Source organism: Rhopalosiphum padi, chromosome 2, assembly GCF_020882245.1.
Source record: "Rhopalosiphum padi isolate XX-2018 chromosome 2, ASM2088224v1, whole genome shotgun sequence".
Classification (NCBI taxonomy): domain Eukaryota; kingdom Metazoa; phylum Arthropoda; class Insecta; order Hemiptera; family Aphididae; genus Rhopalosiphum; species Rhopalosiphum padi.
This window is the reverse complement of record NC_083598.1, coordinates 47,856,638-48,074,856: the sequence shown is the minus strand read 5'-3', so window position 1 is coordinate 48,074,856 and position 218,219 is coordinate 47,856,638. Positions and strand designations below refer to the sequence as shown.

General features: G+C 28.1%; 7 protein-coding genes and 2 long non-coding RNA genes across 15 annotated transcripts; 6 read left to right on the top strand and 3 right to left on the bottom strand.

The window, feature by feature from the left end:
- Positions 1–364: 364 nt before the first annotated feature.
- On the bottom strand, positions 365–21,300 carry LOC132922878 (uncharacterized). Its single transcript, XR_009661070.1, has 4 exons — positions 21,018–21,300; positions 17,852–17,911; positions 16,553–16,628; positions 365–1,311 (listed from the first exon to the last, which is right to left on the bottom strand). It is a non-coding gene; the product is annotated as an uncharacterized LOC132922878 (long non-coding RNA).
- Positions 21,301–35,239: 13,939 nt separating this feature from the next.
- On the top strand, positions 35,240–36,714 carry LOC132921986 (large ribosomal subunit protein mL37). The gene has a single exon (XM_060985258.1). The coding sequence runs from the start codon at positions 35,396–35,398 to the stop codon at positions 36,653–36,655; it is 1,260 nt and encodes a 419-aa protein (XP_060841241.1). The 5' UTR covers positions 35,240–35,395; the 3' UTR covers positions 36,656–36,714.
- A 13,498-nt stretch (positions 36,715–50,212) lies between these two features.
- Positions 50,213–143,069, top strand: LOC132919193 (FERM and PDZ domain-containing protein 4). 4 transcript variants are annotated; one of them, XM_060980573.1, is made up of 21 exons: positions 50,213–50,589; positions 50,647–50,930; positions 94,869–94,994; positions 111,582–111,725; positions 132,474–132,642; positions 132,705–132,818; positions 133,071–133,319; positions 133,394–133,513; positions 133,591–133,730; positions 133,844–134,063; positions 134,140–134,217; positions 134,534–134,638; positions 134,705–134,834; positions 135,789–135,925; positions 135,984–136,069; positions 136,161–136,494; positions 136,574–136,771; positions 136,858–137,071; positions 137,593–138,182; positions 139,224–139,376; positions 141,331–143,069. In XM_060980573.1, exons 2-21 carry the CDS (start codon positions 50,800–50,802, stop codon positions 141,673–141,675), a joined length of 3,783 nt encoding a protein of 1,260 aa, XP_060836556.1. In that variant the 5' UTR covers positions 50,213–50,589; positions 50,647–50,799; the 3' UTR covers positions 141,676–143,069. The 4 variants fall into 4 exon arrangements, with proteins under 4 accessions (XP_060836556.1, XP_060836558.1, XP_060836557.1 ...); XM_060980575.1 differs by lacking the exon at positions 50,213–50,589 and adding an exon at positions 97,514–97,553 and having other exon boundaries at positions 50,788–50,930; XM_060980576.1 differs by lacking the exons at positions 50,213–50,589; positions 50,647–50,930 and adding exons at positions 74,802–74,956; positions 97,514–97,553.
- A 1,626-nt stretch (positions 143,070–144,695) lies between these two features.
- LOC132919195 (GATA zinc finger domain-containing protein 10-like) lies at positions 144,696–155,598 on the top strand. The gene is made up of 3 exons (XM_060980577.1): positions 144,696–144,989; positions 149,626–150,532; positions 150,778–155,598. Exons 2-3 carry the CDS (start codon positions 149,691–149,693, stop codon positions 151,373–151,375), a joined length of 1,440 nt encoding a protein of 479 aa, XP_060836560.1. The 5' UTR covers positions 144,696–144,989; positions 149,626–149,690; the 3' UTR covers positions 151,376–155,598.
- Positions 155,599–167,463: 11,865 nt separating this feature from the next.
- On the bottom strand, positions 167,464–168,908 carry LOC132922640 (uncharacterized). Its single transcript, XR_009661035.1, has 3 exons — positions 168,749–168,908; positions 168,130–168,334; positions 167,464–167,638 (listed from the first exon to the last, which is right to left on the bottom strand). It is a non-coding gene; the product is annotated as an uncharacterized LOC132922640 (long non-coding RNA).
- Positions 168,909–179,867: 10,959 nt separating this feature from the next.
- Positions 179,868–187,903, bottom strand: LOC132919857 (putative lipid scramblase CLPTM1). The gene is made up of 11 exons (XM_060981747.1): positions 187,487–187,903; positions 185,699–185,917; positions 185,454–185,609; positions 185,184–185,372; positions 184,952–185,069; positions 184,780–184,879; positions 184,469–184,719; positions 183,220–183,395; positions 182,899–183,145; positions 182,612–182,779; positions 179,868–181,019 (listed from the first exon to the last, which is right to left on the bottom strand). The coding sequence occupies exons 1-11, from the start codon at positions 187,529–187,531 to the stop codon at positions 180,847–180,849; spliced, it is 1,842 nt and encodes a 613-aa protein (XP_060837730.1). The 5' UTR covers positions 187,532–187,903; the 3' UTR covers positions 179,868–180,846.
- A 198-nt stretch (positions 187,904–188,101) lies between these two features.
- LOC132919858 (eukaryotic translation initiation factor 5) lies at positions 188,102–198,262 on the top strand. 4 transcript variants are annotated; one of them, XM_060981750.1, is made up of 12 exons: positions 188,102–188,693; positions 188,841–188,943; positions 193,839–193,953; positions 194,045–194,297; positions 194,362–194,465; positions 194,553–194,733; positions 194,795–194,955; positions 195,853–195,999; positions 196,997–197,140; positions 197,224–197,361; positions 197,440–197,625; positions 197,799–198,262. In XM_060981750.1, the coding sequence occupies exons 4-12, from the start codon at positions 194,141–194,143 to the stop codon at positions 197,910–197,912; spliced, it is 1,332 nt and encodes a 443-aa protein (XP_060837733.1). In that variant the 5' UTR covers positions 188,102–188,693; positions 188,841–188,943; positions 193,839–193,953; positions 194,045–194,140; the 3' UTR covers positions 197,913–198,262. The 4 variants fall into 4 exon arrangements, with proteins under 4 accessions (XP_060837733.1, XP_060837731.1, XP_060837735.1 ...); XM_060981748.1 differs by having other exon boundaries at positions 194,029–194,297; XM_060981752.1 differs by lacking the exons at positions 188,102–188,693; positions 188,841–188,943 and adding an exon at positions 193,107–193,333.
- Positions 198,263–199,055: 793 nt separating this feature from the next.
- On the top strand, positions 199,056–202,455 carry LOC132919859 (cytoplasmic 60S subunit biogenesis factor ZNF622). Its single transcript, XM_060981753.1, has 5 exons — positions 199,056–199,225; positions 200,127–200,827; positions 200,899–201,082; positions 201,189–201,305; positions 202,220–202,455. The coding sequence occupies exons 2-5, from the start codon at positions 200,131–200,133 to the stop codon at positions 202,329–202,331; spliced, it is 1,110 nt and encodes a 369-aa protein (XP_060837736.1). The 5' UTR covers positions 199,056–199,225; positions 200,127–200,130; the 3' UTR covers positions 202,332–202,455.
- A 2,710-nt stretch (positions 202,456–205,165) lies between these two features.
- LOC132921001 (uncharacterized) lies at positions 205,166–210,317 on the top strand. The gene is made up of 4 exons (XM_060983790.1): positions 205,166–205,600; positions 207,902–208,079; positions 208,216–208,586; positions 210,157–210,317. The coding sequence occupies exons 1-4, from the start codon at positions 205,417–205,419 to the stop codon at positions 210,207–210,209; spliced, it is 786 nt and encodes a 261-aa protein (XP_060839773.1). The 5' UTR covers positions 205,166–205,416; the 3' UTR covers positions 210,210–210,317.
- The last annotated feature ends 7,902 nt before the right edge of the window (positions 210,318–218,219 follow it).

Below are 218,219 nucleotides of genomic sequence, written 5' to 3'. Positions count from 1 at the left end.
ATACCATACATGAATAATATTAAAAAAGTATACAAAAAAAGAAATTTATAGATAAAAAAATAGAAAATGTATGATTAATAATGTTGCACAAAAATTATTATAGTTACAATATAATTAAAAATTAGTATAAAAAATGATTTATAGACAATACAGTAACTACATGATTACATCAAAAACTTGTTTTTTTCCAATCAAATTTTATATATTTAAACATTAAAAATCATGATATTAATCTTCTAAAATTCCAAATTTAATTTAATTATTTATGTAGATAAATATCATTAATTATTAATTTTATTCATAATTATGAATAAATAATTGATAACAAAATTTAAATAAATAGTTACAAGTAGTTTTAAAAACAAATTAGTGAAATTATTACTGACAAGAATCAAAAGGTGTTAATACTAAATTTTTAAACATATGGTATATCTTACAAAACGTAACCTAAGTCAAACTATTGATTTCGCGTTAAATAAGGCTTGAAAAACAATTTTCAACAATTTTCAAGCCGTACAATGTATTTTATATTTGTTCATATAATAGAAAATTATTTTAAAAAATTATATAAAATCAAGGCATTAGTAAAATAAATATTTAGGTTTACACTGAAGCTTTTTTCTAGCATTAAATAGTAAATTATTTTTTGAAAGTCAGTAACAACGTATGCATACACATATTCTAACTATTATAATACAGAACATAATTTAAAAAATATCTTTTAACTAATGTTAAGATACATTTTGACATATTATACACATTTGACCACAAACATAGTGATTATAAGTGGTTTACTGCATGTCTAAACTCAGCTCTATAATAATCTACAAAAAAACATACAGTATTCACATCAAAGAGATAAATAGTCAAACTGATATCAATATTTATTTTGTTTGATATACATATTTTACAATATGTATACAAACAAAATGTACAGAATCAATAATAAACATTAGCCAATACTGTATTGGTTTAATTCAACTCCTACTTCACTGTAGTAAGATCGGTACACCTTAAACTGCTTTTTGTGTTTCCTGAAATAATAAAAATTAAATACATTATAATGTCACAATAATAAAATAAATATTTGTACTGGTCTTATTGTTGTATAAAAGGGGATTCTTATATCAACAGTAGGCACTCGTGAGTATAATCACTCTGTATACTTATTTATATGCTCACAAAACATTTGTAAACATAAAAGAAATGTGTAATTTTACCATGGACCTTATATTAAGTATAAGGTCTATGAATTTTACTAGGTATCTCAATATCCCAGAAGCCATACTAGTATTTGTACTTTCTTCAAATCTGAAATAATATTACAATATATTAATATTTTCATCTTCAATATTATATATTGTTAGATACAAATTTAATTTTGAATATTAATTAAAAACTAATTTATTATAATTTATAAGCTTATAACTTTATAAAAAATAATATAGGTATTATAATATAAATACATATCTTTGTAATTTAACTTTACAAAATTAATCATCAATAAACATTTACTATAATTTGTTTGTTCTAGTCTAAAATGTATATTATTTTATATTATAATTAATCATTTATCTATAATAAATTATACATAGAATATAATCTGATAAATAAAATATAAAATCTAATAATTTTAGAAATCACATAAAATATATTTTACATTTTCCATTATGGCTGATATAAATTGTTTTAAATTATTTTTTTTTTAAGGAAAGTATTGAAATATACTGAAAATAAATGTCATTATTAGTTATAAACAATATTGTTGTAAATTATCCAGAATAAATTGAATTTAAAGAACAAATTATAAATTCTGCAAAACGTCTGTAATGTGTAAGAACTACAATTAAACAATAAAAAAAATAGTCAGGAAGTATAGGAACTAACTTTTGTCCGAAGAGGCTCTCGACCTTCAGCGGGTTGAGCAGTTCTATCGGCCGGTTATAAAAGATACAGATGTATATTTAATAAGAGCATTTTTCCACACAAACAATATAATAATAACGTTTATATTATACGAAATGGGCGTAGTCTTAACCATGGATAATGATATAAAAAATAATAAAAAACGGCCAACGGTTATCCTTGGACTATGGTCATTGGCACCTATAGTTCATCCTACTCGGTACACAGTGTGATGCACATTATTAAATTTTAAGCAAAATTTTAGATTAATTTATAAATGAAGTGTTTTATCATCAACCACTATAATTTGATTTTAATATTGTATAATTATTTAATGAAAAAATTGCAACTTAAGCACGCGAAATTAACTTATAAATAACAAAAAAGAATGTTCCCAGATGGTCCTAACAACTACCGCTACGAGTTCATGTACCGTGGAGAAGAGTTGAATGTCCGGCCATCGGTCTAAGAACTCTATCCATTCACCTGAACAAAACCTGCCTACCTCCTCCTTCTCCGCTTGTCGAATCATTGCAATTCATGTCCGTGCAATTATATATATATACACGTATGTAGTTAAGATTTCATACATACACAATAATAAATAATACATCATTGACCAAGGATACGCGTAACACAATACCCTATCCAAGTTTCATTTCCCACAGCCACAAATAGTAAATAATATAAAAGTAACCATGATAAAATACCATGTCGAGTATTTATCATGACATTTTTTTTTGGCAATACTGATAGCAAATTTTTAGACACACTATAGAATATCGTAAAAAAATTAAAATCGCAAAACAATCTAACACGCAAAAGAAAAAACATGTATAACTTTTAACTAAGAACAATAATTATAACATATTCTTCAAGAAATACATTTAAAATATAGATACTGGGTAAATTAATGTATGTGTACACCATTTTTATAAAGATGCATGTATCTAATTTTGACATTACCGAGCGTCTCGACAGTCGAGGGATATATAACGAGTTCAAGCAGCTATATATAGAGTGGCTCGTCTGAAAAATATTCATTATTCTTCGTAAGAAGACTAAAATAATATACATTTTTTTTTTCAATAAACCAGTTTTAGACAAATATTTATCACCGCTTGACTAATCCACAATATAACCAAACAGGTAGGATTTAATAATTAACATTCCACATTATATTTAAAAAATATTTAGTAAAAGAAAATTAAGCCGTTTCATAAAGGTAAGTAATTACTTATTATTTAATTTTATTACTAATTTCAAATCATGAACAATTCAATGATTCAATTGAAATACATTAAAAATACAGAAGATCCCTATAGAGTAGAAAGAAATAGACACAAAATATAATTCATAAATTATTTTAGTTGTTATCTAAGGTTAATCCATCACAACAACTACCATGAGTCATTATAAAACGTGTTTTATAAGATTCCAAAAAAAGATTGCCCTCCTGGACACTTGAATCTTTTTATATAGCATACAAATATTGGGTAGCAAAACATTAATAGCATCACCAGTTGTTAGGATTACACTAAATATTTTATTAATATTCTTAAATACTTACATAATATAATAACTAAGTAGAAAATTTGATAAAAATGTCAAATACAAATAAAAATATATAGTTAACAATACCTAAAATAAAAGTCCCATAAATATTTTAAGTATCAATGTTATTACATAAGCAATAAACACATTATACTTGACACAATGTACATATTAATACTGAAATAAAATTTAAGTGACTTTAAAAATATAAAATATCAAACACTAATAATAACTAATATTTAATAAACAGCCAGGTTTATTGTTATTCCTAATTACGGAGGAACCGACGATAATATTGTAACAGCGTATGGAAACAGTCACCACCGGCTGCGGAACAAAATTAAAAACGCAATCGGTGGTGGAGTTACCAAAACCCATTACAAAAACATCCATAATTGAAATGAAGACTGGGTTCACAGTAATGTAATTTTGAAGTCAAATGAGCAGGTTTGCGTGACCAAATTGAGGAACTTCCAACCATTGCGGGATACAAAATAAATAACGCCGGCAATGGTTTGGAGTTACCACAGCTTGAATCACGATTTTTTCCAGTGTTTCTAGTCATTCCCTCTCCACAGAAATTTTTTTTTTATAATATGATCATTATTACCCAGGAGAGACGATGTTTGGTGAATACCGCTATGCCAAATTCAGCGACGATTCAAGGTTGTCTTGTCAGGTTCAATAACTCTTGGTAACCTGTACACGCCAGCAGCCAATCATAATTGACTTACAACAACTACTAAAGCAGTAACAGTAACAATCTTTATATCGAATATTATTATTATTTTAGAATTTACAAGATAAAAAATAGTATAAATTATGGTAAAAGTATAAATTTTCTATAGATAATTTTATTTTTGTGGACGTTGCTGTTCTAATGAGTAATTTATAGAATTATAGTAGATTGTTAAAATAAGTCAATAACCCGTGGAGGTAAACAGATAATGAAACATTAATGAATAATAAAAAAAATATACAATTAAAATTAAAAATATAATTCACAATTTTGTACAATAACAAATTAGTCGTAGGTAAACTATCTTTAAAAATTACTTAACATAATAGATTTAATTTGTATATTACTTATTTGTCGTTATCATATTTACAGTAATCCAAGGTAGATAAATAATAAGAAAATAAATTTAGTATCAAATATAACGGAGTAAAATCTGTCATCTACATGAACAATAATTTTTTTTAAAATAATTTCAATAAATGTTGTATTTCTTTAGATTCCAAAAATAAATGGGTAGGTAGAATAAATAGTTAATGTCATTACGATTATTAATATTCTCTGATAGGTTTGTTGTACAAAAGAAAAAAACTGAACGTTTCAACATAATATAAATTTCTACTACGAGGGTTTCAAGGCAGATGTTCAGATGTATAAAAGGGAAGAGCACAAATGCTATAGGTCACGCAAAAGGGATGAAGGGAACAACAAAAACAATATAAATCGATTCTTGCGTTCGTTATATTTGTATAAAATGGAGTATGTCGGATGATAAATTACCACGTTTAAAAGTCGAAAAGAAAAATATTATTTTATTCTATTAGTAAGCGTAGATATACTGAAGAGTAAAAAAGTTAAAATGTGAATTGGTAAGAGTGTAAGAAAAATGAGTTGGCGTGAAATACCGTGACTTTGGGGGTTAGAGGGAAAAAATTATATATATAGATGATTTTGTGTGCAAGTATTATACGTATATATTATAAAAACAGACTGTTCATTCGATTAGGGTGACTTGTGGGGGATGGGCGAGGGTCGCGTAGGAAGCCGAAGCCGGCTATGACCTTCAAACAGCAAACACACACATACACAGGCTTGCCATCTGTTTTTACCGAATGGTTTTATACACTGCGGTATTGAACTTATAGATACACTCGATTGAGAACATTTTTGTTTAGTATATAATTTTCTATTCATTTAGACCTATATCGAAAACACAAATAGACGAGTATTACATCACAATGATCTGAAATTGAACGGAGAGCAGTTAAAACGTATACATTTTGATCGTATAGGTATTAGGATCTACGAAGCCGGCATTATAATAACCACTTAGGTATTTTAACAAATTAATGTTTCTAAGAGACACCGGTGCCGTACAACAACTTAAATGTACCTAAAAATTGTCCACGTGTTGTTAGCCAAATAACAAATAGTAACCAACAACACGCGTTTAAAAATAATTCTTACCTTGACGAATGGTTAACACCACAAACGCGGAATGGGCAATAAAGTAAAACAATACACAAAACTAACCGAACACGGACGAAAAAATATAAAATTTAAAACATAAAAAGTAAAAGGCATAGTATGGGATAGCAAGGGACGTGGACCGAGACGAGAACCGAACTGCCGGCAACTGAGGTCCGAGAGCCGCACGTACACCGGTGCGTATGCGCGGTACGTACTGTGTGCGGCGTTGCTAGTCGGCAACGAACGACAACGTAAAGGGGCGGAGAGGGGACCGTAGAGGCCGAAGGGACACCCCCTCTCGACGACGAGCGCAATATCATACCATACGGCGCCAACGCCCATGAGTAAGGGTGAACAACTAACCTAGGGTAAGAATTTTAACAATGATCACCGCGTGTACACACGGTAGTCAGCGATGGTGGTGTAGGTCGTTTTCAGTCCTATCCGCGGCTGCCGTCACTCCTCTATACGGGCCAATATCCATTATATGATTAACCGTTTTTTTCCATCAGGGGTGACAACAATACTATGAACATGCAGCCCCGGCGGTGTGAAAACACAATATTCACATTGAAATTTTAACGAAATTCGGGGGCCTGCAAGCATAACAATATTATATTGTAATACATAGAAGGAAGGGGCTTCTACTCTTCGTCGATTGGAAAAATTTCGAATGTAAATTGAATACGTTGCAAACACCAAACGTTAATTTTTAGGAAGCGGCTTTAGAACAGCGGTTAAAATTAAATAAGTATATTTACCTAATACATATTTATCACGAAAATATTGAATTTCGTGAATCGAAGATCTTAATAATAAATTTCCAAAAAAGATGCACACTACAGTCTAAAATACTATTAACATAGTAATATTGTGTTTATGAAAATATCAGCCATTTAAAACTGCATAATATAGTTTGACGAATATGTATATTTTTCATTACGGGTCTTGTAATCTCCTTTCTAACAGACAATTAACCAGTAAAAATAATATAATATTAACAACAGAAATTTTAAAATTACTTCAGAAAAATTATTGAATTATACGTTATAATATAAGTATTAATTTATTATACGTTTATATACCAAGATTTGAGCAATTTATTTTAAAATTAAAATAACATAATGTAACGTTCAACTAAAAATGATTTATTCTAGAATCGATTTTGTTTACTTAACACAAGTTATTATTTATAATTTATGCACCATACCATTCCGTTATGTCAAATTTAGCACGCAAGGGTTAAAAATAATAGGTTCTTGGAAAACAAATCTACACAAGTAAAATGTGTTAAAATTAAATTCATCTTAAAACCAACACGTTTAAAATCCAAAACTATTACAAAAGAAATCAAGTTAAAATTTTATAACCGGCTAAACTCAGAAAAAATTAAACATATGTATTATAAATGTCGAACATAAAATTTTAACTTTTAAATTGTTATTTATGTTTTTAAATTTAATATTGATAATATTTATGATGAATAAATTGAATGCAGAAATGTACACTAAGTATAAGATAAAATTCTATAATATACACCAATAATAATAAACAAAAATCTTGGTTAAATAATAAAAATGTAATTAACTATATTAAACAATATTATATTATGATATCATAATTAATTTTTTCATGATATCTATATAAAATAAACTTATTACCTGTATAAACCCAATATAAGCGCATTCAATTTAAATAGAAACATTTGTTTTATACTAAAAAGTTGATTAAAATAAAAATAATTAACTATTATAAAATACCAATTAATTAAATCGAATTAAAAAGAAAAATACAAGTCGTTTATTTTATTTATAAAAGGAAACAGTCTTAAAATAATACATAGAGTAAGAAAAACTGTCGACTAATTTGATCAAGATAAAAAAATATATTTATCTATTAACTATGACTTATCGTAATGTGATTAAATGTATTCAACATTATATGTAAGTATATAACATAACTTTATAATGTTAAATCCAACGAACCGTAGGTAGTAGATAATAGTAAACTACCAAAAGAAATATGTATAATCGAAAAAGTAATTAAATTATTTTTAAACATTCGGACGTCTAGAGATAAAGATGCCAAAGCCTTGAGGGTTTCACACAGGGAAATGTACACAAAACGATTATTTTTAAACATAGAATTTTTTTTTCGAACGATTGACTGGACTACTGGAGACCTTGAGAGGAAAATTGCCGAGCCGTTGCTGTTACATAATGTGTAATAACGAACCGATCGAGCACCGTAAGGTTTCTCTGGTCGTACGACGGAAAACGCGTTATTAAATCAGTAAAATAAAAAGTATAATAATACTTAACAATAATTTACGTGGTGAACGAAAATATTGCTGTTGCACTATAGCAGTAATACTTACCCATTGATGAGACAATAAGTTTTCAGAAGGGGTTGAAATAATTAAATTATTAGTGTTGTCGATGTGCACTGACTTATAGGTAATGTAAACGTTATTTTTTTTTCAGTGACCCGAAGAAATCGGAAAAAAATAAAATAAAACCATACAACATTATTTTAACATATACCCGAGACATGTAGTGCAGATAAACGTAACAAAAATAGAAAATACTAATAAAAGAAAATATACCATGTTCAATATTATGACGGACAGGTGGTTGCAGAGACGGCTGCGGAGTCCTTGAAGGTCTACGAAGACAATGGGTGAGAAGAAACGACCTCAGCCCGGCACAAATCATGGTCAAATGCTCCTTGTCTGCGGTGTTCGCGAATGACGCCAAACCGGTCTCGCCCCGCAACACACGGCGCGCACACGCACACATGCACCAGGTAACAACACAACACGACGAACGGCGCGGCAGGCTCGCGCGCGAGGGAACGCACAATACAGACGCGTCGCGCTCGCAGTGTTGCCACAACCGACGACTGCGGACTGGAATCGAACGGACGGCGACGGCGGCAATTCCAGGGATTGACGCGCGACCGACCGGACGGACGGACAGACCGACAAAATATGGTTATTAAAATTATTTTTATATCGAATGCTTCACGAACTTTTGTTTCATACGGGCGTGCGGTAATGACTCGTACACGCTTCAGCCATGCAGTATCTCACTCTGCTCGACCACCACGGTCACATGCCCACAACCACCACTGTCAATATTGTAGAAGGAAATTACGTCACGGACTTTGTCTAATTAGTCTGTGACGACGAACACGTAACCGATCTTCGGATTTTCGTGATGCTGTCTATAAATATTAAATCTACGCAAAATGAGAAAATATAACAAAATTAATAATTTAAATAATACTCGAATAAACTCTTGACGTATATATGTGTAATATTAATAAAAATTAATTATGGATTCTATACTAAAACACTAAATAGGTTCAACAAATATAATTGCATTGTATAAAGAAATATATAATAGTTAATATAATACACACCTAACTCAAGCAAACATAAAATATTTCATAGAATATTATTTAGTTCATTTTTGTTTGAATGTTCCCAACTGATTATGATAAAAACATTCAAGTGGGCTGTAAAAGATGAAACAGATACATTTTCCCGGAAAATTATTAGTTATATTATAATACCCTGAGAGTTTATTTGTATGGTATACTATTACAATTTACAATAATCGATGAATAATATATAAATATACGACAATTTAGTTAATTTGAATTTATAACTAAGTAATATGTTAACCTTTATTAACCTAAAAACATTTTTTTTTTTTAATATTGAAAATAAAATAGAAATTACTATTAATAAACTATTAATAATAATAATAAAAATATTAATAATTATTAATCAACTATTAAGTTTTAATCTGTAGTAGCATAATAAATGTATACTATTATGTCCGATATTTCATTTTGCTTACTACATTATTTTAAATTCTAATTTTAAATAAATTGTAATAAAATTTAATATAATTAAGCATGAGTATCTTATACAAGAATATTTTAAACAGATAACGAATCGTTCATTTTAACTAAGTTTAAACATTATTTTGTACTTTCCAAATATTAAAGTTATTACTTATTACAAACTAAGAACTACTGCAGTTAAGATGTCAGGTGCAACCGATTAGATAAATAATAAGCTAAATAAAATTTTATTAAAATCCTTTAAATATCTCTCACAAAGAAAATAGAAACCTTCAAATATCTAAATACGATCATATAAATAGCTAACTACACAAAATGTAAATATTATGTACCTATACAATTCTAATACATACAAGAATACTTATATGAAAATCTAAAAAGAACTACAAAGAAATAATTCTGTTTTTTTTTTTTTTTTATAAGAGTTCATAATGTTTATATAATATTAAAATGTTAATGACAAAGCATCTTCCAGTAACTTACCCACGCGGTTAAATACACAATGCAAGAGATTTCGTACTCAAACAATTTTAACGATTATGAAGAAAACCAAACTGAAAATAAGAAGTATCCTTAACATTTCTGTTTATACCCGGACTTACACACATGTTCAGTGTTCACCACAGTCGTATGCCCCGATTTTAAGGTCTATCACTACAATAGATGGAATTTATACCTGAAACTATATCACAAAAGAACAAATTTGATCGTTGACAAAGGTATCTTTTCAGCCGCCAGTTTGCATCGATTTTGAAACGTTTCAGAAGAAGTGCACAAGGGATTATTAAATAATAACACCTGGACATCCGACTACAAACATAGTTCCCAAAATATATATTTTGTAATACTTATTTTTGGAATATTATATTGCCTTTAGAAACAGAACTGCTATAGGTTGTTTTGTTAAAATATTTCTGCAATGTATACAAAGGAAGATTTTAACATTAATAATTATATTATCTTTTAATAAGAATATACACTATAAGGTCTTCATAATATGTATTTCACGTTCTCATCAATATTTGATAGATGTATATGATAATAGTTCTAATTATATTAAATTATATTAAATTAATTTGTTTAATTAGTCCTAACGCCAAATAATGACCAGATTTTTACCAAGCGTTGATTGTTATATTATATTTTAATTCGTTTAACTCATTCGAGTTGTTACAATTACATGTTGTAATAAGTAAACACGAAAACCTTTAAAATTAATTAAAAATAAACTGTTGTTTAAAATCTATTAAATACTAAAACATTCCACTGTAATATTACCATACAAGAATATAAATTAAAATAACAAAGTCAAAGTTACTGCCCGTTTTAGTTTTTTTGAAATTCTATACGACTATATACTTTATATACCCAATATTATAGTTACGTAATAAAATATGTGCACTATTATCAAGTAAGAATATTTGAAACAATTTTTACAAAAAAAATACCTTGAATTTGACCTTAAAATCTATCTTCTATTAACAAATCAGAGAAAATTGGGAGACGTACGAAGAAATAAAATATTTTTGCATTTAAAATAAACGAAAATTGTTTTAATACGAATCAGAAATATTCTGATAATAATATAATGGACTAGTAAAAACAAAATGATAAATAACTTATGATTTTAGAAATAAAATATAATTCCTTAAATATTAAAAATATTATTCAACAACATATTACAACTTATTTTTTTTTACAATTAGAAAATTAAAAATCGGTTGAAAACCTATCAAGTACTTAGAATAAGACCATAAAATATTAGGTTTTTTTTGAAAAGTGAAAAAATGTTGTTTTTAAAAAAATTGTATAGGTTATTCATTATACTTTGAACAATTGAAAATCATCGAAAATATCTTCATGATCGTAAGGCTGGTGTAACATATACGTGTATTTTATACAGCAAATTACGAAAAGGATGCATGTAACCTCATCAGCGTTAATCACAATAATAATGTGATGAACACAAGAAAATGAAACACATACAACAACGTAGGTACAGTTTATAAATGCAATATACACACATTTAATGTGTGTGCAACTTGTATTTATGTTCCAGCTATTCGCGGTCGAGATTGTGTAAGAAACGATCCGAAGGAGTTCAGTGATTCGTGTAGCCGAACCACCAGCGTGTGCCCTTGACATCGGCCAAGTTGAACGTCCGGAGGACGACGCTCGTCAACGTCTTCAACCGCCGCCGCCGCTGCCCACCCGCCAAGCCCGACGGACCACCCCTCCTACTTCACACATACTGACATACGTACACATATACATTACTATAATAATATATATATTAAATATACGAATAGAGGTGCCCCCGCCAACCGCCACCCCTCATACTATTATGAGTAAGACGAGACATTATAGGTAGATACCAACGTGTACGCGGTGCACGAAGGTAATATAATTTTCGGAGAAGAAAAAAATTAAAATGGCGAATTACTAAAATTGCGATTACATTGCAATCACTGGCGGCCATCGTTGTCGTCGTCGTGAGGCTACCATTCGTTTATTATTATGCAATTTTTTTTCCAATCTTTTTTTTTCTTCTCGCAAAAAGGTTAACGAACCAAAAGAAAATCCACCGTGCCGGAAAACCGGTTTCCGCCGCGAGGCTCACACGCGCGCACGACAGCGGTCGGTCGACCGGTAGTCGACGTAAATGGCCCGTGCCTGAGAAGTAAGAAAGCACACATACGAAAGCTTAACGAAATAATACCACACGCACACAAACGAGGCATCGATGGAGTACACACATATGCACACGCAGTTAAAACGATTTTATGACTAAACAAACGTGATCGCTCCGAAATATTATAATAGCACCTTTAAAAATCTTATTAATATAATTTTCGTTAAATTACACTTTTGATTTGTTTATTACTAGTTAATCTTCATTTTTGTACCCACAAAACCAACGATATATAATTAGATAATGATACAAATAATAATCTTAAGATTAATAATGTCAAGATTTTTTAGTAAATTTATCGATATTATGTTTAAATAAGTGTATAGTAAATAATAGTTACGATTATTGAGTCAATTTTTATATAATAACAAAAGTAGCGAAATCATTAATTACGTTTCGAATGTTTCGATCGATAATTGAATGGACTATTTTCATGTAACGTGTACGACGAATTAATATAATTATATATTCCAGATAATCTTTGTTTTATTGTAAGTCCTTTTACGAAATTTAAAGATTATGACATTAAAATGAAGGTTATTATGAATGTTAATTAATCTCAATAATTTTGAACTGTATTTATTGGGAGATTAATAATTTACCTTTGGTACCAAAATATCTATGTATAATTCTATTAAAAATACGATTTACGTCTTATAATATTTTTAACAAAAACAAAATATATAACGAATATCTAGATATTTTCAACAAAATGTGATTAATAAAATCAAAATTAAATAAAAGAACTGGTTTGATTTTCATGTTTTGGCATCGTAAAGATCGTTGCACTCTTAGATCAAGGTTATTTGCCTCTATATTTTATCATATTATGCACTCGTGTGAAGTGTAAAAATGTGTTGAAAAAGTAATATTAGTGAAATAATAGGACAGAATCTTATACAAGATAACCGAATGCATAAATGTCAAAAAACTAATTTTCAAATTTTTAAGGAAAATATGTAAATGAATACTATAAAATATTAATTGCCTTGAATATTAGAATTGTGTACTGACAATTGACATGTATTGTAAGTAATTAGAAACATAGATGATGTTAAAGATTAAAATAACATTTTCTATTCTATCTACCCATGGTATAATATAAGTTATAATATTCAGTTAAAGTAAATTATTATTATGTATACTTTTTTGTTTTCAATAAATTAGTAAAATAAAATATACTTTATGTCTTTATATCATTTTTATGTATATAGATGGCACAAGCTAGAAACTATTGTAATTTGTAATGAATATATAGAACTTTATTTTAATTTTAATTTAAAATCAATAATTTATAGGCAACTAAATGCATGAATCTAATAAATTATAATATCAAATAAATTTTGTTAAAGAAAATGAAAAAAGATAAATTTTTGTTTTTAAAAACAGAAGGAATACTTAAAAAAGAATAAAAAGGAACTTAAAAAAGGTCTTTTTCAAATAATCAATTTTATTTTGATATTACTGAATTCGGACATTTAAAACTTACATTAACAAGTAGATAATGAACAGTTAAAAATACTAATTTGCTTTGTAGTACTTGGTTAACATGATTCTTTTGTCATAATAAAAAAATAGGCAACTTAGTACAAAAAGAAGTTGTTTTTGTTGTCTATACTTGTTTATAATACACTATCAACAGAGTCATTAAACATCTTACATTACAGGGATTGTTCCACATTCAAGTGACTTAATAAATGTCAGGTAATAAATACAAATATTCTTAAATATTAAATAAACAAATAAAGTCGATTAATATAGAACTATAAGATTGTATTTCTAAAAATCAAACTTTATTCAATCACAAGTTTCTAGTTTTAAAATATATTGCATTTTGTTATAAGACTTTTAAAAACATTTTTTAATTTTACTTTATCAAATTCATATTATACAATCATTACAAACAGGATAAGATAAACGGCGAAATTTAATTTATTTCTGTTTTATTTGTATTGTTGTATCTATTGAAAACTAACTTATTAAAATACTTAATATAGTGGCATCATTTGGACTACATAAGGTGAAAATCTGCATATTTAAAATATAAAATTATGGTGATTTAGCTCACTTCTTAAATTAGTTGATTTGAAAAATGGATACATTCTTTACTAGGTTTTTGGCTGCATAAGAATATACATATTAAAAAATATAGGAAAATTATACAATCAAAGTTAACAACAATTTACATAATACTATTAATAATAAAAAAAGGTTTGATCTCTACAATAAAGTATAACTTGATAATTATAAAACCTACTGAATAAAATGCATGTAAAAAAAAAAAGAGAGGATTGACAAACATATTATCTACCTATCATAATACAAAGAGAATAAATATAGATAGGATTATCAATACATAGTTGGCATCAAACAGTACCTACCTAAGTATTATTAAATACAAACATTGATTTATTTATTAATACCTAGTTCTTTTCAATTCTACATTAAACACATTTCATTGCTAATAAGTTTCATATACCTATAAATTACCTAATATATATTACATGCTATTAGTTGTAATGATTGTATAATCATACTTGATGAAAATCAAATATACTTATAATTCATATTTAAGTGGGAAATAAATTGTTGTAACAATAACTATTTAATTAATACAATAAATATTAAAGCAATGTAGTTTAAAATGTTGGTTGTCCTAATTATTATTTATTTTCTTTGGTTCTTTGTTTCTTAGTATATTTAAACAAACTATCAAATAGGTTCATTTATTAACCAATTTTATGTCATATCTTACACATCATAATCAAGCCATCAAGGTAGGTTTAACAACTTCATATAAACCTCAACATTCTTAAAACCAAAAAAAAAAAAAATATTCTTAATACCAAAGCATTTCTTGAACTATGAGATATTATATTTACACTGAATCAGTTATTTTATATTGAACTATTAATACTTTGTTTTAATAAGATACTTGCAATAACTGCAATTCAATATAATGTCTATCTACAGAATAACCATAATTTAATAAATTTCTAAGTTTAGTACAACTTATACAGTTAACAATAAGTGACGCACATTGAAAAAAAAGGATAAAAGTTTGATAAGTTATACAGGTCAGATTCAAATAATTCTGAGAATAAAGAAAATAATCACAATTATTGAAATTGTGTACAGGAGCCATAAAGTTTTTGCTTGTATTGAAAAAGTTGTATTTTAGAATACTATATACCAACAACCCTAATAGGTACCTAACTTTTTTTGTTTTAATATATTAGACATAATATTTTTACAACATTAAAATAAATTTTTTATTGAATTTTTTAACACATCAATATATTTAAATATGCATGTGTAAAATACTAAATACAAGTGTTTTAATATGAAATACTTTTAAACATCATGATAGAAAACATACTGAACTAAAAAAGTGGAGGTAGATAACGTATGGAACCACAGCCTCCCTGCACTACATATACCATTTTGAAATTTAAAATAAGATTATATATTTATTACAGTAAATTTATAATCAATATTTGATATTTATTAATATTAACGTCAGTCAGCTATTTACATATAAGCAGTATATTATAATACACACTACGGTAGTTGTTATAACATTAGATAAAATAAGTATTGTAGATAACAAAAGATTAATAAAAATAATAATAAATAAAATAAAATTATAGAAAATCAAGGCCATTTATTAAAATTTTATACTATGCATTGTTCTAATAAAGGGATCATTCGATAAAAAGTTTGAAAGTGAAAGGTCTCAAAGGATCAAGTATGGGCAGTTGGAACTCTAAGGCTTATACGTAGGAGTCGAGGTCCATCAATATTACAATGAATTTATTTTAATAAAATGTTATGATCAACCTTTAGATGTCTGCTTCAAGAAAACAGAGATTTAATCCGTTAGCGTATCCATGATTGGTTTACAAAAATGTGGGGATGATCATTTTTTTAAATAGGAAGCTGGCAAACCTTAAAAAGCCTTTCTGTACTTATTCAATTAAGTTTATTTTAATTTGAAGATATGGATTCTAAATGATCGAGCCTTAATCAAGAAATGATTGTATAAGAGTAAAATAAAAGGTTATTATACAATATGCTAAGCTAAGATCTATAGTGTGGCGACACTATAAACACTACACAAATATAAAAAAATGTATTCATTTACACAATTTTCTTTAAATATACCGAGTAACTTTAACATGTAAAATAACAATGATTTAAAATATTAATACATACATACCTTTGTATGAATAGTACTAAATCGAGTAAATTAGATATTTTCATTTATATTTCAGTATATCAAAAAAATAAAAAGTTAGAGGAATTATTAAGTAGAAACATACCTCATGTGACAGGTGTTTTAAGTGAATTACACCAAAAACTTTTTTTCCATAAAAATAAATCCATTGCTTCTTTAAACTAAAAAAAAAAAAAAAAATACATTATATTATACACACTAACTAAAACATCGATTTCTTAGTATGATACATATTTAGTTTATATTCTCAAATATTAAATTGAAACTGTACAAAATTAACATTTAATATACTTGTTTGTTATTGGAACTTACCCAAGTTAGTAAGTTATTCAATTGACTAAATTATAAAATGTATAGTATAGTATAATATAATTAATAATTATACATTTCAAAATTACATTTATATAATTGTTAGTCAGGTCTTAATTTAGGGGAATTTTGACATCTGTCAGCTAGACCACTGATAACATTAATGGTTTTCTTAAATTATTTATACTATTGTCAAATTATTTTTGAAGCATTAAAACTAATATAAAATAATAAAATAACATCATAATGCATTTTTAAACATCAATATAAGTATATTGTATAACATTTTAAATATAAAAAAAAACTAACTATTTTTTGGTACAAAAACTGGAAAATTCAATAAATCTTATAACACAATAGTTTGGTACCAACTGATTTTTACGTTATAGGGAGACTAAAATATATGGAATATAGATTAAGCAGAATTGTTGTTGTTTCTATTTTAAGGAGGGTTATAGAAGTATACGAGGTATATACTATAGTCTATAATGTATACATAGGCTTGCCATTCGTCCCGGTGCAGCTCTTCTGCCATTTTAAAGAAAAGGATATATTAGCTTCGAATATAAAATTAATTTTACAGTATATCTTTTGTATACCAGGAACTTCTGCTCCAGTAGAAAGAATTTTTCGCTTATGAATAACGCTTGGTCAGACGAAAGGGCAAGGATGAATGAAAATACTGTACGAGGTCTAATGGTATGTAAAATGAATTTTGGTTTAACTTGTAATGAATTTTATAAAAAAATTAAGAATAATACAACTTTATTGAAAAAATATCAATATTAGCTTATGTAAATTGTAAAAAAAATATATTGGTTTATTCATTTTTAAATAAAATAGCGGCTATTTATTATTTCCATTTATTAACTAAACTAAACTAAACTAAAAAAAAAGGTTATCAATATGATGTCGTCCCGGTTTGGTGATTTTAAAATCTGGCAACCCTATGTATACATCATATTATAGTTCTATATAACAGACGCCCCTCTATAATATAGAAGATCTGTTATAAGAAAAGTTTACCGTTCAAGGTACAAAATATTAATATTTTATCAATATATAATAATGTTACCTTTATAATTAATAAAGCATTTTCTTTTTGAAGATAATTATTTTCAATGATTTTAGTCACCTAAAAAAACAAAAATTATTAATTAGTGATATTTATTAAAAGTTTACTTTATTTATATATGTACTTATCAATCTATCATACATATAGACATGTATGATAAGTAAATAAATTTTGTTTTATAATATCGGAGTAATTTAAGAACTAAATAACTTTTATACTGAAAAATAGGCAATATGAATTTATGACTAAAATAGTTTAAAAAAAATTATAATTATGTAATATAACAAACAAGTAATAACAATATGTATAATATTAACAAATTCAACCTATTATACTTAACATTTTTGATAACGTATCAAAGTATATAAACATTAACAACTTAAGTCTTATCAAACATTTAATTTTATCTAATTACTATCATGTAAATACAATTATTTATAATTAAACAATAATATTTTTAGGCCTACCACCTACCTATGTCAATATTAATAATTAATATACAATAGTAGTTAGTACAATACATTTTTCTCATGTGAGATTTTCTTATTAAATTATTAATAAATGCAATAAATATTTAATTTATATTTTAAAAACTATTCAATTATATAAAATAATACCATTTATTAGTTTAGTAAATAGAAATAAAGATATTTTAAAAATCTTTGCACTTCAAATTAGTATGTAAAATTATAGTTAAGAAAACAAAGGAAGTATCTATCTATACTAAATTGGTTATGAATATTTTTACTAAAATTACTTTAATTATATATTATCAATAAAATAATAATAACAGATTACCTATGTTCATTACTCAAATATTAGTTATTAGTTATTACTATTAAGATTCATCATTAAATTCTTCGACTTATTTATATATTTTCAATTACTATAGGTAGTATACATATAATTAATTATTTATGGTAGTGTTTAAAAGCTTGTAAGAATAAACTATTTAACTGTTAATAAACACAATTTCATACAATGCATTTTAATGTAACTAATTTATATTACTTATTATATCAATAAAACTTGATTATTATCCAAATCATTAGATAAACATAATTTTTATAGGGGAAAATGTGTTATCATAATTAATGAATGAAAAACACTTAAGGGGCCACTACACCAACATTTGTTTTCTTCATCTATAGAGCCGTACCGTAGGGGGTGGGCCTAGGGGTATGCACTCCAGGCGCATGGTTTAAAGGGGGTGTCAAAAAAATTGAAATGCATAATGATAAATAAAATAGGGGGCAAATATTTTTAATTTTGCCCTGGGCGCCAAATCTTAACGGTACGACTCTGTCTATCTATATTTCACATAATATAAGAACAAAGATACTCCATATTTCCACAATTACGACACTCTGGTTTAGTTTAGGATAGCAGCACTTATTATATATTTTATAAAGAAGAGTATTTCCTGTGCATTGACTGGATAGATTTTTAATATTTACCATGTTGAATAAGTTATTGAATAGTTTATAATGGTTCAAAATAATCAAAATAATTTTAAATTAAAACATGCTTATATTTATAAAAAATATAAATATTAAAAATCTATCCTGTCAATGCACAGGAAATACTCTTCTTTATAAAATACATATTAAGCACTTTTGTCCTAAACTGAATCAGAGAGTTGTAATCATGAAAATATGAAGTATTCCTATATTATGTGGGAGATAGACAGAGAAAACAAATGCTGGTGTAGCGGTCCCTTAATGTATTGTTAAATATAATTAATGAAATACAATGCTTAGATTTTTATATAAAATATATATACCTAACCTAACCTAACCAAAGTAACCTACCTGAGAAATAATATCTAATATCACATCTTTTTCCACTTTTTCTAAAACATGGTGGTTACCAATCTATTTGGATCTATTAGATGAATCTAATTTAGACGTTACGTCTAAATTAATTTTTTCCATACTAGTAACTTTCTAGTAAGTATTATGGGCAATGTTCAAATGCCCCTAAGATTCATTTCTATTTTATGTTAACAATTTTTTGCAGTTACGATGAGTATTTTCTACACTTTTTCAAATCAACTTTTTAACTTTTCATTACATATTATTTTCACCATTAGTCACTTTTTTATAGACAATCGACAGTTATTTAAAATAATTTCACGAACTCAAGCCACAATTTAATTTGTTTAAAACAGTGAGGATCTACCTGATTGTTCATTGTCTATAACAGATCTTCTTCTTTTCAATCTTTCCATAACCTATTCTAACCACCCATAAATATATGAAAATGAAACAAATATCTTTTTATTTTATTTAAGCCTTATATGTAGGTAACCACAAAGGTATACAACTAACATTTATTTAAGTTTTTTCAAAAATATGTATACCTAATATAGATAATAACTTATTTGATTTTTTAATGTTACCAAGATATCATATACCAGATATTAAGTTTAGCACTTTTTCGTGCATAATTTCAACTCATTATAACAGAGTTTTGATTGTAAATAACTATCCTACCTTCACACATCCCATCTAATAATAAATATTATCAATAAACCCAGTCTCTTATTTTCCAGTTATTATTACACTTGCACTCTATTTTGCTTTTTTACATTAACAATTTATTTACTTTGATTATTTGTTGGGCCTAGTTAATTCATTCATTATAAAACGATTCCATAAGAATAAACAAATTTAAGTAACTACAATGTTGATAAAAAAAAAATAAACAGAATATTATTTATTTTATAGTCTTTACTATGCCTAATAATTCAGTAGTTTTTTAATTGTTTAATTAATTAGTAAACCACAATACTTACCATAAACACCAAGTCATTATAATTTAGACAACAATAGGTAATGCTCTTAAAAAATAAAAAATTACTAAATAGTATTCATTGTTTTTACACCATTAAGTAGCACATATACTATATTTATATACAATATACAATATTTTCAAGTTTTAATAGATCTACATTTCAAATATTATTGGGAAAAGATTATTATTTTGAAAAATACCATAGTTATACACAAATAACATGTGCACGGCATGATATAAAAATCAATAATGGGAACAAACGGCATGGCGTGGTCATTCATTCTCTCGATTTTATATTTAATAAAAATATGTTGTTTTAATGTAAATAATAAGAACCCAGGTTAAAAAAACAACTATTGTTTACACGTACCGTTAAAATGACAGTAGGAAGTCGATCCATGTTTATGAATTTTGTACTAAATAATTGTTTACTTCATTGACACAGCTTATATTATGTTCATAAAATATTCGGAATTCGGATGTAGAGACAGAAATCTAAAAATTATAAACTATAAGAAAGGTTTAAACGGGAACACTGCGTTTAACAACATTTTTAATTTCGTATCATGAGTCATGACAGCAGACCCCTAACTCGATAGAGTAGAGAAAAAGAGATGAGACAACAGTGAATAGACAATGAGACAAAGCGTCAAAACGCTACCGGGCGGCGGGCGCCGGGCAGCCGATGAATTCAGCAGCGTCCATCTCGGTCTGTCGGCCGGCCTTATACAGTGCAGCCAATAGAGTCAGGAAAATCCATTCTCTATAATTTATATTATAATACATTTTTATATTTTATATTGTATACAATATTATGCTTATAAAATACACTATTTATAATAAAAAATGTTATGCAATAGTTCATGAGTAACATTACTAACGTATGATCGTTAAATATAAATCAGCTTTTACAATCATACTTGTCACATGAGTCTTACTCTCTTAAACTGGTCACTCTAGCCGGCGGCAGAGATATATCAGAAAAGTCCGATGTCGATGATGGGCGGCGGTACTTTACTACTTTGAAACAAAATGTTTAATGTTAAGGACATATTTGTACTTAGAATATTAGAATCTAAAAAAATAGTTTTTAATAAATGAAATGACGCTCAGTCTGCACTCTGCTATATAGTTTATATAGTGATTTGTAACCAGACGACGGTAGCACCACATAGTGTCGTTTTTAAGATTAAAAAATGGAGGAGGGTAAAACACTCGATTGCAAATTTTGCCGTGGTTTTTCAAATAGTTGATAGTATACTCTATAAAAAAAAAAAAGGAAAATATATAACAAATTAAACATTCATCAATTATTATAAAATAAATAGTATAGTTTTCCAATTAAGTGCGGGAAAATTTAATAACACTTCATATTAAAAGCATAGTATGTTAGGTAGGATTATCTTAAAAAAAAGCTTGTTTGTGAATACACGGAAAAAAAATTTACTTAAAATATCTTATTCATAAATCGTATACGGTAGTGCTGTCTAACGTACGAGTACGTATATTATATGGTCCAACGGTAGACGTGATCGGTTTATTGCCAAGTATAGGAAAGTTTCATACGACTCCGATGGATGGCGCTACCATTATCGTCCAAAAAACAGCAACGACCAACATCGTGTCACCGCAACCCTGCCTGGTAACTACCAACTGGTGCGAGTGACTGAATAAAGAAAGGGCGTTTCCGGCGTTTCCGCTCTTAACATTTCCTGGGAACTTAAAACCCGCTATTTATCATATAAAGTATAGCCATGGATCCTCACCATCACACACTATTGTCTATTATAAGAATGGACAGATGGAGAGAATGTTTTTATTTTGAATACTATTGTAGTTCAGGGAAATTGTATTTTGTTATCGCGAAAAAAGCGATAACGGATACACACATTACGACACATTAATGTTCGTTTACTTCTCACCCGTTGACACAGTCCATAACTTCATAACGACCATAACATAAACATGTCATGTGAAATGACTAAACACTACTCTTTAAAATATTCTATGCTTCTTCCCTCTTAAAATAACGGGTTAATACGGAAATAATTATTAATACAAATTTAAATATTAACAAAAACTTTTTAAAGGCAAAAACTCGTCGCCGAAACAAGAAGTACTAGTCAACATGAAACGATGAAACCATACAATTTTTGTCAGAAACAATCATATAGGTAGAATACAGTCTCCGATTCTGTTAGATTTATAGCTGGTGTCTAGAACTATACTTGCAACGAAAAAAAAAATATTTCATAATCATTTCATCATCTATATTATAATTCCCAAGTATATTAAAATAAATAAGTATAAACAATTTATCAATATTGACATTGCTGGTTACCACGTCAACGAATTTCAGGGCGGACAGAAGTATGGACACTTTAAAGTTGAACTTGAACAATTCTAATCCATCACTAAGAGTTAGGACTTTAATATTAATAATTTTATATTTATTATAGGTTAAACATTTTTATCAAAATAATATTTTATTATCTAGTCGCTGTGTTGCGAGCCTGTTCTTTGATGATTTTTTTTTCTGTATTTCATTTTACATCCTGATAAGCTAATTACCAATTATTGGTGCCCTACAATAACCGACAAACAATTTTAAATAGTGTTTTTGTTTAATATATTTTTTTTTTATGATTCTTTGCCGTTCTTCCTTTTATTTCTAAATTGTTTAAATAAAATTGAAAATAACCATTTTAAAAATTAAAAAAAATAAATTACATTATATCAATGATTTACTATCAATTAAAATGAAAAATATAAATGAGCTACACGCTACACATCAATGAAATAATCTAAATATCACAGCATATTTTTATTTATTATTAATATTAAACTGGCAAGATGCCCAATAGTACAATAATTTGACATAAATACATATTAGTTTATTGAAATTAAACCTAATTAACTAGATAAAAAAACTTTAAAAAAGTATTTTATGAATATAAATTATACAAATAATAATAAATTATATATAATTAATAAATATTATAAACATATAAAATACGTTTTTTTATAATAATTTATTATAATCTAAATAACTCGGGGGAAAATGTGTAGCTTATAAATCTCAAAAACTATAAATTATCGTGTTAAAGTAATAATAATTATTTGCGTAAAACAAAATATAGGAATCTAATGTCACATAGAAGAATATAGAAGGTATTGTTCCTTAACACAGTTTTGCATCTATATTGCCTATACAATACCCCGTGTTACACTATCATAATATTTTATAATATTATTTTATAACAAGCAGAAATCAAATTCGCTGGTAATGTTTTAGCCTTTAGGAAATTTATCTTAATACTTTTCTCATTTTTGCGTAGGATAGTAATGATTATTATTAATTCGAAAACAGTGGCATATAATTGGATTGGAAAACGATTCTAAAATTCAACTATAACATAGGGAGATATGATTTGAAGCTCTCTCTAGACGAAATTCTATAAACACAAAATAGTGCTTACTTACTATCATATACAAATAAATATGATGATGAACCCAATATGTTTTTTTAAAATTCAAAAAAAGATTTAATATTTTGTATTATATATTTTAAAATAAATTATTACTTTAAAATATTTGTCATATTATTGATGATTTACTTTTATTAATATGTTAATTATGTATGATTATGAGTCTATAATCTTATTTAGATATTAATAAGAACTATAATATAATTCTATATAATGTGAAAAAACAAAATCCGTATTCCATAAAGTGGAAACAAAGCGATGTTTTATTAGATCTATGACAATTCTATATTCTAAATAGAAAATTGTTGTAAATTTGTTAGCTGACTAATTATCTTACTATAATTAAAATCGATTTAATCAATCTTTACTCCCATAATAGAACATCGGAACATTGATTTAATATATTTTATAATGACTGAACAAAAAATTCTTCACACAGTCATGTCCCGGCATCAGCATTTTATATAATATTATAATCACATCAAAAGTGAAGTACAAGCTTTTTTCATAATAAATTCTTTATAAAAAAAAATTCCTCTTATAAAATGTTTTAAAGATTTGAATTTTAAATCATCTTATTTTAATTGTTTTATTTTAATTTATGCTTTGCAATTCAAAAAAAAAATTAAAGCACTAATTTTCGCTGTGTTTTATTGTTTTCCTCAAGACAATAGTACAGAATAATAAAATAGATGACAACACCATTAACGCAGTGGCTGTAATACCTATACATCTTGCCAGCGATAATTTTGAACTTTAATAAAGGTCATATTCCAATGGTACCTAACCCAATTACTTGGTGTAACGGCAACTAACTTTTTCAAATAACATTATCGATGTTAGCAGAAATAGTTATAAAGGTAGGCAAGTGAGTACTTACCGTTCTTGCTGTATAGTAGGTGTCGGTGGGTCACTGTAATGTCTGTAATGAATGTGAATGAGAATTGTAATCAAATATATCATTGTATACTAAATATAACTCAAGCGAAGACGGTCGGTTAGTCTATAAATAATTAAGTAAATTACATTCTATAATAATTTATTATAAATACTATTAGTGTTAATAAGTAATAACTAACTAATAAATATTTAATACTACCAGTATTTACAATCTGTAATGATTCTATGTTTTTGATATTGTTATTTAAGTAATTTATTTTACTATTAGTATTGCAATAAGTTAACTAATTTTTTTACAAAAACATTGTATTTATTATATTATTATTATATATAATTATTATAACAAGGACTTTCATACATTTACATTTTTTTAAATTTAATTTATTGTATGCTTAGTAAGCACACAATACGTTTTAAAACTTTGCGATCAAACATTTAAAGTTTTTAGTGTATATCTTTATATACTTTGACATTTTCGGGTTTAAAGAACATATTTTTGATTATAAGAGCATTTTTTTAAAGTTTTTATCTCATATTTTGATAGTTTATCGAGAATCAAGCACTTTGGTAAATATTTTTTACGAATTAAGGTCAACATGTATATTAAACTGTGAATTTGATATAAAAATGATAGTGACTAATTTTTATCTTAATGGTCAGTGGGTAGATTAAATTAGATCTGTATTTCGGTTGTATTATCGTTTTTTTACATACAAGTACATACAAAATTAAATAAAGGAAAAAAAATCAAAATAAATAAAATACTTAAAGAAAAAATGTAATTTTTTAGCGTAATATGGATGAGTTTTTTGTTTTTTTGTTTTTTAGGACTTATTTAACTGCATGTTTGATGATGTTTTAGTGTATAAAAGTCCTTGTTCTGTATATTATTAATAATAAATTTAATTTAAACCATATCAATATAATATAATATAATATAATATAATATTATTGTTATTAACATTTAAGTTAATACCAACTTATTACCTAAAACAGTGTGAGTAGATGTATGGTATAAATATAATCAATGACTTAAAATGATTCTACATAATAATTAATATTGTGTATGAAGAGGTGCTAAATTTTATTATTAAATATTAATAATTCATTTTTGAAATGATAAAACACACGGTTGAGTGATAATATACCATATCCTCATGTACCTTACACTCAGTATATAAATACATAAAGTTTAAAATTAATCCACTTTTTTTTTCACAATACAGTGTAACAAATTTCAATACCCAGTTAATAGCGTTGAAATCAAATCGACATTAGTAGATATATGGATGGTGTCCACCGCAGCAGTGCAGCAATATGTTGTGTACTTGTGTGTGACGTTTGAGAAATTGTATCTCAATTGGACTAATTTGACGTGTGTTGTGAGCATCTTATAATAATTATTGTATAAACTAACTTTAGTACCTAGGTATAATGAATAATAGTTAACTTTCGGTCTTATTCACTTATTGTGTGTTAAGCGTTTATTGCACGGTATAGAGAAGATTTTATTTACATAGTGTTTTTCAACTAGGTAGGTAATCTGCAAAACTACTAAACAATCTATTCCCTAATGGCTAACCTTTCGTATTTGTTATCATGGTAAAATATATTCATATCTATTTTGTCCTTCTCGTTGTTCCATACTTTTGTATGATTATGTGCAGAACGCGTGCAGCGTAATGGTAAATAATTAAAAACATTTCAATTCGTATCACATAATGTCAGAAAATTCAATTATTTTGTCATGAACTCATGAAAATAGTATTGTTTACATTTGATGTGGTGGTCTTTATATATATACACTATATACCTATATTATATTTTGCCCGTATAGTAATTATCTGTGTACTGTGTATATAAGCAACAAGAAGTATAATAATCAGGGTTCAGGACTAAAAGCATTTACTTATTTTTATGGATTGACTTAAAATGTAGCAGAAAACTATATGGAAGTGTATGTCATGTTACAACACGTTCAATTATCAATTTTTATAGTTTTTTCAGAAAATCCCTCAGAAAATCTATAAACAATAAGGTAAAATGTCTTGAAAGTGAAGTTTGATTTTTTTATAATATAATTAAAAATTTATTTTTTAGTTAGAAACTTTTCCTAATCATTTTGTTATAATATTTTTTGTAATATTTAATTATATTATTTTTAGTACAGTTACAAATTATGTCTAGTACTTACTTTATCATGTAAAAAAAAAGTTTTTTTTTTGATTAAATATTTTTGATCAAATTTAAGTTTTTTAAATGCTTATTCGAGTGCTTATAATGAAGTTTTGAAGCGTTTTTTTAAGCATTTTTTTAAGCGCTTATTTGAATGATTTTAAGTACTATAAGTTTCGAACCGTGATAATAAACAGTGGCGGATTTAAGGAGGGGGCCAGAGGGGCCTGGGCCCCCCCATGGCCCCTAAGATGTTTAAAAATATAACTATGACATGAAACTTATAATCACAATTCACGAAAAATTCCGGTTATATTTATAAGTCATCCTTAAAAGTTGAAACTAAATAGGCTGTAGCTATACTATAAGATAAGACGTTACATGCTATAGCTGCTATAATGTAACGTCTTATCTGATCGCCTATTAGATTGACGTAAAACGACATAACTTGCAGAAAGTGTCAAATATCTTATCTGAAATGAACAATTATTAGTAATAGCTAGGTTAATATATTGTATGATTTGGTTTAGTTTACTTTTGTCGTATTTACACGTATGAGTATCGTCTTGTCTTCGTAGTTCGTTATATCATGTCACAAAAACGTCAAAGTGAAATATTTACTTCTTTCTTTAAGAAAAAAAAAGTTGATGACAATAGTACACTTACAAATGAAAATATTTTGAATGAAACTGCTTCACAACAAGAACCAGCTGTTTACACTAATTTGTCGGAAATAAATGATACTAAAGAATATGATATAGGATTTGCAGTTGAAGAGGATTCTAATGTTAAAATACGAAAAGAGATAAGTCAACTTTATAATTATTTATGTAAAACGTGGACTCCAAATAAAAAGTATGTTTTTCCAGTAACAAAAGATAAAAATGGTCATAGTAGAAGTTTTCGTATTGAATGGATACTGGATAGATAAATCAATCTATATTATATCAATATATCAAATTGATATAAAACCAGAAGAAGTAATAGATTTGTTTGCCAAACAACATTCGAGACGTTTACAATTTTGTCTATAAAACACTACTTTTAATTATATTTTTTTTTATATACAAATATTTTTAATTTTAATACTTTTTTATGTGCATACATTTATATAATACATTATACATAATTATACATTTTAAAATACTATTATACTAATACAAGTGTTTTTATAAAAATATGTACTAATGTAAAAAAAAATAATGGGCCCCCCCCAAAAAAAAATCCTAGATCCGCCACTGATAATAAATACCTAATAGTGTTCATAATAATGTCTATAAATAATATATTATATAGAAATATAGAGTATACATAAATATTAAATATACGTTTTTAAAATAAAAATAATATAATTCGCAATAAATTGTTACATTATATTTATATGTATATAAAATATAATATGTGTCTATTGTAGGTGGTATATAATATCATAATCAAACCTTAGATATTTTATAAAAATACTTGATAAAAACTGTAAACGTGTAGTGTGTACCTAATATTCAATAATTACATATTACATTTTAATTATATTGTTATATCTTATAATTTATATTATATATTTTAAGGAGTAGATTTAGGGATGGTTCACAATATTCGTAGTATATATCGATGTGAATAGATTTAACGGCGAAGAAGAGTGTATGATAAAAGGTAGGCTGATGACTGACGAGTAAGCCAACAGGTAGTGGTACGCCATATAAGTGTAGACAGACGGATAGTAGCGATTTGATGTGGGATGTGTAGAAGAAGTATTTAACAGCGATGGCAGTAGCGATCAGAGCCGTTGTAGCGATAACTATCAACTATCATAATAACATATTAACAAACATAATTTACTACACAATAATTTATAATATAAGATAAATAATCATATTCCACAAATTGCTCCTTTTTAAATCTTACAACATCCCTTTCAATATTAAAAAATAATAAAATATATTCTTTATCCATCAAAAAAATATTATATTCATTATCTTATTATTATTTAACCCTACAGACTATATAATTTAATTATTGTAGACTGTAGTATTTTTTTTATATAATATTTATTTATTTATATATTTTTTAAATTAATGCTATAATTTTGTAAATTTAAATTTATTAATACTTCAATTATCTAGATTCTAGAGCAATTTATAAATATACATATTATAATGTAATACAATAATATTAACTACGTACATAATTATGTATTATTATATTATATTATAATAGAGATAATACTGTTGCAGCTCGTATAAAACGGTGAAATTTTCTAATAACTCTTTCTAACCTGGAATAATAATCTCAAAACGTGGAAATATAACATAATGATAATGAACATAATATTATTCTTAAATATTTTAAAATGTATAATCTTGATCCTCTTAATCAAAAAACTATTCTAAAGCATCACCACTCCTTTGATCACTTGTATGATAATTAACGTAAACAAAAATAAACAGTAAGGTATGAAAGTATACACACTTTATAAACCTAATAATTATTTACTAATTTATACTTACGTCTTACGACACATATGAACGAACCGCGATGTAATATTAATATGCATATAGCTATAACATATAATATAGTGAAATAACTTACCATTCATTTGATAAATGCGTTTTTCATAAGGAATTTCGATGATGGAAGAATAAAAATTTGTATATTGATGAAGACCTCGTGGATCACTGGTATCAGTGGTATTGTTAAGATGTCCCGACGGTATTTATAAACATGCGTTTTAATGGTTCATATATATATGACGCAATGATCGAGTGAGACACACCATCCGACTTCCCTCCAAGTATAGGTATACTTGCTGTTATTTTTTTTATTGGAAAACTATATTTTTTTAAAAAAAAATAGACGATAAAAAACGATAACAGTTTAAAATAAACATATATAAGCTGGCATATAACATTTTTTATAATATTGTTTCGTGCGGTTAGTGGGTCGAGACCAGTTCTTCGCTCAGTTCTTACTTTTCAGATCAATTACAATTAATAAAATAATTATATAAGAGTATAATACAGCCACTAAAAAATCAATGACGACCGTCAACCTACTCCATCGTTTCCACCCTACAGCATTTGCTTAGCTCTGTAGAGTACTAGATTATGGTATTGGTACATAATATAACATATATTTTTATGTATATATATAATATTATTTTGTATGCTATATTATACTAATAGATCATAGGTTTAAAGTTTAATACTATACTACAGTTTTGCAATCCAATGTTACTGTGCGTTGTCGTCATTCTAACCTTGGTGACGGAATATGAATTGCAGTGGGTCAATCCATCAGTCCCCTCTCCTCGCAGACGACTGATCAGGTGGTATAACAACTTGCTACCAAATACGTCATAACAATAATAATATTAATAATTTATGTACCGTAGAGATAATAATTTATTTATATGTATGTACAACTGCAGTATAGTTAAATTTATATTATATTGTACACATATCACAACCTACAAAGCCCGAAACGTCGAAAACTGGCCCATGACATTGGTTTTTTTTCTGTTCACCGATTTATACCATAATTATACGCATACTTATACACATCAAAATAACATTATTTATAAATTATGATATCTGTGGTCATATATAATATATCATTATACACTGTACAGTGTTTGAATGAGCAATATAATATATTGTGTATAGACTACATGTAGAGGTACTATTATTAATTATCATCATTTATTTATTTTATCGAGCGTCAGACGTAGTTGTATTGTTAAACTGGATTTTTTTTACCACGAAGTCTGTTTTAGGAGTTACATGTTACCAATACGATGTATGTATTTTAGGTATTTAATATACAAATTATGTATACCTAGCAATATTGTTTTGTATAATGGTAACATATAGACATTGGCGTAATACTAAATATGTACAGAATGATTCACCAAGCATATGCTTACCTTTATTTTTTCTGTAATAATAAATTTATTAAAATCATTTTTTTTGAAATTTTTTAATGTACTTAAATACCATATTTTTAAATTCTTGAGATTTTTGTAGTAGGTACTTAAGGAGTGTCTTGTAGTGATACAAACTTTTGTTTTTTTTAGATTAAAACCACCTTTTTCACTATACATTTTTTAGAGAATATTTTTTTTAAATTATTTATAATAATAAGTATCTTATTTAAAATTCAAATGAGCAATTTTCAATTGAAATTGATAATATATTGAAAATTTTTTATAAAAAATGCCCGAAAATAATATTTTAAATTATAACAAAATAATGAACATCATTATTCGTAAATTATGTAAATTGTGATTTCGTTCAAATTTTAACTTCAAATGCTTATAAAAAAAAGTGTGCCGATATATTTTTAATATTTTATCAACATATATAAAAAAAAAATCGGAAATTTCTTATGCCTATGAAAGCTCAAAATGAATCAAAATATTTTGAAAATTATACCATGTATACAAAATGATAATATAATATAAACATTTCAAGTATTTAATGGTTATACCTATTTATTTTTGAATTACAATAAAATAATAAAATCGTTTAAGAAGAAATATAGTTATTTTACGAATATATATACAATGTCGAGAAATTGTAATTTCAAATGCTTGTAAAATTTGTTTGTGAATTTACATTCAATTTATATTTTATTTCTATTAATAACAAAGATTTATCAAGTTCCTTGTGGCTTGTATTCAATTTTCAAGGTTTTAATTATACAAAACTTTTTTTATTAACAAATAGAAAAATTAAAAATTGAAAACTTCTCATACCTATAAATAGTTCCAAAAAAAGCTATCATATATAAAAAATGAAAATTTCAAGGTTCGACGGTTATTTGTTTTTGAATAATAAATATAACAAAAAAAAAGAAATCAATTTGATCAAATACTGGTTTAGGGTAAAAATGCACGTTTTTCCTTTATTTTTTTATTTTATTCCCAATAATTATTAATTATTAATAAAAGATAACTTATTTAATAAAAATAACCTAAGAAACTTAAAACGAATTCGATGTAATTTACTATAAGAAACCATCCCCAAAGTCATTTTTACAGCTTTAAAGAAGATGACAAGCACAAAAATATTCGCACATCATTGTAAAATCAATACATATTCGTCGTTCCGATCAAAATCTAAAAAGGGATAAGCATATGCTTAGTGAATCACTATGTATATGCTATAATATATATCCTATAACGGAAAGATTTAATATAATATCCGTTGTTGTAGTAAAACATAATATAATATAAATTATAATGTAAAATAATAATGGCTCTATACGAGGTATAATAAATAGTTCATAGTTGAATATTGTCTATAATTACAACATCATCACTATATAGACTATAGTTATCATTGACTTTATAATATAAAATGACTATTCAAAGTAAGTTTTTTTCAACAATAATTATAATTTATAATGTTATGTTTTTTTATAGATTTTGATGAAGCTCAAGTGAAAATGTAGTACAATACACAAAAGAATTGTTTCAAATAGGTAGCTTTCATTTTACAGTTGATAAGAATATGAGCTCTTCGTTAAGACGTTCGAGTTAGCAAAAACGTATAGATTGTTCAGGAAATGTAAATATTAATAAATAATAATTCATAATGGATGTTTAATGCACTTTTATTTTGAAATATTTGATGCCCTATTATTTTTATTGTTATATTATGTTATTTTATTTTATCAAGTGTATAGGCAACTAATATAACATTGATATATACTGTGTATGACAACAAAACACGGGACAATTCGTGAAAATGTGAAGTCCATATTTTTGCTAATAAATAATTATCAAACCAGACACCAGTCAACGCACTGGTTACAAAATCTTAATACTTTACGTTAAACAACAATGATTTTAGTGTATTGCCAGCATTGGCGCAACTAGGAGGGTACATGACGGACTTTAGCAACCCCAAAATGCATACAATAAATTATATTTATTTTACATATTATATAAAAAATGTCGTATATTTATTTTTGACGTTTTATCAAAGATTGTAGTGAATAATTTTTGGAAACAAAAGAGTGATTAGAGTTTATAATATTCATGTGAACTGCGAAATATATTTTTAAATCTTTTAGCCATTATAAGTAGTCTATAACCAAAGTCGATGAAACCCAAAAGCATAAATCGTCTATTTTTTTCAATTGAACAAAAGCGCAAAAAAAAAAAATGTATTACCTGATACGATATTGTATTCGTTACATTACAATTTTCAACCCACCAATTTATAATTTTATCGAAGTGCTAAAAGAACACAAGGCAGAAATGTAATATAAAATTCAATTAAATGGACGATAAACTACAAATCACAGCTCTAAAATCAACTCTAATATAAAAGAATGAAACTTGTACATAGAAAAAAATTTCCCGGTTGGAGTATTTAAAAACTGCGGACTTCAAAGTAGAAACTTAATTTTAAGATACTCATTATAATTATACATTTATACTAAGAAGTAATAATTACTAATATGTAATTTAAATTTAAATTTTTTTTAACTTATTTTAATATTACTACTGTAAAAGCTTAATTAACAACTTTTTGATTTTGATAAAATACACTTTATTTTTGTAAAATTTATTAGTGCTTATGGTTTTTAAAAAGGTATTGTTTTTTTTTTTGCGCTTATGGAATATTTATTTTTAGGGTTTTTGGTTGTTTTGGGTCATATTTTGAGCTAATGGGCTACAGCCACCAAAATAAGTATTCTATTCTTAAATATTTGTTTTTATTGTATTTTAATGGCTTTATCTCTTTTACTAGGTTAGAATTTAAGCGAAGAAGGATAATCATCTAATTGTTTTTAAGAAAATTGATCATGCAATATTGTATTATGGCTTATATAAAAAAAATAATTATAATAAAATTGCACAACAAGAATTATTATGTAGACGATTCTAATAACGTTAAAATCGTTGGTTAAATAACTTTAGATCATCAATTTACGACGAAAAAACGTTAAAAAGCAGATATCTCTATAAATTCTCACAGTTATGCTATTTCTATTGACGTCATTTTTATTATATAAAAACAAGTACGTACCTAAGTATTAAACATATATATAATTTATAAATATCATAAGCATCATTCATCATTTATTAAGTTTATTGCATTACAATTAGCAATTATGAAATAACTTATATACATCTATTAGTAGACAATTTCGTTTGCAGAATATAAAAATATTAGTATGTACTATCATTTATTATAAATACTATATACAGTAAAACCTCGATAAGACGGAACTTCGGTAAAACGAAAACCTTGGTAATACGGAAAATTTCTTTGGTACTTTTTTCAAATTTAATTTTTTTGAACCCCGTCAAAACGGAAACCCGGTTAACACGGAAAAATTGCATGGTCCTAAGCGATTCCGTCTTATCGAGGTACTAGTATTTATAATTAATGTTATTATATATTAAAATAGTACCTATATAATGCGCCTCGGAAGCAATGCGAAAGCAGATCCCGCGGCGTCGTCGGTTAAAACAGGAAAAAAAAAAAAAAAGTACCTATATAATAGATAAATAGCTTATTGAAATTTGATAGTATAGCCATTAGCCAGTATAGGTACGTCTTCATCGATCCATTGGGTTTGTGTTTTATAATTATAGTAGTTATCTATATTCAATATATTCCGACATTCGTGATTTAATCATATCGATTCGTATGAAAAATGGAATATTGTATACACTAAAAAGTATGGTCACTATTATAGTTATTATACAGTATATATATACATACACAGGGGTGTTCCCATAGGGCATAGGGTATAGGGTATACTACATATACGCCGTATACTCACAAGATTTTTTTTCAATATTATGGGTAACTTACCCATAATACATGCGTATTTGATGATATAATATACTCTCAAAAAAATTCATGGGAACACCACTGTACATACAGTATAATATGTAGGTACTTATAATTATAGTCTTCAATTTATATTTTAACTTTTTATTCCATGAGTATGTGTGTTATCACTACTAATGATAATACGAAAGATTATAGTGGTATATCAATGATAACTGATAAGGTTAGGTTTATAATTCACTTATTTCTTGCTACCTATTTATATTAATTTATTTTCTATTAAACTTAAATGTAATAAATGTTAGTTATCTTTGCTTATTATTTATGAGTATTAACTAAAATAATATTAAGTGTTAAGAGTTTGTATTGCTTTCGTGATGAAAATCACTCAGGTGCTGTACAAACAAAACATCGGTCGTCTCATTAAGTGGCAATGGCGTGTTCAGCGAAAGAAGACATTAATTGAAACAAATGCCGAAAAAGTTCTTGCATCTCGTAGTATACCTATCATAGACGCCAAACAGTTTTTACACGAACCATTGTTTGAGGCACAAAAACAAGATGTTGAAGAGATATTTAACAATATTGTTGGACCCGTGAAATTGGAACAGAAACTAAACAACACACATCCGTTATGGAATGATGATCCATGTCTTGTGTATGGTGATCATAACGTTTTAGTTCATGGACTGGAACAAGCTAAAGTTTTTACTAATGCTATAGAACCTGAACCTGGCTTACCGAAGTACTTTAAAGAACTTTACGAAGCATATAGATTACCTAATCAAGATGAACACATCCAACGAATCATCATAGCATCAATTCTATATGATGCAGTCCAAGAGAAATTACCTATTAGAAAAGATCCAAAAAGACCGGCATGGAAATTTCCTAGGGACTATGGTATCCCAGACAAAAGACGTAATAATCTAATTATCAGTAGGATGTTGCAATTATGTGAATCAAGTGTTGGAAATATGAGTTCCAATAAAGTAATTGCTAAAGATGTTTTTTTTAAAGTGCCTTTACAAAGAAATGCAAATATAAGCCTTAATTTAAGGGCTGATTTATTGTTATTATCCGACACTTCTTTAGCTGCTCACATGGATGACGTTCAAGGAGAACTACCGGATTTATATCCATTGGATTACAAGATATCATTAGATGAAATCAACATTTATAATAAAGATGAGTTTATTTCACCTATTACAGGTAAATTTAACAACATTCATACAGCATTTATACATTATAATGAGACGGAGGTTAAGAATTTATACGAAACACCTGTGTTACAAACACAAATAATTGGACGATCATTGATGAAATGTTATGCTTTTGCTGTTGCCAATGCCAAATCTAAATACGGTGAAGATGTTAAAGAGTTACCAGAACCTATTACATTACAATGTGTACATACAAATTCTCAATGGTTTCATTTTTCTATTTTCCAATTAAATAGTTTGGCTGGTCCCGAAGAAAATGGGATGAAAAACATTTATTGGCAAACACCATTGTTAAACTTATATAAAAATTGTGTATTTGATGAAGGTGTTCCAGTTCTAGAAGATTACAACCCAGAAGTATTCAAACACTTTTTATCTTTTTATATGAATGGTACTGAATATGAGATCAAGTAGTTTTGTATTAGTTTTATAAATAATTTTCATACAATAAATTAACTAGTTTATTGAAAGTATATATTTTTTTTATTTATTTATTATTTGTATCTGATATAACTATTTGAAGTGTTTTACTAAAAAAATATTGGAGTAATATAACAAAAATAAGGAAATTATGTATTAATTATAATTTGTTATAATGGAATATTGATTTGGCCGGTATCATTTATTAGGAACATAATAATAATCTAATATGCACAAATTTGAAATAGTTATATTAATATTCAATTGATGATACTAGTATAAATATTAAGAAAATAATTTTTTTTTTATTTTAACTTTGACACTGTATCACAATTAGTTTTGAAAATCAGGTATTAGTGAGAAAAGGAAACAATATTAAATAGAAGTACAAAGAAAATAAGTTAAGAAATAGTTTATCAAGTAATAATATGTTAATTTGGATTACATATATTTTGTATTAATTTTTTTTCAGATTTTAGGTATATTATTATTAAAATAATAATAAAACATTCTAAGATATAACATATTTTAAATTCTGCAGTTGGCCAATGCAAAAGAATCTCATTTCAGTTGTATTCCTAACTGTTATAATAATATTTTAATTTTTTCATTCACTAATTATAATTTAATAATTATGAAATTATTTTTAAAAAATTCAAATTTTTAATGTATATATTAAATTAAATGGACATTTTGTTGCAGCACATTTAAAATTAAAAATATTTTACATTATACTAGGTATGTCTTTGGTTTAATAAAAATATAAGATGTGATAGAAAAATGAATCCATGGATGATATTTATATGAATTTATCCCTTTAATTGATTTAATCGTTCAAGATATTTTTTGAATGTAACAAAACCATACATTTTATTTACCTATTAATTGCATAGGTATATGCTTATAACCTAGAAATTGAAATGTAATAATCATAAATAGTAAATTAAAAAAGGAATATGTATTAACTATTAGAGAACTATTAAAAAATATAAACACATTGGATAATGTATAAGTACCTATTACCTATGTATTATTTGTAAGAATTTAAAACAGAAAAAATAAATGGAATAAACTTTATATTTTGGTAAAAGTAAAAACCAACTTATTATAAGTATATTTTTATCAAACATTATGTTAAAAATATATATACAACAAAAATGTGGACAGGTTTTTTAATTTCCTAATTTATTACATTATAAACTTTGTTAACTATCAAAAGAAACAACAAATTATTTATTAAACACTATAATACAGGCATATAGCCTTACAACATTGCCATTAAAATTTAGTGTCAACACCATGATTGGTAATAAATGGGACTAAAATTATAAAATAATTTATTGGTACATAATAAAAAAAACTAAAAAGCATCTATAATATTTATGGTAATGGATTTTTACTTTTAATAATATAATACCTACTTTAAAATAATTGTAATAATCTATACAAGAAAATTATTTTATTGTTGGTCAATAGTTTATTATGTTATACAAAATATTATTTTAGGTATATTTGAATTCTATTTCAATAATGAAATTATTAATCATTAATCAATAATCATAATACATTATTTTTAAACTGTTTTTCTGTATTTTATTACTGGAACTAATAATTTTTTAATTTTTAAACATTATATATATTTTTAATTTGGTAGGAGGTACTTATTAATGTTGATAAAAATATTGAATATCAAATAGGTATTGAAATTGAATAAATATAAATATATAATTATATGAATCTAAAGAAAGCAATTACGCAATGCACTAATGCCACTAAACCAAAAATAAAAACTCTTAAATATATGAAGATAATCTGATAATCTTTATTCATTGGCCAATGATTAAAGTAGGTAGGTACCTACCCTTATTTCATTTTTATCATTCTTAAATTTAACTTATTTACAGTAAAAATGGTTTTCAGGGTTATTCCAAGTTATTATAATAGCTTTTAGTTTGTGTATTCTATAAACGAAAAACAATATATTTATAACTATAAACTTTAATTATTATTTTTCTGAACAATTAACAATTAAATTGCAAATTATGACTTATGAATTATATATTATAATTTATAAATGGTTTCAGTTTCAACCAAAATTGCCTTTCAAATTAAAATATCTCATTTAAAATCGATGTTTGTATTTTTTGTGCAATTTGTCTAAAATATATGTATTTACTAAGAATGAAATTAAAATTAATTATTTTTATATATTTCTCTAGGCTATATTACAATATTGTAAAAAAAACACATTATATTTACCCCGTAACAGAAAATTATAATTTCAATAATATACAATATATATACAATGTCAACTATTGACAAACCACTTATACATTATTTTAGTTATCATATTATACCTACTCGGATATTCATCAGTCATCACATATCGTTGATAATCTGTTAAATGTCTATAAAAAAATCAATGGTTTAATGATTATACCAGAGGTATTCCAACTGTGCGTCGCGAGATTAGGAAATGGGAGCCGAGTTAAAGATCTTGTCATCTTGAAACTAAAATGAATAAAAATATTTAAAAAAAAAATATCGAGAAGATGAGAACAAGTAGGTATTTTTAAACTGTAGAACCGAGATTTGAACATATTATGAAACATACACAAGATCATCCATCTCACTAAATTTTAGTTTATTTATTTTATTAATTTGTATTTATGAAGCATAAAATATTTTATTTCATTTTTTCTATATTATCTATTTATTTGTTAACTGTGATAAATAGGTACAGTCGAGTCGCGATAATTCGAAGTTTAAGGAAGATAAAAATTTGCTTCGAGATATGTATTATTCGAGTTATCTAACTCGAATTTATATTAATTTATATACAATTTTTATTTCTAGGGAAATAATAAAAAAATCGAGTTGTCAAGTTTTTTGAATTATCGCGATTCGACTGTGTAAATAAATATTAATACATTATAACAATTTAAATACATAATATACCTAACCATTACAACATTTACAACATTGTTTTATTTTGCCATTACTTATTTGGGAGCCGTAAAAATATTTTGGAAACACCAAGGAGCCGTGGGATGAAAAAGTTTGAATACCTTTGGATTATACCATTCACCATTGATTTCATAGTTTCATACACAAACTACTATTTGTTTTTTAAAAATTAATTATTTATATGGACAATGGACATACTCACATACTAATAATTTAGGTTCGATATATAAATTAGTACAATAGTACCTATTATCATTGATTATATATACCTAATTAATGTTATTACCATTAACCATTAATTAAATAGTTTTAAATTGTAATGCTTCTATAAGTTCTAAGTAGTTTATATTATTGATATAGTACCTAGGTATTAGGTAATCACTAATATTAATATCTAATTATATAAACTACCTAGGTATAAATATATATTTTTTTTTATTGGTCTTTAAACAGCTGCAAATTCCATAATAGTTACAATTACTTAAATATTAGATAATATTTTACAATTATTAGTTACACAGTTACACTATTACAGACGACAGTATTTACAATAGATTGGGTTCATTATAATTATAATTATATTATATTATGTATGTTGATTAGATTAATTAATTATTAAAGGTAAAATATTTTCTTGTATTGTTTAGGGTTTGATCCGAGTGTACAAATATAAAACGAATGTATTTCAGCCGAAGTAAGAGGTATTCGATCATATTCATATATCGTTAGAATCCCATTATTAAGAATTATAATATGTTTTATTGTGAGTATAGGCATAATATCCACTTTAACTCAGGCACGGGTCCAGAGCAAAGATCTGGAGAGGCTCCAACAATTTTTTACAACACAAATACAATTATAATTTAATACGAGTATAGGTACTTTATTCATAATTTAAAAATGTCATAATAATAGGTTACAGAGTAGTCAATGTAGTGAATAATGTAATCAATGAATTATTGATTATTTAATATATAAAGCGACAATGTAAAAAGAAGTTAAGATTTTGTTTATTTGTTATTTAAAATTATAATCTTGGAATTACTGTCCAGTGTCCACCATGAACTAAGATAGTCATAGTACTATTTAAGTTTATTGTGCCCCCAGAATGATACGTATAATATATTATATTATCAGACATATATGTGATTTGAAATATAGTAATATCAGCCATCTGCAGGATCTGAATTATAAAAAATATTGAGAAAATTATGTCTGGGCCCCTAGGCCCCCTAGATCCGTCCATGCTTTAAACTATACATAATATATTATAAATTTATAAATATAATAATATATATAGCCGAATTTGTGTCGAAAATTCAACATTTCTAAAAAAATTGTTTATTTATTGTATTTCACCCAGTGACAGATTCTGGGAGGGGCCAAGTTCTCCTCAAAGCTTATATCAGTTATATCTCACACTTAGACATAATAAAATTTCAAATTTTTACTTCAAAATAATTTATGAATTTCGTTAGTTCTAAATTTAAACACTAAAAAAAAATATATTAACTTTTGAGACTATACATTTTCGATATTTTTATATATAATTGATAAATTATCAACTTATGAGAAATCTTATATTCAATTTTCAAGTATTTTCATCAAATGAATAATTTTTTACCGAAATTTTAATAAATTATGTTTAAAAAAAAACTAAAAAAAAATAGAAAATTTTAAAATAGTCTATAAAAAGTTCAGTATCAAAATATTTAGATTTTTTTTTTGTGAATAGAAAGTGATTATATAAACGTTTGGTGAAAATTTTAAATAGGTAGGTACCTATGATTATGAGTTACACCAATAAACAAAATCAATTTTTTCGAAAAATGGAGTTATGTAAAAATCCCTTTTTCTTAAATTGTTGTTTGTTTTCCTCGATTATTTTGAAAAATAATGATAATTAGTAATTACTAATTTTTAAAGTACCAACTACATTCGATTTGCTATGTAAAACCATTTTCAAAGTTTATTATCAAAGTATTTTTTTTAACAATTTATCATAAATTTATTTAGGCACACACACACAAAAAAAAAAAAACACAAATAATTGTAAAATAAATTATTATCATGTAAATATTATGTTGGATATAAGTCTATATTAGGTGTTGCTATAAAAATGTGTGGAACTAACGGCATAATAAAATTTTTAAATATTTATATTAATCAACTATACATACAATATATTTCTCATTTCATATTATGACAAAAGACATTAAACAACAATTTAACATTTTGTTTTATTATATATTATGTTTTTCTTAATTAAGTATTCCACGTTGTAACATTATTATTGTACTTTGGATACTGGATAGGTACCTATAAAATAGTAACTATCTTCCAAAATTCTATTACAGAGTAAAAAATATTTAAATGGAAGTCATTACACCAGCCAAAATGTGGTGTAGACTTCTTGTATACCTATATTATAAGCACCACTTATATTATATACTATTGTATAAAATAAAATACCTATAAGGCAGTGATGAACCTAGGGTTTTAATAGGTACTGTGGGTCTGCTTCACTTACGAGAGGCCACTGTGTAGAAGGTTTAATCAACTATGTATTACGAAAGTCGATCCCCGCACTCGCATTTATACCTTATTTATATATTTATATTATATTTCAATACCAACATTTAATATAACTATAAGAGTTAAGACACAATTCACAGATAAGTTTAAAAAAAATTTATAACTTACTTACAAACTTGGGCAGGTATTATTGATTAATTGTTGCTCTAAATTTATATTTAATCAACAAATTTACCTGGAATATTTAAATAATTTTGAGTATTTATATATACATATTATTATTTTATTAATTTATTGTATTTATATAGTTGTAGAAGAGCCAATAAAAACATACAATTCTACACCAAAGAGAATAAAAAATATAAAAAGGAAAAATAGCATTATTTTAACGTATTATGTGAGAATAATGCAGTAATTCATCGTCATAGCAACAACGCTAGATTAATCAACGTCATAATAAGTGATGCCAACGGGTATAAATACGTGTGCGTTTACCGATTATCGTCAGTCTACTCTCAACTTTAAAAACTATCAAGAACTAAGAAAAGAAGCCGAAGAAAAAGAAGAAACAAGACCCAGACGATTAGCGGCGAGCCCGGTAAGAGAAAAGAAAAGCGACCGGACGAACACCATCGACTACGCCCGGATCGTAGCAGTACGCTTAGACCAGAAGATACTGTGGTAGACGGGTAGTGTCGGCTCAGCGGCGCAGGGCACTGTCAGGTTGTTCACCTCAGCTGGCTCGGGTAGTGCCGACTTAGCTTCACTCGCTTCTACCCAGCTACCACCGGCAGACGATTATCGGAAGAAAAAGAAGAAACAAGATCCAGTAGATCGGGCTAGAATTGTCGACCAAACGTCACGAACTATAGTACAGAATAAGACACGGCAGTCATCATCGTGGACTTCATTATACCGACGTGTTGTGTCGGTCGTGTTTCACATTGTACGACCGACGGCGATATTATATCGACGTGCACCGCTCAGAGCTAATCGATTATCGGGATCGTCATACCTATGGCGCCCGACGAACGTTCTCGAAGTGCCGTCGCGTAGGGTTAGGTGTACGCTGTAGACGTCCGCGGCATCACGCCACACGACTGAATGCGCGTCGACCAACGACAACTCTCTTCCCTGCCGGGCGGTTAATCCCGACCCGGTGCTCTCTACGGGGAAGACCTAAAATCGCCCTTTTCAGGGCTCCCAAATTCTACATTATTCCCCCGAGAGCGCGATTGTCTTGGCCACACTCATCCTTGAAGAATATGACGTGCATACAGTTCACCAAGCTCACATATTGCGAACAGATAAATAAACTGAGTAGTATCGCACATTAAAATTAGGTTAGTGTACCTAATTGTTATGACCCTATTGCTTTTACAGGAGTCACTGTACGTTTGTACATAATGTACATTGAACTTGACAATTTAGACGATTTAGATTTTAGACAACTAAAGAGTATCAAAAATATAATAAGGAAAAATCGCATTATTTCAACTACGTATATTATGTGATAATAATGCAATAATTCATCGTCATAGCTACAACGCTAGATTAATCAACGTCATAATAAGTGACGCCAATAAATACGTGTGCGTTTACCGAAAATCGTCAGTCTATTCTCAACTTTCAAACTATCAAGAACTAAGAAAAGAAGCCGAATAAAAAGAAGAAACAAGATCCAGATGATCAGGCGAAGCTTGCCATTAGTGGATACCGAACATCGTCCACTACACCGGACTTTAGCAGTACGCTCAGACCAGAAGATACTAACGACAGGATTGTCGACCAAACTTCGCGAACCAGTACAGAATAAGACAGCAGCCATCATCGCGAACTTCAGTAACGACGTGTTGTCGGTGTTGTTCTACACTGTACGACCGACGGCGATTATATCGACGTGCATCGCTCAGAGCTAATTGAAACCCGTCTTGGCCACACTTATTCTTAAAATGTAAACCATGCTTCACCACGTAGACTATGGTACACAGGTAAATTTTAGGATGTCTATTTTTGACAGCTGATAAAATATGATACGCACATGGTATTGCCCCCCCCCCCCCAAATATATTCTGGATCCGCGCCTGAACTCCCGGATCCGATAATTATTGTATCCTTTAAAATGATCATTCCCGACTAGCTGCAAAATAATTGAGTTTATATGTAATTTTTTTGTATATGTGTATCATTATACACATATATTTATATATTGCATACATAGTAGATAAGATGTTTCGATTTTTAATTTAAAGTGAGAATGGTTATGGATAGAATTTTAGATTTAATTTACATTTTCGAGAGGTCAAAAATTAAAATTCTTAGTATTCTTCAAAAATTGAACGAAAAACGGAAATTTTTACGCAAAAACCAGTTTTTGACAAAATTGATTTATTATACGCTTGTTTTTCGATTTAAGTATATTATTTGTTGATATATATCGCGCCGGTCGCACGATTTTATACTCGATATTTATGCAGTCTTCACGTCTTTTTATATATCATAATATATTTATACATCTATAATTATATATTTTATAGAAATGTTCTCGAGTCTGTGTAAATTTTATAAATTATTATTATTTAATATTATTTCATTTTTGATTATTATAGTATTGTACATATTTATATAGTTTGTAATTTTGAGGGGCCAAATTTTAATGAGAAAAAAAACTGTGAGTCAGCTGACCTATCAAACCTTCCACTGGATCCGCCGCTGCAGTATAAGGCTATAAATATTAAATATAATATATTATATTATAAATATAAGTAGTAGAAACCAATAGTTATAATCTATTAAAGGTACACGTGTAAAATTATTTAACATATTATTTTTCTGCACTGGATAAGCCAACGACCATTATAATAATAAATAATATGTTTTGTTGATAAATATTGTGTATAATATACTGCATTACCACGGGCCGTATAAGTATTACGACACCGATGTTGACGTTGATGGTGCGTGTTCTACTCATTGTCGTCATCGATCATCATCCGCTCTGTTGTTTGATGTACAAACTACTAACCAAAGTTATAGATTGATAGATTGTAGATAATATAATAAATACAATCTAAGGTTCAAACGCGCGTACAACGAGTAAACAGAACATACTTATTGAGATTTGAGGTCCGCGTGGAGGCTATCAATTATTGCCTATTGGTAACCATGCAGGTATTAAATATCTGTTTTTAATTATTTATACTAATTTAATTAATTAAGTTTATTTATTCTTTTAATACGCCAGTGTATTAGTACGGTATTATCTTATTATCTACAATGTATCGATAAAATATATTTTTGTTTTATAGAATATACTATATTATAGATAATCAGTTTTTCTTGGGTCTTTTTATGGTTCTTTTTACCGACCACAATGTTGCGATTTATTAGCTATGTTTAAGTATTAAGGCAAAGTACGTATTAAGTTTTATATAGGTAAATTCTTTGTTATGATCTTCTGTCGATGGAAAATGTCTTATTAATATTATGTTTTATCAAAGATTTGAACATTGTAAAATGTACGTACAAGGTACAACTGACCAATACAGCTATACAAATAAATTAATGTTATTCTCGAAATCATATAAAATTTTTTTATTAATTGTTTATAATATCAAGTACTATTAGTACATATAATTATGTAAACCTAAATGTGTAAGTGATAACGATAAGTATACAAATACAATGAACTGCATGCATGAAATTAATTATACATAATTTAAATTTAACATTTAACAAATTTCAATCAATACAATTTAATTATATATGAATAGTAATTAGTATTTAGTACCTATGATATTTTTATTCATTTTTTCAAAAGGTATTTAAAATAATTTGTTAAATAATAATAACTTTATAACCAGTTTAATGTTTTTTGTGCTAAAAAGGGTATAAACCAAGTGTTTTAATTTAAGACTGACGGCAAAATGGGTATGCTTACGTCTTCTGCAGTGATGTGCTTTTCCTTGTTTCCTATATAGGCTCTAATCTAGGCTTATATATAGTTTTTATGATTTTTCTCTCTTATATTATATTATGTATACGTTCTTGAATTATAACTACAGAGTACAACAATAATAATAATAAGCTAACTTATATGGCTATATGATATTTAGATGGGATATTAAGTTTCAAACAATGATTATAATATAGCGATATTGCGTTATATAGGTCATAGGTGTACCGGCTGTACCGACTTTGAGCTTTATTGATATGTTACAAATTGAATTAATGAAATATTTAACATCCAATGTTACAAATATTTTTGTCGATAATTCCAGTCGCTTTAATCCCTGTATATTATCATATTATTTTAAATTATAATAAATAGGTATTATAATCAAAAATTTGTTACTATAGGTAATTGTAAAATATTTATGTTCAATGTATACATGACGTATATGCGGCATCATCATTTCTTTTTTTAGGATAAAATATTAAAACAACAAAAAATAAAATATATAACATAATATATGTTAAAATATTATTTGAACAGCACTGGTGAACATGTGCAAAAAACTGGCTATTTCTAAGTATACCAATAATAATTTTTACTTTATGAATAAATCAATTACTCTCGGTGAAAATTATATTAATAGCATCCTGGGTAAAAACCTATTATTAAATTATATTAAAGAACAGAGTTACTCTGTTTTCGGTGATTGATGCTCGATGTCCATCACTGTTTTTTTTATTGGCACTAAATCGAAATATTAAAAAAAAAAAATACTTACATGACCAGAATATGAAATTAAAAATGGTACTTGATATATTTGAAAAAATTCAAAAGTAAATACTTAATAATAAAAGGGATTTAAAAAAAATGGTAAACAATAAGTAACCGCTTTGCTGTAATCTGTACAGTAAGTGTTGAGTGTATGCTCATTGTAATAGTGTAATGTATATTATGTTAAATTTGAATTCAATGATAACTCGTCGCATACGAAAAACGATTCTGAGCAAAGATGATCTCTATTATTTTATATTATTATAAGTACTTATTCATATATTTAATGATAAGAGAAATCATTTTGCTATATTTCAGTAATTTATTTTAGTACTGTATTACGGTTAGATTTTAAGTGGTATACATTTTTTGTTTTTTCCTGTTATTTTGAAGTACTATACATTTTTAAGTTGTAACTTACCATAGTACAACTATATTGAATTTGCTAATAGAAATCACACCCAAAGTAGAAATACCAGAGTTTTTGCTGCTCTAATAGTTTATGGCAGACAGAAAAGAAACACTTCACTCAGATTCTAAAATTAATTATTATGGTCAATAACGTATTATCCGTATAATGTTAATTATTGTATACATTACACACACACATATTATTTTTATTAATAAATCATGTTCGATAGAATATTTTTTGATTTATTGATCATTAAATGTATCTCTGACTTAATATTGAATGTTACAATAATAATTTAATCTTTGTATACTTAAAATTTACAACATAACGTTTAATCATTAGGTAGGTAGGTACTAGGTAGTAATTACTAATTTAGCAGTAGGTTACGCACATTTTTCCGAGCTAATGTATGTAACGATATATCAATAAAACATGTGACATATAATAAATTAAAATAAAGTTGGTTGGGTACCTTGTTTATGAATCAATATTGCACTGTTTTACTTTAAAAATAATTTATGGCTATAAAATATTTAGATTATCATATTATTATGTTTATTATTTTTACAATGTAGAGTAAATTTTTTTTTAAATATCATTTATCGATGAACGGAATGTACTTATTGTTCTGTACAAAATGTTATTTATTTATAGATTTATCAATAGTTAATACCCTAAAATTTATTGGCAAATGGAAATTATGATTTATGAATTTAACTGTATAAGAATTTAAAACAAAGTACATTTCACCTTGTTTTTGAAATGTGTATCGAATAATAAAATTAGTTTTTGTATTTCAATAAGTATAGAATAACAATTAATTATTAAGTAACATTTATTCATTGTTAACTGCATAGAATTTTTCGATTAGTTTATTTTAATTTAAGCTTTAAAGATTATTTAACTCTTGTAAACTTCTTATACCTACTGTGTACTCCACTATACAAAATATTATTCTTTTCAATTACTTTTACAAAAAATATTAATATCTATTTACATCGCTTCCTAATTCAGATTTTAAATTCAATGGCACGCCCAAATTTAAGTTAGGTGTATAGCTAGACTACAGTGATGGTATGTATACTCGGTCAAGGCCAACTTAGTTTTCTTGCTACTTTTTATAAAAAAAAAAAAAAAAATGCGTTTCTAAAACAATAAATACGTTATGATGGAATCTCAATAATAATAAAGTTTATTTAGTGACAATAAAATTATGGTATTACACACTATTATTATATACTATCATATTATTAAACAACAAAATATGGCTTGACTAAAAATTGAAGTGTTTCTTATTTATTGTTTTTGTAGGTTTTAGATATATTAATGTAATCTTCACACGTAAGGAAATATTAATTATATAAAAAAACAAGTTTTATAAAGTCATTTGCGTTAAATTTAAAATTTAGAAAATTAAAATTATAACAATATTAAAAAATACAATACAATCCTGATAGTGATTTGAAAAAATAATTTACTAGGCTATAATATTAACCTAAAAAAAATTAGAACTTCAATGTAGGAGATCATAGGAGCTAGATAATGAGAGTAGGTTGGTTAATACCAAATACTAATACTTTTTTACTATAAAAGATTCTTTAACAATAGTTTTAAGTAATATAATCGTACAGTTTATCTTTTTATTAAATATTATATCAGAATTTAGAATGATTCGGGAATATAAAAATTGAAACTGTTGAATTCTTATATCTAAACATTCTAAACAAAAGTTGCCCATAATAAACATTATCTTAATCGACTTAATATTAATACCATATCGTGTTGAGTTTGAATTTATAGACCATATACTTTTTGTTTTAGTTATAAATTATAATATTAGTATGTAACTTTAATATGTTGATAGTCTAAAGACTAAAATGTACACAAACTTAGAGCAAATTAAAAGTTACGAAATTAAGAATGTAGGAGATTTCAAAACAATGCATGTTATTTTATAAACTTTGTTTCCTTAAATTCAAATCTGAAAGTTTTAATATAAAAACATTTACTTTGTACTTTTTGATATATTGGGAGTTGGGGCATAAGTTTTGAGAATGTTTAGTATTTGATTCATTTTTTGTTTGGAAATATTTCTCTGAGCAGTTCATGGTTTATGCAATTTCCGGGTTTATTATGAGATGTATAACATAAATATATTTATATGCTCATATTTTCTATCTATGATCTATCGTTATACCTTATATTTTATATTTATCGTTGTGTTAATGTATACATTAATATATTAATATGTTGTATAGTTATTCTTTATATTTTATTTAAAATTGTAATTATTTTATATTGTCAAGTCAAAGAATATTTTTTTACTTAAATATTATTTTTAAATGCTTACACGCCAGCCAATAAAATATTTAAATATGTATAGTTTTATAATTTAACGAAGGAATTAAAAATGAAAAATAAAAATCGTATAGTCGTTGCAAAATCTTTTAGACTTTTTTTTTGGAATAACGAGGAAAAGTCGTTTATTTTTTTCACTTTAGGACGTGAAAGTAAGAGGGATTTAAGAGATGCATTTGATACATTACTATAATTGATTGAAAAAAATTATAATAATTTTGAATATTTAACGAACGAACGTTGTGAATTATTATTAAGTTAATTCCTTCGTCAAAAAGATATCAGCAGCACTAGCAGCAGCAGTAGTGGTGGCGGTGGCGGCGGCGGTAGTGGCGAATGCATGCGCGGGCCGGGTGGGGTAGCGGGGTTGACGTTCGCGTAACAAAACAAGTAAGCGTCGACCGGTGTGGTAGGGACGGGGTCGGCGGAACTTTATATCCCATCCGGGGCGGTGGCGGCGTGGCGCTTCGGAGCTTTTCATCAGTGTTTCGCCGACGATTTGGCCGCACTGCGCGCACGTTGCCCACCGTATAGTCACGCCCCGGTCTGCACTGACCCTTGGCACCGGCGCTTGTGCGTGAGCGTACGCGATTCCGACTCCTCGTCGCGCGCGGCGTGTGTCCCCCGTGATAGTAGTGCTCATTATCCGCTCAAGCATTGTTCGTCGTGTCCCGCCACCGCCGCCGTCGTCGCGTACTTATAATAATATAAATATTACTGTTAACGTTATTGTCGTCGTTGTCGTTGCCGCTGTCGTTTTCGCCGATTCCGATCTCGCGACGAATAGAAATAACTGGGTATACGGTTCGCGGTCGCACGAAATTGCGAAATAATTTTTTAATAATATTTTATAGCCAGGTACCTACCTCTATTAATGATAATTGTGTGAATTGTGATTGTTCGTTCTACCGGTTTGTTGTTGTTTTCCTGGTGAGTGAATTTTTAGTGTTATCATACCGTGGTTTTACTCTTATCGTCCGATTAAAGAAAAGAAGAAAAAGGGTTGCTGTACGACAATCCACGATATGTCGGTGGTGGCTACTGCGGTTGCGACGATCACCACCGCCACGGTCCAGCCGGACGGGCGGTTCTTCTCTTGGTCGATGTTGACATGTTGACGACGGTGGACTCTTCTTACTCATGTTGCTCCAGCAGGGACAAGGTACGCTCGGCCAGAAGAACACGTCACATCTCCTACAGTCCATACAGAATAGGCTGATACCGGGATGGAGCGTGCACTTGGCCAACGACAATAGACTCTTCTATTGCAAGTGAGTGATACATCCGTATAAACCCTATAATTTCATTACGTTAGTAAGTCTCAACCGTTGTTTAGCGAATGTAACATTAATAGCACCTAGTAGGTATACGATTTACGACGGTTCGTATCATTGTTTTCGATTTTTGGCCGACTTTAAATCGTTCATTACGAATTTAAATTTATCTGCGAATAAATAAACAAATATTATGATAAACTCAGATGTATATGAAACAATTGCTGACCCCTAAATGTAAGACCAGGATTTGCATATTTAATGGTTAGTTTTGTTTAGCATTTTACTGTAGATAGATTCTCTAAAAGCCTTATATTGTTAAAAATAAATAAATAAATAAATGCAATGAAAGTGTAGGGACGACTGTCAACAAAATCTTTGCAGCTTATTTACAAAAATTATATATTTACTTAACTCTTATATAGGTAGTTTTAACATACAGCAACAATGCAAACTCATGATAACGTTTTGTTATGATTATATATTTTTGAGTAAATTTGTTAAAACTTAAAACAATTCACACATTGCAGTTTTGAATTTATTCCCCGTAAAGTACACTCTCCATATAATAATTAATAATTTTAAATGGTATCGGACGAAACATTTGGTAATATTGTTATTTGTTTTATTTATTTACTGTATTTTTATATACCTAGGTATTTGATAGTTAAAATTAAACATAAATTATTTACTTGTATTTTTATAATGGTTAACAAAAAAATGTGATTCACGCATTCCATAAAGGTATAAGTAATTGGTTATACTTGTATTTTAATCAACATTTTCAACATAATTAAAATTAAAGTTTATAGATAAAACTATTTATAATTATAATTATAGTTATTTTTTGGAAAAAAAAATAAGTTTCTCCTCATAGCAGTCATAGGTAGTAAAATTATACATATTTAAGATTAATACAGTTCTGTAACTGACTAACACTTGTTAAAATTTGTTTAAATAATTAAGATATATTATATCGTTTAACATTTATTGAGTAATTTTAAAGCACTAGAATTTAATGATATACCTACATTTTCAAGTTTTAAAATTATATAATATATTAAATACACAAGCTTTTATAATGTTTTGTCATTATTTATGGATTCTTTAACTATAGTTTAATTTAATAGTTTATTTTATAATGTTGTAAGTCTAGAAACATGTTTAAAAAAATTCAGTTTTCTATACAATTAGGTATTATTCCGTTGATTAATATTTTGCACATAATATAAACTGATTATTTTTATTACACTGTATTTGGTCATTGGTAGTTATCAATAGGTTCCTACGGTATTTAAATTTTAGTCACGAATTAAAGTAATATTTTAATTCTACCAATTATCATATAATACATATATTATACAAAATTACTTAACTATTCCCTTGGGTGGTTTGGCCAGCAAATTATTCAACACGAATTACACATTAAGATATAAACTTTGTAACCACAATATTCATATTCCATACCGTTCAGTTATAGCACATGTCCGTCGGCATTATTGAAAATGGGCAAAATACATTCGGATCTACTGGGAAATATTACAGTATACTGAAAATTTTTTACCCGTTCAAAGCAATTATTTATTCAAGAAAATTATGGTTTTTTTTTATAAAATTGTTAATTCATCATATTTTATTGTTTGTTATTTTTTTATACGTAATAATCTATGTATTATCATCAAATCATTTAATTACAATTAATATAAAAAAGCCATATAACATTCGGCGTTACTACATCAAATTATATTTTATCATATGGTAGACATATGTATAGGTATACTTACATGCATTATCTTAAGAATAAAAGCTTTTGTCTTTCCTTCTGCCGAATTCGTACCCTACCTAATTATTTGTTAACCACAACAAAATATAACAACGCTGCAAATGTAGTATACGTTATCTATATTTAAGATAAATATTAGTATTGGCAAAACTAGTGGGGATGTATTGCAGTATTATACTTGTTTGTTTAATTTTGGTTTATTTGGAAATTTAAATTAAAAATTTTTTGTTCACGTAGTTATCTATTACTCTGTTTTTAATTGATTATGATTAAAATATTGCCTACATACGGTGACGTCAAGTATGTAATATAGGTACTATGAAGATCTATAATAATAATTGTATTGATGCTGTTGAAGTACTCTGTATTATTTGTAGTCTTAGACTAATAAGTGTAAGGTTATTTAATATAATTATGGGTGTATGATTACTGTTTCGAATATTTCTTATAGTTATAATTTATTAGATTTTTTTCTAGATTGTGTAAGAAGAATATTTTTTGATTTTTTAATTTGACAAATTTTATTATTTTTCATACGATTTTTTTTTTTTAAAACTCAATTTAATTGATTTTTAGTAATAACTATTAATAACTATCAAGTTAAACGTTAACTTTTTTCCTACATAATCTAATGGAATTGAAATGTTTTGATGCAATTTAAATTTGATCTCTGATAGTACTTGAAAATATATTTCATTTTATAAAAAATTATACGTAAATATGTTCTGGATCTATCCTGTGGTTTATAGAGCCCCATTATAGAATGGATTGGTGCGTTCAGAAAGTTTCCACTGAAACATTTATCAGTGATATCCATTGTGGTTCTAAATTTGCATAGTAAATAGGTTACTGTGATATTTTCTGTTGCTTAATCCACAAAACGGTCGTCATGGTTGGTTTTTTTTAACTTTTTTCAACGTCTATCTTCACCGTTCAATTTTCAATAAAGTTTTTATTCGTTTTCGTGTCCAAAAATGTTTATTGAGTTAGTACTTTACAGTAGTAAAACTATTTCATGTTAGTTGTGCAATATGATTAATTTCCAGCCACGAATTTTGATACATAGCGACCTGTTACACACAATAATTTATTAATTATAAGTTATAACCAACCGCTTTCCCGATTATGTATTTATACGGACATAATATTATAATGTTCTGCAGTGGTGAAACGAGTCTTGATTTTCTCCAGTCCTATCCGACAACGATAACCATCAATGACACAGCCATCCGTTTTCTGAGGAAGGACAAGTTGTTCTTATTTTTTTTATATACATATATAATAATATAGCGTTTAAGTTCAATTTCTACGAAAATACGTAATATTACGTATTATATAAAAATACGAACCTAAGTTATTTTGTAGTTAAAAATTCATATCATATTTAATTTTAACACTTAAAGCTTAAAATTTAATTCAAGTTTTTCCATAAGTTTTAAACTAGAATAAAAAAAATAATTAGTGTAAACGTACAGCCATAGAATATGAATGATTGAAGTTTTAATTAAGACGACATTGAATGAAAACGTACGTAATATAATGATTCTTGTTATTTTGATGTATTTCAATCGTAGACACTTAAAACATTCAACTATCACTTAAATTATCAATAAAATTTAAAAAATATTAAGACCAATTTTAAAGTATTGATAAGCATTTTAATTTTTTTAAGTGTTTCTAACAATTTTTATAATTAATCAAAAAGTTTGAGATGTTAATAGAAGATTCTACGTTTTTCTTATAAAACTATCAAAAATATAAATACATAATTTCTTTTATAGACAATTTAAGTTCATTTAAAAAAAAAATGCATATTTAAAAAATAAATAATGTTTTTATTTATAAATTTTGTTGTAATTCAAAAAATATTTTTGGTAAGAACCCAGTACTTTTTGCTACTACTATAATGTATTCGCTTGTATTGGCTACACAAAATTACATTTTCAAAGTATATTTAGATTATTTTTTAGCTATATAGGTATGTTACAAACAGAGCCGTACTAAGGAGGGGGGGGGGGGGTAAAGAGGCCTGTGCTCCGGGCGCAAATTTTAAGGAGGCGACAAAAAGTTAGGTTAGTTAATGGAGGGGGCGAATATTTTTAATTTTGCTCCGGGCGCCAAATGATGACGGCTCTGGCTACAAATCTATATTCTCATCGCTTTGTGGTACTTCGGTATTGACTTATAATCAATTTAATAAAAATAATTTTGCCATGTTTTTGCAAAAAAATTAGTTCATGATATAGTATGAATTACTTAAAATTACTTACATAACAGTATAAAATATCCTTTCAAATCTAGGCGTTTTCCATCACTATAATATATACCTAGTTTAATGATTTATCATTGGATTCAAATTTAAGCATTTACCATTACAGTGACTTCCCAATGATAACAACAAAGTTCATCGGATAGGTATTATTAAACTAAAGAGAATTTTATTACTTGTTTAAAAAAAAAAAAAATAATTTTCCCTGTTCATTATAAATGTTCCAAATCTTTCATATAAACGTCTTCATATACAGTGTATAATGTATGTATGAATACCATTAAATATTTCTTTAGGTTCATAAAACAACCTTATAGTAATAAAATTATGTTATGTTTTGCTTTTAAACAATTTTATAGTTTTGTTTTTTCATGATAAATATTATTGATACTAAATGTATAATGATGAGTGATGATGTATAAATATGGTGTAAAGATAAATTATAAGGACCAAGTGATTATTGTGTAGGCGGACAGCTTTTGATTGTTTTGCTTTTGACACAGACATAAACTTGATTTATTCTAATAGGTTATACCAGCACACAACCACTAGCTTTACCATAATATCTATAATTATTAGGAGTATTAGAAGTTAAATGTAATTTTTTGTTTATTTTTGTGAATTTAATGCTTTAAACTTTTAACCCTTTAAAAATACACATATCAATTATTCAATTAGTATGTACAAATTGTGTTCATAATATATTGGATATTGGAATATTATTTTTTCAGTTATTATTTCAAGCATAATACCTATTTGATTAATAATTTTTGAAATGTTTATTTTTTAATTATTATTGGTCATTGAGTCTAAGATAAAAATATAATGGAATTGTTATGCATGAGATTACCTACATAAAATTTAAGTTATTGTGATACATTTTGAAATCATACTTTACTATTGTATTCAAAACTTATTTCATTATCTAATATAATATATATATTTTATTACATAATATAAATTGAGTTAAACAATTTTTTTATTCTATAAAAGTAGAATGTCAATGAAAAATTGATCTTCAACTGTCGGACATTCATTTCGTTTTAACGAATCTCTACGTTTTTACTTTTTTTTTTTACTGAAACTTTGAATTACAGTCTTGTCCGTGATAATCATTTGTCATGTCTACCGACTTTTCAGTGATTAATAAAACCACCAACTGCGAGACCCATTCTATATATTTCAACAGGAGCGTATAATATTATATGAAATATATAACCATATAACAAAAAAAAAAATAGATCATGATCTTATTGATTTTTTAAAAAATGACTTGCGTAAGTAGGAAACTGAATAGTACATTTTATAGTATCGTAAATAAAACTTACTGAATTTTAAACACATACTCGTATTTTTACGAGTTAACTTATATTTAAAGTAAATTATCAATAAAATATGTTATTTAATATTTTAACTATACGATAAATATATTAATTGATACTGAATGAGAGTACTATCAATTTGTTTTTGTATAGGATAACTTTACTATTATATGTGTTTGGTATTCTTATTTTTAGCTTATGAATCTATTTTCTATGTATTTAATAATATTATAAACTATTACAATTAATTCAGTATCTAATAAAATTTTTTTTAATGTTTCTGTTGTATTAACTCATATTGGTTCTATGGTGTAAATTGTGAACACTTTACATCCTGCCTGTAATCTGTATTTATTTATGCTACTGTCTACAACATAAGGTTAGGTAACGTAAATTAATCTTTTCTGTAAATGTAAATGTTAAGTTTTAGTTAATGTTATTATACTGGCATATAATTTACATGTCAAAACTATGGTTTCTACTTATATTAAGTACTAATGATATTATACGAGTATGTATAACCAAGTATAAGTACACGCGTATAAATGTATAATGCATTACAATATTAGGTACATAAATGCTGTTAGTAAAAATTAAAATAACATAGTTAACTATTAAGCATTTTAAATTAGAATAAGATAGGTTTTTATGTAATTAAGGTAATATAACAGTTTTTCATATTGTAGGTATTGTGGTTATGAATTATCTACTGAAAGGATTTTATAAAAAAAAGTATTTCTATGATTTATTTTGACCATTCCCATTCCAGCTACTAAATTCTACAAACAATTCTATTATAAACTACACAATCATTTAAATCCTTTCATATCAAATTTATTCTTTCTAGACCTACCTGGTACAACCCGTTGACTGAAAAGAAAAAGGATCCAGAGATCTCTTTACTTAATTATTATTATTTATACTCAAATATATATTTATAAAAAAATCAATTTTCAAACTCAGATTCCAGACAATTTATTAATGTTATTATTACTTATGTATATATATGTATAGAGTGATATCAATGGATATTTTCATGTTTTCTATATGAAATTTTTTTCTCTTTTCTTGAAAAGTTTTCATGGCACTTTTAACATAATAATAATTGAGAAATTCTATAAAATCGAATAAAATGTTTACCATAATGACCTTAATATACGAGTCAATATAGTAATGTGTGTTACAAAAGAATAAATAAAATATTACATCGTATCTAAGTACAGCATAGAAAGAAAAATAAAAGTATAAATAAATCAAAAAACCTGGTAATCTGTATAAAAAAAATAATTTTTCATTAAACTTCAATATGAGTGTAAAGTCATAAAGAAAATGTTTTCTAACAAAAGTTTGGGAACTAAAATCATTACTCTTTTGATGTCGAAGATAGGGAAAATTGTGTAGTTTGTGTGGCGTTAAAGTATAGTGAAAAATAAAATATTAAACTAAGATGAATGACAAAAATCAAAACATCGAGATTTTGTTTTCGTATTCTATATTCGACGTATCATGCATACTGCAGCAAAATTCTGAGCAATATAAAATATCGGTCTTTTCATAAAGTTTTATCTTTTTTTTTTCAAATGTGCACGTATATGGATACGTATAAAAACTATTATTTCTGCGCCTCGTCGTTTTGTTTCATCAATCCGCAATCGTGAAAGTAAACACCCACGTGACCACCCAGCTGTTGTATTACACGTTTATAAAACGAATGCTTGGCATTTATATTACGAAGGTGTATGTATAAGCGGAAATCATATAATATAAATGATCGTCGAATGCAACACTTGCAAATTTGCAATAGCAGTATAATGATCAATATTATATTTAATGTATTTTTTTCTTCTGACGGTCCAGTAGGTATTAAAATATTAATACTAATAACAGCGAACGAGAGGAAAAACACACACGTGTGCGCGCGTGTGTGTTGGCGGTGTTTATGTTTTAGTGGGTTGGGTGAAGGGAGGAGAGAGAGAGAGTGAGTGAGAGAGTGAGAAAAAAAAGTCTAAAAAGCGAGAGAGTTTGAGGAGGAGATGTGTATAATAGAAACGCGGAGAGCGCGGGCGCCCATACATGGCGAACGCGGAAGTGTGCCGCAGTGTTGCGTCCGGACGAAAATCCGTCGCAAGGTGCGGCCCGTATGCGTCGTGTCTCTTTCGCCATGTTTCGACTGTTTCAAATAGTCTTTCTGTGTGTAACATTATTACATCCATATTATCGTATACTACAACGCCGCGCACGTGTCAACCATATGGTTACTATATATAGATCACACGCGTGACACCATGGCCGCCGCCACTGCAGCAGCAGCATCCGACTCTTATGACACATGTATATTATATATTTATATGCGTATACGTGCGTACGTAAATTGTGTCTCGTCACCATGGCGGGATATATTGGAGACAAAAAAAAATCCGAAATATCCAAGAATGCCGCGTACCCTTTGCGTCCGGGGATCGGTTTCCGGCGTTATACAGCGGGGTGAACGAGGAGCGACCATCAAAAACGTAATATGCTCGTTTCCACTGTATTTGGTACATCCACGTAGGTCGTTTCTCTTCTGTCAATTCTATCACACGACCTAATGTTCTGCGCACACGCACATACACATTATTATTATACAAAATATACGTACCTATAGATTCGATTCTGCAATGAAAAACGATACGAAGATACACGCATACAATATAATATGATAGTGTATATATATATATATATATCATCCCTTTAATATTAGGTACACCTATTATTTAGAAAATGTTTAACTTTACAATCAAACATTGTTTGAGATGTGACTTTTATGTATCTAAGTATATTCTGATTTGAAGTACATAAGAAAATGTATGTTGTCATTTAAAAAAGTAAAAAGTAAATAATTATATAAAACCTATAATTTTTTATTATAGTAAACTTACTATTATATACTTAAAACTGAAATGTGTTACGTATTCACTTATGGATCACATAATTTTATATTTATATTTATCTTAACAAACACGATACAGTGACTTGAATATATTATATATTATATAAAAAAAAATTATTATTAATCAATACAAAGTTTAAATTTACTAGTTGGGTTATTTTTAAATTAGATACCTACTAACAAATATCGAAGTGCAAAACATTATAAAACAGGATATTTTTTTCGGACGGGGCTGTTCTTATAATAATTGTTTTGAAATTATATATTATAGTATAGAGATAATAGAAAAAAGGGGCATTTTGTAGAAATACATTTCTACGATTGAAGATATTTTGAGAAAGGGGGAGCTGTAACTTCTTACCTATAGTTGTTTAGAAAACATATCTCTAGATCTTTAAAAGTGAAAAATATACTAATTAAAAATTTTAAAATCAATTTAGTATATTATAATAATATAATAATTCAATTTATAGTTTGTAGTCTTGAAATTCGAACATAAGCTATACGAGTTCAAATTATGTTATTTCTGTATTTATAACTTAAAATAAAGTTTTTATTATCACTATTTTGTAGTTTTGTTGAATGAATAATATACCAATGCTTCATCTTTTGTAGACTTTCAGTTAAAATTTAATTTATATTTCAAATAGGATGTTTTTCGAAAATAAACCATTGAATTGGTAAAAATTAACTAGTTTACTATGTACCTACTCATCATACATATTTATACTAATTGTTTAACAAACACTACTATCTTATTTATAAATTATAATAATATTCTGTATTTCAATTTTAGTAGTATTCTAGTGTAATATGATATATTATAAAATATTATTTTTAAATTGGTTTTAATATTTATTTATAATTTAAGATTTTTTTTATTTCTTGTTTTATTGTCATAGGAATATATTATACACAAATATTATTGTAATTTTATTAATTTTATTATACTTAAAATAATAAAGCTTTTCAACATTAATGTCTCCAAACAAATGTTTTATTATTCTTTGATCTTTTGATATTTATTTACGAAGAAATACTTAATTGTATATTCTTATTGGTGATTCTTAGTACTGGTTACGTAATATTTACTCAATCGCTCGTACTTAACAAGTTTTTAATAAAAACGGACAACGGTACTTGTCTTTATTTATTTGTCCAATTTTAAATAATAGGAATCTCGTATTTCTTAAAGTAAATCATAGTGTTTTAAATATATCTACTAATCTACGTTAAAGCATTGAGATCAGAGGTTAAAAACTCTCAGAGAGAGTAAATAGATCATGTAGTGAGTTATATCATAAAATTATTGGAATTGGTGGTAGTGCTATTAATGACTATCAATTTTCTCGGGGACAAGAGATGGATCATTGGATTGAACCATATCGGTTATGAATCAATAATGCGTTTTTATATACCTATATATCCCTCTAAATTATATTCGTCATTGTTTTACTATATAGCATCTAGTTGATAAAAATACTATGAAATACTACTAAATACATATTTACAACTTATTATTTTTCGATGGGGGGAAGGGGGTGAAAAGTTTATTATATTATATATTTATATCTTATATGTATAAATATAATTAAATTATAAAATGAAATCAAGCTTTTGTTCTTATTTGTTAAATCACCAATCGGGGGGATAGACCCCCTCGTAAATACGCTACTGATTGTACTTATATAGTTTTGCGTAGGTATCTACTTTTCAAGTTTACGAACATAAACTAGTATCTACTATTCAGTATACTAATTATTATAGACTATATAGGCATATTATCTGTTACGTAAATACGTATACAATCATAAGTTATTGCATTTTGATGCGTCTTGTTTAAAATGGGATTATACCTTTTTTGAGAATCGTGTCCTGTTGTCCCAACCAACTACATACGAATCGCTTCTTAACAGGTTTTATTCCCATTATCTCCATATAATAATTTGCGTATAAAAGAAAAAATCTGTAAACGAAACAAATATAAAAAAAATTTTTTACTGTTTAATATTGAAACCAAAGCTATAAAATATGGTTTTCGTGGAAGGACCGTCGAATGATGATGAAAAATATTATCAGCGATAAGCATGAGACATGTTGTACCTATTACATTGTGTAGGTAATTTATTATAAATACCAGGACGATTGCGACGTCACTCTTTCCAACAACGCATCTCGTTTACCTCGTCTACAGGCCGTTATCAACAAAATATACCTGTAAAATATAAGAATTATCAAGCAATTTTCGGATTTCTTTTTTTCGTAATTTGGTGAGCCAAAAATGTTTTTCATTTTTTTATTTTATAGAAGTTCATCCCATTTTATATCTTTATGTAAGAATAGTGATTATTTAAGATTTTCTTCAAATTGAGGCATTAAATAATACATTTTTTTATTTTTTTTTTATCAGTACAGAATGAGTTTTAAAACATTTTACGTACATTTATATTTTATTGTAAGTATTCATTATTCGGAAAATTTTAATATTTTATATTAAATAAATATTTTTGGAATAGAAATAATATTTTAAAACTTTTTGAAATAGTTTAAATATTCAATAAATAATTAATATATAAATTTATTAGAATTTTAATGTTAATAAGACTTTGTAAACATACATTATAATATTATGAATTATATTATTATCGTATAACTAAAAGTAAAAATCTCATGGGTAGGAATTCCATTATTAGTCGAACGTCTAACGAATTTTAATAAAAACATTTTTTGCATCTTAATGAAATGTTGTTGTTGGTACTTAAGCATATTGTAGTTTAATATTCTGTCGATTTTACATACGTACATATCACTATAGACTATAGTATAAGAAAATATCAGGTTTCTTTCCATTTCGTCAACCTTGTCGATGTACATTATGTTAGAAAGTTAAATCGCATGCAACAATTGAATTTTATAACTTGTATAAACTTCACATGTCTACTATATGTATGTTATTTTTCACTTTTTATGTTTCCCTATTACAATTTTGTGTGTATTTATTGATTATTCATATAGTAGATAGATTCTATATAAAGTATAATACATATGTTTAATTGTTCTTGTAATATTCAAAATCTCAATAGCTACTAAGAGTTTTTGAATATCAGTATAAGAATTCATATCTACGAACACGTACCACGATAAAAATGTCTTTGTTGTAGCTCACAATGATAAAGGGGGTTATAGATTGGCGGCGACGAGTGTATAATACTTAAAAGATATCGTTTTTCATTTTGAATTTTTGAGTGGGAGAGAAAAATAACATCGTATATAAATTTAATCTATGAAAGGGTTTTGAGATGAAAAATAATGTGCCTCTATCGAATATCAATTATTATTAAGTACATTTGAATTTTTGGTTATGGAGACTCGTTTCTATTTCTTCAAAATACCATTTATAGGCTCTTCATTCATTTATTGAAGTAAGTACATTAAATACCATCGAGTAATTAACGATAATAATTAAAAGTGATAATATTTTTTTCTCATTTTTATAATAGTTTGTAATTAAAAAAAATCATACAATAGTATTTGCACTGTATTACACATTTGGAATATTGTTCTGTGTTCATTAGATTTCTTAGCAATATTAAAATATATTATTCTTTGATAGGTATTTGACACAAACATTTTTATTAAAATAAAATCAGTTTTTCTTTAAATGTTATCATAATTTTCAATAAAACTTGTCATTATTTATATAGATAGTACATGGCATAGAAGATTTACTGAATTATATTAAGACTAACATACGGAGGATAGGATCATTAATCTTGCGTAATTACATTAGCCCTACCGGTAGAGATATACTATGTCTAAAAATGTTTTATTTTCTGTTTTCATTTTATTGTAAATAGTTTAAGTTCATATTATATGACTTTTGAGTTAATTCGATCTAAAAACATATTTAATTTCCAGGACAAATATTTAATAAAGTACTTACTGAATAAAAATCTTTTGTTTTTAAAGAAATACATTTTTTTAAATTTATATAACACTGCTAAGCTGATATTGTTATTATACGTATTATATAAGTTGTAATTGATTAAATAAATAATAGTTATTATTATTTTTAAAGGCTTTGGAGGTTATATATTTTCTATGCTTATAATTAAACTATAAAATAAATTAATACCTAAAATATTTTAAAATATAATAGGTACCTACTTAAAATATTATGTATATACTATATATTGTATATCTGATAATTTATTATTCACTTAAAAATTTTTAATAATATGATCGTTAATCATTCTGTATTATATAAATAAAATAAATATTTTATTATGACGTAGATATATTATTAAATTACAAGAATAAAAAGTCAATAAAATACACCTAATTACATTTGTGTTTCACCTGACACTAATTGAAAACATATTAGGTAATTTCTTTTATATTTTTGTTAATAATTTTGGAAAAATTACGGTTGTATAAAATTAGTTTTTTTATTTATTGATTTAATTTGTGAATAATATAAAATAATATATAAGAATTTTAGTTTGTACTTTTTATAGTTGAAATTTGATTACATTTTTGTTGATTTAAAGACTCAAAGTTACAACTTTTTACACAATGTGTGTTTTTTGTGTATGTATCTAAATTATATTATAACTTATCGTAAATATTTTTGTTTTAATTTATCTAATATTTGCAATATGGTTTGTTATTTTATTTTAGTTTTATAGAAGTTTTAAATTTTATTATGGTACGTCATATTTTTAAAATTATGATGAATGGTTAATAGTAATAAATTTGGAGTATACAATCTAATTTTCCGTATATTGTATATTCATTTGGCGAATCATTGTTAGTAATTTTATTATTATTTTCAAGGCCATTTATTTTGTTAAATTTACCGTGGTTTTTCTGTTTAACGAGATAAATATGTATGCATAAAAAAATAAAATGATAAAACTATCATAAACAATAAGTTGTGTAATATACTTTTAAATTATTTAAATATTATTGATATAATATGGTGTAAACAAATAATAATAACTTTATTATTTAATGAATTAATGGTGAATTAAAGTATATGACGTTTGAATATAATTTGTGTTTTCGTAGAAATTATAATATGTAAGTACTTTAAGATAATAATTTCTATAAGTAATATAATAATATATGAACATACGAGGGTTATAAAAATTCCCAAAATATTATATTATTAAAAACATTTTTAAATTGTCTTTACGGGTCTTATTATTAAAATGTGTCAACGTAATGTATGATATATTATTTATCATTAAAATTTAATACAAACAATTGTGTCTTTAGGTCATATTTTTTTAAATTTTATAATTTTATACTTTATAACGTATATACTATATAACAAATTATGTAGTAGGATATTATATTAAACAATTTTTATTTTATGTATTAAGCAAACGCATAACACAGACGCCAAGGGTGGGCCAAGGTGAGTCATAATTTGCACGGGAAATGTCTTGCCTACCGATGCCCTCTCATCACCCCTTCATTTCTCAGGCACCCTTTGAAATGGTTTAGCTTTATTAAACTACTGGCCTACTCTGAAATTGTGCATAAATTATGATACCTCAACTTTCAAATACCATTAAATATTATGAGAAATAAAATTAAAAAATGTGTATTTAAATTGTTAAAATTTTGTTGTTTTATTCTAATATTTAATAAACTAATAATAATATCCAACTAATTTCAAGGTACCAATATATCACTTTACATTTATATACACATATATTGAATATTACCTTGATTTCGGTGAGTTCAGCTCCATTAAGTCAGTGGATAATTTTCTCTTTTGCGTCGGATTTACAATAAGTTCTTTTAAATTATTCTGTACGAACGCCTATTTTTAGGTTTCGGCATAATTATCTGTAGGATATGCAAGTAACAATTTGTAGGTACATTGTATGCCTACAATTCTATATATTGAACTTATAAGAATGTGCATACTTGTAGTTTTCTTGATAGTTTATTATAAATAGTATTGTAGTGTAAAATAGGTATCTTAGAGACTATCATTTTTAGTAATAATAATAGAATACTTGCTAAAGCGTTAATTTTTAAGATGTCTTATTGTAAATAATAATTAAACAGCTGATATTGAAAAATAAGAAACAATTATTATAAATAATAAAATAAACGTTATACAATATAATATAAGAAAATACGTATATCATAACATTCATAACTCATAAAGTCATAATTATTGAAGAATAATAAAAAAGATCAGGGGGTGAATTGTATATGACAACCTTGTTGGACAATTCAATATTTATTACCAATAGGAGAGAAGGGGGGTATAATAATTCAAACAATAAAATAAACTGTTAAAATTATTATCCATTAATTAATAATTGTGGTGTAAACTTAATTGTGTCTCTAAATTATAAATACTATACATTGAATTTATAAACGTCGATGAATAAGTATTGATTTAATTATTACCTTTGATTGTTGATACAGAATAAATTTAATACTTTTTTATGTTAATAATGATTGTGATGGAAAGATTTAATACAATAAAATAATAACTAATTTTATTGTATATATAATTGATAAATACCTAATAACATTTTTAATGAACATTTTTTTTATATAAACTACATATGAAATACAAACAATTTAATTACTCATAGCATAAACTCATAAAAAATTTAAATAAATTATCTGAATGTTTTATTACTAAATTACGAGTACTTATAAAAATATGTGAATAAAAAATTAATGTTTTTGCTATATTTTTATTAATATGAATAATATAATGCAATATGGAAAGTTGCATGCGTTAAAACTATTGTATGAAGAACAATCTATCCTTATTCCTAGTTCTAAACTGCTAATCAATAATCATGTTCCAATTTAAGTATTCGTTAGTAAATCTGGTTACACTTTTACTCTTATTTTGTAAAAGGATACAGAAACTATTTTAACCTAAATACGCTTATAGCGGATATAATACTAGATATAACCTTGAATTGAGATCCAGACGCTCTAAGATTATTTTGTTCTATTTTTTAACCTAAATATAATAAAATATGAATTTATTATGTAATATGTTTCAATATATATTTAATAAAATATAAATTCATTATGTAATATTTAAATAATTTAATAGTTATAGATTTTTTGAAAAAAATAATTTAATTTTTTTTTATAAATAATAATGTAAATTTATTGTTTTTAAATCTTATGGAACAGTTAAAAAATAAATTAAACTGAATAATTTTTTTAGATTCTGACCGAAGCGATAAATGTATTAGGTTTTACTACTATGTTTTTTTTTTTATATCAAATTGTTTCAATCTTCAACATTGAATGTGGTTTTTGTTAGTAAATTAATTTTAGTTGGTACTTTGTCAAAAGTTGAAAATTCCACGGTTTTCAAAATAATATTTAATATTTTGTTGATGGGTAATTGTAGGGTAATTTATAAAGGAAAAACTTTAGAGAACATTTTTGCCAAATATTTACAAATATTTATATTAGTATTTTGTATATACATATAGTATAATTTAAAACATATATTGGCTCTTTTTAAACTGTTTATAAACATTCAATTTTTTTTCTCAGTCAAAAAGCTTGAATACTTAATATTAGGTTCCCTTAAGTTTTTCTTACAGAAATTTAATAATATTGAAAATCTAAATACACATTTTTTTTTATAGGTATTTGATTTAATTTTCAAATTTTGATAAAATTGGTTATTTTAAACGCAAATTAATGGTTTTTGTTGTAATTTAAAAAATATTAATTGTAGAGACTTTTTTTACCATTATTACTTGTGTAATACCATTACTTATGACACTTTTACCAACAATAAATTCAACCTACTGTGTTACAAATAACTAATACATTAATCTATAGATATAATAAAATCGAATGTTCATTTTTTCAATGAAACGAGTGTTCACTTGAACTGTTCAACCGATTCATTTGAAATTCATAGTCATTTGTCTGGATCTTAGTTGAAATCGAATTCTATTTACAATATCTTCAAGTGACTTCCTAGATCACCTGGTGTCTTGAAAAAACCCAGGGATTTTTTCATTTCTTGTGACCGTTATGAACAGATTTATTTGTCCAAATGTGGATATAGTATTAACTATTTATAAATGCTCGAAAACAGTTTTTCAATGACATCCTTAATTTTTTTTTTTAATTATTAATAATTTTTTACTGTTGGAAATTTTTATTTTTATTTTTTACAGTTGTATAGGTTTTTATTTGTATATGGTTCATTTAAATGAACATTTTATTCATTATATTTTAAAGTACGTAAAAGTGCTTTTTAACATGGCCAGTTTATAATAAAAGACACAACATTATTATTTTTGAAATTGAAATTGAATCAAATTGTTTAAATTTATTTCAACAGTAATAAACAATTTAGTCTTTTTTTTAAAAGGAAATAAATTTTTTCCTATTGAAGAAAAAGATACAAAAAAACATATAATCGTAACCCGAGTGAAGTACCTACTAGCAATAGTAATAATAATAGATTAAAAAATATCCATAGAAAATAAAAATAGAGGCGTATCAGTCGCCACTCAGGGTTGTTTTTTGGTATGCAAATATCTATAGTTAATTTAAAATTTGACATATTCATTATCGGGATTTACTCAATGTATTGAAGTACAATCGAGTACAGTATATACAGTAAAGCGGCTTCTTCAGATTTTATTTTTTAACTTATGAAGTTATGACCCAGACTTTTAAGCTAAGATGACTTATCATTCATATAATCATATATCTCAATCGATAGTGTACATTTTATTGAAATTCTTCAACCTCAAAGTTTGTATAGTCTTTATCAGTTTATCGCATTAATCAATTAGCCTACTCTTTAATACCAATTGTATATTATTCATCAAATTATCCAAATTATCCAATTTATTAAGTTCTAATTCACACTCCGGCATATTTCCTCTCTCATACTACAAACTATACGTTTTCTTCCTTTAATTTATTTTCTATTAAATACCTCAATAACATTTATAATGCTTTAAGGACTGAGATGATTTTTTTATAGTTTATTGAAATTGATTTTTGTATAATTTTAAATATATTTCCTAATTATATATATATATATATATTATACACAGTTACTTGGTTATTGTGAAAACTGTGTTTAAATCGTAACATTAATAATATTTTTGTATAATTTGTAGTTTTTGGCTAACATAATTTTGGGGGAAGAATATTTTAAGGAAGAATTAATATATATTACATACTACATAGAATTATTATTGTTGTCTTTTATAGGTACTAAATATTTTGCATGACCTACTGTAATAATTATCGTTAGTCTTTTACCTTTACCAACTCTGTTTAAATTAAAAAAAAAAAAAAAATGTTGAAATTGGTATGTAGTCAAGTTGACAATTAGTTTTGGGCTGACCGTCCGATATCTGTCAATTTCCGCGTGGCCGGATAAGACCTGAGCGTTCAATTGCGAACCCCGGAGAATAATAATGCGACGATGAAACGCGATCTGCATTCCTAACAAGGTGACATTCCGTGCGTCCTAATACGGAACCTAATGGTAGACAAGGATACGACGGGCTCCACTTACACGACACATATAAACATTTATGTTTGTCTTGTAACTTCCTTTCCACCAGATTCTGATTCGGTCCATAATCAGATATTATTATGGACAAATTAAAAAGAAATCTCGTATATTTTGAACTTTGAAATGAAAAAAGTAATTTCTATTTAGTTGTATAAAATAATGGATATTAATGAAAAACATTGCATGCTACATTTGTTTATAATTATCTTAGAATAAAATCAAAAGCTTACACACAAATCTCAGTAGCAACAAGTTTAAAATAATACTACATAGTAATTAAAAAAAGAGAGAATTTAGTTTAAATATAGTTTTGGTTATGTAATTTGTGAGTCTAGAACATGTTCATTTAAAACAATTAAACATTTACATTTTCTCTTCAAGTATAATATTATAATATATCACACAGTTTAAATGTTTGATAGTAAGCAATAATTAAGCAATAATTTCATATAAATGGTTTATTAACAATACTGGTTTCTTTACAAATTTATTTTTATTATTAATATTACCATTTACAAACTTGGTCTTATTTTATAAACTTTTATTTGCTATTTGACACACAGATTATTTGTAAGTCTGTAATGTAATGTTTATGTTATCAATCTTTAACTTTGTATTATATTTATATTTTATATTTATTACTAAAAGTAAAAACTACTCAGATATTGAATAAATGGCGAGTCTGAAGTAGACACGATTTTAAATTAATTTTTTATATATATAAAATTTCTGTGGTTAAGTTTTCAAGTTCCTTTTTTATAAATAATTTTTTTAATTACTATTAATTACTTAATTCACTTTAAATCTAAATATTTATGTTTTTTTTGAAATTACCAGTTTAATAATGCACTAAAAACTGCCTTTTGTTTTTTTTTTATTTTATTTTAATATTTCGAATTTTTTTTTTGGTAATTTATTTTATTAGTTTAAAATACTAATGAGATAAGATTATAGTATACAATATTATAGAATGATACAATATAATACCTTTAATTCTATTTGTTTCTATACCTTTAATATCATGACCTACATTTTATAATTATTTGCTAATTTAAATGTTATGCTTCCATTTCGGATTGACAGAATAGATAATAAATACTAAATATTAGTTTATTTAGTCAATGTTCATTATTAATGTATAATGAACATTTTCATGTTTTATTTTGTACTTTTTCATATAAAAATATTTTTTACAAAAGTAAATTGCATATTTTAATTGTAAGTAGGTATTAGTTAAATGAGAACCTTCAGTAGGTTAGTAATGATCCATATATTTAAATTTTAAAGTGCAACTAAAAAACGTTTTGAAAATTAAACTTACCTTTGGTCTAACGGTGTTTTTCTGTTGTCATTTTATCGCAACCGACAGTGAAATTGGGCCAAAAAAAACTTATGGTAAAGTGATGTTATGTTAATAATGTTAAGAAAGTGTTACAGTTGGTACTCACACAAAGCTTCTCCTATTATAACTATATGTTATGGTTTAAATTATGATATATATATAAATTAATCTTAATGTACGAAATGTAATATAAAATATTTTATGTCATTGTTAATTTTACACACTTTGTTTAACAAAACTATAAATTGGACATTGTAACTGTATAGTATGTATGAAGAAAACATAAACTATTTCAAATTTCAATAATGACAATGGAAACAAAATTTAGAATCTTAGGTATAATTTGAAAAAAAATGAGTATAGTAAAATTATTTAATAATGCTTATCGAATTTTATTTTACTAACAACTTAAGGTTATGTTTGTCTACTTGAACCAAAAAACTATTTTAAGTTCAAAACGAGGCATGTTAAGAATAAATATTTCGTTAAAATGTGTTAATAAAGATAGATTTAAATATAGTGCTAAAATACTATACATTAGTTTGTTTGGATTGATTAAAAATTACTTAAATATGATGTATAATGTATAAATAGACAAGTAATAATAAAAATAAATTTCCAATCTTCTTCTGTATTTTTTTAATATTATTAGCTACAGTTAAAAAAGTTTTGAATTTTAGAATTTTCTTATAGTGTATTAATCGTTTTTTTAAAATTATTTTTTGGAGACGCTATAATTAGAAATACAATCTATAAATCGCGATACCGTGTTTTATTGAATTTAACTGAGAAGCATCACCGTGACGTATGAGTATGACTAAACAAAATCAACGGCAGTTTATTATTCTATATTAAGATCACTATAATAATTATTCGGACACGGATAGTCTAGTTATTTTTTTATTTTTTATTTATTTACTCAATAATATTTAAATAAAAATGTATTTTAAATTATTAGATTTGTCAAGTGGATAGTTGTACTTTACAACTAATAAATAAATAAATAATAATAATAATAGTTAATATATTACATTATAATTTCAAACAATCAATGTATATTTTAAATGGGTATAATTATTTATCTAAATTTCGATTATTATTATTCGTTAAGTCATATTTAAGTTATCCAATAAAAACAAGACTCATAACAATTATTATTTTAGTGGGAAGTGACAGTGGCATTGTTTTTATATTTATCTGAATATTATAACAGTTCGTTAAAAATAAATTAAAATTTTGATTTTATAATCAAAAATAATTATGACATTATGTATATAGTTTAAATAAATTTAAATTTTTTATTTTTATAAAAAAAGTAAATTTAACTGATATTTTTTGTATTGATTTAATTGTATTATTCTTATTTTGAAGTCGATGTACCTAAAAATGTCTATCCCTTTTCGCTAATCTCTATGATTTTTTTTTATTATTTACGTGGAGATAAAAATTAAACAGATTTTGACTCCACGCGAGTTATTTTTTTTAGGCATTTAAGATACTAAGCCGAAGTTAGTAATAAACATTAACTTCCATCACCCAGTTGTATTAAGAATACTTTTAAAAATGTATACAGAACAAATATTAAAATATTTGGTATTAAGATACATTTTTTTAAAACCAATATATTTGATGTTGAAATATTTGTACGTTAATAACAAATAGATAATTAAACTTTTTTTTTTTATAAATATTTAAATTAAAAAGCTATAAAAAACATACTTAAATAATTTCAAGAATTTTAGATATTACATATTATTATTATAATGCAGTTATTAGTTATGACGATTATGGTTTAAAGATAGTTTAAAGTCATTATTAAACAACATTAAAATATATAAATATATTTATTATTTTTTGTCTTTATTATTCTTAAGTTTTTACTTTTTTGAATGACAGCAAACACTTTTATTTTATATTCCAAAGCAGAATGTTTTCTAAGAATTGTAATATATATTATAAAAATCTAATTTTGAACAAGTAGTTAATGTAATTAGTTTCACACCTTTTAACCCATCTAAATTTTAAATACTTATAACTTATTAAATCGTTCAGAAATTGATTTGTTACATCATAATACTGAAATTGTTTATAATCTAAATTCTAAAAGCAATAAATATAATAATATATTCTCAACTAATCTCCAGTCACTCGTCAAACGACTCAAACGTCTATCCACAGTACTTATCTATTTTTATTTATACCTCTATTTATTTTTTTTACTCAAGAATTAATTTGTAATTAATTTATTGCGAATTATATTATGATAAATTAAATTACACGTGTTTATAAAAATGTATGTGACAGGTTTAGGTCTTAGGTGTTATGATAGTAAAGAATAAATATTATTGAAATCAATTTAAGAGAAAACTGGCACCGTCTGCTAGTGCTTATTGCCTATTGGTGTGTGCTCAGACTTGTTTGTATGGACGTGTGGTAGCCGGTAGGTTACTCGTTCGTTCAACAGCAGCACTATTACGTATTATACTACACGCAAATATAACACCGCGTAGTATTGACCTGCGTGTTTAATAATATGAGACACGAGTGCATTTTCTGTGTACGACCCCCGAGGGCAATAGGAATTAACCATAACACGACCGTTGAATGTACCAAGCACACATTGATCACGGTTCTGTAGACGTATAGCAATGGCATAATATGTATGATGGGGTTACATTAGCGGTTTCGTATAGACTATACCGTTTTAAATTGGAAATCGCGTAAGGTGCATGGTCAGTAATTTTGGTGGTAATATTATATGGTGCATACGAAAAAATATGTATGAAAGTATATATGCATGTATAGCAAAATGTGTGTACATTAAAATTGGAGTTAAATAATAATATAATATACGTGCAGTTTTTAATAAATAAAGATTTTTGACTGTGGTTAAATGACGGTGTTGTGGTTTTGTTATTCCAGATGATATTATTTCATATGTTTATTTGAATAAATTATTATTTATTATCGGGGTTTTTTTTAAAAACTTTTATTTAAATCAAAATTGTGTCTTCTAATATTTGTCTAACATCTATCCCTCGTGCGTGTAATTTTATGAATTAATATGAACTAAGTAATTGATTTACGTAAGATCTTATTAAAAACTCATTTATTATTTTTGCTTTTTATGTAATAAGTTTATTATCTGTTGAGTTTTAAGTAATTACTCGTATAATATAAATAAGAATAAATAATTTTAAAATGATACCAATTCAATTAATTTATCACTATTATTTTGAGTATAAACTAAATATTATTAAGTATAATTTTTGTATAAATTAAAAACTAGAAACTTATTTCTCTAAATTATTTTTTACCGATATACTGTTTTACCTTAGTGTAGGTTTATTTATTTTTGACGATTGTTAACACGTCATCAGTTGTTTTGACCTCATTTCAATTGGAAATCATAATTCCCGCTGATTTACAAAGACAACTGCTAAGTGAATTGTAAACTTATGGTGGAAGTAGCTTTGGCAAGTAATCAGATTTTATAATGTGATATTGGTTTTGGCTACTAAAAGATGTATACCTTTTGTATAGGTAACCAGACTAAGTAACACTCATTATAAAAACAAAGGTTACTGCTCTTTGAACTTAAAATCACTATTTTTAAACTTGAAGTCGATATTTGCAAACAAATTTTTGATCAATTTGGAGTACAATTAGTGTTAAATCTAGTGGTTGTATTAATACTAATACATTTACGGATTTACGTATCAAAACTAATGATTAAATAACTATAAGTAACACAATTGATGAATATAGAGTACTGGACTTAATTAAAATCAATTTTTAATTTATTTTAATTTTAAATTGTTTAACCATACTTCTGTAACTCATTTGTTCAAATACTTGGAAATAGTTGAAACAATCGATTATTATCATTTAAGTATAAATAACGAATTTATGTTTAACTCTGAATATAATGGAGACATTATGTTTATAAAATCTATTAAAATATCATATTATTACAAAATATAAAATAGTGTTTACATATATAATGTACAATATATTCTCTTTGCAGTGTTAACATTTCAATTCATAGTTCATACCAATTAATGCATTTTTAATACCGTGAGAACTATTTAAAAACTGTAGGTATATATTATAATGTTAATGACATAATTCACGTCCCATAATAGTCTTTTAGTACCGGATCATTTGTTTTTAAATCACGTGGTTTTTATTTCATTGGTGGTATTTTAAATATTTGTCTATAACTAGGTTCTTCGGAGCTTTAAAACTAAAGAATGGCCTTCGATAATTTTGACTTACAGTTTCTTTGTAGAAGGACTTAAAATCGTGTGATTTCGGTTCGTTAAGTACTGCCAGGAACCGACGGACAAAAAGAAAGGAAGCCGCGAGACAATTGAATGGCTTTCTAAAGAGAGTTTCGAGAAAGATATGTGTCCAACATTCAACGACAGTACAACGGCCTTAGTACAAGGATGTATTGAAAAAACCAGCTCGGTATCGATAAGTCCATTTTAGGGATTCTGAAGAAACGCAACGAGTGCTGGACGAGTTCTTCCTTCTCTACATCACTCGGTCGCCGTGCAACGGGACTCGACACGGCTACCGTTTTCCCATCAGTTTCCCACTACTACCGGGTTTGCTAGTCGGCCATCCGTTCGCGTCGCGGTCACTTGTTCGTAAATTTCGGTGTTCGTAAAACCTAAAAATTAATTTTTTCTAATCAAAAATATCGAGCGTTTATTTTGTTATGTTTTGTGGTGATGTTTGGTGCGATCGCTTGTGTGGCTGTCAACAATCAAAGAAGTCCTTTGCTAAAAAGTAGAATCGAACCTACGAGGTATGATGAATTCAAAACATATTCAAAACACATATTTATAAACTACTATAATACTATCAAGTCCCATTAGCTTGGGAACAATTTACGATTTTTTTTCTATTTTTGATATTATTAATGACACTAAGGATTCAATGATTAATGTTTTATGATTTAATCGGACCTATTTGATTCATAAAAATATATTTGTATATTTATAGAGAATTACGATTTTACATTATTATTTGATCACTTCGTTATTTTGGTTAATATTAATGATATTATTATCAGTTTATATTATTTAAATTTGAGAAAAATTTCAATTTATTTTTTAATACTTAATATAATAATAAACTAAGTAATACATTTTTGTTATTATAGATTCCACTGTTAATAGAGTTGATAAAAACTGATTATAAAATTTTATATGTTCTACTTTATAGTTCAATTTATAACATATTAATAATATTTACAATATTTGTTTAATATTGTTATAGTTTATTAATTTTGTGTAGTACATACTACATAAATAAAATATTAATATCCATAAAAAAAGTTACAGCCAAGGTCAATTTGTATATATTTATATTCTGGTATTTAAGATTAAGATATAATGGTTTTTAAATATGTTAGTTATTTAGATAATTTAAAATTAATTATTATGATTATAAAAGTTGCTGGATTTTAAAATTTATAATTATTAACACATACTTTATTATTTTCTAAACAGTGAACATTATTACCTACATATTTTTATTATATTTTATTTCAAACTAACATTAATGAGAATAATTTTATTAAAACTATAAATACCTACTAGATAATTTAATATTATACTTAAAAGTAATAAAACTAAAATAAATTTCACTAATTTTAACATTTTAAAATGATTGAATGTGATGGAGTCTATGATTGGTAGTAAAATAGGTATTTATGTATTAATCATTACAAATAATAAACATTTACCTATTTAGTAAAAATTTATAAATTTAAAAATGCAACTCAAACTTATTTTAAATAAAATAAAATTTGAGATTCTATTACTCAACTAGGAGAACTGTGATTTATATTAAAATTATATTAAATGTACCTACCATAGATATTACTGTGATCAACAAAAAAGTATTTTTTCTTGAAAGATTATCTTTTTTGGAAATTTTTTATTTATTATTTTTAAGTTGAGAGTTTATAGATTTTTTTTTAACTATTCCACAAGGAATACGAGTACTACTCGAAATTTATACCTTAAATTGTACAACTAAAATATACACAGATAGGTAATCTAATTTTCATAAAAAATCAAATGCAATGATTTACATGAACGGTTAAGAGATTATTATATTCCATATCAGATTCAATCTGGTCAACCGGAATAATACTATTCCACTGTATAAAACATTTCTAAGAGAACTATATTGAACTTAAAAGAAATTTTGAAAATTGCCGTTGTTTGTTTTACATCAATGATCATAACAACCAAATTAAATGCTTTTTTTCTTAACGGTTTTTTGTTCGTCTAATTTTTTAGATTATCAACGGTTTTCCATACATGAAGTATCTACTAAAAATGCCGTTTGATATAAAACAGATTCTAAATTCGTATTTTTTATATTCTCTTAAAATTCAAATCATCCGAATAGCTAGGCATGACGGCTCAGGGGACAAATAAATAGTTACTTTTGTGCGCTATTGAAGCATCGCGACGGGTCACGGACAACGGGAAAACGATCGTTATAGAAGACACTTAAAAAAAATCATTTCTCATACTAAAATAATTCAAAACTACCTACATAAAAGAAAGGTTGAAGAGTATACTATAGTGATTTGTTATTACATGACTGTTGAAATTTCAATGAAAAAATGTTTGTTTTGGACGTAATACTAGCCAAATGCCCTGTGTAAATTATGTTAATTTATTTGTGTAGTATTATGGATATAACTATAAACACAATCCGTTTTTGAGCCGCTATTATTGACCAAACACAAACATATAAAAAAGTATATGTATATTTTGTCTATCAATATTATTTACCTATACCTACTATTCAAAAAAATCTATGAAAAAAACATATTCTTACTGTAACATTATATACAAAAATTAAAATAATAATATGCATATAAATGTCATAATTTATTATATATTTCAAAAATATGAAGTTGATAAACTTGTTTCAACGGGTTTTTTGTGAAACAAAAATAACAATTTTTCCGTATCATTTAAATGTATTAAATTATTTATGAATTAATGTTTGTAATTAGCTAAATAATATTATTGGGAGTTAGACCCTAGAATAACAGTTGAAATAAAATAAATAAGATAAAAAACTCAGAAATATTAAATTGCAGTTATAAATTTCCTATTATAAATAAATTAAAAAATAGAATAAAATAGATTTTCATTACTATTAGCACAAATTTAAAGGTTTTGAACTTACTTTTAAAATTAAAAGTACAATTTTACGCGAAAAAATTAATTAAATTATTATTACTTACTAAGTTTAGATAATTGTATGTAAATAATGAGGGTTAATGGTTTCATAATGATATTTTTTCAATTTTAATGCTTTTTAGAGTAGTTTAAATGCTTTAAAAGTTACTTGTGGCTTAATCTTTTAATTAAAAACTTACTGGTGGTTATTAATTATTATATATATATAATTTAATTCAAATTACATAACTGCTACTATGAGTCAACTAAACCTACTTTATATTTTAAATAATACCTTTATATAAACTTGTTTGGGACTATTATAATTACATAGTTATGTACAAAGTAAATTTAATAAATTTAATCATACAAAACAATTGTCATACATAGTTATGAATATTTATTATTCCATTTTATTTATAATAATATTAGACAATTTACATAATATGATTACAATTTTATGCATTAGGTTCAATATGTATTCCTTTTACAACTTAAATATAACTTAAAATAGAACTATAAATTGATGAGTTACATTCATATAGTGAAGTATGAATTTCACAATGTAACTATTAAGTATCTATTAGTATTTAATAACCTACCCTTTTTTATCTCTAAACATAATCTATAATAATTTAATCTTATTATATATCAATTTTATTTAGAAGTCTTTTGATTATAATTCGTAGTTGGACGTGTAGACAGCATAGTATGTATTTGAATATTTAGAAATTGTTTTTATGTCGGATTTCCGACATACGCAGTCTGTACTATATAGAAGTGTATTTTTTCTGTTATTTCAAAAATACATGTCGGCGTGTCGCAAATAACTTCAAACTTCGGAAATTGTCAACCACACGGTTATATAACCCCCCTACAAAAAAAAATATTTATATATATTCCATAGTTTTGTATGCCCCGATGGTCAACAATCCGCAACATTAAGTCCCAAAAATAGCATCTAATAATTTAAACGTGTGCTTCTGATCATCAGTGTTTTTTTTAAGTCATTATTTTTGAACATACAACGATTGTATAGTGACGGGAAGTTGTCTAAACGTAGTGACAAACGACACACGGACATAAAACTGTACACATGTATGCCGTGCATACGTGTACAGTATGTGTGTCTATATACTATGTATTATATATTAATATTATTTTACCGCTAGTTCCGGTCTGTTGGTATGTGTTGACGCTAGTACGTAGGAAAATAAAATTGATATCGTTATAATAACTGTCGAGTAAATATATAGGAGGTATATGAAAATTACTTCGTATAAAAATGTGTTTTGGTCAATATTATAGTCCATTTAAAATATCATTATATTTATTACAGCTACTAAATAGAATTAAATTTTCTAATATATTATACTGAATTAATAGTATTATATTACTAAAAATAAATAAATACATTTTTAAACATCTTTTGAAGTTCAATTTTTTTTTTTTTAGCTCTAAAACTTAATAATATATTATTTTAAATACAATAATATTTAAATCAACTAAACTTGCATAAATAACCAGTATAGGTTATAATATATATATATACTTTTTTTAATTCACATCATATTATTATAATTTTGGTCGAGATTCAAGTTTCAACAAATTTATAAAAAGTTAATAATTCCAGTGCATGTATTAGTGTATTACTGTATTAGTATGACATTAACTTAATATATATTAGTTCATACATTATTAATATAGGTAATGGACAATTTCAATAAGTAATAATTAATATATTGAAATAAGTGTAAAATACAACTGACTAATAGGTTGAAATTTTAATTCATGTGTAATTGAACATACTATATATTATGGACATTATGGTACCTATCGGTATCGTATAATATGTAATAGAATATAGGAATGTGATTTGATAACATTTTAAACCTATATGATTTTTAAAGTGTATAAGTTACAACTATAAATGCTTAAACAGGTTTTTAAAAAAGTAATGACAATTTTCATGCATTGAAAAAAGGTTTGATTGATTTACAAACTATTTTTATACACTTAATATATTTCTTGATTAGTAGTAGGTATAATATTATAATTCTCTGAAATTATAATTGTATTAATTTAAAATTATAAATTTAAATTTAAAAGTTTATCATGCCTGAAATAATAAATAATAGATTTAAAAATTGTACATTCTATTTGTTATTTTTATTTAATCAAATAATTTATTAAGTATTTATTACTTATATACCAGAAGTATTTAAAATAAAAATACACGATTATGATTAATTTTCTAAGATTTATTTAATAACAGTTTAATATAACTTATAAGTAACTACAGTATTAAATTAAATTTAATAAATAATTTTAAGTATACAAAATAAATAATAACTAATAACTATTGTCAAAAATATCTAAATCAAGTAAAATTAACTAATAATTAATAAAACCTCTTATACATTTTATTTATTTTGAGTAGCTGTATTTATCTAAGTTATTCATACATTTATGATATCCAAATTAAATTATTGGTTCCTAACAGAAACATTGAAAATAATAAAATGTTAAAATGTAACATGAAACTTTAGTATTTATTAGAATACTTCTTAATTGATAGAGATTATTTTTTAGTAGGTTTTGTCAGTATATAATTATTAAAGTTCAAAAAGTTTCATGAAGCATTTAGCTATGTATTGAATATAGAAAGTACTTAAAAACGCGAAAAGAATTTGTCAGTGATTTCCAAGAAAAAAAGCAATAAATGACAAAAAAAAAATGGTAAAGAATTATGTAACTAAGCTTATTCAACTTAAAAAACCTAATCGATTTTTACTCAAAAAATAAAAAATAAAAGCATACTATGTATATTGTACAATAATAAAATTCCAATTTACAAATATATGATAATGACAGTCATGTGTAAATGTAATACATTAACAAAAATAAAAAGCATACAAAGTAGAAACATAAATGAATAATAAAAATATAAAATAACTAATTAATATAAAACTAATAATTATAGGTACTAACTTAAAAAATAATTATTTAACTTATCCAGGGTTGTACTTATATTAAACAGGTACTGATAGTTATTGATGGATTTTCCACTCCACAGTAGACATTAATACATTAGTTGGATAATATGACATTTAGTTTGTATTAATATTCGATAAATAAAATGGATTTTTACTTTTAGAATTAATTGAATTTACTTTGAACTTTATTAGTTCTGGGGTTATCAATTAAATTATGTAGTAATTTAAAAGTAAGTTTTATATTTAAAATTTTAAATCTTTTATTTAATAGAACTATTAAAAAAATAAAAAAATACCAATATTAATATATCCTGAATTGAGGACGTCTTTCAAATTTTTATTTAAAAGATAAATATCTTAAAAAAAAATATTTTTAACGTTAGATAGACTTGGGTTTTGACAAATACTTCAATTTCATCAAGTTACAAGCAACTTCCAAATACCAAATTAAAGAATCATAATCAATTTAGGAATGTATCAAAGAATAATATAATATTTTGAATGCATTAAAATCATTACACATATTATGTTCTAATAATCCCAGTTGCATACACGATTTATTACAAATATTATCTACATGATTGCTATAAGATAGTTTTCTGTCAATTTAGACCCCTAGGTCTTTATAATGATATTTTTACATGCTAGAATTATATTATAAATAGTATAATTAAAATAGAGAGTTTTTTTTTTAATAATACGACATAATGGAGCATTTATCTATATTTAAAGACATCGTTGTTACACTTTATGTATACATATATTATCTAAATTAGCTTGAAGTTTCAATAAATCCTCTATACATTCGATTTTTTTAAATATTTTATTATGATCACCAAATAATAGATATTTTGAGTAATTTTGAACTTTACTAATATTATTAATGAATAAAGAAAAAAGTAAGCGAGATAAATGATCACCTCGGGGAACACCAGATAATACATTAATTAAATATAGGTATAAAATGCTAGTTTTATAACTATATTTTATAACTTAAACATAATTGGTTAGGTTAGTTAGGTTTAGAAATTATTATAGTGTCGAAGGGTTTTTATAATATGTATGAAAGGAATTAAGACAAATTTAAATCAAATTTTAGCTTACAATATTTAGAGGCGTGTTATTTTTTGAAATAATTTTGTTATTACTGTTAAAGTTTATTTGATATTACTATTATTGGATTGATATGCCTTCTACATACATAGAAATCAACTAGTTTAAATTTAAATACTCAGTTTAGTTGATTTTGAAATAGTTTTCAAGAAATTATATCATAGTTGTTATGGATTGTAAAGGACTTGTCATATATTTTTATCAGCAGGATAGAAAATAAAAAATAATTTTACTCTTGTTATCAGTGCATTAGTGTAAACGAAATAATCTCAACAAAGGTTTTCAGGGAAGGGTGTAGTATACTAGTATACTATACTCATATAAAAACGTATAAGAGACAGTAGAAAAAGGGTGAAAAGAAAGCGTGGTAAAGCATTCGGAACAATAGTTTTTGGGTATAATAAATTATGGTAAAAAATAAATTGTCCTGCAAAAGTTAAAAAATAAATATAAAAAGAAGAACGAAAATAAGAGGCCTTTCTTTTGCTACGGACGTAATATTATCCAGAAGGTTTTTGCTTTGTTTTGGGAGATTGTGGTTCGCCGCCACTGGTCGGCATGGCAACGTTTTGTAGTACTGTCGATCATTTACCGTCAGCGTCCTTGAGTGTGATCAACTAAATTTGTACGTAAGCATAAAAGTTCCAATTGATTTACACATTTCACGTTTCCCATACATTTTACACTTGAAGTGTAAGATGTTAAGTCTTGTAAGTTAAACAATGAACTAATATTTTAAAAGTAACACATTTGTAATTTATTTTTCTCATCTCGATAATTTTATATTGATGAAGTTATGTGAAGTATTTTAAAGAATATTTTTTAGATACGATTACGTAAAAGTAGAATAAAAAAATATTAAATTTTACTTGGATATTTAATGTACTTGTATAAGAATTAATAGTAATTATTGTGGTATTAGTTTTAAAAAGTACCCTTGTATTAAATATTGTAATTTTATATCATTTATAGTCGTATAATTCAAATTTTAGTAATAAAACCTAAATAATTGTTAAATAAAATATGTGAAGTTTTCCATCGTAATGATGTAATATTTTATTATAATGTAAACATCATAGGTATATTGTTAATTGTGCTTTATTGTATATTGTTGCGTCGTATAAGTTCGAATAAATCGATTTTAATAAAAAATTTAATTTTCTTTTATATAGCATATAGTTCTACAAGTTCTTGTACTTGGAAATTGGAACCTTTCATAGTCGTTCTTTTAATGAATTGTGTTTTTGAAAACTCACAATCAATAAGTTTTACTCGGCAAAAAAGAAACTGAAACCGAACAACCTTTTTGTTTATTATTGTTTACTAAAGTGGTTGAGTCTTTTAGGTGATTCGTTTTATTATAAACTATTTATACAATTTACGAAATAATTCATGTAACAAATCTACTTCAGTTATTTTATATCGTTATTAAATAACTGGTAGAGAATGGATTTTGTTGTAAATACATATACTTATATAAGCACGTAATATTAATAATTTAAAAAAAAAATTTACATGATTTAAAAACCACGGGTTTAAATTAATATTTTTTGTTTGTACCAAAGTAAAGTTATGTGTATATTTAACAATTTTTATAGAATTTTTTTGAATACAATTTTAAGGTCGTTTAAACAATTAAATTAAAATTAAGTTTGTTAATGTTATCTATATGAATAAAAATCAATGTCTTAAATGATATTAAAATAATTTGAAATATACAATTAGTATGATCTATTGGCGTCAGTTATAAGAAACGTTCTTTATTCAACACCCAACATAAAGATATAGATTATTAATCGTTATTATTATTAACATTTAACTTTTTAACATAAAATAATACGTATTATTTACTTAATGCATTGTTTAAATTAATATTATACCTTAACGTACATACACGTATACCTACAATTATTTTATTTTTTTATACAAGTTAGTGTATAATAAAATGTATTTTTTTTTTCAAATATAAAACAATGTTAAAATAATAAATAACAATTCTTTTTTAGGAATTTCAAATTAATTTAATAAATTTGAAGTTGTTAAAGATTTCATGAATTTTATACTAACATTAAAAATAAAAGTACAGGTACATATTTTGAGATAGTTCATTGTTGTGAAATATTATTTCATTCATCAAAAATTAATATTTAAGTTAAATCGTTAAAATCTTTAAGATGGTTTATTAAATATTAATTTAATTAAAAAAATAGAAATAGTAAACAAATAATAATAATTGACCAACAATGCAACTGATTGATAAATGGTTTCATTTTAATGTTTGAAAAACAAGACTCTTGAAAAGTATGTAATGAAAAATTTAAACTACTTATTTTTACAAACAATATAATTCAAACTTCTTTTACCTACACATTATATACATATGTTTATTAATTTATAACATAAAAATTAAGAGTAATACAATTAAGTTATTAATTGCAACTTCAGTAATTAGATTTAATAAATTGAAATACCTTAACCTTATCTGTATTAATTTTAAAATTGTAAAAGGTACAAATTAATATTTTAAGTTATAGACAAATACAAGATATATCAATTTTATATTTTATTTCATAAAATTAATTTAAATAAATATATTAAAACTATATATTATACCGAGTGATTATTTTGTAAAACAACACTCATTATTTCAAAATGTATTAACATTCTTCAACATTTTTTTTATAATTTTCGAACTAACTAATTTTGAGTAACGCTAAATATCACCACTATTTAGTATGTTACGTTATATTGCTATTTACAGTTAATATAGCAATACTTCATAATAAACAACGATAAATTATATTTTTGGTTTAACTTAAGACTTAAGTTATATAATCTAACCTATAATACTTAAATTGCAAAATAATGGTTAAAATCTAAAAACATTAACATATATATATATTTATATATGGTTCATTCGTTTTCATTGAAGAGGAAAATACCAAGTACTTATTTTTACATAATTTCCATTCGAAATAAAATAAATTTTAAAAGTTATATTGAAATATTTATAGTTTTGATAAGTGAATGGTGTGGTATGGAGAAACCAGCAAAATGTTATTCTACTACTCCACTCCGCTATATTTTAAATATTTACAGTTCATAAACTATTCGTCCAAATTTCGATTTGCATGTATCAAAAAATTCAAAATACCTCGAAAAATATTTTACTTCAGAATATGAAATTAAAAATGTAGGTACATTGTTGCACAAAAACTTTAAATATAATGATAACAGATATAAAAAAATATATATATTTTTTAATGTTTAATTTCAAATGAAAATTATATAAAAAAGATATTTTCAAAAATATTTATAGATTTTTAAATAATGAGTGTTGTTTTATAAAATAATCACTCAGTATATAAATATTATATTTTATTTATAATTTTTTTAGATACGTCTTAATCAAACTATTTTATCAAATAAAAAAAAGTGATTGGTAATATTATATACTATTTGATTGGGAATTTTTTTATTAAAATTGATTAATGCGTTTACTGAAATCGTAATAGTATTTTAAATTAAGAATGATTTTCTTCATAATATAAAAAAAGTGTGAATTTTATTTTAAATAAATATAACAAAATATTAAATATGCGTCTTTACAAGTTCTTTATTTTTTTCTTCCTTGGAAGTATTGATAGATACTAAATAAATAAATTAACCTATATTGATTTTAGAGTTTGTATAGTTTGTATAAAATCAATTATTATTTAATACTTTAGCTCGAATCGATGTCAATATTCAATTTATCAATAAAAACCTATATTTGATTGGTTTATTATTTCAATTAAATTAAAACGAATAACGATGTTCGGAGTAAACAATACAAAATGATAAAACTTATTTGACTGTTGGGTACATATTGATATTATTATAATAAAATTCCTTTAATTGGAAATTCTGAATATTAATGAAAGACTACATTTCAAGCCAACGCGGATTACTGATTTTTCTAATTTACATAAATTTAGTCATATTTATAATTTATATTTTAATTTTTGGCTTATAAATAACAAATTTTTGAGAGTCATATCTCTATTAATTTATAGTTATGTCAATCTCTTTTCTGTTAAATAAGATTACATTAAAAATAGTTGAAACCATTTCTTTTGAATCTTTTATATGAAAACGCAATTTTATTTTAATAATCAAGATAAATATTTTATAACATTTTTAGAACTTAAAAGCAAGAATTTCATATAATGTGTAACTAAATATAAGTATAAGAAGAGTGTATTTAAAAATGTAAGCAATGAATACAAAAACAAATCTTTCTCATGAGTCATGACCATAAGTTATTTTTTATATTAACTTATTTATTACACTTCGAATAAATATCAATAATTTACTCGTAAATTAGAAAACCATATTATATAATTTTTCTGTACGTTTCTTATGATCGTGGAACTACTAAACGATTGCACAATTTATAACAAAAGTTATATCAATAGATTCTTCAAGGCTTGAAGAGTGTTTATAGTGTTTATACTTTTGGTTAGATTAGGTTATCATTCAATACTAGTTGTTAAGAGAATATAAGATAGTTCATACATAAATTTAGTTTTAGTTCATTAAAATCTAATATTTTTTGTTAATTTAAATGATAACAATTTGTGTTAGATTTTATTAGTTTTTTTAATTAGTATAAACCAATTTAATATATACAATTTAAAAAATATACATATTAAAAAAAAACAAGTCTTAAAATAAAATACTTATGAACACAATGATTTAGTCACAAACATTAGTCTTATGATTTGCAATTATTATGACTTGCTTTCTTAATTTTGAACATATTTTTTTATAAATATACAATATACCAACGAATACAAATTTAACAATATTGGATTTGTTGGCTTTAAGCACATTCGATGAACCTGTCTTTATTTTTTGCGTTTACATAAAAAGACATGGCCAGAATTGTAGAAATTCATAAAATTATTCATTGTAATTAAAAATTTTCAGTGCTTGTATTTTATATTTCAACTGAAGTAAAATGGAAAATTATAGTTAGATAGATTAATTAATAATTTTAACCAGGAAGATTTTGGGTAATACAGATATAAGTGCATAAATAAATTCTACACCTTACTCGGCTTACTCACATATAAGATGTTTTTAAGCATATCCATTGAGTATTATTAATTTAAAAAAATATTTTTTTATTGAATATAATATATTTAAACATATTTTGCACAATTTTTTAAATTATTACTTTTTTGAATGATAACTTACATTTTTATATCATATAAGAAGTAGAATATTTTTCCGAGTATCTTAATAACAAACGAAAAAAAAAATTTCTAACAAGTAAGTAGTAGTTAATTAGTTATATATATTTTAAGTTTCAATGGACCAAGTAGAGTGGCACAGTCACCTGCTTCAAAATATGAAAATGTTTTTTGTCATTAAAAAAAAACACAACTTAAAAAAAAATAATGATGATAAATAGTATAATTTAAAACATTATTTTGAAATGATATCAAATTAGGTGTGTAAAAATAATATTAAAAAAAAATTAAAACTTCGAAGTAATGTGTGTAGTCACTTACCTGTAAATTAATCACTTTATATATTATAAAATATAAATTATAACTTATGTCTAACGTTATTATAGATGTGATAAATTTATATGTGCATAAAAGTATATTGCTGGTAGTTGTCACATAATTAAGTTAATTAGAAATACGGGTATTAAATCACATTGATAATAATAATAGCCAATATAAGTACCTAGTATAATAGTTATATATAAAAAACCTACTGTGTGTCACAAATCGTGTCTATCGAATATAAATAATACATCACTGTGAGACACGTGCGTTATGTCGGAAAAAATGGGGTTTATACGTCATGTATGTATATAGTTCATCGATTTAACTTCTAACAGTGTACCCACTTGGCAGCGACGGACAATCGTGTCAGCCAATAGAGCGCATACCAGAGTTGCTCAGAATTTTAGTGACCGTTAACAAAAATTATCGGAGTTTCCCGTGTCCGCGTGGTAAGAACTACTATGTTGACTGTACAGAGAAAAGCTAAAAGTGTTTTATAAATTCATAAATTGAAGTGTTATGATGTAACCATCATAACTCGTGAAAAAAAATAATATTCGATATAATAACCGCGTTATTATATTTTCACTTTAATTCGTTTCGTCTACTGCATTTATATGACAACGACAAGTCGATCGTTTCTGAAATGTCATTTTCTCGTGATTATTATGACTCCATAATCCGTCAAACCACAGTGTTTAACGTATATATGTCACACCATGGACGGTTAGGTTAAGTCACCGCAGATGGTTAAATTCACCCGCAATTCTCCTTGGCGAATCGCCGTCACAATTCTTCCGATATCGCTACGCGGGAGGAATATTTATGTACAGCGGCAGACGCGTTTTCCCCTCTGACGACGACGCTAAAGCTCTGGTTACCACGGCAACGGGATGAGCCGTTCCGCTGCCGCTACCGCGGTAGTCTTTGTGAGGAACGCGACGAAAACGTTATTTGCACCCCTAATTGGTGCCGACGCAATGAATAGTTTCAACAGTAGCTGTTGACGAGACGTGAGTCGAAGCGATATCGAATTTGAACTCCGTATAAAATATAATTAAAACAAACATACACTTATAAAATATAATATCATATGTGTTGATGTTTGCACGCAGTCGTGGTTTTTTTCACCACTCGTTCCTCACTATACGTTTATTTGGTTACGGTTGGAATGCGCGTGCTGCGTGATTTTATACGACTTCGTCGTCTGCGGAATGCTTTTTGACTGTAAGTCTTCGGTCGTTCGGTACACACACACACACACACACACACACACACACATGATACGAAAGAGAGAGAGAGAGTAAACGACTTGTATGTGTTGAGACCACACAGTTGTTCTAAAATTCCCGACAAACTAAAATACCTACTATGGTATAATATTATAATAATATGATACCTCCAAGGCTCCACAAATAATTAATCCTCTATCTCATTCTCTTTCTCTATCTATCTCTCTGTAGGTATAAATACCTTTAGTGGCTGTATAGTGTGTGTGTGTGTGTGTGTATAGTACTCGTGTGACATACGAAAATCAAATGACGCATTCGAGCGACAAAGGATCGAAATATGAAACGATAATCCTTAATCCACGTGTTAGTTTACGTAGTTTCCAGCGTAGTGTTGTAAACACAAATCAGTCCCTGAAATTTGTTTTGTTTAACTCGTTTAAGTTTTGGAAGTATTATTTATTCGAATATAATATATTTATATATAATAGTATTATACTTTTCAACGATTTAAACATTTTAAACTATTCTGCAAAGACTCACGTGGTAAGAACATCTTTTACTATCAAATTTGTTTTCACCTATAAACGTGTCCATAAAAAGTGTCATACATTTATCCATTTATGTACGTATTAAATATATACGTAGAAAATACTGAAAAGTATTTAAATACTAGTTTTGCAATTCATAATAGTCGTATATATAATTTTAAGAAAAAGATATTTTAAATTTTCGAATATAAACTCGTTTAGGCAATTAAGTTATATTTTAAGTCTTTATAAATTATAGTTTTTATTTTAAAATCCAAGTGTTAAAATTATGAATTCTAAATAATATTAATAAAACTGAACTTTAAGTTTCTGTATAATGTATAATATAAATTATTATGTACAACCAATAAATAAACAGATGAGTAATTATTAAGCATGTTTGCTGTGATTGTGATAGATAATTTAAATTCCACGAATTAAAACAATTTATAATCACTAAATTAATTTTAGTTATTTTTCTGTATTATCTTTTAAATTAAGTTAAATATCCTACAACATGAAAACGACAATGTTAGATTGAATAAAATCATAAAAGATTATACCACCATAACATTAGACAATTGAGAAAAGTCCAACAGCTGTCAAAATATTTTCTTTTTACAATAATAATTACCATAACAAATGAATACGTCGTTACCAATAGATTTTCGCTTTATTTGTTTGTGCCAATTTTTTCGATTTAGACCTTGCCTGCCCGCTACCGTCGCTAGTCGTACTTATTATTCCAGTAACTACTGCACTATGGTTAATAAAACGAAATATTTAGAGCATCTGGAAGCGGACCAATTATTTTTTTACTGCCGAGGAAAGAGATTGAAAAAAATAGCAACTAGTGGTAATAAATTATTATTAAGCAGTAGACGGATAAACTGACCGTAAATAAAGGCCTGTGTGGAAATTGGCGCCTTGTCTGAAAAAATTAAAAAACAAACAGGAATAATAATAACGAAAGGTCTATCTGGCAAAGATCCATCGGATCTCCAGATCGGAATATATTTTGGTTCTAAATGTGACGCAATTTTAAATACCCTATTAAAAATTAAATTAAAACTACTAACGTATGGCGTATATTCATCGATTTAAATATGAGTTTGGCATTAAACAACAATAATTAAGACTGTTTCTTGGTCAGTTACACTCAACGATATTGGAGTGAAATGTACCTTTATATTGTTGTCATTTTAGTTCGGTATGAAAGAGATTTCCGCTCAATTTGCTGACAAAAAAAAAAAACACCAAAATTAAAGCTTTACCTATAATGTTGAACGATATTCATCGTAATCAAAAGTGCATTGAAATATTTCATTTAAAAATTACGAAAATATTAGATACGTCATTAACATTGTTTTGTAACGAATTATATGGTGCCTTAATTTCAGAACAGTTAAATAATTTACTCGGTTTTCAGTTTTGAATACTTAATGTCCTAATGTGTTTATTTGTTTATGGAAATCTTTTGTGTTAATATACTTTCTACAGGTATTAATTACCTGTAGGTATTAATGCACATGTTTTTTTTCTATTAATATTATAATATGCGTATATCCTTTATTGTTTTTAATATTTAGTTGAATGGTTCCACTGATTGAATTATTTGTTGGTTGTCAAAATTGTTATAAATTAATAATAAATATCTTTAAATTAAAAAAGAATTAATAATAATTAAACTAATTTTGTTTAAAAATTCCCGTTTAGCCCTAATTGTTTTTGTTTTTCTCAATTATTTAGTAAAGTACTGGTAATTATTTACTTCTAACCCCCTAAAGTACCAACTAGATTAACTTTCCTACCAGAAAAGACAATTGAAATTGAAAATCGAATTATTTTTTCTACTATAAAAAGTGTCTATGAACACAAAAAAAACCACACATCAATGTAAAATCAATACATTTATCGCCCCGCTTAAAGAGTTTCGTTTTACTTGGCTTAGGTAATGGTTTAGTCTTGTGTGTTAAAAGTATTACACTTTACGTAGGTCGTATTTAGGGCGAAGAACGTATGTTAAAATTGAATAGGTCTAGTGTGTTTTTAAACCTAAAATTGATAATTATTTGTAAGACATGTACGCGTTACGGAATAATGAAATTTATATTTTTCGAATAAATTATAATGTAATATGTATATTAGATTCTGAGCATAGTTATAAGAGTATTAATTTTATAATAATGTGTTTTTTATTTTTGTGTCTAAAGCCATTTTTTCTACTAGAAAAAATTCTTTGATTTCAACTTAGATGAACATTTTTTGTTGCAAATTGAATGTAGTTAGTACTTTTGAGAGGTCAAAATTGAAAATGCTTTGTAGTTTTTATAAACTAAATATAAAACAAAATATGATAATTTGTTAAAAATGTAATATTTTTATTAAAATAGTTGTTTAGTAACTTTGGTTACTAAATGTTATGCAATCTTCACTAAGAAGCGTTTTTTATTTAGTTAAAATTTAACACAACTATTATAGTACTTACTCAATGACGAGGTACAATCAACTCCTATATAATATACTGTACAGCGGAGCGGTTACCTACTTTCCCCCTTTATCTTTTGCAATTGTCTCGAAAAATAATAGACATTTTTCAATTTTGACATGTCAATCGAGATTTTATACGATGTGCATCGATTATAATGAAGTGACAATAATAGCCACCCCGGCACAATGTTTAGTATTATTGTAGTCGGTTTGTACGTGAGTTACATACCAACATAATATATATATATATATAATAAAGTTGTATGTATTAATTTTTATTGTGCGTTTATTATATTATTATAATCCAAACAAGTCTGATATATAAAATGTTTACTCGTTACTAATATCTAGAGAAAGTCAAATAAATTATATGATTGTTCGCTTAATTTGACATGGTGTAACAATGTTTTATAATACAAATCCGGATGGCGATAAAACGGAATACAGGGTAACAATAATTATCCAGGGGGAAGAAGAAGACGTATAATATTATAAACGTTTGCATAAACGATCAGCCAAAGAGCATAAAAGCTATTATTCGTATTTAATAACTTTGACTGCGGAAAAAAACGATTAAATATTATCCGAAAGGAAAATAGTCTCTTTATATACAGTTTAACGTGAAATAATTTTCAAATAAACTTTAATATATTAGATATTATAATGCAATAAAAAAAAAACATGACTGCGCATTAATAGGAAATTACGTTAATGTACCTATATAGAATTTACTGTACGTACAACGTTCTCTGTAGTACAAATTTGTCTATATTATCTATATATTATACTGGAGTATATAAAAATTAAAAAAAAAAAAATCGTTAACATTTATTCTTGTAAATTTATTGAATTATATAACTAATGGCTGTAAGTATTATATTATTGGAATCTCGATCAGTAACATATATAATATAATATTTTAGTTGTCTGCAATAATTTATAGAATTAATTTATATTTTATTATTTATACTGTTTATAGAAATATTGAAATTGTAGAAGACATAAAACGCAAATGATATTTACGATGATTCGTACGAGTAAAATTAATTTATGTACTTTGAACAATCCGCATTTTTATACCATATTATTATATTATGTTATATAATGTATGTCTCTCTCGACGTGCATAATATGTGTGTACGTATCTACCTAGACGGCAATATCCAATTACTATTTTTGCCTTTTTTCTTCCGAAAACGGTATATGGCCTATATTATATACGCATAATACGTCGTCGGCACTCTTGCAGATGTGTCTGTACGTATATATTATGATAGGTATTCGTATGTCGGCGGCGGCCATCTCCTCTCGTGCATAACGACATTTTAATAATAATTTTCAAAGGTAAATTGCACACATTTGCATAGTAATGTTACCGTGGTGCGTGCGATCAATAAAACGTTGTGCATCGCTTCAAAGTTTTTCCTCGAACTTAAACATGGTCTCCTGCACGGATGGATCTTGTCGAATATATGACGTAAAGCATAATATGACAGAATACGTAACACGCGTAATCATAATATGCATAATTACAATTTGTACATGAGTTTTTTTTTTCTGTTATCAGCGTATAAAAACCTTTTCTGAAAACGGATAATCATATAGGTACTAGTTATATTACCTACTGTATTGTAATAATAATAATACTAGTAAAACAGTAATAATCAACAATTTCGAACCTTAATATTGACCGAAATCGTTGTTGTATTTACGCGATTTTAAAAATTTCGACAAACGGCAATCGTGAAATCCGTTTTTGAATTATACGCCATAATAATAATATAATAATATTGTTTAGATATGTTACTGGTACGTACACAGCTGTACATAATCATATATAGCCATATATAGGTATTGTGCCGACGGACGATTACCCAAGTCAAAACATTATTTACGTATTATTATAAGCAAATTACAAAACAAAATCGTAAACGGGGTTTTTTTATGATTGCCTACTACGATATAAATATATATATGTACATTATAAAATGTACAGTAGGTAATACTAAAACAAAACAAAATAAAATAGTAAAAACTTCTTATGTTTATTTAACATATGTCCGTATAGATATTATTCATTTGGCAGAAAAGACGAAATGAAAATGTTTTTCGACAAACGTATATTTTCTAAAATGTACGTGCTTTGGGTTTATTATTTAAAAGTATTATCTTGTCAACACGTTTGATGTCAAATATTTAATTAAAATTTTGTCAGCGTGTCATTGTGATAATTTATTATAACACTTCTAATTACACATTTAATATTCTTGAAAGTATCAGTAAGATTAAATTCAATGTTTAAATCAAGAGTCGGGGAGCGTTGTGTTTATAATTTTATAAATCATATCCTGATTTTCCTATAATATTCATAAATACATATTTATGTTATACTTATATTTAATGAATATTGTATAGGTATTGACTCTATATCATTTTGAGTTTGTATTCAAAAAAATATATTATATAAATTATTGTATATTATTATTATTAAAGTAACTTACTATATGTTTTATAAAAATAGTGATTTAATTAGTTAATAGTTCAATATTATTTATGCGTGTATATTAAAAGATATGATGAATATACTGTAATATATTTTTAAACTAATAATTAATATTAATCTATATTTTAGTGTACGACGGTTGTAAAGGAATATGTGTTTGTCTATCATTATTATAATAGGTACTCGTTATTACGTTTTTTCTTGATTAATATTATTATACGTTGTCTACAATCTGTTGTTGTCTTCGTCTATATTTATCCAAACTTACATTACAAATATGCATTATAATTTTCTCTAGCCTATTTACTTAATAAGTAAGTTACAACAATTATAACTGTTCTGTTATCTGAGACGTTAACTCAATGTTTTGACTCTTAGTACTAAATTATAGATCACCAACCAAACTTAAATTATGAGCTTATAGCTGGGAATTTTTTGAGTAGACAAATTTAAATAATTTAATAGTTTTTATTTACAACAAAATTAAACGTTTTTGTTTATTTTGTTAAATTATATAAGTACGACTTTAAAAAAAATATCTCATAAAAACACTTTAAAATAAACTTTAAACTGTAGGTATATTATATAAAAATAATATAGAACGGTGCAATGCGTGTACTACGATTAAATGTACATTATTATTAGTAAACTTTACAAACAGCCGAGTTAATTGGATAACTCAATTAATTAACTTAAAGTAAATACTCATATTTGCGTTAAACTTCTAGAGCGACCACTTGGATTCGTGGATGTTTCACCGAAATTAAACATGACGACGATTATAAATGTATAATAATATACATTAATATATAATATTCAAACGATATAGTACATCGTAAAGTTCATGTTATATACCTATACTATACTTGAATATTATATTATATTATGCCATAGTATACGAAGTATTACGTAGTTTACTACAGTTTAGTCGTGATCCATACAATAGTAATACATTTCGTGCGCATTCTGTAACACTTAAGTACCATACGAAGGCGTACAGAGTTTTATAAGGAAATCGAAATTTCTAATCAAAACTTAATAGTAAAATGTAATTATTTTAATTTTCTTTTCTTTTCGATTTTACAGTCACGTCACACAAACAGCATCTTGGTTACCGCCAGTAGAAGCGTGGCCCAAAGATCCTGGTGCCAAATCTTTGCCGTACGGCTGGGAGCAGGCGCTAGACGGCGATGGAAGACCTTATTTTATCAAGTGAGCATTACAACCCACGTACTATATTATTATAACGAAACATTTGTCCGTTGTTGGCCAAAGTTCCCGACTAGAATAATAATATATATGTTAGGTATATATAGCTCCGGAAGTTCGTACTATAAACGAAAAAGGTGATCCAATCGCAAACCCATCAAATGAACAAATGTAAACAATACTCATAAGCGAAAAAAAATATTACCTTTTTTAACAACCCACGAGCGTAAAAATAAATAACTGTCGACCTGTTATTACAAGCCGGATAGGTATCAAGTACGAAACAACCCTTTTCATTGGGCAGAATTTTTTGGAGTTAAACTGCATTGCATAATATCAGTCTCTTACTCCGCTGACCCTTCAGATATAATATAATATTGTAGTCGAGTCCCAGACTCTAAGTCTGTATTTTCCTTTTCATTTAGTACAGACTGATTATGGGCAGCAAATATCATGCTTCGTGTACGGTGAAGTTAAACATGCAATATTTTTTTTTAAATTATGTTTTAAAATCTCGTACGATTAAATACGATAAAAATTAATAACTCAGTCCCACGAAAAAATTTTTAGCTGGTCATACGGTCTTGATAATTACTGAACCGAATAAACCGAAACATGCAGCATCTTTTTAGTGACGGTTTTATTTAATAAGTATATATATAAAAACAAAATCTTTGTGTCTACTATACTGCCGTTTATGTGCAGTGATTGTCCCCATCTGTTTGAAGCGTATACAAAATAATATACACATTGTACATGATATATTAAATGAAAGCACATCGACAATAATGACAGTAATAAACTGCAATCAATCTGCTACAGCGTTCATGAATCATGAGTAGGTCGTTTGAACGGTTCGATAATAATTAGTGACCGGAATTTATCTTCCACCGAAAAGTCGACAGTGTAATTTTTTTCTTCTTCTAATATCTATTTATATTATTATTAGATACAGTATAAAATAAAAATCGTTACGGAATAATTGCTGCGCATCGAACGCGTTAACTTTACGTATATAAACTATAAATATCGTCGAAAACAATGTAATACGCTTTGCTCGATATATTATTATTTATCATCATATTATATTATAATATGTAGATATATATGGTATCGCTGTCCTAAATTATTACGAGGTCGTGCCCTAATAAAATCAATAAAAAGTACACGTATAAAAAAAAAACAATTTTTCACTGAGAAAAAAAATAGTTACGATCGTATCGTATTTTAATTTTTTTTTCATAAATAATCATATCTTATTAGTTTTTTTTTTACAATTGTATGTAGTATATTTATTCGTAGTACAAAAGTAGTATAGAACTTTGTTGTTAAAATATTTATAATGTATATGATATCAATATCTAAAGTTTTAACCAATATATTACTTAATTAATTCTATTATAATGTAAAAATTAAAAACCATAATTAATAACAATTAACTACAATACATTAAAAATGTATTGATCATAAATAATTATTCGATGATTATATTATATTTTTATGTTATATCAATAATAATAAACATAATAATAGATCATTTTATTCAAATATACGATAGTATAACCAAAAAAATTATTTATAAGTACTAGAATTTTGTGCCACATGTTTATTATATTATCATTTTTTCATAAACATACAATTTATTTTTCTAACATTTATTTATTTATTTATTTTTATATATAATATTATACTTAAGTATCGATACGTAAGTATACTTAATTTGCAATTTAAATAATAATTTTTCTCAGCTGTTTTTTTAGAATTATTTGCATACAGTTTAAGATACTTTGAGATACATAATTTTAAATGTAATTTAATAATAACATTATTTTAATATTTCAAAAAATTACTAAAATTTATAAAAACTATACACCGTACAGACTATTTTTCAAAGTGAAAATGAAAAATAAACTCACCGTTAATATTTATCCACGCAATGGTTGATAGGCAGAGAAATAATTTGTGAACATTAACACATTTGTCTTACTAATATTCAGGTCAGGTGGTGTTTGCGGAGGTGTTTATTCGTCAAGTCGATATATCACGTTCTAAATATTCATACCCGACGGTCCGACATGTTTCCCAACGTTAATTGATATAAATCTTTGCAGATTTATAAATTCAGTCAGTAACAATAAATCTAATTTTCAAAAGTATAAATAGATACTTGGGCCTAATACGGATAAATTTCCGCGTTCTATTTATTCCGAGGGCTTGTAAAATAATATGCATAATAATATTACAGTGCAACTATTTTAGAATGAGCACATAATAACATAATGTGCCCAAAATCATAATAAACGCCGTGGAGTTATATTCAATTATGACCAAGACTCCGTATTAAACGTATTATACACATAGGTAAGTCATATTCAAATGATTACCGTACATTCCTCGAAAAACTCGAGATTGAAAACTCCATGTAATGAAATAAAATACGTGATTTATGGGAAATCTACACGTGCAGAATTCATGTTATTATCGTTACACTATATTATTATACACTTGTAATCGTTTTCCAGATATCTTGTGTAATCCGTTTAAAAGCCAATTCAATCGAAGGTATGAAATTGTTTTAATGTAATTGTCCGAGTGATGGACTAATAGAAATAACAGTAAACATAGCACTATAGCATTAACAACAACTGTTAATTTAGTCGTTTCCTTTCAATCGTGTAGCAAATTTGTTATGTTCCCAATGCCATGATGTCGTTGAATTGTCTATCTAACGCGCCTTCTTTACGTGTACATCCATATAATATAATATTATTGTCATTGTGTTTATACGTTATGTATACTAATATTTTAACATATTATAACAAAAAGTGAGTGTGCGTGTTTTTCTATAACTAAATGTGTACATGTATATTTATTAATTGTGTACCCGATGTGAGAATTGTCTACCAAGTCTGATACGTATACGTATTATGCGTACTAAATATGTAGGGTCATGTAACAAAAATAGTAAATAATTTAAAACTTTTTTTTATTTTTATTTGCTATTATAAATATTATTATGCTACAATTACTTATTATTTAAGTAATTTTAGAAGATTTTTAGTCAATCACCTTTAAACGTATATGGGAAAAATAGTTGACTGTTAATTTAAACAGAAGCATAAATACAATTTACAATTCGTTTAAAACGAGTTTTTAATGAAATTTATTGCATATATTTGAGCTTTTTTTAAACTAAAGTCAGTAAGTATATAAAATGTGAAGTGACATCATTTGATTTTTCTCTATTCATTTACCCATTATAAATATTTCTCTTAAAATATTATATTTTTTGTACCTAGTAAAGCATATTATTATAAAAAATTTTTAGTAATGTGAAAAAAAAAATAGTAAACAACGATTTGTTGAAAGAATTTAATATTCTCTTTTATTCATCACTTTTTGTCTGTATTTAGTCGTTGAAGTCTGTTTTAATTGAACTCAGTTTGTGGATTCTCGTGAAATCGCTTATGAATTCTTATGAAATTAAAATTGCATAATTAGAAACACGCAATGTAAAATTAACCTATATAATATGTATAATGTATATAGTATGAAAGACAAACAATAAAGCGTAAATATAATATTTTACCCTCGTACTGTTGAATGGATTAAAGTGCTATTTATTCATCAAAGGTCAAAGTAATTTTTTTTACTTGACGAGTTTACTGACATATATCATCCATTACCTTCAAATAATATTTATGCGAAATATAAATACAATTATACTGTTATCGAATCATATTTTATTGTTTCCATCTAAGGGTAATATTATTCTGAGTGATAATAACAACCAAATATATTAGTAATACATTATGCTAAATTGTAAAAATATATATAATATATAACTATTTAAGTATATATTGTGTTGCTATGTTTTACTAATCATTTTAAATCATGATGTGTATTGTGTATATATTTAATATATTAACGAGTAACGATAACGTTCTATTAGGTAACTATAGTCTCTTCAACTATTGTAAATAATGCAAAAACACACACCTAATAATCTATTAAGTGATTTTTTTACTGGTAAAACATATATATATATATATATATATATTATTCATCTATTATGTTTATAGGATAGCGTTTAAAGTGAAATAACCCGTTAGATGTTTAATGTTTCTTGTCCACATTGTTGAACAAGCACAATACTGCATTTTGTACAAACACGAAACAATAACCCTGAACCATCTCATAATATAATATATATAATATACTTATAGAGCTTGTTTACTTAAACGTTACAAAGTAATGTATTATTCAACGTTTACGTAAATGAGATATTGAAATAAACTAGAATTTCTAATCATAATAATATTATTACACTATACAATAGTGATGATGCAAACTGATCGGTAGCCAATTTTGAAACACAGAAATCTGCGAAAACGTTGAAACTATATTCACCGGGTGACCAACCAAGTTCCGGAATATTTTACAAAGTCATTGAAATATAGACAAAGCTCGTTTAGTAATAATGTGCTAAGGGTGCATTAAATTAGGTCCATTTCCGTACATGCGCCTACATTAACGTTGTATATAAATAGTTGTGTAACGTATATAGACAATGAATTATGCAATAGTGTTCAAACCTACATTTAAGTTTAAAACAAATCTTCTACAACACTACGGATTGTGTTATAGCTTATAATGTAGGTAGTGTAAAAAATCGTTGTATATTTTAATACACGATTACCTTTATTCAATTTATTACATCATTACTTGAATCTCAATTAAATCTTTATATTTTTGATTTCATGTGAGTATTTAAAATTTAAAAAAAGGTCTTGCCAAAAATATCGTAGTGAACCATGATTCGTGTTCATACTGATCTCAATACTCCATATTATCTTTCAACTACACTAGTGATTAAATGTTTTAATCATATTTATTTATTTAAATCATTATAGTGTTTTATAGTCTTTATAGTATTTTTTAATATAATGTTTATAGTAGATGCGACGGTGACAATAAAGATATTTCAAAATATTAATATAAAACATCGATGACAATGGCATATAATTTTTTTTTTATCTTTTCTCAATTTGATGCTTCAATAACAGGTCAATTTTACTGTTGTAAAAAAAAACAACAACAAACCAGTATTGATTATATGTAACGGGTGCTATGTATGTATATTGCCCGTATAATGTATATTGTACATATTAATATTATCGGCTGGTACAAACACCATTCACCAGACAACAAATCTTGTGTGTATATTGTATTGTATGTTTTTACTCGTATAGAAAACTGCCTATTCGACTATTGTATTCATACATCAATGAATCAATTAGTTGTACTAAAATAATTCTCATTTCTTCTACATATAGCGCTTTATTATACAGGCAATGTTTTCTGATTTAATTAATTAACTTTTGATAGCCTACTGCGAAATAAAAATATATAATATACATAAATTATTAAATATTTTTATCGTTTGATATCTTTATTATAATTTATATTTGTTGTATACTTGTCATTATATTATACTGACGCGTGAGGTGATGGACAATCAAGCTGTTCGCCTCCCCTTCCGCCTTATGCCCTTAACTGAACTCTACTATATAATATGATTCGTATAATAATAATATAAAAAAAAGTACAAATTATATATTTTTTGTTCAGAGGGAGGGGTGTACATAATATAAATAAGCAAAAAAAAAAAAAAAAACGAAAAAAATAATTTACTACACGACCGTTAAGTGATTGCAGGAGTATTTTTAATGAATTTATTAAATGTCAATAAGCCCCATGTGGAATTAAATATGATAAATTTTAATTTAGTTTTTTATTAAAATGACTATAGGAAAAATTGACCTAAGAAGTTCGCTGACATTATTTTATTTCAATCCATTATGATTTTTATATTTGCAACAAAAATGATTCACTATTTATAAAAATATGTATTTTTCGTTCATATATTATAATAATAGGTATACTTTTAGTTTTTGATTCATAACCATGTATGTATAGAGGTCATCATATAATAGGAAATGAAGCGCTCTTCCTACGTAACATTAAATTATAAACGAAATTTTATATAATTTTTTTTTAATTCACAATAATAAAATTATTATTTTCGTGTATTATTTTATAGCTGATTTTATTTAGCGTCTTATAATTACCTACATTACGCATAATAAACTGGTTTTACAATCATAAATAATATTTGTGCGACCTATTCAAATAAAAATAAAACACAAGTTTTATTATTATCAGGTTTATATGATATATTATTATATTATTATATGTTTAGTAACCGCTGCCGATGCTGTTGGACTATTATTTAAAAAGGGGTCAAGTGAGTCAGGACTCACGACACATATATATGCGTGTCGTTTGATTACTTAAACTTTGCTATAATATTAAATAGGTATTGGTTATATATAGACGTATATAGGTAGTCATAGGTACATACTACATATAATTGTTTCAAACCGAGTAGAACCGATTGATAAAAATCAAATTATCGTAATTACTTTGCCATTATCCCATGAATTCCAGTGCTCAGATAAATAGATTATATTTATATTATTATTGTCAATGTTGTCGTCGTTATTAATTCACCAATATTGTAACCGCAGACGAATAATATATCGGTCCAGATTACTCGTGCCACCCGCATATATAATGCATATTTTTATTGAAACGACGGCGACGTGACACACTCGGCGTTATAACGATAATACATTATCGTGCATAATGCACATTGCCGGGTATGAGTGGAGGTGTGACATGTACAGGCTTTTACGATTTTTGCCAGCCTGAAAAAGTTACGATCCTCATTAAATAATAATAAAAAAAAAAATCAAATGTAAAATTACATACCTAGCTAGGTGTACGAGTATAATATCGATTCGTATTTCGCCCGTGACGGCGAGCCGTTATACACACTATACGTATATAATGGACCATAAGGGTTATTGTTTTTGTGGCCAAACTTTATTTTTCATCCTAGTTGAATTGGAATTTCCATACGTAAATTTATGAAAAAAAATGAGTTGACGAGTGTCGAGTAAAAAAAATCGGCTTATTCTGACATGTTATATTATAGTTTTATTAAAATACATCATAACATCAAATATAACAGTCTTATATACACATTACACATACACCTGAATATTTGTTTTTTATACGTATAGGTAATAATATTATCACACGCCTTATACCTTCTAAAAATTGTCGCAGGCTGAGAGATTAGATGAGTCGGCATAGCATCCCTTCAACTCACCGTCCTCGGAAGTCATCGTTTGTAAGTTTTTTGGCCAACAACTGGCGCTATAAGACGGAACTCGTGGTCTAAGGTTTTCTCCAAAAACGTCAAACGGTTTATAAAAGAGTAATAATTTCTGTACAGTTGAAAGCAAATATCGAAATATACCGAATTTATTGTTGTGTAATAACATTGTCTTTTGGCCTATAGCTTGGAAATCGGAATGGCTGAAAATATGTCAATAAATTTGAGCCGAGTGCGGCGATATCTTTTTTGTTTCATAAATAGCCTGTTTCGGGTAGAATGACGGCTTGGTTTCAAAACTTGCTAACCCGCGGAGAAAAATGAAACACATAAAAACATACGATAGTACTCGAGAGGAAAATATGTTCAGAGCATTTTAACTAAGACTAATGCGAAAGAACCACCCCCCAGTTTTCCGTGGCAATAAATACCTATAGCGTATCTCACCTAGTTAAACGGTTTATTAATTTACGATTTAAGTGCTCTACTGTATGTCACATCATTTAAACATTTATACTATTTTGGGTGTGTCCAACATAAGAATTCTACGCCTCCCGTAGCACTTTGTAAAAATTAAAGCTAATATATTTTAGTCGAACCTTTGCGCATGAACCCGCGCGCTTTAATCAGTTTTAATGATCGCGTATCGAATCGTTCAGCGTTATTTTTCAATTTTTTTTCTCCCCTCTTCTTCTCCCCCACAAATCACCCCCTTCTTAATATTTTCCAAAGTCGTAAACTATCGATTATAGTTTGGCCGTCGTCGTGGCACGGTGTATATTATACGCACCAAAGGATATCATAATAATGTATTTTATTATTATATATTATGTATAATAATATAACATCATTTATATATATATATATATATATAATATACCTAATAATAATATAGTCGACCGTAAAAAATGAGAGAGAAAAAGCATCACGCTCTCCAAACTTTCGTCGCCCTCTTTTCATCCCCTGCCGATGCATGTAATATGTATATATGTATATCCATGGCGTCACACATATATGATGTATTTATAATTTATATATAATATACATATACGCGCACACATATATAGAGCTTCATAGTCGTTCATTAATTTCTTACGACAGTCAACGGCAGCTATACAATATTATTATATAGTCGCATCATGTGTATGTATACGCCGCGTGTATATTATATATTATATACGGTGCGCCTCCCGTAATCAAACATTCATGATGCCACGTGCAGCTGGGCACATTTTTCCGTCCACTTTGTCACAGCACCGTATAGGTACGAGCGGGGTTTTTTTTTTTTTTTTTTTAATGAGTTCTGTTTTGCTCTTTCACTCTCTCACCTACACTTACAACACACACGAGCGCGCGCACTCTCTGTTTGTCTCTCTCCGCAGGTTCGGTCCTTATGTGTGCGCGTAAATTATTATACGAAAACAACCGTCATAATCTATAAAGAAACGAGCGTGGTGGACCCGCGTACAAACTGTAAGGGACTATACGGTAAACCGGGAACGGTTTAATTTAAATTTGGAAACGGAAGTTATTCAAAAAAAAATAAAGGCACCGCCTGAATATCATATTTTTTTTATTTTTTTTTTTTTAAATTTACTCGTGTATTTATATACACTTTTGTAAAGGGACGAATCTTTTGCGGTGCGCATACTGCACGTATATTATGTATTTTAGTATTTATGTATATCAAACAGACGCGAGTATGCAAAATGTATTATAAAATGTACACTCCGACACTAATTATACTGCTTTGGTGCGCGTGGATTTATGCGTGTTAAACAAAATGACATTTAACGGTAATCGGGGATTTGCGTATGACAGGAAACCAGGACACCGGAATGGTCGTATTTATATTGTCGAAAAACGATTGATAAAAACTTCACAATAATAATTTTAAGAATGGTTAATTTTATTATATGGGTGGTACATATTCTCGCTTGTGGAAGTCCTGCATGTGCGGTCTGTACGCGTGGTAAACTTTTTACACACTGTCACGCACTATTATGTAGGTACATAATAATACTATACAAATAAACACTCATTATCTCAAAATGTATGCAACTATTAACTTAAAATAATATGTAGAAATAATTAGCTAGACGTACTAAATTCAATTTTGATACATCCATAATTTACAAAAAAATATTCATTTTCGGAATATGAAATAATTGTCACTAAAAAAATTAAAAATCTTAAATAATTGTATTTATAAAAATTATACTATAATTATTCTTCTAAAATGTTATTCTGTAATGAATTAAATTTTACAAAAAAATTATTTTCACTAACGTTAATTCTTTTGAGATACCTAATAATATGAGTGTTTACTGTTAAAAGAATCTCCCAGCATATGATTTATTTTTCGATTCATCGACGTTTTCTGGAGGGAATAATAATTCATTTCGACTTTTCAAAGTATTTGAGTTATTGATGTTCCACTGCACTTGCACTGCTATAGTAATAGCATTATACAGGTACCACGAATTAAGATATGCAGATAATGCATTTTACCATGATAGGTATTGTATTTATTGTACTGTAGGTACTATTCGACCACATTTAATGTTTACTCGCATAATATTATGAAGTTTCGGATCGGGTTAAATTTCCTATTAATTTATTAATTATAATTTCCAATTAATTAATTAATTAATTTTCTACGACAAGTAAATTTGATCACTATAATATACTATTTATAAATTGTCACAAACCATTTTCATTTGGGGATTAAGTATTATTTATGTTTTAATTACCGTATATTGAACATTTAAATTTTATTAATGACATAAAACTCGCAAGATAACGTATCAATAAGCAGAAAATACCATAATACATACTATTCAGAGGTGTTAATGATTACATGTTGACCATATTGACAACATTACGATACATATATTAAAATAAGTGCGCAGGTCACAAACTCAGTCGGAAAAAAACAGATAAAAGTCAAAATACAAGGATAATAATGTACACGAAACTGCGGAAGTCCGTTGATACATATATATAATAATATTATGATGTGTGTTAATACAAATATTAATAATATAATTATTATGCCATCGTATGTATATGGAGAGGCGCAATTTTCATTATTAATACATTATTGTCGCATATACGCGAACGTAGTATATATGAATTGGGGAACCGGCTTTTAAGTATATTTAAATGAAAAAAAAAAAAAAAAACAATGGTGATCCGACAAATAATTGTATCTCTCGTTCGTGAGCTACCCACGCATCGGTTACCACCGTCGGGATTTCAACTGTTTTGGTTTTTGTTCGTTAAATATTTACAATGGTATCCATACAATGTTCTTATGATGTGTATTCGTATATAATACAACGGTTATAATTGTATTAACAAAAACTGGGTCGTCCGCCGACAGTAGGTAGGTACATACCTAATATTATGCTGAGTGTACCACGCGTACACGCGTTACCGCTGCGGTGTATTGTGTGCGTATATTTTTACAGCACAATTCAAATGGTATGTTATAATATGTATAATATTTTGAAAGGCGCTTTAAAACGAATTTTTATAGTTTTACATACATTTGCAGTGTAAAAGAGATTGTTATTCATCCAGTCATAATTTAAATCGTACATTTAAACATCAACCGCGAATTTATAAACTATAAATGTACATATATATATACTCGTATGTATGTGTATATTATATTTTAAATATTATTATTGTTATTTAAACTTTGTAACAAAACAATTAGACTTATTACTTAGATTCTATAATATCATAATAATAAATATAAATACTTAGCATCACCGGTATATGTATAGTAGAAAATATAGTTATGTTTTACATTTTTAATTATAAAACTTTATGCCGTAATACAAAAAGATTTCCAAGAGTATAAATACTCATTGTACTGTGCTTTTAACTTAAGTAATATAAAATAAGAAAAACTTTACGGAAAGACTTTATTTTATTTTATTTTTTTGTGAAAAGTTTGACGCGTAAATATAACGCTTCAACCGGAATCTTTCAAATGTATCAATTTAAATAATAACAATTTATTTTTATTAATAATCTATTGAAGCTTTTTTTTTACAAATATAATTTTAAAATATTATCTTCAGCCAATCTGAAATATAAAAGAAACTTACATTTTGAAAATTTTGAACTTTGAGAAATGGAGACCTTGTATACTTTTTCAAGCTAAATTCGACAAAGCGTGGTTAACTTTAAGAACCTGAAAGTTTTACACAGCCGATCGCCAGTAAACGAGTTTTGGTTGGTAAAAGTATCTCTCTTTTTCTTAACAATATTCCTTGTGTATGGTTCGTGGAAATCAAATGCGATTTCCTTTCGACCTAGTTTTCTATTAAATAAAACTTCAAATCATACGTTTAGTTATAAACGGTTTCATTACTTGTAGGTAGTAACTATGTTTCTTTTTTTCGACTAATCTTCAAAATAAGTCGTGTAAAAACATATCACTGTATGTTTAAAAGTACCTTTTATATACGTATATAATATATTTGTTTAATGGAAAAGATTTCATTGCCGTTTTCTAGTTAATACGATCAAGCACTCCAATCGATTAAAAACTGTTTTGTGTAAATAGATTTAATTCCTTAAATCATCCTTTCTTGCCAGTCAAAAAAGCATAATATAGTATACAAGTTACAAGTACGTATGTAATTTACTAATATGTATACTTAATATCTAAGTTTTTAATTTTTTATAACTACAGTATTGTACCAAAATATATACAATGCACCTAAACAATGATATAAAAATAACATAAATGATATGTATAAAAACGTTTATGAGACGAATATAAACTAAATAATTTTTATTTTTATTAACAGTAATAGTAAAATAAAAATTAATACTATTTAACTATTAACGAATGCGACTGTCGTTGTGCTCAGACAATTTTCGCAAACATAAAATCCTAATATATTAATATTAATTGTATAGTTTTAAAATTATCGTATAGCCAGCACACCTTTAAGGCTTTAAACTTATCACCATATATACCAATATCCTTCATACATAAAGTTTGATAATTCAAAATATATTCGTTCAAATTTAAATTTATATTTTACATAATATATCAGTCATTAAAATTAAATAATATCAATTAAAAACTTAAAGTAAAAAAAGATTTCTCATTTGAAAAAAATAAGTTTATATCAACACAAAACATTTCTTAGAATGCAAAATATATCCAAGTATTTGAAAGTCTAAATCTAAACACTAGAGTATATTTAAAAATTACAAAAATAATACATAATATATATAATATGTAGATACCTTTAAAATAAAAAAAATGGAAATGAGCATGCTGGTTATATCAACTTGAATGTTATAAATGTTTTTTATATCACCTATATATAAATTTTTCATTAATATATATAATTATTTTACATAAAAGCCGATAAGAAAACTCTATTACCTACATAATATTACAGAATTAACTATGGTTAACAATAATTATATTTAACATAATATTAATTTAAAAGGGCTAAACTTAAAAAATGATTTTTAAATACCTATACATAATGTTGTAAATAGGTAATTTTAAATTGACTGAATACATAATTTTCTTTATTATAATATATTATTATGTTGACTTAAAACTTCGGTTTGTAACAAAAAATTCACCAATCGAATGACTTATAATAAATGTAGGTAAATAAATAATAAATTCAATTAAAGTTTTTAATTAAATATATTTATATAAAATATACATATGTACAATATCAATATAAATCGATTTTATTATAGGTAGGAATTAGTTATAGTATAACTACTTATTTATAATATATTATTATTATTTACAACATTCTATTATTGATATCATTAGTTTATGATGTTTAACCATATACTGTTTACAGTAAAAGCGACACATGAAACATGTTTTCTACGGAAATTAGTTTAGTTAATAGTTATTGTAGTTTAATGAACGACAAAGGATCGAGAATTTTCGTACATAAACGAATGAAACTACAAATTATAATTGTTGAACAACTTACCAATTATTCGATAATACAATGGTTTTGTTATTGACTTGTTAGTATTTACATCGTCACAAGCCATAAGATTGGAATATACAATCAAACGTTTGTGCTGAGAATAGCAGTTTAAACGTTTAATGCGCGTATTTAATATATTATAGTGTTTCAATGATTTAAAACTACTACAGTATAACTTTACTATATTGTTTATTAAATATATGAGATAAAGATAAATCTGGAAAACTCGAATTACACACATTGTGTAGTTTAATAATGAAAGGTAAATAAATAACAAAATTTAGGTATATATAGGGCCATTGTATCAAATATTAATATTGTCATATTGATATCGAGAATGTTATTAGAAATATTCAAATAATTTAAAATCATCCGTTGTATTTTAATTTTTTGGTTTAAAATATTATAGTAGCACTATAAAACGGATTCTACATGAGGTACACGTCTACGACCAATGTTCACGATTCGTACAATATTATGAGCAAATAAGAATTCGACACTTGCATTAAAATTTAAAATAATAATATAATACGTATACCTAAGCACCTAGTTAGTACCTTCACGTTTTCAGTATTGGAATGAGATGTATACGACCTGAATTGAGAATACCCACGAATGTATAAGGTATCCCATACAACACTATTATTATTGTTATTTGGACATAATTTATTATTGTGTAGAGTGTAGACAGCTGTGGATTAAGAATATTATAGACGCTGAATAGATGCTAAGACACCATTGTAAATGTATGTACCAAGATGAATGTGTCAAAAAAAAAATAATTACCAAATCGAATTCACTTCGTTTCAAGTCTCGTTGCGTGGAATCATTAAATTCAGAATAGATATATCTACTTTATACTTATAAGTTCTATAGTACACGCCTATATCAGCTAGGCATACAGTATATATATATAATATATATGGGTTAGTTGGTTAGGTTGACTGGGTTTCATCGCGCTTCATTATTTAACCGTTATTGGATTAATTTCTATACGCTGCATTATAGACGGGAATTATTGAATAATGTTATGTTTACTGGGATATATTTTATTCGTTTTTAAAAAAAATAAATAAAAATATTACTAGAAAAAGAATTACTCTGAATTAATTAAATATTCTAAATATACTTTATTGAGATACTCAACTAATATACATAATAGTTTTTACATAATTGTATATTCATATTTTAATATCATATTGTTAGTTATTACATTATAATCATAGTTTGGTTTTAATATTATTAAGGCGTTTTGATTCGGAAAGTTTTTCTAGTTTGGATAAGGGTATTCCTACTTATTATTCACCTCATCTCTTGAAGTATAGTTTAGATTTTGAATTTGAGGTTTTAAAACTAAATAAACCGATCTATAGTTGTACAAAGTTTTTCAAAGAATAATTGTAAAAAACATTTTAGATTCTGAGAAAAACGGCGAATGTATTGATTTTACAATGTGTTTATTTTTCTGTCTGTCATCGCCTTTTGGGGCAGTAAGAATGCTTTTATTTTCAACTTTGGTGTTGATTATTAGTAGAAAATCTTATTTAGTTGATACTTGATACTTTGGCACTTAGATACCTATTTATACTATATGAACCTGTTCACATTGTTATACGGTAATGCGATATTGACTCAAAGTTAAAAACAAATAATATAATATGGCATAAATATATATTATTATAACAGTACGATATTAAAAGTAAAACTAAATAAACCTATCGTCATACTAATATAGTAAAATAAATTACTTTAACAGTATAATATCAAAACGACGTATTATAAAATATGCTCAAAAAAATATCATATTATATTATAATGTAATTTTAAATTTTAAATAAAAAACTACTTCAAGACGAAAAATTGTTCATAAGTCATGACACTTACAACTAATAAATTCATTAATTTACAAGTAACGCAATAATATCTTAATAAAATAAAACAATAAAACCATTTATCTTTTACAGATAGTGTAGCAGTGTAACGCGCTTGCACTGCAATAGTTGTATGACGTTATAGACATTCAAAGAGTTACAAAATAAAGTGCTTGCGACTTTCGTAATATTTGAAATAATGCTCAAAATGTGTGGAAAATGTTTAAGAAAAATCGGGTACATTTTTCTTAGAGACTTTTACACAAAAATCTTGATTCCATTATTGTGCACTCCCAAGCCCAGCTAACACTTTTGCAAAATGATTTGTACATAGCTATCATTCTTTTTCATTTTTTGATATTTTTCTGTACTATTCTTGAACTATATATTCGTCGCTCATATCGTCAAATAAATTTAAGTAAAACATATTAAATCATTCTTTTCTCCGACAGATTTTTCTCCAAAATATTATTGCAACAATAATTTCCGCAATGCTTTTAAGGAATTTTGGCAATTTCTTGTACAATATTATTGTATTAATATATTTAGGAATACTATAACAGTTAATATATTAATATTGACGACTATGAAAAATATGGGATAGTAGCACGTTATAATACGTGTATAATCTCGCTTGTATAATATTATTATATTTGCTTAGAAAACTGTTAAAATGTTTATATGAATAGTAATTTTATTTTTCCTCGATGTTCATTTAAAACTTTTATGATACTTGAATTTACATGTATATATTTTTAAATTTATTCCTTCACTCCAAATTAAATTTTACTTAAATTATAAACCTATTTAGTTTTAACTGATTTAGTTAAGTTATCCAAAACCAATCTAAATAGTTAAATTGTAATATTATTTATGTATGATTTTGAAATTAAATATTATTATTTTCCATTTCACTTATTTTTACCATTGATATTAAAATGCATTTTTTATTTTAAAATCGGTGTTTTTTTCTTAGTTTTTATTGAAGTCTAATATTCTACAACAACTAAAAAGTCATTAAAACTATAAAGTTGTAATTTTTTCTTTTGGTACTTATCATTTTTTATAATAAAAAAAGCTACGTTTGAAATTTAAATATAAATGAAAAATATTTATCTTTCATTAATAGCTCATTAATATATATTAGAATTATTATTTATGACTAGCAGTTATGTTGATGTGTTGTATCTTTAGAACTGCAATATGCAAAATCAAATATGAATCTAAAATATCTGACGTGAGCGTTATAGTTTTATATTAATACCTCAAACGAATGTAAATTTGTACATAATATAATATGTAATATTAATACATTTTAACTGTGTTTATAATTATTATCGATTAATTCATTAGATACCTTGACCTTTGTAGCTTACCATTTTATCAATTTTTTATCCATAAGACTAAAATATAATAACATAATATTATGGACTTTTACAATTGTACTAATAAATTCCTTTTTTTTTTTATTTATTAGCCATATCACAAAAACCACCAGTTACGAAGATCCCAGAAATGATTTGGTGGAGGAGAGTCCAAAACCTAGACTGGTTACTTTAAAAAGACATTCCGAACTAGGGTTTGGATTCGTAGCTGGCAGTGAAAAACCCGTTATAGTCAGGTAAATCAATTTATATTATATTATTATTGTTAGATAATTGATAAATGAATATCGTAGGTATACGCACTATTATATACTAAACGTTGAACAAGAATAAATTTTTATGTATTAAAATTATCTTTATTTTTATAATTATTATTTTGAATGTATTATTAATTATGACATTTACGTCAAATATTTATAATGATATATTCTGTAAAAATATTATAAATCTTCAAGTGTATTTATAGGTAAGCGATTTTTGTGTTCGACTTATTATAAAATTAGTTACCTATAATAATAGCGATTTATTCTCAAACTATTTTAGATATTTGTTATTATCCAATCGTAGTTACTTGAAACAGTTGAAACATTCCAGTTTCCACTATTCCTTCTATATTATTACAATTTTCTATATACATTGATAGGTATGTCCAAATATTTAGTAAACCTAGTTTCAAGATATTTTATCCTTATTCACACCATTCTATGGACAAAGTTGTTTATTAACTTTTAAGTTATAATCGATAGTATGCCAACAATTGGTTCAGCGTACCGAATCAATAAAACACTAATAATAATATAAACTATCCTTAGGAATAGATGTAAACCCATCCGCCCCCATAGTTTTAGACCGTTGTTTCGTATACAATTGTTTATCGTTGAATTCAAATTTCACACATCCATTACAGTGACGAGATAAACTCGGCACCTTACTACACGGCAGAATTAGTTCCCTGGGCTTTTTTTTTTTTTACTCGAAACGGTCTCGGCGACGAGACGATTCATCTTCGGATTTCCCGCCGGCACACGATTTTCCTCACTCGCCCTTCGCGTACAAATAACCAGTCATCTCGGTCCTAATGCGTTTTCTAGTCCTCTCGTATAGTCGTATGCATTATATTTACCTCATCCTACGCGACATACAACATATTTATGCGTTCGGTACGTATGCACACGAGTTTTATATACCAAATAATCCATCCGACTGTTTCCAACAACGACAAAATACCTATAAGGTACGCGTATAGTGTCGTTATATCGTGCATTCTTGTGTGTGTGTGTGTAGTATAAAATATAAATACAGTTCCGTCAGTTCCATCGTATGTGTGAGATGTATATAGCTTGGCCTACAATACACATGTTTTTTATGGACATTTCACTCCATAATACAATCACGAATATTGTCGTTTACCGTCCGTACCTTGCATTTACCACATGCTCGCTCGCGTGTATATATATATATGTATGTATATGTATATAATTGACTTAACAAAAAAAAATATATAAAAATAAAGAATGAGGTCTAAATAGCGATTTATATATACGACGGATGAGCGTATATAATATAATATACGGATCGGGTTCCATCACATCACGTCTTAAACGGACGTCAAGTACCTATATGGTTTATTTATTTTTATTTTTATCATATCGAAAGCAGAACATAATTTTTCCATAAAGGTCGCGTGTCTCCGCGTTTTTCTCGGGTTTTCCTCTCGACTCGATTTGTCACCCCACACTCCACTACGACAGCCGTCATCACCCCCTCTATAACTTATACTCACACGCACGCACAAATGTCTATAATACACGAGTGTATTATTATATTTCGACCTACCTTACTACCTGTCTACCTACCTACTTTCATTATCTCGACGCTGCAGACGTTTTTGGCGAAAGAAGCACGCTAGTCGTCTCCTCTGACAGTATCCCCGAAGACCGATTTATATTTTTGCTTTCCGCGGCGTCGTTCCGTGCTTACACATACTATACCCGATTATCTGCCACACATTCGTCCACACTCTCGCTCTCTCTCTCTCTCTCTCTCCCTCACTCTCTATTTCTCTTTCTCTCGTATGTATATACACAAAATGTAATAATATAATAATATACATGCATGCGATCGCACATCGCTAGTCGTCCCGAGGGGTCACCATATATAGTCGCAAGTGAATAAAACGGTCATAATATGTATAGGATTATAACAAACAATTATTATTTACATTGTACCGAAAATAATTGAAGAGCATGAATATAGTGTGTAAACGCCAAATTAATCTACTTCGACGCGGTTATTATAATGGTGCAGCGTGAGTGGAGGAGTATAAAAGGGATAGGGTATCAATATTATAATTAATATTATCATTATTTATTATTATTGTATGCTGCTCCGAAATCTCGGTCGAAAAATCACGCTAAAATCGCGAAACATACCTATAATATTATAGTCACATATATAACCAGGTATATTATATATTGTATTCTCGTGTAGTCGTGTAGAGTAATCGTATTAGTAGGCGCCCCGAACGAATGGAACAGATTACAGATGATATCGTGTTACGATTGATTTCGTGTAAAGGTACATAGTCGTTCGTCGATGTAATAAAATTTTATAGAGACGGTCTGCACAAAAATGCCATACATATAGTACATACTGTGCAGCAAAGACCTCTCTCTCTTATTGTTATTATTATTGTTATCATTTTCATGGAAACGTATATAAGACTCGAAACAAAAGGATTTGAGTGCGTTCCATTCCACGATGTGTCCTTTATATTAATGTTATGTCTTCAAATCTCTTATACATTAAGGCGTGTAATGGACGGATTAAACTGAAAAAGTATAATAAATAAATATTATGTATACATTTTCTATACTATCTTCGAATAGTCTTATAAAAACCGAAAAAAAACTTCAAAAATAGGATGACGGAGTGTGTACAAATTCCATAAAACAAGATTTTGGGTTTATTGTCTTATATATATTTTATATAAGCACCTAAATTGTATTATTCATACACTTATGTCTCGGACAGTCAGACACATTCCAAAACGTGTAATTGCTGTTTAAAAATGTATAAAGTAAAACAGACAAGCATACGTACACATTTTCTGCAAATAACAAAATTATTGACTTGATGTACCTACAGAATAACATTTTATTAAACGTGAAAGTCATTAATAAACAATATACAATGTTTATTTAACTTTGAAATTCACATAAACGAGTTTATATTCAACTTATTTAATTTACTTAAGTGAAATAAATACTTAATTAGAACTGCTGTTACCTAAATATAATATAGGTAACAGAATATATTATATAACCAGGTATGATTATAAAATCAAAATAGGATTCGTTCAAAATTTGAAAACTATTATGTCTTACGCGGTATACGTTATGTATTGGTTGTCATATTTTTATACGTGCTTCACTTTAATTTTAATTTCAATAAAACTCTATAATAATAAATTAAATAAGCAAAACGCATGTAAAGTACCTATTAATATAGAATTATAGTCTAATTAAATTTAAAACGTAGATATTTTATACGGACATTTTCAGCGAGGTAATATACCTGCCTTGTGTAAGCGTATAATAATATCCTAAGTAAAGTAATGCAGATTGTGCGATTTTTGCATAATACAAATAACAATAAACGTATATTGTATAGCACCGACGGTTATTACTGTAGTAGTGCTGTATACGGTGTACATTATATTGTGCGCTCAGAGATGTTATAATATACTGTGCAAACAATATTTGAAAAATATTCTCGTGTATATTTTATGGGATTTCCACTGCAGGGTGGTCAGGGCGGAGTGATTGCGGGCGGCCGACGGGCTCTCGTAAATACGCAAACCATATAATAATTATTACATTACCTACTGTATTACGATATTATAATCTACCGTGATAAGTAAGCGACGTATAAATAATTTCGGGCGCACATATCTAAATTACATTACGCATTAACATTTAATGGGCGGGGGGCTGTTGTAAATCGTTTTCGATTAAACCTAAACACTAAAACTACTGGCGGACATATTGTGCTGTGTGTGTGTGTGTGTGAAATAATCAATTGGTCGTTTTCATTCGTTATTGATGTGTTTAGGCGCGAGTCAAATATAAATATTAATTTCGAATAATAAAAAAATTTCGTCGACGCAATCTGCTGTGCTGCGGGGGGGGGGGGGCGATGCATTTGCAACCCTTCGCCCAACCGCGGCCCGCCACGACCGCCGACGCATTCAAATTCGCGTCCGCGACGTATTTAGGTAGTTATACCTACTCCACGCTGGGCGAATGAGGTCTTTTATGCATACGTTATTTTGTTGTCCGGCGTGCACTATTATAATATATACATATATACAGGTATATTCATGGTTAAAACACACGTATCCGGTGTATGTCATCGTGTATATACGCGCATCGGAGAATATTATTGTTCACGTTAAACGTAAATAATTTATATTTTTCAAATGGAAGAACGTCGGTACACGGTAATGGTTTGTAAAAGTCTCAAAGGTTCCGAATACATTTGTTCGGCTTTATCTACAACGCACATATATCTCAACGCGCGTTACCGCCTATACCTATATAATAAATGTATTTGTATGTATATATTATATTATATATGTGTATACATCGACATTTTCTCACTGGAGAGTAATGACTTTAGTTTCCACAAGAATTTCGATTTCGAATACATTCGTGGCGCGTCTACACTGTTCTACCTTGTTAAATATACAAAACCACACTCGTCGTATTAGAATTTACGTTTTTTTTTTGTACAAGACACTTGACATAATGTCTCGAGTAACGCTCGAAACAAGAACAACAAAAAACAATCTGTTAAATAAAATGAAAAATGTAGTGCCATTATGCATTAATTTTGATTTAAAAAAAAGTACCTACTGACAAATATACATCTGTTATTAACACAAACGTTTTGAACTCTTGAGAGTTCTTGCGACACGTTAAAATTAAAAATAATATTACAACTATATTCATTAACTTAAATAATAATTATATTAGTAATATATTATTATTTACCGTACAATGAGTTTCAGTCATTGCCTTCGCAATATCTTTTAATCATTAACTCTATTTCTATCTCGACGCTCCGTTTTGTTTTAATCTATAGTAATTCCCTAACGATTTCCTAGTTCCGCTATTATAGTACTCGGAGTCTAAAATTGTATGTCTGTATAAAAATTTTAATCTGTATGATTTTCTGCACATCTAAGTTGCACGAAGATACTCAAGACCATAGCAGTACAATTTCTCTTGCAATATGAGTCTACTAGTGAAAATAAAAATACTATCAAGTGCCTTAGTCCTTAGATAATGCGTTTCATACCAACTAGCTTTGTGTTGATTTTTTTTTTTTTTGGGGGGGGGGATAAAATATAAAATTTACCTTTTACTTATTGTGTATAAAAGTATAAACGGAGAGGAAATAATTTTTAGAGGCTTTTTAAGCTTTTAAACTTAACTAACAAGTCAGTTCATTAATGAACTTTATAACTTATTAGATTAATGTCCACTGTGATTATTTAGTTTTTTCAATTAATTTGATAAATATATTATCTATATTTACGTCATTGCATCAAATTAAAAAACATTTTTATACAAATCGATAAACGTTGCTAAAATTTAAAATTAATTATATATTCTTTTAATTGTTCACGCCGTACATAACAATTTTAAACAAAATTATACAAATAAAATATTTACTTAATTCAATAATTTAGTAGACGCAAACTTATAATTGCCTAAACCATTACAATGTTCAGTAAAAACAAATAATAGTATGAATTAATTCAAATTAGTTACTTATTTTAAAAATTTTACATTGGAGCAATGACTAATGCAATATATTAATATGTGCTGTGGGTAATAAATTATAATTTAAAAAAAAAATACTTTATTTTAACTATTTAGAGTTCATATTTTTTCCATATTATTAACTTTAAACTTTAAGATTTAATTATATTATAATTGATAATTTTATTAAGTTATTACTCAATATTTTTATTAACGTTGACATAACTTTAATAACTCAAGATAATTTCCCAACTTTGATCAATTGCATCAAATGCAAACAAAATAATAATACTTTAAAATAAGTTATATAATAAACTAGCTGATTTAACAGGCTACGCTCGGGTTAGTTTACCTATAAAATGTTTTTTTTTTTTTTTTGATAATATACGAAAATTCAATTTTATAAACGAAATATAGAAATACCTATTGTTGATACAATGTATAATTTTTTTTATACAACTGTCCAAAAATAAACATCCATTATATGTTATACGATATTACATATATATTTATTTTAATGTATTATACACAATAGATGAAAATATTTCAGAAAGACACTCATTTGTAACTTACTGTTCATAGTGATATTTCAATTATAATATTATAATATTAAACAAATTAAAGTACATACATTGCCTTTACTATTCATGTATTATGTATGTCTACATATTATATGAATTATGAATTGAAATATTCAAAAATTAAAATATTAATTCATAATATGTTATAAAATAATTAAAACACAAAATATTAGAATGAGGTATAAAAATCATTAAGATACTTTACTTTTAATTAATGATTGACACAAATATACATAAAACATATAGCGGCTACCATAAATAAAATTTAGGGGGAGGGGCAAAATAATAAATTTTTTCAAATTTCATAATGTAATTTGGTAATATTTATTAAATTTATAAGTTTATATTATTTTTTTAGGAGGGAAGGGTAAGTTCCCTATATCCTCCCCCCCACCGATGGGTGCACATTATTTTATTGTATATTATTGAAAATAATAACTGAACGATGGAATAAAATATGATAAAAATACAAAATATTACGTGTAGTATAGATATTATATTTCCACTTCGTTAAGCTTTTTGTGAATCATTAAGTTTGCCTGCTCCATTTATTCCTTTTCTAACAGCAGCAGCTGTTGTTGGTAATTTTAAACTCATATTTTACCAAACGATTAAATGAAGTGCTTGAAAGACCTGTAAAAATTAAAACGTATAAAAGTGTCATAAACGATATTATAGTCTAGGTCTCTATAGGACCTTTGATCGTGTAATTATATATTTTATTTTTTCTCACAAATCAATCAACTAAACCAGATTTTCCAATTATTTCGTATGCATAATGCATATTTGTGTTTAAATACGCTCTTGCGGGGCATTTATGATATAAATATCGTAAACATGGAATTTAACAATATATTTTTCAACATATAATTTGTCAAAAAACAAAAATATTCGACGGGAAAATTTCTCTAGGCAGTAAGTTGTTGACGTGTATGGACTCATTTTTGATTTATGACCCGTAATTGGTTGTAGATTAACCTTGTGCGATATGGTCGTTAATTAAATGACAAGAAAATTCATATTGTACATTATACATGTCATATTATGAGATATAATATGTCATAAACTCATAATATTGTAGGTATATACGCCGATGAATAACATTGTAATGTAAATCATGAAAGGATTTAAGAATCAAGAAAAATAAATAGATATTCGAAGAAATGAAGGTACCTATTGTGTATACTGTAGTCTGATTACGTTTTTACATTATTATACAAAGTGATTCTGTATACATGCTACGTACTGTTTGAATTTAACATTTATTTTATCTTGGCTAACCTCAAGTTACTTTTTATTAATAAGGTTTATTATATCTTTAACCTATTATTAACGTATATAGTGCATGAAAATAGATAATTAAACCAATTGTATAATAATATATATTAATTAGTACTAAACAAGCCATTGTGTCCCTTATCGCGTTTTCACTAAACTTATCCATCTATCCCAGTAATATACCTATTTATATTGACTCGTCTATACCTAAGATTTCCTTCCTCGCCTTGTTTAAACACCGCTAGCGAGGTACCTATTGGCTATTCCCCTTATCGGTCGTTTTTTTTCTGTTGGATTTTTGATCAAGACATTTAATATTAGACTTATCTCGGCCAGTCAAACGTGACCAGCCCACTCCTGTCGTTTTGCTTTTAGAAAACAACCTGCAGATATTTGATTTGTTATTATAAAATCTTTCTAGATCATCGTTTTTCGTCTCTTATTCCCCATTGTGGTGGTCCGTAAATTTTTCGCTAAACTAGTAAAACTAGGTTAACAAAGTAAACTTTGCTTTCAGAGATAAGTAATTACTTTTCGTCTCCTATACCAGTTATTGTATTATTATTTATTAATAACGCATCTAAAAATCTTTAACATTGTTTCTAAATAATCTTTAATGAAGTATAGTATTATAATTATCGATACTAAAGTGTATTTCATATAATTCACGTGATGTAGAATATACTGTCAATAAAGATACCGACATGATGTTAATATTGTTATGCTCATTAAATTTGCTTTCATAAAATATTAAACGCAATCATTAAAGTTATTATCGACATCACTGTACGGCAATGATGAAAGACGACCTTACTGTGTTCAATAATTTAGTATATATACCTATAGGTATATTATTGGTGTGAAAATATATTTCTGCTGTTAATCAATTACAATGACATTATTCAAACAAATAAATTAATTGCGAAAATTCGAAAAGAGGATTAAGGTTCGTTTTCATTCATAGTCTTCTACCATATACTTATGACTACTTAAAACTAATTTGAATTTAATAATATACCTAAATAGATATTTTTATACATTATTACCTTTGTGGCGCATTAATTATATTTTATTAAAAATGTTCTCGGTTCAATACGATCAACGGCTTTAAAACATGTTTCATTTGAGACAAAAAGAAAGTATAAAATCCCAATGGCCAATATAGTATATAAGTAGTACTCCATATTTCTATACCATTTCCTTAATAACGATTTTATTTGAACTTCGTACCTATACTTGTTTATGACTATCAACAACAGACGTCGTATGACCCTTTACAATTTTCCAAGATTATATGATTACTTTGTGATTGGTTTACTGACTTTTCTTGTTACTTTTTCTCCTTCATGTATTCCAGTTATTTTCATTGAAAACGTCACTTAACAAAAATAAAAAGAACGGATGTCAAATATTCGATACCAGTACACGGATCGCATATACACACACACATTTATAAACGAGTATATTGATATAATATACATATATACGTTTAAGAAGTAGAAGTGCGTATCGAAAATTTTTTATACTAAATAAACACTATATACCGTGAAGCGTGAAGGTACTCATAAATATGTATAAACCAAATGTCCATATATAATGCTCAATATTGTGTTTACATTAAACAGAATTTCAATAACGAAATTTAGCTTGCCGTCATTTTGTTTTATCATTGAATACTCTTATTGCACATAGTGCATTTGAATGATATATGATATGCGTATTATTGTATGTTATGTTATAAATTATAATATAATCTAAACAAAAGCTATAATATTACGTATCACGGATAACTTCAATTTGTATCGTTCCGGAAACGTCATTGGTATAATATAAAATACTTTGGTTTATAAATTACGTTATTTATGTTAACCGTACACACCATACGCAGCAACTAGGAGATTAAGCTTAAAGGATTTATAAGTTTACTTTTTACATTAAAGAGCATACTTCTGAGTTATGTCTAGAGGAAATTTAATGAAACCTACTGCGATGGAACTTTTTTTTTGTAATTTTTTACAAACATCTGATAGTATAATTATTTAAACGCCTAAATCTATGGCGAATCATTCAAACGCGATTTATTGTAAAACGAACAAAGAGTCCTGCGATAATACATAAAATCTCAGATTAATAACGTCGTTTTCGTAGTTAATGCATTCTGAGAAAATTATATTCTACTAATACTCAAAAAAAAAAATATATAAATATACGTATTTATTCCATTTAGATTTGTCGTCGCTTATTTAGTAATTTCGTCTGTACAAACTTGAGACCTGGCCAACTGGGTCGTACATAATATTTTCCATATAAATATATAAAAATGAAATTAATTGCAATTTTTAAAGTTATACATTCGCTTGCTTATTGAATTATTACGTTTTTTTTTTCAAAAGCAGCATTAAATTCTGCATTATTTGTAGCAAGTACCGGAAATTTGAATAAAAGTGGTGGGTGTAATATAAGTCTGCACAAATAAAAAGTAAATACTACAATCACGTTACTCGCGTGCAGAAAAGTAAAAAATTGAACGCAGGAAAAAAATTCTTTAAGTATTCACTCCCTGCAGTTGCACAAAAACAATATTTTATTTTAAAACGAATTTTCTTTTGTTTGGAAAAAAATACAACCCATCTCTAATAGACACATTTTATATAATAATATGTAATAGGTATATTTTATTTTATTTTTTTTACTTTATTGTATTTGCCTTTTACGTTCTCAAAATAATAATTTAAAAATCGATGTGACGGCAATAATACATATTATAATATACATGAAGTCCGTCTAAACGTGCACTTTGATGAATTTAATATAATAGGTTAGATACACATATACAAAATATAATTTATAAACATTATTATTGTAGCTATATACTGCCACTGCGTTCGAGAACAATATTGAAGAAAATGATATTTTGAATTATTTGGTAGTTTATCTATATATGTATAATATATGCTATAGTATTGCGGTATCATATATATGTTAGCTTAAAGCGATTTTTCTTCGAGTTATATATGTATATAGTACGTATGTATGGGTATAACGCGAGTGTATTTGTTAAGTGCAATATTTTGACGGTTACTCAAGGGAAATTCAAGCATTTTCCATTTTCGACTGACAAAGGAGCATATTACCCTTCTAAAATTTCAAATCTTGCACTACAGGATATAATTAGATTTTAAATTTATATCGCCAATGACTGTAATAGGTAAAATAATTAACATAATATTGTGTTGTGATATTATGTGTAATAGGCACCTACATCAACCCATGTAGGTATTTAATATCTTCGACGCCATTACACGATCGGTGTCGTTTGCACATATTATCAATTATTAACTATATATACGTACATATTATTATATTACAACGTCTTGATCAACTACAGTAGTCACTAATAATCGCATTTATGCAATGATATAATGGAAACTTGCTTCTAATTGCTGTCGTCTGTGTTGTACTGAGGTTTATAGCGTGTATGAGTGTGTGTGAGAGAGAAAGAAGTAGAGCGTATTAATCACTACTTTAGTATGCACGTCCCACAGCGTGGTGTTAGATTTTTATCATAGCAATTATCCAATATACGTATAATATGTACCTATGTGTATATATTTAAATATAAAGCTATTAATAATTAATATTAGAGATACGCCTTCGTTATCCTTTTATATCTTGCGCTTCGTCTATATTTTATTCATTCGCTATTGTATAATATATACATTATATTTAAGTGTACGTTTTCGCATTAAAAGGTAAGTACTACTTATAAATGTGTATAAATTGTAAAATATTAGTCCATGTTTTTTACAGGTATATTTAATTTAGAGATTATTATTTTTATCTCGTTTACTCCTTTTTGTAAAATGGTCCTTCATGTTTAAAATATGAAAAAAAAATTAACGTTGAATAGCATTAATTTACATATTTTTACCTATAATAATAATTATAAAATAATATATTAAAATAATATTACGCATAACTTTATTTAAAACATAATGCGTTTCTTATACACGCTGTATATACTCATTTTTATTAGCTTAATCCAGAATTATGTACATTTAATATATATAATAATACTCTGAAGAAAAAATATCTCGAAATACAATTGAAATTGAGTACTTTGAAGTCATTTTTTCGAGGTTATTTAGCTCAGCGTTTGAACCATTTTATATTGCACGCAGACTTACAACAAATTAGTATATATATATATATATCAATACTAATATATTATAAATTAAATCATTTTTATATTTTATAATATTAATTACTAAAGTTACTACTTTAGTTTTCCGAAACTAAAACCAATTTCTACTAAGGAAAAATTAATACAATTAATTCAGATTGATTGTAAATGTAGTATATAAATATATTATATTATCGAAAAATAAAAGACAGATAAAACGATTACGGATTCTTTGATATATCTCTGAGTAAAAAAGTTAAAAAAATATGTCGACCAACAAAAAATATTAGAGACTACATGTTATAAAACGTAAATATATCATATCTTATTTAAATCCAAATAACATTCACAAATATTAATTTTTCAAATTATAAATAAAATAAAAATTACTTCATTTTATCATGCAAAAATTGTGATATGCGACTTGATAAACATGTTTGTCATGTCATTCCGATATATTTCTAATCCAAATCCATGTTAATAAAAATGAATTTAATGAATAATTAATATCAACTCGTATAATATCATCATGTGATTTATTGCGCGAGTTGAATTTCAATATTATTATTACCTTTAACTCAAAGTATATTACACATGTATAATTTAACGTTTCGGACAATTTGTTCGAAACGCTATTAAAATACAAATGTTATATGTCTAGTAACTGTGGTTCATAGTTGACTTTTGTTTGAAACAAAATCAATGTAGGTACACGCGTTCTTAGTAATAATAAATAATAATATATTTACTTGACGATTGGACGATCGAATAAAAATGAAACATTTTGTATTATTTTAAAAATTTAACTATATTTTCTATTAATTATTTATTGCTATTTAATATAAAAAAAACTACCTATGTATTATTTATTAATATATGAAACACGTGAATATATGAAATATGTTTAATTTCGTGTCCATAGGTATACTATTGTTTTAAAACTTAAATCATAAATATATGATAATGTTTTACATATTAATAAATAAACAGTTTTTTTTTATGTAAAATAGCAATAAATAATTAATAGAAAATATAGTTAAATTTTTAAAATAATATAACATTTTTCATTGTTATTATTTGCCAGACTTGAAGTAGGCGGATACAATAGTTAAATGCCTAGACGCCGGATAGATAAATTGCATAAAAGTTAAATTCTTTGGCTATATGCATACCTACCTAACAATCACAAATAAAATGTGTAGTAATATTTTATCAAAATATGTATGTATAATATTATATAAATATTGTATTGAACAATATACAGAGAAATACTCTTAGCATTATTAACACTTAGTGCGTATATCTCATAAATTATTAACCATCGTTTTTGAATTAATTTTATTTTCATAATTTATAGCCAGTACTACACTAATTTCTGAAGAAAAAAAATGTTTACCTCTTTCTACCGTTGTTATTATTTTTTTTATTTTTATTTTTTTTTGAATAAGAACATACATTTTTAATTTCTTACTCTGAAGCATTATATTTTTCTGAGAATTATTATTATAAAAATTCGAACGAGTAGTTAATAAAGTTATCAACTTATAACTTATATAAGTTTTAAAAGTTTAAATGAGCGGAGTGGATTGGCACAGGCGTACCTTGGAAAATGCAGGTCCACTACTCCGCTCATCTAAACTTTGAATATTTTATTGTTATTATTATTATAAGCCGAATATATTTTGCAATTTGTATAGAATTAATACAAAAAGTAATGTAAATATATATATCATAAAAAAAGATACGCATTGCTAAACCTATAACCTAAATCAGTATGGAATCAATATTATACCTAAGCATCATATAAAAATAAGTTTGTAATAGGCAAATGAGCAGAAACATGTAAAATATATTTATAATAATTATTATAAAACACCGTGGCTGTCGCCGTCATATACCAGAGGTGAGTGTTATTTCTAACTGTAGTATACACAGGATAACGTATTATGTTGTGTAGTGTGCTCGTCACCATTAAATTACTAACTTTGTATAATGTATGTATTCTTTATATTCTGTTCTGAGAGAGACTTTTACGAGAAAGTTTAAAGTGATATAGATGGTGGTGTTTTAGTTTTGATTGTTATCGTGGTTAACCACGTTAAAAATTGTATAGTTCTGGATCTGAATCTTGTTTATGTGGTCTGTGTATCTTGTTCGGTGGCTGATATTTCTTATGTTTTCGAACGGTGGAGGAATTATTCTGTTTCTTAAATTGATCAAAACTTGTATATTATTCTTTCCTATATGGCTCTGTACTTAACAAATTCGGTATAGCTGAATGCATGATTTGACCTGTGTGACTTAGGTCTACGTTATAATTATTGTGGTGTTTTGTTAAAAAAAAAAAAATGTTTATTATAATTTTTATATTGAAGTTAATTATTGATAAAGGTTTTTGGGTGCCGAAATTGTTCTTTAATTTATTAAATGCGTTTATCTCTTCAATTCCAGTCACCATGGTCGTCTAACTATTAGTAAACGAAACTGAAATCTGTATTTACTCGTTATCGTCATTGTCGTCTAATTCGGATATTGCAGTATTCGTGTTCTAGCCAAGCGGTTGATTTGATAGATATTTACCAAGTATTTAATAATAGTGCCGTATGCATATACAAGTGAACCGTGTTCATCACCTCTATGACCTAACGTTTTAGCTCTCCGACAGTATTAATATATTATACTTCACATGATTTTGCATTTAATACGGAAATGACCTTAATTTATAATACGCGCGAGTATCAAGTCGGTCCGAATTTCGATAAAATTTATTGATTATCATATTTTATAATGTATAGTATAGGTGGTCGCTCGTCAGCTATATTATAATATTATTATAGTTGTAGCCTGTAGGTTAATAACAGCTGATGCCGGGATACGGATTTAATTACCCCTACAATCAATAATATAATGTATGACGTCAAAATATTTATGTATATATATATTGGTATATAGTTACGTCAAACTAATGTAGTGCGATATTATAACGTACACATAATATATGGATGTACATATATTTGGTTTGAGCATTCAATTCACGGATAATTAGAGAATCACGCGACGAGTCGGCGTGTATAATATCGTGGGTATTATAATTATATAAAATATTAAAACACGAAGTACCTGCTTGTGTATTATGCTGTTTACTAGGTATTAAATATTATTTTCTCAAAACGTTGTTCGTTAATATCTGTTGAATCGACTATCGACCGTTTGCTATCTACCTATCTACCTACAATACCGTCAATACCCATCTCATATTCTCGTGTATATCTACGTCGATTGCTTATAGAATCGAGAACGACTAATGCCAATTAGACGCGATGCCAGAATTTGTCGTTTTTTGATTTTCTCCGTAAAAAAGAGTACTTATTTTTAGTGAACGCCTCGCGAAGTATTAATAATAATGTATTTTTCGGCTTACACAATATTATGCCGTTCGAGCACTACTTCCACCAATATTTCCAGCCTGCCGCTATGTAGTACCTAAATGGTTACATAATTCTATATGCAGTGTTTTATTGCGCCATACTTATGTTTTAGATCTTTCGGTGAAGGGTGTATTAGATCCAAATATATCCACATGCGTGTTGGCGTGATATATTATTAGTTATTATAATTTTACTAGCGTGTTATGCCTGCGGTATATATACGTGAATACAGAGGACTCTAGACCGACTATATATGTGTATAATCTCCGAGGGTTCATATTAACGGTAGTCTCTAATCTAACCACGGTAAGTACTCACTAGCTCATACATACATTACATACTAATCGGATATATTTTTTTTACGAAAATTGCGTAACGTAACACCGTACAGAAAAGGATTAAAAAATTTAAAATACACATATATTTGGCGTAAATAATTTAATAAATTACATTAAGTAAAAAAAATTAATTAAAATCAAAATATTATCAAGGGCTTAGCTATAACGTTTTTAACTTATTTTCCAGCCTCGTTTTTTCTCTCTGTTAATTACTTTTTTTTTCTTATTTTATTATCCGTTAATTTACTACAAATTCGACCAGGAAAGTTTAAGGATGGCCTTCATTTTCCAGTCGTAAATTTTATTAATCTATTGATGTATACAATAATTATACCTACTTATAATAAGCAAATAAATATACTCCAAAAATTCCAAAATTTTCCGCGTTTCCAACCCCTTTAAATTTAGGGTAATCGTCACTTAAAACCTGCTCCATAAATAACTATGTAAATGAAAAAACCTCATAAAAGTTACAGTGGCCATTTAATCGTGATTGCGTGACACATACTACACACACACACACTGTTAATTATATAGTAGAATGATAATCGTACGTTTTGTCGTCCTTTGGGTTTTGAATATAATATTATTTAATTTATTCAATAAATTCGTGAATATTGTGTTTTTTGTGTTTGTATACAAATATGACATGATTTATGGTTAAAACAACATTATACAATATAATATTTTTTTCTTTATAATATTATTATTTATAATATCTATCATATTATTAACGATAATAGTATAATGTTTTTGTCTGCGGAATACATTTTTATTTGTATCGTACGGCTATCCGCCGAAGACATAGTATATATCGTCTCAACGTGTTGTTATTATATACGGTCAGACTTACTAGTAATAATAATAATAATAATAACGAGAAGAAGAAGAATATATAAGTTGTATGTTATAGTGTGTGTGTGTGTGTGTGTGTGTGCGTGTGTGTTTCCATTGGGATCTCCTTCGTCTCTCCCGCTATGGCGATGCGATCTTGCCGGCGCAGGTAGTCGTCAACAAAACATGCGAGATAAAATAGAGATTCCCCATTATTACTATTATATGGTTTCTACCGAGTATAACAATAATGGAAAAAAAATTGGAAAACACACACGGTCCAACACACTCGGTTGTCAAAAAAATTCGTCTGCCTTGTATACGATTTGGATTTTTTTTCCTATACATACCCCGTGACCAATTCGGTTTGCAGAAAAGGATCTATATTATTTTCATACGCGTGAGTGTGTGCGTGCGAGTATAAGTGTATACATTTCGCAGACAAAATAATAGATTACCCGGCCGTAAATAACTGAATGTCAATTTGTGATTGACCCAGTTCGGGAAGTATTAAACGCGCGCGCCGTATATATATATCGTCATTAGTTTTGACGTTTTAATGGCAACGGCAAGAACTGTAACCATACTTATTCTTCGCAACAAACTAAATTATTTATTGTTTAGAATATTATTGAAAATTTATAGGTAGGAAACCATATTTTTTAGTCTATGATGTATATATATATGCTACAAAAATAATGCTTGTTTTTAAATCTGCTGTGAACACATTTATAGCTATAGTAAACTCTATATATATATATTATTTATGTATACATAATAATATCCTTAAACATAGTATGATCACGCGCATCGTGAGACATATAATAGCACGATATTCAAATGTTGAAATGTACATTTTAACCGACATTTACATTATGCAAACAATATAAATGGGATATATAGTGACGTTTGGTCACTTTAACCGGTATATGTAAACCTAGGTATCGAAAAGTAATCTAATGTAGAGTAGGTAATATATAAACCTGCCGAAATCAACGAAATTGGTCAATAAATTCCATATGTCACCGAAAGGCAAATACCATATGATTATAAAGGTATTTATTAGATTTCTGCACGGTGAAATGCGATTCGACGTTCGTTTCGTTGTTTTACATTTTAATGGACGGAAAAACAAATTACGATCTACTAGAATATTAATTATTGAATTATTTCGCGAAAACGCGACTTACCGAGATAAAAATTAATTTTAATTTCAAAAAAAAAATAATTTCATTATACACTATTTACACGTTTGTATTTATTGTAAATTAATCGAGCGCAAGAAAAATTAATAACTCATTACAGATAAATTGTTGTTATTTTTTTTTTTCGTTTTTATATTAATTTAACCGTTAATATTTTAATAAAGCCAATTTTCCATTTTGTTACGAGTGAGTACTTCCGCTACATACTTACCTATACCAACACTGTATTTTACATAGTATATCTGTGTGAGTGTGTGTCTAGCAATTAATTTCTATAATCGATTAGCAACTGTTTTCTGTCAAAAATAAAATTATTATTAATGATAAACTTACTATACCGTTAATATTATAAAACAAATTGATAACACCGGATGACAGGTCAAATACAATAACGTAGGTAGTGATAATTCACCGCAGACTTGCATCGTTCAATAATATAATAATAGTATAATAGTAATAATAATAATGATAATAATAATAATAACACAACTATTATGATGAAAAAAACATGATCAAAATATTACATAAGTTAAATAGGATTTGTATCGTACACTTGATTCGCTTTACACACATAACAACAAAAATAGTGACGTTTCCAAACTCGTTCTGACGGGCTTACTGCGAAACACAAACAGTCTTCTTTAGCTACTACGGTCAGTCGTTATCATCGTGATTGAATGGCAGTACGTACATATTTTATACATTAAATATTAATACGCAACATGTACCTACGTTTGGTGTTGTATCTGTATGACTGTATGTCTGTGTAATATTGGCCTCCATGCCCTCGCAATTAATGTCAATCATGTATTATATTATATATATATATATATATACACCTATTCTAATATGTATAAAGAACTGAATGAACAATATTCCAACAAGTCGTCAGCTTTTTTTTTAACTATTATTTGCTATTTTATTCCACTGTTTATATCCAGGTAGCCGGTAGGTATATATCTATAAACACGGACATATGGTTTATCGTAATTAGGCATCTCACCATTATATAATAGTGTTGTAAATAACACATTTTTGACTTTGCGATTATAATCGATGTTGTCATTTCGAGTAGGTTCATTATTTATTTAGTTATTTTTTTTTTTGGTATATTATTGTTGTTTGTTGCGCGTTAATCAATCCTACATAACAAAACACCATTGTATAAAAGAAATAGGTACGTGTGCCGCTGCCCGCTGGGGTTATATTATTCCTAAGTTGAGAAATGGTATTTTTTAAAACCACATAATATACATAGATAACCGTGATATACATATACATATTGTACTAAATAATAATTATTCAAGACTATAATTGACTATGCAGTTTAATTATAAAACTTCATTAAATTTTCGAAAAAATCGATTAAGGGCGGTTTTAATTGACTACCTATTCAATTAATTTCAACGTAAATTACCCACTATAGAGTAATAAAATAAGCAAAACATAGAAAAAAAATATATTATATTATACTTTAGCCAATTTATCATATTATTTTCATTAAATTTATTTTGTGTTCAAAATTAATGTGTACTTACTAATTACCAGCTATTTACCTAATATGTATACAGCATATTATAATAATGTAACAATATTTAACAATTATTATCATTTTATCAATATTAGAAATAGTTAGTTGCTGTTAAAAAAAAAAACAAAATTTTTATTTATTGCAGACACTTGGTTTTTCTATAGGTAAAAATTTTAACAAATTTTGCTAAATTAAATCAATACTTTTGTTTTAGAAAATGTATTTAAGTTTATCGTTCACAGATAGGAATATTTCGAATAGGTCTAAAGATCGATGAGTATATTAATTAACAACCCAAACTTTCACGGTAAAACTATAAAGTAGGCGAAAATGATGATAAAATATATAAATATTCATAAAACGAAAAATAAGGTTAAAGGACGAATGTTGATCGTCTCACTCGCCACTTTTCATACTAACGCCCCGCTGCAATATTGTAATTCTGTATTATATAAGTACGCACGTTTTAATAAATATCCAATTGAGAACAACTGTTGCGAGTTGTTTTCGCCGGAATCGTCGGGAATCCACAATTGCAGGAACAACAATTAATTTACTAAACGCGAACACGACATAAGCGAAAAAGCTCTCAACCGAAGAACGGTAATACTAGCAGTGACGTTTTCCATTTTAACACGTACAAATAGACCCCCGACGACCGTATATTGTTGTGGCGAAATTCTATATCTACACTATAAATCCAATCATTAAAATACTCAGAACAACAACTGCAGCCTCAGTATACCTCACGAATTTATTGTGATTATTATTATGATGATTGTTCTACTGCTAGAAATTGCTGCTCACCGGTCGATTGTGCTTTGTGAATATCAAATCTGACTCGCTAGGTTCGGCAAATGGACTAGAGCATAATATATCATATATGTATAACGTCCGAATGTATACATATTCTTGTCCGCCTGCTTGGGGGCCGTGCGTTACTCGAGTCGTAATGTGATAATGATTAATAAAATGTACCTATACCGTGAAGGCACATGTGACATACTGACATTTATTATATTGAATATAATATCATGACCTATTATTATTATTGTAGGTATTTTAAGATATCTCCTTACGTCGACTTTTTGTGATTCGTATAATACCTATTGTTATGCATTTATTTCTGTATAGTAAAATTAAGCAAGTCCGATCGGAAGATTTTAATTTTAAAAACGTATTTCATTGAAAAATATTTATTAATACGGATAAGCGAGCATATTATACATTATTTATGAGACAACTTTAAATTTAAATATATATAGCTCGAATTTCGTTTAATTATTTTGCTTTTTTTTTACGATACCTGTGCAGAATTTTAATGCGTGAAATTTTATTAGGTATATACAGGTATATATTAATATTATTCACTAACTTTTCAAAATACACGACTTTTCATATTACTAAATCTAATATAATTATATGATTAATCTCGTCTTTAATATTATCATTTGTATCGAAGATAAAAATATTGATTCTTAATTAAAATAAAATTTGAAAAAGTATACTGTATATCGATATTATTATAGTAAAAAACACACGCAGCTCATTGTATGGATACTGAAATTAAAATCAAATCTTATTACGCATATTAATCAAAAAAGTATTTATTTTTAATATATTCAATTTGACCTTGTATTAGTTAATAATTTCAATTAAGTTTTCAATTTTATGTAAAACTCTTATATTGTTATTGTGTTAAATTGTAATCAACAATAAAATTTAATTCTGAACTTTATTGTGTATTTACAACTTTACAAGTATCTTTTTGTTTACAGGTTCGTTACTGAGGGAGGACCTAGTGATAGTAAACTTTTACCCGGTGATCAAATTCTTCAGATAAACGACGAAGATGTTCAAAATGGTCTTAGGGATTATGTAATACAACTAGTGAGGTCTTGTAATGAGACAATCACTTTACTAGTGTGTCAGCCTCCGCTCGACAACGTGAGTTTTTTTCACTATTTATATTGTTCGTTAAGTAAAAATCGTTTTATATTTGATTGTAGTCGGCTAGGAAGTCGGCTTTACTGAGTTCAGCAAAAAAAGCTAAGCTCAAGTCTAATCCATCTAGAGTGCGTTTTGCGGAAGGGGTTCTCGTAAACGGTTCTCCATTATGTCCGGTGAGTTATATTATTACGATAGTATAATTTAATGTAAAGTTTATACACAGAGATTAAAATTCCAATCCGGTATAGTCGTTTTGAATAAATCGATTGACAATAATATAATATGATCGTATTACTTACGGATGACTTATTATAGGCGTGATTAAGTACAAAAATTGCGTATTGTGTAAAAGCATTGCAGTGATATTTTCGAAAACGTATAAAATCATTTAGGTATAAATAATTTAGTATAATATTATTATGTAGGTGTCGGCGTTCAGTGGAGGCGACCCGAACATAGCCTTGTTACCAAATGTGCTCAAAGTGTTCCTGGAAAACGGACAAACCAAATCATTTAAATACGATTCCACGACTAAAGTAAAAGATGTCGTGGCTTCGTTGCAAAACAAACTGTGTATTAAAGCCGGAGAGCACTTTGCGTTAGTTCTCGAACAAGTCAAAAGTCTCCGTAGACATAAACTCACGTTACTGGACCCCGAACACACTTTGGCTAGGGTAAGCGGTCTCAATTAGTATTTAATATTATTTCTATATTTTAATTGATTACATCGATAATTTCATGCCAAAAGGTGGCGTCGAGACCAGGCTCCCATAATCTCAGATGTTTATTCCGAGTGGCATTCGTGCCTAGAGACGCTTGCGATTTGGCTCAAAAAGATTTGAACGCATTTGAGTACTTGTACTTACAAGTAAGTTTCACGCAGCCTAATTGTTAATACTCGAGATTGCTCTCATGACTGACGCCATTCTTTTTTTCCTTATGAAGTGTTGTAATGACGTAGTTCAAGAACGATATGCACCGGAACTTAAGTATGACATAGCTCTGCGATTAGCTGCGCTACATATCCATCAACATGCTATGGCCAATAATATTCCTTATTGTAAGGTCACGGTCAAAGCTATCGAGTAAGTACACGCCCACAACATTAATAAATAAATATATATACGGAAAAAAAGTTAAATAAAATAGATCATATAGATAATGATATTCAATTAATATTATTGTATTTATTGTATAGACGGGAGTTCGGATTAGAAAAGTTTGTACCCATATCGCTCATGGAGTCGATGAAACGGAAGGAATTACGGAAGCTACTAACGCATTTGTTGAAACTCAACCAAACAATGACGGGTACCAATTACAAAACACTTACGGCGTTACAAGCAAAACTTTACTACTTGACCATCATTTCCGAATTGCCCAGTTACGGTGCAAAATGTTTCTCCACCAATGTCCGCGTAAGTGTATTAACAATGGATCGGGCGAATTCAATTTTAATATAAAATTAATGATAATGGTATTGTGTGCCTACAGGATTGCAACTTGGAAACGGTGATTCTAGTCAGTCCTAAAATGGGAATTAGTCAAATCGTGGGATTGCGCAACAGTATGGTAAGCGTTTCATAATTTCACTTATATAGTTTGCGTACAAAAAAATATGTTGGCAATAAAAAAGTATTCTCGCTTCACTTGGCACTTTTATTCGTGACGGTATAAAATATAAAGTGAGATACCCACGCGTTAATATAATAATATAGTTATATTGTCATATTCGACGGAATTCCGGAACAGTTTGCTCAATATGAACAAAATTTAATTTATTTCTTCGTATTGTTCTATCGATGTTAAGTGGAAATAAGGATTAGTTAATAAACTTTCACAAAATTATCGCCTTTATTTACTGACTATTATTGATTTTTCCTTGCAGCCAGTGCCTTTGGCAGATATTGAACAAGTAACGATGGTAAAAGTACAAAAAGACGATCAAATTTCAAGTACGGTTACGTTGTATTTACAAAACACAGTACAAAAGGTAAACACAATAGCTATTGAAAAACTTTATCATTTTGGTATTAATGTTGAATGAATATTCTTTCAGGAAGTCAGTTTTTGTATGGAGGACCGCGATACTGACGAATTTATACTTGTTTTAAAAGGCTATTTTAAACTTTTGATGACTATGAATTTGCCTATTGACCGGGAAGGTGATTTATTACACACCGATAGTGGTAAGTAGCAATTGTTATTTGAATAAAATAAAACTATTTTACTGTGTTATAACGAATAACTAACAATTCTATTATATCATTATGTTACATACATAGATACTAGGTGAAATATATTTTTTTATTACTTATTAGTAGTTAGTACCTATATATTTTACGCCTATGTTATTTTTCTACGTGGAAGTATAAGACTATAGAAACCAATTTATTTTGCATACTATTTTTTTTTAGAAAACGACTTTAGATCAACATATTATTTAATTAAATTTGAATAACTCGAAAAACTTAAATATAATATTAAAACTAATATTTATATACAGTGTCCCGAGAGGATTTACCTATTGCGATATCTCTTGAAATAATGGAGATATCATAATTTTTTTTATGAGACTCGTAGGGACAAAGAAATTATGATTTTTAATATTTTTTCTAGTTTTGACAAAAAATATGAATTATTTAATACTATATAGTAACTATTAGTGTTATCAAAAATGTGGCCTGCGAGCTCGTGCCCTTAAAAGTTATGAATTTATGATAATACAAATATATTATCAAAACTAAAAATAAATATTTAAAATCATGAGATTAATAAAAATAAAATGTTGAAATGTCAACATTTTCAGCAAAATTAACTCTGCAAAATTGATACCTACATTTTTTTTAAATAATTAAATAAAACATTTTTTTCACCATTTTACTAAAATATAATTAAATAATATGAAATACTTGTAGTTATTGTCCCTGTGAGTCTTTTAAAAACAAACATAATTATGATATCTTAATTATTTCAGGAGATATCGCAATGGGTAAACTCTCACAGAACACTGTGTATATACTATATAGTGCACATAGCGTGTAGACATATTATACTATTATAGTATACATATCTTAAACAGCGAACTATACTATAATAATTCGTCAGTAAAATTAACTAAATAATATTTTTTATTGTTATAGCACCCCAATATTATTCTCATCATATTGTGAAACCGTCACTTTGGAGTTACGGCCCATCAACCATGTACGCCAAAGAACAAGAAAAATTGACTAATTTTGCTTTTTGTCCAATGTACACTCCGTTCAAACATGAAATGGTTGGTATAAATATATACAAAAAAATGTATTAAAAGTTATAACCGTAATTATTTTTAGCTCAAACCCAACGACTATGGATCATTAAATAGAACAATATGGACTGGTATGCAAAATGGAAATGTGGACAACAATATGAACACAATGTAAGTGTTTTTTTTCGTATTATGTTTGCAATTAATTTAAAGATTGGCATCTAATACTCACCTACCTAATATAATAATATCGTTTTTGTAGGTCTTTGAAAAAACATGAAAACGGTCATTTAGGGTACAAACCGAACGGTGATATAAAAGATAAATCAGGAATCGACGTTCAGAGCGTGGTTTCCATGGAAATATTGGAAAGCGAAAATAGCTTTGTGGAGACTCACAACGAAGAGGTGCTGAGAAGAGTGGCAGAGATGCAAGAGTTGGTAGAAAACTCTGAACAATATCTGAACAGACATCAACGTGAATCCAGCGACTCGGACGGTTCTCACATATCGTCCGACGGTTCGGTATCGTTGCCGCCGCCTCCGACCAATCTGGGTCAACTTAAACACAGCGATTCGCTACTGTTATTAGCTCAAGTACGTAATATCTTTCGGCCGATCGAAGTGCTATAGCCATTGTCCGTTTTTTAATGTGTTTTTGTATATACTTATATAGAAGGGCACCGAGGATAGCATAACTGCCGCGGTCCAAGCGTTGAACTTGGGAGATCTTGAGAGCGACACCGAGTCCATAAATACACCATCGACCAGCCCTTCGCACCGTGAACGGAATTCCAACAGGGATTCGGACATAAGTTTCGGACTGCATAGTCCTGAAGGGCTGGCCGCGAGTTCAGGACACGAAGCCCTGCAGGTTAGTGATTGGTCGGCGATGGACGCGCGGGATGCGTCAATTAGACGTGTATTTATAGGTATAATAACATTGTGTATCGACCGCAGGAACTTTGGAAGAACCTGCAAGAGGACAACCGGTCGTTGCCCAGGAGCAGTCTGTACTTAGAGCCGGACTTGATAGATTTGACGCTGATACCGCCACCTATTGAAGAGGCGAAGATCAATCAGACGAACGGTTCCAACGCCGGCAGCCAGTGCAGTCTGCCGCCGACGCTGTTCGCCGACTATGACCACCAACAGAACGCGGACAGATTTTTAGGTACGTGTAGATTTATAATACGAGTTATAGGCGCTCAATAATCAGTTATGAATAACTTCAAGGTTTCTAAAAATAATATGGTCCACAAAATTTGAAAAACCCGTTTATTTTTAAATTTGCAAATTTCTCTTTACCGTCGAAGACAAAAACACCATTTGTCAGACATCTTTTAAATAATTTAAATTGCATATCATCACGTATTATAAAAGTCGTGCTATACACATAAGAACTCTCTTACGTATTTCTATATATCTAGGTATACTACAACTCGTACATCATATTTTTCTATTATAATAGCACACGTATACAATATATTTGTATTTTTATTTTTATGATACAGTTTTAATAAAACAATAAATAAATATTGATTAATATATATTTTATTTTATTAATTTTAAATTCAATTTTATTATTTTTTATCTATACGAAAAGTAAAGATCACATTGCATCGTTGCTTGTATATATTTATATACTCTCTCGACTTATGTTCTTACTGAGCGGCATTTTTTTTTATAATATAGACTCCGTACTGGATAACGGGTTCAAAAACCACACGAATCTCATGAGCTTGGACTTAGAGTCGTTCCTGGCCACGATGACCATACCACCACCGCCTGCGCAACAGACTTCCGGTGACGGGCGGCCGGAAGAGAAGCGATCCAACGCGGTGTTGACGTCCGAAGAGATATCGTCGTTCATAATACCGCCACCCCCTCCCAAATCGGTGGCACCGTCGTCGGTTATTACGTCGACTGCCTCAGACGGCGTCGTCGAACACCTACAGCACCAACATCAACACCGACAACCGGACTCCGGCGACGAGACGGATGACCGCCGCCGCCCGAGCGTCGGCCAGACGAGGACCGCCGCGGCCGGGACGTCCGTCAGCGCGGCCACCACGCCAGACGGACCGTGCGCGGCCACCAGCGAGAAGACGCTGCCCGGTTTCTCGTGCTGTTCGAGGCCCAGACAACGGAGTCCGGACACGCAACCGCCGTGCCTGCCCACCCGAGCGCAGAACATGACGCTGCCCCGCGTCAAACCCAAAGTCCCGCCCAGGGTGGACTCGACGCTGTCGACGAAACCACCGTTGCCGCCGATGCCGTCTCAGGTGCGTAACTATTATACGTATGCATAATATTATCGTGTAGTTATACGATCTAAGATTTTTAATCTGAGTCAATTGCCATCACTTGTCGATTTTATTTGTACGACGATGAGACAGACAATAAGGAATCCAGATTTATTTTCAAAATCTATAACGCGAAATATAATCGACCAGTACGTCGGAATGAAAATAGGTCTTTTCGCATGAAAAATAGTTCGTACCGAATAACTTTAAATTTCCTCGATTTGAGTTGGCTTATTAATTGATCGATGTGAGCGAGAGGATTATTAGTTTGTGTAAATCATTTTTTTTTTACGTTTTTCTATTTTTTTTTGTTTTTATGTGTCCTTATTACTTAAATATTTCGATGTGCTAGAGTGCTAGACGTTCGTCATTATTACTAGTAATATTTACTATTCTAGTTCTTTCCATTGCGCGATTCAATGATATATGGTGCAGAGGTTTTACTAGCGTACGTTAAGAAGGGTATGAGGTATACTAACAATGCAATGACGTAATTAGGAATTTTCCTTCGGTGGAGGGGGATTACAAGTATTTTAGTAGAAAATGGTTAAATTTATATCCAAATGGTTACTTTTACAATCCAAAAGATTGGCTATTTAAAAAAACCTTAAACTCTATTACTAACACAATTATTTATAATATTGTAGTTAAAAAAAATAAAGCTCTGCGGAGAAATATCCCTCTCATCCCCCCCTATATTACGTCCCTATTATATTGACGCTTTGCGAATAAGAGTAGCATTTGGCCGATTATTTTGACCACCGAACATCATTCGTAGTTGTGTGGCTTTTTTGAAAAATTTTTCAATATGAACTCGTACACTTCAAACTCTTGGTTTCTACAGTCTGATTATAATATACCTATATACCTATCTACATAGGTATTTCGATTTATATTAGCGTTCAATTTTGATTCCCTTAGTTTGAAGTATAAGGATTCGTTATAGATTTTATCAACATGTTAATATGTTATTTTTTTATGTATATAATAATATAATGTCATGTATTTTGGGTGATACAGGAAACGCTGATGCGAAACGGTTGCTATTCGACCAACAGGGACGCGGTGGCTGTCATCAACGAATTGACGGGCAGACTAAACGAGTTCAGCGAACAGTGTAATGTAGCTCAAGCTCAAGGCGGTGGTACGCATCTGGACGAGACCAAGTTTCAGGTAACGAATGATATTACGCATATATTTAGGTCGTAGATGTATATTAAATTTCAACCATACTTGTTTCCGTTAATATCTATTTCTTACTTGATTTTTGAAAATTATTATTACCGATTATACTGGAAATAAAAAAACTGGGGCTATCTAGGTGGTCATTGTAAAAGGAGTATTACAATTAATTTAAAGTGATGATAATTTATTGCATTTATTTCAATAAAAATTATTTAACTTAGCTTAGGTGTAATATACATAACTATTAATGTAAGTAATGTATTCAATATATTTATAATTTATTATGACATAGACATAACATCGCAAGTATAATTAATATTATTTAGTGAACATAATTAACTTAAAATATTAAACGTCTATACGTAAATAATACAAAATTTCAATAAGAATTTCGTCCATTCTAACGTCGTAAATACAGTACTAATTACTTATATTCTGTGTAAATGCTGTAAATTACAAATTTCAAAAATCATTCATTTTAAGAATTTCGAAAATATTACAAAAGTCAAATTATTCAAAGTCATATTTTTCACCATTTTTCGATAATTGGTTTGCTAAAATATCACTAATACTGAAAAATGGCCTTTCAAAAGTACCAGATAGGTAATATTATGTTCTACTGAAAATGGTTTCCTAATAATTTATTGACTGAAATAATCATCTAAAAATATTTTTAGTCAAAAAGTTATTCATAGGAAAATAAATAAAAATTATTGTTATACACTAATACTTAATAGTTATTTGGTTATTAAATCCAAAATTTGAGTGTTGTTTTCGTCTTTTATAACTTGTGTCTTGTTTAAAAGCTGAATGTTAATTTCTATTAAGTATTCGATTAGTTAATAGTAAGTCGTGTATGAACCATACGGAGGCATAGTACATATATTATTCATATTACACACAATGTGCGAGTGGGTGCGTCACCCAGCACTTTCTGCATAATATACACATATTATTGTAGTATGATAACATCATTACATGTTATTCCTCTTGAAAGTTTATTAGTTTTTTTTTTTTTTTTATGCACTTGTGAGTTTTTTAATTTTCTAAGCAATTGTTAAACCTGCTCCACGTGTATAATACTAATGTCTCTTTTCGTCGCATTATTATAGTTCGTCCACTATATTATTTCGATGTAGGCACCATTAAAAGCATAGAGATTGGTTGACGTAATTAGTGAGCGAAAAAGTTGTAATTGTGACCGAGTAATATCACCGGAATTCGTGCACATTTGTTTTCTTGTAAAATATGAAGCCGACGAAATAATTTAACCGGCCGACGTTTTGTCTTAATGTCGGCTCTCGACGTGTCTCATTGGTACCGTAACAGTAACCGCAATACTGTTTAGTCCGTTTTCGATTTATAATAATTTATAGTAGTATAGTAGGTACGGTTTCATTGCAGGTGTACAGTTTATCGAATAAACTTTGCTTTTTTAATATTTTATTATACAAATACCCATAATTACTGTAAATATAGGTACACGAAAAAATCGAGTGCAATAATATTATCGACAATCGACATATTAAATGTATAAAATATCAATTGACTTTCGGTGCGTAGGTACAATACACGACATGTACAGCACTACAGCGCAGCGTATATATACATACTATAATGTATATAGACCGCGGCAGGGCAAAAATATACATTAAGTGTCTCGGGATCTAAAAGCGTTTGTGGACGTTCGCCAAGACATCCATCGGGGCAAGCTCTCGAGCAGGTATTAACAGGATATGGGTGGCGAGGCATCTATATACGGCATCGCCAAAGTAATAAATGTGGCGGGCGGGTGGAAAGGGTGTTGTCGGGATTGGTTCTCCTCCCCGACGTAAAATCGTACAACACGATATATATTTAATATATATATATAGGTATTAGGTACTTCGTAATATACAATGGCATGGCATTAATTTGTTTTTTGCGCGCGGCCCAAATTCAGGAAGCCAAGGACATACTGTGCCAAGAAGCCAGGCAGCTGGTGACGTCCTCGAAGATCCTGATCCGGTGCTACATGAACCCGAAAAGTGCCGAGTTCCAGGCGAACTTGTCGCAGTGCGTGACGCAACTGCGCCGGATGACCGTGCTCAGCGGCAACATGACCAGGCACACGTCGTCGCCGCTGCAGACCCGCAACCTCATACTCAAGGTGGCCGACGTTCTGCGCACGTTCCACGGCCTGTTGGTAGACACGGACGTGTGCACGGAAACGCTCACCAGGCACGCCGAGGGACTGGCTAACGTGTTGGCGAAGCTGTTGCGCAGCCTCCGGGTGTTCTCGCCCTGACGACGATTGTCGGTCGGGACCGCCGCGGGTCCCGACTAGGCGTCGACGAGTGTCGACCGCAACGCGTGTTCCGCCGGTGGAGAACCGACCGGAAAACGGAAGAGGAAAAAAAAAACCTACCGGTTTATTTTTTATGTACAAATAATTATAGGTTATTATATAGGTAGGACGAAGTCTCAAGTTTGTTTGTTTTGTTTTGTTTTGTTTTTTTTTAACGTTAAGTCGGAGCCAAAAAATCGTTTTAATTATATACAATATAATATTATAATGTTTAATATATTATTAACAATTATATAGGTTACATATTATAGGTTGAATAGCGTGAAATATAATATTATTGATCGTCGTATACATGCACCCCGTTGACGATGACGAAATCACAACGTCATTCGTCGTTATCTCTGTAGTATCGATCGATACATCAAACAATAAAATATATATAATATGTAAATGTGTGTTATCGATTTATGCGCTCAATCCGTTCGTTGGATTTCCAAGACCAAATATAATTACATGAAATAGGGCATCCCAGTACCGTCGGTTCGGGTAAGTCTCCCGTGTGAAACGACACACGTCGTCGTACCCGCCGAGAATTATCAGTATCTCTACGTGTTTTTATTATTATTATTGTTTTTACTGTTTCTTTTTTTATTATTATTATTATCATTATTATAAGGTTGTAGCGTTAAATCTAGTCAAATTTTAGAAAATAATTCGATCTGTTCGTTTTTCGAATAATATACGATTTGTAAGTAACGTAAATAAGGTTGTTTTATAAAAATATAAAAAAAGTCTAGTTTTTATCCCACGTTTAATAAATGGCATGTCAATTAATCAAAACAATTAATATTTTCGCAGTGCACCTAATATACCATACGGAAATAGTTCGATTTCACATAAAAAAAATTACTATAATATATTATATTATATTATAGTAATAATAATATATAATATACAATTATAGACTTAGTAATATTAGTAAAATATATCGGTTTTATTTTCTTTAACGCTAACGTTGTTAATTTTTCCATTCCATAATATTATTATGACTATAATTTATTTTGTTATTTATTATTTCAATGCGTTACGCAATGTACCATCTTGTACCAATTTTTTTAATTGTATAATATACATAATTACATATTATTTATAATTGCAGTATGTAGAACATAATTTTTTTGTTTTTTAATTGACATATAGTGTTTTTAACCTTTATCATAATATGTCATGAACTGTATAGATTTGTATTTGTTTATTATTATTATTATTTCCAAAAACAGACATTTTTTATGTATTTTCATATTTTACCAAAAAACAAAATTGTAAGATGTTTGATTAAAAACAGGTTTTTGATGAAGAATAATATATGATAATAAAACATAAACTCTGATTAATTATTATTTTATTATTGTATTATTACGATACAATATCACGGTTCACAATGTTTACCAACACACTACAGCTGATGACTATTATTCGGATTGAATGTCAATAATGCCGACAATTAATACGCATACACCCATACACACACAGAAAAAAAACGAACTCGAGTCGCATAATTTGTAATAAATTATATTTGCGATTATTTTGTCCGTTCGTATAAAACAATATGTCAATACAGTTATAACAACTATATAGGTACGTTCAATACCAAAACCGTAGTAATACTGACTATTGTATTGAGCGTCTCTATATACTCAATACAAACAAAATATAATCAAAATCATTGTAATGCTATAATTATGTATATAATGCGAAAAAAGTAAACTGCATTTCAATCAATTCGATCATACGACGACTCGGAGATTATCGAACATATACGAACACACGGTATACATTGCCACCGTACATACCGTTCACCTGCCACCTGTAGTACCCCGGTTGCTGTCAATAATGAAAAAATGAAATTTCTCTTGTGCAGAATTTTTAAAATCTTTTCGTTATTATTATTAACAATCGGCTGTTTGTGTTAATTTATTTAATAAATGAAAATATAAGCGAAAATAAATGTAATCGATCAAACGCAAACACAATTTTATTGTGGCTTCAAAATCGGTATAAGAAACCGAAACTATAATAATGTACGTATTATAATTGTTTATTTCAACGTAAACATCTCACGAATGCAGTTTGTTTGATCCGCATGTCTATTATGACTATTATACGACCACCACAAGTGAATAAGCAAATTTAATCTCATACAAACCGTGTTTTGTTATCTAAATAATGGCCTTAACGTCTTCTATTCGTTGTCGTCGGGTGCCCACACTAAAGTTCCGGAAAAGTTTTTGTACACGAAGAGTTAGTCAATTAATGTTTGAATTAAATGGTATTTTTCGTGTACACATAATTATTTCAGTGCAAAACTAATCCTTTGGTCAACAATCTTAGGTACGTATTATGTATTCATTTAAATGCTATTCTAACACCGTTCACACCTCTTTTTTTCGATTTCTCAAAGTTCTTACCATCGTCTTTCATTGTTATCTTTTAATAAACACAGGATGTGATGGGCATCGTATACCTCTATCCCTTTGCCCGTATAACACAATATTGTTGTTACAATAACGTCAATATAATATAGTACTATAACAATAAGATACTATAAATAGTGTCTGCGGATCTGGTGGGAACTGGTGAGATGGGATTTTTCAGGTCAAAACGGGTTTTTCGCCGAACCGATTTCCCTAACGAAGATTTGAAAACGACAATGGATACTCCAATCGCCATTATATTATTGTTGGAAGTCCTGCAGTGGCGTCCGGACCGACCAGCAAAAAAAAAAAAATAAAACGTATTATTCGAGTCAACAAATCTTAATCATCAATACGAAAACGTGCACGGCATACGCACGTATTGTTTGTATACATAATGCACCGTCTCCGGCACTCTTAACGAGACCCGTCCGTCTCTCGCAGGGTCGGTTTGCGGGGTGTTCGGGGAGGGGGTGATTTGGGGTTTTGAAACACGTTCCGTTTACCTAGACGTGGACCTGCTCACTTTTAACAGATCTCGACCGATGCGACCAATGACCATCACCGCTGTTGGCCGCTGGCGACGCCACTGCCGTCCCTTCTACTCTCTGCGCCACCACATCTGCTGCTGAAAGGTCCGATCGCCATTATTATTATTATTATTATTATTGGCAGCATATCGGTGTGGTGGTACACGCTTCCGCAGTACTCCAGTGACGATCGGTTCGATCCAACAGTGCGACGATCTTCAGGTGCCTGTCCACAACCCCCGGTCAACGGTCTACGCCGACGTGCACTACATATACCTACTATATTCAGATTCCGTCTTTACTCCAGCCGGTAAGTCTTATCGTTTTTATATTCATATACTCGTGTACCATCGCGGTGTTTTCATTGCGAACTACATATAATAATATTATACATGTATATAAGGCGGTGTCGCGTCGCTGATTTTCTTCGATCCGAACCTTTTGGAATGTCATATAATATTATATATTATGTAATTTATACAAACCATGTATCTTATGCGGTAACATTTCTCGCAAAAACAGTCGTTGAGATCACTATATTCGCGAGGTTCAATATGATACGCACAAGTTCAATATTATAATAATAAAACGTTTATTTATAATACGTAAATCGTCGATTGCAGTGCAGTGGCATCAGTTTGATGGATAAAAAATAAAATATATACGATCGACGTTTTTTTAACGATTATAAATGGGCACATATTAATATATTATAGCTGTACCTTTAATCCTTTAATTTAAAATTGATAGATTTCAATAAATTACATTAATTAAAGGTGTTAATATGATAAATAGGATTACGATGACGCTCCTACAATTTATATTCAAATAAATACTATTAGACTAGGTATGAGAAACAAACTAATTAGTGCAGTTAATCATACTCTATTGTTAAAAACTCAACGATTTTCCTTGATTTTATTAATTTTTTTAAATTTATTATAAAATATTATTTTAGCTATAGTTAATTTTAAATTATAAATGATTTAGTTATTATTAACTCTAATCGTCACTTCATCATATAATTTTTTTTTTTATTGTGTTTTAGTAAAAGTAGAAAAAAAATTATTTTAATATATATCTCTTTGTTTTTACTAAAAAGCAATAATAAACATTGAAATGCATTTTTTTTATAAATATTTATTTTTATTTTTTCATTGAGTATTTACATTTAAAATTGTAATGAATATTATTCAGCCATCATATATAGTATTGTATAAAATTTATATATAACAATAATCGGTATTTTCAGTATTCATACATGTATATATGCATTGCGCTGTGATGATATTAACTTAATATCTGCGGCTTTTTTTAGCAAAAATAAATATAACATAATATGTTTAAATAACGCTTTATTTTATCTCATAGAAGTCAGTATTTAATTTTGTATTAACCGAATAATACCACATATCATACATCTTCGCGTTTAGCTAATGGTTGAATATTTATTTTTGTTAGCGATAGGCCGATAACATTAATCAAATATCTCTATATACCTTTATTAAATTAAATAAATATTTAATATAAAAATAGAACACTGCTATGTAGGTAGGAATATATTATTAAAGTCTGAAATTAGAGGACTTTTCTTACGAGTGATTTAAAAAATAATATTTGATTATAATATGAAATGAACTATTATATTTGTTTACATATTATTGTACCGTATAGCATTATTAAATTGATACATTTTAATAGCCAAAATTTATGATGATATCTTTGCTTGTACTTTGTCTAATTTTGATATTTAGCAATTTATCAAATGGGGTGGGTTGGTGTATTAGAAATAAAAACTTAGGATAAAGAAATAAAATAAAAAGCTATCCAACTATCCGAGAAATCAAAAATATTAAGTTCGGCTGAAGACGTACTACGTACACGAAAAAAATAAAATCTACATCAACCGAGTTAGATAAGCGTAACGTATCTATCATTCGTATACATATAATATTATATATTTATATATATATATACATAGGCAATACGAATTTCAACTATTATTTATTAAACGTTTGTGACCGTTTCCGGGTAAAAAAAAAAAGATTTAAAGTCGGATTCCGTCGTCCCGATTGCGGTTAAATATATCGTAAACATCGTCTCATAAATCTTCTGGGGAATAAAAACAAATTGCCCATCACGTTATCCGGATTGCAATATACCACACAACGGTCGTCGATACATATGTGCGTCCATGTATATATATTATATATATATATATACAGGCCTATAGCCAACACCGAACGTATATGTAAATTATTTATTTGCCGCGAGCGCAATCCAACTACTAACTCTGCAGTGATGATGGCCCTAAGTTGTTAATTATCTATTCCGACCAAACACAGCGGTTATTCGTATATACATTATACATATTGCATATTATATCATAATATACGAGTTGTGCTTTAGCCACTCGAGTGAATATGGCAACTTATCGATTCCTTCGTTCTATCTGCTCTCGCGGATGAATTGGCAGCAGACACATTCTGCCCAGATGATACTATCAATATTGACGAAAGGTATTATAATATTTATCCAGTACTCGCAGAATAGATTAATACAATTAATATACATATTCGAGCGCGTATTGTTATCACACCTTTTAAATTCGTCCGTACTCATAATATTTCGAAAAGTGTCGTTGTTATAATATTTACAAAATATATATGTTTACTACAACTGATCCATGCTAAAGTGTTCGTATAAAATTCGCTATCATTATATTATTATTATTTATTATAATATTGGTCGAAGCATAACACGTAGGTATGTTGGTTTTTTATCGACGTATTCACTTAGTGGCGTAGTGCCACGTACAGGTTCACGAGTAATATTTAATAATCCAATTCGATTTTTCGGTATAATTCGGTATCGTCTACAATCATTACGTGACGGCGCCTGCAGCTTTCAGACGTCCGGTACAATAATATCTAACACAGTTTTGAGCAATTGTAGTTTTAAAAAAAATGTAGCTAGTAGTATAGTAGTAATAATATAGACATATATTGTCGAATGTAGTCGGGGAACGTAAAGAATAGTATATTAATATAATATTATATTTAAATACATTATAGCACACGCAAATTAATATTTAACATGGTACAGATGACTGTTCAGAATATAACATTTTCAGAGGGCATGTCGATTCAAACTAAAACTTAAATGTATCAATACCAGGGAATTATTTTACTCGTTTGTCATATTTATAATAAATCGATTGTCAAGACCAACACACAATATTAAGTTTTATGGGTGCGGGGTAGTAGAGATATACACCTACATAAAAAGTGCAACCCGATTTTCGGGAGTAAACACAATAATATAAAACACCCTGGTCGACCTGAATGGTGCGGTAACAAAATATAATATAAATAACACGAAACTGGCGTGTAGAAATAAAATAGCCGAATTATTTATTGAACACAATTATTACTTTAAACAATATGAACGCGGTAGGTATAAAAGTATATATTACAGAAATGGTTAAAATATATATACCTACGTGCGTTGAACACAAACCAACGACATTTTCCGAAATGCTTTTTAGTTTTTTTATCGGTTGACATTTCTCTTCGTTTTTTCCATTTTTTTTTTATCGTCCATTCGAATTAACTTTGCACCAGATTAAATTCAGTATAAAGCGTCAGTTAATGACGCAATTGGGATTTCGGAAATATTCGTCCTCCTCGTCTACTCTCCCGCCTACACACAACCACTAGACCACACAAATATATAATGCACGAAAGACAAATTTTCGGTTTTGAATTTACATTTTATAATTAAACATTTTTATTTTTCATCGCCGTTATACGACGATACCTAGCTATATTATCTAATACGATTTAGATTAACACGCCTCGCACACACGACCGTCCGATTATTTAAAACAATATATAACTTGTATTTATTCATATTATAGTTGCGATCGTATTTTAAATACCTATAATATTATGTACATTAGTATTAATTAATAATTATTTTTATATAGATACGTGATCTCTATAAAATGACCGTTGTAGTTACATTGAAATAAATAAAAATAAAATTCCGCCATGACCCCGAAAACTCGACGACATACGACTGAAAAAATATCGCAAAATTATTGTAATGGACGTGTCGGAATTCCTAAATCGCTCTGCGCGTTGATTAATCGCTTTGCCATCTATAGCTGTATGCATAGTCAGCTCGCTTTAAAATCGTTTTAAACCTTATACATAGTGACGGATTCGAAATAGATAGAATTGCTTTTGAATTTCGGCAAAACACACGCGGTGTCCCGAAAGAAAAAATCGAAAATACATGCCAAAATCGAAGTCGGCGATAACCCGCGGCGACGCGTACTTAAGCCGTTCGTCGGTGCGTTATTAACATTCAAGTGGAGGACCACACACGCAGACCGCGTCGTGACCGCCGTCCCATTGGACGCACTCTCTCGCGCTCAAAGGGTTCCACCAGCCAATCGGAATTGATTATACGACGGAGAGCCCCACGCGATCGCGGTTACCCCCCAGTCGTTGTATTTTGGCGTAAATCGTCGGCGATGTAAATATTAACACGTTTCGGCCGCGTTTACACCACCGCTTCAGACCTAACAGACAACACGTTTATTTATTTAATAACATCGAATCGTTCCGTCCGGTCCAGTATATAACACTGCGATAACTATAAGTTATTTCGTTATCGAATTGAAATATCGTTCCGCAAAAGAAAATTGTGGTGTAGTTATATAAACAATTCCTTACGCGTTTTTTTTTTACCGTTTAGTCACAAATAAGTGACGATCGATAATATTGTAATCCATACGTATGTAAAACTGTGTACAATATAACCATTACAGAGACTACTGCGACCGTGGATTTCACGATTATTCGAACGCGTCAGACGTCCAACGGTCGTGCAGAGAATTTTACCGATTTATTTTTAAAACGTAAGTTTTTGTTTTACAGCTGGTCCATATTATTATAACAGCCAACTCGCACATCACGTCGCACGAATTCGAACGACGAAAGCAATGAGTGTGCCAATGGAATTGGACGATCCCGCGACGGAGGCGGTACCGCTGGACTTGACGGTGAAAAAGGAGAACGACAGCGCTAGCTCGGCGGCGGTGAAGAAACGTGACGGACCGGCGGAGGAATCGGCGGGAGACGCGCCGCCGCCGTCGAACGGCCAGAACGGCGGTAAACCGACGCCGCTGGACCTGAGCGCCGGCAGAACGTTGTCGTCTCAGGCACCGCCGCCGCCGCCGCCACCACCGCCATCGTCCGCGAACGTCGCCCAACGTGCCACCGTGGTGGTGCTGTCGCCGAAGGTGCAGGTCGCTCCGCCACCGCCGCCGTCTCCACCGCCGAAGTCGAAGCCACCATGCAAGGGCTATTGGACGCCGGACTCGTCGTCGCCACTGATGCCCGAACACTTGGCACCACTGCACGGCATATACGCCGACGCCGCCGCTTACCGGCACATGATCTCGTCCGCAACCGTTCCCGAGTACAACCCGTTCCTGCCCGTGCTCCCGCCGTCAGCTCAGTTCCACCATCACAACCACTTCCAGCAGCAGCAGCAGCAGCATCTGCATATCCAGCAACAGCACCAGCTCCATCTCCAGCAGCAGCTCCAGTTGCAGCTGCAGATGCAGCAACAGCAGCAACACCACCAGGAACAGCAGCAGAAGCTCCAGAAGCAAAAGCTCCAGCTGCAAGCCGCGTACGGCGGTCTCCCGATAGACCCCACGTTGTTGTTGACCGGCAGCCCGGTGTATGCGGCCACGTCGTCGCCGTCCTCGTCCGAGTCCAACCACTTCCCGTTCGGCGGATTCGATTGCGGCTTTTCCAAGCCGCCCTTCGGTTTCGGGTACGTTAATCGTTCGACACATTTTTATGATAATATAATATGATATTTTATTTATACGCTCATGCGAACAGTTATTATATATTATACTTGTACGCGCTCAGGGCTCAGCCGTTTAACACTGAAACGCGCTTTTTTTTTAGGACTTTATCGTCCGCCCGTAGTATTACATAATTTTTTTCCCGTTTTTTTTTGTTTTGTGTTCAACGATCACGCATTGATAGCAAATTTGTATACGTTTTCTACAGTTACCCTTACTACGAAAGGATGCTCGACGGCAGAGTGATTGGTGGAGCGTGTGGGGGCATAGACATCAGCGCCAACCGGTCTGATTGTCCGTCGCCCGAGTCGACGACCACGTGCACGACGACCACAGACGACCATCACCACTTCAACCACCATCACCACCAGCAGCAGCAGCAGCGAGACCTGGACCGAGAGCACCATCACCGCATCAAGGCGTGCGACATGGACGACCTGGACGTCGTGGACCCCGAGGAGGTGGCAGCCATATACAGACAGTCGGACTTCTTGTCGTTTCGGCACAGGTACATGGAGAGCTTGGGACCGCCGAGGAACTTTGAGAAAATGAGGCGGTCTAGCAACAACAACAACAACAACAGCAGCAGCAGCAGCAACAACAACGACGACCACCGGATGACGTCCGGCCAACAGCAGTACGACCAGACGTACGTCATGAAGCGGCAGAAGAACAACGAGGCGGCCAAGCGGTCGCGGGACGCCAAACGGCAGAAGTACATCGAGAACCAAATCAGCGTCATGTACCTGACCAAGAAGGTGAGTGAGATGAAAGACATTAAGAGACGGTTGCTCAAGTCTATGTGATGCTCGCCGAGTAGGTATGCTGTTACTGATATTTGTACGTATGTTATCAATATATTAAGCTAGAATACTGTATTATGCATGTATACTTCAGTTTTCCGTATCACTTTTCAAACCATATTTTTTGTAATCACTGTCAAAATTATATACGACTAAGTATTCTAATTGTATTAACACTACCCTGGGTTGCAGTGTCGGGTAAAAATAAACCATGATTACCCGGTGATTTAAGTTTATAAAAATCGTACTTTAAATACATTAATTTAATTAGCCAATAACATATATTAAGTCAATATAATGTTTCATTAGTCATTACGAAATTAGTTTTCCTCGTAGTTAAACTTTACTGTGACACCATTAATTGTTTCAAATACAATAATTGTAATATTTTTATTATTGACAAATTCAATGGATATAAACTATAATTGAAATTTATTCATTTTAAATTTTACTTGAAATCGAAATCCTTATAAATTTATATCAAACAATCGGTTAATTAAAGTTTTTTAGTATCAAACACTGCTATTATAGTTTGACGAAGGTTGTACTTGTAAATAATATAGTATTATACCTTATACAGTAATGACGTGCCGGAGTGAGAGTTTTTCACACGCGAAAAAACGGTTTAAGGCTGTTTTTACTGGTCCGCTTAGATAGATATTAACATCGAGTTGAACTGTTTTGTATAAATCCGTGGTAGTTAAAAACTTTCGACACGCCACGGTCGCTAATAATATATTATGTAAAGGCTTACGTCAGTGTAAGCCGTCGATTTCTGTTTGTTTTTTTTTTTAGTTCTTACGACGGAATGGCGTGGAGCCTATCTACCGCCTTTTTACTATGATAATTTACACTTACCCAACTAAGCCTTGGTTTGGTATTTTAAATTGTTGGAAAAAAAATATTTGTTTCATAAAAAAAAATCGAATTAACATCAAACATTTATTTCACTCGAAAATGCTATAAAGTCGACTATTAGGCCCCCAGAGTTTTGTGTTTATAAACAAAAATTATTAATACTTAATTAATCAAAAATTATTTATATTAATGTATAATATTGTGATTTGTGATAACTGATTTATAACAGCCAGGGGTGTTCGTCAAAACATCAGTCTCGGTCATAGTGTCTTGACACAATAATAGGGTGCCAAGTGGTACATAGCCATACAGGTATGACACAATGTAGTAAACTGTAATATATTACATAATATTATAATACTAAAATAAACAGGATATTAAGACTGATGTTTTGTCACACTATTTGGACGTATTTTATTTTTTTGCTATTTAGATTTAATAATAAATATAATTTTATAATAAATAGATTATAATATTTTTGTCTATATACATGTACTGCAATTGTATGGTGTTTTAGATTTAATTGTGAATTTATTCTTTAATTATATTAAAACATACATTAATTTTGCAATTGATATTTTTATATACTATATACTTATTTCATTATATATATATTATAATATAATACGCGTTTTTGGACACTTTTTTTTAAATTTTGTATACGATATTAATGCTGTTTTGAGATGTCAATTATTTTTATTTAATACATTTCTATTTTGTTCGAATAATGTGTTTTCTGATCCAAATGATATATATTGTATATAATAGCGTTCCTTTATAATGAAAACTATTTCGCGCCTTTTGTGTGAAAGGGTATTTAAAGACTGCACATTTTACCAATATATACGTCAAATATAGTCAATATACGCTGCTGCAGAGTCGTTAACGTTCTAAGTTTTTGTTCAATTGTGTCTATTCGATGCGAGGTATTTAACTGTATAGTGATAAATGTGCTCTTGACGACTTGACCATGCCCGCGACTTAAATAGAGGTACCTATACATAGGTATAATAGCGGTGTACATTACAATAATAGTAATAATGATGGCCGTCTACGAACCTATTCTCTAACGACGCGGACACCATTATGCGTTATTAAAATTTCCGGGGCATGTATCCTGGGTAAACAATATTGTACATACTTAACGTTCAATGCTCAAAATCCCTGAATGGTCTCACACTATATGCAGTATAATATAGTCCTGTAGACTGTCCACCTAATCATTTTGTATTATAATAAAATTGTCGTGGGTAGACTACATTGTACAAAAAAAAAAAATTAATTCTACTGGATTTCGGGCGGAAACGGACGTGTGTTTGCCTAAATTGGAATTTACAAATGGACTATTATTTTGTAAGCTATACCACAGACTGTGCGAATCACCTTTCCCACCCCTATCTACAGTGCCTGCAGGCAATATTATAATAGTAATTTTTATACGGGACTATATTCTTAATATTGGGGTGTAATGTACATTTAGCGCGCTTTAAATAGATACATTATACTTATATTATAATATGTACTTGTAGTATACGGTAACGATCGCCGTTAAAAAAAAACCTATTTAAACGATATCGCCGTCGTTATATTATATAGTATACTGAATTTTCCGGTTCTAAAATCTCGCGCACGATGATAAATAGTTATAAAACTACTATAAAATTAATATTTATATTTACACAAAGTACACGTACAATACGCTGAATGCCTGCGCACTTAGTGGTTATTTACACGAACTTTCGACATAATTAAATGAACCGATTGCAAACTCGTTAAATTATAAACATATTGAATTAAATTACTCGTCATTATAACTTACCTATAATATTTTATGTTATTAAAAATGTGTATGATCCGTTCCTTTTTTTTTTTTTTACGAATCATTTAGGTACTCAGAACACTCAGGTAAAACTAGTACAATAGTAGTACGTACAAGCAATATGCATAACAATCTACGTATGATATATCCTTATATATTAACGAGTGCATAATTTTTCAAAAATGAGTACTTTTATTTAACTTTAGATTTAAAAAATACAATATACGCATGGGACTGCCATATATTTGTTTTCGTTTTGTGGGAAAAAAAATAAAATGCAAAATTTGATATGAATGTTGCATTTATGGTATTCCGGTTAGCAATAAAGAATTTTAAACGATTTTGAGTAATACTTAATAAGTATAGAGGATAACGCCTATGGTCGGTTATCGATAATTATAATTCTGAGAATTAAATTCCCAATCTATGTTGTCTTATCGGGACGTTAACTATAACCCTATTGTTTACGAATGAACTTAAACATCATTGTTTTTGTACATAAGTGTACTATGCGGCGAAAATGTATACAATTTTATTTGATTTTTGAACTGATTACCTATGATGCGATTCAAATTTTTAACATGTACAGCAAATTTATGAACTACCGAGTAAAAATATGCAAATGCTTAAATTTTCGGTCTCTAATAAACTTATCAACAAGACATCAAACGATAATAAATCTCTCTTTGACTTTGAATCAACGAGTTATCTTAAATTATTCATTGCATTGCAAACTCGCATACTAATATATAACTTGGTATACTGATCATTGAATACACAGTAGTTATCTTTATAATCCTTTAATACTTAGTTAAATACAAAATACAGTCGAAATTATTTTTATCACTTAAAACTAAAAGGTGAGTTTTCTGTAGTATTATAATATAATCTCCTTTAGCTATGTATTAAATTATTAAAATTAAGAAGTAATTTTTTAAACATTTAAAAGGCATAAATGTCAATTTAAATATCTATATCTATCTATTTTGTTCATTAAAAAATATATTGTAGTTAATTACAATTTACTTATTTTGTCGTACATTTTTTTTTACCTGATATATCATTATGTTTTTCTGCCGTATACGTTATTATTAGGTGCAATCTTACATGTATTTATATTATCAATCTTGTATTATATAGTTATTTGTATTTCTTTTTATATACGATATTTGAATTCATGTTTTTGTTGTTATAACGTTGTACCTACCATAATTTATAAACTAGAGAAATCACTTTATTATATAGCAGGGACAAATATACCTCGTCATTGGACAAAATACTGTAATAGATGTGTTAAAATTATAATTCAGTGGTATACTTTTACATTGTGGTATCGGAAATAATTCTGAACTAAGACTGCCAATTAGCTTATATTTCTCAGGATATTTTATATTTTTATTCTATATTCATCGCATTTGCTATTAGTAGTTTATTTTTCAATGAGTAGGTTCGATTAATATTAAAATGTTTAAATATCCAATTTTGTCAAAATTTGAACTTCAAATGCTAATAAAATCTTGTAAAACATTTTCAGGTGTTTTAACCATGCCTTACAATTTTTATTTAATAATATTAAGTACCTACTTTAACTGTTATCAACGTACAAGTGAAAATAATTAATACCTATATGTAAACCGTAGATATTGTGATTTGTGAATAAGTTTGTGGTATAACTAGCTTGAAATGAATGAAAAATATTTTGATAATATAATTGACTTATTGTATATTTGTATTTAGTCGATAACAAGATACGAATAGTAGTAAAAAATATCAAATCTCTACAAATAATAATTTTTATTACGATAAAAAATTAGAATATTGTTGTTTTATTTTTGCAAAATTATAGGTATTATTTAAATATTTCGAAAAATAAACTAAAAAATATCAAATAATTCAAATATACATAAATGGCACAAAAATAAAATCAACATTATTTTGAAAATTATATAATTCCTAGAAAATACTAAATTAAATAAAATACATACATTTAGGGAAAAAATTTGAGGTTCTTCACTTTATTTATGAGTTACAACAAATAAGCAAAATCGATTTCGTTGAAAATTGGTTTAATGTAAACCATTCTTTTTCATTTCCTTAGCCTTTTTTCCCAGTTATTTTAATATTCAAATATTACTGAGAATCATAGATCCAATTTTCTTCCAAAAATTATTATCAAAGTTGAAAAATGACAAATAGTTATTGCTTCTAAAGGACCTAAAGGATGTTCACCGTTCACTGGCACAACATTTATCGCTCCACTTTGAATCTAAAATTTAAAATAAGAAATAAAGTATTCTTAAACAAAGTATAGTGATATGGTGACTGTTAAATTAATTCTGCTGAACTATGATTTTCTCTAACCGATTTTTTTCTCTCAGTCCGACACTAAAAGAGACCATTTAAAATTAAATAATAACAGGCCATCCACCATCCAGAACAGTTATCTGTAATTTTTAAAATATTGATCTAGAAAACTTAATATAATATGTACGTTCAATATAAACGTAAATGTTGGTACCCGTAAGGCCGTAACCCTTGTTCAATATTTAATTAAATATCATTGGTAATCACGGTAGGTAAGTTATTATTGTTAGTTAATAGATGTGTTAAATTTATATGAATAATTATTATTTGCTCCCTTCTCTTGTTCACTATAAACTATAAATTATCTCCGTCGTGTACCTTTGTGTCCATAATACATAAATGATATTTACGTTGCAGAATAATTTTCGAAATCGCCCTCTGGTATGTTTAATATCATAATAATAATATGTACCTATTGTACCATTTGTACCTAATACCTATATACCCCCCTCCTACGACAATAGTCCCATCGGCTGAAAAATAAATACAAACTCACGCGCACGCACATGCACACCCGCCCACACACACACACACACATTTCAAGATAACAATAATATATTATTTTACATTTATATTGAAGCATATTATACAGCGCACGGTCGGTCAAGTGCGTTAAAAGCGACAAACATTTTTCGATTCGGGTCTTTTGTATGCGCGGACGAAGATCGATCTCGTCACTCGAAATGGTTCGATCTCCGTCGACACGCTTTATCGTACGTGTACATCAAGAATAAATCGTGAATATATTCATCGTGTATGTGTGTGTGTGTGTGTGTATGTGTGTGTGTGACGGGGGTGGATGGCTGTCGTTATTTTATTATTCGCCGAAATTTGGCGGCGGCGATTATGACGACAATGACCGCGATGACTGTTAAAAACGTGCATTGTACGTACATATACGATCTGGTGCAAAATTGTGATGGTTATCATCGCGGTCTTTTTATGGGAATTCTGTGTCTTCGGCCGCCGTCAAAGGTTTAATTTGCCGAGAGAGAGAGAGAGAGTATATAATATATAGAGGTATATACGTATACAACGCACATTATAACTTATAAATTATAATCGTCGAGTATTATATTATATAGGTTTTATAGGTAAAAAAGACAACATTGAGAATATTATATTGTATATACATTACGTTTATACTTTTACGCTTTCGATTTCATTCCATCGCATTACTTAATGCGTCCTGTTCATTCGTGCAATATAATAACTGTTCGTTACGATCCCATATAGATTTCCACTGTTTTATCGACTTCGATAAACTATGTATACGCGTTCATGCAAAATCATATTTTACAATATTACATTAGCGATACAAATAATGCATAGTGTAAATAATATAATACAATTTAATACGCATCACACAATAAATATTAATTTTGAAGATATTTGAAATAATTGCATGACTGCCGCGTATTCATATATACATAATATTATTATAAAATATCATATCATTATATTATAATCATGGTTTAACAGATATGAAAAGTCACTGATTTAAATCAAGTGATTTGTGTACATCGTTTGGAATAAAATCGTAAACGCGTATATACATATACTATGTATGTATAGTGATATTCATATATACTGGCATATTGCAATGTGTAAACAATACGCGTTGGTAGAATCAATTATTATTATTGTAATAATTTATTTTTATTTTTTTTCGAACGCGTAAACAATCATTAAATTGTTTATTATAAGCAAATACTGAAATACTCCCCGTCACCGTTGTAAATAATAAATAGGTATATATAATAATAATATAAATTGTATAATAATAATATATATAAATATTATGTAGGTATTATTATAACCGTTGCCTCGTCGTAACCACACATCACATGTCAGTGTACTTGTGTACTCACTGCTGTAAAGTAGTCCTCAAATGTACCTGGTCATTGCTAAGACTGGTCAAGAATGTTACAGTTTTACAAAAATATTACTTCCAATTACGAACCTGTTAAGTTTAACGATAAATCATTCCATACGAAAAACAATTCTGAATATAATCGCTAATCGGTATGTCAGCCGCCATATCTGAAAAATGAAGATATATTTTGTATATTGTGTTTTGCTAATACAAGTAATTATTTATTTTTCTATTACTTATATGATGTGTTAAATAATTGTCACCAAAAATATGGTATATATTATTAATTATTATTATTATAATTAACATAATATATTATTTCACATAATCACATTATATAATTATTGCTGTTTACTTATAATTTTATAAGTCAATAACGTATCATAATATAATGGTGCGTAAATATATACGTGATTTAAAAGCTTAAATTAATTAGTTTAACTATTTTAATGTATCACTGTGTATATGAAAAGATTATATTTAATAACTCATAGTGGAATAGTTCAAGTTTCTATGATTATTACGTTTAATATTTTTTAAATTACAACGAAATAACAAAAATTAATAGTTTTCTTCGATTGTTTACTTTACTTTTGACCTTCAAAAATGCCAACTAGATCCAATTTTCAACCAATAACAACCCTCAGATTTTAAAATGTAAGCTTTCGTCCGCTATAAAGGTGACGTCAGACACACACACACAAAATATTACACATTATAAAACCAATTCATCAGATTATCAACCCTCGGAATATACATAGATATTACACGATAAATGCAATGCCAGAGTAAAACTCTACAATACATAGGTACCTGCTTGAAACCTTTAGAATTTAGATCATAAAATTATATACTGCTGCAATTGTACATTACGATCTAACGACCTAAGCTCAAACCTTTATATAATATAATAAAATACCGTACGTAACATATACTAACATGCACAATAGGAGTGCAGGACAGAAATAAAAGTAAGACGTCTTTGGAGAAATATTTTTAAATCCGCAGTGGCATGGAGTTCAGACACAGCGGGCGTCGGTACTCGGTACATTATAAAATAACTCATAAAAAAATTCCGTATATAATATAAATATGGGTTTTATACCTATGTGTATCAAATACGTATCTATATGACTATATATTACTATAACTTTATAAAGATGGATTCCCTTACACGCGCGTGCGTATATAAATATATATGATCCAATAAAGCGTGAAGTACAAGATTTATGTATATACCATAATAATATTATACATACTATTGTATAAGACATTCGTGTGTATCTAGTCATACGATGAACACATATACTGTGCCCGTGTTGTGTACACTATTGTCGGTTGTCACAAGTCAAAAAAAAAGAAAAGCCAACAAATATTACGAAAATCTCGCCTGCAGGCGGGTAAAAAAAAAGAAACCTACGCAAGTATCTAACGCCCGCGCCAAACAATGGATGGAATTTTGTACGTTTTTCGGCGGGTATAACCTTAAGATTCCAAAATGAACACTATACGAGGTAGTGTTCGAGTGATGGCGGACGGCTCGGGTTGTTGAGGGATTGCAGAGAATCCAACCGCACATTATAATATGCAGTCTGTCATACTGGCCGCATTTAGGATGATACTCTATTACTCTAAAATAAACCTACCCGGCGGATTTCGTGCACGATAAATCGTGTTTAGTTTACACGTTTCTCGAGGTTTCCTATATAAATAATATGTATATATATATTATATAGTTGCAATATTCGTTGACTCTCTTGTAACACGTGTTTCGATGACATTATGGTTTGCACTCGTCAGACTTAGAATACCGCCATATTAATATAATTTTATAGTAATAATAACGTCGTTCCGCACCGCGCGTTGTATCCATTATGGGTTTTGCGGGCTTGTAATATTATAACGACTTCTCGTTACTTATCGATCGTCGTTCGTTATAAAAAAAATAAAAACTCGACGAATTATAAAAAAAAAAAAAAAAAGGAAAAAAATCATTGCTCCGATTACGTTACGATAATATAACGAGTCTCATATACCGAAACCGTAACAATCGTCATACATAATATTATGTACGCACGTGTACCATCCGAAAACCTCGATTCGTCGAATTCCGCGTTCTCACACTCTAACACACTCACCCACATTTGCCCCCACACACACACACACACACACACACACACACGTGCGTTATATTATGTACGATATATATATATACGTATTGAATGTACGCCGCCGCCCGGTGTTGCAGGATTTATATTTGCCTGGGACGGTCCTAAATTGTTTGCGAAAAAATATATATCACATTATATACGCGTATTATTATCGTAAATATAATGCAGTAATGACGACGTTAAACGAAGAGTGGGAGGGTTTTTCGCGAACCGTCGACGAGCGGCAGCTGAGAAACAGGTGCTTTTGGTGCGGCGGCGGCGGCGGTCCCGCGCAGTGTTTGCTGTTGTGCGCTCCGGCGAAAAGGGTTGACATTCGGAACGTGTTTCCCTCGCCAGACCCGTAGGTACCTACCTCATGTCACTGTGTGTGTGTGTGTGTGTGTGTGTGTGTGTGTGTGTGTGTGTGTGTGTGTGTGTGTGTGTGTGTGTGTGTGTGTGTGTGTGTGCGCGGGTGAATACATATAAATATAACATATAATACGAAGCGCGTCCTCCGGAGCGGCGTCGGCGGCGGCGGGAAGGTCGCGCGGTGCATTATTCGCCCCGACACAATGACGGAATGACAACGACAACGATAATGGTATAAAATAATAATAATAATAATGTATTATTATACGATATTAGAGCCTATACACGCATTGTCACATCGTGTGTGTGTGTATTTTTCGGTGGATGGACGAGTGAGGTGGTGGCGGTGTCGCAGAAAAAGGGTCCGCGGAAAAACTGTGTCAATAGGTCCTCGCCGCGACGAACCTCAGTGCGGTAAACCCGTTTCCGCGTTTGCCGAAACCATGATTCGCGTGCATTGTGCGTGCGAGTGGTGCACGTAGTATACGTATACAGAGTGATGAAAACGTTTGGGAACTGACCGAGTGCGGACCAGCCGAGGAATCGCGCGTGTCCAAACCCCGCGAACCCCCCTGTGTATATTATTATATACCATAAATATTAACATTATACGACCATTGGCGAATTTTCTGGGTGGGGGGGAGCCCGGGTCTCAACCATCCCCCGAGAAGAAAAAAAATGGTTCGAAAGTCATAAATGATTTGCTACGTAGATACAGAGAAAGAGAACATTAATTTATATTATGTGTGTTTAATATTTGTACAAATAACTTGGGTTTAACTTTTGGTAATTTTTGGTCGGATCGCCGCTGTCCGATGACAACAACGACGGCGACGATAAAATATATTTTGTTTATAGAGAACATTGAATGGTTAACGATGTTGTCGATAAATAAAAAATACTTGAAAAAATTATTGATGAACTGGCAAAAAAAAGACGTTTACCTTTTTTACTTTAAAAAACTAAATTTTTATTTATTATAATAATGGAATAATATAATTATTAATTTACAACTCATATGTTGTATTTTCTATAATATTATATAAACCTATTTATTTTTAGACTCCTCCCCCTCCAAAAAATGAAATTTGAAAATACGCCACTAATATAGTGTGTACACTCGCCACAGCATATAGTAATTATAATACACATATGTTTCGTCCGACATGACGTACCTACGTTCGCTCCACGCGGGACGACGAAACGTAAAAATATTATGTTCTAAACAACGCACTGCAACAGCAGCAGCACATAATATTATTATTTATTATGAATCGTATGATGTACGACGATGACGGCAGTGGCGGCGTGAGACGCGATCCGACGAAAATCGATGCACATTATTATAGGTATATAATACGTGACAATACGACGTATCGGCCATCGGGGTATGATATTGTACGCATTTCTATAAGTGTAAGTGCATAGTGTTACAATATCATATTGTTATTATGTATTATAATAATATATAGTTGTGAATTATTCTTGAGCGGAGCGTGTCGAGCTTGTGTGGGCCACAGTCGCGTTCGACGGAGATTAGAAAATTCGTCGCGCTCGCCGGAAATTCGTTTGTTTATCGTTCCAGCGCACTACGCATACACGCCGCCTGCGCATCCTAAATATTACGTACATTTCTACGCTATACATAGTGAATGAGGTAATTTTCAGGAGTGCGACCCACTTAAACCGGCTTTCGTATACGATTATTATAATATATAGTAGGACTGGCGAGTCTTTAGCAATAACGAACGTATTATTATGGGGAATGATGATGTGCAAACATATACGGCATATTATTATAAATATGTACGTTGTATATTTGTGTGTAAGTAATATTGTAATCGGCTATGTGGATATTTTATAAATAATTAGAACACGGTTGATGTAGGCTTTTTTTTTAATCACTTAATAAATAAAAGAATATTTACAATCCATAATAATATTATGATAGCAGAATATAGGTAAATTTGATAAATAGATACGAAATTTAAAAATATATTTTTCATTACATAAATAGTTATATACCACACGAGAGAGGAAGCGACTCGGCTATCAGTAGCGTCTCTGAGAATTTGCTCTTTAAACATTAAATCGTATACATTTTTAAAAATTATCAGGATAATTTATCATTATTAATATTGATTATTTAATTAAAAACCCGAAGGTAATTTATTAGTTAATAATTAATAATTAGTGTTTATTTAACAAATCAAAACATACACAAATTTAAATTTAAATATGAGCAACAATAAAACGATTTGAAACTCCTAATAACTAATGAAATAGGCATTATTGATATTTGATACTCTGTAAAACATTATAATTTATTAATGCAGATTAATCGAAGAAATACCAATAGTTGTTGAGTACAAGTCTGAAACTTAAGTGCGTTTACATTGAGGAAATTAAAAATTGTTTATTTTAAGCATCCTATACACAATTTTATTGTTACAGAAGTAAAGTTTATCAATCCAAAATGTTTATGGGAAATAGGTAGGTACATTATTAATATTACCCTAAAACTTGTTATTTAACAAAAGGTTAACTACAATAAGTCAACACTTAACAGGACGTATCAACCTATAAATATTAAACATATATGTCCCGCGATATTCACCGAGATCATGTTATAAATTTATAATGTATATTAATGAGAGTCATACGAGTAGCCGATTTTTATTATGGACGTCTTGATGGTGTATACAGTGACGTATACGCACAGGAGGGAGGTGTTCAACCCCTCCCCACTTGTATTTTTTCACTTTATAATAACATGAAGATGTTTTTTTTTTTTAAAACACACACACACACACATATATATATGTATATATATATATAATTTAATAACCCACTGAAGCGACGGGGTGTGCACTACAAAAATCACTGTTGCAAGAGACACATATATATACCTACGTACATGACTGGCGTAGTGATGTCTGGTGGTAGCAGCCATAATATAGGACTCGAGTGACAATATGCTATATAATATATATATATATATATTACATCTTATAATAATAGTATTGTACGTGTATACATATACTAGAAATGTCAACTAACATGATATATAGATGCACGAGACAGTATAATAAATTGACCACATTGGCGATTCCAATAAGGTATTATATAGGTAGTTGATCTCTGTACAATATAAAGGGTACATACAAAATATTGAAATACAAAAATATAAAACTATTTCACAAAATATATTATATCTATAATAAAATCGTTTCACAACAAACTCGGCTCCCCCTGCAACACGTTCTATAAACATTAACCTAAGACTTTTTTTTTAATTATTTGTTGCATTATTAGTGAATTGGTAAAATAATAAAAAAAAACGATCGAATAAACAATAGATTGCGAAATCTGTTTTTAAAATTGGCTTATTAATATTTATTATCAAAATCACAACATTTATTTACCGACACTGGCGACACGCGACATCTGAAATTATATTATTTGTAGAAAAAAAATCAGTTTACAATCATCACTGGATAAATTATTGAGGTGATGATAATGACACGATTATTTATAATATGTAATAATATACTACATCGATTCATCATACACAATATGCTTTACACACTACAAACTACCGGTTACCGTCTCTAGACAAGAAGGTCAGGAACAATAAAAAAACTTAAAATAATTACGGCATAACCGTAAATTCAGTTACACGCATCGTCTTCACTGTGTAAACGGGTTCGTATTATAATTGATAATTACGTTATATTATGCAATGTCCCTACAATGCAAATAATATATGTATGTTTATATTATGTTTATAGTAATTATAATGTTTGTGCGGCAAACCTATACATACACTAAGAATGGCGCTACATAGTGTTCGATTAATATAATATTTTTTATTCAACTGCAAGTCTGCAACTGATACTAATTTATATTTAATATAACAATACATTTTACAATTTACATGTAGAAAAACTCAAAAAATCCAATCATTTATAAACCTAAAATAAGTACTATAATACTCAATATCATTATAGACTGTATAGGTATTAAGGACCATTCGTTAATGAGATGAGTTTCTGTTCGATTTCACTTATAATATTATAATAGTGTATTATAGTTTTTATCGTTTATGATTCGTCTCTGTTTTGTATTTAATATTTTAATACATCGTATAATATGTTCTCTATAAAGAGTTCATCACCGTTCACTTTGATTATATTATATTATATTTATATGACTCAAGTTGATTCGCATAGTCTTACCTGGCGCTGACACCTAGGTATATGCACTGATCGTCGCTTTTGAAAAAACCTATTCGAACGACATTGTATCAATTTCCGGTTTTAAAATGAAATATTGTTTTCAGTATCTCGTATAATGTCCATTATACATAATATAGTGCGTGATACTCTGAATTCATATTTTTTTTTTTGAACTGTCGACCTAGGCTATTTGAATACAAAAATACCTCCATTCTTTTGCTAAATTTATGAAATAGTCTTTATTTTGTCTTATAAATGATATACATTTTTAAAATAAACCATTTCTAAAATACTATGTTCATTAAACTAAGATTTAAAATAATTGTAATTGGTTGTTATAATTTGAATCGATATTAATATGCACATTGCATATAGGTATTTTTAATATTTTCTATAAAGAGTCAAAGAGTTCTCTGAATGAATTTTATTTTCTATTAACTCAATTGGTTTTATTTATTTTTTTAATTTTAGAGGATCATATAACGCAAAATTAAACAAAATTGAAAATTTACTGAGGAATAATTACTATCATCATATTAAAACAAATAATTGATTTTTTTGTTAAGTTAGGTTAAGAAAATTTTAATTATTGTAAAAAAATTACATATATACCTACATAAGAAACAAGTGTTTTTAATTTTTTCGATTTGTGATTACATTAAAAAACCATAATCCAAACACTAACACTAAAACACTTATAACTTATGATATTACAGTATACTTATGTATGTGAATACAATAATTAATATTTTTCTAACAGCAACAGTTCTGCTTTCAGTATTCTATTACGGCGATACGTCTGTTGGTGACTATAGTGCAATACCAGACATCCTATATACCCGCGGGGGCTATACCGAATTGTATATTGGTACGATTGTAAGTTCGCGGCCAATCAATTAAAGTATTATTGAATATTATTAATTGTAAAACAGTATTATTTTTTTTTATGATTTATTCTTATAGTCTTTATAATTTTTATAGTATAACTCTATTATCATCGATATCTTATTGCATATAAAATAGCAGTCAAGAAGTTGTCAATATCACGTGTGCCACTTTTGTAATCATCACAAAACAATAATGCAATGAATAACGTAGGTATAGGGTACCTTTTTATCTTCATATAACACCTCAGTCGTTATGCCCTATAGTATATAAAATTTCATCTATATAATAATATGTATGTATATAAAAAATATGAATTGTCAATTATTTTTACTCGGACACATCACACACGCCAACAAACTACATAATGCCTAGAATTTCGCAATACAAATAAATATAGGCAGTTTTTATGTAATAAAAAAATATATAATTTAGATATTATTATAATTTTATTTACAATTACGATTAAATTTGTAATTAAAACTAATATCTAATAAAATATATAAATTTAGTTTTTTTCTCCTTTAGTTTTTTTTTTATTTTTCTCTCGTGGTTTTTTCCTTGTTTTGAATAAATTATGTATAAACTATAAATATTAGATACCTATACATATAAGCCCCTATCCTTTTTTTAGACAAAGACAATATACGTGATATGTGAAATCGTCTATCAACAATTTATTTCAATTTTAATTTGCATTATATAATTTTATTCAAATATAATATAAAATTTAAATATGTAAATATGTATAAAATTTAATGTGTATTTAATGTTAAATAATATATAAATATCTACATTTATTTTAAAATAGTAAGTCTGTAATTACTATATGTACATTCGTTATTATTGACTGAATGTTGTTATAGTTCGTTATTTTTAATTTTTTTCAAGCATGATTTCTATTAATGTTTTTTTTTTTAGTTCTTTTATGATATTAATGGGCTCGCATTAATTCTATTTTAAGTATAGGTTTTTCAGTTTCTAAATTACTGTTATTACTGTGATTCTTGAAATTTTTCAATGATGATGTATTTATTCAGATATAAACGGATGAGATGAATAACGTATATTATTAAGAATGGATGGAATTGGAAAAACGATCGGGGTTGGAATAACAATTGACATTTTAATTATCTACTGCTCTATTAGTGTAAGGTCGAGTTTACATTTACTTGTATATTTTACCACAAAGACCATACTGAGAACAACCTCTTTTCAAATAAAATAAAAACACGTCAAAATGATGTGTTTGGACTTAAGCAAATAAAAGATACTTAGAATTTGGATATTCAACATAATAGGTTAAGTAAAATAAATAAAATATAACAATATGGTCGAAGTTACTTCACGTCTCATTCCAAATACTTTTTTATACCCTTTTAATGTACCCTTTAAGGTTGTGACACATAATAGAATGTCCCTAGTATATTATATTATAATATTCTTAAACTTAAAATCAACAGAATTTGTCAAGAATATTTTGTGTAATGATGTACGGGAATAGATGAGCATCAATAAAAACAACAAGAGTATATTGTGTAATTTTTTTTTATTTTTTCATGACGTGTATGATTATAAATTATGATAATTAAACATTTAAAAATATATTACATTCTTTTTTTTTTTTTTTAATCAAATTAATACAATTATTAACGTATTGTTTAAACATTGTTCGGTGTGAAGTCCGTTTTCTTCTTCACGATGTATCTGCAAATATAAACCGTATTTATAATAAACTTTTATTAGGTATGCATATATTTTAATATTTGTATAAAATGAAAACTAATCCTACAATAATGATTTGTTTTATTAATATTATAATTTAGAGCAACAAATAATTATATAAAATGTACTATTGCACATAGACTACGGGGAAAAAATGCTTAAATGCTTGTTACCCAATAATGCTAACCTTACCAGTAACCACTTTAAATTCTAAAGTAATATAATTAATATAGTGCGTTCTATTCCTAATGTACATAAAAAATCAATATATAGTATTACTTATAACATTATAGATATAAACTGTAATTGCCAATTAGTGTAACATGAACGTATGTTAAAGTTAAAGGAGTAATAAATGAACATAGTACCTATATTATATTATTACAAAAACTATTACAGGTAGCTGGTTTAAGCAGTTTAATGGCTACACGATGTATAGTGTTAAATTCGTTTTTCCGTTTAAATATACTCACTGATTGAAAAAGAGGGGGATATCGGCAGTGCAAATCAACGGCGCAAGAGGTATGGGTAAGCACCAAACCTGTAGTTGTAAGTCAAGGGGTAGGTGTATCCGTAGGGATTGTAATAGGGAGTGATGACCGGAGCTGAAGGGTAGACGATGTATTGGGCGGCGGCGGAACCAATGCAAGCCAGTGCGACGGCTACCAAGAAAAAGATCTAAAGAGAAAACAAAACATAAACCTTGTTATATTCGTCAAATGTATGTAATAAGTAATAAATAATAAATAACAAGTTTGTAAGTGTGTAACTGACGTATAAATTATAATATAAATGCAATCTATAATATCTATAGTGTATATAGTTATATGGGAATAGAAGTTACTATATAGATTTAAGTATACAAAATGGTAACCCGAACATACACGTTACATGCAATTTATAACACAATACTATATATTATTAAGTCCTCTATTTTTCATCACCTCACACAATCCATATATAAATATATGAAATACAAACTATTTATTGTTATATACCTACATAACTCGAGCTGCAGAGAAACATGTGTTTCGCAGAAACAAAATTATGTATACTTAAAAGTTTGAATTCGTGTTTATATTTTATACTTACGACGAGCTTTCCGGACATGTTGAAGTTTGAATGTTGTGATAATTTATTTTTGAATCGATGAGTGCTGCAGACCGTTTGTAGCGATCGACTGTGGTGCTGATTGTGTTGTGCCGGATCTGTGAGATTTCAGCGGTATTTATACGCGCACATCGTGGTTTGTTTTGCAGGGGACGCGTGGTTGAGAATAAAGAAGATCACCTCGGCGATGAAATTGCGCATTTTCAAAAAACAAACGACAAACCGGACTTCGAACGGTAAATGACGTTATTTCGATACAAAAAATATACTCGTACGATGATTTTATTATTATATTTATAGCCAAACTATATCTGATATATACCTATATGCACCTACAACCGTCTTAAAACAAAATGTTATTGAAAAATATTGTGCAACGACGTAATTTTATTTTCTAAATATAATATTTTCTACATTTTCAGACATTATTGAGTATTGTCAGTATTGACATACCAGATTTTACTAATTTTGTCGAACGTGTACAAATTACCAATAATTACGATACTCATTCGTCGAGGAGGTACCAATGTAATATAAATTTTAACAGTGGTCTATACTTACTAAACCTTAATTTACTTAATGAGAACCACATGTATATGGTTTTCATATTATACTAATATCTTACGCTTTAAGATTCTCCTTAAGCACTTATTATATAATATATTTTTGAACAGATTATCCGGAATCATATACAAGTATAAGCTTTCAATTTTCATCCCGATTTGATTAAAACACTAATCAATTTCATTATTATCCAAAGACTCGTAAGAAAATTATGAACAAATATTTACAGAAAATACAAAACCTGGGCTTATGTAAACGACAAAAGAGAACGAAAACTTCAATTTATATTATGTATTGATGCATGAATTGGCTTTTATCTTAGATAAAGTTATAGCAAAGGGATAAATTATTTAAAACAAAATTGTCTAACTGGAGTATTTTGATAAAATTTGTGTTGAAGGACGAAGGTATATACTTATATACATATACTGGGAGAGTTATGAAAACCAACAATAAAATTTTAAGAAAATCACTACCATTGTTTTACCAGAAACATGAAACGTCAATTTAACAACTTTATATCAACAAATTCGCACAAAACTAACGATGATACTTGTAGAAATGTAAAAGCTGAAACAATATAGGTTTTCTCATCTCGTAGGCAATGAACATCACAATATTTTGGAAATTACAAACAAAATTTTGTTAAGAAGTTGACAAGAATGGTATTGGCTGAATAGGAAAGATTGATCAGAAAAATACACTGGTAAAAAGATATCGGAAGTTAAATTGAACAATTTAATATTTTATGTCTACATTTTACTAAATTAAATCAGATATTTCTAATTTCTTAAAGAAAATATGAAATATATCTTTTATAATCAAAATAATACATTTTTTTTTTTTGATTTAACATATTTAATATATTTTTAAAATAATTATTGTTTATAATTTTAGTAATTTTTGTACATGACTTTATACGTGACTTATATTAGATACTGAGCGGAGCGATGAATGTATTAATTTTACAATGATGTGTATTTTTATTTTTTATTTATTTTTTGTCTGTTTATAAATAGTTGAATCTCTTATCAAAAAATGTTTTTTCTGGACTACTGAGTACCTAACCATAATGTGTTTACCCAAATAATAACGGTTATTAATACCTAAACCTTAAACGTTTGTTTAAGTTTCTTATTCCAGTGTTAGAAAATCTGTATAAACTTAGCCCGAAACTTGAATGTTGATTTAATTTGAGTACAAAGCCCCGGAAAATTATTAACATTTTGCTTATAAATTATAAGCTTTCAAAAGTTACGGAATTTTTTATTTTTATTTATTAACAATATTAAACAGGAACAGTAATCCATCCATATTCTAATGATAACAGGTAATAGCATCGTTTAATTTCACTTTATCACTTTAATATAAAAAACAATTATTATTATACCTGCCATACCTACGTGTTTTATTTTTGAGGTAATTACGAAACGCTATTGGCTATTACCATAGCCGGTGTTTACGGGTATGGCCAATCTGGCCATGGCTAGACCTGCGAAATTAGGAGCACTTTGCACTTCCTCCCCCTTACCACCATTGGGTTGAGAATAATGTTTAGATCAGATACTTAATTTTTTAATGATATTTATCATGATTCATGACACTGACAAGCATTGTGAAGTAAACAATGTGGTGATCCCCAAGTTAAAAAACTAAAAATCATTGAAAGTTCTTTTGTAATTGTTGACTATAAGCAATTAAATTGGGGAATTCGACTTCTTAGACATATACCCGGTGTTCCATTAGATTCCATTTTTAAAGCCATTCTTAATTGGATAGAATTATTTGAATTTCTTAATCAAAATAATCAAAAAAATATTTTTTTGGTATTTTAAAAAGTTATTGTACTTTTTAGCACAATACCAGTGACAAGTTGCTCTTGTGAGTGAACATTTTCAAAATTAACGATGATTAAATCAATACTTCGTAGTACAATGACTCAACAAAGACTTGATTCATTGTTTTTATTATATTTATTGTACAGAAAATTACTAACAACATAAACTATGATGACATATTAGAGGAATTCAAACTTATGACAACATCAAAACGTCGACTGGAGTTATAAAAATATATTTAATTTTTAAAAATTACTTTAAAAAAATTGTAATTATATTAAAATGTAACAACAACAAAACAAGGTATCAAAAATAAAATAATTGTATTAATAACCTATGTGTTGTATATTTAATTTTTATAAAATTTTTCTCGGCCATACCTGTAAATAAATCCTAGGTTAGGTTAGGTAATTGTAATTTGTCGCAAAGTTATTAGCACCATTTACCAGTGTGATCGTATTAAGCCACACAGTATCAAATATTATCATAGACATTTTTTAGCAAAACATAATCAGTGAAATGTATTATAATAATTTCTTTTATGTTTTCAGTGTAATAAAACGGTCCATTATGATGACCAATGGATTTGGATACGCATTGGTTTTGGGAGTGTATAATCCATAGGTCATAGTTAGTATTCAAATATTTCTAATTTTTATATACCCTCACAAACGCTTACATGTTATTGGTTAATTCATTTTTTCCTCATAACTTTATCTTTTGGCATACATTTATAGCGGTTTACAAATCGACTAGACATTACTTTTGTAGCAGGCAGCCTCTGACAGCAATATTATGGTATCTATACCTCGTGGTACGTATACTTGGATTATTATCATTATTATTATCAATTATTTATGACTATGCATTCTGTGGCAAATATATAGAAAAATGATTTAAACAAACAAAAATAGTCTGCATATGATTCAACCTAGTTGACCTAGTGTGATACGCATTGTATACATAACACCCTTGGTCTATCGCATGAATAGCACATTTAGCACAATAGTATGTAATATTTTGTTGTTAAAAATATTATAATTATGGCGACAACGACGTAGGTGCCGCGACGATTTCAGAGACGCAAAAATCCACCGGACGTCCTTGCGTGTTTTAACTCCATTTGGTCTGGACTGCACGTTGACATTTCGAAGTCAGCCGTGCAAATATTGTACAATATATTAGAATAACATACATTAATGTGTGTATAAAATGTATTATGTTGACGCGTTACAAACGCGTGTCCTCGGGTGACTGCAAGACTTATAGTAGGCATATATTATATTCCTATGTATACGACGAGGACGAGTCTCATAATAAGTGTGTGTACACTCGGACTACAATTATATTTATATTATATTAATGTAAATAACTATAATATATTACAATCAAATAACCGATTTTGTCACTTCACTCGAACGTTGGCAATATGCGCCTATAGGTTAGGTTACTTGTGTATGCGAACCTATATATGATTGTAAGATCATGAAATTATAAACACTTATATGCGTATGTCATATTATAACTCATAATATATACACTACCTACCTAGTACCTATATGGTAGGCATAGTAATAATAATATACCTATAGACTATAACCTATACCTAAGGGCTAAGGACCTGTTTGTCAATATACCGTATACAGATGTATATTGTATATACATTCAATTCCGTGTGATGAAGTACCGCAAGTACAAGATTCTTCAACTTTTTACGTCAGAATATTTTTATATAGGTATTATGCACAAGATGAGTCGCTGTGCGAAGACAGATCAATAGAGACGATTAATAAATATTGTGAATTATATAATATATCAAATGTGAAAATTATTATTATTCGATATATTATTACATTAGAAATGTTTTATCCTCTAGAGCGTTTTCACAAAGTACCTGTAACCTGTATCGATAATAAATTATGATTTGTGTGACATTGAGAGCTATTGTAACTTATTAATGTAAAAAGTTAGTTTTATCAAAAAAAATAAAACCGACAAAAAAAATCAATTTTTAAAATAAAATACAATAAAAACCTAAATACTAAACCGGAAATTTAGGCCGAGAAGTTTTCAACTTGCACAATTTATATAGTTGTATAATAATATGTTCAAGAAATAAATTAATTTCATGATTTCACTATAATATAAATTTAAAATGTGTACGTACATCTTCGCATAATGTTTAATTTATTTTTTTTATCGAAGTGTATATTATATTTATACTACTCGTATATTTTAATTTTTAGCGAATCTATTTATTTATAAAAATAAATATTTCTTTGTTTGTTTGTCCTCTATAGATTCAAAAACTACTGGCCCGTTTTTAATCAAATTTATATTAATAGATTTCTTAAAATTTTAAGTATGATTAAATATATTTTTTAAACTCTAATAGGTTTCTATAGCTTATAGAGTGAATTACACATGAATTTAATTTTGGTTCACAAAAATCCCAATAATTTTTAGTTAATCTAAATGATCGCTATTGGTTATAGATTATATCACTATTATAATTATTAGAAATATAATGTACAAGAATATTTAAAAATATATATATACATTTATATATACATAAAAATAAAACAAATCTTAAAATCAAATACTTATAAATACAATTACAACGATTACTTTTATGATTTACATATTATATCGATATAAAAACAAAAAGGTTTCCATAAAAAGTCACCAATCGACCAATCTTAACAATGTAGGACTTACGTCGGCCTTTGAGCATTTTGTAGGGTTTTTCTTTAGTTGTATGAGTTAAAATATGTCGAAAATTTTAAATCACAAAGTATGATTAATTTTACCAACTCGAAATTACACCAAAGAGAATCAAAAATATAATAAGGAAAATACCATCATTTCAACTACGTATTATGTGATAATAATATGGAATAATTCGTCGTCCTAGCAACAATACACTAGACTAATCAACGTCCTAATAAATGACGCGGAGTATAAATACGGTTGCGTTTACAAATATTGTCAGTCTACTCTCAACCTTCAAACTGGCAAGAACTAAGAAAAAAAAGAAGAAAAGAGACCCAGAGGATCGGCGGCGAACCCAGTAAGAGAAGAGAAAAACTACCGGACAAAGCTCGGGGTTAGCAGATACCGATCACCGGACGAACACCGTCGACTACGCCGGATCGTAACAGTACTTGGTTCATGGTAATCACACCACTTGTGGTTGTGGCATACGGTATGGCATCGGCGGGGAACATACGCAAAGCTCCTCACTCCAGTCCTCACCCGCCCAGATGCGTGACGACTATCCGCGAGCTTACCGGCCACTGCCGGCTCGGTACCGTCCGTCTACGGCACGTTGAAGCTGGGGAGGACTGAGGTGTACCGTGGTGGGCCACATGAGACTCGGCGCAGAGAAGTATCGACGTGCACCGCTCAGAGCTAATCGATTATCGGGATCGTCATACCTATGACGACCGACGAACGTTCTCGAAGTGCCGTCGCGTAGGGTTAGGTGTACGCTGCAGACGTCCGCGGCATCACGCCACACGACTGAATGCGCGTCGATCAACGACAAGTCTCTTCCCTGCCGGGCGGTTAATCCCGACCCGGTGCTCTCTCACGGGGGAGGACATAAAATCGCCCTTTTCAGGGCCCCCAAATTCTACATTATCCCCCAAGTGCTCGTCCAGCCACACTTTTCTTTGAGGTATGCTCCGTCGCACGGTGACCGTAACTTCTAAATCCGATAATTATGTATCCTTTAAAAATTTAAAACAATTCTTAACTTAGAGTGAGAATGGTGTTTTGGATAGAAAAAAAAAATTAATCGAAAAACAAAAATTTTCATGCAAAACCAGTTTTTGACAAAATTGATTTTGTTTTTTTTTTTATTTAAAAATCAAATATTCGTAGATACTTGAAATTTTCACCAAATATTTATTATTATCATTCGATCCTAAATGGTATAATTTTCAAAACTGTTTGACTATTTTTAAGTTATTTAAAAGGATATTTTTTTTTTAGTTGTAATTTATATATATATTTTATAAAACTGGACCTAAAATTGTGTAGGAATACAGCGACAATGCAATGATGAAAGGGCCACCATCTTTGCATCATTTCTACACAAGCGCATCATATTGGCTGGTTAGGTTTGGTTAGTTATTTGTAGTAAATGTTTAATTTCACCTAATTATTATTATTGATGTAAGGAAAAAATATTATTATTGACCAATACGTTAATCATAATAAATTGAAAAGTTAATTTAACAAGATCATATTTTATAAAACCCTGCGGGAACCAATTTATATATTATATTACATGTAACATACCAACTCGTATACGAACATAAAAAGGTTGAGAACCACTAACCTACTGTGTTAGTTATTAGTAGGACTTGTAGGTTATTGAAGTTGCAAATTTTTCAATATCCTGTTGAATTTTGATTTTTATCAGACCAAGCTAGAAATTCATTTTTATTCTATACAATGATAATCAGATTATAATATTAACGGAAAATCGAAATGAGAGGGCTGGCGAGACGTGTAGCTGTTTTCCCCTCATGGAAATTGTTTTTTTGAGAAGGAGTGTCGTGCGAATTTCAAAATTAAGCTTTGCGAATTCGTTCGAATCTCATGCTAAATATCTGCATAATTTGCTTATGGGTTTTCTATTAGTGGGAGGGGAGCTGGCTAAAGGTACGTTAAACAAAATTAATTTTTTTCGGATTTTGAATAATTGATTTTTTGACCATTTATTCATAGGTAAATTTGTTTCCACATTTAAAATTTTATATTTACGTGTACCTACCTGTATAATATGTTTATGTATGTTAATTTCTATAACTTTAAAAAATTCTATAGTATAAAAGATTAAATTTGACTTTATTGTATTCTGTTACCATACGAGTATACGACGTGCATTTACATTCAGGAATAAAGTCATAAATAATAGGATATAGGTATAAGTACGAGATGAATTTACGCGACTTTAAAATCAAAATTCAATTATCATAATAAAAAAAAAATTATTGCCAACGAATTTTTGATCCTACAAGTCGAATTCAACATCATGATTACGCTTTTTATAAACAAACAGCAATCACAAAAATATTTCCATATTTTATTATACGTGAATATTTTACATTTCCGTGAGCATTTGCATGACCGGTGTGACGAATATTTTTAATATATTAATCGATCTACAAGTACATATTCATTTATTATAAATACATTATTATGGACCTTGAGTCGTTGAAAGATATTAAATTAGAATGTACATAAAAATACCTAAATTTTTACCAAAATAAACATACACTTTCAAGAGTTATTAATTATTTTAATATTACACATGTAAAAACATGATAAGTAAAAAAGATGTAAGTAGAAAAAATTACCCTAAGAAATAAAAACTGCCTGTGCCGTTGTCCCCTTCGTTTGCGTTGCCGCTCTATTCCTACACAATTTTCAGGTCCGGTTTTTTATAGGTAATATTTTATACTTACCTATATTATTATTTATTTGACATAATATTCTGTGAAAAAGTATACATTTTACTCCATAATCAATATAAATAAAGATAGTTATTTATACATTTCAATTACAAAAAAAAAATAGAACATATTATTTGGGGGCACTGAGATGGGCTATTTTAGACTACCCCATGAGAACACCGGGTCGGAATTAACCGCCCGGCTGGCAAAAGAGTTTTCGCTGATCGACGCGCTTACAGTCGTGTGGCGTGATGCAGCGTACCCTACGCAACGGCACTTCGAGAACGTTCGTCGGGCGTCAAAGGTATGACGATTGATGATCCCGATAATCGATTAGCTTTCTGAGCGGTGCACGTCGATATAATCGCCGTCGGCCGTACAGTGTGAAACACCACAGACAACACGCCGTTACTGAAGTTCACGCGATCGTGGCTGCTGTCTTATTCTGTACTAGTTCGCGACGTTTGGTCGACAATTCTTGTCGTTAGTATGTTCTGGTTTGGGCGTACTGTTATGGTCCGGTGTTCGTCCGATGATCAATATCCGCTAACAACAGGCTTCATTCGGGAGTTCTCTCTACTCATAACAGGTCTTGCCGATCGCAGGTCATGCTTCTTCTTTTTCTTCTGCTGGTTTTCTTAGTTTTTGTCAGTTTGAAGGTTGAGAAAAGACTGGCGATATTCGAAAACGCACCTGTATTTATACCCGTTGGCGTCACTTATTATTAGGATGTTGTTTAATTTAGAGTTGTTGCTATGACGATTGACGATGAATTATTGCATTATTATCACATAATATTACATAGTTGAAATCATGCTTTTTTCCTTATCATATTTTCTATTATTTTTAGTCATCTAAATCGTCGAGTTCGATGTACACTATGTACAGATGTGTATGTACAGACAGTGACACTTATAAAAGCAACAAGGTCATAACAATTAGGTACACTTAATTTGAATATGTGATACTACTCAATTTATTTATCTGTTCGCAATATGTGTGAGCTTGGTGAACTGCATGCACGTCATATTCTTCAAGGATGAGTGTGGCGGAGACAATCGCGCTTTGTGGAATAATGTAGAGTTTTGGGGCCCTGAAAAGGGCGATTTTAATACTTCCCCATTAGAGAGCACCGGGTCGGGATTAACCGCCCGGCAGGGAAGAGAGTTGTCGTAGATCGACGCGCATTCAGTCGTGTGGCGTGATGCCGCGGACGTCTGCAGCGTACACCTAACCCTACGCGACGGCACTTCGAGAACGTTCGTCGGTCGTCATAGGTATGACGATCCCGATAATCGATTAGCTCTGAGCGGTGCACGTCGATATAATATCGCCGTCGGTCGTACAATGTAGAACACCACCGACACAACACGTCGTTAGTGAAGTCCACGATGATGACTGCCGTGTCTTATTCTGTACTAGGTCTAGTTCGTGACGTTTTGTCGACAACTCAATCGGTGTAGTCAACGGTGTTCGTCCGGTATTCGATACTTACTAACGACAACTGACATGCTTCGCCCGATTGTCTGGGACTTGTTTCTTCTTTTTCTTCCGATAATCGTCTGCCGGTGGTAGCTGGGTAGAAGCGAGTGAGCTGAATCGGCACTACCCGAGCCAGCTGAGGTGAACAACCAGATACTTCCCTGCGCAGAGTCTTATGTGGCCCACCACGTTACTCCTCCCCAGCCTCAATGTGCCGTAGACGGAGGGTACCGAGCTGGCAGTGGCCGGTAAGCTCGGATAGTCGTCACGCTTCTGGGTAGGTGAAGACTGGAGTGAGGAGCTTCGCGTAGGTTCCCCGCCGATGCCATACCGTATGCCACAACCACAAGTGGTGTGATTACCTTGAGCCACTCGAAAGGGCTAGGACCAAGTGCGCGGGTACGGTAACGGCGGAACGCGTCGTGGTCACCGGGCAAAAAGACCGGCCGGCGTCCATGAGGACATTGGTCTGGTGTTCGTGACAGGTCTGTATAGACGATGTCTGCCGGTGGTCACAGCTGGGTAGAAGCTGAGTCTAAACTACCCGTCTACCACAATAACTTCTGGTCTGATAGTACTGCTACGATCCGGCGTAGTCGACGGTATTCGTCCAGTAATCGGTATCTGCTAACCGCGAGCTTCGTCCAGTCGCTTTTCTCTTCTCTTACTAGTTTCGCCGCCAATCGTCTGGGTCTTGTTTCTTCTTTTTTTTTTTCTTAGTTCTTGCCAGTTTGAAGGTTGAGAGTAGACTGACAATATTCGTAAACGCAACCGTATTTATACTCCGCGTAATTTATTAGGACGTTGATTAGTCTAGTGTATTGTTGCTAGGACGACGAATTATTCCATATTATTATCACATAATACATAGTTGAAATGATGGTATTTTCCTTATTATATTTTTGATTCTCTTTGGTGTAGAATTGTATGTTTTTATTAGCTCTTTTACAAATACCTATAATATATATACAATTTATAAAATAATATGTATATATAAATCCTTCTCAAAATTATTTAAATATTCCAGCTAAATTTATTAATTAAATATCAATTTAGAGCAACAATTAATTAATAATACCCAAGTTTGTAAGTACTTAAGTTATACATTTTTCTTAAAACTAAGTTATGAATTCTGTCTTACATCTTACTGTGGTCTTTCAGTTATATTAAATGTTCAATGTTGGTATTAAAATATAATTTAAATAAGGTAAACGGCGAGCACAGCAAACGACTTTGTAATACATAGTAGGTTGAACCTTCTATACCTTACACCTTCTATCCAGTATTTACTCAGGTCCCTTAATCTTCATTTTTAAATACTTAACTAAAATAAATAACACACCGTAAACAATTGTTAAGAATATTATAAGTTTATTTTAAAGTAATATATCACAAATATAATTATTAATTTATGTTTAATAATATAACATGTTTAAATATAAAATTAATGTAATGTTTATTTAATACTGTATAAATATTTGGAATAACTTTATAGTACAAATTTCTCAGTTTAAAAGCTTAACATTCAAAATGTTGAATGATATAAAATATATTCACAAATATTAGTTTATTTTTTATTTAAATCAAAATTAATTTTTTATGTATGAATAATTTGCGAGCAATATTTATAAAATTATTTGAATAATATAAATAGCCATAGATCTATTTGGTGTAATTCATTTAATAAATTACAAATAGGCGATTTGTTATTAATGTTATAATTATTTATCATACTGAGTTGAAAATCAAAACTAAAATGTTGAAATATTTATTTTTGAAAAATTTAATTCGGTATATAAAATAAGATATCCAATATTTTACAATAACAAATATTCAATTAAAAATGCTAATCACTTTTTGATGTAACTCATAAGTAACATATGTTCTAGTACAACATGAAAATAGCGATTATTTAATTGGAATATAGTATTAAAATTAATCAATCTTTTAAATGAGTTTCATCAAATTTGTCTTGATAATCTAACTAATAATTGTATAACAAAACCTTAATAATTATATTTGTTTACAAGGACATGGACGTTCATGCATTTAAAAACAGTTAAGTATGCTTACCATTTATTTATCTTGCACATTAAAATCTACTAATAGTATTTTCTTTATCTATAAACGGTTTAATATAAAGTAAAAATAGTTAAGGTTAACATAAGTTAAATGATTTGAACAGCTGCATTTAGCGTGATTAAAAATATATTGAAGAAACATTGACAGACCGAGGTATTATAAAAGAAAATTATATTATTTTAATTAAGAGAAGGCTTGTATATAATACAAAACATTTTAAATTCTGATAGATTAATAAACTTATTTAAATTCATACATTGCATGAAAGTTTTTCATAAGTTTACATTGAACTGTGCAAAAGCATGAACTTCCATGCCTTATACATGATAACAATACAAAACACAAAACAAAATATTTTAACTTGCACGCCATTTGTCTTAACTATTACTTTATAAATTAGGTGCCATACCCTTTAACAAAAATTAAAAAACAAAAAAAAAAAAAGAAACTTAATTTATCCATACAAACTCACTATCTTATTACAATAATAGTTGAACAATATTTGTAAATTATTAAATTACTAAAGCAGTACTTTATGTAAATCGGTATAATATTTTCTATTTTGTTTTGGTATATTAATTATTAAAAAAAAAAAAATGAAACAAAATACATCTAGTGACTGTTAAATATGTCAATTGAGAAGATTTTATTAATCATTCTTTTTATCATCTTCAGGTTTCTCATTTTCAATTGCTTGTGGCTTTCCTTCAATGGCTTGTGGCTGTTCCTCAACTGGCTCGGCAGCATATCCAAATTCATTTACTCTAGTCGGATCTACTCTATATATCCATCTTTGGTACAAAAATATGAAAAATACAACATCTGAAAAAAAAAAGAAAAACAATAATAATATAATTTTTATTTAGACTTTTATATAGGGGGCAAGAGAATAGTGGATGGATATAATATTAAATGCGCATAGAAATTTAAGATATACATACAAAAAAATATAAATGTTATAACTTTATAAGCCTATAAAACATTCATATTATAAAATTGTTTAACTTCTTTTTATTCTCAATAAACAAATCAAAATTGAGTAAATCGTTAAAACATTTATTAGTAGGAAAGGGAGTTATAGTAAATAGCATTTTTTTCTAAAGGTTCAATATAAAACCTATATAAAATTGCAAATTTTCACTTAATATATTATATAATTTGATATAAGTCTATTGTCAATATATCTATTTAGTATTTAAGTATAAACACAAAAAAAACATTAATAAAATTACATTCAACCTTGATAAAATAAAATCTAAATTAAGTTTAGATACAAAGAGAATGTGATAATACTTAATATTCAATTTTATTTAATAGTGATGTAATTATCAAAATTCAAGAATGGATCGAATAACAGCAAGAAAAATAAGAACTATACCCTGTTTCATGAGAGAATTCAGACATCCATCTGCAGCCGCCAATAGCATTTCTCCCACTCTTTACCACTCGGGGACTAGCCACATCAATTATAAAGTGTAAAGGCGGTGAGAGATGCTCAAGGACCAACAAAACAACATGTACCTTCTCTCATGAAATGGAGTACAGTAACTGAATAGTGAATATAGTTTATTGCATTATTTATTGGCGAGACACATTTGAATGTGTGTATGTATATATTTTATTCAGTTTAAGAGTACACTGGTTTGAACATATGCTACTGATTACTGTATGTTATCAGACTCTCATGATTGATCGTTTGGTTACAATCATTACTGGTAGTGGGGAGACGATGACACGACAAATTTTTGTCCGCCACCTGGTATAATCTTAAACTGAATAGAGTATAATAAAGAACTATATAATATTTGTGGTTGCAATATTATTATGATCAATATGATGATACAGGAAATCGAGAAGTGGTTTTAAAAGGATGCAATACCTACATAAGTTGATTTGTCTTGTAAACATACAATATAACAAACATTACAATTTTGTGTTATTTTTAATACTAGAATATATTGACTTACTATAAAATTTAAAATTTAAAAATATTAAAATCAAATAATGTTTTTATCTTTAATTTTGATTATAAAATTCAATCTATTATTAAAATTAACAAAGAATTATAACTTCTTTATGTAAATTTACCTACTAAAAATAGTCACTGGAAACTGGGTAAGTATATTAGAAGAATAAGTCATTGACAGACTACTGTGTCACAGCAGTACACAAGAGAAGACATTGGATCACAGAAAAGAAATGTAATAGATAGTACAAAGTTAAGTTGAGCCTATGATTAAAGGTTTTAAGCACAAATAGATGAAGGTAACCAGTTCTATAATAAGGACATTGTAGCAAAATGGATTTATTAATTAAAATAATAAAATTAAATAACTCAGGGGTCAACCCAAAGATGAGGACTATGGAGTTAGGGAAAGACATATTAGAGTAGTTTATTCTTGAATGTTACTTACCATCTCTAAAACAACCCAAACGGTACATTGTTGGCATTTTAATAACAAATGCAAATATATCATCAATAAATGTATTTAAACATTTATAAGACATCATTCTCCAAGGAAGATGTGCTACAGACTTGAGTTTATAATTAATGAACAATTGTGGAGTCATTGTAATGAAACCTGCAAAAGTATTATAGAACTATAGTAATATAATATAATTAAGTTTAAAAATAATTCACTTTTATCTAATTGAAAAGGCTAAATTTTACTTTATTCTGAATAAAACAAATAATATTCACCAAACATTAGTAGAAAACCATACAACATATTGAGTACCCAAGAATACCATCCTTTGTGTTCTTCATAGACGAGTGAATAAATTGCATATGCAGCAAGGAGAGGAAATAATACCCATGATAAGTACTTAAATGCCAATCGATCATATTCCTTTGTGCTGGATTCAGCATAGGACCCTTTTTCTTTAAATATAAATTTTGGAATAATACCTAAATACCGTGTTTGCCGATCAAGACTTATGTCCAACACCTAAAACATAATATTAAGACACAATATAGTTAATTATTAATTTAAATTTGAAACATTTTTATAAATTATTTTACCTTATTGATTTTCCAACATTCAATACCCAATCCAACGAAACAACTGATGCGAATGATCGTGTTTGTATCATTGTCAAGCACATACAATAGCACAACAACAGATTGAAATACATTAAAAAATACTGCACGTACAGATAGACCTTCCAAAGACTTGCGTTCCTTCCAAAATTGAATATCTGTAAAATAATAATTTTAAATTTAACTTATTTAAGATATATTGTTTATCTACAGTATAATATACGATATATATATATATATTATATCAATGGCAAAGAGTAAATACATAAGACATGCAGAAAAAATAAGAAATAAAAACTGTCTTATACAATAAGTTGATAAGGGACGTTGTTATTTTATTTATAATTTGAGTTTGACCCAAAAAAGCTTGCCCCCTCACAATGTAAGGAGTAAAATATATGAGTAGACATTCCAACACTATAATTTTAAAATAATTGGAAAAAAATTAAAAAATAAAATATTCAATAAGTTGGATAAAACATGAATAAATTTAAAAAATATATCAAACATTTTCATTGACAATTAGGTATACCAAATTTATGATTTATTAAATTGTTTATACCTCATTTTTTTTATTTTCGAATTTATATTAAGATAGACATTGTCTTCATGCTTCTTAGACAGTAGTAGTTTTCTATGTAAAATATAAAAACTATTGAGGAACTAAAAACAATGGCGGCTCGTGAGGTTCACATAAGGTGGTGCACAAAAAATGTATGTTAAATTGTAAAAAAATTAATTTTGCTATAGGTACATACCAAAATAATGTACCTACTTATCTTATCTATAAATATATACACTGGCAGCAGTTGATGGATAATGTACATTGTACAATAATGTGTTATCATTTTGACGAATGACGCAATATCGGGATAGCGCGACACGATATAATAGGTTCAGTGCACACATTAAATGTGCTCCAAATTGCTATATATTACTGACGTGTCGAGGCATGTAGTTAATTTTACACGGACGCCCATAAATAATTTAATCATTTATAGACACATTTCTTAACATAAAAGCTGCAAAAACTTTTTTTATTAATATTTTTTATATTACAGACCATTTGCATAATAATCAATTATATGTTAGAATAGGAATCTAATAATTTTTTATATAATTTTTTTGGGTGGGCACGTATTCCTGTGCACCATACCACGAGCCGCCACTGACTATATACCATACCACAACCACTCTAATACATATTTGTAGATTTTATATAAATTATTACCATTTTTGAAAGCTAACAACTCAAAAACACTATGCAATATTGATACAATAATTGTAGCTGCCAAAATATATGGTGAAGTCTCTAACAATGCTTCTTTTAATGAATCTTGATCTTGATCGTCTTCATTAGCATCTGATGCAAAAGTATCGCCTAAAAATCCAGCAGTCCATTTATTTCGCATGGTCTGAGCCGAATACATTTGCCATTTAAATAATGACAATGGTTGGAATGTTAGTGTTAAATCCAAATTACTGCAACATTAATAAACACAACTTTAATTTAGAAATTAATCAAAAATTATTGTTATTTACTTCACAGTATTATTAATTGGTTGATAGTCTCTAAGCATGTTCCAAAAATCATTGAAAAATACCATTGGCTTATATCGATTGTGCGGTAAGAATTCTAGATCTAAATATTAAATAAAACAAATAATAGATTGATATTTAATAGATAAAGTTATTTAATTACATGATAACATACATTCAGAAAATGGCTCAGGGAGAGATCCTTTAGTCCAATTAGTTTGATCAGTTACTAAACAAATTGTCAAATTTGGATGCCAATGTGATATTATTTCAGTCTCAAATTTTTCAGCTTTCTAAAACATAAAATTAATTTAGAAAAACCACTTTATAATAACTGTTTTTCTCTGTCTTTCACACAACAACCAAATTTATATACCATTAAAAAAAAATTAAATAATTTCATTTACTTCGATTTGTTCTGGAGTGGCAGATGTTTCACCAGTAAGTAAGTTATGAGTTTTTAAGAATTTAACTTTTTTAAACTTATTTAATTGTTTTGATGCATGAACAACGTAAGGGTCATTTTTACTTATATTTGAATTTGTCTTTTTAATAAAGTACACATGTAAATAAATTGATCCATTATTTTGCAAATTCTAAAAAACAAAAAAGTTACATATGTATACCAATATATCAAGCTAAAATTGTTCCAATTTATTAAATCATGTATCAGTTACCGATGATGGAATGAAAGATTTTTGGATAGTGTAAGTACCATCATTATTAGGTCCTGAAGTCCAGTCTCCATATTCTAAATCTGTTTTTTTCCAGACAAGTTCACTATCATCTATTACATTAAAAAGACTGTCTTCTGATAAATAGACATACATATCCTGAAAATAAAACATATTTTTTTTAATTTGACCACCTAATTCCAACAATTTTTATATAAATAATTATCATAAATTCATAAAATACATACAAATTTAGTACCAAACTCAAAAAAATTGACATTTGGAATGGAATCTGCAACTTGAGTAACACCATCAGGAGGTACAGTTGATGGCTTTTTGAACATTGATGTAATGAAATAGATAATTAATGATCTAACAATTAATGTTTTCACAACTCCAAAGAACATATTAAACCGTCCTTGTTGGGGTTGTGGCTGTTCGCCTTGCGCTGGTTCCACATTACCAGCCTTTAACAATACAATAAGTATTAATTTTTACAAATTAAATTAATTTTAATTATTAATCATTTACTATAAGAAATAGAAGTAAATTTTCAATTAAGAAAGCAAACAAATAGCAAATGTCAAAAACCACTTGAATATTTTGAACTAAATTAATAATTTGCTACTTTTATTTTGTAATAATATGTTTATAGTTTTTATACAAATTTAAAAATAACAAAAAAAGAATTATTAAGAAAATGTCAAAACACTATTTATATTCTTTCTCTGGTCTATACGCAATATAACAAATTAGCATTCAGTAGAGAAGCATAAACGTTTTTAAATTTATTATTAGATTATTAGAATTATTAGATTTATAAATATCAATAAATAAACTCAATATTTTGTATTTATACGATAGCGGGGCTACAACATTTTCACCCACCATGGTGAGGCTATAACAAATCAGTACCGTATATGGCAAGTTGAACCAAATTTATCCAAAACAAAAAAATTAATATATTTTGTTGTACCTATTATTTGATGAAAAAAAATAGATCATGTGAATAGTTTCATAGTAACTTAAAATAATTCTGATATATTATCACGGAAGTTTAGATAATAATATAAATAATGACAAAAAGCAGGGCATTTTAAAGTTTCACATATAATTAATTTGTTCTTTTTTTATTGAAAATCTCAAATGTGTATAAATTACACGAAAAAATGCAATAATGGAAATTGTAGAGTAATTAAAAATGTAATCGCGTTGAATTATAACAATGATTAATATTTCAAATAAGATAATTATTAAATAGGTATCTGGTATACATATAATAAAGCCAGTACATGTAGTAGGAAGATATTATCAAATTATAGTTTAAACCATTTTAATTCTTTAAATTTAAAAAAAGATAACAAAGTAACTTTTAAATTATATAGGTATCTATTGTCTATTGTATGTATTAATGTAATTTGATGAATGGTTATAAATCGATTAAATTGAATGAATCGGCAAATAATATCTTACAATAAGCTATATTTCATATTTAAATCAGTTTTATCATATAAATGTGAATGTTATCAAAATTTTTTTAAATTATTTTGTAGCTATAAGATTAAGATTTATTACATTTCAGAAATTTTAGGCGATAAAATAGCTTCACACGAACTAGATAGGTATCAATGAAAATAACATGCTAAACAAAGTCTAGTTAAATTCGTTATTTGACCCTATTAAATTGAAATAATTTGGTTTCGCCTTTTTTTAAATTCAAATAAACAAACGCAAACACAATATCAATGTGCCACGAACAATCACATATTATAGGACATGTAGACATAGTTAAACGATGTGCCTGTTGAAAGTGTACTGCGGAACACAAACATTTCCGAAAACCAAAAAACCGATTAAAAGGCGTTGGCCGCACGCGGTGCACCCGCCGAACCGAAAACCGTGCTCCCATCTATAGTCCCGGTCGAAAAGCCGGACTTTCGGTCTGAAGTAACGACAACGGCGGCCTTTCGAGAAATGTCCATCGGCCAGAAACAAATTATTATAATAATATATTATTCACTAAGTGCTTGTCTCACCCCATCGCCTGGCGGTGCTTCGTTTCTCCTGGCCACCTCGGCCATGACGTGCGTCGTAGACGTTCGTTGAGTCGACTATGAACGGCCAATGGAACACCATCAACGGCGGATGACACGAGCGGTGCGCTAACGGAACTGCGAATTATCACGTCCGGCGAGCGGGGCGCGCATACGCGAGACGTCTTACTATCAGACGAAACGGAACGAAAAAAAAAAAAAGCCGAAATCCAATAGTAGAATAGAGTAGAGTAGCGCGAACGTGTGCGTGTGTGCGTCCCGAGTGGCTAAGTGTTCGGAGGTTCGGTCACCGGTACTCGGTCGGTGGTCGGTCGTACGATTTATTATTTATCCCCCTATGGGCCCTATATATAGATATAATCGGCGAGCCAAGCTACTACAACTTTACTGTCGAATACGACGTGACCGTACCGTAGATACCACATCCGGTATTGTAGTGCGGGGGGGAGTGCGGTTGATAAGAACAACACCGCCCGGTTGGACCGCAGAGTGACCAACCTAGCCGTGGGCCCCGAGCCCGTCGCGTTGGCGGCGCTGTTATCATCGTCGTGGTTTTGCCACCGTACCGCGTGCGACTACGTAGTGGGTACGTAACTAGTTTTCGCAACTTTGTAACCCCGCCTCCGCCCATCGTCGTCGACGACGTTCTACGGTACAATCTTAGATTATTATAATAATTTTTTTTTTTTACGTTTATCAACGCATTTTCACAATAATTGTTTTTTGCGTTTAGCGTTTTCCGTTCCGATCTTCCACGGACCTCTCTCATCGTGCGACGGCGCCGCGTAAATCGCACCATAGATAAAGAAAGAACCACAATTACGCCCCCGCCCCCGTCGACTATACGTGCAGTGGAGCAAGTGAGCAACGAGATCCGTTTCGCGCGCTCGGTGGCTCGGTCGCAACTCGCCACCAACGTTCTACAAGTACGCTCGTCGCGAAGTCACGGTAACGCGCGCGTTGTCTGCCCCTGTGCCTGTACCCGTGTGTGCGCGCGCGCATCGGACGATCCACATCGATCAGACGGTTCGCAATCTCATCATACTCATTCCCAATTCGCCGTCCGTCCGACCGGTTCGATTGTCGCAACATTGCGCCGTCCCGCCTAAGCAGCTGCTGCAGCAAAGCCGACGAAACGGTTCCCACGACAGGAACACGACTTGTCTGGAGACTTGTCAAAGACACCGATGTAAGTACCTACCCGTACCGATTTCAGCGACCGTACGCGCGTGACTATCTGCAAACGCCGTATTTTTAGCGTGGGGCGCTGTTGTTTTTCCGCGGGTTTTCCGGTCTTCGTGTCGTAATACGTGTACGATTTTGTTTTGTGTTTCAGCTTTGGCCAAGTCGACGGAAGCGAACGACATTCGCTAATCATTTCATCGTCAGTCCCGCGTCCCAGAAGGGCGACACCATTTATATGAAGTTTCTCGACACGGGTAAGCAGACGTCGCGACACACACGTGTTATTTAATGCTTGTGATCAATTAAATAACGATTACCCGAGCTCTGATGTATCATAATATAAGTGTTCAATTTTTCCCGTTCTCTACGTGTCACTAGAATTTTGCCGATAATAACCTTGAAATCCCGTGTGGCCAACGTGTTCTATAAATACGGGATATAGAGGTCAAATTACGAATTTCTCAGCGGCCATATGTTTCACGCGTTGAAAATCGAATCGAGCTTTTTCCTTTCCCGCTAGACATTATTTTGCCAATTTTTCATGCCCCCGCCAGATTCCGTAACACTAATGGCACAAAACGCTAGTCTGTCGATTCGAAATTTATGAGGTTAACATTTTTGATCACTTTAATTACAATTCTGATCGTAATATTATGTCTATTCTGGTATTGTCCACAAAAATTTAATAGACCCGATATGAAAACATAATGTACCACGTAATAATTGTTATTGCTCAATACTTAACACTGGTAATTACTAATTTGTATAAAATTTAAAATACTATAATCTGCTAATAGGTATCAGATACCCTAACTTAATTTTATATACTACTATTTTTTAGTAGATAAAAACTAGGTAGGCAAAGTCATTATCTGTTACAAGTTACATTATGATATAGAAATTTAAAATAACTTAAAATCTTGATGCAATTATAATGTTTTGATTTAAATTGTCATTATTTAATTCAATTGTACTACCCACTGTGTATGAATTATAGATTTTATATTTTTAGATTACAATAATGAGCATTGTATAGCACTTATTAGCTATTAACAATGATTTTATCTTTTACTTGTAGATATACATATTTTATTGTTTATGCATTTGTTATGACTCATTAATTACTTACCTTTTAAACAGACTGAGATATATTTGAGAAACCTCATATAGCTTAATACTGATAATTATCTAGGTATTTACAAAACGGTGAGGAATCTACCTATTTATTCAACATAAAATAATGTATTTAATTTTAGTGTATTGTTATTAAATATTTATATTTTGATTTGATCATTTGAAGATACATGTATATTTGTGTTCATACTTGGTTTATCAAACATTAAATCAGAGATGATCATGAGATGTGATTTGAACTGTTGTAACTATATTTTTTTTACTGATTAATTATAGGTATAGTTGCAGTATTAGCCATTAGATTTTTTTAGGTCATACTATCATAGGTTATACTACTGATTTGATAGCTTGTTTAAAAATTAAGTAGATAGCCTAAATAAATAATTATCTTTATTTTGATGATTAGAAATATCTCGCCACAAAAAAAATATTGGTTGATATTAATTTAAAAAAATTTTACTCCGCATTATGAAGTAATTTTATATCACATATTGTAATGTAGGTATAACCTTTATGTTGCAGTTGGATACATATAATTAATTATGTTAAATATACAATAAATAGTTCAGTTTAGTAAATACACATGTTAGACACCTAACTATTATCATAATTTATTGAGTTATAATTCCTCAAGTACTTAAATATAGTTGAACTAATTTTGTATGAAGTTATACCAAGCTAATATGTTTTAAAGTTGTATTTATAATACTTATATGATATATGAGTAGGTGGTAATTATCTTTTATATGTTACATATATAGTTTGACATTATTATTGATATTACCATCATTGGCAATTATATATTACTATATTCAATAAAAAAAAAAAAGTTTGATAATTTGTACCTTATAAATGGGTTTTTAATGAAAATTACCACTATAAAGATGTTATTATTATTTTGGTGTAAAACATAAAAATATTTCCTATTTAAACTGTCTAATGTTGATTTAGGCATAAAATCTGAAAATTATTTTTAATTGAGTCCAAAGTATTTATAGTTATTACTTATTACTATAACTTACAATAAAAATAACATTTATTTTATAGAATAGTACTACCTAGTTAAATTCTTAAACCATATAATTTGACATTAATTTTACCTTTTCATTGATCACTATTAATCAAATTTATTAAAAAGTTAATCAAATTTTAATGACTTATTAGTTATTATATTTTATTATTATATGGTTATATAATCCTTATGAATTGAATCAACTGATAAGTAAAAAAAAAGTTATAGGTCTTAATATTTAAATATGAAGCTAACAATATCTGAATATTATATCAAATATATGATATTTTTTTTTTAAGTTAACTATTTTTCATGGATTTTAATAAATGTATTAACACGATCTAATATTAGTTTAGAAGATATAAAATTAATAATCTATTTAACTTTATTAAAAAAAAAAATAATAACAAATTTCTAGTTAGTAAATCCTACTAATACATTATATAAAGTATATTCAAATAACAATATTATTTATAATAAATTACTCAAATCTTGTGTCTTAAGGAAATTGTACTACCTCTAATAGATAAATAACTATTTGATTCTTAAAAAAAATTACTTTATCTCATCAAATATTATTGTTTATGTCAGCGCTCCCAAACTTTTCCGACCACAGTACCCTTGAGAAATAATTTATGTTTCGTGGAACCTTCTTTTTTTTAAATAATTTTTAACAATATATATATAATACAAAATAATTTTCTCAATAAGGTTCTGCGGAAGACATTGGGAAACGCTGGTCTATTTTATGTATGCATCTATAATTATTAGGAATATTTGCCTATGGTTTTGAATTTACAAATTTTGATTTCTTTAAAATCAATTTACTCATCACAACTGTTTTGGACACATATTGTAATATAGCCAATGTAGGTATATCTAAATCTTACACTTAGGGTCATATAAATTATAAAAAAGATCTTTGCTGACCCAAACATATATAATATATTTAATCGTGTTTGCAATTTTTATTTTATAGAAAATAAGTATTAAAATATAATGAATAAGTATTTTGTTGCAGCATGCAATTATTTAGAGACGTGTTCAGAAAAATTTAAAATTTATATTTTAATGTGCCTATCTACCACAAATTAAATATAATCCATAAAAATAAATCAGATTTTAGATTATGAATTATTTGCTGCTGTTAAATTGACCATTAAAACCTTGTCCTTGTTAGAATGACACTGGTCACTGGACATTAATTAAGAGCTATTTAATTAGGGCTCACTATTGTTGTTTTAGTAATATAACGATGTCTATTATCCATCTTTTTATTGATTAATTTGCTTATTATTTAAAATAAATGATTTTAGATTTAATATTCACTTTTAGTTTAAAAATGTGTAAACACTATTGACAATATATTATTCAAATAAACTATCGAAAAAAAAATATATAATAAATGTAATTAACACTTGTAATAAGTGCATATACTTAATAGGTATGAGAATATTATATAAATTTAACAACTAATAATTTTAGTTACCTAACTTGTCAAAAATAAAAAATTGAATCGTTATTTTATTATTTACAAATGTATAATATCTAACACCTTGTTGTTTGAATGCATAATCGCTGCTGTGTCTCAATCCATTTATAAAATGTTTAAGGCTTTGTATTGATACTTTATTTTCCATAGAAAACACTAGATCTAAAATAATTCTTTATTTATCATTACTTACATCATATTACATATTAATTATATTCCTAATATAATTTTTTATAAATCGTTTTTCCAATATTGATAAATAAAATTGAATTTCTACTAAACTTGCAAACTAAATTTTAAAATTCAACCATGTTGAAATCCGATTCTAACACGCCCAAGTACTTGAAATTACATTATCCCTTATCCCCAAAACTACATTCAACCCCACCCCGCACAAAGTTTGACAGTTCATTCGATTATGTTTCTATTCGTATGTACGAATTATACGGCTGAAAAAAAAATCGTAAATTTTCTTAATTTCTGGCAAACAACGGAAAAAATACTATTTATCTAATGATTTAAGGGACGAAAAATTAGGAACACGTCGTATATAATTATCTTACAAAAAAATCTGTACGAAACGTGCGAGTAAATAATGCTGGGTGTAGTGAAGTACTCATTAGAAGTCAGTACTCGTAATGGTAATTTATTGACCTGGACAAAACGACGCTCGGCGGCGTGTTCGGGCATGCCCACGAACCGCGAGTTGTCACTGGCTCAGGCCTCCTCCAGACCACCAGTAGGTATATTGATTTTACGCCGCACGCCTGCACACTCCGGTTAGTCTGTCTGTCGTCAGCTTTCGTCGTGCACCGCAGCTTGTTTTATTCGCTGGTAAATTTTTAAAAAAAAGTTCGGAACCCCAACTGCCATCGTCGTCGTCACCGCCAATATTCAAAACTGTCGCGACTCAAAATAGATTTCAGACTTCTGAAACCGATTTACAGTTTAAACATTATTTTACTGAAAACCTCTCGTAAACATATGGTGGTGCTATCTCGTATAGGTGAGTGTATATATTCCCCCAAACTAATAATTATTGTCAAAACCCGATTATTGCAAATTTTCAATGCAGTTTTGACGATCACTGCAGTCCATCGATTATAAAAAATCAAAATCAATTATAAATCTATGTTTTTATTATTTAATATATTTGTTTATTGTTAAAAATAAATTAATATTAAAATACATTTATATTGTTTTATAGTATTATCTATATAATATAGATATAAATTCTAAAGCTGTGAGATATAGGTAGTAGAAAAGCATATAGATACTGTACAGAATATAAATAGATATATTCACAAATATGTAATTTCACTTTTTTTACATTTTCGAAAAAGTATAATGGCTTAAAAAAATGTATATTAAAATAATATCATAAACAACAATATTTTTTAACCTATTATAAATATATATATTATGTTTCATGTAAAAACATAGTTACAATTATTATTATTTATAGGATGTATAATTTTTCAGTTAATAATGAAAGAATTATTTTTTTCCAGTATCGCCATCATTATCCAGAGCAAGATCTGGCAGTTGTAAAAAGCTCATAGAGCCATTTATTGGCCCTGCTACAAGGTGCATGAGTTCTTTAAAATACCAGGGTTTTAGTTTTCGGTAAATATTATGAAATAGTCATTTAAGAATGAAAATTGAATAAAATTTTACTGTTTAAATGTCTTATTTTTATAGAAATTTGTTGGAACAGGACATCAAAATACTGCTGCAACCGACACAGGAAATCGCAACCATTCAGGGAAACGTGACGGGTTATACTTAATACAGGAACAATACAGCTGCGACCATGGGTAGCTTAAACGTAAATCGGAATGTCAGTGATGCATTCTATCGATATAAAATGCCTAGACTTATGGCTAAAGTTGAAGGCAAGGGTAATGGCATCAAAACCGTGATTGTCAATATGGCTGAAGTGGCTAAAGCTATTGGAAGACCCGCTACATGTAATTTAAAACTAATAGTTAAAGTTTATATACAATATTGAATTTTTTTATTTCTTTTTATCAGATCCAACTAAGTTCTTTGGCTGTGAACTAGGTGCGCAAACTCAATTTGACTTTAAACATGATAGATTTATTGTAAATGGAGCTCATGATGCTGGCAAACTTCAAGTAAGGGAATAATTTGATTTAATTAATTCATATATTTATACTATTTGAATCATTAGATTTTTGCTATAACTAAATTAATATTTTAAGGATCTTTTGGATGGTTTTATTCGGAAATATGTGTTATGTCCAGAGTGTGATAATCCAGAGACTGATTTAATGATCAGTACTAGAAAGGGAACAATACATCAGGGTTGTAAAGCTTGTGGTTATTATGGTTCTTTGGAATCCAATCATAAACTGAATGCCTACATATTGAAGAATCCACCAAGTAAGGGTTTTAGCATTATATATTTTACACCATCATTACTAAACTCTTAAATTTATTATAGATTTAAATCCAGCGGCTCAAGGATCATCATTAACTGAAGGAAAACGTAACAAGCGTTCTAAGAAACATGGCGGCGAAAACGGTGAAGGAGGCAGGTCTAGTTCTCCAGAAGACAACAATTCAGAATTGATAGTTCAAGCTCCAGAAAAACTAGCTGAAGATGTATGATTTAAAATTTTCTATTATTTAACATGACAATATTTACATGGAAATTATATGTAGTGCTTGACCAGTTGCTTCATATTTTGAAATGATAATTTATACATGATGATAATATTATCTTATTGATCAATTCTCATTATTCCAAAATGACTTAACATTTTTAAAATCATTAAAAATCTTTTTTAAATATTAACCATAAAATCTAAAAAAAAAATATTTTTTAGACATTTCAAGTTCCAATTTAGTTGAAATTACTTATTTAAACAATAAATAATGATATGTTAATTATTTTGTTATAATTTAATAATGTCATTATACATAATTTTACTATAGGTAATAACGTTTTTGATTTATTTTAAAATATTTTATGAATCTATTTTTATAGTAATATTTTATTAAATTTTAAGTTATATAAGTTGGTGTTATGTATATTTAAGTAATTAAATATTTATAAAACAATAAGCCCAACATTTTCTGAAAAATGATATCAATCTATTATAAGTTATAACACTAAAAGTAAAATAAATGACTTTAATATTTGTATTATATAAATAAAAATTTGTTTTCATTCAAAACAGAAAAAAAATATTTTTAATCTTTTATTTTGACTGGAAATGATGTAAGAAAAAAATCCCATAAACATTAATAGATTTTAAAATAATGATTGTTTATTAAAAGTTTGAGCAATATATATACACAAGCATATCAAAAAGAAAAACAAACTATTTCTAACTAATAATTAAACTGATTTTGTATTGATTAAAAATATAATTTATTGACATCAAGTTTATTTTTGATACTATTTCAAAATATAAACACTGGTACCTCGCCATTACATAAAATGTGTTAAATATAAGTTTTGTAAATATTAATATGTTTTATTATTGATTAATTTAGGATGTTGATGATAAATGGGCTGTTGATGTATCTGATGCGGCAGTAAGAGCTCGTATGCAAGATTTAACTGACGGAGCTAAAGGATTAACCATTGATGAAGATACAGATAAGACTGAAAAAGAAAGAATGGATATATTTTACAACAAGGTAACAATTTGCACTAAAATATATAATTGATATTATCTTAAACCCATAAAAAAAAACTAAATGTTTTTTTTTTTTTATAATTAAATTTAATTAGATAAAATGAGTAACCAAACCAATAAATGTAAAATATTAGTAACTAACAGAGTAACAGCAATTTAGTGAGCAATTGCAAATCATGCTATTTTTTGGAGGTTATAGAGATTTTTTGAAGAAATTAAAAATTAAATTAATAATCTGCTGATCTATTTTTAACTTTAAAAAATAAATAAAATTACTCCTGTATGTTAAAGCTGTACTTTACATTAAATGTATTTGAATAGGAGAATTATGAACAAAATGAAATTAAAAATCTATATCTACAACAAACAATATCACGTTGCAATTAGTAATTTAAAATTGAAAATTATGATGAATTAGTGATGCATTAGATAATAATCATTAATCTTAAATTCTTAACTATATTTAACCAATGCAACACATGCTGGTCTAGTGTCTTAAATAAATTTCAATATTACTAAGCGACTGATTGTAGAACATACTGTAACCCAATTTTGAGTTATAAGGAATTTCATGATTAATAAGAACTAATCATTCTTACCAAAGGCCACGTTTATTTTACTTTTGTAAATAGTATATTTCTAACATTTGTAATATTTTTAAATTTTTATTTAAGTTTGCAATATTTCTTATGTATTCATATTTGAAAAAAAATGGGATTAATACATCTCAATAAAATTACTGTATATATATATAATCATCTATATTTACCCTATAAAATCAAGTTTGATTTTTCAACTCCTAAACATTGCTTTTTGTTAAGAATAAATTAACAAGTTTGGTTCTATATAAAATTTTATTATTTTGGTTTAAACATTTTACTAATGAGTTTTGTTTATGTTGCTAGGTTTCTTTTTATTTATCTATTTATTGATATCAAATTTAACTTGTTTTATACATTTTATACTGAAACATTATGTATACTTTACATTGTTTATAGGTTCAAAAAGCACGAGATTCTGGTTTAATTTCAGACTCAATTACTATCAAAGAAATTGTAGCTGAAGCTGAGCGTTTAGAAGTAAAGAGCAAAGCTACATTAGTGTTGGCTGAACTATTATTTGATGATAAAATCCATTTGCAGGTACATTAGCAAATATTGTGTGCTCTTAATAGAAACATTGATTATGTAAAAAATACTCATTAATATTGTTGTTTTGGTTTTAGTTGAAAAAACACCGTGTCTTGTTCTTACGTTTTTGTCATGAGGATCAAAAGGCTCAAAGATATCTGATGGGTGGGATAGAACAAGTGATTGGACTCCATAAGAGTAGTTTGTTGCCGAAAGTTGCTGCTATACTGAAGGTATTTTTTTTTTTTATTAAGTAGTTTTGCTTATATTTTGTATCAATAAATTATTATAAATTTATTTCATATGTTAAGTTATTTTACGATGCGGATATTTTGGAAGAGTCTGTATTATTAGATTGGGCTAGTAAGATCAGCAAAAAATATGTCTCTAAAGAGCTTAGCCAGGAAATACATAACAACGCTAATCAGTTTATTACATGGCTACGTGAAGCTGAAGAAGAAGAGGAAAGCGGAGAGGACAGTGATGATGATGTAGAGGTAAACCATTTATTATTTGAAATTTACACAAGTTTGCTATATTGTATTCCATATTTCTTGATTATGTTTGTTTCATTGATTTTGCTTATGAATGAATAGTTATTTGTTCTTTCATAAAGAAATACTTTTTAACTTTTTAAAGCCAATATTTATTGAAATTACTTTTTTTCTAGATTGAATATAATGACCGTGTGCATACTAGCACATTAAAAGCAAAACCCGTACCACCAGTTGCTGCCAAATCCAATGATGATAATGAAGATGACGTTGATATTGATGCCATCTAACTATCTTGGTGGACAGAACATCTTAAATTTAATTATTCAAATAAAATTAGCTTACAATATTATATAATCAAATATACACTTCAAAACCAACTAAAACAATTTCAACATTTCATTTATCCAATTCTAATTTACAATATATAAGAATATTAAGTAACATTTAAAATCCTTCTTGTACCCTTTGTTTTTTTTTTATTATTATAATTATTATAATTTATTTATAATTGGTAGACGGCTGCAAATATGTTTTACTAAGTGGCTATTCACTATTATACAAGTGTATGCCATAAGTTAAAAGTGTATTCAATTACAGTAGCCATTCTAATAAAGATTTCCAGTAATTAAAAAATTAATTATATGACTTATTTTATTTTATTCTTACCTCCCAGACATCGAATATTATATTGTAATAATAATCAGCACAATATATTTGTTAAATTTGAATTTACATGTTAAATACTTTTACATATTTTGATTCAATACAAATGCAACTGAAACATAATATTGTTATTTTAATTATTATTATTATTATTATTTTTTATAAAACAAAAAACAATATGTTTGTTTTGTATTTTAATTATGTTTTATTTACTGCTTGAATGAATGCATACCTTTTAACAGCTTTTTAATGCACAAAACTATTTCAGACCCTAATTAAAAATAAATACTCATGATTTAATAATTAGGTTAAAATACTATAAATATATAAATGATTACAAAAAACATTTAAAAATGTATTCAGCATTGGTTTGTAGCATTCTCTTGCAAAATGTTTTCAAATATTATCAATGCCTGTGACTACATTCATGATTATTTCTAGCATGTCTGTGTGACATACTGACTTGTATGAGCGAATGATGTTATAAGAAACCAGAAAAAATTTATTTAAAAACAACAATTTTTGACAAGTTTAATTAAAGTATTTGCACTTTAAAAATAATGGTTCAGGGCTAACATTTGGAACATTTCAAAAAAATTTTGTGTTCCGTCTATCCACGTCACGATAATTGTAAGCAGGCTGTACGAGAGCGAATCATCAACCACTTACTTTCTTTGACATTGGTATTACTGTGTACGTATTTTTTCAGATTATTATCTTTTATTACTTATCTATTTTTTAACTTTCCCATGCACTTTGTGATAACATTGGTGTGTTATTGTCTGTATACTGTATAGTACTTGTTATTAGTTTTTCACGTGTAAGAATTGATGGTCAATTAATTTTTTGACTAAAATTGCTACGAATTACGAAAGTTATACCACAGAACGTTATACTTAAATCATTTCTCGTTGTTTCGGCTGCTAAACGTCCCGAGGTAAGTAACTCTTGATTATGTTTAGATTACTGTTCTAAGACATTTGTGCTTACAAATTGTCAATTATTATTATAATAGAATATATTTATGTTAACTACCACTACCATTTTCAGGTAAATAACAAAATAATGTTAATGCGTTATTATAAAATAAATATATAAAGTAGCAGCTCAAACTGATGAACCTACTTTCCTACTGTCTACTATAAAATATGTATTCTTGATGATTACTATAGTTATTTTATAAATAATAATAAATCTTTAACTTCATTAGGAAATATTAAATTTCACATTAAAAATTCATATTTATTTTAAGTAGTTTAATAAAAGTACATTTATACAAATTAGGGCAAAGAAATTATAGTATCCAAGCTACTCTGCACTGATTAACATTTCCTATATAAAGCTGTAATAAGCATTTTTAGTATTGTTCAAAAGACAAAAGCTAAACATCTAAACCACAATTAAAAGTAGGAAATGTTTATACGATATTGTGCTCAAATCCTGATGTACTATAAAGGCAGACTGTAACCAAATAATATTTTTTCCAATTATCTATTTATTAATATATTAGTAAATTTATAAGTTATAACTACATAATTATATTTTAGTAATTATATTAAGCTCTTTTTGATTGCAATATGTTATTACTCCTTCCAAAACTTAATAAAATTTATTTTATGTACTTTTTTTTAATTGTATCTTTCAAGTATATATTAAAGCTACATGCTTATATAGTTATATCTATAAATCCATAATAAATACTACCTAACCTAACCTATTATATAATATAATACCAAGTCAATGACAATATTTTAAATATTTGTTGTAAACAGTATCTTATTTTTAATGATGAATACATAATATTATCATTAATGTAATTATAAGTTTTTTTTTTTTAGAAATATGAGTTCCCCGTACCAGGGTGCATTGACATGTGTTACATGTCAAATTGTGTTTGAAACTGGTGATGCACATCGTATACACTATAAAACAGATTGGCATCGTTATAATCTCAAAAGAAAAATCATTAATCTTCTCCCTGTTGACCGGCCAACATTTGAATCCCGAATACTGAATCAACAAATCAAGGAAAATGAAGAAAATACAAAGAGCTCTATTTATTGCACTATTTGCAGAAAATCTTATAATTCACAAAAGTCCTTTGACAGCCATACTTCTTCTAAACAGCATAAAACTTTAGCATTGCAATCTGACAATGAACATAAAGATATTGGTGTACCTGCTGCCAAGAAAGTAGTTAAGCCAGTTGAAACTAAACCTGTTGAAGAAAGTGATGACGAGTATGAGGATGTGGATGACGACGAAGAATGGGGTGAAGTGGTCAGTGAAAACAACCCCATAGTAAACAATATATGTTTATTCTGCCCTCAGAGCAGTGAAAACTTATTGCAAAATATTAAACACATGTCTGACGCTCATTCATTTTTCATACCTGATATTGAGTATCTGGTTGATTTGAAAGGATTATTGGTGTATTTAGGAGAAAAGGTATGTCAAGGCTTTATGTGTTTATGGTGTAATGATTCTGGGAAAAATTTTCATTCAATAGAGTCTGCACAAGCACATATGATTGACAAAGGTACTTTTATAATGAAATGAGATTGTTTTAAGTTAATATGAACAATTAAAAATAATTTTAAATAATTTTAGGTCATACTAAAATGATTCATGAAGGTGAAGCATTACTAGAATATTCAGACTTTTATGACTATTCATCTAGTTATCCAGCTGACACACCTGTAGATGATTATCGTATAATTGAAGATGTTAATTCTCAATTAATTCTTCCTTCTGGAACTAGAATTGGAAAACGTTCATTAATGCGATACTACAGGTAAAGCAATAAAATAAATGTTTTTCAAGTTGATTAAGATTTATCAATTCATCAGCCTTTTGGATAGGTTATTGATAAACAAAGTTTTATTATTAATTGATTTTAGGCAAAATTTGAATCCAAACCACGATTGGGAAGCTATGAAGGAAACAAAACTGAACAAAGTAATCAATCATTACAGACATGTAGGATGGACAGGAACTTTCCCTGCTGCTGCTGCTAGGTAAGAATCGTAATCAAATCAAAATATGGTTAATCAATTAAGGAATTTTTAACTGCAATCGTCATACAAAAATATAGCATTTATATCTGATCAATGGTCTGATAAAACTAAGATGTTTATTTTGATTTATGAACGTAATGATTACTATGTGCCATTGATTACTTCATTAGGAATTTTCAATGTTTATTATTCAACTGAAATATCAATAAACACAAAACCTGTTTTTAATTAAATCAAATAATTTTTGAAATATTAAAAATTGTGCTTTGGTTTGAATATAATGCACTTATAATTGACTTGTCAATAATACTTATTAATGACTAATGTATACCAATTGAAAAGAGTCAATTCATTAAGATAATACAATTTATAGATTTAACTCATACATATAAATTTTAATTTATTTTATCAAACACTGAAAAGTTGCCAAAGTACTCTTATCAAATATACTATATATTTGTCCTAACAACATTACAAATTATAGTCTTCTTTATTAGCATCCTTATGATAAGTAAAATAATATATTTATTTTAATTATTATTATATATAAATGAGATAATAAAAAACATTCATGAATATAGTTAGTATAATATTAATAGCATTTTTGTTTTTCATTTGTAACTTAGAAATTAAAATATATTCAGAATTTTATTTTTAATTGCAAAATTAATGTATGTCTATTCTAATCAAACTACACAGTTAATTAGCTAAATATTTTCAGCTGTTTTGTATATTATGATGACATGTAAGACAAACTGTGTTAATGAAACATAATGGTATCATAAATGTTTTTACTTCAGTTTACACTATAATTTAACATCTTACTTCTCCACTGCTATAAAAAATGTTCTCTTATATTCCCAAGACAATTAACTATAATTTATTTAATAAATTACATTGATATGTTTTTACAGGAAAGCCAGAGATTTGAAAATTATGAGACAAGTACAAACAAAAATGTACATGCAATTAGGAGTTAAAGCCAACAAGTTCCAAAAGCATTTCCGCCAGCAAGTCAATTTTTAGATTTGATTTTATATTTTTTAAAATACTTAGTATAAGCTGTTTTATTATAAAACAAAATATATCATCATAATGTTATTTTTTAATACTAATCTTAAAAATAAATTAATCATGATTATAACTTAAATGTTATTCAATTGTTTATAGTACCTTTCAAATGTTTTGGTGGACATATTTTTGAGTAAATTGAAATAAATGTTAGAGACAAAACTTCTACGATTAAACTGTGTGAAATTCTTACATTGATATGCTATAATAAATTAAATAATATTTAATTTGTATGGCTAAATAGGTATGTAATGAATGTTTCATTTAGTTTTAATATTTGGGTAATTAAAATGTATAATACTTTTGGTCTAAAGCATGGGAAATTTTTTTTTGACAAACTTATAGATACTTTAAATTTAGGACTGGGTGACATTATTACTAAGTTACTGACCCATTTAATAGCTACATATACCCATATAAACTTTATCAGGTCATATGCGCAACAAATTATGACTAGTATTATTATTTTTGATTCATTAGTTATGAACTTGGTAATATTAACATGGATATAGTAAAAAGTATATGGTATTCCATATTTCTTATATTAAACTATGGATACCTACTTAAATAACCATGTCTGTAACCATGAATAAAGATAATATTTTATATTTATATATAGCCGTGATTTGAAAAATACATGATGAGCAAGTTTCTGCTTTACTTCAAGCTAGCTTAAACAAAAATATAGAATGGTAATGGTAAATTCTTACAATTGTGCTCATTAAATTGTTTTACAACTTTTAATGTGACAAGTTTAAAAATAAATTAAAGAAAAAAAGGTGATGAGACATTATTTAATAGACTTGTTATTAGTGTTAAAACTGTATAACAAAATTGCATGAGGTATTGGAATTAAATAATAAAGATTTTAGAATAAAAAATAAGTTTAGTAAAAATAAAAAAACCTGATAAAGTTGACCTGATTTTTTCACAGACAAAAGTTTAAGGTAGAAACATATAATTATTTACTTGATATAATAATAAATAATAAGGAAAAAAATGTAATAAATGAGAACTACCTATTCGGAAGTACCCTTGTACTCAAAGATTGTATTTGCTCAGACCCTGAAAATGTTCAAACTATTAAGTGCCAAGTGGTATACATGAAAACCCAATAATTAACTTAATTGAACATTATTCACAGTTTAACTAGATAACTACAATAATTAGTATTACAATAAGATTCAATAAATAAAAATTGTAATGATATTTAATAAAAAAACAATCCATCTTTTAACAACGAATCCTACTCTGAACCAGAACTAAATATTAACCACTCTTTAAATTATGATACGCATTTTACTAATTGATATATATAAAACTAAAAAATTAGATTAATATTTAAATATATGAAAATCTCTGTCTTTAAAGGTCTGTCGCTACTCAATATTAAAATTACCAAGTGAAAACTAAAAGTTAAAAGTTTAACATTTCCCAAACGGCACTACGGCCGTCATACGGGAGTTTACCAATTGCGCTCGAAACATTTTAGGGTGGTAATAGGGTCGATATACCAATTGCGCTCTAAAAATGTTAGGGTCGATAGACCAATTGCGCTCAATACATTTTACATTACCTAAGGAAAACTTAATAACCGATGTTTTTGCGAGTTAAAAGTAAAAGTCTTCCAAGTCGGTAAAATGTATAGGCTTTATACAGTTTAGTTAATGAAAATTAAAATAAAATAATATTAATAATAATAAGAGACTCGGTGGTTAAATCATAAAGGTATAATAATAATAATAATAATACGATTTTGAGTTTAAGGTAATCATTATGCTTGTATTTTGCACGTTTTAAGAATAATAATAATTTTTTAAATAATAATTTGAGCATGGCAATTAGAATAATATAATTTGAATACAAACGCAATTGATATATTGACCGTAAAATATAAAGAGCGCAATTGGTACACTAACCGAAAAATATAAGAGGCGCAATTGGTACACTGACCCTAGTATAAACATTTTGTTTTAGGCGCAATTGGTCCATGCCCCGTCATACACGGGGCAAATGTAAACTGGGCCCGCGATTACCTTTTTTGTTGTAAACTCGGCCCGAAAGTTATAGGTAATAAAATAGGTAGATTGTAAACTCGGATTGGAAATTACAGGTAATAAAAAAGGTCGGTTGTAATCTCGGCCCGATAATATTTACCAATAAAATATAATAAGTACGACATAATTTAATCTGAAAGTAATAAATAACAACTAATGCCTGTGAATTTTTTCATGCGCATTTTAATTCAAGTTTCAATTCCACTCACCCCAATATATATTCCGTCATTGCGAAATTAAAATAAATACAAACAGAAACGTTCATTAAAATCAACAGCCTAGATGCACCATTTAAATTTCAGAATACAAAAACTAAAAAAAAAGAGAACTCTTAGAAAGAACACTTACAAAATATAAAAATAAGGAAATATCAGTAAGTGAATACGTTAAACACATGGCATTTTATTTAAAAAAGTAGATTTATACATTATATTTTTACACTTTTTACACTTACAAATTTACATGAATACATTTTACAGTTATAACGATTTTCATACTATGAATAATAATACGAAAATGAAAATAATGTTTGAAGGATAATGAGAATCGCCTTCTCGTGGTGTCCTCTGGGTAATGCTAAATGGTTCTTAAAAATATTATAAGAAAATTATATAAAAACATTTTTATCCGGGCCGAGTTTACACCTAAATAATTTTTATCTGTAAAAACCCCGGGCCGAGTTTACAATCGCCCCATACACTATACACTGTCACACTGACGCGTCTCGACCCATTGATAAACTCAAAAACTATAAACTATAATATATTAATAGGTATAATTTTTTGTTTACATTTAAATCATTAATAGTATTTAGTATTTACTCAAGCACACTACGCATTCAATAGTTGGCGCACGAGGCACGACCATAAAAATACTCCCGAACGATTTTTTACTATCACACGGTGACCAACTACCATACAATACACACATGTAACGGTAGTAAAACGTTCTGCACAGCAACCGGTACGTTATGGCCTGGACCTATGGGGGGCGACAGCACTATAGTCACTACACAAGTACACAATAAAACGCTGATCATGGCTAACCGGCAACCATCAACCATTAACCAGTGTATAACACGTTTCTCTATCGGCCAATCCCTTTCGAGTATTCAACCAGTCGCGCTGTATGCCTATACATACCATCAACGATCAACCAAGGCCCAAGGTATGTGTCATGTACTCACGTGATGCGCTCTGTTGATCTCGCAGTGACTCGACGTTAATCTTGTACTTAGCTTTTTTGTTGATTTTTAATACCTGGGTACACCTAGCTGTCTCGAGTGTCTCGGCGTTAAGGACGCACCTCAACGACCGATTCCTGCGATTCGCATTCAAACGCTGTGGCGACTATAAATAAAGGCCGAATTTAACTTCCGCCGACGCCGCACCAATTTTTTCTATCAGGTACCTACTATAGTATATTATAGGTAGTGTCTGTTGTCTGTACTCTGTATGCGTGTGCCGTGTATGTTCCTCTTCCTGTGTGTCCCTCTATAATTAGACCCGTTTCATACGTCGCGTTTTCGTTTACATTGTTCAAAGATCATACGCGTGACACGTCAGACCGACGATGGCGCGTTTCCCTCGTATAACATCCCTAAAAATATTTAAAATATAATTTTATATTAATATATAATAGATACTTAAAGTATTCTAAATGTCTTGATATTTATTTTGGTTTTAATATTTCGAACTTCTCAATTACATATCATAATTGATTGAAGTTGTGAGGTCATGCTCCATGAAAATCTACCATAAAATCTAGTCCCTTTTGTTTTTATAATTATATTTATTTCTGAAAATGACAAATCACAGAAGCAGCTAGTAAACATTATACTCACAAAATTGGATAGTGCTTTGAGTACATTAGGATAATTGGTTAGGTTAGGTTAATCAAATTCTAAATTAAAAAAACTTGTATTATCTACCTAGTACAGTATATTAAATTGTAACTGATTATCTTATACAATTACAATTATTGTCATATCTATTGCTAAACCCAAGTTATACAATTAAAATAGAAGTTAAAATAAATTTTAATTATTCTTGCTGTCAAATCGGTGGGAATGACTGTAGATGGCAAGTGTGTGGTAGAATGCATACACATACAACAAGAATACCAATATATTTTATATTTTACTTTTGCATTGTAGCCATTATTTATTTATTGTTTAATAAATGACTCATAAAAGGAGAATTGATAAAATTAATAACAATCTTACTCCAGACCAACCTTGCATTAAAAAGAAAAAACGTAATGAACGGTGAAATGTTAATAGAAATTTAAAAAGTATTCTAAACAATATTTTTATTTATTTTATATATTAATCATGATTTTATTGTTCAAGAGAAATAAATATCACATATTTTTGGTATCTAAGTGTAAATAATAAATTATCTTAAGTAGCAGTGGCGGCGCCAGGGACGGGCAAGGTAGGGCCATGACCCTACTTGAAAATGTCTAGCCTTACCACTGGCCTAAGCTTAGACATAATAATATACTCATTTTTAATTTTTTTGGCCCTACCTTATAGTTGTTGGCCTTCTCTCATTGGTTCTACTTTGAAAAAAATCACTGATAGGTAGATCAGTGTTCCGCGGAACCTAAGGGTTCCGTCAGCCGATGCCAAGGGTTCTGTGAGAAATTTAGGAAAATATAAATTAATTAATAATATATTTGATTTGAATTATGATTCTAACATAGAATAGCTCCAAAAATTATATGGGGGTTCCACAAAACGTTCAAGCTCCTGCAAAGGTTCCGTGAGTAAAAGAAGTTCGGAAACACTGAGGTAGATCATAGCGATAATATTGATTCTTTTTTTATCTTCTTATAATATTGGATGCTAACAGTTTAGTAACTTTATCATATTGCGGTTTACTCATTTTATGATCCATTTTACTACTCCATTTTAAATTGTATTCCTTTGTTATGTTTTACTAAATTTACTTTCCCATTTTTGGTAACTAAAACAGTAAAGAATTAACATAACTAGAATAAAATAAAACATATTCCGGGATATTCCCAATTAAAATATGAAATGAAATGTATTTGGGCAATCTACTTGATTATGAAGAATTCTTACTTTTTTTTGCTAAATGCAATTTATTGTCTCAACGTTTTTTTCTCTTCTTTTATACAACAATCAGAAAAGAACATTATACATTTTGGAACTTTGTTTGAAAAACCACTTCAGCAGTTGCTAAATTCTTTAAGTATAATAAAGTTAGTAGCAATGATAACCAAGATTTTGCCAATATGTGTTCTTCATACTTTAACTTTGTATATTTTACATAAGTAATCAGTGCTCCTGAGCTTATTAATTTAGAAATTTTTTCTTCAATCTTCTTAATAATTGGTCCTTCTCAGTTTAAAGTACATAGATTTAATAACAGTTTTCTTTTTTTATTGCATAGTAATATATGTATGAATTGTTTGATTAATTAATTATTTTATCTTTCAAAGCTTCAATGGAATGGCAAGATGATGAAGTAATATTATTATTAGATTTATATGGTAAATTTATTCAAGAAGTTGGCCAAGGTAAAATGTTCAAAACTTTAGAAGATTTGTGGATAGCAGTGGGATTAGAAATAACTCATTCGTACAGTGTCCTGAGATCCTCACTAGATTGCAAGAATAAGTAATGTTTCTAATTTTTTAATTTTTAATATAATATGTATGTTACTAATCACATTTTAATACCCAATTCTTGTAAAGTTGTACTTTGGTTAGCAATTTAAAAAAATGGTTTTTTATTATTAATTTTTTGACTATAGGTTTAATTCCCTTAAAATTTTAACAATTACTTCTGAATCAGAAATTTTGACTAAGAATTCCCATCTTTTCACTAATGGATCAAATTTTGATCCAATATCTACTAAAAAAGTTGTAAAAGTTGAAAAGTGGATTCAACTTCAAATTCTGGAGGAGGATGATACAGCGGTTCTAGCTGAGGAAATATATGTTTTACGATTTCCAAAGGATGATATTATGGAGGAAGAATATGACCTCTGCATTCAAGATGATGACATCGATCTTCGTAGTGATGAATTTTATGTTTTTGACAATCAGGAGAACGATATTGAAAATGAGAACGTATATGATTTCAGCATTCAAGAGGACGTTGAGGATTTAATGTCAAAATATGGTGAGATTCATATTTAAATTTTAAAATTATGTTTTATTATTAATTAAACTAGTTCTTGATTAAATTGCTAAGAAGCTCAGTAATCCAAATATTAATTTATATATAACAACAAAAGTAGTAGCATGCTACTAGATATTTTTCCTCTGCAAGGAAATTTGAGATATTTTTGGGTATAAATCATATAAATTCTTGGCTTATTTGTATTGGCACACAGTATAAATTAGCGTCTATACTATAATTATTAGAAAATAATACGAGAGAAAAGAATAGCTAGCTCTTTAGGCTCTAAGTACTAAAGTTTGACTAGTGGATCAATGATATCTGGCCTGGCATCAATTAAATTAATATAATTTTTCCCCTTTATCTAATATCTAATAAATGTTTCAAAAATATGTAAACTTAAGAGTATAATTCTTTATTTCTATTTATAGATATCTATAAATAATATAAATTTAAAAAACTCATTTCATATTTAGTTGTGATTTAATTCCATTTAATAAGTTGTTATTAAAATTTTGTTTTAAAATAATAAAACTGTATTATACTCCTATATTATTTGTATAATTTAAATAGATTTTTGCAAAATATTTATTTGGCTATAGAAAATATTCTTATACCATATAATTATTATAATTAATAACTATGATGATTTGTTTCATATTTTATTAATAAATCTGATAAAATAATATTGGTTATAAAAACAGTAATAAAAAATTAAAATAAACGAGTATAATGATTAATGGCTTAAATAGGCAATAAAATGTATCTCATGTAATCTCCTCTATTAATACTCCATTCTTAAACATAAACTTACACAAAAAAAAAAAAAAATACAAAATTATATTTCACTTCAAATGACAAAAATAAAATAAAATAAACTTAAAATATATGGCATACCTAGGTCTCAAAAGAGCAAAATTTGTTCAAAACCATACTAATAAACTCCCTTGCTGCTATAGATAGACACATTCAACTCTCAAGTCTCAATTACTTTGTAGCCAAAAATGAATCATCTATATTATTCAAAACATATGGAATAAATATAGTAAAACATTACCAAATGCCGCGAATACTGTGTTTCACAATATATAGAATAAACACTGGGACCAGTCCTAATAGAAGCTCTTTAGAAACAAAGTCAACCTGCTAAATGCTAAAAGAAATTAAATTTTTAGTAATGTACTTTAATTCTATCAAATACTGTATAACTTACTACTAAAATTTTTTTAAATAATATATAAAAACCTATTATAAATATATTATATCCAGATATTAATGGCCAATAGTTTAGATACATTTAAACAAAAATTGAATACTACTTAACAATAATACATTCAGATCTAGTCTTATAACTTATATATGTATGGATTTATAACTATTATAACTAATTTTTTACTCTTAAAATAAATTTACATTAAAAAAAAAAAATGTAATATTATAAATACATAATGAATGTAAATTACTTGAAACAAACAGTTTTTGATTTTAATAATTAAATCCCAAATTTATTAATGGAATACATATTTCATGTCATATTAATTATTATTAGTTTATTTTTTTTTCATTTCAGATCCTCGCTTGGTACAGGCAATTTCTGTGTTAATAGAAGAATGTGATGAGTAAACATATATTTTATTGTATTTAAAAGTGTAGAATTGTATTTAAAAATGTTTATTTATTTTGATTATTAAAACAGAAAATGTCTTTATTCAACAACTATGTGTAATCTATATAAAAAAAAATATGATCATACATAGTAAGTATGATACTATATAATATAGTCAGGGCTGGATTGGCCTGGAAAGTTACTAAGTAAAACTCGGTGGGTCGCTCAAAATATAGTCCGGTTTTGAGTGTTTGGTAGTCTCTTTTTTTTATTATTATTATTATAGTGATAAATTAATACAAACATTAATAGAAAATATAATTGATTTGAAACATAAACTGTACAGTAGCTGTAATCAAACATTAAAAACTTTAAAACTCGGTAAGCCGATACCTAGCCAATCAGGCGCATATCTTGGGAGGCTTGGTGAGGAAGGCTAAGCTCCCCCAGAATTATTTGTTATCTATTTCCTTCAGCTAATAAGGAACCCCCATGAAATGGTATGTTGAAAATGTATAGTGAGGTTTCAGTCCCCCATCGGCCCATGGGTTGGGAAGTAGCACTTTAAGCAAAACTATTTGACAATTTTTCCAAACTGAAACTGAGTATAAAACAGAATGTAGAATAATTTCCTCTCCCCACCAGGAAAAAAAAAAATAAATTTAATAATGAAAAAAAGTGATAAACAATTATTACAACTTAAAAATGTGTATGTATTTAAGGAAAACAAAAGGTTCACAACACTTTGAATAATAGTATAGTATTTTTATGTAGGAATATATTTAGTGATTTTTTTATCAAGTAACACTCATTATTTCAAAATCTATCAACGTTTTTAAAAATATTCATTCTTACATAATTTCCAGTCAAAATAAAAAACATTTTTTTTTTTTTAATTATATTTTTTAAGTATTTTGAATGACTATATACATTTTTAATGTCATATTCCTAAGCAGAATATTTATTGGAATATTTAATATTTCGATAAATAAAAATCGAAATTCAAACGAGTTATTTATGAGTAATAACTTATAAGTAAGGCTCGGGACTTCATGCATTTGCATATTTGTTTGAGAAATAGATGAGAGACATCGGATTCGATACATCATACATATTTGTTTTTGAATACAAGGATTTCAAATTTTTTTTATTGCATATTCTTTATTTTTATTAGTAGTTTCTTTACCTAATTCAATCGAAATTGTTGCAATAAAACGTCTTACAGGGACAACTGGAAAAAATATTTGTACAGAGATGGAAAATGTATGGAAGAAAAATGTTGGTCTTATGCTAAAGAAAATTAAAAATATTCTTAATGGTGAAGAATTAATTGACATGAAAGAACATAAGACTTGGATATTAATGATTTAAATATGCACATAAATCACATCGATAAACGTAAAAAGATCATTTTCCACCTATAAAACTACTAGCAAATAATAGAAAATCTTTCAAAGTCGAGAACATAAAAAATATTTAATAATCCAGTGTAACGCAAGTGAGCACATAATTAGAATTATAAAATAAGGATTATGTTATTATACATAAAAATATATACTTGAGTGTAGGAATTAATTTAATTAATTTTAATTGTTAGAAGATGCTGAATGTTAAAAAAATCCAAAGAGATCAACAGTTTGGCCCTATTTTTTATTATAATTAGTACTTATAAGATTTTTTTTTAAGTTTAATTTGTTTAAGTACGTCTATAAAAAATTAAGTAATTAAATTTTTTTTTAAATAAACATATCTTAGCACATCTTTCGATATTTTATTATGCATATAGCATATGTATACGCGTATTTTTATGATTTGAAGTGCATAAGTCCCGAGCCCTGCTTATATAAGTATTTAAAGTTTTGGTGAGTAGAGTTTATGAGTATAGATCAACATTTTCCGGGTTATCAGTGTATCACCGTATACTCCAAAAATATATTTCTTGGTGTTTAAAATTTCAATTTTATATCTTAAATTGATATAAATAAAATGTAATCATGACTATTATATAATTATATGTGCACATCTCATGAGATAAGCTATGAGCGAGAACGTAATCTAATTGTATATAATGTATATTATCGTAATATATATATTATAAGTTCCTATAATAAATTATATTTTTTAATATTATAATTTTGTATGCGGCCCTCCAATGGCGTGCTCACGGGGGGGGATCAGGGTGTCTATCCCCCTTTTGGATTTTTTTGTAATGATGATATATTCTTTACACGAAAAAAAATGCGTCTGTGACAAGTCAAAAATAAATATCCCCCCTTTCAAAAAAGCTGAGCACGTCACTGCGGCCCTCGATGAAAAACTGAAAAAAATTATGGCCTGTGTAGGTAAAAAAGTATACTATACTCCATCACCCCGCGTACCTTAACTTTAAATTCTTTATACTTTTAAGTGTTATGGACTGGATTCTTAAAAATATTTTATAGCAATTATATTAGAATAAATATTTTTTTAGTTAAATTATTATTTATTGTTTCTATTGGTATTTACAACTGACTTTAATTATTATTCCTTTTACAAAAATTAAAGAGAATAATATTTTTTGACAAGGTTTGACGTATAATTTGGCCCAAATATTGTCTCAAAAACATTTTAGTCTGTTTAAATTTACAACATATCATTTTAGATTCTGAATGGCGCTCCGAGCGATGAATATGTGTATTGTTTTTTGTATGTCTTACAGCGCTATAACTCTATAAGTTGATGAAAACAACTTCAACTTTGAGATGGTTTCTGATAGAAAATTGGATATTGGTAGTACCTTTCAGAAATCTAAATAAAAAACTCCCAGTATTTTTAAAAATAATCGTGAAAAATAAATACAATATATTATAAATTAAGAAAAACTCGAGTTTTTTCACAAAACCGGTTTATGACCAAACCGAATGTAACTAAAAAACAATCATTAACTGTATATACCTACTTAACATTTTCATATTTCACCAACGCTTACTTCAGGTAGTATATTATATTTAATACCATATTTTATCTCGTTTTAATGTAAATTTATCTAAATTTTCGATTTTTTTTTTAATGATTGTCGATCAAAAAATGTTCATTAGGTCAAAAAATTTGAAATTTAATACAAGTTTTTAAGTTGTTAATAAATCTATTTAAAAATATTAAAGATAAAAAGATAGGTACAATTTTTTCGTAAACGTTTGAAGTTCTAATTTCTATGAAATTACATATTTAAACAAAGAATGGCAATTTTAGACATTTTATATTATAATTCAAAAATATTATTAGCAGGTCTTTAAACGAGCATTTTAAAATTGTACTATTTTATATACGCAAAGCACGCCTAGAAAATGAGTTATCGACGTAAATAATATTAATAAAAACTAAATCAATCTTGATAAAATCTAGTTTTTATAAAAATTTCGTTTTTCCTAAATTGTTTTATTGTTTTTTTAAAATTAGATTTTATTGTTTTATCAACTGGTTATTTTTCACTTTTGATCACCCAAACTCTAAAGTACTAACTTTATAAAGATAGAATACTAGATCCAATGTTTTGCCACAAATAACACTAAGTTGATTCTTCAAATTGAGCTTTTATTGTTTTTAAAAATGATTACGTCATTCGTTATACACAAAAAAACACATAATATTGTAAAACCCACCGGTTCCATTCAGGATTTAAAACCAGTTTGATTACCTACTGAATCCGCGAAACTATAAAAAAAATATAATGTTCTTGAATAAATTTTAGTGTACAAATTTTTTTTAATTATTTATTATATAACAGAAGATAGTCTTATAAAAAAGTTACATATATTTTTTCTATTATGAAAAAATTGTAATATTAATGATTTAGACAAACTCTTTAATCTTCTTATATGTAAAAAGTAAAATAATTACCAGTTTAGACCTAAATGTTGACAGCACTATCAAAAAAGCCAGCATAGAACAATTATTGAGCAATATATGTAACTCCCCAATTATTTTTTGGTGAACTTTTAGACAAAGAACATTTCGATAAGTTATATTCATGGAAAAATTAGAAGAATCAGCTAATAAACCATGGTGATGGAACTGATGGAAGTAGTCGAGTTTTCTGATTTCTCCAAACGATTATACATTTTTTTTACATATTTATGATGACATTTTCAATCTTCGGGTGTAAGCATTTTTTTTAAACTTTTCATGTGATCATAGGTATACATAAAAAAATCAGAGCCGGATTAAGCACGGAGCCTAGAAGCTTTAAATGTTTAAACGTTATTTTGATTAATATATTTATATAATAAATATTTTTGAAATGTCTCGTGTATATTTTGTTAGATTTAGATCTAACAACCTATCTATATTATTTTTAATATTTATTTTAATAAATAATATTTAACCTAACGTATTTATCGTATAGTTCGCCGATGAATATTAATATTATTACGAGTATTTGTCCGACGCCGTCACGTCGTTCTCTGTTCTCTTCCGCACCGCGATCGACATTCCGCTGTTACGCGTTTACGTCACACGCCGACTAGTGGTCGGTCGCACCTATAATAGCACCCCACCGCCACCGCCCACGCAACGACTAACAAGTTGTCGATGACGAGTGACGGCTATGCAACGACAACGTTCAACGCGCAGTGCGCTCATAATATTATTATTATTATTATTATTATTATTAGACACTGCATAGTGCGGACTGCGGTATGTGCGCTTGCAACAGCGTAGGTAGCTGGTATTCGATATTTGCATAACCGCATAATATATTATCGCACAATTTTGTCGTTATTATGAATCGAGTTAAATCGTTCACGAGCGTTATATAATTTCGCGCGCACAACCGAGCACGCGTACAATACGTGCGGCGCTAGAAACGAGACGTTTTCCGTACCGGACTGCCGTAAATAATTATACTATTGCATTATTTTTAACATTTATACGGGTACCGAGAGATTCGTATACGCAATAATACTAATAATAGTATAATAATATTGTTATGAATTAATAATTATATACCTAAATAATATGGGATAGGTATATTATGTGTAGTACTGACTACTGATTGCAGGACGTACCTATCGCACCACCGCACGCTGTAATAATATGGTGTTTACTTTATTACTTATTAGTTGTTATAATATATTATATATACACATTATAATATATTATAAATTATATAATGCATGATTAATTCGATAGCCCAATGGCCCCTATGATATTATATTATATTACCATTTTCATATTTTGTTATTTTCGTTTAAATAGAATTCATCTGCGAGAAACCTTTTCACGCGTTAGGACACGTTCTCTATTATCTGAAACTTTGAATCGAGTCAATGGACACTGTCACAGTGAACCGCCTTTTACAGTAAAAATATATTAGGCACTAAATAATTGAATTAACAGTTTTTTTGTCTTTTAAATCAATACACGTTTAAGTTAAAAATGTAATAAAAAACACTTAATGTTTATATATATATATATTCCGTGTTCAAAAAGTTTGAAGACACTTTAATTATTGTATGCATATTTTAATACCTATATAGATAGTAGATACACAGATCAATAACAGATAACACTACTGCACATTCATTATGTAAACTATTTAATTACCTCATTAATTATATCATACACAATATTATTATCGTTTATAATGACCGTTTCTGAACTTTTTGAACGCTGTATAATACCTATATATAATTTATTATACTATTATTATACTTACCTTAGTATCTACTATCTATGCGTATATAAATAAATATTTAAATATTATATTTTGTTTTATCCGAATTATTATGTACCTATAATGGCTAATAATAGCTCACATTATTAATGAATTGCAGAATAAAATCGGTAAATACTAAAAACAAAGTCCTGGCTAAAAATAAAATCCTCAGAATGCAATATTCTTCATAGACGACCATATTTTGAAAATGATTGAACAAATATTTTTAAAACGCTGACAATATTATTTATATTATCATATTTAATTATATAAGATAACTAGTAGTTAAATTGTTTTTTATCAACTGTAATAAATATGATTATTAGAAGGTATATGTTTAAAAGTTTTACTTTATAATTATATAGTATGTAGATGTTATTCAAAATATTAAAAAAATAAAATAAAATCATGACTTTAATAGTTACTTCATCGTAGAGAACTCAAAACATGCATATAATATATAAGTTGTTTCAAATAGGTATTCAATATGTTAAATAAAAAATTATAAAACTAAATAATTATTAAACAATATAGTTAATGAACGTTCAGTTAATCATAACTCTTTCCTAATATTGTGACTTATTATTAGTCTGCTATAATTTATTGTTTAAAGTACTTTCAATCTTTTTTACCGTCGTCACTCGTCCTCATTTATCCAAGTTTGGTAGTAATTTTATTGTTTTCTCTAACGTTAAAATTTCCATACCATTGTCGTACCTACTTATTTTGTTTGTGTATCGTGTTCAACAGGAATGTTTACTGATTACTGAATACCTATGTCCAGTATGTCTTATACCTAATATCTATTGTGGTCTACTGAAAATCTTTGCTAATTTTCATTGTATTGTGCAATATTTGAACGCTTTGGTCATACATTCATACCTATTTATTTTAAAATGGTGAATGTCCAAATCATAGCCCTATTATAGTATTAATAGGTCTATGGTCCAAATCATGGTCTTAGAATATAATTGTGTTCGTGAGCCCATTATAGATAACTGATTAAGGTATATTAGACAGGTGTATTGTGTATTTTGCCTTATAAATTGTATTATTATCAACCGTATGCGTCAATAACATTTATTAGGCTTGGATCACACTAAAGTCCTTATATATTTGTCAACATATTATTACGAAACATAATACTTTATTTCGGAGATTTTTTCCGAATCTCCTGAGGTTCTTCGTTTGGTGTTTTTTCTAGGGAACTTTTATATTATTCTTTACCATTACCATACATTTTTATTATTATATTCTAATTATACCTAATAGCTTATAATAATATAATACCTTTACATAGTAAAATGAAATGTTTAAAATATTTAAACTTATTTTAAGCTATATTATTTATAGATATTTGAAATTATTGAATTTTTTTACTTGATTATTGTTTTTCTAAAACTTTTTCAATAAAATTACTTTTTTCAACTGTTTTTAATTATTGAGTATACTAGTTGAAACGATTTTTAGCCATTTAATTTAAGTTCTCATCTATGTTTTGTTTTATACCATATACGTCCCAGTAAATTAGTTATATTTATCACAAGTTTTATAACTTACTAAAGATTAATATTACCAATATTAGTACTCAATAGTTAATCAATAATCATAAAAACAAATATTAAATAGATACTATTATAGATACGAAAAAATAAAAACATTTGGGGAGCATATTATATTACGGTTACGATTATGCATTTAATATTTATGCCTTTACAAAATACGAATCTTTACCCAAAAGTTTAAAATTATTTTTGTTCGTATGAAGTTTTACATTAATTTCATTCAAATTATATGCCTATATTAAATTATTAAATAGCATATGTTATTTGTTACACATTTTATTTTTATAGGTACTATGTTTTTTATGTTTTTGTACTTAGTGCATTTATAATAATATGCGAATGGTACGTCATAATAATAATTAAAACAAAAAATACGATTAAAATATTTTTGCATTTTTATACCAGTAAGTGGTCATCACTATTATAATAATTTATAATATACTACTATAATGGATAACACAACGATGAGAAAATACAAGATTGTGCATATAGGTAGTATATATAATATTGTTTAGTAAAACTAAATGTTTACGGTTTAATGTTACACAATATTACAATAATGTTTTTTTGTATTAATTAAAATAAATATTGTTTTAATACTTGCATAAGGAATCAAGAATAGCATTCTAAACATGTTGTTTGACCTTGCATACTTATAAGTTATAACTTACAAGCCATAAAGCTATATAACTGCCTATATATAACCCACATACAACGTACCTACCTTTAGGACTACAACTGGCTACATAATATATTTGTATATCGAT

Excerpts from the sequence above, each read along its gene's own strand:
- LOC132919857 (XM_060981747.1), bottom strand. The coding sequence starts at position 187,531 with ATGGCCGAGGTGGCCAGGAGAAACGAAGCACCGCCAGGCGATGGG. Across the intron at positions 184,880-184,951 it reads CCCTGAGCCATTTTCTGAAT|ATCTAGAATTCTTACCGCAC; the intron begins GTATGTTATCAT and ends TTTAATATTTAG. Across the intron at positions 181,020-182,611 it reads TTTGGGTTGTTTTAGAGATG|ATGTTGTATTTTTCATATTT; the intron begins GTAAGTAACATT and ends TTTTTTTTTCAG.
- LOC132921986 (XM_060985258.1), top strand. The coding sequence starts at position 35,396 with ATGAAAATCACTCAGGTGCTGTACAAACAAAACATCGGTCGTCTCATT.
- LOC132919193 (XM_060980573.1), top strand. The coding sequence starts at position 50,800 with ATGTTGCTCCAGCAGGGACAAGGTACGCTCGGCCAGAAGAACACGTCA. Across the intron at positions 111,726-132,473 it reads GAAAAACCCGTTATAGTCAG|GTTCGTTACTGAGGGAGGAC; the intron begins GTAAATCAATTT and ends TTTTGTTTACAG. Across the intron at positions 137,072-137,592 it reads GAACGCGGACAGATTTTTAG|ACTCCGTACTGGATAACGGG; the intron begins GTACGTGTAGAT and ends TTTATAATATAG.
- LOC132919858 (XM_060981750.1), top strand. The coding sequence starts at position 194,141 with ATGGGTAGCTTAAACGTAAATCGGAATGTCAGTGATGCATTCTATCGA. Across the intron at positions 194,956-195,852 it reads CAGAAAAACTAGCTGAAGAT|GATGTTGATGATAAATGGGC; the intron begins GTATGATTTAAA and ends TGATTAATTTAG. Across the intron at positions 197,362-197,439 it reads AAGTTGCTGCTATACTGAAG|TTATTTTACGATGCGGATAT; the intron begins GTATTTTTTTTT and ends TCATATGTTAAG.
- LOC132919195 (XM_060980577.1), top strand. The coding sequence starts at position 149,691 with ATGAGTGTGCCAATGGAATTGGACGATCCCGCGACGGAGGCGGTACCG. Across the intron at positions 150,533-150,777 it reads AAGCCGCCCTTCGGTTTCGG|TTACCCTTACTACGAAAGGA; the intron begins GTACGTTAATCG and ends CGTTTTCTACAG.
- LOC132921001 (XM_060983790.1), top strand. The coding sequence starts at position 205,417 with ATGGGGGGCGACAGCACTATAGTCACTACACAAGTACACAATAAAACG. Across the intron at positions 205,601-207,901 it reads ACGATCAACCAAGGCCCAAG|CTTCAATGGAATGGCAAGAT; the intron begins GTATGTGTCATG and ends TATCTTTCAAAG. Across the intron at positions 208,080-208,215 it reads TCACTAGATTGCAAGAATAA|GTTTAATTCCCTTAAAATTT; the intron begins GTAATGTTTCTA and ends TTTTGACTATAG.
- LOC132919859 (XM_060981753.1), top strand. The coding sequence starts at position 200,131 with ATGAGTTCCCCGTACCAGGGTGCATTGACATGTGTTACATGTCAAATT. Across the intron at positions 201,083-201,188 it reads TCATTAATGCGATACTACAG|GCAAAATTTGAATCCAAACC; the intron begins GTAAAGCAATAA and ends AATTGATTTTAG. Across the intron at positions 201,306-202,219 it reads TTCCCTGCTGCTGCTGCTAG|GAAAGCCAGAGATTTGAAAA; the intron begins GTAAGAATCGTA and ends ATGTTTTTACAG.